The sequence below is a fragment of the Coregonus lavaretus genome, assembly GCF_964263955.1.
Source record: "Coregonus lavaretus genome assembly, chromosome: 7".
Classification (NCBI taxonomy): domain Eukaryota; kingdom Metazoa; phylum Chordata; class Actinopteri; order Salmoniformes; family Salmonidae; genus Coregonus; species Coregonus lavaretus.
Window position 1 is genome coordinate 27,592,689 of NC_139994.1, and position 268,428 is coordinate 27,861,116.

The window sequence follows — 268,428 nt, forward strand, 5'->3', positions numbered from 1 at the left end:
TTTAAGGGGCGCTGAGTTGAAGCCACCGTGCCTCCATCCTGGCACTCCCCCACCATTGTAAAAAATATTTTGCAAGCTATAGAAAATGCATTTATTAATGTCTACATTCGTTTGTTCCACAATTATTGTATTACAGACACTTTAATGCATGCTTTTAAATTATATTATGTGAGCTAAACAACAATATATACAGTACCAGTCAAAAGCTTGGACACACCTACTCGGTCAAAGGTTTTTCTTAATTTGTACTATTTTCTACATTGTAGAATAATAGTGAAGACATCAAAACTATGAAATGACACACAATCATGTAGTAACCAAAAAAGTATTAAACAAATCAAAATATATTTTATATTTGAGATTCTTCAAAGTAGCCAACCTTTGCCTTGATGACAGCTTTGCACATTCTTGGCATTCTCTCAAACAGCATCATGAGGTAGTCCCCTGGAATTCATTTCAATTAACAGGTGTGCCTTGTTAAAAGTTAATTTGTGGAATTTCTTTCCTTCTTAATGCGTTTGAGCCAATCAGTTGTGTTGTGACAAGGTAGGGATCATATACAGAAGATAGCCCTATTTGGTAAAAGACCAAGTCCATATTATGAGAAGAACAGCTCAAATAAGCAAAGAGAAACGACAGTCCATCATTACTTTAAGACATGAAGGTCAGCCAATACAGAACATTTCAAGAACTTTTAAAGTTTCTTGAAGTTTAGTTGCAACAACCATCAAGCGCTATGATGAAACTGGCTCTCATGAGGACCGCCACAGGAAAGGAAGACCCAGTTACCTCTGCTGCAGAGGATAAATTCATTAGATTTACCAGCCTCAGAAATTGCAGTCCAAATAAATGCTTCACGGAGTTCAAGTAACAGACACATCTCAACATCAACTGTTCAGAGGAGACTGCGTGAATCTGGCCTTCATGGTGGAATTTCTGCAAAGAAACCACTACTAAAGGACACCAATAAGAAGAAGAGACTTGCTTGGGCCAAGAAACACGAGCAATGGACATTAGACCGGTGGAAATCTGTCCTTTGGTCTGATGAGTCCAAATTTGAGATTTTTGGTTCCAAACGCCGTGTCTTTGTGAGACGCAGAGTAGGTGAACGGATGATCTCCGCATGTGTGGTTCCCACCGTGAAGCATGGAGGAGGAGGTGTGATGGTGTGGGGGTGCTTTGCTGTTGACACTGTCTGTGATTTATTTAGAATTCAAGGCACACTTAACCAGCATGACTACCACAGCATTCTGCAGCAATACGCCATCCAATCTGATTTGCGCTTAGTGGGACTATCATTTGTTTTTCAACAGGACAATGACCCAACACACCTCCAGGCTGTGTAAGGGCTATTTGACCAAGAAGGAGAGTGATGGAGTGCTGCATCAGATGACCTGGCCTCCACAATCGCCCGACCTCAACCCAATTGAGATGGTTTGGGATAAGTTGGACCGCTGAGTGAAGGAAAAGCAGCCAACAAGTGCTCAGCATATGTGGGAACTCCTTCAAGACTGTTGGAAAAGTATTCCAGGGGAAGCTGGTTGAAAGAATGCCAAGAGTGTGCAAAGCTGTCATCAAGGCAAAGGGTGGCTATTTGAATAATCTAAAATCTAAAATATATTTTGATTTGTTTTGTTGGTTACTACATGATTCCATATGTGTTATTTCATAGTTTTGATGTCTTCACTATTATTCTACAATGTGGAAAATAGTACAAATAAAGATAAACCCTTGAATGAGTAGGTGTCTCCAAACTTTTGACTGGTACTGTATATAGAAAAACATTTTCCTTAAAGTATATGTTTTTCAGATTACTAATGTTACCGTCCCCACTACAACAGAAAAATACTTAAATACATGTTATTTTGTCCTGGAAACATTTAATTGATATTCTGCAGAATTCCATTCATTCCAATGGAGGACAGTGTTAAGGATTCTCAAAAGGAAATGCCAATATTGGTATGAGACTCGACTGCCGCCATTTCATGGTGATGTGTACTAGGCGCAGATCTGGTGATAAAATGGTTGCCAGTATCGCCAAAGGTCTATGTGTTATTACCCTCCGGTAGGGGGAGGTGGAGTACTGACATGTTGCTTTGGCTTTAGCCGTGGTGCAGACAGGCAAGCTGCCAAAAACATTGGCAAAGAGCAAGGGACGGGCCTTCAGAGACTTTCCAAGACTTTGTGCTCTGTGTGGTAAAATAAGAAACATTCATCACGTACTACAATAAAATGTGCTCATTTACACGCTCATGTGGATCAGACAACACCCAAAAGCCACATTATACACAGACAAAAGCTCACACACAACAAAAATACAGGCAATAAAGTTGATCTCTAGTCTAGGCCAATGCTTAGGCTACACAGACAAGTCTTACGGATACTACACTCATTTCTTCTCTTGGATAGGCAACATAATAGACCTTTGTTCCATAAATGCTTTTACAGTCAACTGGGGCACAGAAGAACAATAGATAGCATGGGCCATTCACTGCCCTTCTCTTTTAATCAAACATTTCCTTTTATTTTTTTACAAAATAAGGGTTGGAAAGAATACAGTGCAATGCAATAAAATCAAAACAACTCATACAACAAAACAAAATGGCACCAACAGAAGTTTCCATCTCTAATGAGAAAATTATCTCTAACTACAGTGAATTTGGAAAGTATTCAGACCCCTTCCCTTTTTCCACATTTTGTTACATTACAGCCTTATTCTAAAACGGATTAAACAATCCTCATCAATCTACACACAATACCCCCTAAAGACAAAGTGAAAACAGGTTTTTGAAATCTTTGCAAATGTATTAAAAATAAAAAACTGAAATACCTTATTTACATAAGTATTCAGACCCTTTGCTATGAGACTCGAAATTGAGCTCAGGTGCATCCTGTTTCCATTGTTCATCCTTGAGTTTTTTCTACAACTTGATTGGAGTCCACCTGTGGTAAATTCAATTGATTAGACATGATTTGGAAAGGCACACACCTGTCTATATAAGGTCCCACAGTTGACAGTGCATGTCAGAGCAAAAACCAAGCCATCAGATCGAAGGAATTGTCCGTAGAGCTCCAAGACAGGATTGTCGAGGCACAGATCTGTGGAAGGGTACCAAAACATTTCTGCAGCATTTGTATTTGTATTTATTATGGATCCCCGTTAGCTGCTGCCGAGGCAGCAGCTACTCTTCCTTGGGTCCAGCACAATTGAGGCAGTTATACATTTTAAAAACATTACAATACATTCACTCTACTCTGCTACCACTTATCTATAACACAAAATCCAGGTGTACATGTGTGTATAGTGCGTATGTTATTGTGTGTTTGTATGCATGTGTCTATGTTTGTGTTGCTTCACAGTCCCTGCTGTTCCATAAGGTGTATTTTTATCTGTTTTTTAAATCAAAATTTACTGCTGGCATGAGTTACTTGATGTGGAATAGAGTTCCATGTAGTCATGGCTCTATGTAGGGGACTGTGAAGAGACCTCTGGTGACATGGGGCGGCAGATAGCTTAGTGGGTAAGAGCGTTGTGCCAGTAACCGAAAGATCGCTGGTTCTAATCCCCGAGCTGACTAGGTGAAAAATCTGTCGATGTGCCCTTGAGCAAGGCATTTAACCCTAATTGCTCCTGTAAGTCGCTCTGGATAAGAGCGTCTGCTAAATGACTAAAATAGAAATGTCTTGTGGGGTGTGCATGTAGTTCAAACAGACAGCTCGATGCATTCAACATGTCAATCTCTACTCCACTTTGAGCCAGGAGAGATTGACATGCATATCATTAATGTTAGCTCTGTGTACATCCAAGGGGCTGCCCTGAGCCAATTGCAATTTTCCTAAGTCCCTCTTTGTGGCACCTGACCACACGACTGAACAGTAGTCCAGGTGCGACAAAACTAGGGCCTGTAGGACCAGAACAGCTCTTTATTATAGACATACTTCTCCCCATCCTAGCTACAGTTGTATCAATATGTTTTGACCATGACAGTTTACAATCCAGGGTTACTCCAAGCAGTTTAGTCTCCTCAACTTGCTCAATTTCCACATTAATAATTACAAGATTTAGTTGAGGTTTAGGGTTTAGTGAATGATTTGTCCCAAATACAATGCTTTTAGTTTTTGAAATATTTAGGACTAACTTATTCCTTGCCACCCATTCTGAAACTAACTGCAGCTCTTTGTTAAGTGTTGCTGTCATTTCAGTCGCTGTGGTAGCTGACGTGTATAGTGTTGAGTCATCCGCATACATGGACACACTGGCTTTACTCAAAGCCAGTGGCATGTCATTAGTAAAGATTGAAAAAGGTAAGGGGCCTAGACAGCTGCTCTGGGGAATTCCTGATTCTACCTGGATTTTGTTGGAGAGGCTTCCATTAAAGAACACCCTCTGTGTTCTGTTAAAAAGGTAACCCTTTGTCCACAATATAGCAGGGGGTGTAAAGCCATAACAAATATGTTTTTCCAGCAACAGACTGTGATCTATAATGTCAAAAGCCGCACTGAAGTCTAACAAAACAGCCCCCACAATCTTTTTATCATCAATTTCTCTCAGCCAATCATCAGTCATTTGTGTAAGTGCTGTGCTTGTTGAATGTCCTTCCCTATAAGCGTGCTGAAAGTCTGTTGTCAATTTGTTTACTGTAAAATAGCATTGTATCTGTTCAAACACCATTTTTTCCAAAAGTTTAATAAGGGTTCGTAACAGGCTGATTGGTCGGCTATTTGAGCCAGTTAAGGGGCCTTTACTATTCTTAGGTAGGGGAATAACTTTTGCTTCCCTATAGGCCTGAGGGCACACACGCTATTATCCTCAGTAATTTCCCATCCAAGTTGTCAGACCCCGGTGGCTTGTCATTGTTGATAGACAACAATACTTTTTTTACCTCTTCCACACTTACTTTACGGAATTCAAAATTACAATGCTTGTCTTTGATAATTTGGTAAGATATACTTGGATGTGTAGTGTCAGCGTTTGTTGCTGGCATGTCATGCCTAAGTTTGCTAATCTTGCCAATGAAAAAATCATAAAAGTAGTTGGCAATATCAGTGGGTTTTGTGATGAATGAGCCATCTGATTCAATGAATGATAGAGCGGAGTTTGACTTTTTGCCCAAAGTTTCATTTAAGGTGCTCCAAAGCTTTTTACTATCATTCTTTATGTCATGTATCTTTGTTTCATAGTTTAGTTTCTTCTTCTTTTTATTCAGTTTAGTCACATGATTCTCAATTTGCAGTACGTTTGCCAATCGGCTGTACAGCCAGACCTATTTGCCATCTCTTTTGCCTCATCCCTCTCAACCATACCATTTTTCAATTCCTCATCAATCCACGGGGATTTAACAGTTTTTACAGTCATTTTCTTAATGGGTGCATGCTTATTAGTAACTGGGATAAGCAATTTCATAAATGTGTCAAGTGCAGCGTCTGGTTGCTCGTCATTACACACCACAGACCAACAAATATTCTTCATATCAACAACACATGCACACTAATTATTCAATATTAAGCTAATTAGGGTAATACTCTGAGTTTGGCAATAGTCATGTCAACACCTTACTCAGATTTTCTTAATTGGCGTAAAGGTCATAAGTGAAGTAAGCAAATGCCGATTAAAACACCTAGACATAGATTGTTTTGATTATATTGGCATGTAAGAACCTTAATATCTCTTCGGGGGACCAGTATGAAAAATATATATGTATTCACTAACTGTAAGGATAAAGTGTTCCTTCTAACCCCCCCCCCCCAAATTGTAAAGTGGTTATCCCACTGGCTATGGGGTGAACGCACCAATTTGCGAGTCGCTCTGGCTAAGAGCGTCTGCTAAATGACGTTAATGTGCCCTTGAGCAAGGCACTTAACCCTAATTGCTCCTGTAAGTCGCTCTGGATAAGAGCGTCTGCTAAATGACTAAAATGTAAATGTAAACACGTATTGTATGATCTCTTATACACAATATCAGGCCCAGCCTTTGGAACTTTTGTTTTCCTAGATATGACTACTATATTGTGATCACTACATCCGATGGATTTGGATACTGCTTTAAAACAAATTTCTGCAGGATTAGTAAAGATATGATCAATACATGTTGATGATTTAATTCCTGTACTGTTTGTAACTACCCTGGTAGGTTGATTGATAACCTGAACCAGGTTGCAGGCACTAGTTACAGTTTGAGGAAACCTGGCACCATCCCTACGGTGAAGCGTGGTGGTGGCAGCATCATGCTGTGGGGATGTTTTTCAGCGGCAGGGACTGGGAGACTAGTCAGGATCGAGGGAAAAATGAACGGAGCAAAGTACAGAGAGATCCTTGATGAAAACCTGCTCCAGAGCGCTTAGGACCTCAGACTGGGGTGAAGGTTCACCTTCCAACAGGATAATGACCCTAAGTACACAGCCAAGACAACGCAGGAGTGGCTTCAGGAAAAAAGTATCTGAATGTCCTTGAGTGGCCTAGCCAGAGCCCGGACTTGAACCCGATCGAACATCCCTGGAGAGACCTGAAAATAGCTGTGCAACGACGCTCCCCATCCAACCTGACAGAGCTTGAGAGGATCTGCAGAGAAGAATGGGAGAAACTCCCCAAATACAGGTGTGCCAAGCTTGTAGCGTCATACCCAAGAAGACTCAAGGCTGTAATCGCTGCCAAAGGTGCTTCAACAAAGTACTGAGTAAAGGGTCTGAATTCTTACTGTACCAGTCAAAAGTTTGGACACACCTACTCATTCAAGGGTTTTTCTTTATTTGGACTATTTTCTACATTGTAGAATAATAGTGAAGACATCAAAACTATGAAATAACACATATGGAATCATGTAGTAACCAAAAAAGTGTTAAACAAATCAAAATATATTTTATATTTGAGATTCTTCAAAGTGGCCACCCTTTGCCTTGATGATATCTTTGCACACTCTTGTCATTCTCTCAACCAGCTTCATGAGGAATACTTTTCCAACAGTCTTGAAGGAGTTCCCACATATGCTGAGCACTTGTTGGCTGCTTTTCCTTCACTCTGTGGTCTAACTCATCCCAAACCATCTCAATTGGGTTGAGGTCAGGTGATTGTGGAGGCCAGGTCATCTGATGCGGCACTCCATCACTCTCCTTGGTCAAATAGCCCTTACACAGCCTGGAGGTGTGTTTTGGGTCATTGTCCTGTTGAAAAACAAATGATAGTCCCACTAAGCGCAAACCAGATGGGATGGCGTATCGCTGCAGAATGCTGTGGTAGCCATGCTGGTTAAGTGTGCCTTGAATTCTAAATAAATCACAGACAGTGTCACCAGCAAAGCACTCCCACACCATCACGCCTCCTCCTCCATGCTTCACGGTGGAAACCACACATGCGGAGATCATCCGTTCACCTACTCTGTGTCTCACAAAGGCATAGCGGTTGGAACCAAAAATCTCAAACTTGGACTTATCAGACCAAAGGACAGATTTCCACCGGTCTAATGTCCATGGCTCGTGTTTCTTGGCCCAAGCAAGTCTCTTCTTCTTATTGGTGTCTTTTAGTAGTGGTTTCTTTGCAGCAATTCGACTATGAAGGCTTGATTCACGCAGTCTCCTCTGAACAGTTGATGTTGAGATGTGTCTGTTACTTGAACTCTGTGAAGCATTCATTTGGGCTGCAATCTGAGGTGCAGTTAACTCTAATGAACTTATCCTCTGCAGCAGAGGTAACTCTGGGTCTTCCTTTCCTGTTGCGGTTCTCATGAGAGCCAGTTTCATCATAGCGCTTGATGGTTTTTGCGACTGAAATTTTCCAGATGTCTTAAAATAATGATGGACTGTCATTTCTCTTTGCTTATTTGAGCTGTTCTTGCCATAATATGGACTTGGTATCTTCTGTATACCACCCCTACCTTGTCACAACACAACTGATTGGCTCAAACTCATTAAGAAGGAAAGAAATTCCACAAATGAACTTTTAAGAAGGCACACCTGTTAATTGAAATGCATTCCAGGTGACTACCTCATGAAGCTGGTTGAGAGAATGCCAAGAGTGTGCAAAGCTGTCATCAAGGCAAAGGGTGGCTACTTTTTTTTGGTTACTACATGATTCCATATGTGTTATTTCATAGTTTTGATGTCTTCACTATTATTCTACAATGTAAAAAATAGTAAAAATAAAGAAAAACCCTGGAATTAGTAGGTGTGTCCAAACTTTTGACTGGTACTGTATGTAAATGTGAAATTTCTAAAAACCTGTTTTTGCTTTGTCATTATGGGTTATTGTGTGTAGATTGATGAGGAAAAAATCCAATTTAATCCATTTTAGAATAAGGCTGTAACGTAGCAAAATGTGGAAAACATCAAGGGGTCTGAATACTTTCCGAATGCACTGTATATTCAATATTTACATCAATTTGGTTTTATAGATGTCAATGTCATGATGTGTATGTGCTTTACAGTATATTGGGAGAGGTTGTGTGTATTAGTCAGAGTGAGAGTGAGAAAATGACATCGCTATTAACAGTTGAAACAGTAGCATTGCTTTGGTCAATGGGGCGTGCCTTCTTCCGTGAAGAGCCTCTCTCTTAGTTTGTAGTAGCTCCCCTTCCTGTCCATCAACTCCTGGTGAGTGCCCTGCTCCAGGACGGTTCCCTGGTCAATCAGAATGATCTGATCTGCCCTCTCAATGGTATTCAGCCTGTGAGCGATCACCAACAGGGTCTGGGAGGGGCAGCTAGCCTGATGATTAATTGACAACAAAATCAACATTTTGCAATGGCCATCTCAGTCTCCGGACTTGAACCCCATTGAAAACCTATGGCTTGAAGAGGGCAGTCTATAAGCGCAGACGAAGGTGATCAAGGATCTGGAAAGATTCTGTATGGAGGTATGGTCTAAGATCCCTCCCAGTGTGTTCTCCAATCTCATAAAACATTATAGAAAAAGGCTCAGTATCCTTGCAAGGTGAGGTATTGAAAGGTATTGAAAACAGGGGTGCCAATAATTTTGAACCCTACCCTTTAAAAAAATATATATATTTCTTGCTAAACAAAATCTATTTCTCTGAGCAATTGTATTAGTGTAAAATAATATAATTGTCAATTGTTTTGTGCTGATAATATAGCTCAGTATTGTATTATTTATTTTATACATTCTGTTTGGCTCATCTTCATCAAATGTGGCAATCATTTTGGACCTGTAATTTTGGACATGTAATGCAGCCTATTGTTTATTACAACCAACATAAGGTGTCCCAGCCTGGTCTCAGAGCAAAAGGTATTATATTTTACAAAAATCTGTGCCACTCCATTTAGTATTGTATGTTACTTTACGTTAGGTTACATTACATTAACTAGACGTAACATAGTAAACGTAAATCAGGGGACACTCAAATTAGCATGATATGTTACTTTTGGTATGGACAGTAGGTTACTTAAGGCAAAAACGAAAGGAGTGTGGCGAGGGTGGTATATAATGCGAGTGTCTAGCAACATAAAGGTTGTGTGTTCAAATCCCATCATGATCAACTTTAGCTAATTAGCTACTTTGAAGCTACTTTGCAACTACTTAGCATGTTAGCTAACCCTTCCCCTAACCCTAATCTTATAATAATAATAATAATATGCCATTTAGCAGACGCTTTTATCCAAAGCGACTTACAGTCATGCGTGCATACATTTTTGTATATGGGTGGTCCCGGGGATCGAACCCACTACCTTGGCGTTACAAGCGCCGTGCTAAGGTAGCATATCATCCTAAAGCAGTCGAACATAAGATATCATACTAAACGGGTGAAATGCGAGCAAGATGTATTATATTGTACGACCACTGTTACATTGGTAGGCCAATGTAACTTAACCTAAAGTAACATATCATACTAAATGGAGTTGCACGGATTTTAGAAAAATAAACTATGTCAGCCAGTGTCCTTGTTTAACAGCAGCATTGTGTATCAAAGACTCAATAGCAGTCACAAGACCCAGGGCTTGGCTTGGTTTTGCTTGGTGAAGTGGTGTACTAAAGTGAAAGTGAAAGTGAAAGCAAAGGCAGAAGGGACTTTCCAACGTGGTGTGCTTGCAAGCCAACTGATTCGGCATGGAGTGGTTACACAATTGCCGCTTCACCCATGTCAGATACAGATCAAGTTATTGTCAGCCATTCTGTGATGCCAGTTCTTGAGATGAGATGGCCGCTGGTATTTCCCCTTTGTGCTCTCCTTCCCTCCTTGTTGGTATCTGTAGGCAGTGGGTAGGTGGATTGTTGTTGATAAGTCACCAACCTAAAGGGATGGGAGAGGAGACGATACTGACAATGCAATCTTCTTCTACACTCTAAAAAGTAAAGGTTCCTGGAGTATCCTTTAGGGGTTCTTCAAATTGAAACTGTGGGGGAACCCCTATAAGTTCTTTGAAGAACTCTTTAAACAGGTTCTTCAAAGAACCCCTTTTAATGGATCCTCAAAGAACCTTTTGAAGAACCTTTTGGGGTAAATGTTTTGAACTACTCCCCCCTCCCCTATTATTATTAGTAATATGCTTAACAATAACAACAATAACACAATATTTTAGATGTCAGTGTTTATTAGGATTTTAGTGGCATAGTAGAATAAAAAAATCTAAATATGGGGTAAACTCCCAGCAGAGCCCCAAGTCCAATTGGTATATCCTCTGGTGTGTTGATGTTAATGTGTTGATGTTCTCCGTATCCATAGCCAGAATGATTTTGCAGTGCATGGTGATCGAACAGGTTTCCTGTTATATTCATCAGAGGTGTAGGGAGGGTCTGTGAATCCAAAAAAATAGTAATTATACAGATGATTAAAAAAACATGCACATGACAGTATTCATACCTTGGTTTTTGTGGTAAATGTGAATGAAAAAAACTATTTTGATATTGGTTTTCATACACCTACCTTGTCCATAATGTAGAGGCCTATGGGATTTTCATTGAAGAGGTAAGGGAGGAGGATGGTACATGTGATCTGCATAACATACGAATACCAATTGACATACCTTTGTATGCCTGCAGACACAGACACAAAAGTGAGCAGTTCAGTCATCTGCACCCAATACAGCTGGCCTTCAACATATTCTTATAGCATACATATTCTTACCTCTTTGTTGATTGATATCAATTGAATTGTATCCATTTTCTGTTTTAGAAAGATTTGCACAAATATGAAAAGATAGATGGTATCATCATAAAACAATATCAATTTAGACCATATAAGGGACAACCCTTACCTTAAATTGAGGAGATCTTTACATTTTTCAGTTAAGTGCCTGCACCTGCTGTCCTTTCAAATTCAAATCCAAATGTTTCAGTTGGGCAGTTAGGTTCCTGCAAGAACCCCCACCAACTAATGAGGTTCCTCGATGAACCCCACCTCCTATGGAGTTCTTGGAAGAACCTTTTGGGGGCAATTTTCAGTGCCAAGAACCCTAAGGTTCTTCGAAGAACTTTGAGGATCTTAGAAGAACCCTTGTTGAACCCCTAATTTTTAGAGTGTAGTGAGAAAATAATTGAGTTAATGAAAGTTGCCACATGACAGTTATCTCACGAATGTCCTGTGCTCAAATCACAGCAGCCCCAAAATACACAAACTCAGGCACTTCTTCTTATCAATACTTTCATTTGACAATTTGGATGACTCGAAGATGAATGTCTGCACTAGTTGATGATGAATGTCTGCACTAGGGGTCCCGTGTGGCTCATTTGGTAGAGCATGGCGCTTGCAAAGCCAGGGTTGTAGATTCGATTCCCACGGGGGACCAGTACTAAACATTTATGCACGCACTACTGTAAGTCACTCTGGATGAGAACTTCTGCTAAAATATGTAAAATGTAGTGCTGCAGGTGCACAAAAAGTGAAGGTGAGCAAAAACTCTCACAGCACACTGACCAAGTGAGTACTTCAATACCCAGTGCAGCAAAGTGTTTTTCAGATCAGTGTTAATGATTCTCAAAAGGAAATGCTCAATAATGGTATGACACTCGACTGCCGCCATTTCATGTTGATGTGTAATAATTGCAGATCTGGTGATAAAATGGTTGCCAGTATCGCTCCTGGGGTCTGTGTCTATGTGTTATTGTTGTAGGGGGTGGTGGAGTACTGACATGTTGTTATGGCTTTAGCAATGGTGCAGCCAGGCAGACTGCCAAAAACATTGGCAAAGGAACAAGGGACGGGCCTCCAGGGACTTTCCAAGACTTTGTGCTTTGTGTGGTAAAATAACAAACATTCATCATACCACAATAAAATGTGCTCATGTACACACGTGGCTCAGACAACACTAAAAAGCAAAGGTGTGGACTCAGTCACATGACTTGGACTCGAGTCTTTGACATGAGTCACAAATTTGATGACTTGAGTTGATAGAAAATAAAACAACTTGAGACTTGACTTTGACTTGGAGCCTCAAGACTCAGGACTCGGTTTAGACTTGAGACTGATGACTTCAAATTATCTGGCCAGATTTTGTAATGTTTTGTCACTCATTTTGTGGCACAAAGTCTCCGTGGATTAGGCTACTCTCTACGCAGCCAGAGACAGTATCACACTTGAAAAAAAAACGGATCGGCTAGTGAAACGCACACTTGGCCCTCTGATTGGACCAGCAAACTGTCAATCAACACAGGTCGAGTGACCTACAGTAGCACAGTGAGAATTTTTTGGGGGGTCGTGAGTGTGAAACTGAATGGGAAAAATACATACAAAAATCATACATATTTTAATAGGCTAGATATTTATTTTTTAGTTATTTTTATTTCACCTTTATTTAACCAGGTAAGCCAGTTGAGAACAAGTTCTCATTTACAACTGCGACCTGGCCAAGATAAAGCAAAGCAGTGCGATAAAAACAACAACACAGAGTTACATATGGGGTAAACAAAACATAAAGTCAAAAATACAACAGAAAATATATATACAGTGTGTGCGAATGTAGTAAGTTATGGAGGTAAGGCAATAAATAGGCCATAGTGCAAAATAGTTCCAATTTCGTATTAACACTGGAATGATAGATGTGCAAAAGATGATGTGCAAATAGAGATACTGGGGTGCAAATTAGCAAAATAAATAACAATATGGGGATGAGGTAGTTGGGTGGGCTAATTTCAGAATGGCTGTGTACAGGTGCAGTGATCGGTAAGCTGTTCTGACAACTGACGCTTAAAGTTAGTGAGGGAGATAAGAGTCTCCAGCTTCAGAGATTTTTGCAGTTCATTCCAGTCATTGGCAGCAGAGAACAGGAAGGAATGGCAGCCAAAGGAGGTGTTGGCTTCGGGGATGACCAGTGAGATATACCTGCTGGAGCACAGACTACGGGTGGGTGTTGCTATGGTGACCAGTGAGCTAAGATAAGACGGGGATTTGCCTAGCAAGGATTTATAGATGACTTGGAGCCAGTGGGTTTGGCGACGAATATGTAGTGAGGGCCAGCCAACAAGAGCGTACAGGTCACAATGGTGGGTAGTATATGGGGCTTTGGTGACAAAACGGATGGCACTGTGATAGACTACATCCAATTTGCTGAGTAGAGTGTTGGAGGCTATTTTGTAAATGACATCGCCGAAGTCAAGGATCGGTAGGATAGTCAGTTTTACGAGGGCATGTTTGGCAGCATGAGTGAAGGAAGCTTTGTTTGCGAAATAGGAAGCCGATTCTAGATCTAACTTTTGATTGGAGATGCTTAATGTGAGTCTGGAAGGAGAGTTTACAGTCTAACCAGACACCTAGGTATTTGTAGTTGTCCACATACTCTAGGTCAGACCCGCCGAGAGTAGTGATTCTAGTCGGGTGGGCGGGTGCAAGCAGCGTTCGGTTAAAGAGCATGCATTTAGTTTTACTAGTGTTTAAGAGCAGTTGGAGGCTACGTGTAACCGGCACTGTACTGCACGGCTGTATCTCTGCGTTGTGTGTGATTGATTGGGACTATAGACGTGGACTTCGGAGATCAGGCTGTTTTAATGAATCAGAATTCTCTCTGCATCCAAAAGAAAATACAAAACATTTGTAGAGCACAAATATGTTCTGCCCATTGTCGCCTCTTTCTCTCAGTGCATCAAAATTATTTTTAGAATACAAAAATGAGTACAACCTCTCTTTATAATGTATCAACACATAACATAAATTTTACATAGATAAAACCACATACCTGCATCCAAAAGAAAATACAAAACATTTGTAGAGCACAAATATGCTCTGCCCATTGTCGCCTCTTTCTACAACATAGACGCACAATACAAAGGACTGGAATCAGTCGAGGAGCTAGCCATCGTTCACACATACAATACCTTAGCTAGCTAGTAACCACATGTTGAATTCAGAATGTTAATATCATCCTAAAAAGTACAATTACAATTGCATCTTAACAATACCATCCACTCATGAGTAAACTCTAAATATACAACATTATTCATGAACAAAACACTGTGTGTATGACTTTGTGCTTGAAGGAATCTAACTTTTCTAGAGACGACAGAAAAAGCGTGCCTACCTCTCATAGTGCATCAAAATTATTTGAGCACGAGCACGCAGGGCAAAACGTAAGTACACACTTCCCTATTCCCAGAATGCAGGCATGCATAATAACAAATCAACATGCTATATTAATATATGAACATGGTGAAATTCACAAAGTACTTTAACAAATGTTACATACGGAAGGAGTGTTGTATGGCGTTGAAGCTTGTTTGGAGGTTTGTTAACACAGTGTCCAATGAAGGGCCAGATGTATACAAAATGGTGTCGTCCGTATAGAGGTGGATCCGAGCGTCACCAGCAGCAAGAGCGACATCATTGATATACACAAAGAATAGAGTCGGCCCAAGAATTGAACCCTGTGGCACCCCCATAGAGACGGCCAGAGGTCCAGACAACAGGCCCTCCGATTTGACACATTGAACTCTATCTGAGAAGTAGTTGGTGAACCAGGCGAGGCTAGAGAAACCAAGGCTATTTAGTCTGCCAATAAGAATGCGGTGGTTGACAGAGTCGAAAGCCTTGGCCAGGTCGATGAAGACGGCTGCGCAGTACTGTTTTTTATTGATCGCGGTTATAATATCGTTTAGGACCTTGAGCGTGGCAGAGGTGCACCCATGACCAGCTCGGAAACCGGATTGCATAGCGGAGAAGGAACGGTGGGATTCGAAATGGTTAGTGATCTGTTTGTTAACTTGGCTTTCAAATACTTTCGAAAGGCAGGGCAGGATGGATATCCCCCTTTGAAGAGGGGGATGACCGCGGCAGCTTTCCAATTTCTGGGGATCTCAGACGTTACGAAAGAGAGGTTGAACAGGCTAGTAATAGGGGTTGCGACAATTTCGGCGGCTAATTTTAGAAAGAAAGGGTCCAGATTGTCTAGCCCAGCTGATTTGTAGGGGTCCAGATTTTTCAGCTCTTTCAGAACATCAGCTGTCTGAATTTGTGTGAAGGAGAAGCGGGGGGGGGGGGGCATGGGCAAGTTGCAGCGGAGGGTGCAGAGCTGGTGGCCTGGGTAGTGGTAGCCAGGTGGAAAGCATGGCCAGCCATAGCAAAATGCTTGTTGAAATTCTCGATTATTGTAGATTTATCGGTGGTGACAGTGTTTCCTAGCCTCAGTGCAGTGGGCAGCTGGGAGGAGGTGCTCTTATTCTCCATGGACTTTACAGTGTCCCAAAACTTTTTGGAGTTAGTGCTACAGGATGCACATTTCTTTTTGAAAAAGCTAGCCTTTGCTTTCCTAACTGATTGTGTATATTGGTTCCTGACTTCCCTGAAAAGTTGCATATCGCGGGGGCTGTTCGATGCTAATGCAGTACGCCACAGGATGTTTTTGTGCTGGTCAAGGGCAGTCAAGTCTGAGGAGAACCAGGGGCTATATCTGTTCTTAGTTAGGAATTTTTTGAATGGGGCATGCTTATTTAAGATTGAGAGGAAAGCACACAGAACAGAGGAGGAGTAGAATAAGGATACGGCTAAAGGCTTTAAGTACTAGTCTTCTAGTGCGTTGGGTACAGAGAAAAAAAGGAGCAGATTTCCGGGCGTTGTAGAATAGATTCAGGGCATTATACAGACAAGGATATGGAAGGATATGAGTACAGTGGAGGTAAACCTAAGCGTTGGGTAACGATGAAAGAGATAGCATCACTGGAGGCACCGATTGAGTCGGTCTCCGCGTGTATGGGGGGTGGAACAAAGGAGCTATCTAAGGCAGGTTGAGCTGGGCTGGGGGATCTACAGTGAAATAGTCAAATAAGAAATAACCGAAACAGCAATAAGCAAGGCATATTGACATGGGAGAGAGGCATAAAGCAGTCAAAGGTGTTATTCGAGAGAGCTAAGACAACAGCTGGTAATGGCGACAAAGTTTGGGCTGAGGCTAAACATAAACAGGATGCGGTAACGTATAAAGGAACAGTCCAGCAGGCATCAGCTGTATAGCTGAGTTATCATAAGGTCCGGTGAACAGCAATAGGAGAATTCGGAGGTAGTTCGGGGGCTGCTACAGCACTGGCGAGCAAAAGGCCACGGCTTGCGTGTGCTAGCGGGCTGGGGCTAGCAGATGGATCTTCGTGGTCGACGTCGTAACGGGAAGCCTGTTGAAACCACATCAGACGATTTCGTCGGCAGACCAGTCGTGTTGGATCGGCGGGGCTCCGTGTCAACACTAGGAGGTCCCGTCCGGTTGACAGAGAGGTAGATAGCCGGGAGATGGGCCTGGCTCGAGGCTAGCTCAAGGCTGATTAGCCAACAACAGCATCCATTTGGTTGCCGCTAGCTAGTTGCGGTGATCCGGTGTTAAAGGTCCAGTGATTCAGTGATTCCGGCAGAAAAACCAATATGTTCTGGGTCGATAACGTGCTGTGCAGACAGTGCAGACTGGCCGATAATAGTCCAGGCTAGAGCTGGCTGGTAGGTAGTGCAGGCCACGGACAATGGTGAAAAACAGCTAACGGTGGCTAATAGCAAGTAGCTAGTTAGCTGGCTACTCCCGTCCGGTAGACAGAGAGGTAGATAGCCGGGATATGGGCCTGGCTCGAGGCTAGCTCAAGGCTAACTGGTGCTTGCTTTGGGGGCAGTGGTGATTAGCCAACAGCAACATCCATTCGGTTGCGGCTAGCTAGTTGCGATCCGGTGTTAATGTCCAGTGATTCAGTTATTCCGGCAGAAAATCCAATGTTCTGGGTGAAAACCGCTAACGGTGGCTAATAGCAAGTAGCTAGTTAGCTGACTAGCTAGTTTCAACTGGAGATTCTAGATAAAAGGTAAGTCAATAATAGAATCCGTTCCACATTGAGTGAGGCGGGTTGCAGGAAATTATATTTTGTAGAAGGATGAAAAGTGTGATAGGGAAATATGTACGAAAATACAAAAAATACAAAAAACAGGCTATTTACACGGACACACAACAAAGAACACGACCGCACTGCTACGCCATCTTGGATATATAGCCTACCATTTGTATGTTATATTTATACCTTTGTTTTTTGATCTGGTTACTAACTTAGGGCTACGGCATTGCACCAAATTCTTGTAATCTTTTCTTCAGAACCAAGAAATGGTGCGTCTTAGCTGTTGACCAATGACCAGTCATCAGTATTGGTGCACAAAGGCGGTCGCACATATCCAGATTAGTGACCAGAAAGCACCTACGTTAATATTATCCATATAAAATTCAGTTTAGCAATCTGCTACTGGATCATCTTTGCCAGAACAATAGGCTGGTGATTTCATTGATCATAGGCCTAGTTTGGGTTGGGTTATAGTTATATACCTCAGTGGTGGTACTGGCTATACAGTGGGGGAAAAAAGTATTTAGTCAGCCACCAATTGTGCAAGTTCTCCCACTTAAAAAGATGAGAGAGGCCTGTAATTTTCATCATAGGTACACGTCAACTATGACAGACAAAATGAGATTTTTTTTCTCCAGAAAATCACATTGTAGGATTTTTAATGAATTTATTTGCAAATTATGGTGGAAAATAAGTATTTGGTCAATAACAAAAGTTTCTCAATACTTTGTTATATACCCTTTGTTGGCAATGACACAGGTCAAACATTTTCTGTAAGTCTTCACAAGGTTTTTACACACTGTTGCTGGTATTTTGGCCCATTCCTCCATGCAGATCTCCTCTAGAGCAGTGATGTTTTGGGGCTGTCGCTGGGCAACACGGACATTCAACTCCCTCCAAAGATTTTCTATGGGGTTGAGATCTGGAGACTGGCTAGGCCACTCCAGGACCTTGAAATGCTTCTTACGAAGCCACTCCTTCGTTGCCCGGGCGGTGTGTTTGGGATCATTGTCATGCTGAAAGACCCAGCCACGTTTCATCTTCAATGCCCTTGCTGATGGAAGGAGGTTTTCACTCAAAATCTCACGATACATGGCCCCATTCATTCTTTCCTTTACACGGATCAGTCGTCCTGGTCCCTTTGCAGAAAAACAGCCCCAAAGCATGATGTTTCCACCCCCATGCTTCACAGTAGGTATGGTGTTCTTTGGATGCAACTCAGCATTCTTTGTCCTACAAACACGGCGAGTTGAGTTTTGAGCAAAAAGTTATATTTTGGTTTCATCTGACCATGTGACATTCTCCCAATCCTCTTCTGGATCATCCAAATGCACTCTAGATTTTTGCTCACCGTTCTTGTGATCATTTTGACCCCACGGGGTGAGATTTTGCGTGGAGCCCCAGATCGAGGGAGATTATCAGTGGTTTTGTATGTCTTCCATTTCCTAATAATTGCTCCCACAGTTGATTTCTTCAAACCAAGCTGCTTACCTATTGCAGATTCAGTCTTCCCAGCCTGGTGCAGGTCTACAATTTTGTTTCTGGTGTCCTTTGACAGCTCTTTGGTCTTGGCCATAGTGGAGTTTGGAGTGTGACTGTTTGAGGTTGTGGACAGGTGTCTTTTATACTGATAACAAGTTCAAACAGGTGCCATTAATACAGGTAACGAGTGGAGGACAGAGGAGCCTCTTAAAGAAGAAGTTACAGGTCTGTGAGAGCCAGAAATCTTGCTTGTTTGTAGGTGACCAAATACTTATTTTCCACCATAATTTGCAAATAAATTCATAAAAAATCCTACAATGTGATTTTCTGGATTTTTTTTCTCAATTTGTCTGTCATAGTTGACGTGTACCTATGGTGAAAATTACAGGCCTCTCTCATCTTTTTAAGTGGGAGAACTTGCACAATTGGTGGCTGACTAAATACTTTTTTCCCCCACTGTATGTCTAAAGATAGCTGTAACATCGCACAACCTTCAACACTTATGGGATGAAGATGTAACATATTCTGTCGAATTAATTACGATATTTATGAGGAAGAAAAAGGCTACAGACAGCTTTCCATTCGATCCTGCAACCTCCGCTGCATACAGGTAGGACATATGATCCTGCTTGCTCTGAAGTTCAAATGTGACATGATATGCCTCGTTGATATTGACTGTCAACATGAATGACTTTCAGCTCAAAATGAAGTTGTAAAACACAGTTTATTTCTGTATCTTGCTTTTTGAAAATCCATCAACTGCGCGCGTGCATGTACGTGCGCGGGGGTTGCAAGCTTTGAACCACTCCCTTTTCGGGGTCAGGGGTCAAAAAGTTTGGGAACAACTGATTTAGTGAACAGATTGCTGATTTGCTGGTATGTCAAAGTTACTTGAACTTGATAAGTGAGTTATGAAGCTTGCATTTGGAATTTGTTGTTAAAATTAATTATTACATAATCAAAATGTGTTGTAGACAAAATAATGAAAAGGGCAGTCTGGTAGCCTCTATAAATAGACAAAGATTTCCTGACCTTTGGACTATAAGGCACTAAGCATAGTTCTGAGACATTGTGCATCAGTTTTCACATCCCAGATCTCAGAACTGTTTTGTACTGAATATTTTTTCAAAACCCATTAAGGTCCTCACCATAAAGATACATAATGTACAGAGTATAAAAATCCTGAGACATTTGTAAATTAGTTTTTGTAGGGGGGTGCAATAGCAGATAGAACCTTATGCCTCTGAAATTTCAATCTGGGTTCAGCCATAAGGTTAAATCTGACACTTCTGATTTAGACATGTTCCATTTTTAAGAAGACTGTTGCTATTTGAATACATAAATGATAGAATAACACTATTTTACCAAAATAGAGTCAGAACACATCATCAAATACCATAAGAAATGTATTATGATCATTAGACAAATTACTGTCATCACTAAACAATGATTTGACATCAATTACTTTAAGATTTCTGACAGTGTTGTTTTTTTGCTTGCTTGCTATTATTGCTGGCTAGACTAGCCCATACTAGACATGTGTTTTGATTGGTCCGTCTGTATTTGTTCAGGCTTGTGATTGGATTGCAGATATAACCTTATAGCACCAAGTTCAAATGGGTTTATGTAGATAGAACTTTCTAGTTGTTAATTTTTTCACTTAAAATATACTTTAAAAAAATACAATTTTACAGACATATGAAGAACCATCTAAATATCTATTTGTTATATGTGACTAACTCATTTATGCCAAAAATGTCAGATAGAACCTAATAGTCCCAAGGTCTTGATTTGTAGTTGAACAAGTCATTGTATGTACAGTGGCATGCGAAAGTATTCACCCCCCCTGGCATTTTTCCTATTTTGTTGCCTTACAACCTGGAATTAAAATTGATTTTTTGGGGGGTTTGTATCATTTGATTTACACAACATGCCTATCACTTTGAAGATGCAAAATATTTTTTTATTCTGAAACAAACAAGAAATAAGACAAAAAAACAGAAAACTTGAGCGTGCATAACTATTCCCCCTCCCAAAGTCAATACTTTGTAGAGCCACCTTTTGTAGCAATTACAGCTGCAAGTCTCTTGGGGTATGTCTCTATAAGCTTGGCACATCTAACCACTGGGATTTTTGCCCATTCTTCAAGGCATAACTGCTCCAGCTCATTCAAGTTGGATGGGTTCCGCTGGTGTACAGCAATCTTTAAATCATACCACAGATTCTCAATTGGATTGAGGTCTGGGCTTTGACTAGGCCATTCCAAGACATTTAAATGTTTCCCCTTAAACCACTCGAGTGTTGCTTTAGCAGTATGCTTCGGGTCAGTGTCCTGCTGGAAGGTGAAGCTCTGTCCCAGTCTCAAATCTCTGGAAGACTGAAACAGGTTTCCCTCAAGAATTTCCCTGTATTTAGCGCCATCCATCATTCCTTAAATTCTGACCAGTTTTCCAGTCCCTGCCGATGAAAAACATCCCCACAGCATGATGCTGCCACCACCATGCTTCACTGTGGGGATGGTGTTCTTGGGGTGATGAGAGGTGTTGGGTTTGCGCCAGACATAGCATTTTCCTTGATGGCCAAAAAGCTCAATTTTAGCCTCATCTGACCAGAGTACCTCCTTCCATATGTTTGGGGAGTCTCCCTCATGCCTTTTGGTGAACACCAAACGTGTTTGCTTATTTTTTTCTTTAAGCAATGGCTTTTTTCTGGCCACTCTTCCGTAAAGCCCAGCTCTGTGGAGTGTACGGCTTAAAGTGGTCCTATGGACAGATACTCCAATCTCCGCGGTGGAGCTTTGCAGCTCCTTCAGCGTTATCTTTGGTCTCTTTGTTGCCTCTCTGATTAATGCCCTCCTTGCCTGGTCCGTGAGTTTTGGTGGGCGGCCCTGTCTTGGCAGGTTTGTTGTGGTGCCATATTCTTTCCATTTCTTAATAATGGATTTAATGGTGCTCCGTGGGATGTTAAAAGTTTCAGATATTTTTTTATAACCCAACCCTGATCTGTACTTCTCCACAACTTTGTCCCTGACCTGTTTGGAGAGCTACTTGGTCTTCCTGGTGCCGCTTGCTTGGTGGTGCCCCTTGCTTAGTGGTGTTGCAGACTCTGGGGCCTTTCAGAACAGGTGTAAATATACTGAGATCATGTAACACTTAGATTGCACACAGATGGACTTTATTTAGCTAATTATGTGACTTCTGAAGGTAATTGGTTGCACCAGATCTTATTTAGGGGCTTCATAGCAAAGGGGGTGAAAATATATGCACGCACCACTTTTCCGTAGTTTATCTTTTAGAATTTTCTGAAACAAGTAAATTTTTTCATTTCATTTCACCAATTTGGACTATTTTGTGTATGTCCATTACATGAAATCCAAATAAAAATCAATTTAAATTACAGTAAAATAGGAAAAACGCCAAGGGGGATGAATACTTTTGCAAGGCACTGTATAGATTTTTTAGAACTTGACATGAGACTTGTCTTGGAAAAACTAGACTCGACTTGAGTTGCTCTTAGAATGCACGACTTGGACTTGACTCGAGACTCGACCTGTTCTACTTGGGACTCGACTTGACACTTGGACCTTGTGACTTGAGACTTCTTTGTGACTCGAATAATAGTGACTTGGTCCCACCTCTGCTAAAAAGTAAGAAAAAAGCTTATGCACAATAAAAATACCAGGAAACATTTTATTTCTAAGCCAACGCTTAGGCTACACTTCGCCACAAAATGGCTGCAGACAAGTCTGTCACACTGATACTACACTTAGACAAAAGTATTCACAACAATAGATATGGAAGTGTACAGGAAATGTAACACAAGCGTCAGATTAAATTAGAGGTGGTTTAGCGAGAGGTTAAAATGTTTAATAGATGATTTATTCTCTTGGATAGGCAATATAATAAACCTTTGCTCCAGAACATAATAAATGGTTTTATAACGTGGGTCACTCACTGCCCTTCTATTTCTTAATCAAACATTTCCTCTTCTTTTTTTACAAAATCAAATCAAGTGAGGGGAAGAATACAATCAAATCTAATCAAAACCACCCATACAAGATAACAAACACCAACAGAAGTGTCCATCTCTTATAAAATAAAACAAACATATTCAATATAATTATATTAAATATTATATTAAACTATATTCAATATCTACATCAATTTGTGATGTACATGTGATTTACAGTATATTGGGAGGTTGTGAGTATTGGTCAGAGAGAGAAAATGACATCACTATTTACAGTTCAAACAGTAGCATTTCTTTGGTCAATGTGGCACATAGCCGCGGGAAGTAGTTTGGGAGAGTGGGTGCTGCGATTCTTTTTTTGGAGGGGGGGATGTTGACAAAAACGTTTTGTCTGTGCTGCAGACGGCTATATCGATCCGCTAATACAGGGCTAGTAAAGCCCCCCCCCCCCCCCCCCCCCTTTAAAAAATGTATTTAGACATTTTTTCACAACGTATTTTATTGTATTTTTTCACTGGGTGCAGCACCCTCAGCACCCCTACTTCCCATGGCTATGATGTGGCATATCATCTTCCGTGAAGAGCCTCTCTCTTAGTTTGTAGTAGCTCCCCTTCCTGTCCATCAACTCCTGGTGAGTGCCCTGCTCCAGGACGGTTCCCTGGTCAATCAGAATGATCTGATCTGCCCTCTCGATGGTCTTCAGCCTGTGAGCGATCACCAACAGGGTCTGGGAGGGGCAGCTAGCCAGGGCCTCCTGGACCTGAGACAAGGAGCACAGATATGTGAAACCGCTTGCAAGCGCTATCCCTATTGAGAATGTAAATGCTAGCTACTGTATAGCTACGTAGTACATGTATGTGAAACCGCTAGCGCTAACCACATTGAGAGTATGAATGATGGAAGGCTAAAGCTATCTAGTTTATGTGAGGAGGGATGCCGTACCATGTGTTCGCTCTCAGTGTCCAGTGCGCTGGTGACCTCGTCCAGGATGAGGACCTGTGGCTCTCTGATCAGAGCTCTGGCGATGGCGATACGCTGCTTCTCACCGCCGGACATCTGACTACCTCGCTCTCCTACATCTAATAGATGGACAGACAGTACATTTATTGAGTCTCTCCTTGTGGTCATCCATCAGTGGCATACACACACCGACAGTTTATTAGGTACACCCATCTAGTATCAGGTCGGACCCCCCTTTGCCTCCAGAACAGCCTGAATTCTTCGGGCATGGATTCTACTGGGTGTCGGAAACGTTCCACAGGGATGTTGGTCTATGCTGACGTGATGGCATCACGCAGTTGCTGCTGATTGGATGGCGGTACATTCATGCTGCCAACAGCCCATTCCATCTCATCCCAAAGATGGTCTATTGGGTTTGGTCAGCAACAATGTTCAGATGCGCTGTGGCGTTCAATCGTTGCTCAATTGGTATCAAGGGACCTAACGTGTGCCAGGAAAACATTCCCCACAACAGTACACCACCGCCACCATCCTGTACCATTGACACCAGGCAGGATGGGGCCATGGACTCATTCTGCTTACGCCGAATACTGACTCAGCCATCAGCATGACACAACAGGAACTGGGATTCGTCGGACTAGGCAATGTTTTTCCACTCGTCAATTGTCCAGTGTTGGTTATCGCGTGCCCACTGGAGCCGCTTCTTCTTGTTTTAAGCCGATAGGAGTGGAACCTGCTGTGGTCGTCTGTGCGTTCCAAGATGCCGTTCTGCACAGCACTGTTGTACTGCGCCGTGATTTGTCTGTTTGTGGCCAGCATGTTATCTTGCACGATTATTGCCATTCTCCTTCGACCTCGCTCATCAACGAGCTGTTTTCGCCCACAGGACTGCCACTGACGATCATACCATGCTCAAAGTCGCTTAGGTCACTCGTTTTGCCTATTCTAACGTTCAATCCAACAGTAACTGAATGCCTTGATACCTGCCTGCCTGTTTTATATAGCAAGCCACGGCCAAGTGACTCACTGTCTGTAGAAGCAATCAATTTTTGTGAACGGGGTGGTGTACCTAATAAACTGGCCGTGTTTAATATTCCTATTTGCCATTGATCATGGGCCGGTGTACCTGTGTCGTAACCCTTCTCCAGTTGGCTGATGAAGCTGTGAGCATTGGCTCTGCGAGCAGCTTCCTGTACCCTCTCCAGAGAGCAGTCTGCCAGGCCGTAGGCAATGTTGTCCTTGACGGACCCAGAGAACAGAACAGGCTCCTGGCCCACCATGGCTACCTGGTACGGAAAAACCAATCCGGGAAAAACCAATCACCAATCAGCCAATCAATGTTAATGCAATGTTTCTTCTTCTGCAAAGATTTCTATTAGGGAATAATGTTGGTAGCTAATGCTGCACGCTACAGTTATCTTACTGTGCTCTCTAGAGATTATATTATAAATTATAATATCTGTGTAAGAGTAGATGTATTACTTTGCTGTCCAGGTGTGTAGTTAGTGGTTCTGGTAGCTTTCTATATTACCTTCCTGTGTAGGTATTGGTGCTGGTAGCTGTGCAGTGGCTGACCGTCCAATAGGATCTCTCCCTGCTGAGGCTGATAGAACCTCTCCAGCAGACTGACACAGGTGCTCTTCCCCCCTCCTGACGGCCCCACCAGAGCAGTCAGCTGACCCGGCCTCAGCTCCAGAGAGAAGCCCTAACACAAGCAGAGAGCCAATGACATACTACCTCAGCAATGGGTACATGCGAAGGCAAAAACGTGGTGACGAAGAAACTGCCAGGTAGGGTTGCTTAATGTTTCCAGACTTTTACCACCCTCCTCCCAGGTGAGCCGTACCTGCAGTACTTTGCGTTCTTGGCGGGTGGGGTAGGAGAAGGAGAGGTTGTGGAAGTGGACGTGTCCAGTCAAGGTCTCTGGTTGGAGGGTTCCCGTTGTGCTGACCTGGGGCTCTCTGTCCAGGTACTCAAACACCTTACCAGCTGCCCCCACCGAATTCAGCATGTCGCCAAAGCTGTAAATCAAAGTCTGAAAGGGCAGGGGGCAGATTTATGATTCAGAATTGAGTCATCATAACTCAATAAACATCTTTGTTTGGACTCTACATTTTCAACAGTAACTACAGTGAGGTAAAAAAGTATTTGATCCCCTGCTGATTTTGTACATTTGCCCACCGACAAAGAAATGATCAGTCTATAATTTTAATGGTAGGTTTATTTGAACAGTGAGAGACAGAATAACAACAACAAAATCCAGAAAAACGCATGTAAAAAATGATATAAATTGATTTGCATTTTAATGAGGGAAATAAGTATTTGACCCCTCTGCAAAACATGACTTAGTACTTGGTGGCAAAACCCTTGTTGGCAATCACAGAGGTCAGACGTTTCTTGTAGTTGGCCACCAGGTTTGCACACATCTCAGGAGGGATTTTGTCCCACTCCTCTTTGCAGATCTTCTCCAAGTCATTAAGGTTTCGAGGCTGACGTTTGGCAACTCGAACCTTCAGCTCCCTCCACAGATTTTCTATGGGATTAAGGTCTGGAGACTGGCTAGGCCACTCCAGGACCTTAATGTGCTTCTTCTTGAGCCACTCCTTTGTTGCCTTGGCCGTGTGTTTTGGGTCATTGTCATGCTGGAATACCCATCCTCACCCAAGATTTGACGGTACATAGCCCCGTCCATCGTCCATTTGATGCGGTGAAGTCGTCCTGTCCCCTTAGCAGAAAAACATCCCCAAAGCATAATGTTTCCACCTCCATGTTTGACGGTAGGGATGGTGTTCTTGGGGTCATAGGCAGCATTCCTCCTCCTCCAAACACGGCAAGTTGAGTTGATGCCAAAGACATCGATTTTGGTCTCATCTGACCACAACACTTTCACCCAGTTCTCCTCTGAATCATTCAGATGTTCATTGGCAAACTTCAGACGGGCCTGTATATGTGCTTTCTTGAGCAGGGGGACCTTGCGGTGCTGCAGGATTTCAGTCCTGTGTTACCAATTGTTTTCTTGGTGACTATGGTCCCAGCTGCCTTGAGATCATTGACAAGATCCTCCCGTGTAGTTCTGGGCTGATTCCTCACCGTTCTCATGATCATTGCAACTCCACGAGGTGAGATCTTGCATGGAGCCCCAGGCCGAGGGAGATTGACAGTTCTTTTGTGTTTCTTCCATTTGCGAATAATCGCACCAACTGTTGTCACCTTCTCACCAAGCTGCTTGGCGATGGTCTTGTAGCCCATTCCAGCCTTGTGTAGGTCTACAATCTTGTCCCTGACATCCTTGGAGAGCTCTTTGGTCTTGGCCATGGTGGAGAGTTTGGAATCTGATTGATTGCTTCTGTGGACAGGTGTCTTTTATACAGGTAACAAACTGAGATTAGGAGCACTCCCTTTAAGAGTATGCTCCTAATCTCAGCTCGTTACCTGTATAAAAGACACCTGGGAGCCAGAAATCATTCTGATTGAGAGGGGGTCAAATACTTATTTCCCTCATTAAAATGCAAATCAATTTATAACATTTTTTACATGCATTTTTCAGGATTTTTTTGTTGTTATTCTGTCTCTCACTGTTCAAATAAACCTACCATTAAAATTATAGACTGATAATTTCTTTGTCAGTGGGCAAACGTATTTGTTCAGGCTTGTGATTGGATTGCAGATATAACCTTATAGCACCAAGTTCAAATGGGTTTATGTAGATAGAACTTTCTAGTTGTTAATTTTTTCACTTAAAATATACTTTAAAAAAATACAATTTTACAGACATATGAAGAACCATCTAAATATCTATTTGTTATATGTGACTAACTCATTTATGCCAAAAATGTCAGATAGAACCTAATAGTCCCAAGGTCTTGATTTGTAGTTGAACAAGTCATTGTATGTACAGTGGCATGCGAAAGTATTCACCCCCCCTGGCATTTTTCCTATTTTGTTGCCTTACAACCTGGAATTAAAATTGATTTTTTGGGGGGTTTGTATCATTTGATTTACACAACATGCCTATCACTTTGAAGATGCAAAATATTTTTTTATTCTGAAACAAACAAGAAATAAGACAAAAAAACAGAAAACTTGAGCGTGCATAACTATTCCCCCTCCCAAAGTCAATACTTTGTAGAGCCACCTTTTGTAGCAATTACAGCTGCAAGTCTCTTGGGGTATGTCTCTATAAGCTTGGCACATCTAACCACTGGGATTTTTGCCCATTCTTCAAGGCATAACTGCTCCAGCTCATTCAAGTTGGATGGGTTCCGCTGGTGTACAGCAATCTTTAAATCATACCACAGATTCTCAATTGGATTGAGGTCTGGGCTTTGACTAGGCCATTCCAAGACATTTAAATGTTTCCCCTTAAACCACTCGAGTGTTGCTTTAGCAGTATGCTTCGGGTCAGTGTCCTGCTGGAAGGTGAAGCTCTGTCCCAGTCTCAAATCTCTGGAAGACTGAAACAGGTTTCCCTCAAGAATTTCCCTGTATTTAGCGCCATCCATCATTCCTTAAATTCTGACCAGTTTTCCAGTCCCTGCCGATGAAAAACATCCCCACAGCATGATGCTGCCACCACCATGCTTCACTGTGGGGATGGTGTTCTTGGGGTGATGAGAGGTGTTGGGTTTGCGCCAGACATTTTCCTTGATGGCCAAAAAGCTCAATTTTAGCCTCATCTGACCAGAGTACCTCCTTCCATATGTTTGGGGAGTCTCCCTCATGCCTTTTGGTGAACACCAAACGTGTTTGCTTATTTTTTTCTTTAAGCAATGGCTTTTTTCTGGCCACTCTTCCGTAAAGCCCAGCTCTGTGGAGTGTACGGCTTAAAGTGGTCCTATGGACAGATACTCCAATCTCCGCGGTGGAGCTTTGCAGCTCCTTCAGCGTTATCTTTGGTCTCTTTGTTGCCTCTCTGATTAATGCCCTCCTTGCCTGGTCCGTGAGTTTTGGTGGGCGGCCCTGTCTTGGCAGGTTTGTTGTGGTGCCATATTCTTTCCATTTCTTAATAATGGATTTAATGGTGCTCCGTGGGATGTTAAAAGTTTCAGATATTTTTTTATAACCCAACCCTGATCTGTACTTCTCCACAACTTTGTCCCTGACCTGTTTGGAGAGCTACTTGGTCTTCCTGGTGCCGCTTGCTTGGTGGTGCCCCTTGCTTAGTGGTGTTGCAGACTCTGGGGCCTTTCAGAACAGGTGTAAATATACTGAGATCATGTAACACTTAGATTGCACACAGATGGACTTTATTTAGCTAATTATGTGACTTCTGAAGGTAATTGGTTGCACCAGATCTTATTTAGGGGCTTCATAGCAAAGGGGGTGAAAATATATGCACGCACCACTTTTCCGTAGTTTATCTTTTAGAATTTTCTGAAACAAGTAAATTTTTTCATTTCATTTCACCAATTTGGACTATTTTGTGTATGTCCATTACATGAAATCCAAATAAAAATCAATTTAAATTACAGTAAAATAGGAAAAACGCCAAGGGGGATGAATACTTTTGCAAGGCACTGTATAGATTTTTTAGAACTTGACATGAGACTTGTCTTGGAAAAACTAGACTCGACTTGAGTTGCTCTTAGAATGCACGACTTGGACTTGACTCGAGACTCGACCTGTTCTACTTGGGACTCGACTTGACACTTGGACCTTGTGACTTGAGACTTCTTTGTGACTCGAATAATAGTGACTTGGTCCCACCTCTGCTAAAAAGTAAGAAAAAAGCTTATGCACAATAAAAATACCAGGAAACATTTTATTTCTAAGCCAACGCTTAGGCTACACTTCGCCACAAAATGGCTGCAGACAAGTCTGTCACACTGATACTACACTTAGACAAAAGTATTCACAACAATAGATATGGAAGTGTACAGGAAATGTAACACAAGCGTCAGATTAAATTAGAGGTGGTTTAGCGAGAGGTTAAAATGTTTAATAGATGATTTATTCTCTTGGATAGGCAATATAATAAACCTTTGCTCCAGAACATAATAAATGGTTTTATAACGTGGGTCACTCACTGCCCTTCTATTTCTTAATCAAACATTTCCTCTTCTTTTTTTACAAAATCAAATCAAGTGAGGGGAAGAATACAATCAAATCTAATCAAAACCACCCATACAAGATAACAAACACCAACAGAAGTGTCCATCTCTTATAAAATAAAACAAACATATTCAATATAATTATATTAAATATTATATTAAACTATATTCAATATCTACATCAATTTGTGATGTACATGTGATTTACAGTATATTGGGAGGTTGTGAGTATTGGTCAGAGAGAGAAAATGACATCACTATTTACAGTTCAAACAGTAGCATTTGGGAGAGTGGGTGCTGCGATTCTTTTTTTGGAGGGGGGGATGTGGAGGGAGCTGAAGGTTCGAGTTGCCAAACGTCAGCCTCGAAACCTTAATGACTTGGAGAAGATCTGCAAAGAGGAGTGGGACAAAATCCCTCCTGAGATGTGTGCAAACCTGGTGGCCAACTACAAGAAACGTCTGACCTCTGTGATTGCCAACAAGGGTTTTGCCACCAAGTACTAAGTCATGTTTTGCAGAGGGGTCAAATACTTATTTCCCTCATTAAAATGCAAATCAATTTATAACATTTTTGACATGCATTTTTCAGGATTTTTTTGTTGTTATTCTGTCTCTCACTGTTCAAATAAACCTACCATTAAAATTATAGACTGATAATTTCTTTGTCAGTGGGCAAACGTACAAAATCAGCAGGGGATCAAATACTTTTTTCCCTCACTGTACATATTTATGTTGTATTCCCTAACATGTATATTTTCAGTCTCTATAGCAACTTTTACATTATGTAAGTAGCCTTGCACAAGCCTTAGCTTGTGCAACCCGGAACAGCTCATAGGGCAAGAGCCTATCTCCTGATTCTGTAGCGTGAGGAAGCTTGATGTACAAGTACACCCCCTGGACAGGACGCTAGTCTATCACAGGGCCTTACCCTCAATCTATCGCCATAATGCTGAGTGCCAAGCAGAGACGCATCCGGCCCCATTTTTACAGTCTTTGGTATGACTCGGCCGGGGATCGAACTCACAACCTTCCAATCTCAGGGCGGACACTCTAACCAGAAGGCCACTGAGTTGGAAAAAGCTTTTGTCTCGCTGTGGATGATGGGACAGAGGGATGCACAAATATATAGTAGCATTAGTGTACCCTGATATTGTCTGCCAGGTCAGACTGGTAGAGGATGAAAGAAACCAGGTTCCCGGTGCTCATCTGTCCTCGCTGGATAAACAGTCTGCCATAGTACAGCATGGCCACCTGCATTACCAGCGCTGTTAGCTTTAACACACACACACAGAATGTGATGAGTACGTACACTGAAGATCACATCAGAAGTATTCAACTCTTCTGAGCATAAGGGGACAGGGAGTGATCCCTGCATACTCACTCTTCTCAGGAGCACATAGACTGCACTGATGGTGTCCCGCCTTGTCTTGAGATTGTGGGTGTCCATCAACCTGTCGTCATAGCGACCAGCCTCACTCCGCTCGGTGTTAAAGCTTCGTACGGTCCGGATTCCTGCTACTGTTTCCCCCGCTGCCTCATTCGCCCTGGCCATGGAGTCCTGCACTTCCTTAGAGAGCCTCTGAGGAACAGTCAATCCACAATAACATTTACTAGACTCTATTTTATAAGGTTACCCAGTACATTTAGCAGTCACCACTGTATATTCACACCAAAAATAAAAAAGAGGTAATTTCAGGGCCTTCTGCATTAGATAATTTCAGCTAATCATTTCAGGGTCTGCAGGGACCAATAGATCATTTCAGGTCCTTCTGTTCTGTTCACAAGTGACTGATAATACCTCGTAATAGTTGTCATAGATGCTCTGCAGCAGGCCAATGATGGGTGTCTCCATCAGCATGAGCAGAGTCAGCTTCCAGGAAAGGCTCATCATGAGCCACAGCATACCCACGGTCTTAATGAGGGTCCTCAGAAGGACGTTAACGTTCAGGGCCACCGCCCGGCCCATCTTAGTGGTGTCTGTGGACAGCCTGGATGTGATGTCACCTACCAGTGTTCAGAGGTTACAGGATTATTGTCGCAACTTCGTCCAATAACCAACGAGCAAAGAAGTAAAAAACTGGAAAATTCATTTCAGGTACAGTAATGTCATAAACAAACAAAGTTGCCACTTGATCCAGATAGACAACAGATTGCACACTGATCATACTTTCGGATCACCATCATAAATCGTGTCTCTACCTGTCTTGATGGTCTCAAAGAAGCCGATCTCCTGCTTCACCAGGGCCCCAAACAGCTCTACTTTAATTCTGCAGGTGAAGCTGTTGATAGCACACATAAAGAGGCCTCCACGACAGCCTGCACTCAAAGAGCTGCAGCAAACAGACAGCATAAGCTACAGGTGTGTTAAAATAATCAATATGATGTTCACATCGCAGTGGAGAAGTCAGTGTAAGTAACATTGTTAAACCATACAAACTAAAATGTTGATTGTGCGATATTGATGGAGACCGTAGTGGTCTGTTGTATCTACTTACCTTCCCAAAGAGTAAAGCCCCATGAGGATGATAGTTGTGAGAAAGTCATTCCACTTGTACTGGGTGCCCAAGATGTCAATGACTTTTCCTGTGTAGAATGGGATGAACATTTCACCTGAAAACACACACCACCACCAACATTATCATCTTCATCATCCTCATCTTCTTCTTATACTTCATCATATAATAGGCCTTTCTGTAATTTTGTTCCAGTACATTTAGCTTCATAGCTAAGGCTATGTTAGAGTTTACACTTCCTCTTCCAATGAACTGTGGGGAGGTCAAAATAATGAAACTGTCTACCAAATCTATTCATTTTTAAATGTTGATTACTTCTATTTTCCATTATCAATCACCTCATGATAAGACAATACATTATTTTATAAATTTTTGCTAACATATGATGGGGTTCCCTGGGTCGCCGGTTTTCCTGGGCGGGGGTCCCTGGGCAAGAAAAGTTTGAAAACCCTGGGCTCGCCTACTCACAGAGGACAGCCAGTGACAGGAATATAAACGCCACAATCAAGAGGAGGGTGTCGGGTCTGCAGAAGATGAGTACTCTCATGAACAGAACTCGTGCCTTCTGCGTCTTCTCTTTCCCGTTACTTGCTCCATTGCTGTCAGGGAAGGTTGTCTCCCAAAATAAGGCTGCTGCACCTGCTGCCGTGGTACATAATAGCCACAAACTTGGACCCCCCAACGATCCATACGCGCTCTCCGTTGAACTTCCATGCAGCATCAGTAGCCCAGTCTCGTAGACCGGGGCAAGGAAACAGTGCACCACTAACCAGCGCTTTAATACTGGTTTTATCGATCCTAGTGTTAGTAGCGATATACCGAGTAGTAGAACTAATCGAATCCCCGCTACAACCCATAGACGCAACTGACTTCCGAAAGCATCAAAAGTTCTTGGTCCAGTTTTGGAAATAGATGCGCCAAAACCCAGTGCGCAAAATGTGGATATGTCAATGCATAGACATACAACCATAGCGGACACGCACGTTCTAAGCATCCTTTTTGTCGTCTATAATTTGTTTTAATCTATAACCTATGAATTAAAAGGTGAGAGATGGCAAGTCCCCGAATTCGTGTAGATACTTTCCACTGTTTTCAGTTGTTTTCAATCCGACGCTGCGTTTTAGTTGCTTTCAGTTTCAATTTCCCATATGCCCTAATCAGAGGGGGAATTCTTCTCCAAAATATTATGTACCTTTCCATTTAGCTTTTATTCGGTGCCATAATAAATACCAGACAATAATGCTTGCGCACCTAGACTAGTAGTTAATGGTGACAGGTTTATCCTACACTCTTCGAAAAAAAGGTGCTATCTAGAACCTGAAAGGGCTCTTCGCCTGTCCCTATATGAGTACCCTTTGAAGAACCCTTTTTGGTTCCAGGTAGAACCCTTTTGGGTTCCATGTAGAACCCTTTCCACAGAGGGTTCTACATGGAACCCAAAACAGTTCTACCTGGAACCAAAAAGGGTTTTACCTGGAACCAAAAAGGGTTCTACCTGGAACCAAAAAGGGTTCTACCTTTAACCAAAAAGGCTTCTCTAATGGGGACCGCTGAAGAAAACCTTTGGAACCCTTTTTTCTAAGAGTGTATGCTTGTGGTCTCTTGCACGCTTCCCACTTTGGCGCCTTTTGGAGTTCAGGTGAGGTAACAGATCGCATAGTCCACAGATATATGTAACCATGTGTGTAACCTCATTAAACCCATAGATATAACTCAGGGATGGGCAGCTTGCGGGTTTAATGAGGTTACACACATGGTCGCATATACACTATATATACAAAAGTATGTGGACATCCCTTCAAATTAGTGGATTCGGCTATTTCAGCCACACCCGTTGCTGACAGGTGTATAAAATCGAGCACACAGCGATGCAATCTCCATAGATAAACATCGGCAGTAGAATGGCCTTACTGAAGAGCTCAGTGACTTTCAACATGGCACCATCATAGGATGCCACCATTCCAACAAGTGAGTTCGTTAAATTTCTGACTTGCTATAGCTTCCCCAGTCAACTGTAAGTACTGTTATTGTGAAGTGGAAACGTCTAGGAGCAACGATGGCCCTCCACGAAGTGGTAGGCCACACAAGGTCACAGAACGGGACCGCTGAGTGCTGAAGCGCGTGTCCTCGGTTGCAACACTCACTACCGAGTTCCAAACTGCCTCTGGAAGCAACGTCAGCACAAGAACTGATCGTCGGGAGCTTCATGAAATGGGTTTCCATGGCCGAGCAGCAGCACACAAGCTTAAGATCACCATGCGCAATGCCAAGCGTCGGCAGGTGTGGTGTTAAGCTCGCCGCCATTGGATGCTGGAGCAGTGGAAACGGGTTCTCTGGAGTGATGAACCACGCTTCACAATCTGGCTGTCCGATGGACGAATCTGGGTTTGGCGGATGCCAGGAGAACACTACCTGCCCCAATGCATAGTGCCAACTGTAAAGTTTGGTGGAGGAGAAATAGTGGTCTGGGGCTGTTTTTCATGGTTTCGGGCTAGGCCCCTTAGTTCCAGTGAAGGGAAATCTGTGCTTCCAACTTTGTAGCAACAGTTTGGGGAAGCCCCTTTCCTGTTTCAGCATGACAATGCCCCCGTGCGCAAAGCTAGGTCCATACAGAAATGGTTTGTCCACTTTTTCGTGATATCCAATTGGTAGTTACAGTCTTGTCCCATTGCTGCAACTCCTGTACGGACTCTGGAGAGGCGAAGGTCGAGAGCCATGCGTCCTCCGAAACACGACCCTGCCAAGCTGTACTGCTTCTTGACACACTGCTCGCTTAACCCGGAAGCCAGCCACACCAATGTGTCGGAGGAAACACCGTACAGCTGGTGACCGAAGTCAGTTTGCACGAGCCCGGCCCGCCACAAGGAGTCGCTAGAGCGCAATGGGATAAGGAAATCCCGGCCGGCCAAACCCTCCCCTAACCCGGAAGACGCTGGGCCAATTGTGCGCCGCCTCCTGGGTCTCCTGGTCACGGCCGACTGTGACACAGCCTGGGATCGAACCCGGGGCTGTAGTGACGCCACAAGCACTGCGATGCAGTGCCTTAGACTGCTGCACCACTTGGGAGGCCCCCATCGAACACCTATGGGATGAATTGGAACGCCGACTGCGAGCCAGGCCTAATCGCCTTACATCAGTGCCGGACCTCACTAATGCTCTTGTGGCTGAAAGGAAGCAGGTCCCCGCAGCAATGTTCCATCATCTAGTGGAAAGCCTTCCCAGAAGAGTGGAGGCTGTTATCTTCCCAGAAGAGTGGAGGCTGTTATAGCATCAAAGGGGGGACCAACTCCATATTAATGCCCATGATTTTGGAATTAAATGTTCGACGAGCATGTGTCCACATACTATTGGTCATGTAGTGTATCTGTTGACTGTGGGAACTGTTACCTCACCTGAACTCCAAAAGTCGCCAAAGTGGGGTGCGTACAAGAGACCACATGCATACACTCTTAGAAAAAAGGGTTCCAAAGGGGTTCTTCGGCTGTCCCCATAGGAGAACCCTTTTTGGTTCCAGGTGGAACTTTTTTTTTTTAGGAACGCAGTTGGCGTCTCAAACAGTGGAGGCTGCTGGCCGGAACGGAGTAAATGGAATGGCATCAACCCGCGAGCAACCCGCGAGCAACTGCAGCCCATCATGATGAGTTCAGATTTTTTGTGGCCCCCACCCCCATCAAAGTTGCCCATCCCTGATATAATTGATATATTTTCTATGATTTGACCACTCATTATGAGAACCTAAGTAGGCTAATGTAAGTCTGTAATAGGCTTGCCTTTAAATGTCCACTTTTATTGAACACAAAAGTCAACAATGAGTTGATAAATGAGACCTGCTGGCTTCCTATCCACTTGGTAGCTGATGACTCATCACCTAAAATGAATACAATTTGCTTCAAATATTCCCATGGCCTCACAGACCAGCTCATGGCTTATATACCGGTAGACATAATCATAATTTTAAAAAATACTTTAACTTTTGATGGTGGCAGTAGACTTCTTGAATAGTTATTTTGGGGTTGAAAAAGAATAGAGAGAAATATCCAAGGAAAGTTTAATTGACAGATGGTTTATTGACTTGTGAATCACCAAAAGACACAGTCCAGCATGAGGTCCCCAGCTACCCTAAATAAAATCAGTGTCTTCAACAGAGGGCATAACAATTATGAATAATTTTGAAAATGGTATGTGTAGTGAGAATATTTGTGCCAGCATGATTCATACCCCTATCCAAAGATTCAATATCCTGTGTAGATTTAATAGTAATGTTTGTTCGTAAGGTGGCCATATGTCCACTCACTGTTTCATAACTACGACAACTTGAGTGTTACTGTTTTCACAACTCAGTTTTCACTGATCATAAAAAGTGGGCAACTCGTTGCCCAGGATGCATTTCTCCTCTGCACCCTTTTCATCAATAGTGACAAGGTAGGCCACACCTCCACTGGAACCATCTCGACTCATGGCCAATGAAAGTGCTGAGAGAGAGGAGAGGTGAAGAAAGAGAGCGAGAGCATATTATTGACAAATGACACATCTTAATTGCTTCTAATTCATGCTGTTTAGGTCATACCTGTACATCAACACATGTCTTTTATTTTAAAAGTACACTTTTGGTCACTCACTGTTGACAACAAACTGTTGGCAGTCCTCTTTGCTCATGGCCTTCCGGTACTCTGCATCAACAAACCCATAGACATAGGAGCTTCCGGAGCCGCCTACCGCAAAAGGTTGTCTGGACAACAGGCCATTCAGGGTCACGTACACCTGGGAGGGGTCAGTGAGAGGGGAATACTTGAACACAGCAACCTAGCAAAGGTCAAATATTATGCAGACTAGTGAACAACTGTGAGTTTGAGGCAACTGAGTTTGATTCTGTAATTGTACTCATGGTACATTTTGTTGAGCATACACTCAAAACAATTACAAAAATGTTCAATTTGAAATGACCTCTTCTGAGATTCAGGGATCAGTTAAAATGTTCCAAATGCAAGAACATTTACTGAAAGGGACACAAAAATAAATTAATACAGACGGAACTAGTGTTTATAGATGTGGCATTTCTATGTAATGACTGACCTGCCCCCCTCCTCTCTTGTCCCACCCGGCAACAATGAGATGTGCTGACAGCTCTTCTTTGTACTTGTACGAGATGTTTTTCACCAGAGAGGCAGCTGAACGAACTTGAGGATCCTCTCCAACCTCAATGCTGAGTTAAAGAGGTCACAAGTCACATAAGCCACAGCTCAATAGCAGAATTATTGAACTGCATCTATATAAGCAAACCCCCATGAGAACATGTGAAAATGCACAGTGTAGGCCTATAAACCTTTTCCATACATTTAACTCAACCAAATGTGTTACACATAGCACTAGAACTATTGCCGACCACAATAAATAGCCATGCAGTGGGTAATACCTGTGCACATCTAGCTGGTAGTTGACCATCTCAGCGATGGTCTGGGCGTCTGCAGCCGAGCCTGACAGGGCGCAGTAGATCTTGTCATGGAGGAGAGAGAGCTTGTTCATCACCCGGTTCACCACAGTCTCCCTATGAGGGATGGAGGGAAGGATGGAAGAGGGAGGATGGGTGGCGGGAGAACGGAGGGTTGAGGGAGGACCATAACGTTTGTAATGTTCATAGTAAATGATTGTCTCTCTAAGACTTGGAACAGCAACTTACCCAGCAGACACTCGAGAGTCAGAGCCCAGCACCACCCCTCCATCAAACTCAATTGCAATGATGGTGGTCTGAAAGCAAAGCACAGACACAATTTTGATTTAGTGCTTTCCAAACTGCCTTGAGGGCATCATTAAATAACTCATTTGGATGACTCAACACAGTTAAGTTCACTTTGACACTGACCATTTGGAAATGGCAATATATTTGGTTTATACATTTTACAATGACAACACTTCTATAGGCTAATATCAATTCCAGCTCCAAACATGTCATCAAATTATACTCACCCCAGTTTTTACTTCTTCTGATAGCCACCCAGGCCCTGATGGTTCTTCTAACATATTGAAGTACTTTAGTTTAGCGCACGATAGATAATAAGTAGCTGGTCACGTTGATACCTGTGCAGTGCGCACGGTGTGTGAGAAGCCTATTGATTCAACGCGAAATGAAAATAAAAATCAAACATGCAATTTAACACCAAACGACGCCTCATTTAGGAAATACGCGAACGATTACTATTCAACTCTACTGTTGTATTAAGAATCAACTCTTGAATATATTTGAGAAAGGAGCCGTCATCCCTTTCTGTCTAGTCCACCATTTTCTGGAATAAACTGAAAATGAAAGTTACATTGTCAGTCACGGACCGGCCGGTGATATAATTTCACAAAACGTACATGTTTAGTTTTTGTTTTGGCACTGTACTCCAACAATTTTGATTTGAAATGATACAAACTACGAGTTTAAAGTGCAGACTGTCAGCTGTCATTTGAGGGTGTTTTCATCCATATCGGCTACACCGTTTAGAAATTACAACACTTTTTGTACATAGTCCCCCATTTTAGGGGACCAGAAGTATTGGGACAAATTCACTTATGTGTATTAAAGTAGTAAAAAGTGAAGTATTTGGTCCCATATTTATAGGATGCAATGACTACATCAAGCATGTGACTCTATAAATGTGTTGGATGCATTTGCTGTTTGTTTTGTGTGTTTCAGATTATTTTTGCCCAATAGAAATGAATGGTAAATAACGTATTGTGTCATTTTGGAGTCACTTTTACTGTAAATAATAATAGAATATGTTTGTAAACATTCTACATTAATGTAGATGCTACCATGATTACGGATAATCCTGAATGAATCATGAATAATGATGAGTGAGAAAGTGCTAACCACCCCTGTTATTGTAATGGTGAGGGGTTAGCATGTCTTGGGGGTATGCTATTTGTGCATCTGTAACTTTCTCACTCATCATATAAGAGTTTTAAGTTGTACCAATATGTACTAATTGTAATGATTTGTATGTTGCTGTCATGTAAATACAGTGCCTTCGGAAAGTATTCAGACCCCTTGATTTTTTCCACATTTTGGTAGGTTACAGCCTTATTCTAAAATTGATTAAATTGTTTTTTTTCCCCTCAACAATCTACACACAATACCCCATAATGACAAAGCAAAAACAGGACGTTAGAAATGTTTGCTAATTTATTAAAAATAAAAAACTGAAATATTACATAAGTATTCAGACCCTTTACTTTGTTGAAGCACCTTTGGCAGTGATTACAGCCTCAAGTCTTTTTATTTAACTAGGCAAGTCAGTTAAGAACAAATTCTTATTTACAATGACGGCCTACCCAGGCCAAACCCGGACAACCCTGGGCCAATTGTGCGCCACCCTATGGAACTCCCAATCACGGCTGGATTGTGATACAGCCTGGAATCGAACCGGAGTGACGCCTCTAGCACTGAGATGCAGTGCATTAGACCGCTGCGCCACTCGGACGTCTTCTTGGGTATGACGCTACAAGCTTGGCACACCTGTATTTGGGGAGTTTCTCCCATTCTTCTCTGCAGATCCTCTCAAGCTCAGTCAGGTTGGATAGCTGCACAGCTATTTTCAGGTCTCTCCAGAGATGTTCGATCGGGTTCAAGTCCGGGCTCTGGCTGGGCCACTCAAGGACATTCAGAGACTTGTCCCGAAGACACGCCTGTGTTGTCTTAGCTGTGTGCTTAGGGTCGTTGTCCTGTTGGAAGGTGAACCTTTGCCCCAGTCTGAGGTCCTGAGCGCTCTGGAGCAGGTTTTCATCAAGGATCTCTCTGTACTTTGCTCCGTTCATCTTTCCCTCGATTCTGACTAGTCTCCCCAGTCCCTGCCGCTGAAAAACATCCCCACAGCATGATGCTGCCACCACGCTTCACCATATGGATGGTGCCAGGTTTCCTCCAGAAGTGACGCTTGGCATTCAGGCCAAAGAGTTACATCTTGGTTTCATCAGACCAGAGAATCTTGTTTCTCATGGTCTGAGAGTCTTTAAGTGCCTTTTGGCAAACTCCAAGCGGGCTGTCATGTGCCTTTTACTGAGGAGTGGCTTCCGTCTGGCCACTCTACCATAAAGGCCTCATTGGTGGAGTGCTGCAGAGATGTTTGTCCTTCTGGAAGGTTCTCCCATCTCCACAGAGGAACTCTAGAGCTCTGTCAGAGTGACCATCAGGTTCTTGGTCACCTCCCTGACCAAGGCCCTTCTCCCCCGATTGATCAGTTTGGCCAGTTGGCCAGCTCTAGGAAGAGTCTTGGTGGTTACAAACTTCTTCCATTTAAGAATGATGGAGGCCACTGTGTTCTTGGGGACCTTCAATGCTGAATAAATGTTTTGGTACCCTCGACACAATCCTGTTTCGGCGCTCTATGGACAATTCCTTCGACCTCATGGCTTGGTTTTTGCTCTGACATGCACTGTCAACTGTGGGACCTTATATAGAGAGGTGTGTGCCTTTCCAAATAATTTCCAATCAATTGACTTTACCACAGGTGGACTCCAATCAAGCTGTAGAAACATCTCAAGGATGATCAATGGAAACAGGATGCACCTGAGCTCAATTTCAAGTCTCATGGCAAAGAGTCTGAATACTTATGTAAATGTGGTAAAAAAACAACAACATTTGCTAACATTTCTAAAAACCTGTTTTCGCTTTGTCATTATCGGGTCTTGCGTATAGATTGCTGAGGATTTTTATTTATTCAATCAATTTTAGAATAAGGCTGTAACATAACAAAATGTGGAAAAGTCAAGGTGTCTGAATACTTTCTGAAGGTTGAAATACACAGACAGTTATGCATTAGTTACAGTGAGGGAAAAAAGTATTTGATCCCCTGCTGATTTTGTACGTTTGCCCACTGACAAAGACATGATCAGTCTATAATTTTAATGGTAGGTTTATTTGAACAGTGAGAGACAGAATAACAACAAAAAAATCCAGGAAAACGCATTTCAAAAATGTTAGAAATTGATTTGCAGTTTAATGAGGGAAATAAGTATTTGACCCCTCTGCAAAACATGACTTAGTACTTGGTGGCAAAACCCTTGTTGGCAATCACAGAGGTCAGACGTTTCTTGTAGTTGGCCACCAGGTTTGCATACATCTCAGGAGGGATTTTGTTCCACTCCTCTTTGCAGATCTTTTCCAAGTCATTAAGGTTTCGAGGCTGATGTTTGGCAACTCGAACCTTCAGCTCCCTCCACAGATTTTCTATGGGATTAAGGTCTGGAGACTGGCTAGGCCACTTCAGGACCTTAATGTGCTACTTCTTGAGCCACTCCTTTGCTGCCTTGGCCGTGTGTTTTGGGTCATTGTCATGCTGGAATACCCATCCACTACCCATTTATAATGCCCTGGCTGAGGGTAGGAGGTTCTCACCCAAGATTTGACTGTACATGGCCCCGTCCATCGTCCCTTTGATGCGGTGAAGTCCTGTCCCCTTAGCAGAAAAACACCCCCAAAGCATAATGTTTCCACCTCCATGTTTGACGGTCGGGATGGTGTTCTTGGGGTCGTAGGCAGCATTCCTCCTCCTCTAAACACGGCGAATTGAGTTGATGCCAAAGAGCTCGATTTTGGTCTCATCTGACCACAACACTTTCACCCAGTTCTCCTCTGAATCATTCAGATGTTCATTGGCAAACTTCAGATGGCCCTGTATATTTGCTTTCTTGAGCAGGGGGACCTTGCGGGCGCTGCAGGATTTCAGTTCTTCACGGAGTAGTGTGTTACCAATTGTTTTCTTGGTGACTATGGTCCCAGCTGCCTTGAGATCATTGACAAGATTTTCCCGTGTAGTTCTGGGCTGATTCCTCACCGTTCTCATGATCATTGCAACTCCACGAGGTGAGATCTTGCATGGAGCCCCAGGCCGAGGGAGATTTAGTTATTTTGTGTTTCTTCCATTTGCAAATAATCGCACCAACTGTTGTCACCTTCTCACCAAGCTGCTTGGCGATGGTCTTGTAGCCCATTCCAGCCTTGTGTAGGTCTACAATCTTGTCACTGACATCATTGGAGATCTCTTTGGTCTTGGCCATGGTGGAGAGTTTGGAATCTGATTGATTGATTGCTTCTGTGGACAGGTGTCTTTTATACAGGTAACAAACTGAGATTAGGAGCACTCCCTTTAAGAGTGTGCTCCTAATCTCAGCTCGTTACCTGTATAAAATAAACCTGGGAGCCAGAAATCTTTCTGATTGAGAGGGGGTCAAATACTTATTTCCCTCATTAAAATGCAAATCAATTTATAACATTTTTGACATGCGTTTTTCTGGATTGTTTTGTTGTTATTCTGTCTCTCACTGTTCAAATAAACCTACCATTAAAATTATAGACTGATCATGTCTTTGTCAGTGGGCAAACGTACAAAATCAGCAGGGGATCAAATACTTTTTTCCCTCACTGTATAACAGGCTTATAATATTTACTAATTATCTATTGCTAATGATGCATCATATTAAATAGGGCGTATTCCCTCAGAAATAGCCTACTCAATTATAGTGGGAACTGTCAGATTGACATATTTATAATCAAACACACTTACACGCAGTGCAAACATATTTTTTACTTCGATTTTACTGATTCCACCCAGAAGTCATTAGGTAAACAAAATATAAAGCACATAAACTAAATGAACACGAAGTAGATTATGAAACACATAGCCAGAAGAAAGAAGAGTCTTGGCAATCATTAGTATTTATTTCTATCCGCAGTCCCAAAACTGATGTGAATAGTTAGGCCTATGAACACCAAGTTATGCATGTACAGTGGGGAAAAAAAGTATTTAGTCAGCCACCAATTGTAAAAGTTCTCTCACTTAAAAAGAAGAGAGAGGCCTGTAGTTTTCATCATAGGTACACGTCAACTATGACAGACAAAATGAGGAAAAAAAATCCAGAAAATCACATTGTAGGATTTTTTATGAATTTATTTGCAAATTATGGTGGAAAATAAGTATTTGGTCAATAACAAAAGTTTCTCAATACTTTGTTATATACCCTTTGTTGGCAATGACACAGGTCAAACGTTTTCTGTAAGTCTTCACAAGGTTTTCACACACTGTTGCTGTTATTTTGGCCCATTCCTCCATGCAGATCTCCTCTAGAGCAGTGATGTTTTGGGGCTGTCGCTGGGCAACACAGACTTTCAACTCCCTCCAAAGATTTTCTATGGGGTTGAGATCTGGAGACTGGCTAGGCCACTCCAGGACCTTGAAATGCTTCTTACGAAGCCACTCCTTCGTTGTCCGGGCGGTGTGTTTGGGATCATTGTCATGCTGAAAGACCCAGCCACGTTTCATCTTCAATGCCCTTGCTGATGGAAGGAGGTTTTCACTCAAAATCTCACGATACATGGCCCCATTCATTCTTTCCTTTACACGGATCAGTCGTCCTGGTCCCTTTGCAGAAAAACAGCCCCAAAGCATGATGTTTCGACCCCCATGCTTCACAGTAGGTATGGTGTTCTTTGGATGCAACTCAGCATTCTTTGTCCTCCAAACACGACGATTTGAGTTTTTACCAAAAAGTTCTATTTTGGTTTCATCTGACCATATGACATTCTCCCAATCCTCTTCTGGATCATCCAAATGCACTCTAGCAAACTTCAGATGGGCCTGGACATGTACTGGCTTAAGCAGGGGGACACGTCTTGCACTGCAGGATTTGAGTCCCTGGCGGCGTAGTGTGTTACTGATGGTAGGCTTTGTTACTTTGGTCCCAGCTCTCTGCAGGTCATTCACTAGGTCCCCCCGTGTGGTTCTGGGATTTTTGCTCACCGTTCTTGTGATCATTTTGACCCCACGGGGTGAGATCTTGCGTGGAGACCCAGATCGAGGGAGATTATCAGTGGTCTTGTATGTCTTCCATTTCCTAATAATTGCTCCCACAGTTGATTTCTTCAAACCAAGCTGCTTACCTATTGCAGATTCAGTCTTCCCAGCCTGGTGCAGGTCTACAATTTTGTTTCTGGTGTCCTTTGACAGCTCTTTGGTCTTGGCCATAGTGGAGTTTGGAGTGTGACTGTTTGAGGTTGTGGACAGGTGTCTTTTATACTGATAACAAGTTCAAACAGGTGCCATTAATAGGTAACGAGTGGAGGACAGAGGAGCCTCTTAAAGAAGAAGTTACAGGTCTGTGAGAGCCAGAAATCTTGCTTGTTTGTAGGTGACCAAATACTTATTTTCCACCATAATTTGCAAATAAATTCATTAAAAATCCTGCAATGTGATTTTCTGGAGAAAAACATTTCTAAATTTGTCTGTCATAGTTGACGTGTACCTATGATGAAAATTACAGGCCTCTCTCATCTTTTTAAGTGGGAGAACTTGCACAATTGGTGGCTGACTAAATACTTTTTTTCCCCACTGTATGAACAACAGTGAATGAGTGAGCGAAGGTTCCATATTCATCTCACAGAGTGTCACTGATTGGTTGACTGTAGTGTCACTCTACTCATCGTGGAATTTGGGCAGCTTGTCTCCAGGGATGACCACATGCTCCACCCCCTCCTCGGTGATCACTACCAGGTGTGCAACGCCTCCGCTGACATTGTCTCTGCCCATAGCTAGGGCAAGAGCTAGGTGGGGGGAAGAGGAGGAAAAGAAGGGGGAGGAAAGAGAGGAAAATAGATCAGATGGCAGGTAGAGATGGGTATGAGACCATAACGTTCCACGTTTTCGGGAAACAGCTCTCTTGTGTTCCAGTGCCAACAATCCCATAGCAAACCCATCCTATAATCACTCTCCTGTCCCACTGGAAGATATTTTCAATAAAATAAAATAAAATGTCTTATCTGACGTCTTTTATCCTATATGAAAACAGTGCCATCTGGATAAAACAATGAAGCCTATGAGATTCTACAGGACAAATCTACTTTTACCATTTGTAGCAAACTGCAGGCACTCCTCTTTGCTCATGTCAGGTTTGTATTTGGCGTCGGCGTAACCGTAGATGTACGTGCTCCCTGATCCTCCGATGGTGAACGGCTGACTGAGTAACATACCGCCCAGGGCCACCGTGTAAACCTAGAGGTGAGATAACGGTTAGAAATCGTGTGTGTGTGTTATATTCTATTGTGTTCTATTCTATATGTCTGTTTAACTGTTTGTTATGCCCCAGGGCTTCACCTGTGGCCCTTTCTTCCTGTCCCAGCCTGCAGTGATGAAGCCGGCCTGCAGCTCTTCCTTGTTGTTGTAGCACAGCTCCTTCAAAATGGACGCTGCTGCCTTCACCAGAGGAGGGGACTCCATCTGAATACTTACCACACAGGACAGACACAGTGAAGACATGGTTGTATCACAGATTGTTTTGATGTCTACTGTAGTTCAAGAGGCAGTAGCCTAGTGGTTAAGGGCTTTGGGCCAGTAACTGAGAAGTTGCTGGTTTGAATCCCCGAGCCGACTAGGTGAAAGAATCTGCCCTTCAGCAAGGCACTTGCTCCTGTAAGTTTTTCTGGATAAGAGCGCCTGCTAAATGACGTAAATGTAAGCTGCACATTACTACTAAGAACACATCTAAAATGGAGGTCTCACTATTGCTGATAATAATACAAGCTTCATCAGTTTGATATCAACAATCATGGGCTATGTTGAACCAGCCAGGGACAGAGACAGGGAAAGGGTGGTCTATACCTGTGGAAGGAGATCTGGAATTTAGCAGCCTTGGTGACGACCTGAGCGTCTGCCAGGGAGCCGGCGATGCAGCAGAATATCCTGTCATGAACCTGGATCAGCTTGTTGATGGTCTTAGAGGACACATAGTACCTGTGAGTGGAGTCGAGATCGAGACACATTAGATAGAGACTCCTGGAGACACATTAGATAGAGACTCCTGGAGACACATTAGATAGAGACTCCTGGAGACACATTAGATAGAGATCCTGGTGACACGTTCCAATGTATATATTGCTATATATTGCTTTAAGTGATGGCTGATTTATTTAATATGTTGTGTGTCACAGACTTGTATTTGATCATAAAGACACGTCTAGAGGAAAGGAGGGGCAATATGATTAACTTGGTTCCAGGTGTTAATAGGTGTTGGAGATACTCCTTACCCTCCGATGGACGCCCTGGAATCTGAGCCAATGATAACCCCTCCATTGAACGTCACCGCCAAGATGGTGGTCTGTAGGAGATAGAAAACCATTAATAAATGTATAATCAGTTAGATGGGGAGAGCATACAATTACTATATAAGATATAATGATATATTTGAATGATAATATATTTGTGACAAGGTCAGTGTTGCATGTTTACAGTCAATGGATAGGCTGTGGTTGGGATTTAGGCAGGCTAAGCTGATCCTAGATCAGTGCTAAAGTGTAGGGTAATTTCTTGAGTTGCAGATGAATGACTCGAAAACGAAAGTAAATTCAGCACTTTGTTCGTCGGAAAATATTAAATAAGGCTATTATTATCAAGTTAAATGTATAAACGTTTTCCCTGAAGTTCAGCTTTAGGTTACTGAGATGAATTAACGACAAAATCAACAAGGCAACCTAGAATTAAAATCCTCAGTGTAAATTCTGGTTCGTTCGTCCCAAAATGTACTGTTATCGCAGCTTCAATTTAGGAAAATGTATAACAATATCAGGTACAAAATATGAAAAACAATTAACTTACGCCTGTGCTAACTCCTTTGATTTGAGAGTCCATAAAGTGTCTATCCAGTATTGCCCGAACACGGATGAAAAATACGGATAAAACTGCGTCCTTCAGTCACATTTGGTCACATCAGGTCAAGAAAACAGCGACCTCTTGAGGGACTTGAAATGCGCGATTGTAGGGTAGTCCAAATCTTACCAGGGAGTGCAAAATAACCCGCTTCAGGTATGGCGCTATCAAATGTTCTCGAAACACCTGCATCGGGATTTAATTTTGAGAACGTCTCCAGGTATGATTTCCCTTTTACCTTTAAGGAGAATAATGTTTCGTTTTTTTTGTTGGTAAACAGTAAACTTCGTAAAATGTATCTCGTCTCATATCAAGCCTAAATCAAAAGTGAAAGTAATGTATCTTGTATAATCGTGTAAAAAACAACAACTAAAAAGACCCGCAAGTCTAAATCATTTAAAACGTTGCATTTGATTATTTCTGCATTTTCTTTTAATGAAAGTTACACTTCTATGTGTTAATCAGCTAATTGCAATTGTATTGATCTGATCATCATTAGATAGGGCTTTTCTTTGTAAGATTTTGTGGTACACTGTATTGGTATTTTGTTACAGTGTGTGTGATTCGTCTATATATATGTTATCAAATAGAAATGTTGCACTGGACGGTCTGCTTGAGGGAGGACATACCAAGGCACCTAAGCCTATGAAGACAGGTACCACCATAGCTGGAGTAGTGTGCAAGGTGAGAGTGATGTCCACTGATAATGGGCAGGCATCTCTAATAAGTGGAAGATTCCATATAGTGGGACAATTTCAGTTAATTTTACATAGTAACATATTATCATGATTCTTGCCTGTCTTCATGCGACTTAAAAAAAGACAATAATGATGGACAAAGTGTATTGAAATGAATTGTGTATACTGATAGTAAAATGGAGTGTTCTTTGGGTCCTTGTATGTGCAGGATGGAGTGGTTCTGGGAGCAGACACGCGGGCCACCTCCGGTGAAGTGGTGGCTGACAAGATGTGTGCCAAGATCCACTACATCTCCCCCAATATGTAGTGAGTAGGCCTACACCTCTTTAAGGGATAGTCCATGTGTGACTTATGTGGAGAAGGGAATTGATTGTCATGCGTGGAAGAGAGAAGTGAAAAAATGTAGTCTGTCACTTTGATTTGAGATATCCATGCCCACACATCCATTGTTCTCCTGACCTCTCTCTCCTGTCTACTCCCTCTCTCAGCTGCTGTGGTGCAGGAACTGCAGCGGATACAGAGAAGACCACCGACCTGCTCTCCTCCAACCTCACCATCTTTTCTATGACCAGCGGCAGGAACCCACGTGTCGTGATGGCAGTAAACATACTACAGGATATGCTATTCAGGTGTGTGTGTGTGTGTGTGTGTGTGTCTTTACCACTCTCCATTACAGCAGTGGTTCCCAACTCCGGTTCTCGTGTAACCCCAACAGTACACTTTTTTGTTGAAACTCCAGACAAACACACCTCATTCAACTTGTCAAGGGGTTGATGATTAGTAGAATCAGGTGTGTTTGTCCGGAGCCACAACAGAAATGTGTACTGTTGGGGGTACTCAAGAAACGGAGTTGGGAACCACTGCATTAGAGCATTACATATTTCACTTCATTCAAGCATTTAAGGGGCAATTTGCAGTTCAAAAAATATAAAAGCGGGTACCCAGCCACTGATTTGGTAAACAGCTGGGGGATGGGGCTGGAGAAATGTTACCACTCTCAAATTCATCGACAGAGCTATGGATGCAAGAACTGACCATCCGAGAGGTCAAAATTATATATGTTTTTTACCATGGCCCTTTAAACATTACATTCTGTTGAAATAACTCACCTCATCCACCACTATAGCCGCTCCAATGTAACCGCCTTTCATGTCAGATAGGTTTGTTTGTTCATAATGTATCTCATATGTGTATCTTTAGGTACAAGGGCCAGATAGGGGCCAGTCTAATCCTAGGAGGGGTGGACTGCACCGGCAATCACCTCTACACAGTGGGGCCCTATGGGAGCATAGACAATGTGCCATACCTTGCAATGGGTGAGGGACTGCTACTGTGTCAAGCATACATAAGCATACACCCATATACTGTTATTGTGTGGGCCATTATTAGTTGATTAATTGACTAGCCATCATGAATAATCTATAAATAATGACATTTAGTTGATTCCTATTTGTGTTTTGTGTAGGGTCTGGTGACTTGGCTGCTCTGGGGATTCTGGAGGATAGGTTCAAACCTAATATGGAGGTTAGTGACTTTTCCTTAGGCAGGCTAGGGGTTGTCATACATTTAGTTCATATGCCATCACATCGATATACTTCAAGTCTCAAGAGTTAAGTCATTGGACTCCCCATAAAGAAGGCATCAGATTTGTCTACATTAAGCTGGATGTATTGTAGACCTACCTCCCCCATCCCAGTCCCTTCACTCACTCCCCATCACTATGTCCTTCTAGTTGGAGGAGGCTAAGGAGTTGGTCCGGGATGCCATCCACTCTGGCATCATGAGTGACCTGGGCTCAGGCAACAACATAGATATCTGTGTCATCACTAAACAGGGGGTGGACTACATCAGGCCGTACCAGGAGTCAGAGTACAAAGACAAGAGGTAAATGTAAATGTAAATGGTGTCACCATCCTCAGCTGCTTCAACTATTATTCTAGACAGCATATTTGCCAAAACGATATTGTTTGACAGAACAGTATCTTCTCTTCTCTCTCTCTCTCTCTCTCTCTCTCTTTCATTTTCTCTCTCTTCTCTCTTTCTCTCGCTCAGGCAGAGAAGATACAAGTATCGCCCAGGTACAACGTCTATTTTGACAGAGAAAATAGTCCCTCTGGAGCTGGAGGTAGTGCAGGAGACAGTCCAGCGGATGCATACCGCCTGAACCTGACCGCTCAGAAACGACAAAGATACAGTCACACAGAGGCTTATCACAATACTCAGACATAAAATCAGTGAATACAATACACCTAATAATGACAAGACGTGACTACTAGGTGACACTACAATGCAAAGCCGTAAAAAAACATTGTCACATAAAGATCTTAGTTCAATGAACTGTAGTTAGCAATACATTTTAAACAGGTTTAGTAGGTCTAGGCTATAGCTGTGTCTATATGCAGTGGGTGAAATATTGGAAAGTGATTGATTGAATAAAAAGTCTACATTCTTTTTCATGAACGCGTGTTTGAGTTTTCCCTCTTCACTTTTAGCTTTCCCTTTTCCTTATAGCAGTTTCAGCTCACAGCATCTTCATTTTTATATACACTACTGGTCAAACGTTTTAGAACACCTACTCATTCAAGGGTTTTTCTTTATTTTGACTATTTTCTACATTGTAGAATAATAGTGAATACATCAAAACTATGAAATAACACATATGGAATTATGTAGTAACCAAAAAAGTGTTAAACAAATCAAAATATATTTTATATTTGAGATTCTTCAAATAGCCACCCTTTGCCTTGATGACAGCTTTGCACACTCTTGGCATTATCTCAACCAGCTTCACCTGAAATGCTTTTCCAACAGTCTTGAAGGAGTTCCCACATATGCTGAGCACTTGTTGGCTGCTTTTCCTTCACTCTGCGGTCCGACTCATCCCAAACCATCTCAATTTGGTTGAGGTCGGGGGATTGTGGAGGCCAGGTCATCTGATGCAGCACTCCATCACTCTCCTAATATCCATTGCTCGTGTTTCTTGACCCAAGCAAGTCTCTTCTTCTTATTGGTGTCCTTTGGTAGTGGTTTCTTTGCAGCAATCTGACCATGATGGCCTGATTCACACAGTCTCCTCTGAACAGTTGATGTTAAGATGTGTCTGTTACTTAAACTCTGTGAAGCATTTATTTGGGCTGGTAACTAATTAACTTATCCTCTGCAGCATTTGTAACTCGGGGTCTTCCATTCGTGGGGCGGTCCTCATGAGAGCCAGTTTCATCATAGCGCTTGATGGTTTTTGCGACTGCACTTGAAGAAACTTGGTCTTTTACCAAATAGGGCTATCTTCTGTATACCCCCCTACCTTGTCACAACACAACTGAGTGGCTCAAACGCGTTAAGAAGGAAAGAAATTCCACAAATTAACTTTTAACAAGGCACACCTGTTAATTGAAATGCATTCTAGGTGACTACCTCATGAAGCTGGTTGAGAGAATGCCAAGAGTGTGCAAAGCTGTCATCAAGACAAAGGGTGGCTATTTGAAGAATTTCAAATTTAAATATATTTTGATTTGTTTAACACTTTTTTGGTTAGTACATGATTCCATATGTGTTGTTTCATAGTGGTCCTCTGTAGCTCAGCTGGTAGAGCACGGCGCTTGTAACGCCAAGGTAGTGGGTTCGATCCCCGGGACCACCCATACACAAAAATGTATGCACGCATGACTGTAAGTCGCTTTGGATAAAAGCGTCTGCTAAATGGCATATTATTATTATTCATAGAAATACAGTCAGCATGTCAATTGCAAGCTCCCTCAAAACTTGAGACATCTGTGGCATTGTGTTGTGTGACAAAACTGCATATTTGAGAGTGGCCTTTTATTGTCTTCAGCACAAGCTGCACTTGTGTAATGATCATGCTGTTTAATCAGCTTCTTGATATGCCACACCTGTCAGGTGGATGGATTATCTTGACAAAATATAAAATGCTCACTAACAGGGATGTATACAAATTTGTGCACAACATTTGAGAGAAATAAGCTTTTTGTGTGTATGGAAATGTTCTAGTACCTTTTATTCAGCTCATGAAACATGGGACCAGCACTTTACATTCTGCATTTACATTTTTGTTCAGTGTAGTTCTCTCCATGTGACTCCTTGTGAGTGACTCCTTGAGCGCGGTAAACCTCTGACAGGTAAATCTTCATATTTACTGATGACGACCCCACAAATGATGCTCTGCGATTGGCCAAATGTGTGATACGTTTTCAGTCAGTTTACTGTATATTGTTATGAAACATTATGTCAAAACTTAATCACTATTAACAATTGTTTATCAGTATGACTAGGCGTGGCTAGGCTATTGTCAAATAATACTCGGACTGAGTACGCATATTATAAGCTACAGTTGGGTTACTTTTTCGATCACGAATGAAAATGTACCTTAAAAACCCTTTCGGTTTCGTTTGCATTAGGAAAATATTTCCTTGTCGCATCAGAGCGAAGCCAAGCTGTATTTTCGATTCAAATTTGATTAAGGTATAGTCTACATTCTTCTTATATTTGATTTAATCATTATGGCACTTTTCGACGTAAGTGGTTATAAGTCCCACGCGGGACTTCGTGGGCAGATTCTTGGAACAGGAGTAGGGCATCTTATTGACCGACCGAATCAGGAATTTGCTGTCCCTGTTGGAGTGGATGTGAGTATTTTTCTGCAGTTATTTTCTGTTTCTTCTGTGACAATAATATGATGATCTAAATGATCTAATGTGTCCTATGTGAAGTGAACTATACCTTACTAAAGCATGGTTCAATGGAGATTCACAACTCACCTCAAGCACACTTTTAAGCACGCACGCACAAACATACGCGCGCACGCATGCATACCACCTGACAAAATACTGACAAGCGCTGCTGCATCACACATTTTTTAAACGATTGGATCAATCTACATCACAGTCCCACTCTATAATGCTCTCTTTCTCTCTAGCCCTCAGGGTTCCTGAAGTCATGCAGCCGTGAAGGTGGTGTGTCCATAGATCTGAACCATGGAACAACTACTCTGGCTTTCAAATTCCGCCATGGTGTCATTGTGGCTGTGGACTCCAGGGCCTCAGCTGGCAGCTACATTGGTAAACATCACATTCCATAGGGATTAGCTTTCCTTGATAACCAAAACCACTTTAGCCCATCAGCCGTGCGGTCTTGGTTTCACGTGGTACAGATTTATAATGTAAGAAAAGTAACTATTAGTCTCTAATTTCAGGCATACACAGTGCCTTCATCTGACAATACTGTACCTATACACAGTAAGAAACTAGTAATAGCATTCTACTGTTACTACTATAACTGCCTACTGTATTGTGAGTACTAAACCAAATCTACAAGTGGTAATTGTAAGGTCATCCATTTTGATGTGATTTACCTTGGAAGGTTGATGTGATCAGCCTTGAGTTGGTCCATTAGGTTTCTGTTCCAGCAGCAGTTGTAGACCGCACCTTCAGATGCAGAATGGATCTCAGAGATCTATAACCAAACATAAAGCAATTATTCTCTAACCCCTTTGCCATGTATTTGTCTTTTCCTGCAGCGTCGAAGGAGGCTAACAAGGTGATAGAGATCAATCCTTACCTGCTGGGGACCATGTCTGGCAGTGCTGCTGATTGCCAGTACTGGGAGAGACTGCTGGCTAAGGAGTGCAGGTCTGATGGAGCTTGTCTCTGTTAGATTGAGTCCCGCTATACAGTTACATGGTGTTAATATCACAATCATTGATGCCTGTCTGTCTGGCTGTCTGTCGGGCTTATGGGCAAGGGGAGGGCCAGGGAGGGTTGGATGGACAGAAAATGTACCAATCAATGTCATTTCCATTTCTCAAAACAAATGCGTGGGACATAAATTAGGCACCACACAACCATATCAATATCAAACAGTGACTTTGTAGATATCATCTATGTAACGTTTTGGCCATAATTGTTATCTAGACTAGCCCTCTCCTATATTGGTCTTCTTGGTCTGCTTCCAAGCCACATTCATGCCTTAATGTATCTGGGGTGTTCAAATCTATCTGGAAGTAAACCAGTGTTTTAGCACTCTGACTGCCTTGTCTCATATAGTGACTGACCCTCCATCTCTTTGTGTCTCAGGCTGTACAAACTGAGGAACAAGCAGAGGATCTCAGTGTCTGCAGCCTCTAAGCTGCTGTGTAACATGATGCTGGGCTACAGGGGCATGGGCCTCTCCATGGGCAGCATGATCGTTGGCTGGGACAACAAGGTACAGGGAGGGAGTGGAGTGTGTGTTTGTGTGTGTTTTTGGTGTGTGTGTGTGTGTGGTATGTGTGTGTCTGTGTGAGTGTTTATTTGAAAGCCTGATTTTATAGCTCACATTTTCATCCTGATGGTACCCACCATTTGTGACTACCATTGGATTGTCTCCAGTTGTCATGTCTGTTGATGAGTATCAATATATTTGTGTCTTGCTGTCCAGGGCCCTGGTTTGTACTACGTGGATGATAACGCCACACGTCTCTCTGGTCGGATGTTCTCTACTGGTTGTGGTAGCAGCTATGCATACGGAGTGATGGACAGCGGTTACCGTGAGGACATGACGGTAGAGGAGGCGTACGAGCTGGGCCGCCGTGGCATCACCCACGCCACGCACAGAGACGCCTACTCTGGAGGAGTGGTCAACCGTGAGTGACCTTGTTCTGAACCTATACTCATTCTATAACGGTTCATTTGATTTGACTTAAGTAAGTCAGTTCATGTGAGACCATGTGAAGCATAGATAGCTGCAGGATTGAGTTTGATGTATGTTGAGATATTGTTTGTGTGTTGTGCAAATTCCAGGTGTGAATTTCATTCAAGAGGTTATAACTAAATATACAATTATAATCTAATCTCATAAGGATTTATCCATATGAAAAAGTAGTCATATGCTGAATCCATAGGAAAATAAAATGTAAACAATACCTTTATGTGTAACTGTCTGTGTGTTTGTCCAGTGTACCACATGCAGGAGGACGGCTGGATAAAGGTGTGTAAGGAGGACGTGTCAGAACTGATCCACCGCTACAGGAAGGGCATGTTCTGATCCCAGATCAGTTTCTACACCCACACAGACACACTGTGTTCTCTCTCAACTGATCCCAGCACTGCTCCAAATAAAGACCATTTTCAAACCGCATACTCTGGCCTCTATTGTTTAACCTGAAGGTCTTACATGCCTTCACAACTTGCTGCAACTGTTACCAGTCCTATTCAAATGTACAATATGATAATCTACCAGTTATTTACCAGTGCCAGTCATTGGAAAAGGTTTGTATGATTGTTTAATACAATACTATTAACCTTGATTAAAATGTTCTCTGTAAAGTCTGTTGAGACTTGTGAAATACACTTGACAACTTTGTGACTTGAAGAGTTTTAGTCCAATGTTTTAGCTACTAAACGGTCAAATAACATAACCTCATAACCAACAGTTGAAGGAGGAAGTAAAATTCAGAGTCCCTTATAGTTTTGTTTAGCGTATTTGCCTCCAACAAACTGGTTCCTGAAACACAAATATGTCCCAAAACCAGTCAGATGTGTTTGCCCGCGTATCGTTTGGTTGGCACCCTTCTGTAAATGTCCACCTTAGTATAGGAGTTCATTGTACAAATGAAATTCTACAAACAAAATGTTTGTGCTATCAGAGGAAGTTTTAAATTAATGGAATGAATTTGCCATAAAACCTGAAGTAGCCTATTTCTCCCATATTATGTTCATTTTCTCAGCTTGATAAATGAGTCACTGTGGATATGAATAGTGTGTGCAGTAGTTACATGGGGAGTATACTATAGGGCCCAGTATGTTATAAAAAGAGAATTAAATCCCTTATAGCAACTACATTCCATAAAATAGTATTACCAACATTGATATCACCTGTTGCCAGGCAGGATTCTGTGCAACAGGTCTTGGTGAATACCATATGATAGGCTATTAAATTTCAGCTCTAGAGGGCAGAAGTACTGCCACAGCTGCTCTGTTCTCCCTGGCAGTTTATTGATCAATAAATATGATTTGTTTCATAGGTCAGAGTTCACTCACCTGGTTTTCCAGGTTTGAATCAGTCCCTGATTAGAAGAGAATGAAAATGAGCAGTGCTGTGGACCTCCAGATAAGTGAAGATACTGAACATGATTTATTTTAATCTCTATCATATAATGTTCAGGACAAAATAGACAGTGCATAGATGATCCCCTATTTTAATAAGCATTTTATTCAAACATCTTTCATACAGGTCAACAAAATATCTAGAATGTAATTTATCCAAAAGCCTATTATATTGTTACAAAAGAATTGTGGAACTCCTACACCTACAAGTAAACAGTACCGCACCCAAAATGAGTATCGGCACCTATTTAGTTACGCCCGTGCTTGACTTGGACTGAAATAGGTGCCGAAACAGTGTAGAGATTATCCCCCTTTCTAAGAAGCATTTTATAAAAACATTTACATATCAGACGCTTTTATCCAGAGAGACTTAGAGGAGCAATTAGGGTTAAGTGCCTTGCTCCAGGGCACGTTGGCAGATTTGTACATAGTCTGCTCAGGGATTCAAACCAGCAACCTTTCGGTTACTGGCCCAACGCTCTTAAGCGCTAGGCTACCTGCTACCCCATCATTTTTCATACAGGTCATCAAAATCTATGTTACTTCTTCTTAAGCCCATTTACAAAATGATATTGTTCCACTTCAAGTCCTTCGCTGTTTAGAACATAATATCTTACAGCAAACATGATTAAAAGGCCCAGTATGACACTTTCATTCCAATTTTGTAGACTTTATTGAAAGGTGTAAGAACATTATTACAGAATGCATGAATTTGGTCTCTAATTTGTCTTGTTTGCCTGGTTGATTATGTATCTCTTAAATGGATCACATTTACACTCGCAATAAAATACATGTTCACTTGCCCCATCACCAACTTATTTCTACAGAACGTACAGTCAAAAAGTGTTAAGTCCCATCATAAATCAAACGTATCATAAAATCAAAACAGCTCGAAAAATAAAGTCACTTCCGTTAAAAGAGAAACATTTACAAATGGAACATGTGGACAGACCTTGTCTGGCTTATGGCCATGCAATTAAACAAGTTAGTGTGAGCAAAGTTATAACATGTCACACAATTACTGTATCTTATACCACCAAAACGTACACATATGTGCAGCTACACTACACATTCAAACAAAATAATGATGTTTTTCCAGTTTACAGCAATATCTTTTAAATGTGATTGTTTTGGTGGCTTCACTTAGGGGAAAATCAAACAAATTTATGTTTTATTTGTAGAATAATATAAATTCAGATCTTAATTTAACATCGCTCAACAATCTAATCCTTTCCAGAAACGTTCATGGCGTTCCATTGATTCTAATATACCTGTAAGACTGAGATACGTCTATCACACAGTGGCAATATTACATTTTATAATTCAACAAAATTACAGCACAACTTTTAAAAAGCCAAACTATGGCAATATTACATTATATAATTCAACAAAATTACAGCACAACTTTTAAAAAACCAAACCATGGATTAAATGAAAGTAAAACGGTTTAAAGGAAATCACCAAAGAATATTTCTGACAGCAGATTTTTTTTATATATGGATTCTGTGTTTACAGTGTGTGTGTGAGCTTGTGTGTGAGAAAGGTGTATGTGTGAGACTGATGTGTGTGTAAGTATACGTATGTGTTACGTTCTTGGGAAGTTCAATGTTTGTTGTTTCCATTTCGTTCCTGTCCTCTTCAGCTCCTTCCTAAAACACATGAGAAGAGAGGGGTTACACACATAAACACATTCCAAACAGTAGCAGTGTGTTCCAGTGTGGTAGTGGTTGTTTCTCTAGTTTGCTCATTAATATGAGGACACCTGAAGTGACTTACTCTGATGTTACAGAAGTGCAGAGAGGTCTCTCAAGTCTTTTGGAATCCTTTCCCAGAGTTGTCAGAGTCAGTGTCGGAAGCTAAAACAGAAATGAAAGCAATGTATGAAAAAGAGACTGATTGAAAGATAATGAGTTCAGGTTCATTTACAAGTTCCTAATGCATGGTTCAGGGTAAATAAAACCTTCCATATAAACTAAGTAGCTACATCAATTGACATCTAAGTTTGAACCAGCATCAGAATCTTCAAGGAAAAGAGACTCAACCACATCCTTAAATGGACACAGTCAAACACAAAACAAACAATCTGTGATCTTTTTAGAATAGCGAACAACATGAAGGTCCCCACTTACTGCTGGTTGGAAGAAAGCCTGAAACAGAGATAAACGTGATGTTATTATTGACTCTGATTTGGTGGAATATTACAAGAGAACATGTTTGAGAGTATTCTGAATCCTGTATTCCTACTGCAGACATCACATACAAACCTAAGTGACAACGTGACTCTTTATTTACATGAATCAGATCAAACATACTTCTACCATCACTAACTACACTGTACAATACTATTGCTTGTAAACCAGTACTACAACTACTACTTCTAAACTACTAACTAAAACACTTCTGATAATATCTAATATGACAGTATATCCTACATATGACAATAGAAAGAGGTCTTTCTCTCCTCACACCTTTCTTGTTCTTGTTCTTCTTCCAAATGAAGACCCCAACAACAACAGCAACAATGGCCAGGAGAGCTACAACCACTCCAATGATGAGGGCGGAGCCAGTGGTGTTTGGATCATTTGCACCTGTAATCATCAGAACAGAGCATTCAGACTACAGTGCTAGATGGTACATTTCCGAACTCCAAGCAGCATCCCTCAATGTTAATAAAAGGTCAGGAGGTCAATGAGAACATGCAGTCAGAAAGGTAGTGTTACTAAGCAGGTGAGCGAACTTAAATTAGGAATATTGGGCACATTCAGTAGGAGGGTTGGGTATAGGGTATATTTGAATCCATCTCCCTCTTACCCCTGTTGGTCTCAGTCAGAACCTTGATGAAGTCCTCATTGATACCAGTGACCTGAACCACACACTGATACTTGTTGTTCTTCCATTCCTCAGGCGTCACTGTGAGGTGGACGCTTTTCTGGAAGGTTCCATCATCGTTGGGAAGAGTCTCTCCATTCTCCACATCTTCATGCTGATCTTGTCCGTCTTTCTGCCAGAACACCATGACTCCACTGGGGTAGAAACCTGTAGCGTGGCAGGTCACTGGAGAGGAGGGGGTCTTCTGGAACAGAGACACTACGGGAGGGACTGGAGAGAGAGAAGGGGGAAAGGGAGAGAGTGTAGTGTAGTGTAGTGTTGAGAGGGGGAATAGACAGACGCACACAGATAGAGATGGAAGAGAAAAAGACAGAGAGGGTAGCAGTAGAGAGAAAAAGACAGAGAGGGTAGCAGTAGAGAGAAAAAGACAGTTAAATGATAAAGACAATACTATTGTCATTCAAAACAATAATTTCATTTCTCTTAAAAACAATTGATTTTGAAATGATTCCTGATAATGAAATATCACATAATTCCTGTGTAAGTCGAGCTATGTCATGTGTCTCTGTACCTGTCCTCTGCAGAGTGCTCTTCCCATAGTCCACATACTTCTTCAGCCACTCAATGCAGGTCTGGGTGAGGTAGTTGTTCATGTTCTCATTTAAAACCATGTTTCTGTCCCACTTGTGTTTGGTGATGACTGCCTGTGGTGTTGGGGCGATCCATGTCTTGGTCTTCAGGTCAAATGCTACGAAATCCTCTCCATCATATCCAAACTGATCAAACCCCTCTGTGACTCCATTGTCCTCATCCCACTCACAGCCGTACATCCTCATCCATGTGTGCACACCTGAGAGAGAAGGAAAGAAAGAGAGATATGATCAACACAGTTAATCATTCTGTTCTCCAGATTCAGTCTGCCAGTGGGATCTCTATCATCATGTATTAGTTGTTCAACCAGACTGGAATAAAACAGAGAGATCCAGCTCAGACCTCTACAGTGTGGTGATGATGTCACACCTTCACCACAGAGACAGAGAGAGTTGATGAGGAGACTCAGAGAGTGTGGATCTATTCTACACCAGCTGATGTCGATTTGGTTCTATCTACTGTGTTGAAGATACACATTGTGTTCAGTACAGTAGTGTTATTCTAACAAATGGATGTTGTGTAACACTGTCGTTTTCAGTGAGGTGTTTAAATGAATAAAACACTGTTGATAAATGAACTGTCCTCTAGTGATGATGTCAGAGATAAATAGAGGAAGTGAGAGAGGATCCACTGTCCAGTCAGGAACAACAGGAGAGAGAGATGGAGAGACTAACATGAGGAAGTTATCTCTCAATAATGTGAGCCTACTGGAGCTGTGTGTGATCCCCAGATCCTGAGGGTGACAGGTGAGTGTGTAGAGAGTAGGGCTGTCCCTGACTAAAGAAAATCTTGGTCGACTGAGAGTAGTCTGTTCCTTCAACCAATCGATTGGTCGAAATGTCAAAACGTGTATTTTTCCAAATATAGACACATCCTATGTGTTTGAACTGTGCTTGTCTGATGCTTTAAACGCAATGTTTGATGAAATAATGAAGACAAACAAATGACTAGAGGGAGTCAGATGGCCACACTGTGTTAATAAAATGGCAGTGAGTGCCTGTGACTGGCGCACGTTGTCTCTCTCTCTCTCCTCCCTGCTGCAGTGAACAGGCACCACAACACAGCAAGTGTTTATCACACTGTCCGTGGTGCTGAAGCTGCAACATAATTACAGCCATTTGGATATACATTTATATATAAATTATAAGTGTACCAGAGTCTGTTCTAACGAAGAAAAACAAAGTATATAAATTATATACACTGAACAAAAATATAAATGCAACATGTAAAGTGTTGGCCCCATGTTTCATGCTCTGAAATAAAAGCTTTTTTCTGTCAAGTTTCTGCACAAATGTGTTTACATCCCTGTTTGTGAGCATTTCTGCTTTGCCAAGATAATCCATCCAACTGACAGGTGTGGCATATCAAGAAGCTGATTAACCAGCATGATCATTACATACTTGTACCTTGCGCTGCGGACAATAAAAGACCACTCTACAAATGCAGTTTTGTCACACAACACAATGCCAGTTTTGAGGGAGCGTGCAAATGGCATGCTGACTGCAGGAATATCCAACAGAGCTATTTGCCAGAGAATTTAATGTTCATTACTCTACCATAAGCTGCCTCCAAGGTCATTTTAGAGTATTTGGCAGTATGTCCAACTGGCCTCACAACCGCAGACCACGTGTATGGTGTCGTGAGGGCGAGCGGTTTACTGATGTCAACGTTTTGAACAGAGTGCCCCATGGTGGCGGTGGGGTTATGGCATGGGCAGGCATAAGCTATGGACAAGGAACACAATTGCATTTTATCGATGGAAATTTGAATGCACAGAGATACCGTGACGAGATCCTGAGGCCCATTGTCGTGCCATTCATCCGCCGCCATCACCTCATGTTTCAACATGATAATGCACGGCCCCATGTCGCAAGGATGCTCTGGATTGACGTGTACGACAGCATGTTCCAGTTCCCGCCATGAGGCAAATGGTGGTCACAGCAGATGCTGACTGGTTTTCTGATCCACACCCCTACCTTTTTTTTAAAGGTATCTGTGACCAACAGATGCAAATCTTTATTCCCAGTCATCTGAAATCCATAGATTAAGGCCTAATTAATGTATTTAAATTGTGACTCAGTAAAATCTTTGAAATTGTTAAAAGTTGCGTTTATATTTATGTTCAGTATATAAAGACGTTATTACAGCAAAGGCTAAAAACAGTTGCATGCATTTGCGAATTGCGGTTCATTTATTGTTTAGGCTAATTATTCAAAGCTCCCTTTGGCATTTTGTTTAAAAACTAAAACGCTTGATTGCATTTCAATGCATGAATGACTCGTCTGTGTGATGACATTAACAAATGATTGATTGATACAGTAGCCTATTTATTGAAATATAAGCCTAAGTAAGTTACGGTATTAACACAGCTAAACAGGACGCACCCTTAGGCCTACAGCTTGATGGTGGTTATACAAGGCTGCTATACTAAGCCTACTAATGATAATGACATTACTTAATAATAATGATCATAATAATAATGCCTCAAACAAATTGTCTGCAACAGTGAAACGGGCTACTTCTATGTGAATTAATGAGGAGGTGGAACACACCTCAATTCAAACCGTTGTTAGAAAATAAAACTTGTTAGAAAATAATTAGAAATTGACCAGTTGAAACATAGCCTATAGATAATTAGCAGGCAGCATGCCTTGGTTCGAGGGAAACGCGGGTTAACGCGTTGATCACACCAACAGCGTCATTGCATCAATGCTGCATAACATTTTGTGCAGCTACGCAACTATACTGAATGCAGGTATCTACACACGTGTTGCAGACGGTCACATGAGGTTGTTAGACACATGGAGGAGAGAATAATTTTCGCAGTATCCTCAAAACCGTGTCTTTTTGACACAACTGCTGACAGCTACATGGACATAAACACGACAGGATTGCCAGGTCAGTTTAGTAGTGAGCTTGTTCTAGATGTGGCTAGCTAGCTAGTGAAGTGTGTGTGTGTGTGTGTGTGTGTGAGAGAGAGAAATAGTAATATAAATGATGCTAGTTACTACCCATGATAATTTGGCCAAATAACCATTTGTGTGAGAGAGTGTGAGTGTGTATGTGAGAGAGTGTGTGAGTGTGCATGTTAGAGTGTGTGTGTGTGTGTGTGAGATAAATAGTAATAGAAATGATGGTAGATACTACCCCTGATCATTTGGTCAGATAACCTTGTGTGTGTGTCTTTGTGTACAGTAGGTGACATGTCCATGATAGCTATCTAATAATTATAGTTATGCTAGGTGGTGCTTTGGCTTATCATGTTCATGTCTATGTAGAAGAAGACTGTAGGAGGAAGTGGAGAGGACTCAGGGACAGGTATCAGAGAGAGAAGGGCAGAGAAAGAGAAGAAGAGGTCTGGGCCAGCAGCTTCAGGCCAGCAGCCTTGGTGCTTCGGCCACATTCTTTCTTTTTTGGGTCCATTTATTGTGCCTAGGGCAATGAGTGGCAATTTTACAGCCAGACCCTCTACGTCATCCACAAGTGCGGGCGCCACCGGTGCATCAAGACCCTCTACGTCATCTATAAATGCGACCACCGCCTCCACCAGTGCAGTGAGACGCTCTACGTCATCTACAAGTGCGACCACCGCCACCACCGGTGCAACGAGACCCTCCACGACGTCTACGTCATCCACAAGTATGACCACCACCGGTGCGGCCATGGAAGATGCTGAAATGGAGGAAGCACCGCTGGATCTGGGACCCGGTGAGATTATTGTGACCCTGACGGAAGTGACCACTGAGGACCTTGTTGAACAGGATGTGGCCGTGGAGACAAATGGGAAGAGAAACGAAGAGGAACATCGTCACACCAGGCGTCATCGGAGGTACCAGCCCCCAGATCCACTCAACTCATTTCAGCAGAGGCTCCTCCAAGCCGTCGAGAGGGATGCAGCCCAACCTGATGCTCACAGGGAGGAGGATGAAGAGACCCTCGTTGCCATGCCAACCCTGAAGAGGCTGCCTCAGCCAAGAAAAGCAGCAGTCAAGGTTCAAATTCATCAGCTGCTTTTCGAAGCCGAGTTCAAGGGTACGTTTTTTCCCCAACAACACAGGTAGTGTTATAAGTATTGCGACAGTGAAGTAAAGTAGGTCATTTTTGCAGTATACTCATGTAGGCTAATTGGTATTTCAGATCAATGGATTAATATGAGGGAAATGTATATCTGTTGTTTCTGGATTAGAAAATACCCTGAAACAACAGTTTGCTGTCTAAATATTTGCCTGTCATATTCATCCTTTGATCTGAAATACAATTTCCATGAGTAAACAGCAAGTATTACCAACTTTACCACACTGTTCCAATATGTATGCCACTAACTACACTATACAAGCAGTATTTAGTTAACATAAATCTCACCTTCTATGGTGTTATATTATGTAATGAGATGTAGATGGAGTCAAATTAGCCGACCAGCTCACAGGAAGGACAGGAAGAGGAGAGGAGTTGTTGTTTTGACCTCCCTCATTGTACCTTTCCTTTCACACGTGTCAATGCCATTTCAATTCAGTCAATTCATAAAGTCAATTGTTACAACATTTTTAGGATAGCATTCATTATTAGTGTTACATAGATTTCTGAATTGACTGAATTGAAACTCACACACCGGAGAATTCACAGATGCTCGTTGGTCTCTTACGAAACAAAAGGCGAATGTATTTCTTTCATTTAAAACCACCTGAAAACCATGGTGTTGAAACTTTTTGTGAAGTTATGTTCCATGGACTGGTCCATGACGTCCACGGACCATTCGTTTGTTTAGCAGTGTTATTGCTACTTGCTACACATTATTTTCTTTTTTTCAGAGACCGAGACTCTGCTCTTCTCCTCGAGGCACCTCCCATTTCCATTGCCCCGCCCTTTTATCTCCCTCTGCCTGAGGAGGCTGTTGAGATGAACGGTGGTGGCTAACCATAGGGATGGAGCAGAGGCAGATAGAGGGGAGAAGGCTGGCAGACTGGTGAGGGGGTGGGCTGACTGTCTGTATTACTCTCTCTCTCTCCATGGGAGAATCTAAACTGTATTTCCTTGACTCACGTCCTCTCTCCTCGCCTCCTTCTCAAAGCCCATTGGAGGAGGAGGTCAGAGAGAGGGAATGTTAGGTTCCTTCACGCTGACCTTCTTCTCCAATGGGTTTTGTGCGAGAGGTGAGGAGAGAGGACGCGAGGAATCAATGAAATGCAACGGAGATTTTCCAAATGTCCTCAATTGAGATTTTCCAACTGTCCTTATTCTGCTTACTATGTCCTTGTTAGTAGGCTTTTTGAGTATACAATTAATGGAATTCATAAGGTAAATAGTTACTCAATACTTAGGACAGCATTCATTATTAGTCGTACATTGATTGAATGAAAATGTACTGAATTGAAACTCACACACCGGAGAATTCAGATGCTCTTGTTCTTTTACAAGACTAAAGGTGAAATGTGTGTTTACCTGTATTGTGGCTACACATCCACTTTTAGTTTTGTCAGACACACACACCTCTCCTCCACTCCTCTCTGCACCTCAGATCTCCACTGCCCTGCCGTCTCTCTCTTCATGGCCATGTCTGAAGTCCCCCTACTACCTCTAGGCTTTATGAGTAGTCCCTGTCTCTGTCTGCAGTTGTGACAACAATACATGATCTTGTTGTTCTCTTACAGATTACAGGTGATTTGTGTGTTTAGCTACACATTCATTTTAGTATTTTTAGACGCACATACATGCACAAACACACACCTCTTTCAATACTTGTTTTAATTTTTGTAAACATTTTATAACACACCTACCTGTCATGTTCTTTCCCATTTTTTCATAGTCATTTTCATTTGTTTATTAGTATCTCATTTAGACCTAATCTCCTTATTTCCTCCCTACACCTTTGCAGATCTAAGCAGTGGTGGAAAAAGTACCCAATTGTCATACTTGAGTAAAAGTAAAGATACCATAATAGAAAAAGACTCAAGTAAAAGTGAAAGTCACCCAGTAAAATACTACCTGAGTAAAAGTCTAAAAGTATTTGGTTTTAAATATACTTAAGTATCAAAAGTAAATGTAATTGCTAAAATATACTTAAGTATCAAAAGTAAAAGTATAAATAATTTCAATAATTCCTTATATTATGCGAACCATGTTTTTTTTATTTACGCATAGCCGTGGGCACAATCAGACATAATTTACAAACAAAGCTTGTGTGTTTAGTGAGTCCGCAGAGGCAGTAGGGATGACAAGGGATGTTCTCTTGAAATGAGTGAATTGGACCATTTTAAGGTCCGGCTAAGCATAAAAAATTTAACGAGTACTTTTGGGTGTGAGAGAAAATGTATGGAGTAAAAAGTATATGATTTTCTTTAGGAATGTAGTGAAGTTAAAGTAGAAGTTGTCAAAAATATAAATAATAAAGTACAGATACCCCCAAAAATACTTAAGTAGTACTTTAAAGTATTTTTACTAAAGTATTTTACACCACTGGATCTAAGACAAGATGAAAGTAAAAACCCATTCTCTTCCTAATGAGTTTTTTTTCCAACTGCATGTTGTCAGACCAGTGAAGATGGTGGAAAACGCAGTACTATTTGTATGGACCGTAGGTTAGCCTTTCCCATTGTTATCATACGAATGTAAAATGTAACTGTACACTGTGTGCACAATTATTAGGCAAGTTGTATGTTTGAGGATTCATTTTATTATTTAACAACTACAGTGCTCTCGGTCAATCCAAAATTTTAATAAACCTCAAACCTGAATATTTAAGAAAGTAAAAGTGAGGTTTTGGCTTTCTTTGGAGAATATCTATGTGTGCACAATTATTGGGCAACTATTAGCGTGCAGAATTATTATGCAACTAAATGAAAAACGAAAAGTTCCCCATCTCACTTGTTTATTTTCATCTGTTAAAGTGAGAACAATAAACAAACAACTCAAAATTTACAAATAAACATTTCTGACATTTCAAAAAAATATCAGTGACCAATATAGCCACCCTTCTTTTCAATAACAGTCATAAGCCTTCCATCCATGGAGTCTGTCAGTTTTTTGATCTGTTGACAATCAACTTTTTGTGTAGCAGCAACCACAGCCTCCCAGACACTGGTCAGAGAGGGGTACTGTTTTCCTTCACCGTAAATCGACCGTTTAAGAAGTTCTCAATAGGGTTTAGGTCAGGTGAGGAAGGGGGCCATCTCATTATTCTTTCATCTTTAAGACCTTTACTGGCTAGCCACACAGTGGAGTACTTCGATGCATGCGATGGAGCATTGTCCTGCATAAAAATCATGGTCTTCTTGAAAGATGCAGACTTTTTCCTGTACCACTGCTTGAAGAAAGTGTCTTCTAAAAACTGGCAGTAGGTTTGGGAGTTGAGTTTGAGTCCATCTTCAACCCGAAAAGGTCCATCTAGCTCATCTTTAATAATACCAGCCCATACCAGTACCCCACCTCCACCTTGCTGGCGTCTGAGTCGAAGTGGAGCTCCGTGCCCGTTACTGATCCAGCCACGGGCCCATCCATCTGGTCTGTCAAGAGTCACTCTCATCTCATCAGTCTATACAACCTTTGAAAAATCTGTCTTCAGATATTTCTTGGCCCAGTCTTGACGTTTCAACTTATGTGTCTTGTTCAGTGGTGGTCGGGATTTAGCCTTCCTTACCTTGGCCATGTCTCTGAGCACTGAACACCTTGTACTTCTGGGCACTCCAGGTAGGTTGCAGTTCTGGAATATGACAGCACTGGAGGATAATGGGTTCCTGGTAGCTTCACGTTTGATTCTTCTCAAATCTTTGGCAGTTAATTTGCGTCTTTCTTTCTCAACACGGTTCTTGCGACCCTGTTGACTATTTGCAACAAAACGTTTGATGGTTCTGTGATCACGCCCCCATATCTTAGCAATTTCAAGAGCGCTGCATCCCTCTGAAATACTTTTTAAAATTTTTGACTTTTCAGAGTCAGTTAAATCTCTTTTTTGGCCCATTTTGCCTGAGGAAAAGAAGCTGCCTAATAATTATACACACCTTGATATAGGGTGTTGATCTCCTTAGGCCACACCCTCCCTCATTACACAAATACACATCACCTGATATGCTTAAATCCAATAAGCATTCCAGTTTATACAGCTTGGAGTTGGGAAATATGCATAATAATGATGATATGGTCAAAACACTGACTTGCCTAATAATTGTGCACACAGTGTATGTCGTATAACCTTAATTAGAGCTCCTGCTCACCTGATGTACCATGCCAGGTGTGTATAATACTGATGCAGTGACCCGATCCTGCAGGTTCATGCTCTACAACATTCACAGAGTACGACCCTACCTTACACAGAAAGCGGCACAGGTCCTAATCCAGGCACTTGTCATCTCCCGTCTGGATTACTGCAACTCGCTGTTGGCTGGGCTCCCTGCCTGTGCCATTAAACCCCTACAACTTATCCAGAACGCTGCAGCCCGTCTGGTGTTCAACCTTCCCAAGTTCTCTCATGTCACCCCGCTCCTCCGCACACTCCACTGGCTTCCAGTTGAAGCTCGCATCTACTACAAAACCATGGTGCTTGCCTACGGAGCTGTGAGGGGAACAGCACCTCCTTACCTTCAGGCTCTGATCAGACCCTACACCCAAACGAGGGCACTACGTTCATCCACCTCTGGCCTGCTAGCCCCCCTACCTCTACGGAAGCACAGTTCCCGCTCAGCCCAGTCAAAGCTATTCGCTGCTCTGGCACCTCAATGGTGGAACAAGCTCCCCCACGACGCCAGGACAGCGGAGTCACTGACCACCTTCCGGAGACACTTGAAACCCTACCTCTTTAAGGAATACCTGGAATAGTATAACAGTAATCCTTCTACCCAAGTCTATGCATACAATTGTATGCATATGTAACGCACTGCAACTGCCTCTGCAATGCAATGCTGCAAGGCAAACGCAGCATTCCATTGGAAATGAATGTACTTCTAATGTACCAAAATGCAATGACGCTGTAGGTGTGATCGAGGCATAACTGTCCTGTTGCTTAACAATCACGTTTCGGAACAGTGAGTGCATTCTGACTTCACGCACAAATAAAACCTCACAATGGGGTGACCGTTAGAGATATTTGGAACTCACACCTGAAAAGGTTAAGCGCAATGTTTAATGAAATAATTAAGACAAACAAATTACTCAAGAGGGAGTCAGATGGCCACGCTGTGTTAATAAAATGGCAGAGTGCCTGTGACTGGCACATGTTGTCTCTCTCTCCTCCCTGCTGCAGCGAACAGGCACCACAACACAGCAAGTGTTTATCACACTGTCCGTGGTGCTGAAGCTGCAACATAATTACAGACATTTAGTTTCTTACTTGTTTCTCTGACTGAAAAGTTGTTACCGAAATCCCTCATTTGTTTAGGAAAAATATTCCCTATACCCTCAACTCTTGCTCTCTTTACGTGAAACAGGTATGCATCGCATGGACGTGACCAATAGGGCCTGACCTATAGCCTATCATAAGGCTGGTGATATGGACTAAAAATCATATCTCGATTCACGATATATATATATCAATATTTTTGATATCTCTAAATATGCGTTGTTGTACAATTAAAGGTCAAATACACTGTATTTCAAACAGTCAGCAATAATCTAATGAATGCAGGGCATGTGAAGTTGTACCTAGGCTAAATATAAGCCTTTCACAACCATAAGACTCACTAATAATTTAATTATTTCAACAAAATAGTTTAACCTGCTTTTTTAATATATGGCTTTCAAGACTGTCTATGAAAATGCCCTTTTTTGTTACAAATTTACCTAGAACCATGCATAATACACATTCACTATTAATGACTAACTTCTTGTAGCAGGCATTAGGCCTTAGAAAATTAACACCGGTCTCATCAAATGTCTCTCAAGCCCATGTGCTGGTGATTAGCCAGCTAATCTTTATATTTGAAGTTTAGCCAACTTGGATATTTTTGCTAGCTAACAAGGTTGAACAGTTAAATTGTTATGAACACACCCTTCTGTCTGTCTCCAACTGTTGGAAAAGCATGTTAGCCTGTCCAATTTGTTCAGATGTTGAAATCAAGTGGTCTACCTTATTTCTCAGAATGTTGCCAATTCCTTGTATAATTGTGTTTTATGCTTATTGCACATTTATAAAACACAGACTAGACAGCTAGTTTAACAGTCTTTGGATAAAATGGTGCTAGCAGTACACCAATGCCACGCGCGACAAACTGAGCATTCATTTTCCAGAATCAATGTTCATTGATACTCTCGTTTTAGTAGTGTCTGCTCTGCGCACAATTTGAGTAGTTGAGACATAAAAAGGGTATTGTTAGAAAAGTAAACTTCTCCTCTATTACAGTAAAATGATGTCTTCATGTGTTTGTGTCCATATGACCGATTCTGTTGGACCAAACCTCAAATGCAAATAGCGAGTTGAAGCCGCTTGTCAGAGAGGAAGATGTGATCTCTTAACCTTGTTGGCGTGAGAGGCAGGGGGAGGGGCTTGGTGTGTGTAAACCATAGAGGAAGAGGCGAAGAGAGAGGTTTCACTTTCGCTAAAATCTGTCAAAAAAAAAAAGCCCAATGAGTTTCTATGGTCTAATTTTGGACCTAAGCTTGTCGCCTGCCTTCCCGCCTTTGGGACAACAACACCCATTGTTAGGGCGGAAAGATGTGCATCTCTTCCTTATATACTGATCTCTGGTGTAAATGGGGAGGTGCACACAGCACAGAAGGAGCGAAAGAGACCAAAAATACAACACGAGAACAAGCGGACAAACGCTCATAAAAACAAAAAATAACAAAACCTTGGTTCTTGCGATACATGCATTTGGAATATCGCGTAAGAATATACATTTGAATTAATCGAATGAATTCGATATATCACCCAGCCCTAGCCTATCATATTCACATCAATAAATTGGTTATAACAGACTCCAAACATCGTAACACAGTAAAATGGATGCGGAGGACGTGAAAAATAAACTTGAAACAGGGGAGTGTTTACTTGTTACTCAGGAGGGAAAGGGGAAGTCAGATGTGTGGAAGACATTTGACTTAGTTGTTGAAACTACTGCAGATCATGAATAAGGAGGGTATAGGAGCAAGCACTGCCTGAGTATTATGTGTGATTACAATATTATTTTTTCTGACCATTTGGAAGTGTAAACAACACTAAATAAATTAGAAGTGTACCAGAGAGTCTGCTCTCACTATTTATATATAAAGCCTTTATTACAGCAAAGACCAAAAACAGCTGCATGCATTCGTGAATTACGGTTTATTTATTGTTTAGGCTAATTATTCAAAGCTCCCTTTGTTATTTTGTTTTCAAACTAAAATGCTTGATTGCATTTCAAAGCATGAATGACTCGTCTGTGTGATGACAGGAACAAATGATTGATTGATTGATACAGTAGCCTATATATTGAAATAGGCCTAAGTAAGTTACGATATAAACAGGACGCGCTCTTAGCCCTACAGCTCGATGGTGGTTATACAAGGCTACAACTATACGAAGCCTACTAATGATAATGACATTACTTATTATTATAATGATGATCATAATAATAATTGTAATAATAACAATAAGAAGGAGATCAAGTAAAAGGAGGGTGTAGGAACAAGAGCTGTGTGCATATTGTATGACAAACAGGTGCTGTTAAATTACAATATTACTTTTCTGCCCGTTTGGAACAGTGTAAACAACCCTAAATAAATTATAAGTAATACCAGAGTCTGTTCTAATGGAGAAAAAAAATAAGCCTTTTTTAAAGCATAGCAAATATTAAAAACAGTCGAATTTGTGAAATGTCTTTATCTGACATTTTGCGGTTACTTGAGGCTTGGTGCTCACGGAATCAGTAGGCTATTAAACAAACACTCAAACAGGCAACAGAAGCAGGATCGGTCTTATTTCTGTAGATATATATGGATGATTTATAAAGTCAGACACATTTAACAGTTAGGATATTGATTATAGACCTATTTAAGTTAGGGTTTCCTCTCTCCTCAATTTTCTTAGACAATTAAGGCAAAGGCTGTTTCCTCTTCTCCACACTCCTCTGCATGGTTCTCAACACCCATATGCTGGTTAACTTTGCTATTATGGATATAGCAACATATAGGGAAAGGCGCCAATTCAACGGCGCACTGAAGATTATGTTTCAGAACCGTGGAAAGCGACCGCTATCCAACGCGGGAGAAAGCGCATTTGTTATAAAATAATACTATATTTATTAGTGTTGCACCATTATTCTTAGATAATATAAACATATACCATTTTAGTAGCACGTGTCTTTGATGGACTGTGCCATCCCCCAATGGATTAGTCTACTGAGACAGGAGCCAATCAGACAGACGGCTTGTGCACCATGGAAAAAAACAAAACAATTTGCAACTCCTCGACTAAAGAAATCTCGGTTGACCAATAGCCTATCAACCAAACAATCGACCAGTCGACTAAATGGGGTCAGCCCTAGTAGAGTTCCCCTGAGAGGCCTGATCAGCTCCAGCAGCAGAGCCCACAGGGAGTCACTGGGAGCTTTGGTCCATTAGAGCAGAGAAGACCAAAGACACATCATCATCATCATCATCATGTTCTGCTGCTCTGCTTCTCTCTACTGTCCAATCAGATCAGAGAGACACTCAGAGAGTCTGAGGAGACTACAGCTCTACTGTGGGGGACAGAGGGGGAGCACACAGCTGGACAGTGTAGACAACACACACACACACACACACATTCATGCACACACATTCTAGACCAAAATGATATTGTGTTAAGTTAAACTATGCCCCCCTTGCTTATGAACCAAATGTCCACTTGATGTGATACCACATCATATGCTTCTACCAATATCATGTTTATATGATCACATCACATTTGGCATTGCCAGTTATATGATGAGATTACATCTGACCTTCCAGTTTCCTTTATAAATGAACAGGGTACAGAATCTGATGGGGGAATTTAATTTAAGACAACACAGAATCATCTTGATTCTGATTAACCATTCTGAAAAATACCCCTGGAATGAGAATGGCCGAATTGGCCATTTACACCAAAAATATGTTAACTCTATACATATTTGATATTGAACTACATAAGGATGGTGAATCACTCACCTCCAGTCTGATTGAAGCGCGGCTTCATAATATCAATGTTGGCTTTGAAGGTCTGCTCGTCAGCAATGGAGTTCTGAGTCTGTCTCTCCCAGTAGTCCGACCCCTCAGTCTTGGCCATCCAGTCCTGCTTGGGTACTACTCTCTTGGTGTTACTGTCATAGTAATCAATCTGCATTCCATCCACAATACCCAGATTGACAAACTCAGGGAAGTCTGGTATTCCTGAGGTCGCAGTGTACACATAACGCAGTGAATGCGTAGCTGCAAAGTAGACAAATATTTTTGAATTATTTGAATGCTATAATTTAACTCTATAGCAGTAAAATTGGACACCTTGAAAAAATTAAAAACCTCGTTCATTGGTGTTTTTTCAATCACAGAAAGTAGAACTCCTGACATTATTAGAGCCGAGAATAAACCTTGACCTAGATACACTGAGGTCTTATATAGACATTTATTATCGCTCTTATGGAATTATTATATGGGCAAATAGTGTGGCTCAACAAAATAAACATCCTTCTAATGTCTTGCTTAGATGAATCCAGTAAATCCATCCATTACTGTACCAGCAGGTGTGATCTTTGTATTGTACTGCCACCTAATGGATATTACTGGGAATATGCTAACCTTTTTGCATTGAATACAAGCCAAATTAATGACAAGTCAAATTAATTTGCTTTGATAGATCTTCACCTTCATCACAACAATAAAATAAGCTCAAATGATTGGAATTGGTGTACACGTGCCCAAGCCATGATTAAGGCTTTTGTACAAAGTGATTTAATTCCAGTGAACACTTAATATCTACCAACCCACTATTATCAAAGGTGTGCCAACTGATATAAAGTCATAACTAGTTTCCAGCCAGAACAGGGAGAACCATGTTACTAGGAAAGCAGTTTGTTCATTAGTTTATTAACAATGCTATAGTATAGAACTAGAAAATCATATAGCCTAAACGCACAACTAAATTCCAACACTATTCAACAAAGAAGCCTATAGCGAAACAAACATCATTTTGGTAGACCCAACCAACAGTGATTATGGAAATTGTGATTTTCATATTGCAAAACTCCTAAAAGGACACTTTGGACATTAGTAATAACCATAATGACATAAGCCCATCAATAATCTAAAAAAAAAAAAAAACATATTAGGCTGTAGCAGCCTATTCATTGGAAAACATGCTTTGCTTTCTAAAACCGAGTGAGTGCAGCATGACTTGATTTTATGCAGTTTACTCCAATGTAAATGCTCTAGTCTCTACTGCCTGCCATCTCCTCAGCGTGCCTATCCTACCTCATTGTGTATATACGCTACATAACCAAAAGTATATGGACACCTGCTTGTCGAACATCTCATTCCAGAATCATGGACATTTATATGGAGTTGGTCCCCCCTTTGCTGCCATAACAGCCTCCACTCTTCTGGGAAGGCTTTCCACTAGATGTTGGAACATTGCTGCGGGGACTTGCTTCCATTCAGCCACAAGAGCATTAGTGAGGTCGGGCACTGATGTTGGGCGATTAGGCCTGACTCGCAGTCAGCGTTCCAATTCATCCCAAAGGTGTTCGAAGGAGTTGAGGTCAGGGCTCTGTGCAGGCCAGTCAAGTTCTTCCACACCGATCTCAACAAACCATTTCTGTATGGACCTCGCTTTGTGCACGGGGGCACTGTCATGTTGAAACAGGAAAGGGCCTTCCCCAAACTGTTGCCACAAAGTTGGAAGCACAGACTCGTCTATAATGTCATTGTATGCTGTAGTGTTAAGATTTCCCTTCACTGGAACTAAGGGTCCTAGCCCGAACCATGAAAAACAGCCCCAGACCATTATTTCTCCTCCACTAAACTTTACAGTTGGCACTATGCATCGAGGCAGGTAGCGTTCTACTGGCAGCCGCCAAAACCAGATTTGTCTGTCGGACTACCAGATGGTGAAGCGTGATTCATCACTCCAGAGAAAGCGTTTCCATTGCTCCAGAGTCCAATGGCGGCGAGCTTTACACCACTCCAGCTGACGCTCGGCATTGCGCATGGTGATCTTAGGTTTGTGTGCGGCGCCATGGAAACTCATTTTATGAAGCTCCCGATTAACAGTTCTTGTGCGGAAGTTGCTTCCAGCGGCAGTTTGGAACTCGGTAGTGAGTGTTGCAACCGAAGACAGCTTATTTGTAGCGCTTCAGCACTCACCGGTTCTGTTCTGTGAACTTGTGTGGCCTACCATTTTGCAGCTGAGCCGTTGTTGCTCCTAGATGTTTCCACTTCACAATAACAGCACTTACAGTTGACCGGGGCAGCTCTAACAGGGCAGAAATTTGACAAACTGACTTGTTGGAAAGGTGGCATCCTATGACAGTGCCACGTTGAAAGTCACTGAGCTCTTCAGTAAGGCCATTCAACTGCCAATGTTTGTCAATGGAGATTGCATGGCTGTGTGCTCGATTCTATACACCTGTCAGCAACGGGTGTGGCAGAAATAACCGAATCCACTCATTTGAAGGGGTGTCCACATACTTTTGTAGATATAGTGTATGTAATAACATGGCCAGATGTCCTACTGCGAAAAATGTGCACAAATTGTAATCATAATTTCCTCTGTCATTGATTTTGAAGAAAAAACTTGCAAACTTTGTGAAAGTTCATAGGCCTAAATATAAGCATAAATAAATACATAGCTGAAATAAACGGAGGGAACCTAAATGTTTTCTTAAATCTAAAATAACTTTATACTGACCAGCAGATGCACAATGAAGAATGCCTATTCCCAGAACCAGAAGGATAAAACCTTTCATGTTGAAGTTGGTCTGTCAATTCCACTGAGGTATAATAACACGGTAAATTCCGGTAAATTCCCGATTTGTTCTCTCTGACAATCTCTCCACAGATAAAAATATTTGATCTCTCCCTCTTCACGAGTCAAACTCAAATGACCAGAAAAAACGTTTCGCACCAATACATAAAGAGCATGAAAATGTGTTTTGAGCCAATGAGAATTTAGCTCGCTCAAGCATCAGTAAAATCTGGGTGGAACCAAAAAGCAAAGGTTTACTTTCACGAAACTGAAAGTGAGTTGTATGTGTTTTGTCAATCAACCATATGCCCAAAACAGTGCTCTACTTGGGCCTGGACCATATAAATTATATGTATATTAACTTTGATGGCTTAGTCATTGCGAAAGTCTTTATGTCTCCCGAGAGTGCATTCAGGTTCAAATATAGTGAGAAACTAAAGGCCTATAAATGACCAACGTCAATTGTATTAATGTTAATTATTTGTATCAATTTCTATGTCGTTGCAAATTTATAAAAAATAAAAAATAAAAACGTATTTACATAAGTATTCAGACCATTTGCTATGAGATTCGAAATTGAGCTCAAGTGCATCCTGTTTCCAATGATCATCCTTGAGATGTTTCTACAACTTGCTTGGAGTCCACCTGTGGTAAATTCAATTGATTGGACATGATTTAGAAAGACACACACCTATCTATACAGGTCCCACAGTTGACAGTGCATGTCAGAGCAAAAACCAAGCCATGAGGTCGAAGGAATTGTAATAATAATAATAATATGCCATTTAGCAGACGCTTTTATCCAAAGCGACTTACAGTCATGCGTGCATACATTTTTGTGTATGGGATCGAACCCACTACCTTGGCGTTACAAGCGCCGTGCTCTACCAGCTGAGCTACAGAGGAATTGTCTGTAGACCTCCGAGACAGGATTGTGTCGAGGCACAGATCTGGGGAAGGATACCCAAAAATGTCTGCAGAATTGAAGGTTCCTAAGAACACAGTGGCCTCCATCATTCTTAAATGGAAGACATTTGGAACCACCGGACCCTTCCTAGAGCTGGCAGCCTGGCCAAACTGAGCAATCGGAGGAGAAGGGCCTTGGTCAGGGAGGTGACCAAGAACCCAATGGTCACTCTGATAGAGCTCCAGTTCCTCTGTGGAGAAGGGAGAACCTTCCAGAAGGACAACCATCTCTGTAGCACTCCACCAATCAGGTAGAGTGGCCAGACGGAAGCCAATCCTCAGTAAAAGGCACATGACAGCCCGCTTGGAGTTTGCCAAAAGGCACCTAAAGGACTCTCTGACCATGAGAAACAAGATTCTCTGGTCTGATGAATCCAAGATTGAACTCTTTGGCCTGAATGCCAAGTGTCACATCTGGAAGCATGGTGAAGCATGGTGGTGGCAGCATCATGCTGTGGTGATGTTTTTCAGCGGCAGGGACTGGGAGACTAGTCAGGATCAAGGGAAAGATGAACTGAGCAAAGTACAGAGAGATCCTTGATGAAAACCTGCTCCAGAGCGCTCTAGACCTCAGACTGGGGCGAAGGTTCACCTTCCAACAGGACAATGACCCTAAGCACACAGCCAAGACAACGCAGGAGTGGCTTCGGGACAAGTCTCTGAATGTCCTTGAGTGGCCCAGCCAGAGCCCGGACTTGAACCTGATCGAACATAGCTGTGCAGCGATGCTCCCCATCCAATCTGACAGAGCTTGAGAGGATCTGCAAAGAAGAATGGGAGAAACTCCCCAAATGCAGGTGTGCCAAGCTTGTAGCGTCATACCCAAGAAGACTCGAGGCTGTAATCGCTGCCAAAGGTGCTTCAACAAAGTACTGAGTAAAGGGTCTGAATACTTATGTAATTGTATATTTCCGTTTTTATTTCTCATAAATTTGCAAACATTTCTAAAAACCTGTTTTTGCTTTGTCATTATGGGGTATTGTGTGTAGATTGATGAGGGGGGAAAACGATTTAATCCATTTTAGAATAAGGCTGTAACGTAACAAAATGTAGAAAAAGTCAAGGGGTCTGAATATTTTCTAAATGCACTGTATCTGGTGTGACCATAATTTGCCTCATGCAGCACGACACATCTCCTTCGCATAGAGTTGATCAGGCTGTATGTTGTGGCCTGTAGAATGTCGTCCCACTCCTCTTCAATAGCAGTGCGAAGTTGCTGGATATTGGCAGGAACTGAAAGACGCTGTTGTACACATTGATCCAGAGCATCCCAAACATGCTCAATGGGTGACATGTCTGGTGAGTATGCAGGCCCTGGAAGAACTGGGATATTTTCAGCTTCCAGGAATTGTGTACAGATCCTTGCCACATGAGGCTGTGCATTATCATGCTGAAACATGAGGTGATGGAGGCGGCTGAATGGCATGACAATGTGCCTCAGAATCTCGTCACGGTATCTCTGTGCATTCAAATTGTCAGCGATAAAATGCAATTGTGTTGTCTGTAGCTTATGCCTGCCCATAACATAACCCCACAGCCACCATGGGGCACTCTGTTCACAACGTTGACATCAGCAAACCGCTCGCCTACACGACGCACGCCATGTCATCTGTCCAGTACAGTTGAAACCGGGAGTTATCCGTGAAGAGCACACTTCTCCAGCGTCCCAGTGGCCATCGAAGATGAGCATTTGCTCACTGAAGTCAGTTACGATGCCGAACTGCAGTCAGATCAAGACCCTGATGAGGACGACGAGCACACAGATGAGCTTCCCTGAGACGGTTTCTGACAGTTTGTGGAGAAATTATTTGGTTGTGCAAACCCACAGTTTCATCAGCTGTCCAGGTGGCTCGTCTCAGACCATCCCGCAGGTGAAGAAGCCTGATGTGGAGGTCCTGGGCTGGTGTGGTTACACGTGGTCTGCAGTTGTGAGGCCGGTTGGACGTACTGAAATGAACATTAAATTCTCTGGCAACAGCTCTGGTGGACATTCCTGCAGTCAGCATGCCAATTGCAAGCTCCCTGAAAACTTGAGACATCTGTGGCATTGTGTTGTGTGACAAAACTGCAATTTTTAGAGTGGCCTTTTATTGTCCCCCAGCACAAGGTGCACCAGTGTAATGATCATGCTGTTTAATCAGCTTCTTGATATGCCACACCTGTCAGGTGGATGGATTATCTTGACAAAGGAGAAATGCTCACTAACAGGGATGTAAAGACATTTGTGCACAAAATATGAGAGAAATAAGCTTTTTGTGTGTATGGAATATTTTGGGGATCTTTTATTTCAGTTCATGAAACATGGGACCAACACTTTACATGTTGCGCTTATATTTTTGTTCAGTATCGTTAAGACAAGCCAGTCTGGATAAACTGGAAGCGTATTGTGTTAAGACTAAATACAGGGATGTCTTGCAGCAACCTGCTGCTGTAGGCATAGTTCTTACAATGGCCTTGACTCAAATCAATAACATGGAAGGAAGATAACTTTGATGTGAAAGAGGAGAAACAATGCATTCTTCCTATAGTATTCTCGGAGGGCTTAATGCGGTTTGGGAGGATGGCACATTAGAGCTATCTCAGGCTAACGTCTATGGAGCTTTATTTGGCAGCCTCTATGTGACCCATTGAAGTAGGTGAATCGTCTTGGATCTAGCTCCATTTGATATAGTTTTATATCATCACATTGAAAAACACAGCAATAAAATAATACAGCATAGAAATGCAATGGAAAGTACTGTGCACACACAGATAAACGCGAGCAGAGCATGCATGGCACATTGATGCTATCTGTTGGTAAATGTTCATTACTGCAACTCCAGTGTTTTACCGGTGTACTTGAGATACCCGGATGTATTGCAATATACTGAACAAGACTGGTTACTCGCATCAATGCCTCTGCCTCGTTATTTAACATTCAAACAATGCACACACATACACACTCACACACACACTCAAACATACACAGACACAGAGGGTGGAGTCAAACAGTGAGTGTTGAGGTAAGTACCACACCCTTTCATGTAAGAGCATCAGCATGCATCTTGTGTCTATCTATCCTCAATCATAAGATGGCCGACACATGGATGTTATTTCATATCCAAACTGCTGTGTGGGATGTCGGCCTATTATACTGACACATTATTTTCATTTAAGAAGTGCTTTTGTCTCACAAAGACTATAGGCTACTGAAATCAATAAAACAGTGCCAGTGGATACTAGCTGAAAACTCTTTGACCATAACTACAGTAACAGGCCTTCAAGTCTAACCAAGTCATCTTTGGTCATTATTTATCATTTTCTCTCCACAATGAAAATGTGTTCTGGAATTCATTCACACTCCCACAGTGTGCTCTGGTATGTGAATAACCACATCAAGTTCAGTTATCTAATAAATCTGTGAATGGAAAGTCCCTGATAAGAAGAATAAAAGGGACAAACCATCAGTCACATAGACTACAGTGAAGGATGAACAATGCCACAGTGCCATCTATAGGTAGACTGTAACTCTCCTCACCACTGTTTCAGAGGAATCACCTGATGAGTCACTTGACTTTTGGGTGTCTTTGTTGCTCCTGGGTAAGATCAGCTTCCGCTCCCCAAATCCTAACCTTAACCATTAGTGGGGAAAATTCAAAATTGACCCAAGATCAGCATCTTAGGGCAACTTCAACCTACTCCATTTTGGTCATGTTCAAGGTAGAAATTGCCTCTCACCACAGATCTTGGATCTGAGTACCCTACCTCCAATCCTAACATGAACCATGGATGGTGAAATAAATATCTGACCCTATATCAGTCGTTGGTGGAAACGTCTACCGACTCCCTCTGGTGTGGTCAGTTTTTATTTTCAACAGAGAACTGGAATTTGGCACATACACCAGGAAGTAAGATGGGCAGAGCAGAGGCCATAGCTTGTTTATCAGATAAAAGTCTCAGGTCATGGAATCCTTCTTGCCAACTTGTTTCTCTATATTCTGCAAACAGTCAGGAAATTATGTGACATTCCGACTCAGGAAGAATGAAAAACAACATATTTTCTATTGAAAAGGCAGCTGATATCATCTGTTGACTGGCTATACAAAACATATTAAGCCATATTTGAATGGCATTATCTTTTTTTTTTTTTATGTCAGTAAAAAGTATTTGGGGTTAAAATCTTTGCTATGGTGTTATGTTTGTTATTTCACACATAAAAAAGATAACATAATGGAAAAAGGAGTGACTGTTGGACATTTTTATTATTTATTATTTAACCTTTATTTAACTAGGCTAGGACATGAAAACACACCAGTGGAGGAATTATTATCCAATAGGAGATGAAAGAAGTACAATGTCATCAGACACCAGAGTGAACTGAGCAACATAAGTTGAAATAGAAAGTAAATGTAATTGATTTGTTTTAATGATGATAATACTGATGAATAAATAACATTATAGCTTGTTTATAGTTATATATAACAAATATGTTATACATTGGCCTCACTAATTCTAACATAGCCTCCCCCAGTCCACTAGTCTTTCTCCAGTAGGCAACAGGTCATTCAAATCCTTAATATGAGGGTTGTAGTTGTGTGTTTTCTTTTTCATACACGTCTGATTAGTGATGACAGAAACTGTGCCTTACAAGCCCTGCTGGTGACTGGCCTGAGGGGTCAAAGGTCATGTAACTAGATAAGAGGAGACCAGAAAGGACTACAGTATAGTCTATGTACCAGAGAATAAAGGGGAGGGTATCTGATGAGGTGTGATGTCTAGCATGAAACGTCTGCCCATTCACACTAACAAACACTAGTGAATTAAGTCTCTTCAACACTACAGCATGTGACCAGGGTGCATGTTCTCTGTTTGGCTCCTGATTGAAGCTCCCCAGAGCTCATTGACAACAATATGAAGCACAAATACACATTTAGTAAGTTAGCAACCATTTATTTCTGAAAAGCAACTGTATATTCAGATTTATGATTGTAATCCTCCACCCAAGAATTCTCGATATAGAAAATTAAATCACACAAAAGATCAAACTAACCTCCTTCAACGGTTTCTGCTCTCTTTCCAACTCCTTGGCATGATAGCAGACAGTGAAAGAAAAAGAGGATATCTAGTCAGTTGCACAACTGAATGAATTCAACTAAAATGTGTCTTCCTCATTTAACTCAACCCCTTTGAAATCAGAGAGACAAACATACTGGCACTTAGGCTACCTCCACTGTGTCTGTTATAAAACTGTAAAGACCAGAGAAAATCATTTGAACACCATTGTTAAGAATAAAACTGTTATACAATGATGTAGTGAAGCATTACTGAACACCATGGATTACTGAACACCACAAAAACATTTTCGGGGTCTAAAAAGGGGGCATCATTATATTTGTATCACTAGTTTTACATTGATTTTAACACTTTCAAATGTTTTGATTGGTATACCTTTGAATCAGAAAGATAATCCCAAAAATATGAAGTTATTCATATTGTCTATTATTTAGACAATAGTGATTCTCCTTATTCCAGGATGTTGACAGTGTGGCACAGCATAGCTTTAGCGTTTAGATTGTAACAACTAACAACAGGTTTAAAATATGTTTCCGGTATAGTTTTCAAACAACTAGTTTTCAGTAAAAACCCATCTGTTTTTGCATTTCAAACTAGTTTACATACCTATAACCCCAATATCAGACACAGCTCCTGTAAAAAGTTTAGATTTTTGTCATTGTAGATTTTATTTGTGCAGTTATTAGTTATAAGAAGTGGTAACACTTTACTTGACACCCAGTGTCATAACACATTATGACAGGGTCATAATCATGTCATAATATGTCATAACAGCTGAAATAACGTGTCATAACCTGTTATTTTCTTTCAGTTTCAGTGATGACATCAGAAGCAGAATAAAGGCAGGCATTTACTATTGGCCTGAACAAAGCCTGAAACAGAGATAAACATGCTGAACATACATGCTGATGTTGAGGGTTCGGCTTCAGTGTTTAGGGTTTGATGACCTCTCAATCTTTCACACACAGTGTTCTGTTCTTCATCTCTGTTCTGTTGCTGCTCTGTTACACTGAGATCATGTTTCTAAAAAGAACAGCTTCCCAAATAACATCACTCCTCTGCTGAGCTGAGTGTATGTCCTTCATTATTACAAAATATCCTGCATACAGATTAATGGAATTTCTGTAAGGCTGTGTAGTCCCTGAGTGTATAAAGCTAGTAGGTGCTGAAGCCTGCTGCCTGACCTGGGAAGTCCCCAGACAGCAACAGGAGATACAAAGCTTCTCTAAAGCAGAGATGACTGGAGTCACAGCTCCCTCTATAGACAGCCTGTATACAGCAATGATTTAGTGCTGGGCGGGCCACAGGAATAAGAGTTGCCAAAACCTTGCTTGGGTCATACAGCTGCTGCTCACTGGGGGGACAAGAGGAGGGGTCACAATACATACAGTTGAAGTCGGAAGTTTACATACACCTTAGCCAAATACATTTGAACTCAGTATTTCACAATTCCTGACATTTAATCCAAGTAAAAGATTATCTGTCTTAGGTCAGTTAGGATCACCACTATATTGTAAGAATGTGAAATGTCAGAATAATAGTAGAGAGAATGATTTATTTCAGATTGTATTTATTTAATCACATTCCCAGTGGGTCAGAAGTTTACAAAAACTCAATTTGTATTTGGTAGCATTGCCTTTAAATTGTTTAACTTGGGTCAAACGTTTCGGGTAGCCTTTCACAATCTTCCCACAATATGTTGGGTGAATTTTGTCCCATTCCTCCTGACAGAGCTGGTGTAACTGCTCACAACTTTTCTATAGGATTGAGGTCAGGGCTTTGTGATGGCCACCCCAATACCTTGACTTTGTTGTTCTTAAGCCATTTTGCCACAACATTGTCCATTTGGAAGACCCATTTGAGACCAAGCTTTAACTTCCTGACTGATGTCTTGAGATGTTGCTTCAATATATCCACATAATTTTCCTTCCTCATGATGCCATCTATTTTGTGAAGTTCACCAGTCCCTCCTGCAGCAAAGCACCCCCACAGCATGATGCTGCCACCCCCGTGCTTCACGGTTGGGATGGTGTTCTTCGGCTTGCAAATATCCCCCTTTTTCCTCCAAACATAACGATGGTCATTATGGCCAAAAAGTTCTATTTTTGTTTCATCAGACCAGAGGACATTTCTCCAAAAAGTACGATCTTTGTCCCCATGTGCAGTTGCAAACCGTAGCCTGGCTTTTTTATGGCGGTTTTGGAGCAGTGGCTTCTTCCTTGCTGAGCGGCATTTCAGGTTTTGTCTATATAGGACTCGTTTTACTGTGGATATAGATACTTTTGTACCTGTTTCCTCCAGCATCTTCACAAGGTCTTTTGCTGTTGTTCTGGGATTGATTTGCACTTTTTGCACCAAAGTACGTTAATCTCTAGGAGACAGAACGCGTCTCCTTCCTGAGGGGTATGACGGCTGGGTGGTCCCATGGTGTTTATACTTGCGTACTATTGTTTGTACAGATGAACGTGGTACCTTCAGGTGTTTGGAAATTGCTCCCAAGGATGAACCAGACTTGTGGAGGTCTACAATTTTTTTTACTGAGGTCTTGGCTGATTTATTTTGATTTTTCCATGATGTCAAGCAAAGAGGCACTGTGTTTGAAGGTAGGCCTTGAAATACATCCACAGGTACACCTCCAATTGACTCAAATTATGTCAATTAGCCATGACATCATTTTCTGGTATTTTCCAAGCTGTTTAAAGGCACAGTCAACTTAGTGTATGTAAACTTCTGACCCACTGGACTTGTGATACAGTGAATTATAAGTGAAATAATCTGTCTGTAAACAATTGTTGGAAAAATTACTTGTGTCATGCACAAAGTAGATGTCCTAACCGACTTGCCAAAACTATAGTTTGTTAACAAGAAATTTGTGGAATTGTTGAAAAACTAGTTTTAATGACCAACCTAAGTGTATGTAAACTTCCGACTTCAACTGTATAACAGGAAGTAAAATGGGTGTCTCTGTAGCCTACTGAATTCAGTAATGCAGATGCTCGCACTGTCAAAACCATCTATGGTTCACTGTGTGTGTTGTGACAATAGGTTATATGCTTTTGCATCATCACAATCACCATATAATCTTAATTACAGCTTAATAAAGTAATGTAATTTGACTGTTCTAGGTGGTAACAGAAACTCAAGAATATCTATAGAACATATCAAGCCTGATGTAGTCCTCCTGTTTGGTGATGATCTACATAGAACACATGACTTTCTAGTTGCCTGAGCTCAGGTAATTCATGATAACATTGCAGAGGCAATGTCACGATCGTCGTATTGAATAGACCAAGGCGCAGCATGATGAACGAACATGGTTAACTTTATTATCTTTAGTGATAATAGAAACAACAATCAACAAAACAACAAACGACTCGTAACGTCCTCGGTAACAATGACCAAACCAACTGGAACAAGAACCCACCAACACAAAGGGAAAACAGACAGTTTAAATATGGCTCCCAATCAGAGACAACCAACGACAGCTGACACTCGTTGCCTCTGATTGGGAGTCACTCTAGCCAACATAGAAATAAACACAACTAGAACTACCAACATAGAAATCTAACACATAGAATGAACACACCCTGGCTCAACATATAGAGTCCAAGAGCCAGGGTGTGACAGGCAAGCTAGTTGCTCCTAATTCCAAGTTCATTGTATTGACCAGAAAGTACAAATACACACAATGAATCATGGTACTAACCAATTTTATTCCTGATAATCACTCTTACATATAGAAACATTTGGCCATCTGCCGTCATGAATACTTTGTGGTATATTTTGAAGCGCTTGTGGAAAATAATAGAAAATGTACAGTGGGGAAAAAAAGTATTTAGTCAGCCACCAATTGTGCAAGTTCTCCCACTTAAAAAGATGAGAGAGGCATGTAATTTTCATCATAGGTACACGTCAACTATGACAGACAAAAAGAGAAAAAAAAATCCAGAAAATCACATTGTAGGATTTTTAATGATTTTATTTGCAATTATGATGGAAAATAAGTATTTGGTCAATAACAAAAGTTTCTCAATACTTTGTTATATACCCTTTGTTGGCAATGACACAGGTCAAACGTTTTCTGTAAGTCTTCACAAGGTTTTCACACACTGTTGCTGGTATTTTGGCCCATTCCTCCATGCAGACCTCCTCTAGAGCAGTGATGTTTTGGGGCTGTCGCTGGGCAACACGAACTTTCAACTCCCTCCAAAGATTTTCTATGGGGTTGAGATCTGGAGACTGGCTAGGCCACTCCAGGACCTTGAAATGCTTCTTACGAAGCCACTCCTTCGTTGCCCGGGCGGTGTGTTTGGGATCATTGTCATGGTGAAAGACCCAGCCATGTTTCATCTTCAATGCCCTTGCTGATGAAAGGAGGTTTTCACTCAAAATCTCATGATACATGGCCCCATTCATTCTTTCCTTTACACGGATCAGTCGTCCTGGTCCCTTTGCAGAAAAACAGCCCCAAAGCATGATGTTTCCACCCCCATGCTTCACAGTAGGTATGGTGTTCTTTGGATGCAACTCAGCATTCTTTGTCCTCCAAACACGACGAGTTGAGTTTTTACCAAAAAGTTATATTTTGGTTTCATCTGACCATATGACATTCTCCCAATCCTCTTCTGGATCATCCAAATGCACTCTAGCAAACTTCAGACGGGCCTGGACATGTACTGGCTTAAGCAGGGGGACACGTCTGGCACTGCAGGATTTGAGTCCCTGGCGGCGTAGTCTGTTACTGATGGTAGGCTTTGTTACTTTAGTCCCAGCTTTCTGCAGGTCATTCACTAGGTCCCCCTGTGTGGTTCTGGGATTTTTGCTCACCGTTCTTGTGATCATTTTGACCCCACGGGGTGAGATCTTGCGTGGAGCCCCAGATCGAGGGAGATTATCAGTGGTCTTGTATGTCTTCCATTTCCTAATAATTGCTCCCACAGTTGATTTCTTCAAACCAAGCTACTTACCTATTGCAGATTCAGTCTTCCCAGCCTGGTGCAGGTCTACAATTTTGTTTCTGGTGTCCTTTGACAGCTCTTTGGTCTTGGCCATAGTGGAGTTTGGAGTGTGACTGTTTGAGGTTGTGGACAGGTGTCTTTTATACTGATAACAAGTTCAAACAGGTGCCATTAATACAGGACAGAGGAGCCTCTTAAAGAAGAAGTTACAGGTCTGTGAGAGCCAGAAATCTTGCTTGTTTGTAGGTGACCAAATACTTATTTTCCACCATAATTTGCAAATAAATTCATTAAAAATCCTACAATGTGATTTTCTGGATTTTTTTCCCTCAATTTGTCTGTCATAGTTGACGTGTACCTATGATGAAAATTACAGGCCTCTCTCATCTTTTTAAGTGGGAGAACTTGCACAATTGGTGGCTGACTAAAAACTTTTTTCCCCACTGTATGTGGCTGTAATGTAAATACTGAATGTAAATAATGATTGTAAAAAAAGAAAGAAGCAGTACTGCCATGTGATGTCATCTATAAATATGGATGAATATTAATTGTTCTCCAAACGCTGACAAAGGCTGCCGCCTAAACGTGTCCATTTGTTCTGACCTCTGCTGCTAAAAAAACATGAAAACGTATGTTTCAGTGACTGCTGGTTTTTCCTATCTTAAGGTATTGTGAGGTATATTCATATGAGCTGTGATGCCGGATTTGAGCAGACATTGTATTGTGTTCATTGTGAGATTAAATATCCTATCAGTCGGCAGCACTTTTCAGCTGGCCTCACTGTCCTTCAATAAAAGTCCTCCTTTCTCTGCTTATCTTCTGTGATGCAAACAGACCAACAGACCAACAGACGGACGGACAGACAGACAGACAGACAGACAGACAGACAGACAGACAGACAGACAGACAGACAGACAGACAGACAGACAGACAGACAGACAGACAGACAGACAGACAGACAGACAGACAGACAGACAGACAGACAGACAGACAGACAGACAGACAGACAGACAGACAGACAAATAAAGAGAGACATTTGGGTAGACAAAGGAAAGGTTGGGGAATTGATTTGCAGAAGGATGGACGGACGGACAGACAGACAAGCATAATCTAATAAGAGTACAATCCACTTGATGCCACTGGACCCTTACAGATACTGTACATTACCTGTTTAATTAGTGAGAGAGAAACCTCACACTGTATCTGGTTCTGCTGTGTCATGGAGGGGTTGGAACCATCATCAGAGGCTAACACAAAACAGAGGGATCCAAATAGTTAGAGTCCTTTAAAAGCTGTATTAAGCATCAACACTGTACACACCAACCCACACCATGTTCAAATACATGTGGGCTTCTCCAGGCTTCTTCAACTCCATATGTGACACTGAGATAGCCTGAGAAATATTTGTAATGTACACATATTATTTCTGTCGTTGCTCACCTGTCCTCATCCTGTTCCACATAATAAACCCAGCTATGGTGAAGAGGGCTAGGAGGATGACAGGTAATACTACTCCAATGATGATGGGGCCAGATTCAGGAAGCTTATCTGAGTTTATGAACAAACACGCATGCACACACAGTGAATATTACTGTAAATCATTGAATTCTCTGTCATATTGAAAAATATGATTCATCTTACCACTGTTTGTTTTTATCACAGACTGATCCAGTTTGATGGTGATGATGTTTTCTTTGTGTTCAACCACACAGGTATAGTTGTTGTTCTCCCACTCCTCAGAGTCCATTGTGAGGTGAGCACTTTTCTGGAAGGTTCCATCTAGATTAGGGAGAGTCTCTCCATGCTCCACATCTTCATGCTGTTCTTGTCCATCTTTCTGCCAGAACACCATGACTCCACTGGGGTAGAAACCTGTAGCGTGGCAGGTCACTGGAGATGAGTGGGTATTCTGGAGCAGAGACACTGAAGGATGGGCTGAAGAGAAGGAGTGAGAGGAAAGAAATATAAAATCAAAACAGCATTCTTGTAGTGGGGGAATGATGTTGTTGTGCCTCAAGCCGGAAACAACCGGTAATAGGTTTTGATTGAAAAGGACTCCATGTGTCTCAGACTGTGTCTCTGTACCTGTCCTCTTCAAGATGCTGCTGGTGAAGTTCACATACTTCTTCAAAGTGTCAATACACTCCTTAGTGAAGTACCATTTGAGATACTGCAGATCCTTGCTGTTGTCGTCCCACTTCTGTTTGATGGTGTCTGCCTGCTGTACGGAGGTTATCCATCTTATGGTCTTCATGTCCAATGAAATGAAATCCTCACCATCATATCCATAGTGATGGAAATAATATTTGAGTTCAGTCTCATCATTCCACTCACAGCCGTACAAGTTCTGGATTGTGTGAACACCTGAGAAAGAGGGAGAGAGACAGGTCTATCTACAGTAAACATGTATTAACTGGACAACGGCCATGTAATACTAGCCATAACTGAGAACAAGGCTAGATGTGGTTTGATGCATGTGTGTTTTAAATGAGAAGAGTTTACTTGATTAATTTGTTTGTGTGTGTGTGTTTGCGTGCACGCACATGTGCATTCTGTTACCTTTTGACTGGGTTTGGTTGAACTGCTTCTTTACAAACATAATGAGGTTTTTGAAGCCTTCATATTGGTTAATCAGTGGCTCAGTGTAGAGCTCCCAGTAGTATTCTCCTGCATTCTCCTTCATCCACTCAGTGGTGGGGACCAGTGTCTTGGTGTTGCTGTCAAAGTACACAAACTGATGGTCGTCCAGCAAACCCACCACCGTGAACTCTGGGAAGTCAGTATCACCTGAGACTGCAGTGTATAAGTATTTCAGAGAGTGGGGAGCTGTGAATAGAATATTATAATTATATGATTGACCATGTAATATCATACAGTACGGAGCTGTGAATAGGATATTCTAATTACATGATTGATCATGTAATATCATACAGTATGGAGCTGTGAATAAAATATTATAATTATATGATTGATCATGTAAAATCATACAGTATGGAGCTGTGAATAGAATGTTATAATTATATGATTGATCATGTAATGTCATATAGTATGGAGCTGTGAATAGAATGCTATAATTAAATATTGTAACATACATGATCTGCGTGTCTTCTGTCATTTCTGGCATATTTATAAATCCCCTATCAGCAATTGATTGAATACCTACCGCTCGGCCTACGTTTAAACACAGATCCTCACTCTACAATGAGATGTAGTAAAAATGTCACTTAGTCTGGAGACTAAGAACTGCCCAAGTAGCTTTCTGAAGTTGAAATAACTAGCAATATGAATCAAGGAACATTGTGTTTGTACTGACCTGCAGAAGTTATAGGAATCCAGAGGAACAAGAGACAGAAGGAAATCATTTCTTTATCAGTTTAGATGAGACTGAATGGTAACGCTGGGTTGAACAACACAACTGTATACTTTCTTTCTCTATTCTCTCCATCATGGCAAACAAACAGGGTCATAACCTGTTAATGTTTAGCCATTAAGTTTCATCTTTAACAAGTGACACAATGGTGCATAAAACACCTTCTGTTATTCAACAAAGACAACAAGGACTAAATAAGATGGGTTTACAAATTCAATTATTTTAATCTTCATGTTGATATTGCCATAATGAGTTTCATACTGTCTGATATGCACTGTTTTATATGTTATGTCTCTGATGGGTTGCCGTAGATGACTGTTGGGTATGAAGTTGTAGGTGAAATGAAAACACACTAGTGGAGGAGATGAAAGAAGTACAATGTCATCATTTTACATTTACATTTTAGTCATTTAGCAGACACTCTTATTCAGAGCGGCTTACAGTTAGTATATTCATCATAAGATACAGAAGCTAGGTGGGACAACCACAGATCACAGTCATAGGAAGTACATTTTTCCTCAGTAAAGTAGCTATCAGCAAAGTCAGAGCTAGTAAGAAAAAGTTAAGTGCGAGTGTTAGTTCAAGAAAGAAGGGGGGGGGGGGGGGGGGGGGGAGAGAGAAGGGGGTGCAAGGGGGGGGTTGCTGTGGGATTATTTAAGATACTATTTGAAGAGGTAGGATTTTGGATGTTTTTGTAAAATGGGCAAGGAATCTGCTGTCCTAGCTTCACGGGGAAGCTGGTTCCACCATTGGGGTGCTAGGACAGAGAAGAGCTTTGACTGGGCTGAGCAGGAGCTGCTCTCCCGTAGGGGTGGGAGGGCCAAGAGACCAGAGGTGTAAGAATGGAGTGCTCGGGTTGGGGTGTAGGGTTTGAGCAGGTGAACTGAGCAACATAAATTGAAATAGAAAGTAACTTAGGCTACAGTGAAGGATGAACAATGCCACAGTGCCATCTATAGGTAGACTGTAACTCTCCTCACCACTGTTTCAGAGAAATCACCTGATGAGTCACTTGACTTTTGTGTGTCAAGTTTCCCCTAGGTACAGATCTAGGATCAGCTTCCCCACCCACAATCCTAACCTGAATCGTGGGTGGTAAAATACACATCTGATCCTGTATCAACTTCTACCAACTCCCTCTGGCATAGTCCATCTTTATTGTCAACAGAGAACTGGCATTTGATTGGGCACACACCAGGAAGTAAGATGGGCAGGGCAGAGGCACTAGCTTGCCTTGTTAATCAGATAAAAGTTATCAGGTCTGCAAACAGTCTGGAAATTCTGTGACATTCCAACTCAGGAAGAATAAAAAACATATCATGGATGGGCAGTCTTTGCATCCATTGTTCTGTCTATGAGTTTGAGAGTGGTAACATTTCTCCAGCCCCGTCCCAAAGCTTTTTACCGAAACAGGGACATGGAAGACCCTTTATTATTTCTACTGCTTCATATTGTAGCCTGCAGTACGCAATCTATATGAGTGCAGTATAATGAAAAGACTGGCTCCTACTACCCTGACCAAGGGCTTTTGACCAATCCCCTGTCAGTTAGACCAAAGGACTGAAGGCTCTTGTTCAAAGACTAGGAAACACTTACATACACACATGTTACAATTTCATATATCGTTGTTGTTGTTGTTGTTGTTGTTGTTGTTGTAGGAAGACACCCCATAACGGCTAACATCAGGGGTACCCTTGTCTCTCATCATGAACGGGGTATGAAAAGGAGGTCCTCAGCCCTGATTTAGGGGAGTGTGGGGAAAGAAATAGGCTGCGTTCCGATACCCTGCATCCACAAGTGTCCACACTTTCATTTCACCTCATGCATTTAAAAGCATTGGATTGGTGCAGGCATAATGGGGAGACATTCCACTACAGCACAAGACCACTGGACGACCCCAGGCCAAGTGTTTGTTCCTAACCCCCTGTATTGTTAGAACATTGTGAAAAAAAGAATAAACAATTCACCAACTAAAACAGGCAACAGTGTAAAATCATGTTTAATTACAGTACTGTAAACGGCATTTTATCAACACAGAAGTTATACAGTGTTATGCTTGAATGGTTTTAGTTGAGTTACATCTAATGACAATGCTTTCCTTTCAAATTACAAAACAGGATTGGTAACTATGGGCTTTCACTTAACGCCTGCTCCAACACCCAGCGCCCCGAAGCTGCTGGTTATAAGCGCAGTGTGTCTTCCTATAACTTGTTTTGCGCAGAGGTGCTGAAGGGAAAAGGTATGTATTCTCAGATTAATGTGTATTCCAACATAAAAAATTTAGTACTACATACAGATGTGAAATGTTTAGAATCATTTTCATCTCTCCATTCCATAATGCGTCTTTCCACAGTAATCCTTTTTTAGTCAGCAAAATATCATACATTCCTCATTTCAAATAAGACTGTTTCCTCCAAGGGGTTTTAAAGTAAAAGTATTATTTAAAAAATTACATTAACTGGCCAACGACATCCTTTTTTTGTGTGTTTTTTCCCTGACACACTAATAATAATAATAATAATAATAAAATGATTCATTTTAACTTGGCGGACGCCTTTCAGGACACTCAAGGACATCTTCCATTAAAAGTAGGCCTACATAAAATGAAGTGTGATACATAAGTTATAAAATCAAGTGCATCAATCAACAGGGCAATATAAAATCGAAACAATCTAAAATCAAAGGACCAGACAAAAGAGGACAGATAAAAGAGGAGGTAGGGGTTGGGAAGAGGATACAAACCCGGTTTAGGGTAAAGGTTTGGTTTAAGGTGGTAGGGTTGGGAATAGGAGCTAAAGGCCCGGGCACCAATGGTGGAGAGGTGGAATGGGGGGGAGACAAGGAGACCAGCAGAAGGGGAGTGGAGGGAGCGGGAGAGGGCATAGACTGGGAGAAGATCAGAGGGCTAGGTGGGTGCCAGGTTGTAGAGGGCTTCGTAGGCGAGGAGGAGTGCTTTAAAGTTAATACAGGATTGCACAGGGAGCCAGAGTAGATTGATGAGGATTGGTTTGATGTGTTCAGTTGATCTGGTGTGGGTGTGGATTCTGGCAGCAGAGTTCAGAACCAGTTGGAGTCTATTGATGAGTTTGGTGGGGATCCGGTGAGGAGAGTGTTACAGCGGTACTGGGTCGGGAAGTAACGAAAGCATGGATGAGGGTTTCGGTGCTGGAGTGTGACAGTGAGGGGCGGAGCCTGGAGATATTGCTGAGGTGGAAGAATGCTGTCCGGGTTCTGGTTTTTATGTGGGGTTTGAAATAGAGGGAACTGTCCAGGGAGACACTGAGGCTTTTGACTTGTGTTTACAGAGGGACCGGGAAACCATCTGTGGTGATGCTTGGAGAGAGTGGATCTGAAGCCGATGAGCATGACCTCTGTCTTGTTGCTGTTGAGTTTGAGGAGGTTCATGTTCATCCCGCTCTGGATGTCGTGAAGGCAGCTGATGAGGGAGGTGGGAGGGAGGGGAGTGGTGGGTTTGGTGGAGAGGTAGAGCTGGGTGTCATCAGCATAGCAGAGGAAGTGAACTTTGTGATGTCGCATGATCTTGCCCAGGGGTAGGAGGTATAAGGATTCTTCTGACAATAAGCTTTCATGGTTGAGGAAGGTTTTTGCACACTATTGAGTGATTTACAGGAATGAGGTCCATGGTTTGAATCATAAGTGAAATGTATTCAGAAATCTATTACTTAAAACTATGAGGCTCACTACAAATCACTTATCAATCCATAATCATTCAGCAGCTGTGAGATGGATGCCTATGTAAGTAGTAATGATAGTGTATCTAGTCACACTACATCAAGCTGCCCTCAAACCTATATAGCTAGTACACAGTAATAAATCAGTATCAACATTGGTCTAAAACATGTTGGCTGGAGTTGTGCTGTTATCTAACAACCAATACCGCTAGACTGTAATTACATAGTAGTTACATAGCAGTTATTATATAAGTACAAAGTACCATGTTTCCTAATTGGTTTCCAAGTGAACAGTAAGAAAGCATTTTTATCCAGAAGAATGCTGGCACTATCACACCTGAATTGACTGGCCAATGAATCACAACGCCCTTGATACAGCCTAATGCAATCAGTTGTATCTGACGTGCCTGAGATAGATTTCAAATAGACAGCAGATTTATTTTCTGAAGCATCAATATCTTTCAGCACCAATATTAGAGAGTCACATCTCTATAATCACCATTGGAGCGCTCCGCAATAATATCACACAATCTTCAGCGCTAACGCTCACACAATGATCCTATCACCAATATATACTGATTAGCATTCACTTTAAAATAGAAACAGCTATACATACAAAGGTTATAGGTTTAGGGAGATGTGACCAGGGAGAAGGAGAGCTGATCCTGGCTGGAGGTAATACTTTTACCATACTTACAATTCAACTACCAGGCTGCCATTACTAGAAATGTGGTCTAAGGCACCTTCACTTCTCTTGTCTTCTCAAGGCATGCCAATCTTTACAAATAATGGGAATCTTCTGGCCACTGGGAAGCACTCGCAATTTATACGTTAAACCCCACACACCAATAATGAGATGCACCTGGGCGTAATCCCAGTTAGGTGAGGCATGTCACACCAATAAAACAGTCGATTTGGCTATTCCGTAATGTTTAATTAGAGAACAATTTAAAAGTGAATTGTTTTATTACACATGTACTCTTCATTACATAAAGCAATTTGTTTTCCAACATATTTAGAAGAGGTTAAGCTACGCATGATTAAGTCGCATGACTAATTCGGTTAAAAGTGTCTGCTTAATAGCGTATATTATCATTATCATATATTATTAGATATTATATGTGGACTATAATAGTTTATAATATTGATACAGTCATGGGTCACGTGCGTTGTTGTGTGTTTATAACCTACTGTATCTGGCCTGTTTGTCAGTTGAACATCTGTCTAAATAGTGAAACAACATGGTATGCTCGCCTTAGCTCTGTCATGGTAGAGCTGTAGCCTGTGGCGCTGGAGCAAGAGATTCGTTCCAGTTTTTATACGTTTTTGTTTGCTATTTAGGGGGGCTGCACTGCTAAAAGCAACGTCTCCTATGGAGCGGAGCCTGGTGCAAGGGTTGATGAGGAGGCCATTGTTAGAGAAGTGCAGTGAGCAGGTCGGAATGTAGGGGTGCAGGAGGTCAGTAAGGTATGACGGCGCCAGTCCATTGAGTGCTTTCTAGGTGAGCATGAGCAGTTTGAAGGTGATCCTGTATTGCTCAAGTAAGCCAATAGCTCACGACACTTTCACCACGACAATATCCTCTGTTATAGTTGACATCAGTATACATATTGTCATCTCAGGTGACCTGACAACCCTCAGTGGCAGGTGGGGGAGTTTAGGTGAGATGGAGAGGAGGAAATTCCAGAAGATGTCTGAGGAGCTCAGGGAGTCAAGGGATAAAGGACAGATGACTGAAGACGTTAGGGCAAGAAGAGTTGATGACCACATAAAGTCATTTAAAGTCCAGGTCAGAGTAACAGTCGTTAGGATGGCAGTCTAACACTATATTTTAGACCACACTTTTTAGGCACTCATTTGTAGTTTATAATTGTTTCATAGGTAGTTATTGGACCCTTATTAGGTATTACTTACATTTGATTTCAGCAGCCCTCCAGTCGTTTCAACCAGCGAACTTGCAGCTATTGGCTCTTACTTAAAAGCTGCTAATTAGTCCCTGATAAGTGTGGGCTTAAATAAAGTGTTACTGTTTTAGAAGGTAAGAAGGTAAGAAGGTATGAAGGAAGAGTTTAATATATGTTCAGAAATGACTTAGACAGAATGATTATGTGTTACAGAAAATGTCATTAGTCATTTGTTTTCAGTATAAAAGTGTACAATTTACTATTTCTTATAAAATAAATGTAATGTTTGGTTCCTCCTTATGTAGTTTAATAAATGTTCTTCTTATTAAGTTGTCCGATTTAGAGGATCTGAGGGTGGAAGCTGTTGTCCTCATCTGAAGAAAAACAGAGAACAAAAGGAGGTGCAGCACCTGGCCACTAGTGGAGCACAACAGGTTGTCATGCCAACTGGTTACCTTTGCAGGTAAAGTATTATTGTAAAACAGACAATGTGGTTGCTGGGTTTCTTGTTTTCCTAAGCATATTTTCTATAAATACCTATAACAATAATAATAATAATTAGGTGGTTGCTTATACTTGTCCTATAATATGTCAAGTGTCATTCTGCACCATGTTCTTTTAATTGTTCATAGGTGTAAACACAACTGGACCACAGGAGGGTCGGAGGAGCTGAGCAGATCTAGTTCAGGCGGTTAAAGACATCTTCAGTTCGAAATGTAGTATATTTATGTTTAAAGGGATTTCCATTCTCACAATAGCAAACAGCAGATAAATGTAGTCACATCAATATATTACAGATACATTTAGTCACATCAATAGATTACAGTTGTTTAGTGTTACCTGTAATGTAATATGCAACATTTGTTGTTTGATATATACATTATGTATGTATGTTAACCATGCCAAGCTCTCTGTGTCTTCCCTGTTAGATGAATGTGGAGGAAAATGTTGGTTCCCATATCTCTCTTTTGAGGAGGGGACCATCGTCATTAGATGTCTGGGGCATGAGTTAACCATCAAGCGACCGTCATCTTTTGGAACGAAACAGCTGGAAGACATACTGGCAAAAACAGGGGACTTCAAATGTGAAATTAATGGGTGTAAATTGATTATTTCTTTGTCTCATTCTTTATCTTGTTATTGTTCAATTTTCCAAGGAAATTATTACTTGAGATAACTGAATAGATATTGTAGGCCGGCCCAGTCCCAGAAATGACTCTTAACAACTGTATGCAAGAGGTTTTATTGTGTGAAAAAGAAGTAAGGGAAGCTCTGCACAATAATAGATGTTTGTAGATAGAAGTTGCTCTTTTGGTAAAGGGGTTAATGTCTCTCTCGTGCTCTGATCATGTGTAGAATAATGCCTTACTAATGGCAGTAATATCCTGTAACTTATGGTTTTGCCTTGTTATTCAATATTCACCTTTGATATTAATATTTCAGATCTTTCTTGACAGCCTATTAGTGTAACTTAGCAATAGTCCTTTTGCATATTGCTCCAGTCCCCCCAAGAAGTGGCGAGGGCCAGCCGGTCCCCAGTGGACCTCCAGTCCCCCCAAGTGGCGAGGGCCAGCCGGTCCCCAGTGGACCTCCAGTCCCCCCAAACGTGGCGAGGGCCAGCCGAGCCCCAGTGGACCTCCAGTCCCCTCCAGACGTGGTGAGGAACAGTCTGGCCTGAGCGGACCCCCAGACCCCTTGTTGCATCCACACCTGATCTCCATTCACCACAATCATTTGATGGCCATTTTCAAAAGTCTGTCCAAAATATGCTTCTGCAACCACATTGCAACTAGCGAAGACCCTGAAGCAACAACAAAAACAGGGTTGTTGACACCAAAATGTTCAGTTGAGACCAATCATATTTCAGCTACATTACTGTAGGGGAGGTGTTGTGGGGGCTGAGCTACAAAGTAGTAGCGCCTACCTGTTTGAGAATGCAGGGGAAAGGCTATGGGCCATATAACTACTATGATGTATAATTAGCAATTTCACATTCTTTGTTTCAGACCATTGTTTTTTCTTCTGGGTGTCCTGCCTTGGAGACTTTTCTGATGGGTCCACTTCTCTTCACTCCACTGATAACCAAAAGGCCATATATTTCCTCATCATCTTTGCTGGTTCAGCTAGTAGTCCACTACATCTGTCACTCATGTAAACAACCCAGAACCCATTACAGATGTTTGTATTCAAGACCAAACCTTTTTCGAAAGTAGCCCACAATGTCCGCTTCTCCAAGTGGAAAGCAATTTGCACTTGAAGTCCATTTGCATGTAAAGAATTTGCTAATGTCGAGCTGAATGCATTCCTAGCTGTACTTTGTCTAACCTAGGAATCGATATGTTCCTTTTTAGCTATGTTGTCCTTTACGACATCTTTCAGCAGTTTATATTTCATTATTGACCCTTCATTCAACAAGTAAGTTAACTGAGAACAAAACTGTATTACAGCAACAAACTGGGGACCATTTGTAATCATGGAAAGGTGAGGGGTAGAATGGGCCAAAATGAAGAGTACAAAAATCAACATGTCTTCTCTTGTGTTTTTGGGGGGTAGGGGCTGCCTGTCTTGCCCCCAGGTCCTGCAGTTGCTGGGTCAGTGCGATCAATAACTGACACTTGCCCAGGCCATGCTGGTGTCAGATGTGAGTCCTAAAAATGTGGTTGTTTGCTTTGTTTTTAATAGTGGGGATTGAATCACATAAATATGTTGAAATTAAGTGTCCAGTATATTGAAATTAAATGCTTCCATCTCATGAGAATAATCTACCTGTTGTTTATGTGAGACAGAAAGATGAATGAAAGGTAAATGAATTGCTTTGTGTATGCATGTGATTGTATTTAACTGCATGGCAGTACATTTTCATAGCTATACATTAAATATGCAGTTGATTATAATGAGTCCTAATACATACATTTGTGCTACAGATTTCCCCAGACACCCTGATGACATTGGACATCTCCCAACTTTATGAACATTTCAAATAAAAAAAATCTTCAATTTTTGTATTTTTATCGTTAATATAGGGTTGACAGACAAGTTCTCTACTTTCTCACTTTTTACTTGCCACATCCTTTTTTGCAGTGATGCTGCAATCATTTGGTTTCATGTATGTATACATCCTATTCATAATAAAGGTACGTAATAAATAAACAATCTGCCCATTCTTTGTTTTTGATGGCACATAAGTATTCGTATTGCTCATACCAACTGAGCCATATGTTTAAAACTGTTAGCCCTGTCATCCATGGTCCAGATAGAATGAAATTTACTGTAAACGTTTCTTATAATCATCTTAGCTGAATAGATTCTGGAAGCAGTAGGCATAAGACACATGCATACTACCTTTACTCCGGTCACTGTCCTTATTGTCATTACTTAAAGGACTGTGAAAACAATTAAAATATATTTAGGGATACAAAAACCAGATACGAATCATGTGTTGATCTATTGCGAAGGATGCATCTTCTTTTCCCAATCCATTGGCAAATGACTTTCAACTGCATGTTGATTTAGGATGTTAACTTATGGGCTGTAGATATCTACATTATCTCACATCTCACCAGATAAAGTAAAGGGTGTGTTGGAGTGTGCTTCAGGGTTCCAATGCCTCCATGTAGGTAAGTAAGAAGAAGCCTTGCTGGAGCCTTGGCTTGTGCGAGCCAGAACGGCTCATAAGAGCAGCAGGAGAAATGCCTCTCACTAAGTAGTAGAAGCAGATCATTCAATCAACTTCCCTTCCAGTCCTAGACTATGGAGATATCATCCACATAAGCAAGTGTGTGTGAATGATTTTGTTGCAATAAAAAGTGTTGTATGTATAAGGCATTTCTGCCCGTTGCAACACTGTATAATAACACCTTTCTAAAATGTGACTTGCAAAATCCAACACTAGTAAGGCCTATCCAACAGCTTCACTCCTATTGAGTGGAATGTTACCCAACATATACACTGCTCAAAAAAATAAAGAGAACACTAAAATAACACATCCTAGATCTGAATGAATTAAATAATCTTATGAAATACTTTTTTCTTTACATAGTTGAATGTGCTGACAACAAAATCACACCAACAAATGTATCAACCAATGGAGGTCTGGATTTGGAGTCACCCTCAAAATGAAAGTGGAAAACCACACTACAGGCTGATCCAACTTTGATGTAATGTCCTTAAAACAAGTCAAAATGAGGCTCAGTAGTGTGTGTGGCCTCCACGTGCCTGTATGCCCTCCCTACAACGCCTGGGCATGCTCCTGATGAGGTGGCGGATGGTCTCCTGAGGGATCTCCTCCCAGACCTGGACTAAAGCATCCGCCAACTCCTGGACAGTCTGTGGTGCAACGTGGCATTGGTGGATGGAGCGAGACATGATGTCCCAGATGTGCTCAATTGGATTCAGGTCTGGGGAACGGGCGGGCCAGTCCATAGCATCAATGCCTTCCTCTTGCAGGAACTGCTGACACACTCCAGCCACATGAGGTCTAGCATTGTCTTGCATTAGGAGGAACCCAGGGCCAACCGCACCAGCATATGGTCTCACAAGGGGTCTGAGGATCTCATCTCGGTACCTAATGGCAGTCAGGCTACCTCTGGCGAGCACATGGAGGGCTGTGCTGCCCCCCAAAGAAATGCCACCCCACACCATGACTGACCCACCGCCAAACCGGTCATGCTGGAGGATGTTGCAGGCAGCAGAACGTTCTCCACGGCGTCTCCAGACTCTGTCACGTCTGTCACATGTGCTCAGTGTGAACCTGCTTTCATCTGTGAAGAGCACAGGGCGCCAGTGGCGAATTTGCCAATCTTGGTGTTCTCTGGTAAATGCCAAACGTCCTGCACGGTGTTGGGCTGTAAGCACAACCCCCACCTGTGGATGTCGGGCCCTCATACCACCCTCAGTCTGTTTCTGACCGTTTGAGCAGACACATGCACATTTGTGGCCTGCTGGAGGTCATTTTGCAGGGCTCTGGCAGTGCTCCTCCTGCTCCTCCTTGCACAAAGGCAGAGGTAGCGGTCCTGCTGCTGGGTTGTTGCCCTCCTATGGCCTCCTCCATGTCTCCTGATGTACTGGCCTGTCTCCTGGTAGCGCCTCCATGCTCTGGACACTACGCTGACAGACCCAGCAAACCTTCTTGCCACAGCTCGCATTGATGTGCCATCCTGGATGAGCTGCACTACCTGAGCCACTTGTGTGGGTTGTATACTCCGTCTCATGCTACCACTAGAGTGAAAGCACCGCCAGCATTCAAAAGTGACCAAAACATCAGCCAGGAAGCATAGGAACTGAGAAGTGGTCTGTGATCACCACCTGCAGAACCACTCCTTTATTGGGGGTGTCTTGCTAATTGCCTATAATTTCCACCTGTTGTCTATTCCATTTGCACAACAGCATGTGAAAGTTATTGTCAATCAGTGTTGCTTCCTAAGTGGACAGTTTGATTTCACAGAAGTGTGATTGACTTGGAGTTACATTGTGTTGTTTAAGTGTTCCCTTAATTTTTTTGAGCAGTGTACATTTAAGCAGTGCATTTTTAGGTACACTACACTACCATTTGAATGGTAGAACATACAGTAGGTCCTCTTTCCATTTGTCCTATTAAAGCACACCAAAAATGATAGTATTTAGCCTAAAGCAGAATATGGTTCTACAGTAGACTATAGATGTAGGCTACAGTATAGTCACATGGCACTATGTTAATATATTAGAGCAGCACATCGGTCTGAACAACTTATAGCCTCTTAGTGAATGTCCCAATGGAAAATCAATCATCAAAATGTATGAGAATATTGCATTTTGAAATGCAAATACTATTGAATCTGTAGACCTAGGCTATAGCCGGGAGCGCGAGCCTCCCGTGAGCCTACTTTCCCCTGATTAATTTGCATATGGGTATGACAGACAGACAAGAAGTCAGAGAAATATTCAGTCAGTAAGCAACGTCAATAAAGGATGATAAAGACTAGTTATCGGCCTAACATCCAAAACATGCAGCTGCACAACAGAATTAACCACTGGTAGTCCACTTTCATTTACATTTACGTCATTTAGCAGACATTGTATTAGACTACTTGTAGAAATTGTAGTCTACTTAAGGCCAATATGTTTAATCGATTCGTAACAGGGAACAACCATCAATCTTATTATATGGCTGACTAACCTTCAAATAGCCTACGCAACAGCCTATAGACCTATGTGATAATAAGCACATCTTTATAGTGGAGTTTATTATAGGTGCAAGGATGCGACAGGTGCATCTATCTGCTTGGGCTCTATAGGCTACTACTTGACATTGACCTACGTCTATATGTCAACATAGCCTATATTAAAACCATGTAAATAAGTGTATGTTCTAATATTTATGGTGGTAGGCTGCATGCATCAGATACCGATACAGCATATAGGCAATTTATGCACGTGGAGAACATGTGTTCATCTGCTTGAGCCATACTTGTCCATGGCAAACATCATCAAAAGTTAAAACACAAATCATGCCACTGCCATATGCATGATAATGAATTCAGTGCATCATTGTCAAGCAATATCCTAAATAGACGTAGGGCCTATGATAATGCACCTGTATAGACAATAGGGGGTTTAATGGCCACACATATAATATAAAGCCTAAATAATGTATTTTTTTAGTTTGTTGAGGCTCAAATGTCGATATAATTTCAGTTTTATATATACATATACATACTTGTTTGACCTATTATTCAGCTTTTGACGCCCTTGTCGTATATGATGAATGGTGGTCATCATTGCCGTCAACAAAAGAGTCCATCTATGCTGCATCGTGTCAGAAGTTTTTATTCATACCACGAGGTTACAGCATAAATTACAGACACGCGTCGTCTGGAGAGTAGTTGCCTCGAATTATAATAACCACTCTGGGGTTTATTGTCCAAAACCCTTCTTATATAGACACTACCAAAATAAGGGTTACCCCCTCTTCTGGCCAATCACCAGTCTCCCCTCGGGCGTCACCCTCCAAGCGGCACATTTCAAATAACATCATAAAACATCCCCCCTCTGGCCTGAACAACCAACATTCCATTTCGTCATGAAAAACATTTAACAAAGGCATAATCTTCAGATACGATATTCCCCCCTTTCGAGACGAAATAAACGTCTCGAAAACAAACAGAATAAGATTAGGACTATTAACCATTTATCTTATTGAGTATCTTTAACATTAAACCAAACACATTCTCCTCTAGAGTGTAAATACCTTTCTATGAAATACCTGTTTATGAAGTATGAATACATTACTATGAATTATGAATAAATCTTTATGGAGTGTGAGAGCGAAAAACCTGTCCAGCAGCCATCCATCCATATCAATCAAGACAGTAAAATTCTCTCACGGTCCCTCTGCCCCAGGCAACCACCGCGGTACTCCAGATAAACTCATAAACCATGTAAATACATTTGAAACTATGATGCCATTAAATACCCATGTTTCCCCTGCAAACAAAATCCTATCCTGAAACATCCACTCTCAGGCTGGTCAACCCATAGGACCTGAAAGGGAATCTCTCCCTGCTTAAACGTCCTTTCCCTAAACCCCCTCGAAATAAACAAAAGCATCTAAGATCCTCATCTGCATTCAATCACATCAAACATCATTCTACTAAAATCATTACCTAAGAATATGACACAATTATGTATTACACATCAAATATGTCTATATTTCATTGCAGACACTGGAATGTAGTCCACTACACTTCCTCTCCCTGTAGTGTCCTCTTCCAATGAACTTGTTGATGATGGAATCAGCCACACCCTCCTTGTTTCATCTCCTCCAGTCATATTGTCCCTTCATATTGTCTTTGTTTGAGTATTCCAATCTCCACATGTTCTCCCAAATGCTTCTGGAATGACAAGAAAATAAACGACCAAACAGTATCTTTTCCAAAAAACACCTTCAAATTAAACATCAATATCCACTAAGACTATAAAACTGATATATAAATGATGCATGAATCACATAAACCCATTCCCCCCTTGATTCATAAATCATACTAAACATCACACTAATATTGGGAAAAAAAAATTTTTTAATGATCAAATAATGAAAAAGGATATTTATCCATCAGTAGTCCATCTAGATCCCCTCGTCCATCTTCGTCCAGATCCGGAACAGTCAACACCGGCATCATTCTCCAACCTATTTCAATCTCATAGCTTCCTCAAAAGATCAGTAACAAATTACAAACATCACAGTGTTATCAAAGCTGAAACTAAAATCTGACCCATCACTGCCCCTACTGGCCTAATTGATCTTGCAACCAAATCTTCTCAGATCTCCCAAACACATCCCTTATAATGCATCTATAACCCCAGTGATCTTATCTGAACTATCTGGACTTAAAGTATAACTAATATTTATCAATATTATCTTCCCAAATGTTACACCATACCATGAATGAAGTCCCCCCTTCTCTCTTAGACTTACCCTTCAATGATAGGCTTGAAGACTATGACATGTAGCCATGTCTCTTTTCACCCCATTTTCAACCCTAGCTTCAGATTTCTGTGTTGGTACCACTCCTCTTTTAATGGTAAAAAACCTCATATGGAAGCTTAAACGTTGACCTGTAACAACATCCTATCCCCCATAGGGTAAGAATATACTCTATCATCACAAACCCACCAAATATCTCTAAAATTCCCATAGTCACATTGTCAGTCAAAAGCTAATCTTTTAACCATCAAAGTCCTGCTCTTCTTACTACCTGATATATAAAAAGTAACCTATATTCCCATAAACATACCCCTACCTCATATGTTTTATTAGAACAACAACAACTCTTATCCCTCAATGGTTACGCCTCAAATGCTTCAGAGTTTGCAATTACCTGATTTTACTTTCCCTCTAACCAATGCCCATAGGGTAATCCATTTACCCAAGAACACTTAAACCCTACTGGTCTGACAACTACATTATTTTATCTGTCAATGACTGTTGCCGATACCACAGCCATGACAAAGCATAAGACTTACCCACACCTGATAGAGGCCGCGCGACCGTCTAACACGTCTTGGGCTGGCATCCCCAACAGACATCAACCCTCAAGATTCCTCACTGACCTTACAGAATGAGTTAATCTATCTCTAATTTTCACAACAGAGGAACGAGCAGTACTGATCAGATACCCCCCCCCCTCTGTCATCAAAATCAAAAGACCCCATCCTGCAGCTTCCATGATGAATCTATATTCTCCATTTCAGATTAATCTATATTGTTTCTATCTGCTCTCCTATTTTAATCCTATTCGTACTATCATTGACAGCCCTCTCCATCCGTAACATAAACTCCTGAGTCATTAATTTCTTTCCAAAGTTACCATTACCGTCGTTGATTTAGTTGATGAATTAAAACCCTTAATTCCTTCTAGTTGAAAAGCTACCCATATCCCATGTGTATTATCTACTGTTGGAATGACTACTGTCCATTCAGTTCTACTCCTCCTGAACTCCCTTGGTGACTGCGGAAGCTTCAACAGATTTGAAATCTTCCATTATAGGCATCACTTTATGAATTACATAGCCCTTTAACCAATAATTCCTACCCGGAACAAATTCTAATGCTTGCACTAGATAAGTACACATATTCTCCCTGACCTTTCTCTGTAACATTACGCCAAATAAGTGAACAGTCACTCCTAACCCTCTTCTAAACTATACCTCCTTTTACTCCTGGTCCTGATAACAATACTTATTCTCCATAATTATCTCTCCATATGGGAGGAACGTCCCCATCCTAAACCCTAATAAGTATTTTTCCCCCTAAAATTGGTGCTGTATTGGTTCCCTTATAATCAAATGCAATATATTTATGACTTTAATACCTATCAATATTGAAAGAGTTAAATTGCTTCTCCCTGTTGTTCTAATAGACTGAAGTGTTAATGTCCTTATTTACTCCTAGTTTTCCCCCAGTTTTCCCCTAAGACTTTGAACTCTTTCCTTGTACTTCCATCCATCACCACTAGTGTCACTTTTTCCCCAAATCTCAGTCCTATCTCTAAATCCCTCACTTTCAAACTTTTGATTACACAAAATACACCTATAATGACCTTGATCTCCCTGCTGGAAACTGTAAATATAGATACTCAATCACCCTCAAATCATTCAGCAACACATACTTTCTCAATGCATCTGCTCCTAACCAATTTAAACTCCTACCATATCTTCCCACTAAACTTTAAAATGTCCTTCCTCACTGTTCTCTCTCTGTCTTACTACTAACTTTGAAACTTAGCTTACTGTCTCAGAGTTCTTCCAACCCTAATCTACTCCTAACTTATTTTAATCTAATCTTTTCTCTCATAACATTTAAAACCTTTTCCCCTGATTTTCACAAAATCCCCTACCATCAAATGTTTAGACTATGTGATTGGGAAAGTTCCCCACCTGCTTCTGACTCATTACACACAGACTTGGCAAAACGACTAACCACCTTTTAGCCTAGCCTGAAATCCCTTAATGTAAGAATGTAACCCAGAATAATAATCACCCCTTTTAACTTTTCAGACAGATTGTCTTAATAAACAGTCTAGTGTACATCTTATTGTACAATTCAATTCTCTTCCCAACACTGCAATAACAGTATCTTCTAATATTAGTATGTCTATTTTGATTAACTGTTTTACTACCTCAAATCCCTATCCTAATTCGTTATCAATTAGTGAGATGTTTAACCTCTTTAGGCCTAAACCAAAATAAGTTTTTCCCCTATTCACTATCACTTCTAATGGCCGGTTGTTTCAACTGTTAGCTATTTTCTCTTCTTCTCTAATCGATGCTCTCAGCAATGCACCCCCCTTCATCTCTTCTAGAACAGGTGATCTTTTTCTCCTTCATCTTCCTCTGTTGTTTTCTCCTGTTCTTGGGATTCTCTCAGCCGTTTTCTTGGTCCTGTTCCTTCTCGTCGTTGACATATCAGTATTCTTCAACCTTAGTTCTAAGTTCTGTCCTCGAAATATCATCTTCCATCATCTTCTTACTTTTCTTCTGTGCCAGTCCTTGTAGGACAAACTCCTCTTGAAAATAAAGCACCTTTAATCTCCAAATCTTCATCGCTTTCTTCATCTTCAACTTCCATCAGAGATCAAATCTCGTGTACCCTTCTTTCCTCTCTTGCCACTTCCTTCTGATCACAGAGTCACCTCCACCCATGACCTCTCATCAATCACTCTCATCTTCATCATCCTCTTCTCCTTAAGTTCCCAGACATCCCGGTTTTCCTCCCTTCTGGAGTTTTGAATTCATCTTCATCGTCGTTTCTGCTCGTATTCGTCTTCATCTCTGATGCCATAATCACCCTGCTGGATGATGTCTTTCTGCTGAATCCGTATGTGAGAAAGGTGTACTAACATCTGCCATTAGTCTTTCTAACACTACTCTAACCCTACTTTGATTAAAAAATGACTATTTTAATCAATTTTCCCCTATATCAAGCCCTTTATATTCCTTTATTGTGAACTATCCTATTTTAGACTATATAAGTTATATAGGCTTCCCCCCTGTAATTCTTAATATAACCTAAACAAATCCATTAACCATCCTGAATAATTAACCCCAATTCCTATTCCTATGTCACCAATATCAATTAGTGTTGGCTATCTTACCACAACCCATCAAATGCAAGTAAATGCAAGTTAGTCATCTTCAGACTAAAATACCCATAAACAAAGCCTTTAACCCCTTGCTCTATAACCCCTAATTATCATAAATTTACAGAAGAATCCTCAATCCATCCTGGATTCCCAACACATCTGTAATTAAACCCCAATGATACACAGCCTCCAAAATGCAATTTTTAATGAAATAGTATTTGCCAAGCCCATGTAAAATCGTCATAACATCACATATCTTGTAACAGTAACCTTTTTTATGACTTGATCCTCTGCTGCGTCACGTGATCACTTCCTGTATCTCCTCGCTCCCCCTCTCTCCTGTCTCTCATGACAAGGGACAAAGACACAAGAACAGCTTTTAGTAGTTAATGCCATCACTGAGTATTTCCAACCATTCAATATTCATTCGTTCTACATTATTCACTCTAAGACTAAACTCAGAACTAAATAGATCGCTCAAAAACATTATTTTAATCCGTTATTAAATTATTTAATTCAATCCATTATAATCCATTATCATATATTTAATTTATAAATTCAATAGGTCCCAAAACAAGTTTCATCTTAACCCACCGCCGTTTAAACTTATAAGATTCGTGTTAAAATCTCTTTATGCGTATTTGTTCCGTCGTCTGTGTTCCTCTGTCTCCCCCTGCAGTTTAACCAATGTGTTGTTTTACAGAAATCCACGCATGCGCAAATATCATTTTAACCTCATGCTTGAGTTTCAGCATCCCATCGTGGTGCCGTCTAGTGCCGTAAAACAAAACGTTCCCTAATCTCGTGCCATAAACTCCCCTTTCTGTAGTGTAGTGTCGCAAAATTAAACGCATGCGCACATCCATTCAAAAACCCGTTTTCACCTCCACTAAATGGATAACAGTCCAGCTGTACCTTTCGTTCCCCTCCTAGTCAACCAACATTTAACAGCGCTCACAAAACATACAACCTGACTTACAGACAGTGACAAGTTTAAGAGACTTTAGTCCATCGCAATGGAATCTCTAAGGATATCCGTTAGCATGTAGCACGCAACACAATTAGCCTTCAACATTAGCATTTAGCTTAGCCTAAGGTACACCGTGGCACAAAACACAATTAGCATGTAGCATTAGCATTTAGCCACAATGTACCACGTGACCCGTAACAATCCAGCATTAACACCAACCTCCAGCTAACTGCAGCCTACTAGCTATACAAATGAACACCCCGCACCGCGGCCAAATCATCATCATCGCAATTATCTCCCCGTCTAACTTTTTGTTGCCTTGAAAGATGAATCTCATATCAAGCGGTTATCCCCAACATATCTCCCGTCGGCTATAGACGAAGTATAACATAAATACAACCATTCACTTCATAATTCCCGCTTAAGGAATCAACCTGACCCAGTCTAACTAAGTTTGGATTTGTAGCCCATTCCTAAAGAATCGCCTCGATCAAGAGGTCTTGTCCAGATTCACGGTGCTCTAACTATGCAGACACCTTCCCAACATTATTCTCTACCAATCCATTTGTACAATCCATTGTTGTAAACAGCGTTTACACATCAACCAAATTTAGAATATTTTCGTTCAGACTCCCAGTTAACAGCCATAACGCCACCCGAAACACGGTCATAAGGGTACATTCCTCCAGTGTACACAAGCAGTAACAAAACTAACAACTTAGCTGTATTTAGTCGGGTCATGACTCCAGACCGAAGTTAGCTTGAGTTAGCTTGGCGACTCCAAATGCAGCAAAGAAGGATTGCATCATCCCTCCTGGCAAGCTCGCCATTCTGTCGTATATGATGAATGGTGGTCATCATTGCCGTCAACAAAAGAGTCCATCTATGCTGCATCGTGTCAGAAGTTTTTATTCATACCACGAGGTTACAGCATAAATTACAGACACGCGTCGTCTGGAGAGTAGTTGCCTCGAATTATAATAACCACTCTGGGGTTTATTGTCCAAAACCCTTCTTATATAGACACTACCAAAATAAGGGTTACCCCCTCTTCTGGCCAATCACCAGTCTCCCCTCGGGCGTCACCCTCCAAGCGGCACATTTCAAATAACATCATAAAACATCCCCCCTCTGGCCTGAACAACCAACATTCCATTTCGTCATGAAAAACATTTAACAAAGGCATAATCTTCAGATACGATACCCTAAAACCCTTTATGTTTATCAAGCCAGATCTGGTCATGTATGCAAAAACTGACTTTCTTGTCTTTTGTAGCTCAGACTTGCGGATTGGTACAAATACATCTTTGGGATGATTCTGAGATATTTTCCAACCCCATAACCCTTGTGCACATGGGGGGTTCAGTGTGCGCCCCCCAAAGGTCAATTTTAACCAAATGTTGATGATTTCTAAATCATGAATAGATTGACATATCACAACATAGCTGCATATGAAGGTTCACTAAGGGAGACTTATTAAAATGTCGTCCCACATTTCAAGCTTGAATTTTAATGACCGAAAAACACATTTAAATAATTGAAATGGCATGTGCTGATGCAGTACAGCTTTATGAAGGTATTAATGAAGGTACATGACATGTTACACATCAATTGGGATGATTTTGGCGAAGATATTGATAAAGAAGATCAACCAAGCTAGGGTTAGTGTTAGGAAGAAAACTACAAAACAGCGCCATATTTGTAGTTCACAAGTTGTGGTTTCTGTAACAATGTCAGTTGTTAGCCTGTTTGTTACATCCATTATTTTACCAAATCTGACGTTGTATACAAAAACGTAGTTGTGATTCAAACGAAGGAACGATGGAGCAACAAGAATTGATTCATCAGAAACTTCAGACGAATCACAGCTGAGACATAGGCGATAGACATTTTAAAGTAATTTCAGATAGAGCCGACATATGCAGCGTTTACCGTGAATGCAGTCTCCACTAAAGCGGGAATATTTCCTTTAAATTTCAATCACGCTGTAAAGCTGAACTTCAGCGACGCGGATTGAATAAAGCCCTTTAAACCCGCTTCATCGGCAGCAGATGGGAGAGTCAGAGTTCAGATGGTCATACAGAACTTCTATCTTGGGTCACTCAGCAGTTAACTTCAAGTGAGGCAACACCTCAAGGCACCTCACGACACAACCCCTCTGACCTAAAACCAAAAAATCGTATGACCTACAACTTGTAGGCCTCTGTAGATGCTGTATATGAATATGTGTAGCCTGGCCTATATGATGAGTATATTCAACCCTAACCCATGTAGTGATTCAGGCCTTCAGATAGTGAAAACTGCTGTGTTTTAAGCCAATCAAATATGTGCTTATTCTTATTATTAGACGTGTCTAGTAGTACAATCAAGTTGTTTCCAAAGTTTACTGATGAGTATATTCAGCCCTAGCTGAAAGCCTATTTATTAAAAATAAAGTTCACCACTGTAAGGCCTAAATTGTAGTGAGAACATTATGTGTTTAAGGGGTGTTTCATGATTGTGATTCCAAAACAAAAATGCCAAAATGTTTCAGTGCTTCGGAACTATAATGATTTAAATACGCCTTTCTGTGAAATTGTAGTTCTAACATGCATTCTTGCATGTTGAATGAAGGCCCTAAATGCATGTACCCAGAATAATTATTTATTAAAGGTGCTACTTCGACCACACCATGGCCTCGACCACACCATGGCCTCGAGTCTCCTCTCTCCAGCAAGGCTTGATCCCAATTTATTTTCCTCTGTAGCCTACACACTTAACCCTTAAAGCTAGAATCCTCAGTTGCTAAATCCATTTTTGGACAGCTAAATGTTGAAGGAGGCAGTCAGGATCGGGTGCAGAAGTTATTATTTAATTTTAAAGATGACAATGGTGATCTAGATGTTCAAATGACAATATTGACTAAATAATCTAAATGTATATTTACAAACTCCACAACTAACAGGTCAATGAAAAGACAATACTTTGGAGGAAGCAAACCTGTCTATTCCATTAGACTCAGGTTGGGGTAAACCAGGCTCACCTCAGGTTCCCCTCAGCATGACATAAATGCTAAATAACATGCAACAATGGCCTATACCGCATCTAACAATTAAACAGAAATGTCCACAGAAGCTTAGAGTGCTTCTTTTAACACAAAAATTACATGAAAACATATAATTTTAAACAGTCTCCTCGCTCCAGCAAAGTCAACAAGGCTTGATCTCTATTTTGTTTCTCTGTAGCCTACACACTTAACCCTTAAAGCTAGAATCCTTAGTTGCTAAATACATTTTTGGACAGTTAAATGCTACAGGAGGCATATATATGTTACCTGCATATTTTCTCATCAGGCCATAGAGGAACCTCCGTTCTAGCACCAGACTGAAGGTTCCCTCCAGATTGGTCTTCAATCTGTTCCTCTGCAGTCTGTGGAGGGCAGTCTGGAAGCGACTGCTGGTGGGGGACCATCGATGGAGGATGCTGTTCTTCCTTTCCATCGTCTTGAGTTTTCTGTAATCAGAAAAGTTCTAAATACTTTGACCAGGGAGATCAATTATATTCATTGATCTAACAATTGCACTGTTAAAAACGAACTGAGGAAGCACTTCTCGATCTGCACAAGCTGACAAACAGCTGTTCCATCTCCACTTTCCTTCTGTGCCCTGAAAATAGAAAATTGATTAGAGAGGGCATGCAATAACTACTGTTTAGTAATTTGAAATTAATTACACAGAGCAGGTTTTTATCTCTCAAGGGTGACACTGACATTCCTGCCCCAATCCCTAATGGTGTCCAGTGTTGTTCCTAAAACATAACAACAGTGATAGATGTGACAACAATTCTAATCAATACTGAAATTCTATGCTTAGATCATTGGTTTACCATGGCTTGCCTCTGTTGCAACTTCTGTTTCTCGGGAAAGCCTCTGTGGCAGAGAGTCCACTAAAACAAAAAAACTGGAAATGTTAGGAGCATCACTAGAGTCAACAAGCATCAACATCAGCTTGGTTTGCAAAGTACTTTTCCTTATGTTTTGGTGGCTCATAACTTGATCCACACTACTTTTTCCTAGGCAAACCAAAAAACCCATCCGCTGCTCCCACCACTGTTCCAATGTCCTGTAAAGAGGTGTCAAATATACTTGGATACACCTTTATAGTTTTTGGACCCCAGGAAGAGTAGCTACTGCTTTGTAACAGATCATGGGGATCCCAATAAACTGAATGACTAGAAGTCTGTTAGTCTGTACAATTGTTTGACAAAAATGTAACAGGGATGTTTCTAATAGATAATTGTGTTTATAAAAGAGGGAGACATCAGAATTGATATCTTATGCTTTGATGTGTTTTTTTGGGGGTGATTAAAAATGAAATAGGCTAAAAAAAATACAACAAACCTTGGGACAGAGCGGGCATTGGGTTCCATCAGCCTTTTCTGTGGCCAGACAGCGCAACATATCAAGTTCCAACATAGCATGTCGGAACTCCTCATAGGTCTCATTTGTCAGGGTAGTGTCGTGTATGAAGTTTATGACTATTCTAGAGGAACGAAGAGTGAATGTTTATCTTAGTTCAAAAGTAGCCAGTTGTAGGGTGACGCCCCAGGGGAGACAGGTGATTGGACAGCAGAGGGAGCAACCCATATTTTGGCATTGTTTATAAGTATGAGCTAGACAAAGAGGGGGTCAGAAACAGGCAGATTATGTTTGGGACGCTGTTTCTCCAGACCCTGCAAGTCTGTAACTCATGCTGAAAGCTTGTGATATGAATAAAACTTATGATCAAGGTTCAGTATGAGCGGACTCCTTTGTTTGACAGCAATAATTGCCAGCATTTACTCGATACGACAAATGGCACCCAACGTAGGGCTGGTCTGCATCTCCCCTTTGCTTCATTCGTTGCCGCCAAGCTAACTCGTTCTGAAGTCATGGCCAGAAAAGGGTGAGTTTTTCCTCACCGCTTTGGAAGTTTGTTAGTTTGGATGCTATGTGATTGTGCACTGGAGAAATGTACCATTAGGACCGAAATGTGCCTCGTGTGGCGTTATTGCTGTCGACTAGGGGTCTGTCATAATTATTCTAAAATGGTACAGCAATTGAAGGCAGATATTAAAGGCAGATATTAAGGCAGATATTGGCAGATATTAAAGGCAGATATACGTATACATTAGGGCATTGTGAATCTGATCAGACCTCGGAACGAGGCCATCCAGGATGGGCCGAAAATCCGTTTGCGCATTAGATGTACATTTGGTGGGTTCTAAAAAACTCTAGTTGATGGGATTTATCTGATTGTGATTAATTGCTCATCTTTCATCCGACGGGGTGTCTGCTTGGGGTAATCTCTCAGTAGATGGTCATTGAACTCATGGCAGCATAAAGTTAGTGGAAAAGGGAAAATAATTTAGGCACAATGCAGGCTTCTTGTTACATTTTGCACGCCACATGATAAATGCTAATGCTAATGCTAATGCTAAATGCTGGTTGTGTTTCATGCCACATTGTACATAAAGGCTAATGCTAAATGCTAATGCTAATTGTGTTGCGTGCTACATGCTAACGGGTGTCCTTAGGGGGGCCATTGCGATGGGATAAAGCCTCTTAAATTTGTTTGTGTGTGTAGAATTCAGAGTTCTACGCAAATGTGAGCTCTGTTAAGTGTTATTGTTTGATTATAAGGAGTAAAATGGTGAAGCTGTAGCGGAATGCTAGCGTTCTATTGTCTGGGAATCGTATCGTTAAATGTATTTGCGCATGCGTTTAATTTTGCGACACTACACTACAAAACGTGAGAGTTTATGGCACGAGATTATGAGACGTTGGTTTACGGCACTAGACTACAACACGTTATTTACTAAAACTACAACACAGGGATTGTGGGTAAAGTGTCATATTTCTATTGGGCTGGGCGTGCTGTAGGGGGAGACAGAGAAATAACCACAGACAAGAGAGATTTGGACACAAATCTTTTAGTTGTTAAAGCGGCTGTGGTTTGAAAATGAAACTATTTGTTGAGATGTAGTGAATTTATAAATTAGATATATGTTGACGGATTATAATAAATTAAATAAAATGACGATTAAAATAAATAAAAATGTTTTTGAGCGATCTATTTAGTCCTGAGTTAAGTCTTAGAGCGAATGTGAACGAAGGAATATTGAATATGGTTGAAGTAACTCAGTATTGCATTAATTACTAAAATATTTTTCTGTGTCTCTGTTCTTTTGTCATATGAGAGGAACGATAGGACGAGATGACAGGAGAGAGAGAGAGAAAGAGAGGGGGTGCTGACGTATACATCACGTCACGTGACGCGACAGAGGATCGAGTCAAGGGGTTTTGGTACTGTCTGTTTACAAAATCTTCCCCTTCAGGATATTTGATGTTATGACAATTTCACATAGGCTTGGCAAATACTGATTCATTAAAAATTTGAGAGGCTCTGTGCATCACTTGGGTTTGTTTACAGTTGTGTTGGGAATCAAGCACTGACATTATTCTGTAAAATTAAGATAATTAGGTGCTTATAGAGCAAGGGGGTTTATGGGAATTGTAGTGTTGAAGGATTAGAGGGCTTTGTTTTTAGGATTGTAGTCTGAAGTTGACTACTTGCATTTGATGGGTTGTGGTAAGATAGCCACTAATTGATAAATTGGTAAGATAGGATATAGAAATAAAAAATTGAGTTTAATTATTCATAATTTTTAATAGATTTTTTTAATAGATTTTTTATTTTAATTAGAAATTGTTTTTGAATAAAAAATTTAATTGATTCACTCACTATGTAAAATTAACTAATTATGATAGGGATTTGAGGTAGTAAAACAGCTAATTACTCTTATGGAACCAATTGAGCTCTGCTATAAAACTCAAAGAGAAATTAAAATAGACATACTAATATTAGAACATATACCTATTGCATTGTTGGGAAGAGATGCATTGTGTAAGTTGAACTGTACAATAAGATGTACACTAGACGGCTGTCTGGTAGAAGATTTTTTTTTAAATAGGGTTTTTGGGAATCATATTTGCTTGAAAAGATAATATCATAGGAAGGATGATAATCTATTAGACTGCCTATTAGACAATCTGTCTGGAAAATAAAGTTAAAAGGGGTGACTGTTATTCTGGGTTACATTCCTACACCAAGAGATTTCAGGCTAGGCTAAAAGGTGTTTAGTCGTTTGCCAAGTCTGTGTGTAAAGAAGTCAGAAGCAGGTGGGGACTTCCCAATCACATATTCTAAAAATTGGTGGTAAAGGGATTTTGTGAATAAATCAGTGGAAAAGGGTTTTAAAGGTTAGGAGAAAAGATTAGATTAAAAAAAGTTAGGAGAACTAGGGTTGAAGGAACTCTAAGACAGTAAGCTAAGTTTCAAAGTTAGTAGTAAGAGAGAGAGAACAGTGGTGAAGGAAAATTTTAGAGTTTAGTGGGAAGATAGATATGGTAGGAGTTTAGATCTGTTAGGAGCAGATGCGTTGCTGAATGATAAGAGAAGATTGAGGGTGATTGAGTATCTATATTTACAATTCCCAGCAGGAAGATCAAGGTAATTGTGGGTGTATTTTTTTATAATCAAAAGGTTGAAAGTCAGGGATTAGAGGTAGGACTGAGAGTTTAAAAAAAAAGTGACACTAGTGGTGATAGATGGAAGTACAAGCAAAGAGTTCAAAGCTTTGGGGAAACTAGATGAAGTAACAATAATGTCATTAACACTTCAGTATATTAAAACAACAGTGAGAAGCAATTTAACTCTTTCAACATTGATAGTTATTAAAGCCATAAATATATCGCATTTGATTATAAGGGAACCAATAGCTCCAGCACCAATTTTAGGGGGAAAAAGACTTATTAGGGTTAGGATGGGGACGTTCCTCCCACATGGAGAGATAATTAGGGAGAAGAAGTATTGTTATCAGGACCAGAAGTAGAAGCTGTTGCCCCTAGTCAAAGGAGGTATAGTTTGTACAACAATATGAAGTGGAAGAGGGTTATGAGTGATTGTTCACTTATTTTGCGTAATGTTACAGAGAAAGATCAGGGAGAATATATGTGTACTTATCTAGTGCAAGCATTAAAATTTGTTCCGGTTAAGAATTATTGGTTAAAAGGCTATGTAATTCGTAAAGTAACGCTTATAATGGAAGAGTTGAAGTCTGTCGAAGCTTCCGCAGTCACCAAAGGAGGTCAGGAGAAGTATATTATTACAGTAGCGACTCCAACAGTAAATAATACACATAGGATATCGGTAGCTTTCCCACTAGAAGTAGTTAAGGGTGTTAATACATCAACTAAATCAACTACTTTAATGGTAACTTTGGAAGGGATTAATGGTACGATGGCAATAGCAAATGTAGGAAGTATGACACCGACACCGACAGCAACTTTTCTGAAATTAAAGGGGGTAGCAAGAGGGACTCAGGGGTTTATGATACGGATAGAGAGTGCTGTCAATGGTAGTAAGGATAGGGTTAAAATATGAGAGCAGATAGTGGTAGAGAACAATATAGATTCATCTGAAATAGTGAAGGATACTATCATGGAGGTACAGGATGAGGTCTTTGATTTTAATGACAGACAAGGAGAGGTATCTGATCAGTACCGCTCGTTAGGGAAGAGAGAAACTAAATGCATGTGGTTTGATTCTTCTGTTGTGAAAATTAAAGATAGATGGGCAGGTAGGAATCTTTGGTTCCAGCGGCTAGCTCATTCTGTAAGATCAGTGAGGAATCTTGAGGTCTGAGAATTCCAGCACCAAACATTTTAGAGACGGTCGCTCGACCTCTATCAAGTATGTATCAATCTTAGGCTTTGTCATGGCTGTTGTATCAGCAACAATCAGTAACAGATAAAATGTCATTGTCAAAACATTTGTTTAAGCCTCGGTTTAAGTGTTATTGGGTTAAGTGAATTAACTTGTGGGAATTTGTTAGATGGGAAGGAAAATCAGGTAACAGCGAACCCTGATGCATTGGAGGTGAAACCATTGAGGGCTAAAAGTTGTTTTTGTTCTAATAAAACATATGATGTCAGGGGTATGTTTATGGGAATATCAGATTGTGATGATTATATGATAACTTTGGGTATGCATGACCTTAAGGGTAGTAATGAGAAATATAATGTTACTTTTTATGTTCCAGGTAGTAAGAACAGCAGGACTTTGATGGTTGAAAGATTTTGCCTGACAATGTGACTATTGGGAATTTTAGAGATATTTGGAGGGTTTGTGGTGATAAAGCGTATATATTCTTACCCTATGGATGGATAGGATGTTGTTACATGTCAACGTTGAAGCTTCCATATGAGGCTTTTACCATTAAAAGAGCGGTTTGCGAATGAAACAATAAGAGGGTTTAACCTTCTGTCAAATACTCAAAGAAGTCACAGACTGACGCTGTTGAAACATGACATGGCTCTTGACTATATTTTAGCAAAACAAGGGGGCTTATGTTTGGCTATGAATCTGACGGGGGATGATTGTTATACTTTGATCCCAGATAGTTCCGATAATATCACGAGTGTTATAGATGCGTTGAAGAATATAAGGGATGCGTTTGGTAGATCTGAAGGAGCTGGATGGTCAGCGAAGACTTGGTTGCAGGATCAGTTAGGCCCAGTAGGAGCAGTGATGGATTAGATTTTAATGGCAGTTTTGATAGCACTGTGTGTGATGTTTGTAATTTGTTACTGACCTTTGCGAAAGCTATGATATTAAGATGGGTTGGAGTTGTGATGCCTGGAGACAACACTCAGATGCCGTTGTTGACTGTTCCTGATCTGGATGAAGATGAACAAGGGGGTCTGGATGGAGTATTGATGATAAATATCCTTTTTGATTATTTAATCATTTTTCACAAAAAAAAAAAATCAATATTAGTGTGATTTTAGTATGATTTTATGAATCAAAGGGGGGAAATGGGTTAATGTGATTCATACATCATTTATATATCATTTTTATATTCTTAGTTGATCTTGATGTTTAATTTGAAAGTGTTTGTTTTGCAAAAGATACTGTTTGGTCTTTTCTTTTCTTCCAGAAGCGTTTGGGGGAAAATGTAAAGATTGAAATACTCAAACAAGGACAATATGAAAGGACAATGACTGGAGGAGATGGAACCAGGAAGGTGTGGAAAGGTTCCCATTCCATCATCAACAATACATTGGAAGTCGAGACTACGGGAGGAGATGAAGTGTAGTGGACTACATTCCAGTGTCTGCAATGAAATATAGACATATTTGCATGTGTAATACATAATTTGTGTCATATTCTTAGGTATTAATTTTTGTAGAATGATATTTGATGTTATTGGATACATGTGGGGATCTTAGATGTTTTTGTTTATTTCGTGAATGCTTAGGGACAGGGAGTCTAGGCAGGGAGAGGTCCACTGTAGGATCCGATGGGTTGACCAGCCTTAGGGTGGACATTTTTTGGATAGTATTTTGTTTGCAGGGCCTTACATGTGTATTTAATTGCATCATAGTTTCAAATGCATTGATAAGGATTTATGAGTTTATCTGGAGTATCTAGGTGGTTGCCTGGGGCAGAGGGACCGTGAGAGAATTTTACTGTCTTGATTGATGGATGGATATCTGGAAAGATGGCTGCCAGACAGTTTTTCGCTCTCACACTCCATAAAGATTTGTTCATATTTCATAGTAATGTATTCACACTTCATAAAGATTTGTTCATATTTCATAGTAATGTATTCACACTTCATAAACATTTATTCATATTTCATAGAAAGGTATTTACACTCTAGAGGAGAATGTTTTTTGGTTTAATGTTAAAGATACTCAATAAGATAAATTGTTACTGGTCATAATCCTATTCTGTTTGTTTAAGAAGTCTAGGTTTGGGGAAACATGTATGGGAAATGTCAGTAGTTCCGATGTGGATGTGGTGGAGGAGTCAGGCACAGGACACAGAGGATACGTCCAAAAAATACTTTAATAGTCCAAAGAGCAACAAACAAAACACGACCTTGAAAACAGACGGAGGCGAGGCAATTACGCAAACACGCGTAAACAATAATCCCAAACATAGACAGAGTGCAGACACGCAGCTCTGCACGACAGGCAGAAAATAACAACACACAATCAGACTAATGCAAAACACGGAACTTATAAGACAAGTAATCAACACACAAATGGACACAGGTGTAAAAGACAGACAAAAGCAATCACACTACGAAACATAGAGCGGTGGCAGCTAGTACTCCGGGGACGGCGAACGCCGAAGCCTGCCCGAACCAGGAGGAGGAGCAGTCTCGGCAGAATCCGTGACAGTACCCCCCCCTTGACGCGCGTCTCCAGCCGTGCGCCGACCCCGGCCTCGGGGACGGCCAGGAGGACGCGGACCCGGGCGTGTGGGATGCCCACGGTGGAACTCAGTCAGGAGGGATGGATCGAGGATGTCCCTCCTGGGCACCAAGCACCGTTCCTCCGGACCGTACCCCTCGAGGAAACCGGGGAAGTGGAGGACCGTATGTATCCCTGTGCCAAGGACTCGGCTATGTAAGTCTCCATAGCCGCTGTCTCCTCTTGAGACAGGGGATACACACGACTCAGTGGAAAAGCCGCTCCTGTTTGGAGATTTATCGCACAGTCCCCCTGTCTATGAGGAGGTAGCCGTGTTGCCCTCGATTTGCTGAACACCAGTGCTAAGTCCTCATACTCAGGGGGAATGCGCAGTGCGGGCACTTGGTTCGGACTCTCTACCGAGGTCGCCCCTACGGAAACACCTAGACATCTCCCTACACACTGGGCAGACCACTCCATAAGAGCCCTCTGTTGCCACGCAATGGTAGGATCATGGGTGCTTAACCAGGGAAGCCCCAACACCACGGGGTACGCAGGAGAGTCAATCAGATAAAACTGAATGATCTCCTCATGACCCCCCTGCGTCGTCATCATCAGTGGTGCTGTGACCTCCCTGATCAGGCCCGACCCCAACGGCCGGCTGTCTAAGGCGTGGACAGGAAATGGAGCTTCTACCGGCCGAAGGGGAATTCCTAACCTACAACAAAATGCCCGATCAATAAAGTTCCCAGCTGCGCCTGAATCTACTAGCGCCTTATGCTGGGAATGAGGTGCCACCTGTGGAACTCTCACAGGAATACTCATGTGACCAACAGAAAGCTCTGGGTAAGTGGGGCGCCTACTCACCTGAAATGACTCCCCAGTGCGTGACCTGTTGTCCCCTCTCCCAGGAGACCCTCCCCAGCACCTGGCCGCGGTGTGTCCTCCATGACCACAGTTGGTGCAGGGGATGGCCCCCCTCGGGTTCTCTCTCCTCCTCTCTCTAGCACCAGCACCCCCGAGCTCCATGGGAATCGGCTCGGAGGTGCTGGAGGGTGGAATGGACGACCCCCACTCGGGACGTCCGCGGGTAGCCAGCAGGGTGTCTAGACGGATGGAAATGTCCACCAACTGGTCGAACGACAGGTTGGTGTCCCTGCAGGCCAGCTCACGACGAACGTCCTCTCTTAGGCTACACCGGTAGTGGTCGATGAGGGCCCTCTCATTCCACCCCGCATCTGCCGCTAGCGTCCGGAACTCCAGTGCGAACTCCTGTGCGCTCCTCTTCCCCTGTCGGAGGTAGAACAGACGCTCTCCCGCCGCTTTCCCCTCAGGTGGATGATCGAAGACAGCCCTGAAGCGGCGGGAGAACTCCGCGTAGGTGATGGTAGCGGCGTCTATTCCCCTCCATTCGGCGTTGGCCCACTCCAACGCCTTGCCGGATAGACAGGAGATGAGGGCGGAGACGCTCTCGTATCCCGAGGGCGCCGGGTGTATGGTGGCCAGGTAGAGTTCCACCTGCAGGAGGAATCCCTGACACCCGGTTGCAGAACCGTCATATGCCCTCGGGAGCGAGAGCCGAATGCCACTGGGTTCCGGTGCTGAGAGAGGAGGACTGGCCGTTGGTGATGGGATGGTGTAAGAGTGCGTAGGCACCTCTCGAGTCACCAACCGGTGCAGAGTGTTGGACACCTCGTCCATGGCGGCCCCAAGTTGCCGGATCATGGTGTCTTGGTAGCTGATCCGGTCTTCCAGGGATTCGGGTGCCGCCGCTGTTCCTGCTGACTCCATAGTTGGTGTGTTGTTCTGTCAGTAGTTCCGATGTGGATGTGGTGGAGGAGTCAGGCGCAGGACACAGAGGATACGTCCAAAAAAGACTTTAATAGTCCAAAGAGCAACAAACAAAACACGACCTCGAAAACAGACGGAGGTGAGGCAATTACGCAAACACGCGTAAACAATAATCCCAAACATAGACAGAGTGCAGACACGCAGCTCTGCACGACAGGCAGAAAATAACAACACACAATCAGACTAATGCAAAACACGGAACTTATAAGACAAGTAATCAACACACAAATGGACACAGGTGTAAAAGACAGACAAAAGCAATCACACTACGAAACATAGAGCGGTGGCAGCTAGTACTCCGGGGACGGCGAACGCCGAAGCCTGCCCGAACCAGGAGGAGGAGCAGTCTCGGCAGAATCCGTGACAGGAAATAACGTTACCTCTGGGTGCATTATAATTAGCATTGTCCCAGCCATAACAGCCCATAGGGCAGAAGCCTATCTCCTATTTCAGTAGCGTGAGACAACTTGATATACAAGTCTACCCTCTGGACAGGACGCTAGTCTATCGCAATGCCTTACCCCTAATCCACCTGCTTAATCCGGAGTGCCAAGCAGAGATGCATTAGGTCCCACTTTTTAGAGTCTTTGGTATCACTAATCTGGGGATGGAACCCAACCTTCCAATCTCATGGCCGACACGAACCCCAAGGCCACTGAGTTGATGGGTGCATTACGCTTCAAATAAACAACATCCACTGCAGATAGGCAGCTGCTGTAACTCAAAACTGAGGTTTTAGGTTTTCTCCAATGATTTCACCTTGAAACGAGTTGTATGAGGGCAAACGCTTGCCAAAACTATCTTGTTCACTTTTAATATCTGCAAAACCAGGCCTTCAGAGTTGTAAAGGGGTGGTCAGCCACATGATTTGTTTTAAAAGTCTCCCATGACAACAAAATCTATCCCATTGACTATATCAAGTAATAGTTTCTTATTGCTCTAGTTATGTCATAACATAGTTATGCTACTACAATTAAGGCATAAGCCATAATCAAGGGGTATACACTGAGTATACCAAACATTAGGAAAACCTTCCAAATATTGAGTCCCCCAAACCCTTTGGCCTTCAGAACAGCCTCAATTCGTCAGGGCATTGCCTCTACAAGTTGTCGAAAGTGTTCCAGATATGCTGGCCCATGTTGACTCCAATGCTTCCCACAGTTGTGTCAAGTTGGCCGGATGTTCTTTGGGTGGTGGACCATTCTTGATATACACGGGAAATTGCTGAGCGTGAAAAACCCAGCAGCGTTGCAGTTCTTGACACAAACAGGTGCACCTGGCACCTACTACCATACCACGTTCAAAGGCACTTACATTTTTTGTCTTGCCCATTCACCCTCTGAATGGCACACATATACAATCCATGTCTCAAGTGACATCAATAAGGGATCATATATTTCACCTGGATTCACCTGGTCAGTCTATATCATGGAAAGAGCAGGTATTCTTAATGTTTTGAATACTCAGTGTATATCATTTGAAAATGCAAACAAAATTGCCTTGAACTTGTCGTGTACTAACATTTTGAAAAACACTTAAAAAGTTATGTACAGATGAAGTTGAAAGGTTTTTGTTTACTGTAAGATATTACTAACAAATACTTTATTACTTACCAAAGTCATCAAATACCCTCAGAAGTCTACTGTGGTAGAGTGAGCACTTATGGACATCTCTCCGCCTCCAGTGCCATTCCAAACCAAACGGAAGGGTCCTTTTAAATTGACCATCCTTAAGAGGAAGAGTATTGGTTAAGAGTTTGGGCTTGGTTTCAATGATTTAGCCATGGCTAAAAAGCATGGCCTGGTGAAAATAAGTAAGTTGTGGGTGGAAATATGTATCAGATAGACAGAGAGACAGAGAGCGAATACATTTAGTTGATTAGTTTAAGTGCAACTGCAAATAGTACAAATGCTTTGTTTTAAGGTGATGACAGTGATCCTTCGTGGGATAAAACTCTGCGAAGGCCTCAGACACTGACCACTTAACTTAACTTATGTTTGAGAAATTAGTTTATTTGTCAATTGGGCACATGATCAAACATTGTAAACGATAATTACCTGCCAGATCTCCAGGTAGTGGACAATATTTTAGTCTTTATGGGTTGCCACCACACAGTCAGAGTAAAATATTGTCTCAACCCCACAGTCAGTGCACCGCCATATTATCTCTGGCTGGATCCCACACACGGAGCAGATGGATTTTACTGGGGGGGCCATGTTCTCCACAAGGATGTTTTGCAGCTGCTCCCTCATCTCTCTCCATGCAGCCACTGTTTCCCCTTTCCTCCTCTGAGCACTGGTAGTCCGGGGATCACTTGTAGCTGGACTATGGTCCTCCCTTTGGGCCTGAGGAGGTTCCCAGCCGGAGGTGCAGCACTGAGGGACAATGTGCCTATTTCGCCTCAGAGCCTCTCAATGGAATTGCCTTTCCCAGGATAAAGATTTTTGTTTTCCCAAATGTGGGCATTGTTGCATAATTCTGAAACAAAGACAGTTATGAAAAATCAGATTAAATACATGTAGTTGATCACAACCTCAAGGAAGTCAAGAAGCCAGCAAATCCCAGTCCACTTTAAAATAATACTTTCACAAGGTATTCACTATGTCTCTGATGTTTCTCAAATCATTTGACAAGGATTATGCAACATTAGGGTGTATTCACTTGGAATCACCGCATCCAGTAGGAGGCAGCAACACACCTTTTTGGGTTGTAGTCCGCCATAAAACCCCACCGAAGAAGAAGAAAAACCAAGAGAATGCAAAAGGGACTTACCGGTACGTGAATCTGTGCAATAGAAACTCTCATGAACATGCGCACTCAGTCTCTGTTGAAATTGTCCAAAATCACCATTGAAAGGGCCGCGTGTCACACAGTACGATGTGTGGTTCTGAATCACCATTCAAAGGTAACGCATACCACACGTGGCGTGTGGGGTACCACATTCACCATATGAATGGTGTGATTGGTAAGATGATTACCACCTTTTAATGGGGTGATTGAAGTTAATGGGGTGTACCAAAACATTCAAGGAACATATTCTCAAAAGTGGGGTGACAAGTTTATCAACTTTCAAAGCAGAATTACTTTCTCATTGTTCCCCAACTGTAGTGTATGATATACAATTTTCTAGCTCTGAGTCTCTACTTTTATCCAATGTAAAAAACACCATTTCAAATTTTGCTACGTAAGACCGAATCGATCCAGTCGGTCTCAAAGGTTAGGAATGGGGTAAAGGAATCTGATCCTAGATCTGTGGTTAGGGGCAGTGTCTCTAGGCCTACCAGTATCATTTCTGATGTGCAATTATATTGATCTGAACAGTCAAATAAATTAGACATGATACTACACATTATGCATATGTCTTAAATGTACTCCTTATCTCTTTACCCCAATCAGGTGTCAGTGCTCCCTCCATTGAGGACTCTATGGCGATGGTTGCCGTGGCCCTGGGGATTTATGGTTTGATCAAGGTCGTCTCCTGGACATTTAGCTCTGGTAACTACAATCAGTTTGAACTAAGATACACAAAAACTACACTAATGTAATGTAAGATTTTGAAGCCGTAAAGCTACTATGTCCATCCAAAGAATGAATTTGGATCTCGTCTTTCAATCTAAGGCTTGACCTTTTCTTGCTTTTATAGGGCCCGATGATGCTAACTCACAAGAGAAGGTAATTGCGTTTTCATAAATATTGTCAGACATATTTTGTAGTTACATGTGAGTACTATGTATCTATGTACACTGAGTGTAAAAAAAAAACATTAGGAACACCTGCTCTTTACATGACATACTGACCAGGTGAATCCAGGTGAAAGCTATGATCCCTTATTGATGTCACTTGTTAAATCCACTTCAATCAGTGTAGATGAAGGGGAGGAGACAGGTTAAAGAAGGACTTTTAAGCCTTGAGACAATTGAGTCATGGATTGTGTATATGTGCCATTCAGAGGGTGAATGGGCAAGACAAAATATTTAAGTGCCTTTGAACAGGATATGGTAGTAGATACCAGGCGCACCGGTTCCAGTGTGTCAAGAACTGCAACACTGCTGGGTTTTTCACGCTCAACAGTTTCCTGTGTGTATCAAGAATGATCCATCACCCAAAGGACATCCAGCCAACTTGACACAACTGTGGGAAGCATTGGAGTGAACATGGGCCAGCATCCCTGTGGAACACTTTCAAGACCTTGTAGAGTCCATGCCCCGACAAATTGAGGGTGTTCTGAGGGCAAAATGGGGTGCAACTCAATATTGGTTCCTAATATTTTGTACACTCCGTTCCCAGCTAACACTGCCTTGCCCAAATCTATTTTTTCTCTCAAGTTGTATCCCTCTAGTTAACACTACAGCCCATGGATTACTATATAATATGATGACATTATGTTTGATGTATTAGTGAATTTTGAATTAGGTCTTTGGATTTCTCCCATTGTCTGTTTTGTTAGTTTACACACATAAGGCTCATCCTTATCCTCTCTCAATTACAGGAAGTGAAGTAAATGTGGAAACATCTGGGATTCCCAGGTGAGTGTGTAATGGAACAAACAAAGATGGAATTTCAGGAATAAAATGTTACCATTGTGGAAGGTGGTACATGTACAGTATATCCTGAAAGAAGATATTGAATGTCTGACCGCAGTTGACAATTAATAATCTGACAAAATATATTTTAATATGAGACCAATTCAAATATTGGCAAATGAATACACTGTCTGTTTGAGAATTCATCTCTAGAGGAACTCACAGAACTTGTGTACATGAGCGTGTGTATATGTGGATGCAGATATTTGTGTGTTGTGTAATTAGTGGTTCTATTGGATTAATTGATCCTGTGTAATTTAAGATTGAACCCTGTCATTGCTTTCTATCGATTCTGATGGTACATGTGAATATAAGACAAAATTCAACTGGAATATAATGGTTTTCATCAGAAAATATGTTGTATTTATAGAAATTCCCTGGAAGTATGTGTATATATAGAGGCTCATGAGCTTCAAGGTCCTCGGTGTCCACATCACTGAGGACTTAACTGGGTACTCTCACACCAGCACAGTCGTGAAGAAGGCATGGCAGATGCCTCTTCTCCCTCAGGAAGCTAAAACAATTGGCATGGCCCCTTTGATCCTTAGGAGCTTTTACAGCTGCTCCATCGAGAGCCTCCTGACTGGTTGTATCACCGTCTGGTATGGCAACTGCACCGCCCTCGACCGGAAGGCCCTACAGAGGGTGGTGCAGACGGCCTAGCGCATCACCAGGGCTGAGCTCCCAGCCTTCAAGGACGTACATGCCAGGCGGTGTCTGAGAAAGGCCCGAAAAATTGCTAAAGATTCCAGCCCCCCGAGACATGGACTGTTCTCAATGCTCCCATCTGGCAGACGATACCGGTGAATCAAGGCTCAGACCAACAGACTCCTAAACAGCTTCTATCCCCTGGCCAAAAGACTGTTAAATGGCTAAGAACTACTCCCCCTCACATCTACACTGCTGCTAAAATGATTATTGATTACATTTATTATTACCACTACGCTGCTGCATTGATTATTGATTTCATTACCATTAGTATCTATCTATTTTATCCTGTTACTAGTCACTATTACTCCTGTTCACATGTATATATTACCATTAGTATTTATTCAGTATATTTCTGCTACCAGTCACTTTTCAGCCCTGTTACATGCATATCCGTGTACACTAACACCCACACGCACTCACCACCACGCACACACACACCCACCACTCATGCTGCTGCCATACTGTTTACTTCTATTATTATTATTATAATGTACCCTGCTACCAGTCACTTTCTCCTAATCCCACGCCTACATGTATATATCTACCTCAAACTACTCCAGTATCCCTGCACATTGTACATTTTGTATTGGCACTGACCCTGTACATAGCTTCCTCTCATTTCTTATTTCTTCATAATATATCATTTTTATTAGTTATACTTTTTGGATATTGAATAATGAGCTGTTGGGTTGAGCTTGCAAATCAAGCATTTAATTGTTCTTGTGCATGTGACAATAAAACTTGAATATTGTTTTCATTTTCTTTGTTTTGAATTATATTTTTGTTTAAAATTATCTTGCCTTGTATAGACGGCATAGACTACTTTTCATTAATATTTTCTTATTGAAGTTCCTACCATCTCATCAGAGTTGTTAGATTAATGTATTGCCAGGAATGAGCAACAATTTTGAGGAAATTAGGACTATTTGTAATGGGATGTAATAAAGTCTTTGTTCATCTTCAAAACAGCGTCAAAGTAGGCTAACAAGATGAGCCTCTCCATGGGCAGCATGATCATTGGCTGGGACAACAACGTACAGGGTGGGAGGGAGTGAGGAGAGGAGTGTGTCTGTGTGTGTGTGGTGTGGTATGTGTGTGCATGTGTGTTTATTTGAAAGCCTGATTTTATAGCTTACATTTTCATCCTGATGGTACCCACCATTTGTGACTACCATTGGATTGTCTCCAGTTGTCATGTCTGTTGATGAGTATCAATATATTTGTGTCTTGGTGTCCAGGGCCCTGGTTTGTACTATGTGGATGATAATGCCACACGTCTCTCTGGTCGGATGTTCTCTACTGGTTGTGGAGCATAGATAGGTGCAGGATTGAGTTAGATGAATTTTGAGATATTTGTTTGTTTGTTGTGTAAATTCCAGGTGTGAATTCCATTCAAGAGGTTATTACTAAATATACAATTATATCTAATTTAAGAAGTATTTATCCATATTAAAAAGTATTCATATGCTGAATCCATAGGAAAATAAAATGTAAACAATACCTTTATGTGTAACTGTCTGTGTGTTTGTCCAGTGTACCACATGCAGGAGGACGGCTGGATAAAGGTGTGTAAGGAGGACGTGTCAGAGCTGATCCACCGCTACAGGAAGGGCATGTTCTGATCCCAGATCAGCCTCCATATCCACACAGACCACACTGTGTTCTCTCAACTGATCCCAGCACGTTCTGATGAACACACTGAAGAACGTCTGTGTACGCTATCCGCTATCCCTGACATCGAATAATGAAGTCAGCTTTATGCAACATATTTTTGAGTACGAACCCATTACACCTTTTGTTTGTCTGAATTTGCGGGTTTTACGCACCAGCCAAGCTTTTGGGAGAGCGCAATGGTTCTCCACATCCACACAGAAGCACTGTGTTCTCTCTCAACTGATCCCAACACTGCTCCAAATAAAGACTGTTTTCAAACGGCATACTATGGCCTCTATTGTTTAACCTGAAGGTCTTACATGCCTAACAATGTTTTTGTACAGTATGAGAATCTACCAGTTATTTACTAGTGCCAGTCATTGGAAAAGGTTTGTAGGATTGTTTAATACGATACTACAAACCTTGATTTTTATTTTCTCTGTAAAGTCTGTTGAGACTTGTTAAATACACATGACAACTTTGTGACTTGAAGAGGTTTAGTCAAATGTTTTAGTCTACTAAACAGTCAAATAAAATAACCTCATAACCAACAGTTGAAGCAGGAAGTAAAATTCAGTGCTTATAGTTTTGTCTAGCGTATCTGCCTCCAACAAACTGTTTCCTGAAACACAAATACATGTCCCAAAACCAGTCGGATGTGTTTGCCCGGGTACCTTTTGGTTGGCACCCTTCTGTACATTTCCACTTTAGTTCTGTACATTTCCACTTTAGTGTAAGTGTATTTTACAAATTCTACAAACAGAATTGTGGTAATATCAGGACGTTTTACAGTGATGTGGTCTAATAAGGCGCTTAAGGAATACATTAGCCATTAAACCAGAAGTAGCTTATTTATCCCATGTTATGTTCATTTTCTCAGCTTGATAAATGAGTTACTGTGGATATGAATAGTGTGTGCAGTAGTTACATGGGGACTATTCTACAGGTCCCAGTGGGTTATTATAAAATATAATTAAATCAAATGTTACTTGTCACATGCGCCGAATACAACAGGTGTAGACCTTACTGTGGAATGCTTACTTACAAGCCCTTAACCAACAATGCAGTTCAAGAAAGAGTTAAGAAAATATTTACCAAATAAACTAAAGTAAAAAAGAATAAAAATTTACCCAATAAAATAACAATAACTAGGCTATGTACAGGGGGTACCGGTACCGGGTCAATGCGGGGGTACATCCCTTATAGCAACACCATGCCATTAAATATTCTTCAGTATCAACAGTAGTCTCTTTCCTGCATGGCTGTTTATTGATCAATAAATATAATTGATTCATAGGTGAATCAATTATTTCAATTACTGATTCAAAACCTGGTTTTCCAGGTTTGAATCAGTCCCTGATTAGAAGGAGAATGAAAAAGAGCAGTGCTGTGGACTTCCAGACAAGTGAAGATACTGAACATTATTTATTCTAATCTCCATCATAAGATAATGTTTAACGGACAAAATAATTTTATTCAAACATTTACATCATTTAGCAGACACTCATATCCAGAGCGACTTAAAGGAGCAATTAGGGTTAAATGCCTTGCTCTAGGACACATCGTCAGATTTTTCACCTAGTCAGCTGTGGGACTCGAACCAGCAACTTACCTTTCGGTTACTGGCCCAATGGTCTTAGCCGCTAAGCTACCTGCCACCCCATCATTTTTCATGCAGGTCATCAAAATATATATTACTTCTTAAACCCATATACAAAATGATATTGTGTCACTTCAAGTCCTTTGCTCTTTATTCATTCACATTTTGTGGACTTTATTGAATTGTAAGAACATTCTTACAGAATACATGAATTTGGTCTGTAATTTGTCTTGTTTGGCTGGTTGATTATGTACAGTGAGGGAAAAAAGTATTTGATCCCCTGCTGATTTTGTACGTTTGCCCACTGAGAAAGAAATGATCAGTCTATAATTTTAATGGTAGGTTTATTTGAACCGTGAGAGACAGAATAACAACAACAAAATCCAGAAAAACGCATGTCAAAAATGTTATAAATTGATTTGCATTTTAATGAGGGAAATAAGTATTTGACCCCTCCGCAAAACATGACTTAGTACTTGGTGGCAAAACCCTTGTTGGTAATCACAGAGGTCAGACATTTCTTGTAGTTGGCCACCAGGTTTGCACACATCTAAGGAGGGATTTTGTCTCACTTCTCTTTGCAGATCTTCTCCAAGTCATTAAGATTTTGAGGCTGACGTTTGGCAACTCGAACCTTCAGCTCCCTCCACAGATTTTCTATGGGATTAAGGTCTGGAGATTGGATAGGCCAGTCCAGGACCTTAATGTGCTTCTTCTTGAGCCACTCCTTTGTTGCCTTGGCCGTACGTTTTGGGTCATTGTCATGCTGGAATACCCATCCACGACCCATTTCCAATGCCCTGGCTGAGGGAAGGAGGTTCTCACCCAAGATTTGACGGTACAAGGCCCCGTCCAACGTCCCTTTGATGCAGTGAAGTTGTCCTGTCCCCTTAGCAGAAAAACACCCCCAAAGCATAATGTTTCCACCTCCATGTTTGACGATGGGGATGGTGTTCTTGGGGTCATAGGCAGCATTCCTCCTCCTCCAAACACGGCGAGTTGAGTTGATGCCAAAGAACTCGATTTTGGTCTCATCTGACCACAACACTTTCACCCAGTTCTCCTCTGAATCATTCAGATGTTCATTGGCAAACTTCAGACGGGCCTGTATATGTGCTTTCTTGAGCAGGGGAACCTTGCGGGCGCTGCAGGATTTCAGTCCTTCACGGCATAGTGTGTTACCAATTGTTTTCTTGGTGACTATGGTCCCAGCTGCCTTGAGATCATTGACAAGATCCTCCCGTGTAGTTCTGGGCTGATTCCTCACCGTTCTCATGATCATTGCAACTCCACGAGGTGGGATCTTGCATGGAGCCCCAGGCCGAGGGAGATTGACAGTTATTTTGTGTTTCTTCCATTTGCGAATAATCGCACCAACTGTTGTCACCTTCTCACCAAGCTGCTTGGCGATGGTTTTGTAGCCCATTCTAGCCTTGTGTAGGTCTACAATCTTGTCACTGACATCCTTGGAGAGCTCTTTGGTCTTGGCCATGGTGGAGAGTTTGGAATCTGATTGATTGATTGCTTCTGTGGACAGGTGTCCACTACCTTTAAGAGTGTGCTCCTAATCTCAGCTCGTTACCTGTATAAAAGACACCTGGGAGCCAGAAATCTTTCTGAATGAGAGGGTGTCAAATACTTATTTCCCTCATTAAAATGCAAATCAATTTATAACATTTTTGACATGCGTTTTTCTGGATTTTGTTGTTGTTATTCTGTCTCTCACTGTTCAAATAAACCTACCATTAAAATTATAGACTGATCATTTCTTTGTCAGTGGGCAAACGTACAAAATCAGCAGGGAATCAAACACTTTTTTCCCTCACTGTATCTCTTAAATGGATCACATTAACAATCCTGTTTTCGGGACTTGCATTAGATTTGGTCGATCATTGCTTTATGTGTAGAGCATCCATAATGTACAAAGTACAAACACTTTTGTTCAACTTGGCCCATCACCAACTTATTGTCCAGAACCTGCTAGCCCAAAAAGAAAGAACAATAGAAATACCATCACTTTTGGTCCAAGAGGAATATGTACAAATGGAACATGTGGATAGGCCTTGTCTGGCTTTTGCCCATACAACTAAAACAAGTGAATAATGTGAGCAACATTATAACGTCACACAATTACAGTATCTTATACCACCAAAACCTACACGTGTTGCTAAACTACACATTCAAACAAAATAATTATGTTTTTCCAGTTACAGCGATATCTTTTAAATGTGATTGTTTTGTTGGCTTCAGTTAGGGGAAAATCGATCATTTATGTTTTATTTGTAGAATAATATGTTACAATCTTAATTTAACATCGCACAACAATCTAATCCTTTCCAGAAACACACTTTCATGGTGTTCCATTGATTCTAATATGTGACTCACCACCTCAATTCGGTCTTAGAAATTGTGTTTTTTACATTGGATAAAAGCAGACTCAGAGCTAGAAAATTGTATATCATAAGCTGCAGTTGAGGAACAATGGGAAAGTAATTCTGCTTTGAAAGTTGATAAACCTGTAACTCCACTTTTGAGAAAATGGCCCTTGAATGTTTTGGTACACCTACTGGAGAGATCTTCTTTGTCTACACCCATTCAGCATCATTCACACCCTCTTAAGCCTTAGCCCCACCCATCTCTTTAAGGAATCACATGTGAGGCCATGTGCTGAACAGAGTGAGTAGTGTAGTAAACAACCAAAGAGCAAGACTAAATGTGGTAAAAGTAGTAGCCTACAATAAGGGGAAAAAAATACACTTTATCCTTATATGACTTTGGTGTAGGTCATATTGTTCTTCACATTAGCGTCTCTGGTAAACTATATCAAAAAAAAATAACGTTTATTTGTCACATGCACAGGATACAAAAGGTGTAAACAGTACAGTGAAATGGTTACATGCATATTTGCATAGTAGTAATATCAAAAACATGAAGTGCCCATAGTGGTGATTTTAGCTTGTAAATCTTGGTGGGGCAAAAAACAACAAAGGGAGATGCATGCCAGCAAAGCCACTACACAACACTAAACAATACATTAATTGCATTATAACGGTGACAAACGGTGCCCACAAACTGTTAGGGCCTAGATAAAGCTGTCCCAACAGCAGAAATTTCTTTTCAGCACCATGGAGTGAATCCTTACCACCGCTACACCTGGCTATCAGCGGAGCCTTGTCTGGCAGCGAAGCAGTTCATTCAGACTAATTTACTGCCTTTTTTTAAAACATAGCTGCTATGGCTGACTTGCTTAAACAAATGTGGTTTCTACTGAAAATTGACATGTATAAACTATGGCATAAGGGAACGTCAAGCAGATAAGAGGCAATCCGTAATTCCGATTAAGACATTAACGAGCGAGCTAGGACGGACGTAGTCAATACAACTAATTGTTCAGCACTTTTGAAATGTACAGCGACAGAATTCAGAACATCGGCCATTCTTACAGCATGCTCCCTGTACACCAAGTCAGAACCGTAGGATAAATAAAGGGGGCATGTAAGCAGACAATGAAAGCTCATACAATATTTGATGATTACATTTCTCTAAAACAGTTATAGGCTACATGTGCACCACCAAGTCAGAACAGTAGGCTAAGTTATGAGGGGGGAAGGGACCAAATTATTATGGTGAGGCACATGGGCTACTAACAGCTTACTACACACTTAGTATTACTTTCTTAGCTACAGTATACATATCTCCCTTGCATATTACATCATTTATGCAGCAGCATACAATACATTTCTGGACTCACCTTGTTGTGCTGTGCTCACTTGAACAGGAAGGTGGCGCGCCGGTCCTTCTTGTGGGCAAATTCTGTCATCAAACTTTGTTATCAAAGTCTGGCATTCTCTGGATTTATGGTGCTTTCAAGACAACTGGGAACTCGGAAAAAAACAAGGTTGAATCATAACGTCAGTGATCTTCAGGTCGGAGCTGTAGACAGAGGCAAGAGATCCCGACTTGCAATTCCGAGTTGGAGGGGCGTTCAAAACGCATTTTCCCAGTCTGAGCTAGTTTTTCTCAGAGTTCCCAGTTGTCTTGAACGCGGCAGAGGTCATGCTGGATTGACAGCATGGCCAATGTATTCAACCTTTTCTGGACGATTGTGTGTTGAGAGCAAATGTTGATCCTTTTAAGCTTGGAAAATAGACCCTTAAACCCAGACTTGGACCACACACCATCTCCACTGAATAGCAGACTAGTGATTTCTTTGCAAAGCTTGCAGTTAGCCACTGATTCCTTCCAACTTGTTGTGTAATGTTTATGTCCAATGGCCGATGAGCACCGATACGTTTTATCTATAATTTCTCTTCATATGACAAGGCTTGAAAAGGATTTGCCAGTAGATCGTCGACTTGATTCATGATGATGACTGCTTGTCTAGCTTGCTAGCTAAGATTTAGAAAGTATGATGTTGACATGATCAGTCCAATCAAAGCTACGGTAGATATAACGTGATTTGACGTCATTTTATCAGTGGCCAACGACCTTGAGCCTTTTTGGATGGGCACTTTTGAATTTTTGAGCTCTCCCCATAGATTTTGCAGTGACGTAGTTTCCCCATGAGTGACAGAACACAATTCTTTTTTATTTTACATAGTTTGCAAACCGATGTGACACGTATTAATGACAAAATAACATGCAAAACAGGCAACAAATATGTATACAGTACCAGTCAAAAGTTTGGACACACCTACTCATTCCAGGGATTTTCTTTATTTTTACTATTTTCTACAATGTTGTGAAGACATCAAAACTATGAAATAACACATATGGAATCATGTAGTAACCAGAAAAGTGTTAAACAATTTGTCACAGTAGCCACCCTTTGCCTTGATGACAACTTTGCAAACTCTTGGCATTCTCTCAACCAGCGTAATCTGGAATGCCTTTCCAACAGTCTTGAAGGAGTTCCCACATATGCTGAGCACTTGTTGGCTGCTTTTCCTTCACTCTGCGGTCCAACTCATCCCAAACCATCTCAATTGGGTTGAGGTCGGGTGATTGTGGAGGCCAGGTCATCTGATGCAGCACTCCATCACTCTCCTTCTTGGTCAAATAGCCCTTACACAGCCTGGAGGTGTGTTGGGTCATTGTCCTGTTGAAAAACAAATGATAGTCCCATTGACTCCGTTCCAGCCATTATTATGAGCCGTCATCCCCTCAGCAGCCTCCACTGGTTTACAGTGTGTGTGCTTGTGTGTGGTAGTGGTTGTATCTATAGTTTGCTCATTAATATAAGGACACCTTAAGTGACTTACTCTGACGTTACAGAAGTGCAGAGAGGTCTCTCAAGTCTTCAGGAGACTCTTCCCAGAGTTGTTCCAGTCAGCTAAAACAGAAATAAAACCCCTATGTTAGAAAAGGAGACTGACTTGAAAGATAATGAGTTCTGGTTCATTTACAAGTTCCTAATGCATGGTTCACGGTAAATAAAACCTTCCCTATTAACTAAGTAGCTACATCAATTGACATCTAAGTTTGAACCAGCATCAGAATCTACAAGGAAAAGAGACAACCACATTCTAAAGTGGATACAGTCAAACAGAAAACAAAACAAACAATCTGTGATCCCCACTTACTGCTGGCTGGAACAAAACCTGAAACAGAGATAAACGTCATGTTATTATTGACTCTGTGATTTGTTGGAATATTACAAGAGAACACAATGTTTGAGAGTATTCCTACTGCATTATCAGATCAAATCAAACATACTTCTACCATCACTAACAACACTGTACAATACTATTGCTTGTAAACCAGTGCTATGACTACTACTTCTAAACTACTAACTATATCACAGCTGATAATATCTAAGATGACAGTGTATCCTACATATGACAATAGAAAGAGGTCTTTCTCTCCTCACACCTTTCTTGCTCTTGTTCTTCTTCTTCCAAATGACGACCCCAACAACAACAACAACAACAACAACGATGACCAGGAGAGCTACTCCAATGAAGCCAATGGTGTTTGCACCTGTAATCATCAGAATAGAGCATTCAGACAATAATGCTAGATGGTACATTTTCATCTAAAATTAACACCAAGCAGCATCCCTCAATGTCAATAAAAGGTCAGGAGGTCAATGAGAACATGCAGTCAGAAAGGTAGTGTTACTAAGCAGGTGAGTGAACTTAAATTAGGAATATTGGGCACATTCAATAGGAGGGTTGGGTATAGCGTATATTTGAATTTTTCTCCCTTTTACCCCTGTTAGTCTTTCCCCAGTTGGTCTGGATCTCAGACTCAGTCAGAACCTTGATGAAGTCCTCCTTGATACCAGTGACCTGAACCACACACTGATACTTGTTGTTCTTCCTCTCCTCAGACTTCACTTTGAGGTAGGTGCTTTTCTGGAAGGTTCCATCATCGTTGTGGAGAGTCTCCCCATACTCCACATCTTCATGGTGATCTTGTCCGTCTTTTTGCCAGAACACCATGACTCTGCTGGGGTAGAAACCTGTAGCGTGGCAGTTCACTGGAGAGGAGGGGGTCTTCTGGAGCAGAGACACTAGGGGAGGGACTGGAGAGAGAGAAGGAGGAAAGGAGGGAGTGTAGTGTTGAGAGGGGGAATAGACAGACGCACACAGATAGAGATGGGAGAGAAAAATACAGTTAAATTGTAAATGTTTTTAAAGACAATACTATTTTCATTCAAGACAACAATTTCATGTGACTTAAAAAAAATTGATTGTGAAATGATTCCTGATAATGAAATATCACATAATTCCTGTATCAGTGGAGTTACGTCATGTCATGTGTCTCTGTACCTGTCCTCTTCAGAGTGCTCTTCCCATAGTCCAGATACTTCTTCAGCCACTCAATGCAGGTTTGGGTGTGGTAGTTTTTCCAGTGCATTGTATTTTCTCTGACATTGTCCCACTTGTGTTTAGTAATGACTGCCTGTGGTGTTGGGGCGATCCATGTTTCTGTCTTAAGGTCCAATGCCACAAAATCCTCTCCATCATATCCAAACTGATTAAACCCCTCCGTGGCTCCAGATTCATCATCCCACTCACAGCCGTACATCTTCTGAAAAACATGCACACCTAAGAGGGAGGGAGAGACCGAGGGAGAGAGGATAATCAACACTGTGCATCGCTCCTCCAGATTCAGTCTGCCAATGGGATCTCTATCATCATGTATTAGTTGTTCAACCAGACTGGAATAAAACAGAGAGATCCAGCTCAGACCTCTACAGTGTGGTGATGATGTCACACCTTCACCACAGAGACAGAGAGAGTTGATGAGGAGACTCAGAGAGTGTGGATCTATTCCACACCAGCTGATGTTGGCTTGGTTCTATCTACTGTGTTGAAGATACACATTGTGTTCAGTACAGTAGTGTTATTCTAACAAATGGATGTTGTGTAGGACTGTAGTTTTCAGTGAGGTGTGTAAATGAATACAGGGTCGTACAGATGGTGGCAAGTCAAATTCAAGGACTTTCAAGTACTTTATCAAGCACTAATATTTATTTTGAAGGACCATCAATTATTAATAGTTACTGTTATACAATTGTTTCTAGTCGCCAACAGACTAACTTACTATTCATCACTACCTTACAAGTTCTACTCAATAATACATGTTTCACTACATATTTACTACATACATGAGTGGTAAGTCAGTACTGATATGAACTGTAACTCTTTGATATTGTTGCATGTTGGGTTTATATTTTTGTTCAGTGTACATAATAATTATCACAGTGTAAAAGGCCCTTAGTTGACTCTAAAATGTTGTATTCTATACCAATTTGAAGAGAAGCCAGTTATTAATGTGTTTGATAAGATTAAAGACTCTCTCAGGGGACCCTATTTACATTTTAGGGGACCCCACATGGGACCCGGACCCCACGTTTGGGAACCACTGTACTACTAACCTCTCTCCCTGCTTGCTTCAATGCTTCCTCTCTCTGTGTATCTCCTTTGCCTTCTTCATTGCAGCCTGACTCACCACTGTCTGTCTCCCTACTCTCTATAAAGAAAAGGTATTTTGTTATGACATTTACATTTACATTTTAGTCATTTAGCAGACGCTCTTATCCAGAGCGACTTACAGGAGCAATTAGGGTTAAGTGCCTTGCTCAAGGGCACATTTACGTCATTTAGCAGACGCTCTTATCCAGAGCGACTCACAAATTGGTGCATTCACCCTATAGCCAGTGGGATAACCACTTAACAATTTTGGGGGGGGGGGGGGGGGGGGTAGAAGGATTACTTTATCCTATCCCAGATGAGAACTTATAGTAGCCCATATTTTGATTATAGCTAGCTTCATTTCAGTCAACTACTCCTGCTGAGGTCAGGCTCCGTTCAACATTAGCTTCTAACTTCATCCTTCTAGCCACATAGTTATAGCTATACTGAACAAAAATATAAACGCAACATGCAGCAATTTCATAGATTTTACTGAGTTACAGTTCATATGAGGAAATCATTCAAATTGCCATCGATAAAAAAATGCAATTGTGTTTGTTGCCGTAGCTTATGCCTGCCCATACCATAACTCCACCACCACCATGCGGCACTCTGTTCACAACGTTGACATCAACAAACCGCTCGCCCACACAATGCCATACACGTGGTCTGCGGTTGTGAGGCCGGTTGGACGTACTGCTAAATTCTCTAAAACGATGTTGGAAGCGGCTTATGGTAGCGAAATGAACATTAACTTATCTGGCAACAGCTCTGGTGGACATTCCTGCTGTCAGTATGCCAATTGCACACGCCCTCAAAATTTGAGACATCTGTGGCATTGTGTTGTGTGACAAAACTGCACATTTAGAATAGAATGGCCTTTTATTGTCCCCAGCACAAGGTGCACCTGTGTAATGATCATGCTGTTTAATCAGCTTCTTGATATGCCACACCTGTTAGGTGGATGGATTATCTTGGCAAAGGAGAAACGCTCACTAACAGGGATGTAAACAAATTTGTGCACAACATTTGAGAGAAATAAGCTTTTTGTGCGTATGGAAAATTTCTGGGATCTTTAATTTCAGCTCATGAAACATGGGACCAACACTTTACATGTTGTGTTTATATTTTTGTTCAGTGTAGCTACATGGCTAATAGCCAGAGCCCTTGAGCTACCTAGCTAGCTAGACATCTGTTTTGGGGGATGTCTGTTGACACAGCAGGAGTCGAGGGAATGTAAAATAATTCACACTGTCAGTGGCGTCTCTCTGCTACTTGCCACTATAGGTCTGGACTGAGGTAGTTCGTTTCACCTCTCGGACTATGTCGTGGGCGGAGTTTCCCGTTGGGCAGAGTGGTGAATGAAAGCGCTGCTAACACGGCAAAACCGGGGTAGCAGGTATGGATGATTTTCTATATATGGATGATTTTCTAGTACATATGTTGTAGAATTAAACACCTATATGCCTTAAATGCTTATGGATTGAGAACCAGTTGAAGGGTTAAAACAGAGCAGAGACATTTCTTTAGTGCAAACGCTGTGCTTTTGATAACTCCCTGCAGCTGGTCTGGGTATGTCAATGACATGTGATGGAGATACAACTCCTCGTGGTGGCTGTGTGGAGATTGGAGTAACAATGGAACTAGTGTTATCATTTGTTTGTGCTTATGACCTGACACATAGCCACATACACATAGTCACAAGGAAAAACCATAGTGGCTCAGGGTCCTGGGAGGATGCTTTTTGGGATTGGCTTAAATGTGTGTGGTTGAGAATGGGTTATGGCCATGACATGTTTAAACCATGTTTAAGTATTAATTGATATGTTTTATAATGTGTTGATTATGATAAAGGTAAAACAGAATGAACATGATTGATACTTTGTACTCCAGATGCATGTCTGGATAGTGAATATGGTCAATACAGAGTGTGATTGTTCTTTAACGTACGTATGTATAAAATATTTTGAGTCACGCAACTAATAAGAGACAGAAGCCCCACTTAGAGAAATGCACGTAGCCTCGTGAGTAGCCAACATGTGATACTGAAAGATGTTATTCATTCACATAGAGAGGAGTAACTATGTATGTTGTATAAGCATGACTATGCATTTGTGTCTGTATAAAAGGAGAGCTCCGGGTCAGGGCAAGCAGTTGTTCCATGGAGCAAGCTCGGCTTTGTTGCGCAATAATAAAGTCTAATTTTTGGATTCACAAGCTCCAGTTTCTTGAGAGATATTTTTGAGTTGACTACTTTTGAGTCAAATATTTCTACGACACAGGCGAACATAACGATTATACATGAATCATTCATGATTCCACTCATTCAAAACTCTGTAGTCTGCCTGGAAATTAATTTGCAAGACCGATACATTTTAAAAATATTTTTCATATTAACATATCTGATCATTTTCTGTTCTCCTTTCATTTAATTCAAGTACTTTTGAAGTACCAACTTGAGAAAATGTCTGATTTTCAAGGTATTCCAGAACTTGCATTTCGAATGCCAAATTCAAGTACTTGAGTACTTGAAGCACCTCATGCACCTTGTGCGAACCCTGTGAATAGAACACTGTTGATAGATGAAGACTGTCCTCTAGTGATGATGTCACAGATAAATAGAGGAAGTGAGAGAGGATCGTCTGTTCAGTCAGGAACAACAGGAGAGAGAGATGGAGAGACTAACATGAGGAAGATTGTCTCTCAATAATGTGAGCCTACTGGAGCTGTGTGTGTGTGGTCCCCAGATCCTGAAGGTGACAGGTGAGTGTGTGTGAGTGGGTAGATATTCCCCTGAGAGGCCTGATCAGCTCCAGCTGCAGAGCCCACAGGGAGTCACTGGGAGCTTTGGTCCATTAGAGCAGAGAAGACCAAAGACACATCATCATCATCATCATCATGTTCTGCTGCTCTGCCATTTACAGTAGTGGTATGGTCATCATCATCTTAAAACAGTACACAGTAGTTTTAAAATGAATGCTGTGCTGGTGTCCAGGAGCAAGAATTGGGACCATCCATACGGTAAGAAACAAAGGAGACCATGCTAGATGTTTTCTAATACTGAAGTCAGCTAATGATGCTGTGTGTGAAGGAAACAGAAACAGGAAGGGAGGGGCAGATCTGTACATCCCTGACATTCTAGATCTGTAGTGATCAGTTCTCTAATCCTGATTAATTATTGTCCCCTAGAATAAGGAATTTTGACAGTTTACACAAACACAACTGATCAGATGAAGTAAAGATGTAGGACTTACCTCCACTTTGGTTAAAACGCTGCATTAGAGTATTGATGTCGATTTTGAAAATCTGCTGTGAACCCAGTAAATTCCCTTTCTCCCTCTCCCAGTACTGTGTATCTGTCTGCTTGTTTATCCAGTCCTGGTCAGACACCGCTCTCTGGCTGTTGCTGTCATAGTGAACCATCTGAACACCATCCACCATCCCCACAGCCACAAACTCTGGGAAGTTGGGAACTTCAGAAGATGTGGTGTAGAAATACTTCAGGGAGTGAGTCACTAGAGGTTAAAAACAGATAAGCGTTTTGTAGGCTAGACAGAGCTTTACATTTTCTTTATATTCACTTTTTAGCTTCTCCACACTACTGTTTAATAAACTGGTTGTTTATTAAATATTACTTTGAACACTTTTACGTTTTACCAAAATAGGTGTTTTTGTTAAACTGAAGGATGACATTTATAAGGAACGTTTCTAAGACAGCATGTAACCCCTAGATATTACACATTTTGTTTATCAGACATGGAGAACCAAGAATGTTTTATCAAGATAATTATCTGGAACCAGTGTCTGATACAGTGAGGGAAAAAAGTATTTGATCCCCTGCTGATTTTGTACGTTTGCCCACTGACAAAGAAATTATCAGTCTATAATTTTAATGGTAGGTTGATTTGAACAGTGAGAGACAGAATAACAACAAGAAAATCCAGAAAAACGCATGTCAAAAATGTTATAAATTGATTTGCATTTTAATGAGGGAAATAAGTATTTGACCCCTCTGCAAAACATGACTTAGTACTTGGTGGCAAAACCCTTGTTGGCAATCACAGAGGTCAGACATTTCTTGTAGTTGGCCACCAGGTTTGCACACATCTCAGGAGGGATTTTGTCCCACTCATCTTTGCAGATCTTCTCCAAGTCATTAAGGTTTCGAGGCTGACGTTTGGGAACTCGAACCTTCAGCTCCCTCCACAGATGTTCTATGGGATTAAGGTCTGGAGACTGGCTAGGCCACTTCAGGACCTTAATGTGCTTCTTCTTGAGCCACTCCTTTGTTGCCTTGGCCGTGTGTTTTGGGTCATTGTCATGCTGGAATACCCATCCACGACCCATTTTCAATGCCCTGGCTAAGGGAAGGAGGTTCTCACCCAAGATTTGATGGTACATGGCCCCGTCCATCATCCCTTTGATGCGGTGAAGTTGTCCTGTCCCCTTAGCAGAAATAAACCCCCAAAGCATAATGTTTCCACCTCCATGTTTGACGGTGGGGATGGTGTTCTTGGGGTCATAGGCAGCATTCCTCCTCCTCCAAACACGGCGAGTTGAGTTGATGGCAAAGAGCTTGATTTTGGTATCATCTGACCACAACACTTTCACCCAGTTCTCCTCTGAATCATTCAGGTGTTCATTGGCAAACTTCAGACGGGCCTGTATATGTGCTTTCTTGAGCAGGGGGACCTTGCGGGCGCTGCAGGATTTCAGTCCTTCACGGCATAGTGTGTTACCAAATGTTTTCTTGGTGACTATGGTCCCAGCTGCCTTGAGATCATTGACAAGATCCTCCCGTGTAGTTCTGGGCTGATTCCTCACCGTTCTCATGATCATTGCAACTCCACGAGGTGAGATCTTGCATGGAGCCCCAGGCCCGAGGGAGATTGACAGTTCTTTTGTGTTTCTTCCATTTGCGAATAATCGCACCAACTGTTGTCACCTTCTCACCAAGCTGCTTGCCGATGGTCTTGTAGCCCATTCCAGCCTTGTGTAGGTCTACAATCTTGTCCCTGACATCCTTGGAGAGCTCTTTGGTCTTGGCCATGGTGGAGAGTTTGGAATCTGATTGATTGATTGATTGCTTCTGTGGACAGGTGTCTTTTATACAGGTAATAAACTGAGATTAGGAGCACTCCCTTTAAGAGTGTGCTCCTAATCTCAGCTCGTTACCTGTATAAAAGACACCTGGGAGCCAGAAATCTTTCTGATTGAGAGGGGTCAAATACTTATTTCCCTCATTAAAATGCAAATCAATTTATAACATTTTTGACATGCGTTTTTCTGGATTTTGTTGTTGTTATTCTGTCTCTCACTGTTCAAATAAACCTACCATTAAAATTATAGACTGTGGGCAAACGTACAAAATCAGCAGGGGATCAAATACTTTTTCCCCTCACTGTATTACATAATTTAACTGACATTGCGTTGGAAAAACGTTGATTCAACCAGTGTGTGTGTCCACTGCCAGGGCTGCCACCTCCTCACCACTGTGTGCTGTACGGTCATAATAAACCACATTGTCTAATAAAATGGCATACTGGCAAAAGCTTGCAGAAATTATATTATCAGAATAAAGTTCCCAAAAAATCTAAATATGTCATTGATTTTGAAGAAAAAGCTTGCAGGGTCTAAAAGTATAATAGTTTAATGTAACAATAATAAGTAAATACATAGGCACATAGAATTACTTCGGGATTTTAGCAATTATCTTTTATCTACTTCCCCAGAGACAGATGAACTCAAGGATACAATTTGTATGTGTCTTCATCCAGTACGAAGGAAGCTAGAGGTAGTTCTATATCGTGGAGCTCCGCCCCATAGGGGAGCTCTGCTCCTATTGGTTTACCCTCTGCCCTAAGGCAGCATCAGCCTGAGACAAAATTATGCACACACCTGCAGCCAATAGGAGTACAGGTGTCCCTATAAGAGGGGATGCCTCCCCTCAATCTGCCTCCCTTTATCTTCAGCGACTGGACTAGACTGAAGAAGCCAAGAAGAGACGAAGAGAAGACTCAGGACGAAGAAAACGCCGTCGATTTTCCAGATCATCGACGTCGTCCTACAATGAGCACACCAAGCTTATCCATAGGGTAAGTATTTAACAAAAGCTCTTTTCAGAGCTCAATGTCGCTGTTCCCCTTGGCGGCTGTCACCCCCCCCCGACATATGTTTCGTGGGTCGAGGGACACAGCACGCCAGGGACGGCCTCATTAATCCCCCACTATGCGCCAGCTGCGCCCTCCTTTTTTGAAGGAGTGGAAGCAGCGTTGGGCATTTTTAGGGAGGATATTCCTCTTGAGGATGTGCTTTCAGTGTTAGTCTCAGCTTCTGAGGCATCATCTGAAGGCGCTGACTCAGGAGATGACAGGGCTATTGGGGAAGAAATGAATATTCTATTGGAACAATTCATTACACTGACCCAGATGTTTAACACCCCTTTTCCATCAGGAAATTGTGAGGTCATTACATCCCTGGATGATGACGCCACAGCCTCTCTGTGCTCTGAATTCTCAGTTCTCATTGAGTGGGCTGCTAAACAGCGGGAGATTAAGCTGCCCCCCATTCCCTCCAACCCGGAAGTGGATATGATGAAGGGCGGCCGTTACTCTCGCTACAGCTTGGCGTCAGACGGCGGCCTCCAGCAGCAAGGGAGCGGGCCTCGCCCCCCCCCCCCCCCCCCCCCCCCCCCCCTGCAGCGCCAGAGGTGCCGGCGAGAGAGGTCATTAAAGCGTCATCCTGGCATCACCCGAAGGGCGGCCAGAAGAGACGCCGTTTATGACAGGCGAGGGGGAGAGAACGGAAGACGGCGCAGCGCCTGCTGTGACCGAGCCCACTGCCCCCCCCCACCCTACCGTTGAGTGTATGGAGGAGAATGTTTTTTGTTGATGTGTGTAATAAAGAGTTGGCTCTACTTGACACTGTCAAAAAAGAGCCCCTTTTCCATAATACATCCGAGAGCGTTGGACCTTCCTCACTCTCGCTCTCTCTCTTACCACTATGAGTGCAGCTCAGCCCACCATGGTGCGTTGCTGAACGCACACATAAGGCAGGTATATAAAAGGTATTAAGTGTACCTTATAAAGACCTCACTTTACAGACTCCTAGGAGTGCTGTAGTGAGTGTCTCACATAGCAGGCTGCAGTCTCAGCCAGATAATGGCATGATGACGCGACCGCTATTCGGGACGGCGCTCTGTCTCAGGCTAACGCCTCAGTCAGTGCAGTTCAGACCCGTGCTGCGTTCACGGAGGGCCTGATTACTACGGTTACGGGCGTAACCAACGTATCGGCGCCCCCGTTTCTCTCAGAACGCGCTGATAATAACCACATTGGGGATGGCGCACTATCACAGACTAAGGTTTCTGTTAGTACGACCCAGACCCATGCTGCGTTCAAGAAGGGCCCGATTACCACAGTCACGAAGGTGCCCAGTGTATCGGCGCCCCCACCTTTTTCTGAATGCGCCCAGGCTCACCACACTGAGTGTAGTTCAGCCCACCAGAGGTGCAGAGCTGAACGCACACAGGAGGTGAAAGGAGGAATAATACCTAGACGCCGTCTTGGTTTATCTCAAAGAGACCTCACATTACAGACTCCAAGGAGTACTGTAGTGAGTGCCTCTCATAGCAGGCTGCAGTCTCAGTCAGGAGACATGATGAGGTGACTGCACACTGGTGGAGCGGATAGCTTCAGCTCCGTGGTGGAGCAGTTGACCGGTTGTTGCAGTACTGCGGGACTTGGTCGCAGCCATTGCTAGGCCTGACCTTTTCGTTTCGATGGGAAGTGTTGGGCTCGGCAGGGAGTACATTTTGGAACGCTACACTCCGCCTTAAACCAATAGGAGCAGAGCTCCCCTATGGGGCGGAGCTCCACGATATAGAACGATTAGTTACCGGAGTGTAACTCCAGTTCTATGAGTGGAGCGGAGCCCCATAGGACTTAAGGCCCTGCCGACCCTCTCTAGTCTCGCTGAAGATAAATATCTCGGGAGGCAGATTGAGGGGAGGCATCCCCTCTTATAGGGACACCTGTACTCCTATTGGCTGCAGGTGTGTGCATAATTTTGTCTCAGGCTGATGCTGCCTTAGGGCAGAGGGTAAACCAATAGGAGCAGAGTTCCCCTATGGGGCTCCGCTCCACTCATAGAACTGGAGTTACACTCCGGTAACTAATCGTTTTGCATCCAATGGTAACTAGCGTTAGTGCAATGACTATGTTGCCAGGAAGTAATATAAGACTTAATTGCCAAAATCCCGTAGTATCCATTTAAGTAAATAATGGATTCTAAATAACCTACATAAATAGAAAAAAAAATATTTATGTAAAATCTCAAATAACTTTATACTGACCAGCAGATGCTGTATGAAGAAAGCCTATTCCCAGCACCAGCAAGATACAACCCTTCATGTTGACGTTCGTCAGTAGGCCTATGTGTTTTCTCCAATGACTACGACAGTTCTCAGTTCTCTCTCACAACCTCACTCTCCCGAGCTGTAAGGCACAAATGAGACGTAACATGTCACGCATGAGACGAAACATATTACGCACCAACTTAAAATGAGCTTGTATGTAGTTTATGAGCCAATGAGAATTTAGCCAGCTCAAGCATCATTAGAATCCGGGTGGAACTAAGCAGCAAAAACATATTTTAAACTGAAAGTAAATTGTGTGTCATCAATCAGTTAAACCCAAAATAGTGCTCTCATTGTTCCTGGGCTTGGGGGTCTAGATATTTTTACTACTAACTTTGATGGCTTATTGTAACTCAGGATAGTGTTTCTCCAGAGAGTGTGTTCAGGTGCAAATATAGTGAGAAACTAAAGGTCAAATGAAAACCGTACACCTTTTATTTCTTCTTTCTCAATTGCTATATATAAAAAAAGAATTTTGTCACAGCAGATGTTTTTGATTACACAGTATAATTACAATTATATTTTACTGAAATTATGCAATCATTGATATTCCAGTGTATATAGGACATCAAAGATTTCTGTCAACTTTTAACATTACCTCACATGACCCTTAAAATGGAATCTTTAAAGAGTGATGCAGATCAGTTTTCATGGTCAGAGTCAGTCATCAGCAAAAGAGTTTGAGGCTCTTCTTCATCTCTGTTCTTTTAATGCTGTATCTCTCTGTTACACTGAGATATTGTATCTAAACAGAGCAGCGTCCCAAACACTCCCAACACTGGAATGAGTTTATAGGTTTCAGTATCAATGTGTTATGAAAACATGGCATATATTTGTTGTAGGGGCAAATGAGGACATAGACAGACAGACACACATGAGATTGAGAAGCAATACTCAAACCTGAATGTTAGACAAGCTAACTAATTGAAAACTGTATTCTGAAACAGAAAACTTTTGGGGATGACAGTCAATGTAACATGGAGTTAATGCAGAAACATACAGTAAGAGGCCACCTAATCGACTCAGTGAGATGTCCTAACCCTGTTTAGAATGACCCTGTATTATTTATGACTAGACTTGTAAATGGGAAGTCAGCGTGATCTTTGACAGGTTTATGTAGATTATGTAATTCCCCACCTCTGAAATTTGACAGGTCCTTCTTAGGCAAACAGTATATCAGATGTATTGGGATAAAGGAAAAAGACTCATCTCAGTGTCTCTGTGGCAATAAACCCTTTTAAGACAAGCCAGTCTAGATACTGCAAGCATATTGTGGTAAGACTAAATACAGGAAGGTCTTGCAGCAACCTGCTGCTGTAAGTTTAGTTCTTACAATGGCCTTGACTCAAATCAATAACATGGAAGGAGGATCACTTTGATGTGAAACAGGAGAAACAATGTATTCTTCCTATAGGATTCTCAGAGGGCTTACTGTGGTTTGGGAGAATGGCACCTTGTGTCTATCTATCCTCAATCATGAGATGGCCGACACACTGACCCATCATCTAGTTCTAGTAAACATGGTTTTTCATATCCATACTGCTGAGAGGGATGCATTACATTGACACATATTATTTGTTTGTTATTGTCATGAACATTACAATCATGCCATTCAACAAGGGTTTTTGTCTTTGCAAATACATCTGGAAAATGAAGTACTGTGGCAGTAGATAATAGATGAAAACTCTTTTATCATAGCTAGTTGTAAAATAACTACATCGCTAACCAGGTCACATTTTTTCGTTCACCAATAATTACTTAAATTCTCTCCCAGATGGAACCATGTTCTGGAATTCTTTAACACTCCCACAGTGTGTTCTGGTATGTGTGTGGAGGGGATAACCACATCAAGTTCAGTTAGCTAATAAGTCTGTGAATGGAAAGTCCTTGATAAGAATCATAAAAGGGACAAACCATCAGACACATAGACTACAGTGAAGGATGAACAATGCCACAGTGCCATCTATAGGTAGACTGTAACTCTCCTCACCACTGTTTCAGAGAAATCACCTGATGAGTCACTTGACTTTCGATGTCTCTGCTTGCCATGCTCAAAGAAGAAGTTGCCTCTCACCACAGATCTTAGATCAGATTACCCTAACCCCATCCTAACATAAACCATTGGATGGGTAAAACATATCCGTCCCTGTATCAGTGGTTAAGGCAACTTCTACCAACTCCCTCTGTCATTGTCCGCCATTATTGTCAACGAAGAACTGGCATTTTTGATTTGGCACATACACCAGGAAGTAAGATAGGCAGAGCAGAGGCCATAGCTTGTTTATCAGATTAAAGTCTCTGGTCATGGAATCCTTCTTGTTACCGTTTTCTCTGCATTCTGGAAACAATCAGGAAATTCTGTGACATTCCGACTCAGGAAGAATTAAAAAAACAAACATATTTTCTATTGAAAAGGTATCTGATTTAATCTGTTGACTGGATATACACAACATATGAAGCCATATTCAAATGGCATTAGAAGTAAAATATATTTTTTGCCAATAAAAACACACAAAAAAGAAAACATCATGGAATAAGGAGTGAGTGTTGGGTATGATGTTGTAGGTGACATGAAAACATACCGTTGGAGGAATTATGATCCAATAGGAGATGAAAGAAGTACAATGTCATCAGCCACCAGAGTGAACTGAGCAACATAAGTTGAAATAGAAAGTGCAAGAAAATTTCATAGATTATTGATATGTTTTAATGATGATAATACTGATGAATAAATAACATTATAGCTTGTTAATAGTTATATATAACAAATATGTTATACGTAGGCCTCACTAATTCTAACATAGCCTACACCAGTTCACTACTCTTTCTCCAGTAGGCAACCGGTCTTTGACATACAGATGTAGGATCTTAATTTGAGCCAGTTTGCTACAGCAGGAATATAATCATGCAGCAACAGGAAATGTGAATTATTATGTGGATTATAATTAATGGAAATCAAGTCTAAAATTTTGAAGTGAAAATTACAAACTTCAGAAGCCTTTTTAAACCTCAAATACACTACAAGTTTTACATTTCCTGCATTGCAGAAAAGCTATCCTGCAACAGGGTGATCAAATTAAGATCCTACATCTGTAGGTCTGGCTTGTCTGCCAAGTCAGTTCCCATGGGTGAACTATAATGAGGGTTGTAGTTGTGTTCTTTTTCTTCCATACACATCTTATTAGTGATTACAGTAACTGTGGCTGAACAGCCCTACTGGTAACTGGCCTGAGATGTCAAAGGTCATGAAGTGTAGATGAGAGGAGCACAGAGAGGACTACAGTATAGCCTATGTACCAAAGACTGAAGGGGAGGGTATCTGATGAGGTGTGATGTCTAGTATGAAACGTCTGCCCATTCACACTAACAAACACTAGTGAATTAAGTATCTTCAGCACTACAGCATGTAACCAGGGTGCACGTTCTTTGTTTGGCTCCTGATTGAAGCTCCCCAAAGCTCATTGACAACAATATGAAGCACAAAGACACATTTAGTAAGTTAGCAACCATTTATTTCTGAAAAGCAACTGTATATTCAGATATACGATTGTAATCCTCCACCCAAGAATTCTCTATATAGAAAATGTAATAACACAAAAGATAAAACTAACCTCCTCCAACATGGCCTGAGTGCCAGTCGGTTTCTGCTCTCTTTCCAACTCCTTGGTATGGTAGCACAAAGGGAAAGGGAAAGGATATCTAGTCAGTTGCACAACTAAATGAATTCAACTAAAATGCGTCTTCCTCATTTAACTCAACCCCTTTGAAATCAGAGAGACAAACATACTGGCACTTAGGCTACCTCCATTGTGTCTGTTATAAAACTGTAAAGATCAGAGAAAATCATTTGAACACCATTGTAGATGTAGTGGAGCATTACTGAACACCATGGAGCATGTATCACAAAAACCCAGGGATACATTTTCGGGGTCTAAACAGTTGGCATCATTATAGTTTTATCACTAGTTTTACATTGATGTTAACACTTTCCAGGTTTCCATGTTTTGATTGGTATACCAGTGTAGCAGAAAGATAATCCAACAGCTCTGAAGTTATTAATATTGTTTATTATTAAGACAATAGTGATTCTCCTCATTCCAGGATGTTGACAGTGGGGCACAGCATTGCTTAAGCACTTAGTTTGTAACATCTAACAACTTCAGTGTTGCAGGTTAGCAAAAGTTAAAAGTATTTTTCCGGTATCGTTTTCAAATAACTCGTTTTCAGTAAAAAAACAATCTGTTTTTGCATTTCAAACTTGTTTAAAACCTATAACCCCAATATCTAGCCCAGTTACTGTAAAAAATTTAGATTTTTGTCATTGTAGATTTTAGTGGTGCAGTTATTAGTTACAAGAAGTGGTAACACTTTACTTGACACCCAGTGTCATAACATGTTATGACAGGGTCATAATCAGGTCATAATATGTCATAACAGCTGACATAACGTGTCATAACCTGTTATAATATGGTCATGACACTGTCATGACAATTGTTTTTAGGCCTGTTGTGGCATGTATTGAGTTATTTTATGGCTGGTTAAGACACCTACATAAGACTGTAAAACCCCACAAAACCTACCATGGTAGTTATTTTATGGATGATTATGACACCTACATAAGAGTGTAAAAACCCACAAGACCTACCACACAAGTCTAAACATTCCATTACATCATAGCCTACGTGTCAACAGTATGTTTATGATATATATAACATTTTTGGAAATTGACCAATTATCATTGTACTTGAGCACAAATTGATGTCAGACATGCACCTACCCCTATGCTCTGTTGCTGATGAATGGGATGAATGCAGGAGGAGATTTCAGGAGCAGGACAAGACACCCTCTTTGTGACTGATGACTGACATAAGGGCATGATAGGCCTATCTGGCTTATATGATTATGATGGTCATAGTGTTTAGTGACAGTGTCATAAAGTGTATTTTCTTAGTCAAAGTAAAGTGACACAAGATGGTCATAATGCTTCATGACAGTGTCATAAAGTGTATTTTCTTCAAGTTATTTAAAATATGATGAAAGAAAATGACTGTAAAGAATTAATCACAACAAAAACAAAGGATTTAAGAGATAAACTTTAAATGGAAGGAAACATCTTGGCAGTGAAAACAATAAGTTGAATAAATGTGGGTTCTGACACTCTTCTGTAGGTGTCATAACCAGCCATAAAATAACGCAATATATGTCACAACAGGTGTAAATATATGGGTCATGGCAGTTTTATGACCATATTATGACAGGTTATGACAAGTTATGTAAGATGTTATGACATATTATGGCATGATTATGACCGCATCATAACGTGTTATGACACTGGGTGTCAAGTAAAATGTTACCCAAGAAGTGATCACCAGAGAGTGCTGTTTTAGAGAAATGTGTATTTGTGGCTGGGTGCACGTTACTTTGACTCAAACTTCTATAAGAGTTTTCTTTATTTTCTTGTCTGTACTTCTCTGCTGTAAAGACAGACAGACAGAGGTCAGTGAATAAGATGACTGAAATTAATACAGCATGTTACACTGAAAAGACTTGAGCCAAATCCTACCTTGAGATACACTATATATACAAAGGTATGTGGACTCCCCGTCAAAGTAGTGGATTCGGCTATTTCAGCCACACCCATTGCTGACATGTGTATAAAATCGAGCCATGCAATCTCACAGGACAAACATTGGCAGTAGAATGGCCTTACTGAAGAGCTCAGTGACTTTCAACGTGGCACCGTCATAGGTTGCCACCTTTCCAACAAGTCAGTTCGTAAAAATTCTGCCCTGCTAGAGTTGCCCCGGTCAACTGTAAGTGCTGTTATTGTGAAGTGGAAACATCTAGGAGCAACAACGGCTCAGCCGCGAAGTGGTAGGTCACAAAAGCTCACAGAATGGGACCGCCAAGTGCTGAAGCGCATAAAGATTGTCTGTCCTCGGTTGCAACTCCCTCTGGAAGCAACATCAGCACAAGAACTGTTCATCTGGAGCTTCAGGAAATGGGTTTCCATGGCTGAGCAGCCGCACACTAGCCTAAGATCACCATGCGTAATGGCAAGCATTGGCTGGAGAGGTGTAAAGCTCGCCGCCATTGGACTCTGGAGCAGTGGAAACGCGTTCTCTGGAGTGATGAATCACGCTTCACCATCTGGCATTCTGACGTATGAATCTGGGTTTGGCAGATGCCAGGAGAATGCTACCTTCCCCAATGCATAGTGCCAACTGTAAAGTTTGATGGAGGAGGAATAATGGTCTGGGGCTGTTTTTCATGGTTTGGGCTAGGCCCCTTAGTTCCAGTGAAGGGAAATCTTAACGCTACATCACACAATGATATTCTAGAAGATTCTGTGCTTCCAACTTTGTGGCAACAGTTTGGGGAAGGCCCTTTCCTGTTTCAGCATGACAATGCCCCCGTGCACAAAGTGAGGTCCATAGAGAAATGGTTTGTCGAGTTCAGTGTGGAAGAACTTGACTGGCCTGCACAGAGCCCTGACCTCAACCCCATTGAACACCTTTGGTGTGAATTGGAATGCCGACTGCAAGCCAGGCCTAATCGCCCAATATCAGTGCCCAACCTCACTAATGCTCTTGTGTCTGAATGGAAGCATGTCCCCTCAGCGATGTTCCAAAATCCAGTGGAAAGCTTCCCAGAAGATTGGCGGCTGTTATAGCAGCAAAGAGGGGACTAACTCCGTATTCATGCCAATGATTTTGGAATGAGATGTTCGAGGTGTCCACATCCATGTTCGAGGTGTCCCCATACTTCTGGAAATGTAGTGTATCTACTAGTAACTCAAACTTGCGTACATCATGACATGCAATCACGTCAATAGGGGATTGGTGAGAAAGTTGACTTTGCTGTTTCAAAAACAGACAACTAGAGAGACATTCACCTGTTTAATTATTGAGAGAGAGAAACCTCATGCCTTTTGGAGGAGTTTGAACCATCATCAGAAGCTACAAGGAAAACAGACACAACCATATTCTAAAATGGATACAGTCCAACACAATACATCCAAAGTCAGATGCCAAATGGTGACCAACTACAAGATGAAGCATTTTCTTTCAGTTTCAGTGACCAAGTCAGAAGCAGAATAAAGGCAGGCACTTACTGTTGGCCTGAACAAAGCCTGACACAGAGATAAACATGCTGAACATACATGCTGATGTTGAGGGTTCGGCTTCAGTGTTTAGGGTTTGATCACCTGTCAGCCTTTCACACACAGTGTTCTGTTCTTCATCTCTGCTCTGTAAGGCTGTGTAGTCCCTGAGTGTATAAAGCTAGTAGGTGAAGTCTGAAGCCTGCTGCCTGACCTGGGAAGTCCCCAGACAGCAACAGAAGATACAAAGCTTCTCTAAAGCAGAGATGACTGGAGTCACAGCTCCCTCTATAGACAGTCTGTATACAGCAATGATTTAGTGCTGGGCGGGCCACAGGAATAAGAGTTGCCAAAACCTTGCTTGGGTCATACAGCTGCTGCTCAGTGGGGGGAGGGGTCAAAATAAATAAAACAGGAAGTAAAATGGGTGTCTCTGTAGCCTACTGTATTCAGTAATGCAGATGCTCGCACTCTCAATACCATCTATGGTGCAATGGGTGTGTTGTGACAATAGGTTATGTGCTTTTGCATCATCACAATCTCCATATAATACAAAACTACAGCTTAATAAAGTCATGTAATTTGACTGTTCTAGGTGGTAACAGAAACTCAAGAAAATCTAGAGAACATATCAAGCCTGATATAGTCCCCGTCTGGTGATGTCTGGTTATGATCTACACAGAACACGGCTAGTTGCCTGAGATCAGGAAATTCATGATGACATTACAGAGGCAAGCTAGTTGATGCTAATTCCATGTTCATTGCATTGACCAGAAAGTACAAATACACACAATGAATCATGGTATTAACGATCCAATTTTATTCCTGAAAATCACCCTTACATATAGAAAAACATAGTAATCAGTCGTCATGAAAACTTTGTGGTATATTTTGAAGCTATTGTGGAAAATAATAGAAAATGTATGTAAATAATGAATATAAATAATGATTGTAAATAATGATTGTAAATAAGAAAGAAGCAGTACTGCCATGTGATGTCATCTATAAATATGGATGAATATTAATTGTTCTCCAAACGCTGACAAAGGCTGCCACCTAAACGTGTCCATTTGTTCTGACCTCTGCTGCTAAAAAAAGCATGAAAACTTAAAGAATATTTCAGTGACTGCGGGTTTTTCCTATCTTCAAGTATTGTGTGGTATATTCATATGAGCTGTGATACCGGATTTGACCAGACATTGTATTGTGTTCATTGTGAGATGAAATATCCTATCAGTCAGTAGCACTTTTCAGCTGGCCTCACTGTCCTTCAATAAAATTCCTCATTTTTCTGCTTCTCTCCTGTGAGACAAACAGACAGACAGACAGACAGACAGACAGACAGACAGACAGACAGACATCTGGGTTGACAAAGGAAAGGTTGGGGAATTGATTTGCAGAAGGATGGACGGACGGACAGACAGAGAAGCATAATCTAACAAGAGTACAAGCCACTTGAAGCCACTGGACCCTTACAGATACAGTACATTACCTGTTTAATTAGTGAGAGAGAAACCTCACACTGTATCTGGTTCTGCTGTGTCATGGACGGGTTGGAACCATCATCAGAGGCTAACACAAAACAGAGGGATCCAAATAGTTAGAGTCCTTTAAAAGCTGTATTAAGCATCAACACTGTACATACCAACCCACACCATGTTCAAATACATGTGGGCTTCTCCAAGCTTCTTCAATATTTGTAATGTACTGTACTCAGTCACATATTCTTTCTGTCGTTGCTCACCTGTCCTCATCCTGTTCCACATAATAAACCCAGCTATGGTGAAGAGGGCTGGGAGCATGACAGGTACCACTACTCCAATGATGATGAAGCCATATTCAGGAAGCTTGTCTGAGTTTATGAACAAACACGCATGCACACATAGTGAATATTACTGTAAATCATTGCATTCTCTGTCATATTGAAAAATATGATTCATCTTACCACTGTTTGTTTTTATCACAGACTGATCCAGTTTGATGGTGATGATGTTTTCTTTGTGTTCAACCACACAGGTATAGTTGTTGTTCTCCCACTCCTCAGAGTCCATTGTGAGGTGAGTACTTTTCTGGAAGGTTCCATCTAGATTAGGGAGAGTCTCTCCATGCTCCACATCTTCATGCTGTTCTTGTCCGTCTTTCTGCCAGAACACCATGACTCCACTGGGGTAGAAACCTGTAGCGTGGCAGTTCACTGGAGAGGAGGGGGTCTTCTGGAGCAGAGACACTGAAGGAGGGGCTGAAGAGAAGGAGTGAGAGGAAATAAGTGCCTCAAGCCGGAAACAACCGGTAATAGGTTTTGATTGAATAGGACTCCATGTGTCTCAGACAGTGTTTCTGTACCTGTCCTCTTCAAGATGCTGCTGGTGAAGTTCACATACTTCTTCAAAGTGTCAATACATTCCTTAGTGAAGTACCATTTGAGATACTGCAGATCCTTGCTGTTGTCGTCCCACTTCTGCTTGATGGTGTCTGCCTGCTGTACGGAGGTTATCCATCTTATGGTCTTCATGTCCAATGAAATGAAATCCTCACCATCGTATCCATAGTGATGGAAATAATATTTGAGTTTAGTCTCATCATTCCACTCACAGCCGTACAAGTTCTGGATTGTGTGAACACCTGCGAGAGCGGGAGAGAGACAGGTCTATCTACAGTAAACATGTATTAACTGGACAACGGCCATGTAACACTAGCCATAACTGAGAACAAGGCTAGATGTGGTTTGATGCATGTGTGTTTTAAATGAGAAGAGTTTACTTGATTAATTTGTTTATGTGTGTGTGTTTGCGTGCACGCACATGTCCATTCTGTTACCTTTTGACTGGGTTTGGTTGAACTGCTTCTTTGCAAACATAATGAGGTTTTTGAAGCCTTCATATTGGTTAATCAGGGGCTCAGTGTAGAGGTCCCAGTAGTATTCTCCTGCATTCTCCTTCATCCACTCAGTGGTGGGGACCAGTGTCTTGGTGTTGCTGTCAAAGTACTCAAACTGATGGTCGTCCAGCAAACCCACCACCGTGAACTCTGGGAAGTCAGTATCACCTGAGACTGCAGTGTATAAGTATTTATCAGTTTAGATGAAACTGAATGGTAACGCTGGGTTGAACAACACAACTGGGCGGCAGGTAGCTTAGTGGTTAAGAGTGTTGTGCCAGTAACCGAAAGGATGCTGGTTCTAATCCCCGAGCCGACTAGATGAAAAATCTGTCGATGTGCCCTTGAGCAAGGCACTTAACCCTAATTGCTCCTGTAAGTCGCTCTGGATAAGAGCGTCTGCTAAATGACTAAAATGAAACGGTGTACTTTCTTTCACTATTCTCTCCATCATGGCAAACAAACAGGGTCATAACTTGTTAATGTTTAGCCATCAAGTTTCATCTTTAACGAGTGACACAATGGTGCATAAAACACCTTCTGTTATTCAACAAAGACAACAAGGACTAATTAAGATGGGTTTACAAATTCAATTATTTTAATCTTCATGTTGATGTTGCCATAATGAGTTTCATACTGTCTGATATGCACTGTTTTATATGTTATGTCCCTGATGGGTTGCCGTAGATGACTGTTGGGTATGAAGTTGTAGGTGAAATGAAAACACACCAGTGGAGGAATTATGATCTAATAGGAGATGAAAGCAGTACAATGTCATAATTTAACATGTACATTTTAGTCATTTAGCAGACACTCTTATTCAGAGCGACTTACAGTTAAAGCATTCATCTTAAGAGACAGAAGCTAGGTGGGACAACCATATAGCACAGTCATAGGAAGTACATTTTTCCTCAGTAAAGTAGCTATCAGCAAAGTCAGAGCTAGTAAGAAAAAAATGAAGTAAAGTGCGAGTGTTAGTTCAAGAAAAGGGTTGGAGGTGCTGTGTTATTATTTAAGATACTCTTTGAAGAGGTAGGGTTTCAAATATTTTCTGAAGATGGGCAAGGAATCTGCTGTGCTAGCTTCAGGGGGAAGCTGGTTCCACCATTGGGGTGCTAGGACAGAGAAGAGCTTTGACTGGGCTGAGCAGGAGCTGCTCTCCCGTAGGGGTGGGAGGGCCAAGAGACCAGAGGTTGCAGAATGGAGTGCTCGGGTTGGGGTGTAGGGTTTGAGCAGGTGAACTGAGCAACATAAATTGAAATAGAAAGTAACTTAGGCTACAGTGAAGTATGAACAATGCCACAGTGCCATCTATAGGTAGACTGTAACTCTCCTCACCACTGTTTCAGAGAAATCACCTGATGAGTCACTTGACTTTTGTGTGTCAAGTTTCCCCTAGGTACAGATCTAGGATCAGCTTCCCCACCCACAATCCTAACCTTAATCGTGGGTGGTAAAATACATATCTGATCCTGTATCAACTTCTACCAACTCCCTCTGGCATAGTCCATCTTTATTGTCAACAGAGAACTGGCATTTGATTGGGCACACACCAGGAAGTAAGATGGGCAGGGCAGAGGCCCTAGCTTGTCTTGTTAATCAGATAAAAGTCTCAGGTCTGCAAACAGTCTGGAAATTCTGTGACATTCCGATTCAGGAAGAATAAAAAACAAGAAATGTTCTATTGAAAAGGCAGATGATTTCATCTGTTGACTGGATATACAAAACATAGTCAGACATATCTGAATACAAAAATCTGTAAAAAGTATTTAGGGTTAAAATCTTTGCTATGGTGTTATGTTTGTTTTTTCACCTCATAAAACATAACACATCATGGAATAATGAATGACTGTTGGGTATAATGTTGTAGGTGACATGAAAACACACCAGTGGAGGAATTATGATCCAATAGGAGATGAAAGAAGTACAATGTCTTAAGGCACCAGGGTGAACTGAGCAACATAAATTGAAATAGAAAGCAAGTAAATGTCATTGATTATTGAGATGTTTTAATGTTCATACTGATAAATAAATAACATAATACCTTATTTATAGTTATAACAAATATCTGTATGCCTCAAGCTTTATCATGGATGGTCAGTCCTTGCATCCATATCTCAGTCTATGAATTTGAGAGTAGTAACATTTCTCCAGCCCTGTCCCATAGCTTTTTACCGAAACAGGGACATGGAAGACCCTTTATTGTTTCTACTGCTTCATAATGTAACCTGCAGTATGCGATCTATGTGAGTGCAGTATAATGAAAAGACTGGCTCCTACTACCCTGACCAAGGGCTTTTGGTCCTGCTGGCAAAGGCTAATCCCCTGTCAGTTAGACCAAAGGACTGAAGGCTCTTGTTCAAAGACTAGGAAACACTTACATACACACGTGCTACAATTTCATTTATCGCTGTTGTTGTTGTTGTTGTTGTTATTGTTGTAGGAAGACACCCCATAACGGCTAACATCAGGGGTACCCTTGTCTCTCATCATGAACGGGGTATGAAAAGGAGGTCCTCAGCCCTGATTTAGGGGAGCGTGGGGAAAGAAATAGGCTGCGTTCCGATACCCTGCATCCACAAGTGTCCACACTTTCATTTCACCTCATGCATTTAAAAGCATTGGATTGGTGCAGGCATAATGGGGAGACATTCCACTACAGCACAAGACCACTGGACGACCCCAGGCCAAGTGTTTGTTCCTAACCCCCTGTATTGTTAGAACATTGTGAAAAAAAAGAATAAACAATTCACCAACTAAAACAGGCAACAGTGTAAAATCATGTTTAATTACAGTACTGTAAACGGCATTTTATCAACACAGAAGTTATACAGTGTTATGCTTGAATGGTTTTAGTTGAGTTACATCTAATGACAATGCATTCCTTTTGTAGTGTCTTAGAGTCTATAATATGCTGACCGTTGCAAAAAGTAGGAAACTTGGCTCTAAGATTTTGCTGATGTGGCAAAATGGTGTAACGGATGAACTGTACTCTACTGTGCTGGAAACATCTGGAAAACATTACTGTAGTTCATGGAAAGATGATATGGGGAGAGACGTGGAAAAGGCCAGGGATTGGTTTTTTAGAATCACACCATATTACGTCATAAATGATATAAAATCATGTCTTGAACAATAGAAGGGGAGAATAGCGAATTACATATTTGGCTGTTGCTGTCTCCAGGCATCTGCAGGTGTCTGTAAATTCCGATGCTGAATATTCTTTGTTATAATAAACCTTTATAAACAAAGTACAGTGTCGGCGGATTCTTTATCATTACAGCATGGACCAGCAAAGGTGTGTCTTTTAGACACTACACTTTCAAATTACAAAACAGGATTGGTAACTATGGGCTTTCACTTAACGCCTGCTCCAACACCCAGCGCCCCGAAGCTGCTGGTTATAAGCGCAGTGTGTCTTCCTATAACTTGTTTTGCGCAGAGGTGCTGAAGGGAAAAGGTATGTATTCTCAGATGAATGTGTATTCCAACATAAAAAATGTAGTACTACATACAGATGTGAAATGTTTAGAATCATTTTCATCTCTCCATTCCATAATGCGTTTTTCCACAGTAATCGTTATTTAGTCAGCAAAATATCATACATTCCTCATTTAAAAAAATACTGTTTCCTCCTGGATAATTTTTTTAAAGGGGTTTTAAAGTAAAAGTATTATTTAAAAAATAATATTAACTGGCCAACGGCATCCTTTTTTTGTGTGTTTTTTCCCTGACACACTAATAATAATAATAATAATAATAATAATAAAGTGATTCATTTTAACTTGGCGGACGCCTTTCAGGACACTCAAGGACATCTTCCATTAAAAGTAGGCCTACATAAAATGAAGTGTGATACATAAGTTATAAAATCAAGTGCATCAATCAACAGGGCAATATAAAATCGAAACAATCTAAAATCAAAGGACCAGACAAAACAGGACAGATAAAAAGAGGGGGGAGGGGTTAGGAAGAGAATACAAACCCGGTTTAGGGTAAAGGTTTGGTTTAAGGTGGTAGGGTTGGGAATAGGAGCTAAAGGCCCGGGCACCCATGGTGGAGAGGTGGAATGGGGGGGAGACAAGAAGACCAGCAGAAGGGGAGTGGAGGGAGCGGGAGAGGGTATAGACTGGGAGAAGATCAGAGGGCTAGGTGGGTGCCAGGTTGTAGAGGGCTTCGTAGGCGAGGAGGAGTGCTTTAAAGTTAATACAGGATTGCACAGGGAGCCAGAGTAGATTGATGAGGATTGGTTTGATGTGTTCAGTTGATCTGGTGTGGGTGTGGATTCTGGCAGCAGAGTTCAGAACCAGTTGGAGTCTATTGATGAGTTTGGTGGGGATCCGGTGAGGAGAGTGTTACAGCGGTACTGGGTCGGGAAGTAACGAAAGCATGGATGAGGGTTTCGGTGCTGGAGTGTGACAGTGAGGGGCGGAGCCTGGAGATATTGCTGAGGTGGAAGAATGCTGTCCGGGTTCTGGTTTTTATGTGGGGTTTGAAATAGAGGGAACTGTCCAGGGAGACACTGAGGCTTTTGACTTGTGTTTACAGAGGGACCGGGAAACCATCTGTGGTGATGCTTGGAGAGAGTGGATCTGAAGCCGATGAGCATGACCTCTGTCTTGTTGCTGTTGAGTTTGAGGAGGTTCATGTTCATCCCGCTCTGGATGTCGTGAAGGAAGCTGATGAGGGAGGTGGGAATGAGGGGAGTGGTGGGTTTGGTGAAGAGGTAGAGCTGGGCGTCATCAGCATAGCAGAGGAAGTGAACTTTGTGATGTCGCATGATCTTGCCCAGGGGTAGGAGGTATAAGGATTCTTCGGACAATAAGCTTTCATGGTTGAGGAAGGTTTTTGCACACTGTTGAGTGATTTACAGGAATGAGGTCCATGGTTTGAATCATAAGTGAAATGTATTCAGAAATCTATTACTTAAAACTATGAGGCTCACTACAAATCACTTATCAATCCATAATCATTCAGCAGCTGTGAGATGGATGCCTATGTAAGTAGTAATGACAGTGTATCTAGTCACACTACATCAAGCTGCCCTCAAACCTATAGAACTAGTACACAGTAATAAATCAGTATCAACATTGGTCTGAAACATGTTGGCTGGAGTTGTGCTGTTATCTAACAACCAATACCGCTAGACTGTAATTACATAGTAGTTACATAGCAGTTATTATATAAGTACAAAGTACCATGTTTCCTAATTCGTTTCCAAGTGAACAGTAAGAAAGCATTTTTATCCAGCCCGGCACTATCACACCTGAATTGACTGGCCAATGAATCACAACGCCCTTGATACAGCCTAATGCAATCAGTTGTATCGGACGTGCCTGAGAAAGATTTCAAATAGACAGCAGATTTATTTTCTGAAGCATCAATATCTTTCATCACTAATATTAGAGAGTCACATCTCTATAATCACCATTGGAGCGCTCCGCAATAATATCACACAATCTTCAGTGCTAACGCTCACACAATGATCCTATCACCAATATATACCTATTAGCATTCACTTTAAAATAGAAACAGCTATGCATACAAAGGTTATAGGTTTAGGGAGATGTGGCCAGGGAGAAGGAGAGCTGATCCTGGCTGGAGGTCATACTTTTACCATACTTACGATTCAACTACCAGGCTGCCATTACTAGAAATGTGGTCTAAGGCACCTTCACTTCTCTTGTCCTCTCAAGGCATGCCAACCTTTACAAATAATGGGAATCTTCTGGCCACTGGGAAGCACTCGCAATTTATACGTAGAACCCCACACACCAATAACGAGATGCACCTGGGCGCAATCCCAGTTAGGTGAGGCATGTCACACCAATAAAACAGTCGACTTGGCTATTCCGTAATGTTTATTAGAGAACAATTTAAAAGTGAATTGTTTTATTACACATGCACTCTTCATTACATAAAGCAATTTGTTTTCCAACATATTTAGAAGAGGTTAAGCTACGCATGATTAAGTCGCATGACTAATTCGGTTAAAAGTTTCTGCTTAATAGCGCATATTATAATATATTATTAGATATTATATGTGGACTATAATAGTTTATAATATTGATACAGTCATGGGTCACGTGCGTTGTTGTGTGTTTATAACCTACTGTATCTGGCCTGTTTGTCAGTTGAATATCTGTCTAAATAGTGAAACAACATGGTATGCTCGCCTTAGCTCTGTCATTGTAGAGCTGTAGCCTGTGGCGCTGGAGCAAGAGATTCGTTCCAGTTTTTATACGTTTTTGTTTGCTATTTTGGGGGGCTGCACTGCTAAAAGCAACATCTCCTATGGAGCGGAGCCTGGTGCAAGGGATGATGAGGAGGCCATTGTTAGAGGAGTGCAGTGAGCAGGTCGGAATGTAGGAGTGCAGGAGGTCAGTAAAGTATGACGGCGCCAGTCCATTGAGTGCTTTCTAGGTGAGCATGAGCAGTTTGAAGGTGATCCTGTATTGCTCAAGTAAGCCAATAGCTCACGACACTTTCACCACGACAATATCCTCTGTTATAGTTGACATCAGTATACATATTGTCATCTCAGGTGACCTGACAACCCTCAGTGGCAGCTGGGGGAGTTTAGGTGAGATGGAGAGGAGGAAATTCCAGAAGATGTCTGAGGAGCTCAGGGAGTCAAGGGATAAAGGACAGATGACTGAAGACGTTAGGGCAAGAAGAGTTGATGACCACATAAAGTCATTTAAAGCCCAGGTCAGAGTAACAGTCGTTAGGATGGCAGTCTAACACTATATTTTAGCCCACACTTTTTAGGCACTCATTTGTAGTTTATAAGTGTTTCATAGGTAGTTTATTGGACCCTTATTAAGTATTACTTAAATTTGATTTCAGCAGCCCTCCAGTCGTTTGAACCAGCGACCTTGCAGCTATTGGCTCTTACTTAAAAGCTGCTAATTAGTCCCTGATAAGTGTGGGCTTAAATAAAGTGTTACTGTTTTAGGACCTCACATAGGATAAGATAAGAAGTATGAAAGAAGAGATTAATATATGTTCAGAAATGACTTAGACAGAATGATTATGTGTTACAGAAAATGTCATTAGTCATTTGTTTTCAGTATAAAAGTGTACAATTTACTATTTCTTATAAAATAAATATAATGTTTGGTTCCTCCTTATGTAGTTTAATAAATGATCTTCTTATTAAGTTGTCCGATTTCGAGGATCTGGGGGTGGAAGCTGTTGTCCTCATCTGAAGAAAAACAGAGAACAAAAGGAGGTGCAGCACCTGGCCACTAGTGGAGCACAACAGGTTGTCATGCCAACTGGTTACCTTTGCAGGTAAAGTATTATTGTAAAACAGATTAAAAGCCAGACAATGTGGTTGCTGGGTTTCTTGTTTTCCTAAGCATATTTTCTATAAATACCTATAATAATAATAATAATAATTAGGTGGTTTCTTATACTTGTCCTATATTATGTCAAGTGTCATTCTGCACCATGTTATTTTAATTGTTCATAGGTGTAAACACAACTGGACCACAGGAGGGTCGGAGGAGCTGAGCAGATCTAGTTCAGGCGGTTAAAGACATCTTCAGTTCGAAATGTAGTATATTTATGTTTAAAGTGATTTCCATTCTCACAATAGCAAACAGCAGATAAATGTAGTCACATCTATATATTACAGATACATTTAGTCACATCAATAGATTACAGTTGTTTAGTGTTACCTGTAATGTAATATGCAACATTTGATGTTTGATATATACATTATGTATGTATGTTAACCATGCCAAGCTCTCTGTGTCTTCCCTGTTAGATGAATGTGGAGGGAAATGTTGGTTCCCATACCTCTCTTTTGAGGAGGGGACCATCGTCATTAGATGTCTGGGGCATGAGTTAACCATCAAGCGACCGTCATCTTTTGGAACGAAACAGCTGGAAGACATACTGGCAAAAGCAGGGGACTTCAAATGTCAAATTAATGGGTGTAAATTGATTATTTCTTTGCCTCATTCTTTATCTTGTTATTGTTAAATTTTCCAAGGAAATTATTACTTGAGATAACTGAATAGATATTGTAGGCCGGCCCAGTCCCAGAAATGACTCTTAACAACTGTATGCAAGAGGTTTTATTGTGTGAAAAATAAGTAAGGGAAGCTCTGCACAATAATAGATGTTTGTAGATAGAAGTTGCTCTTTTGGTAAAGGGGTTAATGTCTCTCTCGCGCTCTGATCATGTGTAGAATAATGCCTTACTAATGGCAGTAATGTCCTGTAACTTATGGTTTGCCTTGTTATTCAATATTCACCTTTGATATTAATCTTTCAGATCTTTCTTGACAGCCTATTAGTGTAACTTAGCAATAACTCATTTGCATATTGCTCCAGTCCCCCCCAGATGTGGCGAGGGCCAGCCAGGCCCCAGTGGACCTCCAGTCCCCCCAAGAAGTGGCGAGGGCCAGCCAGGCCCCAGTGGACCTCCAGTCCCCCCAAGAAGTGTCGAGGGCCAGCCAGGCCCCAGTGGACCTCCAGTCCCCCCAAGAAGTGGCGAGGGCCAGCCAGGCCCCAGTGGACCTCCAGTCCCCCCAAGAAGTGGCGAGGGCCAGCCAGGCCCCAGTGGACCTCCAGTCCCCCCCAGACGTGGTGAGGAACAGACTGGCCTCAGCGGACCTCCGGGGCCCCCCAAACCCCTTGTTGCATTCACACCTGATCTACATTCTCCCCAATCATTTGATGGCCATTTAAAAATATGCTTCTGCAACCACATTGCAACTAGCGAAGACCCTGAAGCAACAACAAAAACAGGGTTGTTGACACCAAAATGTTCAGTTGAGACCAATCGTATTTCAGCTACATTACTGTAGGGGAGGTGTTGTGGGGGCTGAGCTACAAAGTAGTAGCGCCTACCTGTTTGAGAATGCAGGGGAAAGGCTATGGGCCATATAACTACTATGATGTATAATTAGCAATTTCACATTCTTTGTTTCAGACCATTGTGTTTTCTTCTGGATATCCTGCCTTGGAGACTTTTCTGATGGGTCCACTTCTCTTCACTCCACTGATAACCAAAAGGCCATATATTTCCTCATCATCTTTGCTGGTTCAGCTAGTAGTCCACTATACCTGTCACTCGTATAAACAACCCTGAAACCATTACAGATGTTTGTATTAAAGACCAAACCTTTTTCGGAAGTAGCCCACAATGTCCGCTTCTCCAAGTGGAACGAAATTTGCACTTGAAGTTCATTTGCATGTAAAGAATTTGCTAATGTCGAGCTGAATGCATTCATAGCTGTATTTTGTCTAACCTAGGAATCGATATGTTCCTTTTTAGCTATGTTGTTCTTTACAACATCTTTCAGCAGTTTATATTTCATTATTGGCCCTTCATTCAACAAGCAAGTTGACTGAGAACAAAACTGGATTACAGCAACAAACTGGGGACCATTTGTAATCATGGAAAGGTGAGGGGTAGAATGGGCCAAAATGAAGAGTACAAAAATCAACATGTCTTCTCTTGTGTTTTTGGGGGGTAGGGGCTGCCTGTTTTGCCCCCAGGTCCTGCAGTTGCTGGGTCAGTGGGACCAATAACTGACACTTGCCCAGGCCATGCTGGTGTCAGAAGTGAGTCCTAAAAATGTGGTTGTTTGCTTTGTTTTTAATAGTGGGGATTGAGTCACAGAAATATGTTGAAATTAAGTGTCCAGTATATTGAAATTAAATGCTTCCATCTCATGAGAATAATCTACCTGTTGTTTATGTGAGACAGAAAGATGAATGAAAGGTAAATGAATTGCTTTGTGTATGCATGTGATTGTATTTAACTGCATGGCAATACATTTTCATAGCTATACATTAAATATGCAGTTGGTTATAATGAGTCCTAATACATACATTTGTGCTACAGATATCCCCAGACACCCTGATGACATTGGACATCTCCCAACTTTATGAATGTTTCAAATAAAAAAATCTTCCTAGTTGTATTTTTGTCCTTAATATAGGGTTGACAGACAAGTTCTCTACTTTCTTCCTTTTCACTTGCCGTAATGATGCAATCAGTTGGTTTCATGTATGTATACATCCTATTCATAATAAAGGTAATACCATTTTTCAACAATATGCCCATTCTTTATTTTTGATGGCACATAAGTATTCGTATTGCTCATACCAACTGAGCCATATGTTTAAAACTGTTAGCCCTGTCATCCATGGTCCAGATATAATGAAATTTACTGTAAACGTTTCTTATAATCATCTTAGCTGAATAGATTCTGGAAGCAGTAGGCATAGGACACATGCATACTACCTTTACTCCGGTCACTGTCCTTATTGTCATTACTTAAAGGACTGTAAAAACAATGAAAATATATCTAGGGATACAAAAACCAGATACGAATCATGTGTTGATCTATTGCGATGGATGTAGCATCTTCCTTTCCCAATCCATTGGCAAATGACTTTCAACTGCATGTTGATTTAGGATGTTAACTTATGGGCTGTAGATATCTACATTATCTCACATCTCACCAGATAATGTAAAGGGTGTGGTGGAGTGTGCTTCAGGGTTACAATGCCTCCGTGTAGGTAAGTAAGAAGAAGCCTTGCTGGAGCCTTGGCTTGTGCGAGCCAGAACGGCTCATTAGAGCAGCAGGAAAAATACCTCTCACTAAGTAGTAGAAGCAGATCATTCAATCAGCTTCCCTTCCAGTCCTAGACTATGGAGACATCATCCACATAAGCAAGTGTGTGTGAATGATTTTGTTGCAATAAAAAGTGTTGTATGTATAAGGCATTTCTGCCCATTGCAACACTGTACAATAACACCTTTCTAAAATGTGACTTGCAAAATCCAACACTAGTAAGGCCTATCCAACAGTTTCACTCCTATTGAGTGGAATGTTACCCAACATATACATTTAAGCAGTGCATTGTAGGTACACTACACCCCAATTGTGAAATGTAGGACATACAGTGTATCTCCTCTTTCCATTTGTCCTATTAAAGCACACCAAAAATGATAGTATTTAGCCTAAAGCAGAATATGATTTTACAGTAGACTATAGATGTAGGCTACAGTATAGTCACATGGCACGATGTTAATATATTAAGAGCAGCACATCGGTCTGAACAACTTATAGCCTCTTAGTGAATGTCTCAATTAAAAAACAATCATCAAAATGAATGAGAATATTGCATTTTGAAATGGAAATACTATTGAATCTGTAGGCAAATTGCAATAGTGATTCTGACATCAGGGGACCTGGGTGAGGGGTGTGTCAGATGAATTAGGGTGTTTTGGAGGGGCTGAATGTTGCACCATTTAGACCTAGGCTACAGCCGGGAGCGCGAGTCTCCCATGAGCCTACTTTCCCCTGATGAATATGCATATGGGTATGACAGACAGACAAGAAGTCAGAGAAATATACAGTCAGTAAGCAACGTCAATAAAGGATGATAAAGACTAGTTATCGGCCTAACATCCGAAACATGCAGCTGCACAACAGAATGAACCACTGGTAGTCCACTTTCCATTGTATTAGACTACTTGTAGAAATTGTAGTCTACTTAAGGCCAATATGTTTAATTGATTCGTAACAGGGAACAACCATCAATCTTACTATGGCCGACTTACCTTCAAATAGCCTTCGCAACAGCCTATAGACCTATGTGATAATAAGCACATCTTTATAATGGAGTTTATTATAAGTGCAAGGATGCGACAGGTGCATCTATCTGCTTGGGCTCTATAGGCTACTACTTGACATTGACCTACGTCTATATGTCAACATAGCCTATATTAAAACCATGCAAATAAGTGTATGTTCTAATATTTATGGTGGTAGGCTGCATGCATCAGATACCGATACAGCATATAGGCAATTTATGCACGTGGAGAACGTGTTCATCTGCTTGAGCCATACTTGTCCTTGGCAAACATCATCAAAAGTTAAAACACAAATCATGCCACTGCCATATGCATGATAATGAATTCAGTACATCATTGTCAAGCAATATCCTAAATAGACGTAGGGCCTATGATAATGCACCTGTATGGACTATAGGGGGTTTAATGGCCACACACATAATATAAAGCCTAAATAATGTATTTTTTTAGTTTGTTGAGGCTCAAATGTCGATATAATTTCAGTTTTATATATACATTTACATATTTGTTTGACCTATTATTCAGCTTTTGACGCCCTAAAACCCTTTATGTTTATCAAGCCAGATCTGGTCATGTATGCAAAAACGGACTTTCTTGTCTTTTGTAGCTCAGACTTGCGGATTGGTACAAATACATCTTTGGGATGATTCTGAGATATTTTCCAACCCCATAACCCTTGTGCACATGGGGGGTTCAGTTTGTGGCCCCCAAAGGTCAATTTTAACCAAATTTGGATGATTTCTAAATCATGAATAGATTGACATATCACAACATAGCTGCACATGAAGGTTCACTAAGGGAGACTTATTAAAATGTCGGCCCCACATTTCAAGCTTGAATTTTAACGACCGAAAAACACATTTAAAAAATTGGACCACTTAAATCATTGAAATGGCATGTGCTGATGCAGTACAGCTTTATGGAGGTATTTGTAATGAATACTCGGACAGAGTGGTAAGATCCAATCGCAGAATTGCGATGCTTTATTAGAGTACAGACAAGGGAATAGCTAAATCGTGGTCTGGCGAGCTGTGGTCAAAACCGGGCAAGGCAGAGACAGGCAGAGGTACCAAGGGAGCGGGCGTAGTCGTAGTCGAGGGCACGGGCACAGGTTCAGAGTACGGAAATCACTGGGATAGACAAGCAGAGGATTAAGCAATACGGGGAGTCAAACAACGAAGCACAGGTCTGGTACACTGGTAATCAAAAACAAACTCTCTCTCTCTCTCTCTGAACAAAACGCTTAGCAAGTCACAAAGGAACAATACCTCGCACCGACTGAACTTCTGAGCACACCTTATATCCTACACTAATTACTGACAGGTGTGCTCAGAACTCAGGTGAAACAGATCGAGTCTGATGACTCCCCCTCTCTGTAGATCGGGGAAGTGTCAGACTCTGTCTAGACCCAGCCAAACCCCGATCCCTTACAGTATCCCCCTCCCCAGGGCCGGCTCCTGACGGCCTTCTACCTCTACCGGGTGGTCTTCCTCTGGGTCGGGGTCCTGGATGATCTGGGTGTTCAGCGTGGAAAGTGGCCTTGAGAGCGGGATCCAGTATGTCCTTAGCAGGGACCCAGGACCGTTCCTCAGGTCCATATCCCTCCCAGTCCACGAGATATTCGATGCCCCCTCGTCTCCGTCTTGACTCCAGTATCTCGTGGACTGTATAGGTGGTGTCCTGTTCATCCTCCAAAGGTGGTGTAGTAGGTTGTTGAGCGATTGGGGGGTACATCGGGCTATAGTGGACAGGTTTCAACAGAGAGACGTGGAACGTAGGGGTTATCCTGTAGTGTCGGGGAAGTAACAGACGGTAGGTGACAGGGTTAATACGTCTCAGTATCTTGAAAGGCCCGATGTACCTGGGTTGAAGCTTCTTGCAGCTCCGTCGGAACCACAGGTCCCGGGTAGACCGCCACACTCGTTGCCCGGGTTGATAAGTGGGAGTAGGTCTCCGGCGTCGGTCGGCGTAGGTCTTTTGCTGTTGTGAGGCCTGACTGAGATGTTGATGGGCCGTCTCCCAGACCTGCACACTCCGACGGAACCACTCGTCCACAGCCGGTACCATCCCTGGTGCGGTATCCCACGGGAACAGGGGTGGTTGATACCCTAGAACACACTGGAAGGGCGTTAGACGTAGGGAGGTGTGAATGAGTGAGTTCTGAGCATACTCTACCCAAGGAAGGAATCGGCTCCACTCTTGCGGCTGCCGCGAACATTGTTGCCGTAGATATTTCCCAATTTCCTGGTTGAGCCGTTCTGTCTGCCCATTGACCTGGGGATGATATCCGGAGGTGAGGCTCACCGAGATGCCCAAGCGTTCGCAGAAGGCCTTCCATACCCGGGATACAAACTGGGGTCCCCGGTCGGAAACAATATCCTCCGGAACACCAAACTGCCGGAACACCTGGTTAAACATAGTCTCAGCCATCTGAGTGGCGTTAGGTAAACGGGTCATGGGTACTAACCGGCACATCTTGGAGAATCGATCGATGACCACGAGAATTACAGTATGGCCCTCTGATTCTGGTAGATCGGTAACAAAGTCCATTGCAATGTGCGACCAGGGTCGTTGAGGAGTTGGCAATGGCATCAGCTTACCCTCCGGTAGTGCACAAGGCGCCTTGGACTGAGCACATACTGGGCAGGATAATACATAGTCTCTGACGTCATCTGTGAGGGAATCCCACCAGTATTTTCGGCTGATGAGTCGTGTAGTTCGAGTGATTCCGGGATGACCAGATCCCAGCGACGTGTGGCACCATTCCATCAGTTGAGGTCGAAGCGGAGCTGGTACAAACACCTTAGACACCGGGGTTTCTGGAGGGGCTGGTTCCGCTTGTAGGCTCTCCTGAATAGTGTCATCGATAGCCCACCTCACAGGACCAGCACGGCAACTCATGGGGAGGATAGGTTCTGGTTCCACGGGTCTTTCCGCGCGCTCGAACCGTCGGGAAAGCGCGTCCGCCTTACCATTCTTGGACCCGGGGATAAAAGAGACAGTGAATCGGAAACGGTTGAAGAATAAAGACCACCTTGCCTTCAAAAATTACGCACGAACCGTCTATAGTAATTGGCAAACCCTAAGAATCTCTGGAGCTCTTTCACCGTCTGGGGTTGAGGCCAGTCTCGTACCGCTTGCACCTGGGATTCATCCAGTTTAACCCCGTCGGGAGTGAGTATGGCCCCAAGGAAGGAAATCGTAGTGACATAGAATTCACTCTTTTCTGCCTTCACGAACAGAGAATGTTGTAGGAGCCGATCCAGAACCTGTCGTACATGGGACACATGTTCACTCAGAGAGTTAGAATAGATTAGGATGTCATCAATGTACACTATAACAAAGCGATCAATCATGTCCCTGAAAATGTAATTCATGAACGCCTGGAATACTGAGGGCGCGTTGGTAAGTCCATAGGGCATGACACAATATTCATAGTGTCCTCGATGTGTGATGAAGGCGGTCTTCCATTCATCCCTTCTCTAATGCGCACCAGATTGTACGCACTCCTGAGGTCCAGTTTACTGTAGATTGAGGCCTGCCCCACCTGCTCGAGGGCTGCTGGAATCAAAGGAAGAGGGTAACAATTTTTGATGGTAATATCGTTCAAACCTCGATAGTCTATACAAGGACGCAGTCCGACATCTTTTTTCTTAACGAAGAAAAAACTGGATGCGGCGGGAGACGTAGATGGGCGAATGGCCCCTTGCTGTAGCGCCTCATCAATATACTTGCTCATCGATTCTCGTTCCGGCTGTGACAAAGGGTAGATTCTTCCACGAGGAGGTGTAGCCCCGGATAGCAGATCAATCGCGCAGTCCCAGGCCCGATGAGGTGATAACACGGTAGCCCTCTCCTTGGAGAACACCTGCGCGTAATCCTGGTATTCTGTTGGAACAACAGTAGACACCGCACCCTGCGCATCCTCCACAGTAGACGTTTTGCACGGTAAATTGAGGCACTCTGCCCTACACACCTCACTCCAAGCAGTGATATCGCCAGATTTCCAGGAGATGACCGGATCATGGGTGACGAGCCAGGGGTGGCCGAGAACTAGCGGCTCCCGTGGAGCGGAGATGACGAACAGAATGATGTTCTCATGGTGTATGGAGCCCACTTGTAACTTTATTACCTCTGTCCGGTGCGTAATGAACCCAGTGCCCATGGGCTCACCGTCTAGCGCGTTGACTCGCAGGGGAGGTTGAATTGGGATAAGTTGAACTCCCAATTCCTCCGCGAGACCCATATCCATAAAACTGGCAGCCGCCCCGGAATCAATAAGACCTTCCAACCTGCGCACTCTCTCTCCGACAGATAAGGTAACTGGCACATACATTTGTTTAGATGTAATGTTGAAAACTTGAGTCTCACTCACCGGTTTGGCAGTTCCGAGGCGATATTCTGGGGTACAGTTTGGTCTTACCGGACATTGACGAATGAAATGACCCGACTGACCACAATACAGGCATAGTCCGTCTTGCCGACGTTGTTGTCTCACCAAACTTTGTAAGGGCGACCATCCCAGTTGCATGGGTTCCTCCTCAGATTCTCTCCTCCGCTCTGTCGATTGCTTAGGACCTGTGACCGAGGGCTCCCGGACTGCGGATACCTTGTGTTGCACTATCAAATTATCAATAGAGATGGCTATGTTGATAAATTCATGTAGCGCAGTGATATCTCCCCGACAGGCCAACTCAGTCTGTACTTCTTTGCGCAGCCCTCTTCGGAAAACGGTGAGCAAAGCAGTCTCGCTCCAGCCGCTACCAGCTGCTATAGTCCGAAATTCTAATGCGTAATCGGCTACTGTGCGACGGCCCTGCTGAAGTTCACATAGTTGGTCTCCCACGCTACGCCCAGATACTGGGTGGTCGAACACCTCTCGGAACAGTCTCTTAAACTGAACTTCCACATTTAACTTGGGGACCTCAGCTGCCCATAGCGCAGTAGCCCAATCCAGTGCTCTTCCCGTTAGCAGAGAAATCATGAAATCCACCCTGCTACGGTCATCGGAAAACATAGTACGATTATAGGACATATACAGGGACGTCTGGAGTAGAAACCCCTGACATTTGCCAGGTTCCCCATCGTACTTAGTCGGTAGAGAAATCGGAGGTGCATGACGAGGACTGACCGTGCTCGGGGTGGTGCCTTCAGCCGCACCAGCGTTGAGTAGTTGCAGGAGTTCATCCATCCGTTTCTCCTGTATCTCCCATCGCCTCTGTAATTCCGCTGGATCCATGGTTGAGGCGAGGTATTCTGTAATGAATACTCGGACAGAGTGGTAAGATCCAATCGCAGAATTGCGATGCTTTATTAGAGTACAGACAAGGGAATAGCTAAATCGTGGTCTGGCGAGCTGTGGTCAAAACTGGGCAAGGCAGAGACAGGCAGAGGTACCAAGGGAGCGGGCGTAGTCGTAGTCGAGGGCACGGGCACAGGTTCAGAGTACGGAAATCACTGGGATAGACAAGCAGAGGATTAAGCAATACGGGGAGTCAAACAACGAAGCACAGGTCTGGTACACTGGTAATCAAAAACAAACTCTCTCTCTCTCTCTCTCTGAACAAAACGCTTAGCAAGTCACAAAGGAACAATACCTCGCACCGACTGAACTTCTGAGCACACCTTATATCCTACACTAATTACTGACAGGTGTGCTCAGAACTCAGGTGAAACAGATCGAGTCTGATGACTCCCCCTCTCTGTAGATCGGGGAAGTGTCAGACTCTGTCTAGACCCAGCCAAACCCCGATCCCTTACAGTATTAATGAAGGTACATTACATGTTACACATCAATTGGGATGATTTTGGAGAAGATATTGATATAGAAGATCAACCAAGCTAGGGTTAGGGTTAGGAAGAAAACTACAAAACGGCGCCATATTTGTAGTTCACAAGTTGTGGTTTCTGTAACAATGTCAGTTGTTAGCCTGTTTGTTACATCCATTATTTTACTAAATCTGACGTTGTATACAAAAACGTAGTTGTGATTCAAACGAAGGAACGATGGAGCAACAAGAATTGATTCATCAGAAACGTCAGACGAATCACAGCTGAGACATAGGCAATATAAATTAATTAAAAGTAATTTCAGATAGAGCCGACATATGCAGCGTTTACCGTGAATGCAGTCTCAACTAAAGCGGGAATATTTCCTTTAAATTTCAATCACGCTGTAAAGCTGAACTTCAGCAATGCGGATTGAATAAAGCCCTTTAAACCTGCTTCATCGGCAGCAGATGGGAGAGTCAGAGTTCAGATGGTCATACAGAACTTCTATCTCGGGTCACTCAGCAGTTAACTTCAAGTGTGGCAACACCTCAAGGCACCTCACGACACAACCCCTCTGACCTAAAACCTAAAAATCGTATGACCTACAACTTGTAGGCCTATGTAGATGCTGTATATGAATATGTGTAGCCTGGCCTATATAATGAGTATATTCAACCCTAACCCATGTAGTGATTCAGGCGTTCAGATAGTGAAAACTGCTGTGTTTTAAGCCAATCAAATATGTGCTTATTCTTATTATTAGACGTGTCTAGTAGTACAATCAAGCTGTTTCCTAAGTTTACTGATGAGTATATTCAGCCCTAGCTGAAAGCCTATTTATTAAAAATAAAGTTCACCACTGTAAGGCCTAAATTGTAGTGAGAACATTATGTGTTTAAGGGGTGTTTCATGATTGTGATTCCAAAACAAAAATGCCAAAATGTTTCAGTGCTTCGGAACTATAATGATTCAAATATGCCTAGGCTTTCTGTGAAATTGTAGTTCTAACATGCATTCTTGCATGATGAATGAAGGCCCTAAATGCATGTATTCAGAATAATTATTTATTAAAGGTGCTACTTCGACCACACAATGGCCTCGACCACACCATGGCCTCGAGTCTCCTCTCTCCAGCAAGGCTTGATCCCAATTTATTTTCCTCTGTGTCCTACACACTTAACCCTTAAAGCTAGAATCCTTAGTTGCTAAATCCATTTTTGGACAGCTAAATGTTGCAGGAGGCAGTCAGGATCGGGTGCAGAAGTTATTATTTAATTTTAAAGATGACAATGGTGATCTAGATGTTCAAATGACAATGTTGACTAAATGATCTAAATGTATATTTACAAGGTCAATGAAAAGACAATACTTTGGAGGAAGCAAACCTGTCTATTCCATTAGACTCAGGTTGGGGTAAACCAGGCTCACCTCAGGTTCCCCTCAGCATGACATAAATGCTAAATAATATGCAACAATGGCCTATACTGCATCTAACAATTAAACAGAAATGTCCACAGATGCTTAGAGTGCTTCTTTTAACACAAAAACAACATTAAAACATATAATTTTAAACAGTCTCCTCGCTCCAGCAAAGTCAACAAGGCTTGATCTCTATTTTGTTTCTCTGTAGCCTACACACTTAACCCTTAAAGCTAGAATCCTTAGTTGCTAAATACATTTTTGGACAGTTAAATGCTACAGGAGGCATATATATGTTACCTGCATATTTTCTCATCAGGCCATAGAGGAACCTCCGTTCTGGCACCAGACTGAAGGTTCCCTCCAGATTGGTCTTCAATCTGTTCCTCTGCAGTCTGTGGAGGGCAGTCTGGAAGCGACTGCTGGTGGGGGACCATCGATGGAGGATGCTGTTCTTCCTTTCCATCGTCTTGAGTTTTCTGTAATCAGAAAAGTTCTAAATACTTTGACCAGGGAGATCAATTATATTCATTGATCTAACAATTGCACTGTTAAAAACGAACTGAGGAAGCACTTCTCGATCTGCATAAGCTGACAAACAGCTGTTCCATCTCCACTTTCCTTCTGTGCCCTGAAAATAGAAAATTGATTAGAGAGGGCATGCAATAATTCATGCCAAAAAATAACTACTTTGTTTAGTAATTTGAAATTAATTACACAGAGCAGGTTTTTATCTCTCAAGAGTGACACTGACATTCCTGCCCCAATCCCTAATGGTGTCCAGTGTTGTTCCTAAAACATAACAACAGTGATAGATGTGACAACATTTCTAATCAATACTGAAATTCTATGCTTAGATCATTGGTTTACCATGGTTTACCCGGAATAGACTGTGCAATTTCTGCCATTTCCCTTTCTGACTCTGTTGCAACTTCTGTTTCTCGGGAAAGCCTCTGTGGCAGAGAGTCCACTAAATCAAAAAAACTGGAAATGTTAGGAGCATCACTAGAGTCAACAAGCATCAACATCAGCTTGGTTTGTAAAGTACTTTTCCTTATGTTTTGGTGGCTCATAACTTGATCCACACTACTTTTTCCTAGGCAAACCAAAAAACCCATCCGCTGCTCCCACCACTGTTCCAATGTCCTGTAAAGAGGTGTCAAATATACTTGGATACAACTTTATAGTTTTTGGAACCCAGGAAGAGTAGCTACTGCTTTGTAACAGATCATGGGGATCCCAATAAACTGAAAGACTAGAAGTCTGTTAGTCTGTACAATTGTTTGACAAAAATGTAACAGAGATGTTTCTAATAGATAATTGTGTTTATAAAAGAGGGAGACATCACAATTGATATCTTATGCTTTGATGTGTTTTTTGGGGGTGATTAAAAATGAAATAGGCAAAAAAAATACAACTAACCTTGGGACAGAGCGGGCATTGGGTTCCATCTGCCTTTTCTGGGGACAGACAGCGCAACATATCAAGTTCCAACGTAGCATGTCGGAACTCCTCATAGGCCTCATTTGTCAGGGTAGTATACAAGTCTCTTCCCTGAAATGAATGAACAGTCACTTAAAGACACTCTGATTCAGGCCATCAACACAGCAAATGCATCTTCACATACAAGTAGCACATGGTTTCTATGACAGATCTGTTTATCAAAACAGGAATTTGGTTATGAACTTTTGCAGACAAAGACATATTATAGAATCAGATTATAAAAGTGATTACTTACTGTCCTACGAGGGAAATTGAATGACAGGCATGTGGCCCTCAGTGAAACACCACTCTCAAGCTGCAGGCTGAATATCTGCTTGAGTAGTGAGCAGACCACTGCAGTCTGAGGCTGGTGGGGTGTGCAAGGCCAGAGCATGTACCTGACCAATGACACTGCTTCTGGCTGACACTGGCAGAGCTCTACTCGCACATCATGCACTCGTCCTGAAAGAAGAAAAATAGTTAGTCTGTAACGGCACAATCCGCAGGGAATTCAGTTTCACCATCATTCGGTGTCAACAACATAGAAAACAAGCAGAGATGCATTAGGTCCCTCTTTTTAGAGTCTTTGGTATCACTAATCTGGGGATGGAACCCAACCTTCCAATCTCAGGGCCGACACGAACCCCAAGGCCACTGAGTTGATGGGTGCATTACGCTTCAAATAAACAACATCCACTGCAGATAGTCAGCTGCTGTAACTCAAAACTGAGGTTTTAGGTTTTCTCCAATGATTCACCTTGAAATGAGTTTTTTGAGGGCAAACGCTTGCCGAAACTATCTTGTTCACTTTTAATATCTGCAAAACCAGGCCTTCAGAGTTGTAAAGGGGTGGTCAGCCACATGATTTGTTTTAAAAGTCTCCCGTGACAACAAAATCTATCCCATTGACTATATCAAGTAATAGTTTCTTATTGCTCTAGTTATGATGTCATAACACAGTTATGCTACTACAATTAAGGCATAAGCCATAATCAAGGGGTATACACTGAGTATACCAAACATTAGGAAAACCTTCCAAATATTGAGTCCCCCAAACCCTTTGGCCTTCAGAACAGCCTCAATTCGTCAGGGCATTGACTCTACAAGGTGTCGAAACTGTTCCACATATGCTGGCCCATGTTGACGCCAATGCTTCCCACAGTTGTGCCAAGTTGGCTGGATGTTCTTTGGGTGGTGGACCATTCTTGATATACACTGGAAATTGCTGAGCGTGAAAAACCCAGCAGCGTTGCAGTTCTTGACACAAACCGGTGCACCTGGCACCTACTACCATACCACGTTCAAAGGCACTTACATTTTTTGTCTTGCACATTCACCCTCTGAATGGCACACATATACAATCCATGTCTCAATTGTCTCAAGACTTAAAAAACCTTCTTTAACCTGTCTCCTCCCCTTCATTTACACTGATTGAAGTGGATTTAACAAGTAATAAGGGATCATAGCTTTCACCTGGATTCACCTGGTCAGTCTATGTCATGGAAAGAGCAGGTATTCTTAATGTTTTGAATACTCAGTGTATATCATTTGAAAATGCAAACAAAATTGCCTTGAACTTGTCGTGTACTAACATTTTGAAAAACACTTAAAAAGGTATGTACAGATGAAGTTGAAAGGTTTTTGTTTACTGTAAGATATTACTAACAAATACTTTATTACTTACCAAAGTTATCAAATACCCTCAGAAGTCTACTGTGGTACAGTGAGCACTTATGGCCATCTCTCCGCCTCCAGTGCCATTCGAAAGCAAACGGAAGGGTCCTTTTAAATTGACCATCCTTAAGAGGAAGAGTATTGGTTAAGAGTTTGGTTTCAATGATTTAGCCATGGCTAAAAAGCATGGCCTGGTGAAAATATGTAAGTTGTGGGTGGAAATATGTATCAGATAGACAGAGAAACAGAGAGCAAATACATTTAGTTGATCAGTTTAAGTGCAGCTGCAAATAGTACAAATGCTTTGTTTTAAGGTGATGACAGTGATCCTTTGTGGGATAAAACTCTGCGAAGGCCTCAGACACAGACCACTTAACTTAACTTATGTTTGAGAAATTTGTTTATTTGTCAATTGGGCACATGAGCAAACACTGTCAATTATAATTACCTGCCAGATCTCCAGGTAGTGGACAATATTTTAGTCTTTATGGGTTGCCACCACACAGTCAGAGTAAAATATTGTCTCAACCCCACAGTCAGTGCACCGCCATATTATCTCTGGCTGGATCCCACACACGGAGCAGATGGATTTTACTGGGGGGGCCATGTTCTCCACAAGGATGTTTTGCAGCTGCTTCCTCATCTCTCTCCATGCAGCCACTGGTAGTCTGGGGATCACTTGTAGCTGGACTATGGTCCTCCCTCTGGGCCTGAGGAGGTTCCCAGCCGGAGGTGCAGCACTGAGGGACAATGTGCCTCTTTCCTTTCCCAGGATAAAGATTTTTGTTTTCCCAAATGTGGGCATTGTTGCATAATTCTGAAACAAAGACAGTTATGAAAAATCAGATTAAATACATATAGTTGATCACAAACTCAAGGAAGTCAAGAAGCCAGCAAATCCCAGTCCACTTTAAAATAATACTTTCACAAGGCATTCACTATGTCTCTGATGTTTCTCAAATCATTTGACAAGGATTATGCAACATTAGGGTGTATTCACTTGGAATCACCGCATCCAGTAGGAGGCAGCAACACACCTTTTTGGGTTGTAGTCCGCCATAAAACCCCACCAAAGAAGAAAAGAAAAACCAAGAGAAAGCAAAAGAGACTTACCAGTATGTGAATCTGTACAATAGAAACTCTCATGATCATGCGCACTCAGTCTCAGTTGAAATTGTCCAAAATCACCATTGAAAGGGCCGCGTGTCACACAGTACGATGTGTGGTTCTGAATCACCATTCAAAGGTAACGCATACCACACGTGGCGTGTGGGGTACCACATTCACCATATGAATGGTGTGATTGGTAAGATGATTACCACCTTTTAATGGGGTGATTGTAGTTAATGGGGTGTACCAAAACATACAAGTTTATCAACTTTCAAAGCAGAATTACTTTCTCATTGTTCCCCAACTGTAGTGTATGATATACCATTTTCTAGCTCTGAGTCTCTACTTTTATCCAATGTAAAAAACAAAATTTCAAATTTTGCTACGTAAGACCGAATCGATCCAGTCGGTCACAAAGGTTAGGATTGGGGTAAAGGAATCTGATCCTAGATCTGTGGTTAGGGGCAGTGTCTCTAGGCCTACCAGTATCATTTCTGATGTGCAATTATATTGATCTGAACAGTCAAATAAATTAGACATGATACTACACATTATGCGTATGTCTTAAATGTACTCCTTATCTCTTTACCCCAATCAGGTGTCAGTGCTCCCTTCATTGAGGACTCTATGGCGATGGTTGCCGTGGCCCTGGGGATTTATGGTTTGATCAAGGACATTTAGCTCTGGTAACTACAATCAGTTTGAACTAAGATACACAAAAACTGCACTAATGTAATGTAAGATGTTGATGCCGTAAAGCTACTGTGTCCATCCAAATAATTAATTTGGATCTCGTGTGTCAATATAATGCTTGACCTTTTCTTGTCTTTATAGGGCCCAATGATGGTAACTCACAAGAGAAGGTAATTGCGCTTTCATAAAAGTTGTCAGACATATTTTGTAGTTACATGTAAGTACACTACCAGTCAAATGTTTTAGAACCCCTACTCATTCAAGGGTTTTTCTTTATTTTTTACATTGTAGAATAATAGTGAAGACATCAAAACTATGAAATAACACATATGGAATCATGTAGTAACCAAAAAAGTGTTAAACAAATCAAAATATATTTTATATTTGAGATTCTTCAAATAGCCACCCTTTGCCTTGATGACAGCTTTGCACACTCTTGGCATTCACTCAACCAGCTACACCTGGAATGCTTTTACAACAGTCTTGAAGGAGTTTCCACATATGCTGAGCACTTGTTGGCTGCTTTTCCTTCACTCTGCCGTCCGACTCATCCCAAACCATCTCAATTGGGTTGAGGTCGGGGAATTGTAGAGGCCAGGTCATCTGATGCAGCACTCCATCACTCTCCTTCTTGGTAAAATAGCCCTTACACAGCCTGGAGGTGTGTTGGGTCATTGTCCTGTTGAAAAACAAATGATAGTCCCACTAAGCCCAAACCAGATGGGATGGCTTATCCCTGCAGAATGCTGTGGTAGCCATGCTGGTTAAGTGTGCCTTGATTTCTAAATAAATCACAGACAGTGTCAACAGCAAAGCACCCCCACACCATAACACCTCCTCCTCCATGCTTTACGGTGGGAAATACACTAGCGGAGATAAACCTTTCAACCACACTGCGTCTCACAAAGACGCGGCGGTTGGAACCAAAAATCTCAAATTTGGACTCCAGCCTAAAGGACAAATTTCCACCAGTCTAATGTCCATTGCTCGTGTTTCTTGGCCCAAGCAAGTCTCTTCTTATTATTGGTGTCCTTTAGTAGTGGTTTCTTTGCAGCAATTCGACCATGAAGGCCTGATTCACACAGTCTCCTCTGAACAGTTGATGTTGAGATGTGTCTGTAACTTGAACTCTGTGAAGCATTTATTTGGCCTGCAATTTCTGAGGCTGGTAACTCTAATGAACTTATCCTCTGCAGCAGAGGTAACTCTGGGTCTTCCATTCCTGTGGCGGTCCTCATGAGAGCCAGTTTCATCATAGCGCTTGACGGTTTTTGCGACTGCACTTGAAGAAACTTTCAAAGTTCTTGAAATTGTCAATATTGACTGACCTTCATGTCTTAAAGTAATGATGGACTGTCGTTTCTCTTTGCTTATTTGAGCTGTTCTTGCCATAATATGGACTTGGTCTTTTACCAAATAGGGCTATCTTCTGTATACCCCCCTACCTTGTCACAACACAACTGATTGGTTCAAACGCATTAAGAAGGAAAAACATTTCACAAATTAACTTTTAAGAAGACATACCTGTTAATTGAAATGCATTCTAGGTGACTACCTCATGAAGCTGGTTGAGAGAATGCCAAGAGTGTGCAAAGCTGTGGCTATTTGAAGAATCTCAATTATAAAATATATTTTGATTTATTTAATATTTTTTGGGTTACCAGATTCCATATGTGTTATTTCACAGTTTTGATGTCTTCACTATTATTCTACAGCGTAGAAAATAGTAAAAGTAAAGAAAAACCCTTGAATGAGTAGGTGTTCTAAAACTATGATCCCTTATTGATGTCACTTGTTAAATCCACTTCAATCAGTGTCGAGGAAGAGGAGGAGACAGGTTAAATAAGGATTTTTAAGCCTTGAGACAGTTGAGTCATGGATTGTGTATGTGCGCCATTCAGAAGTGCCTTTGAACAGGATATGGTAGTAGATGCCAGGCGCACCAGTTAAAGTGTGTCAAGAACTGCAACACTGCTGGGTTTTTCACGCTCAACAGTTTCCTGTGTGTATCAAGAATAATCCATCACCCAAAGGACATACAGCCAACTTGACACAACTGCGAGAAGCATTGGAGTGAACATGGGCCAGTATCCCTGTGGAACACTTTCGAGACCTTATAGAGTCCATGCGCCGACGAATTGAGGCTGTTCTGAGGGCAAAAGGGGGTGTAACTCAATATTAGGAAAGGGTTCCTAATATTTTGTTCACTCAGTTCCCAGCTAACAGTGTCTTAATGCAGAGTGCCAAGCTGTATCCCTCTAGTTAAAACTCCAGCCCATGGATTACTATATAATATGATGACATTATGTTTGATGTATTAGTGAATTTTGAATTAGGTCTTTGGATTTCTCCCATTGTCTGTTTTGTTAGTTTACACACATAAGGCTCATCCTGATCCTCTCTCAATTACATGAAGTGAAGTAAATGTGGAAACATCTGGGATTCCCAGGTGAATGTGTAATGGAACCAACAAAGATGGAATTTCAGGAATAAACGTGTTACCATTGTGGTAAAACGTGAATATTGTTTTTCTTATTTATTATATTTTTGTTTAATTTGATCTTGCCTTGGCATAGGCTAATTTTCATTAATATATTTTGGGATTTTCCTACAATCTCATCAGGGTTGTTAGATTTACTTTGAGCAAATTAGGACTATTTGTGATGGGATGTATTAGTCTATGTTCATCTTTAAAACAGCGTCAAAGGAGGCTAATAAGATGATAGAGATCAACCATTACCTGCTGGGGACCATGTCTGGCAGTGCTGCTGACTGCCAGTACTGGGAGAGACTGCTGGCTAAGGAGTGCAGGTCTGTTCGAGCTTGTCTCTGTTGGATTGAGTCCCGCTATACAGTTACATGGTGTTAATATCACAATCATTGATGCCTGTCTGTCTGGCTGTCTGTCGGGCTTATGGGCAAGGGGAGGGCCAGGGAGGGTTGGATGGGTAGAACATGTACCAATCAATGTAATTTCCATTTCTCAAAACAAATGCGTTGGACATAAAGTAGGCACAGAACAACCATATCAATATCAAACAGTGACTTTGTAGATACCATCTATGTAACGTTTTGGCCATAATTGTTATCTAGACTAGCCCTCTCCTATATTGGTCGTAATGGTTTGGTTCCAAGCCACATTAATGCCTTTATGTATCTGGGGTGTTCAAATCTATCTGGAAGTAAACCAGTGTTTTAGCACTCTGACTGCCTTGTCTCATACAGTGAGTTTTTGTGTCTCAGGCTGTACAAACTGAGGAACAAGCAGAGGATCTCAGTGTCTGCAGCCTCTAAGCTGCTGTGTAACATGATGCTGGGCTACAGGGGCATGGGCCTCTCCATGGGCAGCATGATCGTTGGCTGGGACAATAAGGTACAGGGAGGGAGTGGAGTGTGTGTTTGTGTGTGTTTTTGGTGTGTGTGTTAGTGGTGTGTGTGTGTGTGGTATGTGTGTGTCTGTGTGTGTGTTTATTTGAAAGCCTGATTTTATAGCTTACATTTTCATCCTGATGGTACCCACCATTTGTGACTACCATTGGATTGTCTCCAGTTGTCATGTCTGTTGATGAGTATCAATATATTTGTGTCTTGCTGTCCAGGGCCCTGGTTTGTACTACGTGGATGATAACGCCACACGTCTCTCTGGTCGGATGTTCTCTACTGGTTGTGGTAGCAGCTATGCATACGGAGTGATGGACAGCGGTTACCGTGAGGACATGACGGTAGAGGAGGCGTACGAGCTGGGCCGCCGTGGCATCACCCACGCCACACACAGAGACGCCTACTCTGGAGGAGTGGTCAACCGTGAGTGACCTTGTTCTGAACCTATACTCATTCTATAACGATTAATTTGATTTGACTTGACTAAGTCAGTTCATGTGAGACCATGTGAAGCATAGATAGGTGCAGATTTGAGTTTGATGTATGCTGAGATATTGTTTGTTTGTTGTGTAAATTCCAGGTGTGAATTCCATTCAAGAGGTTATAACTAAATATACAATTATAATCTAATCTCATAAGGATTTATCCATATGAAAAAGTAGTCATATGCTGAATCCATAGGAGAATAAAATGTAAACAATACCTTTATGTGTAACTGTCTGTGTGTTTGTCCAGTGTACCACATGCAGGAGGACGGCTGGATAAAGGTGTGTAAGGAGGACGTGTCAGAGCTGATCCACCGTTACAGGAAGGGCATGTTCTGATCATAGATCAGTTTCTACACCCACACAGACACACTGTGTTCTCTCTCAACTGATCCCAGCACTGCTCCAAATAAAGACCATTTTCAAACCGCATACTCTGGCCTCTATTGTTTAAACTGAAGGTCTTACATGCCGTCACAACTTGCTGCAACTGTTACCAGTCCTATTCAAATGTACAATATGATAATCTACCAGTTATTTACCAGTGCCAGTCATTGGAAAAGGTTTGTATGATTGTTTAATACAATACTATTAACCTTGATTAAAATGTTCTCTGTAAAGTCTGTTGAGACTTGTGAAATACACTTGACAACTTTGTGACTTGAAGAGTTTTAGTCCAATGTTTTAGCCTACTAAACGGTCAAATAACATAACCTCATAACCAACAGTTGAAGGAGGAAGTAAAATTCAGAGTCCTTATAGTTTTGTTTAGTGTATTTGCCTCCAACAAACTGTTTCCTGAAACACAAATATGTCCCAAAACCAGTCAGATGTGTTTGCCCGGGTATCGTTTGGTTGGCACCCTTCCGTAAATGTCCACCTTAGTATAGGAGTTCATTGTACAAATGAAATTCTACAAACAAAATGTTTGTGCTATCAGAGGAAGTTTTAAATTAATGGAATGAATTTGCCATAAAACCTGAAGTAGCCTATTTCTCCCATATTATGTTCATTTTCTCAGCTTGATAAATGAGTCACTGTGGATATGAATAGTGTGTGCAGTAGTTACATGGGGAGTATACTATAGGGCCCAGTATGTTATAAAAAGAGAATTAAATCCCTTATAGCAACTACATTCCATAAAATAGTATTACCAACGTTGATATCACCTGTTGCCAGGCAGGATTCTGTGCAACAGGTCTTGGTGAATACCATATGATGGGCTATTACATTTCAGCTCTAGAGGGCAGAAGTACTGCCACAGCTGCTCTGTTCTCCCTGGCAGTTTATTGATCAATAAATATGATTTGTTTCATAGGTCAGAGTTCACTCACCTGGTTTTCCAGGTTTGAATCAGTCCCTGATTAGAAGAGAATGAAAATGAGCAGTGCTGTGGACCTCCAGACAAGTGAAGATACTGAACATGATTTATTCTAATCTCTATCATATAATGTTCAGGACAAAATAGAAAGTGTATAGACGATCCTCTATTTTAATAAGCATTTTATTCAAACATCTTTCATACAGGTCAACAAAATATCTAGAATGTTATTTATCCAAATGCCTATTATATTGTTACAAAATAATTGTGGAACTCCTACACCTACAAGTAAACAGTACCACACCCAAAATGAGTATCGGCACCTATTTAGTTACGCCCGTGCTTGACTTGGACTGAAATAGGTGCCGAAACAGTGTAGAGATTATCCCCCTTTCTAAGAAGCATTTTATAAAAACATTTACATATCAGACGCTTTTATCCAGAGAGACTTAGAGGAGCAATTAGGGTTAAGTGCCTTGCTCCAGGGCACGTTGACAGATGTGTACATAGTCTGCTCAGGGATTCAAACCAGTAACCTTTCGGTTACTGGCCCAACGCTCTTAAGCGCTAGGCTACCTGCTACCCCATAATTTTTCATACAGGTCATCAAAATCTATGTTACTTCTTTTTAAGCCCATTTACAAAATGATATTGTTCCACTTCAAGTCCTTTGCTGTTTAGAACATAATATCTTACAGCAAACATGATTAAAAGGCCCAGTATGACACTTTCATTCCAATTTTGTAGACTTTATTGAAAGGTGTAAGAACATTATTACAGAATGCATGAATTTGGTCTCTAATTTGTCTTGTTTGGCTGGTTGATTATGTATCTCTTAAATGGATCACATTTACACTTGCAATAAAATACATGTTCACTTGCCCCATCACCAACTTATTTCTACAGAACGTACAGTCAAAAAGTGTTAAATCCCATCATAAATCAAATGTATCATAAAATCAAAACAGCTCGAAAAATAAAGTCACTTCCGTTAAAAGAGAAACATTTACAAATGGAACATGTGGATAGGCCTTGTCTGGCTTATGGCCATGCAATTAAACAAGTTAGTGTGAGCAAAGTTATAACATGTCACACAATTACTGTATCTTATACCACCAAAACGTACATATATGTGCAGCTACACTACACATTCAAACAAAATAATGATGTTTTTCCAGTTTACAGCAATATCTTTTAAATGTGATTGTTTTGGTGGCTTCACTTAGGGGAAAAACAAACAAATGTATGTTTTATTTGTAGAATAATATAAATTCAGATCTTAATTTAACATCGCTCAACAATCTAATCCTTTCCAGAAACTTTCATGGCGTTCCATTGATTCTATTATACCTGTAAGACTGAGATACGTCTATCACACAGTGGCAATATTACATTATATAATTCAACAAAATTACAGCACAACTTTTAAAAAGCCAAACCATGGCAATATTACATTATATAATTCAACAAAATTACAGCACAACTTTTAAAAAGCCAAACCATGGATTAAATGAAAGTAAAACGGTTTAAAGGAAATCACCAAAGAATATTTCTGACAGCAGATTTTTTTTTATATATGGATTCTGTGTTTACAGTGTGTGTGTGAGCTTGTGTGTGAGAAAGGTGTATGTGTGAGACTGATGTGTGTGTAAGTATACGTATGTGTTACGTTCTTGGGAAGTTCAATGTTTGTTGTTTCCATTTAGTTCCTGTCCTCTTCAGCTCCTTCCTAAAACACATGAGAAGAGAGGGGTTACACACATAAACCCATTCCAAACAGTAGCAGTGTGTTCCAGTGTGGTAGTGGTTGTTTCTCTAGTTTGCTCATTAATATGAGGACACCTGAAGTGACTTACTCTGATGTTACAGAAGTGCAGAGAGGTCTCTCAAGTCTTTTGGAATCCTTTCCCAGAGTTGTCAGAGTCAGTGTCGGAAGCTAAAACAGAAATGAAAGCAATGTAAGAAAAATAGACTGATTGAAAGATATAATGAGTTTAGGTTCATTTACAAGTTCCTAATGCATGGTTCAGGGTAAATAAAACCTTCCGTATTAACTAAGTAGCTACATCAATTGACATCTAAGTTTGAACCAGTATCATAATCTACAAGGAAAAGAGACTCAACCACATCCTTAAATGGACACAGTCAAACACAAAACAAACAATCTGTGATCTTTTTAGAATAGCGAACAACATGAAGGTCCCCACTTACTGCTGGTTGGAAGAAAGCCTGAAACAGAGATAAACGTGATGTTATTATTGACTCTGATTTGGTGGAATATTACAAGAGAACATGTTTGAGAGTATTCTGAATCCTGTATTCCTACTGCAGACATCACATACAACCTAACTGACAACGTGACTCTTTATTTACATGAATCAGATCAAACATACTTCTACCATCACTAACTACACTGTACAATACTATTGCTTGTAAACAAGTACTATGACTACTACTTCTAAACTACTAACTATATCACAGCTGATAATATCTAAGATGACAGTGTATCCTACATATGACAATAGAAAGAGGTCTTTCTCTCCTCACACCTTTCTTGTTCTTGTTTTTCTTCTTCCAAATGACGACCCCAACAACAACAGCAACAACGGCCAGGAGAGCTACAGCTACTCCAATGATGAGGGCTGAACCATTGGTGTTTGGGTCATTTGCACATGTAATCATCAGAACAGAGCATTCAGACTACAGTGCTAGATGGTACATGTCTATCTCAAATGAACTACAAGCAGCATCCCTCAATGTTAATAAAAGGTCAGGAGGTCAATGAGAACATGCAGTCAGAAAGGTAGTGTTACTAAGCAGGTAAGTGAATTTAAATTAGGAATATTGGGCACATTCAGTAGGAGGGTTGGGTATAGCGTATATTTGAATCCATCTCCCTCTTACCCCTGTTGGTCTTTCCCCAGTTGGTCTGGATCTCAGGCTCAGTCAGAACCTTGATGAAGTCCTCCTTGATACCAGTGACCTGAACCACACACTGATACTTGTTGTTCTTCCATTCCTCAGGCGTCACTGTGAGGTGGACGCTTTTCTGGAAGGTTCCATCATCGTTGTGGAGAGTCTCTCCAGTCTCCACATCTTCATGCTGATCATGTCCGTCTTTCTGCCAGATCACCATGACTCCACTGGGGTAGAAACCTGTAGCGTGGCAGGTCACTGGAGAGGAGGGGGTCTTCTGGAGCAGAGACACTGAGGGAGGGACTGGAGAGAGAGAAGGGGTAAGGGAGAGAGTGTAGTGTAGTGTTGAGAGGGGGAATAGACAGACGCACACAGATAGAGATGGGAGCGAAAATGACAGAGAGGGTAGCAGTAGAGAGAAAAAGACAGAGAGGGTAGCAGTAGAGAGAAAAAGACAGAGAGGGTAGCAATAGAGAGAAAATGACAGAGAGGGTAGCAGAAGAGAGAAAATGACAGAGAGGGTAGCAGTAGAGAGAAAAAGACAGAGAGGGTAGCAGTAGAGAGAAAATGACAGTTAAATGATAAAGACAATACTATTGTCATTCAAAACAACAATTTCATGTCTCTTAAAAACAATTGATTTTGAAATGATTCCTGATTATGAAATATCACATAATTCCTGTGTAAGTCGAGCTATGTCATGTGTCTCTGTACCTGTCCTCTGCAGAGTGCTCTTCCCATAGTCCAGATACTTCTTCAGCCAGTCAATGCAGGTCTGGGAGATGTAGTTCTTCCATAATATCAGTCCAGATTGGTCACTGTTCAACTTCTGCTGAGAGATCACAGCTTGCTGTTTAGGAGCGATCCAAGTGAACCTCTTCATGTCGTACCCAAGGAAGTCCTCCCCATCATAACCCAGTTGTCTAAACCCATCTGCTTCTCCAGTCTCATCATCCCATGAGCAGCCATACATATACTGGATATAGTGGTATCCTGAAAGAGAAAAAGGTCAGCAACATTGTGCAATCTGTTCTCCAGATTCAGTCTGCCAGTGGGATCTCTATCATCATGTATTAGTTGTTCAACCAGACTGGAATAAAACAGAGAGATCCAGCTCAGACCTCTACAGTGTGGTGATGATGTCACACCTTCACCACAGAGACAGAGTTGATGAGGAGCCTCAGAGAGAGTGGATCTATTCTACACCAGCTGATGTTGGCTTGGTTCTATCTACTGTGTTCAAGATACACATTGTGTTCAGTACAGTAGTGTTATTCTAACAAATGGATGTTGTGTAACACTGTCGTTTTCAGTGAGGTGTTTAAATGAATAAAACACTGTTGATAAATGAACTGTCCTCTAGTGATCATGTCAGAGATAAATAGAGGAAGAGAGAGAGGATCCACTGTTCAGTCAGGAACAAAAGGAGAGAGAGATGGAGAGACTAACATGAGGAAGATTATCTCTCAATAATGTGAGTCTACTGGAGATGTGTGTGTGTGATCCCCAGATCCTGAGGGTGACAGGTGAGTGTGTAGAGCGTAGGGCTGTCCCTGACTAAAGAAAATCTTGGTTGACTGAGGGAGTCTTCTGGTGCAGAGATTGTTCCTTCAAACAATCGATTGGTTGAAATGCATAGTCATTTAACAGACGCTCTTATCGAGAGCGACTTACAGGAGCAATTAGGGTTAAGGGCCTTGCTCAAGGGCACATCGACAGATTTTTCACCTAGTCGGCTCGGGGATTAGAACCAGCGACCTTTCGGTTACTGGCACAACGCTCTTAACCACTAAGCTATCTGCCGCCCTTGGGGATGTGAGTCTACTGGAGCTGTGTGTGATCCCCAGATCCTGAGGGTGACAGGTGAGTGCGTAGAGAGTAGGGCTGTCCCCTACTAAAAAAATATTGGTCGACTGAGAGTAGTCTGTTCCTTCAACCAATCGATTGGTCAAAATGTCAAAACGTGTATTTTTCCAAATATAGACACATCTTATGTGTTTGAACTGTGCTTGTCTGATGCTTTAAACTCACTGTTTGATGAAATAATGAAGACAAACAAATGACTCAAGAGGGAGTCAGATGGCCACGCTGTGTTAAGAAAATGACAGTGAGTGCCTGTGACTGGCGCACGTTGTCTCTCTCTCCTCCCTGCTGCAGTGAACAGGCACCACAACACAGCAAGTGTTTATCACACTGTCCGTGGTGCTGAAGCTGCAACATAATTACAGCCATTTGGATATACATTTATATATAAATTATAAGTGTTCCAGAGTCTGTTCTAACGAAGAAAAACAAAGTATATAAATTATATACACTGAACAAAAATATAAATGCAACATCTAAAGTGTTGGCCCCATGTTTCATGCTCTGAAATAAAAGCTTTTTTCTGTCAAATTTCTGCACAAATGTGTTTACATCCCTGTTTGTGAGCATTTCTGCTTTGCCAAGATAATCCATCCAACTGACAGGTGTGGCATATCAAGAAGCTGATTAACCAGCATGATCATTACATACTTGTACCTTGCGCTGCGGACAATAAAAGACCACTCTACAAATGCAGTTTTGTCACACAACACAATGCCAGTTTTGAGGGAGCGTGCAAATGGCATGCTGACTGCAGGAATATCCAACATAGCTATTTGCCAGAGAATTTAATGTTCATTACTCTACCATAAGCTGCCTCCAAGGTCATTTTAGAGTATTTGGCAGTATGTCCAACTGGCCTCACAACCGCAGACCACGTGTATGGTGTCGTGAGGGCGAGCGGTTTACTGATGTCAACGTTTTGAACAGAGTGCCCCATGGTGGCGGTGGGGTTATGGCATGGGCAGGCATAAGCTATGGACAAGGAACACAATTGCATTTTATCGATGGAAATTTGAATGCACAGAGATACCGTGACGAGATCCTGAGGCCCATTGTCGTGCCATTCATCCGCCGCCATCACCTCATGTTTCAACATGATAATGCACGGCCCCATGTCGCAAGGATGCTCTGGATTGACGTGTACGACAGCATGTTCCAGTTCCGGCCAATATCTAGTAACTTCGCACAGCCATTGAAGAGGAGTGGGACAACATTCCACAGGCCAAACTCAACAACCTGATCAATTCTATGGTGATGTGTCGTGCTGCATGAGGCAAATGGTGGTCACAGCAGATGCTGACTGGTTTTCTGATCCACACCCCTACCTTTTTTTTAAAGGTATCTGTGACCAACAGATGCAAATCTTTATTCCCAGTCATCTGAAATCCATAGATTAATGCCTAATTAATGTATTTAAATTGTGACTCAGTAAAATCTTTGAAATTGTTAAAAGTTGCGTTTATATTTTTGTTCAGTATATAAAGACGTTATTACAGCAAAGGCTAAAAACAGTTGCATGCATTTGCGAATTGCGGTTCATTTATTGTTTAGGCTAATTATTCAAAGCTCCCTTTGGCATTTTGTTAAAAAACTAAAACGCTTCATTGCATTTCAATGCATGAATGACTCGTCTGTGTGATGACATGAACTAATGATTGATTGATACAGTAGCCTATTTATTGAAATATAAGCCTAAGTAAGTTACGGTATTAACACAGCTAAACAGGACGCGCCCTTAGGCCTACAGCTTGATGGTGGTTATACAAGGCTGCTATACTAAGCCTACTAATGATAATGACATTACTTAATAATAATGATCATAATAATAATGCCTCAAACAAATTGTCTGCAACAGTGAAACGGGCTACTTCTATGTGAATTAATGAGGAGGTGGAACACACTTCAATTCAAACCATTGTTAGAAAATAAAACTATATAAAAGTTGAAACTACAGATAATTAGCAGGCAGCGTGCCTTGGTTCGAGGGAAACGCGGGTTAACGCCTTGATCACACCAACAGCGTCATTGCATCAATTCTGCATAACATTTTGCGCAGCTACGCAACTATACTGAATGCAGGTATCTACACACGTGTTGCAGGCGGTCGCATGAGGTTGTTAGACACATGGAGGAGAGAATAATTTTCGCAGTATCCTCAAAACCGTGTCTTCTTGACATAACTGCTGACAGCTACATGGACATAAACACGACAGGATCGCCAGGTCAGTTTAGTAGTGAGCTTGTTCTAGATGTGGCTAGCTAGCTAGTGAAGTGTGTGTGTGTGTGTGAGAGAGAGAGAAATAGTAATATAAATTATGCTAGTTACTACCCATGATAATTTGGCCAAATAACCATTTGTGTGAGAGAGTGTGAGTGTGTATGTGAGAGAGTGTGTGAGTGTGCATGTGAGAGTGTGTGTGTGTGTGTGTGAGATAAATAGTGATAGAAATGATGGTAGATACTACCCCTGATCATTTGGTTAGATAACCTTGTGTGTGTGTCTTTGTGTACAGTAGGTGACATGTCCATGATAGCTATCTAATAATTATAGTTATGCTAGGTGGTGCTTTGGCTTATCATGTTCATGTCTATGTAGAAGAAGACTGTAGGAGGAAGTGGAGAGGACTCAGGGACAGGTATCAGAGAGAGAAGGGCAGAGAAAGAGAAGAAGAGGTCTGGGTCAGCAGCTTCAGGCCAGCAGCCTTGGCGCTTCTGCCACATTCTTTCTTTTCTGGATCCATTTATTGTGCCTAGGGCAATGAGTGGCAATTTTACAGCCAGACCCTCTACGTCATCCACAAGTGCGGGCGCCACCGGTGCATCAAGACCCTCTATGTCATCTATAAATGCGACCACCGCCGCCACCGGTGCATCAAGACCCTCTACGTCATCTATAAATGCGACCACCGCCTCCACCAGTGCAGTGAGACGCTCTACGTCATCTACAAGTGCGACCACCGCCACCACCGGTGCAACGAGACCCTCCACGACGTCTACGTCATCCACAAGTATGACCACCACCGGTGCAGCCATGGAAGATGCTGAAATGGAGGAAGCACCGCTGGATCTGGGACCCGGTGAGATTATTATGACCTTGACGGAAGTGACCACTGAGGACCTAGTTGAACAGGATGTGGCCGTGGAGACAAATGGGGAGAGAAACGAAGAGGAACATCGTCACACCAGGCGTCATCGGAGGTACCAGCCCCCAGATCCACTCAACTCATTTCAGCAGAGGCTCCTCCAAGCCGTCGAGAGGGATGCAGCCCAACCTGATGCTCACAGGGAGGAGGATGAAGAGACCCTCGTTGCCATGCCAACCCTGAAGAGGCTGCCTCAGCCAAGAAAAGCAGCAGTCAAGGTTCAAATTCATCAGCTGCTTTTCGAAGCCGAGTTCAAGGGTGCGTTTTCCCCCCCACAACACAGGTAGTGTTATAAGTATTGCGACAGTGAAGTAAAGTAGGTCATTTTTGCAGTATACTCATGTAGGCTAATTGGTATTTCAGATCAATGGATTAATATGAGGAAAATGTATAGCTGTTGTTTCTGGATTAGAAAATACCCTGAAACAACAGTTTGCTGTCTAAATATTTGCCTGTCATATTCATCCTTTGATCTGAAATACAATTTCCATGAGTAAACAGCAAGTATTACCAACTTTACCACACTGTTCCAATATTTATGCCACTAACTACACTATACAAGCAGTATTTAGTTAACATAAATCTCACCTTCTATGGTGTTATATTATGTAATAAGATGTAGATGGAGTCAAATTAGCCGACCAGCTCACAGGAAGGACAGGAAGAGGAGAGGAGTTGTTGTTTTGACCTCCCTCATTGTACCTTTCCTTTCACACGTGTCAATGCCATTTAAATTCAGTCATTTCATAAAGTCAATTGTTACAACATTTTTAGGATAGCATTCATTATTAGTGTTACATAGATTTCTGAATTGACTGAATTGAAACTCACACACCGGAGAATTCACAGATGCTCGTTGGTCTCTTACGAAACAAAAGGCGAATGTATTTATTTCATTTAAAACCACCTGAAAACCATGGTGTTGAAACTTTTTGTGAAGTTATGTTCCATGGACTGGTCCATGACGTCCAGGGACCATTAGTTTGTTTAGCAGTGTTATTGCTACACATTATACGAGACTCTGCTCTTCTCCTCGAGGCACCTCCCATTTCCAGTGCCCCGCCCTTTTATCTCCCTCTGCCTGAGGAGGCTGTCGAGATGAAAGGTGGTGGCTAACCATAGGGATGGAGCAGAGGCAGATAGAGGGGAGAAGGCTGGCAGACTGGTGAGGGGGTGGGTTGACTGTCTGTATTACTCTCTCTCTCTCTCTCTCTCCATGGGAGAATCTAAACTGTATTTCCTTGACTCACGTCCTCTCTCCTCGCCTCCTTCTCAAAGCCCATTGGAGGAGGAGGTCAGAGAGAGGGAATGTCAGGTTCCTTCACGCTGACCTTCTTCTCCAATGGGTTTTGAGCGAGAGGTGAGGAGAGAGGACGCGAGGAATCAATTAAATGCAACGGAGATTTTCCAACTGTCCTTATTCTGCTTACTATGTCCTTGTTAGTAGGCTTTTTGAGTATAAAATTAATGGAATTCATAAGGTAAATAGTTACTCAATACTTAGGACAGCATTCATTATTAGTCGTACATAGATTGCATGAAAATGTACTGAATTGAAACTCACACACCGGAGAATTCAGATGCTCTTGTTCTGTGACTAAAGGTGAAATGTGTGTTTACCTGTATTGTGGCTACACATCCACTTTTAGTTTTGTCAGACACACACACACCTCTCCTCCAGTCCTCTCTGCACCTCAGACCTCCAGTGCCCTGCCGTCTCTCTCTTCATGGCCATGTCTGAAGTCCCCCTACTACCTCTAGGCTTTATGAGTAGTCCCTGTCTCTGTCTGCAGTTGTGACAACAATACATGATCTTGTTGTTCTCTTACAGATTACAGGTGATTTGTGTGTTTAGCTACACATTCATTTTTGTATTTTTAGACACAAATACATGCACAAACACACACCTCTTTCAATACTTGTTTTAATTTTTGTAAACATTTTATAACACACCTACCTGTCATGTTCTTTCCCATTTTTTCATAGTCAGTTTCATTTGTTTATTCGTATCTCATTTAGACCTAATCTCCTTATTTCCTCCCTACACCTTTGCAGATCTAAGCAGTGGTGGAAAAAGTACCCAATTGTCATACTTGAGTAAAAGTAAAGATACCATAATAGAAAAAGACTCAAGTAAAAGTGAAAGTCACCCAGTAAAATACTACCTGAGTAAAAGTCTAAAAGTATTTGGTTTCAAATATACTTAAGTATCAAAAGTAAATGTAATTGCTAAAATATACTTAAGTATCAAAAGTAAAAGTATAAATCATTTCAATAATTCCTTATATTATGCGAACCATGTTTTTTTTATTTACGCATAGCCATGGGCACAATCAGACATAATTTACAAACAAAGCTTGTGTGTTTAGTGAGTCCGCAGAGGCAGTAGGGATGACAAGGGATGTTCTCTTGAAATGCGTGAATTGGACCATTTTAAGGTCCGGCTAAGCATAAAAAATGTAACGAGTACTTTTGGGTGTGAGAGAAAATGTATGGAGTAAAAAGTACATGATTTTCTTTAGGAATGTAGTGAAGTTAAAGTAGAAGTTGTCAAACATATAAATAATAAAGTACAGATACCCACAAAAATACTTAAGTAGTACTTTAAAGTATTTTTACTTAAGTATTTTACACTACTGGATCTAAGACAAGATGAAAGTAAAAACCCATTCTCTTCCTAATTAGTTTATTTTCCAACTGCATGTTGTCAGACCAGTGAAGATGGTGGAAAACGCGGTACTATTTGTATGGACCGTAGGTTAGCCTTTCCCATTGTTATCATACGAATGTAAAATGTAACTGTACACTGTGTGCACAATTATTAGGCAAGTTGTATGTTTGAGGATTCATTTTATTATTGAACAACTACAGTGCTCTCGGTCAATCCATCTCATTATTCTTTCATCTTTAAGACCTTTACTGGCTAGCCACACAGTGGAGTACTTCGATGCATGCGATGGAGCATTGTCCTGCATAAAAATCATGGTCTTCTTGAAAGATGCAGACTTTTTCCTGTACCACTGCTTGAAGAAAGTGTCTTCTAAAAACTGGCAGTAGGTTTGGGAGTTGAGTTTGAGTCCATCTTCAACCCGAAAAGGTCCATCTAGCTCATCTTTAATAATACCAGCCCATACCAGTACCCCACCTCCACCTTGCTGGCGTCTGAGTCGAAGTGGAGCTCCGTGCCCGTTACTGATCCAGCCACGGGCCCATCCATCTGGTCCGTCAAGAGTCACTCTCATCTCATCATTCCATAAAATCTGTCTTCAGATATTTCTTGGCCCAGTCTTGACGTTTCAACTTATGTGTCTTGTTCAGTGGTGGTCGGGTTTCAGCCTTCCTTACCTTGGCCATGTCTCTGAGCACTAAACACCTTGTACTTCTGGGCACTCCAGGTAGGTTGCAGTTCTGGAATATGACAGCACTGGAGGATAATGGGTTCCTGGTAGCTTCACGTTTGATTCTTCTCAAATCTTTGGCAGTTAATTTGCGTCTTTTTTTCTCAACACGGTTCTTCCCTGTTGACTATTTGCAACAAAACGTTTGATGGTTCTGTGATCACGCCCCCATATCTTAGCAATTTCAAGAGCGCTGCATCCCTCTGAAATACTTTTTACAATTTTTGACTTTTCAGAGTCAGTTAAATCTCTTTTTTGGCCCATTTTGCCTGAGGAAAAGAAGCTGCCTAATAATTTTACACACCTTGATATAGGGTGTTGATCTCCTTAGGCCACACCCTCCCTCATTACACAAATACACATCACCTGATATGCTTAAATCCAATAAGCATTCCAGTTTATACAGCTTGGAGTTGGGAAATATGCATAATAATGATGATATGGTCAAAATACTGACTTGCCTAATAATTGTGCACACAGTGTATGTCGTATAACCTTAATTAGAGCTCCTGCTCTCCTGATGTACCATGCCAGGTGTGTATAATACTGATGCAGTGACCCGATCCTGCAGGTTCATGCTCTACAACATTCACAGAGTACGACCCTACCTTACACAGAAAGCGGCACAGGTCCTAATCCAGGCACTTGTCATCTCCCGTCTGGATTACTGCAACTCGCTGTTGGCTGGGCTCCCTGCCTGTGCCATTAAACCCCTACAACTTATCCAGAACGCTGCAGCCCGTCTGGTGTTCAACCTTCCCAAGTTCTCTCATGTCACCCCGCTCCTCTGCACACTCCACTGGCTTCCAGTTGAAGCTTGCATCTACTACAAAACCATGGTGCTTGCCTACGGAGCAATGAGGGGAACAGCACCTCCTTACCTTCAGGCTCTGATCAGACCCTACACCCAAACGAGGGCACTACGTTCATCCACCTCTGGCCTGCTAGCCCCCCTACCTCTACGGAAGCACAGTTCCCGCTCAGCCCAGTCAAAGCTATTCGCTGCTCTGGCACCTCAATGGTGGAACAAGCTCCCCCACGACACCAGGACAGCGGTGTCACTGACCACCTTCCGGAGACACTTGAAACCCTACCTCTTTAAGGAATACCTGGAATAGTATAACAGTAATCCTTCTACCCCCCCCTCCCCCACCCCCCATTAAAAAAACAAAAAACAAAACAAAGGGGGTGGTTGTCCCACTGGCTATCCTAAGTTGAATGCACCAATTTGTAAGTCGCTCTGGATAAGAGCGTCTGCTAAATGACTTAAATGTAAATGTAATGTTAATGGGACTCCCCTGCCTGCTTTCGGGACTTCAACCATCCCTGGACCCACACAGACCTGCGCGATCAAGACCACCTTCCTCAACATTGGTCTCATTGTTGAAAGTGCCTACTCTCTACTATCTTGACTATTTATTATTGCAATTCCCTCCAAAACTATGCATTTTGGAGAGAAATAATATTTTAGGCTGGCACAAATACATTTGTAGATGTCATCGAATAAATAATAATAATGATATACTATTTAGCAGACGCTTTTATCCAAAGCGACTTACAGTCATGTGTGCATAAATTTTTACGTATGGGTGGTGTCGGGGATCGAACCCACTACCCTGGCGTTACAAGCGCCATGCTCTACCAATTGAGCTACAGAGGACCACAAATAATATGTATGCTACTTGGCAAATGTATTAATAAAACATTCAAATAAATTATTTTTTATTATGTAAACTGACTATATTTTTTACTGGATATGTGTGCAACAAAAGTTCAACATTCACCTTTTGCTACTTTCTGTCAAGTCTATGCATACAATTGTATGCATACGTAACGCACTGCAACTGCCTCTGCAATGCAATGCTGCAAGGCAAACGCAGCATTCCATTGGAAATGAATGTACTTCTAATGTACCAAAATGCAATGACGCTGTAGGTGTGATCGAGGCATAACTGTCCTGTTGCTTAACAATCACGTTTCGGAACAGTGAGTGCATTCTGACTTCACGCACAAATAAAACCTCACAATGGGGTGACCGTTAGAGATATTTGGAACTCACACCTGAAAAGGTTAAGCGCAATGTTTAATGAAATAATTAAGACAAACAAATTACTCAAGAGGGAGTCAGGTGGCCACGCTGTGTTAATAAAATGGCAGTGAGTGCCTGTGACTGGCACATGTTGTCTCTCTCTCCTCCCTGCTGCAGCGAACAGGCACCACAACACAGCAAGTGTTTATCACACTGTCCGTCGTGCTGAAGCTGCAACATAATTACAGACATTTAGTTTCTTACTTGTTTCTCTGACTGAAAAGTTGTTACCGAAATCCCTCATTTGTTTAGGAAAAATATTCCCTATACCCTCAACTCTTGCTCTCTTTACGTGAAACAGGTATGCATCGTATGGACGTGACCAATAGGGCCTGACCTATAGCCTATCATAAGGCTGGTGATATGGACTAAAAATAATATCTCGATTCACGATATATATATATCAATATTTTTGATATCTCTAAATATGCGTTGTTGTACAATTAAATGTCAAATACACTGCATTTCAAACAGTCAGCAATAATCTAATGATTGCAGGGCATGTGAAGTTGTACCTAGGCTAAATATAATCCTTTCACAACCATAAGACTCACTAATAATTTAATTATTTCAACAACATAGTTTAACCTGCTTTTTTAATATCTGGCTTTCAAGACTGTCCATGAAAATGCCCTTTTTTGTTACAAATTTACCTAGAACCATGCATAATGCACATTCACTATTAATGACTAACTTCTTGTAGCAGGCATTAGGCCTTAGAAAATTAACACAGGTCTCATCAAATGTCTCTCAAGCCCATGTGCTAGTGATTAGCCAGCTAATCTTTATATTTGAAGTTTAGCCAACTTGGATATTTTTGCTAGCTAACAAGGTTGAACAGTTGAATTGTTATGAACACACCCTTCTGTCTGTCTCCAACTGTTGGAAAAGCATGTTAGCCTGTCTACTTTGTTCAGATGTGTAAATCAAGATGTCTACCTTATTTCTCAGAATGTTGCCAATTCCTTGTATAATTGTGTTTTATGCTTATTGCACATTTATAAAACACAGACTAGACAGCTAGTATAACAGTCTTTGGATAAAATGCTGCTAGCAGTACACCAATGCCGCGCGCGACAAACTGAGCATTCACTTTCCAGAATCAATGTTCATTGATACTCTCGTTTTAGTATTGTCTGCTCTGCGCGCAATTTGAGTAGTTGAGACATAAAAAGGGTATTGTGAGAAAAGTGAACGTCTCCTCTATTACAGTAAAATAATGTCTTCATGTGTTTGTGTCCATATGACCGATTCTGTTGGAGAAAACCTCAAATGCAAATAGCGAGTTGAAGCCGCTTGTCAGAGAGGAAGATGTGATCTCTTAACCTTGTTGGCGTGAGAGGCTGGGGGAGGGGCTTGATGTGTGTAAACCATAGAGGAAGAGGCGAAGAGAGAGGTTTCACTTTGGCTAAAATCTGTCCAAAATAAGACCAATTAGTTTCTATGGGCTTATTTTGGACCTAAGCTTGTCGCCTGCCTTCCCGCCTTTGGGACAACGACTGCCATTGTTAGGGCGGAAAGATGTACAGATCTCTTCATTATATACAGATCTCTGGTGTAAATGGGGAGGTGCACACAGCACAGAAGGAGCAAAAGAGACCAAAAATACAACACGAGAACAAGCAGACATAAACGCTCATAAAAACAAAAAATAACAAAACATTGGTTCTTGCGATACAGGCATTTGGAATATCGCGCAAGAATATACATTTGAATTAATCAAATGAATTCGATATATCACCCAGCCCTAGCCTATCATAATCACATCAATAAATTGGTTATAACAAACTCAGAACATCGTAACACAGCAAAATGGATGCGGAGGACGTGAAAAATAAACTTGAAACAGGGGACTGTTTACTTGTTGCTCAGGAGGGAAAGGGGAAGTCAGATGTGTGGAAGACATTTGACTTACCGTATTTTCCGCACTATAAGGCGCACCGGAGTATAAGCCGCAGCAGCTAAATTGAATGATATTGAATGATGTGTACATATATAAGCCGCACTGGACTATAAGCCGCAGGTGTTTTAATGTTTAATTACCATATGTAAGGGTTCGTGCACAGAGGGGATTGTCGGGAAAGAGACAAACTGTCTCACTCTCGTAATGTCTGTCTGTCTTGCTCTCGTTCTGTCTCTCGTTCTGTCTCTCGTACCACTCTCGGTTCCACTTTTACTTTTGCGCGCTACCTGTCTCACTCTTTTCCGGCCTCCAGCTTTTCCTGCTGGAGCCCGCCGCTTAAAGTTGGGGGGCGCGGACCGGTCATAGAGCCCATAGAGTTAAAGTTGGTGGACTGTAACCTGTAAAATCCATAGATTTAGGAGGTCTTCTAGTGGCCGTTAGCTGTAAAAATCCATAGATTAGCCGCACCGTTATATAAGCCGCAGGGTCGAAAAATGGGAAAAAAGGCGTGGCTTATAGTCCGAAAATTACGGTAGTTATTGAAACTACAGCAGATCATGAAAAAGGAGGGTATAGGAGCAAGCAATGTGTGAGTTTATGTGTGATTACAATATTATTTTTTCTGACCATTTGGAAGTGTAAACAACACTAAATAAATTATTAGTGTACCAGAGAGTCTGTTCTCACTATTTATATATATATTTATATATAAAGCCTTTAATACAGCAAAGACTAAAAACAGTTCCATGCATTCGTGAATTGCGGTTTATTTCTTGTGTGGGCTATTATTCAAAGCTCCCTTTGGCATTTTGTTTTAAAACTAAAATGCTTGATTGCATTTCAAAGCATGAATGACTCGTCTGTGTGATGACATGAACAAATGATTGATTGATTGATACAGTAGCCTATATATTGAAATAGGCCTAAGTAATTTACGGTATAAAGAATAAACAGGACGCGCTCTTAGCCCTACAGCTCAATGGTGATTATACAAGGCTACTACTATACGAAGCCTACTAATGATAATGACATTACTTATTATTATAATGATGATCATAATAATAATTCTAATAATAACAATAAGAAGGAGATCAAGTAAAAGGAGGGTGTAGGAACAAGAGCTGTGTGCATATTGTGTGACAAACAGGTGCTGTTAAATTAAAATATTATTTTTCTGCCTGTTTGGAACAGTTTAAACAACCCTAAATAAATTAAAAGTAATACCAGATAGTCTGTTCTAACGAGAACAAATTGTAAAGCCTTTTTAAAAGCATAGCAAATATTAAAAACAGACAAATTTGTGAAATCGCTTAATCCGACATTTTGCCGTTGCATGTGGCTTGGTGCTCACAGAATCAGTAGGATATTAAATAAATACTCAAACAGGCAACAGAAGCAGGATCTGTCTTATTTCTGTAGATATATATGGATGATTTATAAAGCAACATTTAGGGAAAGGCGCCAATTCAACGGCGCACTGAAGATTATGTTTCAGAACCGCGGACAGCGACCGCTATCCAACGGGGAGAAAATGCATGTTATAAAATTATTATATATTTATTAGTGTTGCACCATTATTCTTAGATAATAGAAACATATACAATTTCAATTGCACATGTCTTTGATGGACTGTGCCATCCCCCAATGGATTAGTCTACTGAGACAGGAGCCAATCAGACAGGTGGCTTGTGCACCATGGAAAAAACGAAACAATTTGCAACTGCTCAAATAAAGAAATCTCGGTCGACCAACAGCCTATCAACCAAACAATCGACCAGTCGACTAAATGGGGTCAGCCCTAGAAGAGAGTTCCCCTGAGAGGCCTGATCAGCTCCAGCTGCAGAGCCCACAGGGAGTCACTGGGAGCTTTGGTCCATTACAGCAGAGAAGACCAAAGACACATCATCATCATCATCATCATCATGTTCTGCTGCTCTACTTCTCTCTACTGTCCCATCAGATCAGAGAGACACTCAGAGAGTCTGAGGAGACTACAGCTCTACTGTGGGGGACAGAGGAGGAGCACACAGCTGGACAGTGTAGATAACACACACACAGCATGAAAGCCCCACAGAGCAGAGAAGAGGGTCTGACTGAGGTATTGACTGACTAATTAAACTTGCACATGTATCTCAAGCAGAGATCACAGAGAGATCTGACATTCACCAACCTGCCAATCAGGTAATTGGAGAGTGACCTTACCAATGGCATACGTGGATAAAGATGGTGTGCAGTTTAATGCCATTTACAGTAGTGGTATGGTCATAGTCGTATGTCCTTCATATACTTAAAACAGTAGTTTTAAACTGAATGCTGTGCTGGTGTCCAGGAGCAAGAATTGGGACCATCCATACAGTAAGAAACAAAGGAGGCCATGCTAGATGTTTTCTAATACTGAAGTCAGCTAATAATGCTGTGTGTGAAGGAAACAGAAACAGGAAAGGAGGGGCAGATCTGTACATCCCTGACATTCTAGATCAGTAACTTTAGTGATCAGTTCTCTAATCCTGATGCATTCTTGTCCCCTAGAATAAGGAATTTTTACAGTTTACACAAACACAACTGATTAGATGAAGTAAAGATTAAGGACTTACCTCCACTTTGGTTAAAACTCTGCTTTAGACTATCGACGTCAGCTTTGAAAGTCTGTTGGGAAACCAATAAAGTCCATGTCTGCTTATCCCAGTACTGTGTGTCTGTCTGCTTGTTCATCCAGTCCTGTTTGGGCACCGCTCTCTGGCTGTTGCTGTCATAGTAAAACATCTGAACACCATCCACCATCCCCACAACCACAAACTCTGGGAAGTTGGGAACTTCAGAAGATGCGGTGTAGAAATACTTCAGGGAGTGAGTCACTAGAGGAAAAAAAGTAAACGTTATTGTTGAATTCTTAACAGCTAATTGTTTTTCAAACTCATAAAGGCTAAACAGAGGTTGACATTTTCTCTATACTGTAGCGTTTACGCTTGGATTCAGGAAGCAGGTAAAGAAGGTGAGTTTAATGATGAGAGAAGGCAGATAAACAAAACAGGAGAAGCGTACTGAACGTGAAAAAAAACAATAGTGCCTGATGACTGAGGCTACTGAGGGCTAAATAAAGGGAGAGTAATCAAGGTGATGATGAGGTCCAGGTGTGCGTAATGATGGTGAGCCGGTGCGTGTAATGATGGTGCCCAGACCGGTGGTTAGTAGAGCGGGAGTCGGCGTGACATATATTAACTTTTTAGTTTCTCCACACTACTGTTTAATAAACTGGTTGTTAAATAAATATTACTTTGAACACTTTTACTTTGTACCAAAATAGGTGTTTTTGTTCAACGGCAGGGTGACATTTATAAGGAAAGTTGCTAAAACAGCACGTGACCCCTAGATATTACACATTTTGTTTATCAGACATGGAGAACCAAGAATGTTTTATCAAGAGAATGATCTGGAATCAGTGTCTGATGTACAGATGGAGACACTGAACACTAAGAACAGTATTGTGAAATGGAACAATGTGATATTCCCAGGCAGATATTTATGTGGAGTCATTACCTGTGATATACAGCCGTGGTCAAAAGTTTTGAGAATGACACAAGTATTGGTCTCCACAAAGTTTGCTGCTTCAGTGTTTTTAGATATTTTTGTCAGATGTTACCAGGTGTCAAAATGCTTTTATTGACAATTACATTAAGTTTATGCAAAGAGTCAATATTTGCAGTGTTGACCCTTCTTTTTCAAGACCTCTGCAATCCGCCCTGGCATGCTGTCAATTAACTTCTGGGCCACATCCTGACTGATGGCAGCCCATTCTTGCATAATCAATGCTTGGAGTTTGTCAGAAGTTGTGGGTTTTTGTTTGTCCACCCACCTCTTGAGGATTGACCACAAGTTCTCAATGGGATTAAGGTCTGGGGAGTTTCCTGGCCACGGACCCAAAATGTCGATGTTTTGTTCCCAGAGCCACTTAGTTATCACTTTTGCCTTATGGCAAGGTGCTCCATTATGCTGGAAAAGGCATTGTTCGTCACCAAACTGTTCTTGGATGGTTGGGAGAAGTTGCTCTCGGAGGATGTGTTGGTACCATTCTTTATTCATGGCTGTGTTCTTAGGCAAAATTGTGAGTGAGTCCACTCCCTTGGCTGAGAAGCAACCCCACACATGAATGGTCTCAGGATGCTTTACTGTTGGCATGTCACAGGACTGATGGTAGCGCTCACCTTGTCTTCTCCGTACAAGCTTTTTTCCGGATGCCCCAAACAATCGGAAAGGGGATTCATCAGAGAAAATGACTTTACCCCAGTCCTCAGCAGTCCAATCCCTGTTCCTTTTGCAGAATATAAATCTGTCCCTGATGTTTTTCCTGGAGAGAAGTGGCTTCCTCGCTGCCCTTCTTGACACTAGGCCATCCTCCAAAAGTCTTCGCCTCACTGTGCGTGCAGATGCACTACCACCTGCCTGCTGCCATTCCTGAGCAAGCTCTGCACTGGTGGTGCCCCGATCCCGCAGCTGAATCAACTTTAGGAGATGGTCCTGGCGCTTGCTGGACTTTCTTGGGCGCCCTGAAGCCTTCTTCACAACAATTGAACCTCTTTCCTTGAAGTTCTTGATGATCCGATAAATAGTTGATTTAGGTGCAATCTTACTAGCAGCAATATCCTTGCCTGTGAAGCCATTTTGTGCAAAGCAATGATGACGGCACGTGTTTCCTTGCAGGTAACCATGGTTAACAGAGGAAGAACAATGATTTCAAGCACCACCCTCCTTTTAAAGCTTCCAGTCTGTTATTCTAACTCAATCAGCATAACAGAGTGATCTCCAGCCTTGTCCTCGTCAACACTCTCACCTGTGTTAACGAGAGAATCACTGACATGATGTCAGCTGGTCCTTTTGTGGCAGGGCTGAAATGCAGTGAAAATGTTTTTGGGGGATTAAGGTCATTTTCATGGCAAAGAGGGACTTTGCAATTAATTGCAATTCATCTGATCACTCTTCATAACATTCTGGAGTATATGCAAATTGCCATCATAAAAACTGAGACTTTGTGAAAATTTATATTTGTGTCATTCTCAAAACTTTTGACCACGACTGTATACAAGTGAAAACATGGCATCCCTTCCAAATGTACAGCATGTATACTTTCGAAAAGATATGGTCTTGTGTGGCTCAGTTGGTAGAGCATGGCGCTTGCAATGCCAGGGTTTTGGGTTGGAATCCCACGGGGGACCAGTAAGAAAATGTATGTACTCCCTACTGTAAGTAGCTCTGGATAAGAGTGTCTGATAAATAATGTAAATGTGAGTACATTGATAATAACTCAAGCCAAAGAGCACTATCACTGTAAGACTGATAGATAAGATGACACTACTTTTTAGCAACTTTACATTTGACCTTATACTGTATTCATCCCCTGATGGTAGTTACTAAGTGGTTTATTCTATTTGATTCAGCGCACACTCAACTAATGATGATGATGTGTCTTTGGTCTTCTCTGCTCTAATGAACCAAAGCTCCCAGTGACTCACTGTGGGCTCTGGCATCAAAATATACTTTTATGACAGTCTATTAATGGCTTATTTACATTTTCTTGATTTTTGTAGGAATAACACTGCAGAGTGCAGGTGCAAAACCTGTCATTGTTCACAGTCCTCTGGGGTGATGCTGACATCATATTCAGAGAGGAAGGTAAATGGTCGATTCTGTTTCTCAAAGGTGGCAGAATTGACTGTTTAGCCTCTTTTCTGAATATGTCAGTAGCACCCCAGTGTTGTTAGTGAGCAAGCTATAGGCCATGTGAGTAATACCTTTAAGCAGGTTAACACTCGCAAGGCCGTTGGGCCAGACGGAATACAAAGGTACATTCTCAGAGCATGCGCAGACCAGCTGGCAAGTGTCTTCACTGACATTTTCAACCTCTGCTTGTCCCAGTGAGGAATCCCAACATGTTTCAAGCTGACCACCATTGTCCCTGTTCCCAAGAACTCCAAGGTAACCTGCCTAAATGACTATCGTCCCGTAGCCCTCACATCTGTCATCAGGAAGTGCTTTGAAAGGCTGGTCATCAGTACATCATTAGGGCCAAGCTCCCTGCCATCCTGGACATCTATATCAGGCGGTGTCAGAGGAAGGAACGAAAAATTGCCAAAGACTTCATCCACCAAGCCATAGATTGTTCTCTCTGACACCGTCCAGCAAGCGGTACCGGAGCATCGGCTCTCAGACCAACCTGCTCCGAGACAGCTTCTATCCCCAAGCCATCAGACTGATATATAGTTAATCAAATGGTTACCTGGACTATCTGCATTGACCCGATTTTGCACTGACTCTACGCACACACTCACTCACACAAACACGAACATACACTACATACCCACACACACACACTGTCCCCACACACACCAGATCTGGGACTATAGTTTTAACTATGATTTATGGAAAGTAACTATTTTTCCAGGGGAACAAATAGTTCATTTGGAGGAGACTACAAATATTTGAATACAGACCCCCAAAAATTACTAATTTTTCTCAGAAAGTGACTACTTTTCTGAAACTATTGGATTGACTGCCTACAACTAATGAGACTCCTTAAAAACACACCACTTCGATACAAGTGACTTTTCATAGCAGGTTAGGAGAGCATTTTCCCTAACCCTACCATTTTCGTAATCTTACCCAATGTATTCTAACCTGCTATAATAATTATCGTAACATGCTATGAAAAAGTCATAGCTGTATGAAGTGGTGTGTTTTTCCCCCAACTAATGACAGGGCTGTATCTGGAACTACATGTTGAAGATAGAATGAATAGACCACACACAATCTCCTAAACTATTCCAATATATCCGACAGTCATATTTGATCACACAATACGTTTCTATCTGAACATTTTGTAAATATCCATTCTCCTGAATGTCAGTTGCCCCAAGTGTACATAATCAAGTCAAACCAATTATATTTTGTACAGGTAAGTATAAATAAGTTGAGATGCTCAACTACTGTATGACTCTTTCAACATGCCACTGAAAAGGTTGAAAGATGCAATTAAATGTTATGATACCTGAAAATACTGCAGAGTAATTCAAAGCCATTTGCAAACATTGCAAACAGCAAATTGGATGCTTAGCATAAATAACTTTGAACCTCTTTGTCCATCTGAGCATAAGTGTTCTTGTTTCAAAACACACACTATACCCTCTTTAAAAGGGATAATTTACGCAGAATACAAACTACACTGAAAAATATAAACACAACATGTAAAGTAATGGTCCCATGTTTCATGAGCTGAAATAAAAGATCCCAGAAATGGTCCATATGCACAAAATGATTATTTCTCTAAAATTTTGCACACACATTTGTTTACATCCCTGTTAGTGAGCATTTCTCCTTTGCCAAGATAATCCATTCACCGGACAGGTGTAGCATATCAAGAAGCTGGTTAAATGGCATGATCATTACACAGGTGCACCTTGTGCTGGGGCCAATAAAAGGCCACTCTAAAATGTGCAGTTTTGTCACACAACACAATGCCACAGATGTCTCAAGCTTTGAGGGAGTGTGCAATTGGCATGCTGACTGCAGGACTGTCTCGTTTTTCAAGCGTAGGTATTTTAAGGGAGTATGCGAGCACACTTGTTGGGTTCACCTAGCTGACTTCCAAACTGAAGCATGCGGACACCTTAAGCGACCGCTTATATTGCTTATGCCTTGAGCCGGCCCTGGCTGTTCAGACTTAATAATAGACCTCATTGTCATATAATGCCTAGAGGGAAAAGTTTGCACAAATCATATTCAATCATAATAACATTACTTAAAGCTGGAATATACAACTTTTTGGGCGACCCGACAAAACTCCCATAGAAATGTATGTTTTAGATTTGGTCCAGTTGGTTTCACACTGCCACATTTCAAATGCACCACAATTTGTAAACAAAGCCATATGTTCGGGCAGGTAGTTCACTTATTGGACAGAATTGGCGGGGAGTCCCACACCACAACAATCATGTATCATCAGATGCGATGTGTTGCGACCATCTAGTTATTACTTTTAATTAGGTACTCCTACCAAAAATGAACCCTCAACGAAACAGCTGAGCATTTTGAGAGCTTGTCCCGACTGTGTGCTGTGTATAATGTGGTGGTTCACTATCACAGCAGTAGATGGGATGCTAGTACCAGACGGAGAAGGCTAGCACTGATGTGTTAGTCCATCATATAGCCACCCTGGCCATTTTCCATCACGCAAGATCCATCAGGTAATTAATCATGATCTGATGAGAATATCAAACTGCCCCATACAGCGGCCCAGGCAAATTGTGTTCTAACAATAGGAATTGGCTAAATTGGTATTGAATTATGTCTTAGGCCATTGGAAACTAAATAAAAGCATAATTTGTATGTGTATTCTCTAGCTGCTCTTTTATATAATTGTCAGCACATATTTCAGAGGCGTTTATCCTCTTTCAACTGCCAATGTGTAGTTTATTTCCTGTGATTGGTCCGGACCTTAGCCAAGCTGTGTTCTCATTAGTAATGAACCACACCATGGCTCACTTGGGAGAGGACAGAGACCACCCTTTTTGAGCGTACCACGGTACGGTGTTTGGTGCGCTCCCGAGTGTGGACAGTGTTCACACCAGTCCAAACGAACCGAACTAAAGGGGTAAACGCACCAGAATTCGAAAAACCGCACGAAGTATTGGTGTGAAAGCCCCCTAAGAAGTGGTAGATCTGTTCTATGTGCGCTATTTCTATGCTTCACGGGCTCAATATTCGTTTTTGGTCATTGACTTTCGGTTTTGGTTGTACACAAGCTTCAAACAGATGAAAGTACAATATTTATGGTTATAGAAAATATATTTCAAAGCGGTTTTGATGATACAATGATTCTCTACACTATACTTGCTTGTTTTGCCACAAACTGAAATTAGGCGAACTATTAGAATTTTAGAAAACCAGGAAATGGCGGAGCGATTTATGCATTGTGCATCTTTAAATTATAATTGTTTTATCTGTCATTGATTCGGAAGAAAAGGCTTACAAAGTTTGTAAAAGTAGAAAAGCCTAATGTGACGATAATAAGTAAACACATAGGCCCATATAATTGCATTCGCCTATTAGGCCTTATAGTAACTAAATAGTCGAGATACGAAATGCGACATACAGTCATGCGTGGATACATTTTTGTGTGTGAGTGGTCCCGGGGAACAAACCCACTACCTTGGCGTTACAAGCGCCGTGCCTACCAGCTGAGCTACAGAGGACAATATATAAAACTTTATACTGACCACCAAATGCTTCATGAAGGTGGCCTATTCCCAGGAACAGAAGGATAAAACCCTTCATGTTGACGTTGGTCTTTCGATGTCTGATGTGTTGTCTCTACCAATGCTTCCGGGGTGTTCTGAACAAATGACCTGAAAATATGTCAAAGACATAAAGTATAAAGACAGGCTAAAACTGCTCCTCCAATTGACTCCAGAAACGCCAAACCCCGGCCTAGTCTACTTAGTATTCTTCAGAATAGTTCCCGGAAGTCTCGTGATGTTGGTTTAGAAACTCTGAATATAGTTCGCAGTTCGCACCAAGATATAATACATTTCTATAACATTGTTGAGCCAATGAGAATTTAGGTAGCTCAAGCATCAGTAAAATCCGGGTGGAACCAAGCAGCAGGGGTTGACTTACGGAACGGAAGGTAGCATAAATGTATGGGTAGTCCTCTGTAGGTCAATTGGTAGAGCATGGCGCTTGTAACGCCAGGGTAGTGGGTTCGATCCCCGGGACCACCCATATGAAAAACTGTATGCACACGTGACTGTAAGTTGCTTTGGTTAAAAGTGTCTGCTAAATGGCATATTACTATATTGTATCAATTCTGATTATGCCTGGAGTTAGGGGTCTATATTTTTTAACTAACTTTGATGGGTTAGTCATTGCAACACTACTAGATAGTGTATGTACCAGCAGGTGTTGATTGCATACCCCTATGAGAGGCCTATAATTGACCAACGTAAGCCTTTTCTTTTGTCTTTTTCATTGACTAGGCTATATACAGTACCAGTCCAAAGTTTGGACACACTTACTCATTCCAGGGTTTTATTTTATTTTTTACTAATTTCTACATTGTAGAATAATAGTGAATACATCAAAACTGTGAAATAACACATATGGAATCATGTAGTATGCAAAAAAGTGTTAAACAAATCAAAATATATTTTATATTTGAGATGCTTCAAAGTAGTAACCCTTTGCCTTGATGACAGCTTTGCACACTCTTGGCATTCTCTCAACCAGCTTCATGAGGTAGTCACCTGGAATGCATTTCAATTAACAGGTGTGCCTTGTTGAAAGTTAATTTGTGGAATTTCTATCCTTCTTAATGCGTTTGAGCCAATCAGTTTTGTTGTGACAAGGTAGGAGTGGTATACAGAAGATAGCCCTATTTGGTAAAAGACCAAGTCCATATTATGGCAAGAACAGCTCAAATAAGCAAAGAGAAACGACAGTCCATCATTACTTTAAGACATGAAGGTCAGTCAATCCGGAAAATTTCAAGAACTTTGAAAGTTTCTTCAAGTGCAGTCGCAAAAACCATCAAGCGCTATGATGAAACTGGCTCTCATGAGGACCGCCACAGGAATGGAAGACCCAGAGTTACCTCTGCTGCAGAGGATAAGTTCATTAGAGTTAACTGCACCTCAGATTGCAGCCCAAATAAATGCTTCACAGAGTTCAAGTAACAGACACATCTCAACATCAACTGGTCAGAGACTGTGTGAATCAGGCCTTCATGGTCGAATTGCTGCAAAGAAACCACTACTAAAGGACACCAATAAGAAAAAGAGACTTGCTTGGGCCAAGAAACACGAGCAACGGACATTAGACCAGTGGAAATCTGTCCTTTGGTCTGATAAGTCCAAATATGAGATTTTTGGTTCCAACCGCCGTGTCTTTGTGAGACGCAGAGTAGGTGAACGGATGATCTTCGCATGTGTGGTTCCCACCGTGAAGCATGGAGGAGGAGGTGTGGGGATGCTTTGCTGGTGAAACTGTCAGTGATTTATTTAGAATTCAAGGCATACTTAACCAGCATGGCTACCACAGCATTATGCAGCGATACGCCATCCCACCTGGTTTGCGCTTAGTGGGACTATCATTTGTTTTTCAACAGGACAATGACCCAAAACACACCTCCAGGCTGTGTAAGGGCTATTTGATGAAGAAGGAGAGTGATGGCGTGCTGCATCAGATGACCTGGCCTCCACAGTCACCCGACCTCAACCCAATTGAGATGGTTTGGGATGAGTTGGACCGCAGAGTGAAGGAAAAGCAGCCAACAAGTGCTCAGCATATGTGGGAACTCCAACAAGAATGTGACTACCTCGTGAAGCTGGTTGAGAGAATGCCAAAAGTGTGCAAAGCTGTCATCAAGGCAAAGGGTGGCTACTTTGAAGAATCTAAAATCTAAAATATATTTTGATTTGTTTAACACTTTTTTGGTTACTACATGATTCCATATCTGTTATTTCATAGTATTGATGTCTTCACTATTATTCTACAATGTGGAAAATAGTAAAAATAAAGAAAAACCCTGGAATGAGTAGGTGTGTCTGAACTTTTCACTGGTACTGTATGTATATACAGTTGAAGTCGGAAGTTTACATACACCTTAGCCAAATACATTTAAACTCAGTTTTTCACAATTCCTGACATTTAATCCTAGTAAAAATGCCCTGTCTTAGGTCAGTTAGGATCACCACTTTATTTTAAGAATGTGAAATGTCAGAATAATAGTAGAGAGAATGATTTATTTAAGCTTTTATTTATTTCATCACATTCCCAGTGGGTCAGAAGTTTACATACACTCAATTAGTATTTGGTAGCATTGCCTTTAAATTGTTTAACTTGGGTCAAACGTTTCGGGTAGCCTTCCACAAGCTTCCCACAATAAGTTGGGTGAATTTTGGCCCATTCCTCCTGACAGAGCTGGTGTAACTGAGTCAGGTTTGTAGGCCTCCTTGCTCGCACATGCTTTTTCAGTTCTGCCCACAAATGTTCTATAGGATAGAGGTCAGGGCTTTGTGATGGCCACTCCAATACCTTGACTTTGTCGTCCTTAAGCCATTTTTCCACAACTTTGGAAGTATGCTTGGGGTCATTATCCATTTGGAAGACCCATTTGCGACCAAGCTTTAACTTCCTGACTGATGTCTTGAGATGTTGCTTCAATATATCCACATCATTTTCCTTCCTCATGATGCCATCTATTTTGTGAAGTGCACCAGTCCCTCCTGCAGCAAAGCACCCCCACAGCATGATGCTGCCACCCCCGTGCTTCACGGTTGGGATGGTGTTCTTCGGCTTGCAAGCACCCCCTTTTTCCTCCAAACATAACAATGGTCATTATGGCCAAACAGTTCTATTTTTGTTTCATTAGACCAGAGGACATTTCTCCAAAAAGTATGATCTTTATCCCCATGTGCAGTTACAAACCGTAGTCTGTCTTTTTTATGGCGGTTGTGGAGCAGTGGCTTCTTCCTTGCTTAGCGGCCTTTCAGGTTATGTCGATATAGCACTCGTTTTACTCTGGATATAGATACTTTTGTACCTGTTTCCTCCAGCATCTTCACAAGGTCCTTTGCTGTTGTTCTGGGATTAATTTGCACTTTTCGCACCAAAGTACGTTCATCTCTAGGAGACAGAACGCATCTCCTTCCTGAATGGTATGACGGCTGCGTGGTCCCATGGTGTTTATACATGCATACTATTGTTTGTACAGATGAACGTGGTACCTTCAGGCGTTTGGAAATAGCTCCCAAGGATGAACCAGACTTGTGGAGGTCCACCAGTCTTGGCTGATTTCTTTTGATTTTCCCATGATGTCAAGCAAAGAGGCGATGAGTTTGAAAGTAGGCCTTGAAATACATCCACAGATACACCTTCAATTGACTCAAATGATGTAAATTAGCCTATCAGAAGCTTCTAAAGCCATGACATCATTTTCTGGAATTTTCCAAGCTGTTTAAACGCACAGTCAACTTAATGTATGTAAACTTCTGACCCACTGGAATTGTGATACAGTGAATTATAAGTGAAATAATCTGTCTGTAAATAATTGTTGGAAAAATTACTTGTGTCATGCACAAAGTAGATGTCCTAACCAACTTGCCAAAACTATAGTTTGTTAACAAGAAATGGTGGAATGGTTGAAAACAAGTTTTAATGATTTCAACCTGAGTGTATGTAATCTTCCGATTTCAACTGTATATATATATATATATATATAAATATATATATATATACACTGCTCAAAAAAATAAAGGGAACACTTAAACAACACAATGTAACTGCAAGTCAATCACACTTCTGTGAAATCAAACTGTCCACTTAGGAAGCAACACTGATTGACAATACATTTCACATGCTGTTGTGCAAATGGAATAGACAACAGGTGGAAATTATAGGCAATTAGCAAGACACCCCCAATAAAGGAGTGGTTCTGCAGGTGGTGACCACAGACCACTTCTCAGTTCCTATGCTTCCTGGCTGATGTTTTGGTCACTTTTGAATGCTGGCGGTGCTTTCACTCTAGTGGTAGCATGAGACGGAGTCTACAACCCACACAAGTGGCTCAGGTAGTGCAGCTCATCCAGTATGGCACATCAATGCGAGCTGTGGCAAGAAGGTTTGCTGTGTCTGTCAGCGTTGTGTCCAGAGCATGGAGGCGCTACCAGGAGACAGGCCAGTACATCAGGAGACGTGGAGGAGGCCGTAGGAGGGCAACAATCCAGCAGCAGGACCGCTACCTCCGCCTTTGTGCAAGGAGGAGCAGGAGGAGCACTGCCAGAGCCCTGCAAAATGACCTCCAGCAGGCCACAAATGTGCATGTGTCTGCTCAAACGGTCAGAAACAGACTCCATGAGGGTGGTATAAGGGCCCAACGTCCACAGGTGGGGGTTGGGCTTACAGCCCAACACCGTGCAGGACGTTTGCATTTGCCAGAGAACACCAAGATTGGCAAATTCGCCACTGGCGCCCTGTGCTCTTCACAGATGACAGCAGGTTCACACTGAGCACATGTGACAGACGTGACAGAGTCTGGAGACGCCGTGGAGAACGTTCTGCTGCCTGCAACATCCTCCAGCATGACCGGTTTGGCGGTGGGTCAGTCATGGTGTGGGGTGGCATTTTTTGGGGGGGCCGCACAGCCCTCCATGTGCTCGCCAGAGGTAGCCTGACTGCCATTAGGTACCGAGATGAGATCCTCAGACCCCTTGTGAGACCATAAGCTGGTGCGGTTGGCCCTGGGTTCCTCCTAATGCAAGACAATGCTAGACCTCATGTGGCTGGAGTGTGTCAGCAGTTCCTGCAAGAGGAAGGCATTGATGCTATGGACTGGCCCGCCCGTTCCCCAGACCTGAATCCAATTGAGCACATCTGGGACATCATGTCTCGCTCCATCCACCAACGCCACTTTGCACCACAGACTGTCCAGGAGTTGGCTGATGCTTTAGTCCAGGTCTGGGAGGAGATCCCTCAGGAGACCATCCGTCACCTCATCAGGCGCATGCCCAGGCGTTGTAGGGAGGTCATACAGGCACGTGGAGGCCACACACACTACTGAGCCTCATTTTGACTTGTTTTAAGGACATTACATCAAAGTTGGATCAGCCTGTAGTGTGGTTTTCCACTTTAATTTTGAGTGTGACTCCAAATCCAGACCTCCATGGGTTGATAAATTTGATTTCCATTGATAATTTTTGTGTGATTTTGTTGTCAGCACATTCAACTATGTAAAGAAAAAAGTATTTAATAAGATTATTTCATTCATTCAGATCTAGGATGTGTTATTTTAGTGTTCCCTTTATTATTTGAGCAGTGTATATACACTACCAGTCAAAAGGTCAGACACACCTACAGATATATACAGTGGGGGAAAAAAGTATTTAGTCAGCCACCAATTGTGCAAGTTCTCCCACTTAAAAAGATGAGAGAGGCCTGTAATTTTCATCATAGGTACACGTCAACTATGACAGACAAAATGAGGGAAAAAATCCAGAAAATCACATTGTAGGATTTTTTATGAATGTATTTGCAAATTATGGTGGAAAATAAGTATTTGGTCAATAACAAAAGTTTCTCAATACTTTGTTTTATACCCTTTGTTGGCAATGACACAGGTCAAACGTTTTCTGTAAGTCTTCACAAGGTTTTCACACACTGTTGCTGGTATTTTGGCCCATTCCTCATGCAGATCTCCTCTAGAGCAGTGATGTTTTGGGGCTGTCGCTGGGCAACACGGACTTTCAACTCCCTCCAAATATTTTCTATGGGGTTGAGATCTGGAGACTGGCTAGGCCACTTCTTACGAAGCCACTCCTTCGTTGCCCGGGCGGTGTGTTTGGGATCATTGTCATGCTGAAAGACCCAGCCACGTTTCATCTTCAATGCCCTTGCTGATGGAAGGCGGTTTTCACTCAAAATCTCACGATACATGGCCCCATTCATTCTTTCCTTTACACAGATCAGTCGTCCTGGTCCCTTTGCAGAAAAACAGCCCCAAAGCATGATGTTTCCACCCCCATGCTTCACAGTAGGTATGGTGTTCTTTGGATGCAACTCAGCATTCTTTGTCCTCCAAACACGACGAGTTGAGTTTTTTCCAAAAAGTTATATTTTGGTTTCATCTGACCATATGACATTCTCCCAATCCTCTTCTGGATCATCCAAATGAACTCTAGCAAACTTCAAACGGGCCTGGACATGTACTGGCTTAAGCAGGGGGACACGTCTGGCACTGCAGGATTTGAGTCCCTGGTGGCGTAGTGTGTTACTGATGGTAGGCTTTGTTACTTTGGTCCCAGCTCTCTGCAGGTCATTCACTAGGTCCCCCCGTGTGGTTCTGGGATTTTTGCTCACCGTTCTTGTGATCATTTTGACCCCACGGGGTGAGATCTTGCGTGGAGCCCCAGATCGAGGGAGATTATCAGTGGTCTTGTATGTCTTCCATTTCCTAATAATTGCTCCCACATTTGATTTCTTCAAACCAAGCTGCTTACCTATTGCAGATTCAGTCTTCCCAGCCTGGTGCAGGTCTACAATTTTGTTTCTGGTGTCCTTTGACAGCTCTTTGGTCTTGGCCAAAGTTTGGAGTGTGACTGTTTGAGGTTGTGGACAGGTGTCTTTTATACTGATAACAAGTTCAAACAGGTGCCATTAATACAGGTAACGAGTGGAGGACAGAGGAGCCTCTTAAAGAAGAAGTTACAGGTCTGTGAGAGCCAGAAATCTTGCTTGTTTGTAGGTGACCAAATACTTATTTTCCACCATAATTTGCAAATAAATTCATTAAAAATCCTACAATGTGATTTTCTGGATTTTCTTTCCTCAATTTGTCTGTCATAGTTGACGTGTACCTATGATGGAAATTACAGGCCTCTCTCATCTTTTTAATTGGGAGAACTTGCACAATTGGTGGCTGACTAAATATCCCCACTGTATCATCGTTTGTCATAGCAGATGTTTTTTGGATTAAATAGTATGGTTTTAATTTGATTTTACTGAAATTATGCAATCAACAATATTCCAGTGCAAATAGGACAGTAAAGATGTACAGTGCATTCGGAAAGTATTCAGACCCCTTGACTTTTTCCACATTTTGTTACGTTACAGCCTTATTCTAAAATTGATTAAATAAATAAAAAATCCTCCTCAATCTACACACAATACTCCATAATGACAAAGCGAAAACAGGTTTTTAGATTTTTTTGCATATGTATAAAAAAACAAAACAGAAATACCTTATTTACTTAAGTATTCAGACCCTTTGCTATGAGACTCGAAATTGACCTCAGATGCATCCTGTTTCCATTGATCATCCTTGAGATGTTTCTACAACTTGATTGGAGTCCACCTGTGGTAAATTCAATTGATTGGACATGATTTGGAAAGGTACACACCTGTCTATTGTTAGAAATTGCGTAATTCAAATCTGGTATTGGAATAAGAGAAAACATAATCAAGAGATATTCAATCCAAGCTAAATTTATTATATGCAAAATGTATGTATGATAAGTATGATGGTTCGTATACGGGCTCACTGAAATACCACGCAGGGCACTCAGAGAACTGATCCATTGTTCTGAGTTCTTCTTCAAATACTCCCTGCTGGGACTATCAGAGTAGAGACTGAGCGTGGTTTAGACTTGCCCAACCTATCGCTGGCGCTCAGGCTGGTCCCAGCCTCTTGGCGCTCCACTGTTGCACACTGTTGCCAGGCATAAGTTGTTATCATCACAACCTGTAGAGTCAGCACCCATAGACACCGTTCCACTGTACTCTATGTACCTACGTTCAAGGACGGTTCGCAAAGAGGCATTGTAGTCTAGTATTTTGAGACACAAGTTCTTATCTCCCCCTACTCCCTAAAACAGCTCCTCACATTAATCACAGCTTGTTATGTGAAACAATTTATATCAGTACAGTACAAACCTTTTATGCTTAATCATTAATGCATTCTTTCTAAGCTAGGTATCACATCTAGATCCCCACAATCCCCCTTTTCACACCCACTGGGTGTGAACCCAAAATAAGAAAAAACAGGGTGTCACTCATTAAAATACAATACAAACAAAAATAATCACACTTTTATTAATATGCAATAATGATAATAAAAAGGCCTTCAGTCCTTCCATCTACACCCAACTTGTAAACGGTTGGCTACCAGTCACCCAGGAACTTCAAACCTTCACATAAGGAAAGACAAACATTCACAATGGTTAACTTGATTAATAAAGCATAAAACACAGGATTAATAGAACACAAAACACAAGATTATTAAAACATAAAACACAAACAGGGAAGTACATTTTGGCCCCTTTAGACACCCTCTAGGGTGTCACTCCACCAAGCCTGGTAGGTCATATCCTTCATTCCTTAGGTCGGAGTCCGGGATTGGACCATATCTCACCATCTGTTGGGAAACCGCCTTCTCCATCTCCTTTCTCACCAACCCTCAGACACAGGGAATAAGACAACATCCACAAAGAACAAGTATACCCATAGAAGCTATAACTTCACCCAGAATAGTTACAACAATAGTTTTCCATTTACCAAATATGTTATCAAACCAACTGTTTAGGGAGCTATCAATACCAGAGTTCTCAGCCAGTTCGTTCGCCAGTGTGGTGCGTCCCTAAAGCGCTTTGGTCATGGACCCGTCCGGTGCTGCATTGTTGGGAGATGAAAGTACAGCACATAGATCCAAACAGAACACAAACTCCGCCCCGCTCAGCCAAAAGCATATCTAAAGCTATTCTATTCTGCCATGCCATTAAGTTAGTTGCCGCTGTCTGCTCAGCTAATCCCTTTATTGCATCACGAGTGTGGTTTATAAATCTTTGCTGGTTATAGTAAATATATTTATCCAATCTACGTTTTTATTAATTGTTGACCACCAGAAATGACTTGATTCAAACCCAGCTGCGATCTGATTCCTAGCTTTGAATTGTTCTGGAACCCCTCGAGGTACTCCTATCCCATCAATATATATATCCTTTCATCAAAGGATCCCGGGAGGAGGTCCCACTTTCTACGTGACAACTCACCAGTCTCTGACACGTTTGATTGTTTGCGTATGTAGGTGAGTTCACAATCTGTTATCACCACACAACCATCAGATGTCAGCACGGGCCTGGTTTTGGTTCCTAAAATCCTCTGGCTGCAACAAAGAGGAGAGATTAGTCATGGTCTCTTTAGTTGTGACATTCTCTGTGTGGGAGCAGGAGCTAAGATGTCCTACCCTGTTTCCTATCTTATTAGTCCTAGAAAAACAATAATAAGAATCCCCTGACACTTCAAACGAAGGCAACCTAGGTCGGGGTGACTTTGTTATCGGGGGATACAGATAGTGCAAGTTACCATAAGACTCCTTCACCACATTCCCAGGTGGTTTGAACAATTTAATCATGGAGGATAAACCTGACAGAGAGTTAAAGCCTGTCAAGGGGAACAGAGTAGTTGTTAACCTTGGTTTGGCTGTCCCACAGGCATAACAGTCCTCTTTAGATATAGTTCTTGCCGTATACTGAATCCATTCCAACCACAGGTTAAAATCTATTTACCCCGTCTCCACCTGTACTACTTCCTTCAGGTCTATAGTTTGCACTATCTTCACCACAGCCCCGGTCTCGCTACCTCCCTCAGAGAGGTTTACTCTATAGGGTGCCCCAGTTGAAGAGGATATCTCACTTGTCAGGTCTGTGTCACCTGTTTTAGCGTAATTCAGACTTTCAGACAGTACCTACCCTTATATGGGTCGCACTGCCATTTTCTGGTAATTCCCTACTTTCACAATACTACACCTGTCCTTAAACTGTGTATGGAGATTGACATATCCCCCCCCCCGCTCGGTATGAGCAACTACATAGTTCCAGGATGTACATGGTAACATACATATATATCTCCCATCCTTTACGATACTACCAGCCAGTAGTCCCCAACTTCCCAACTGGTCCGCAAAGACCTCAAAAGCTGATGTACTTCCCCTTTCCCTACGTCTAGCTGTCTCCTATGCCTTTGTAGACTGTGCTCAGGTATTATTTTATCAACTTGTTAGGTTAACTACTACTTCTGGCTGATCAGGAGGGTTTGAGTGTGTTAGGAATATGGCCCCCACAATCAGACAGCTACCTACCGTCAGGAGACCTGTGAATCCCCACCCTTGCCCTGAGAACATGTCAGACGCCGGAGGCCAACCCATTGCTTTACCTTCTATCGAACTCACACAGGGATGATCAGACAGGGTAAGGGAATCTTCGTTAAGGAGCCAACCCCCGAGCCCTAGTGGTGATCGGTTCTTTCTCCTAACTCTGTGTTTGTTCGTCAGGTGTAGCTGGGTTTACCTTTTTGCAGTGTGTGACATGCACCCAGATGGATCTCTCAGCTATTCTGCTGGCAAAGGCAGTGACCAATATGACTTGGTAGGGCCCTTCCCAACAGGCCTGCTTCCAGTTTTTCTTCTTTAGGGACTGGATGCTCACCAGTCTCCTGGTTAGATAGAGAGGGTCACCTTCTCCTTTAGTTCACCTGTGGGGCACAAAACCTCTGACATACGGGTGTGGTTAATAAACTATCTTCACACAAATGTTGTCCTCTCCTTCGTATATATTTAATCCTACCATCCACCTTTTGACACATGATTTGCCCATGTGTCAATAATACCACCTAACCAAACAATCACTTAGGTAATATTTGTCATGATCGTCTAAAACAGGAGCAGACCAATACGCAGCGCGTTGAGTGAACATGATGACTTTAATGATAAAGCACGTAAATACAAAACAAAAGACGATAGTGAAGTCCAACAGTGACTATGACTGAAACGGAACAAAAACCCACAATTCCCACAGGAAAACATTCAGATAAATATGGCTCCCAATCAGAGATAACGAGCCGACAGCTGACACTCGTTACCTCCGATTGGGAGTCATTGACCAAACCTAGAAAAGAATCCCACAGAACTGCAAACATAGAAATACACCCAAAATACCCAACAAAACAAAATACACCCTGGCTCAAATACAAAAGTCCCGGAGCCAGAGTGTCACAGTACCCCCCCCTAAAGGTGCGAACTCCGGGCGCACCAGCATACAGTCTAGGGGAGGGTCTGGGTGGGCGTCTGTCCACGGTGGCGGTTCTGGCCCTGGTCGTGGTCCCCACCCCACCTTAGTCACTATCCGCTTCCGTAGCCTCCTCCACATGACCACCCCCCAACTAAACCCCACTGGATTAAGGGGCGGCACCGGACTAACGGGCAGCACCGGACTAAGGGGCAGCACCGGACTAAGGGGCAGTACCGGACTAAGGGGCAGCACCAGGATAAGGGGCAGCACCGGGCTAAGGGACAGCACCGGACTCAATGGCGGATCCTGGCTGGCTGGCTCTGGCGGATCCAGGCTGGACGGCTCATGGCTGGCTGAAGGATCTGGCTGCTCATGGCTGGCTGACGGATCTGGCTGCTCATGGCTGGCTGACGGATCTGGCTGCTCATGGCTGGCCGACGGATCTGGCTGCTCATGGCTGGCCGACGGATCTGGCTGCTCATGGCTGGCCGACGGATCTGGCTGCTCATGGCTGGCCGACGGATCTGGCTGCTCATGGCTGGCTGACGGATCTGGCTGCTCATGGCTGGCCGACGGATCTGGCTGCTCATGGCTGGCCGACGGATCTGGCTGCTCATGGCTGGCCGACGGATCTGGCTGCTCATGGCTGGCTGAAGGATCTGGCTGCTCATGGCAGGCTGACAGATCTGGCTGATCCCGTCTGGCCGAAGGCTCTGGCTGATCCTGTCTGGCGGAAGGCTCTGGCTGATCCGGTCTGGCGGAAGGCTCTAGCTGATCCTGTCTGGCGGAAGGCTCTGGCTGATCCTGTCTGGCGGAAGGCTCTGGCTGATCCTGTCTGGCGGAAGGCTCTGGCTGATCCTGTCTGGCGGAAGGCTCTGGCTGATCCTGTCTGGCGGAAGGCTCTGGCTGATCCTGTCTGGCGGAAGGCTTTAGCGGCTCCGGTCTGGCGGACGGCTCTGAAGGCTCATGGCAGACGGGCGGCTTATGCAGCGCTTGGCAGACGGACAGTTCAGACGGCGTTGGGCAGACAGGCAGTTCAGGCGCCGTTGGGCAGACGGGCAGTTCAAGCGCCGTTGGGCAGACGGGCAGTTCAGGCGCCGTTGGGCAGACGGGCAGTTCAGGCGCCGTTGGGCAGACGGCAGACTCTGGCCGGCCGAGACGCACTATAGGCCTGGTGCGTGGTGCCGGAACTGGTGGTCCCGGGCTGAGGACACGCATCTCAGGGCTAGTGCGGGGAGCAGCAACAGGGCGCACAGGACTCTGGGGACACACAGGAGGCTTGGTGCGTGGTGTAGGCACTGGTGGTACTGGGCTGGAGCGGGGAGGTGGCGCCGGAAATACCGGACCGTGCAGGCGTACTGGCTCCCTTGAGCCCTGAGCCTGCCCAACCTTACCTGGTTGTATACTCCCCGTCGCCCGACCAGTACGGGAAGGAGGAATAACCCGCACCGGGCTATGTAGGCGAACCGGGGACACCATGCGTAAGGCTGGTGCCATGTAAGCTGGCCCGAGGAGACGCACTGGTGGCCTGATGCGTTGGGCCGGCTTCATGACATCCGGCTCAACGCTCAATCTAGCCCGGCCGATACGTGGAGCTGGAATGTACCGAACCGGGCTATGCCTGCGTACAGGAGACACCATGCGCTCTACTGCGTAACACGGTGTCTGCCCGTACTCTCGCTCTCCACGGTAAGTCCAGGGAGTAGGCGCAGGTCTCCTACCTGACTTCGCCACACTCCCTTTAAGCCCCCCCCCAAGAAATGTTTGGGTAGTACCCACGGGCTTCCAGCCTCGACTCCGTGCTGCCTCCTCATACCACCTCCTCTCGGCTTTAGCTGCCTCCAGCTCTTCACGAGGGCAGCGATATTCTCCCGGTTGTGCCCAAGGACCCTTTCCAGCCCGTATCTCCTCCCATGTCCATGAATCCTTTGGAGGCGTCCATAAATCCTGTGTAGGTAGGTCCTGTTGCCGCTTGACACGCTGCTTGGTCCTTTTAAGGTGGGTTTTTCTGTCACGATCGTCTAAAACAGGAGCAGACCAATACGCAGCGCGTTGAGTGAACATGATGACTTTAATGATAAAGCACGTAAATACAAAACAAAAGACGATAGTGAAGTCCAACAGTGACTATGACTGAAACGGAACAAAAACCCACAATTCCCACAGGAAAACATTCAGATAAATATGGCTCCCAATCAGAGATAACGAGCCGACAGCTGACACTCGTTACCTCCGATTGGGAGTCATTGACCAAACCTAGAAAAGAATCCCACAGAACTGCAAACATAGAAATACACCCAAAATACCCAACAAAACAAAATACACCCTGGCTCAAATACAAAAGTCCCGGAGCCAGAGTGTCACATATTGGTAATTCATTATCCAATTGCCATCCCTCCACTCTCTCTTCTGTTATTTTATTTTTTCAAATCATATATATTATTACCAAATTATAATCTTCTTCACACTTTTCACAGTATTATAAATTACCCTCAACTTAGTAAAATAAACTATCTTAAAGTCCTCCTCTCATGCCTTTAGAATTTACTAGTGTGGATGATTAATAATAATAATAATACCACCTAACCAAACAATCACTTAGGTAATATTGGTAATTCATTATCCAATTGCCATCCCTCCACTCTCTCTTCTGTTATTTTATTTTTTCAAATCATATATATTATTACCAAATTATAATCTTCTTCACACTTTTCACAGTATTATAAATTACCCTCAACTTAGTAAAATAAACTATCTTAAAGTCCTCCTCTCATGCCTTTAGAATTTACTAGTGTGGATGATTAATTAACACCAGAAAGTTAAAACAGAGTTCAGAGGCCATTGAAATTATTCAACAAACTGTTTAATCCCATAGTATACTAAACATTACCATTATTCTAAATATTTCATAAATGTTAGTTATCCCAAGTGTTCATTAAGTCCTCATGACATTCATTCTCATAAGAAATCATATATACCCCAAACTCAGCCAAAACCTAAAAAACTCCATAAAATTCACTGTGCGTGCTCCTCTAAGACCTATCACCCTTGACCTGCTGAAAAACCCCCAAAATTGAAACAACAAGGCTTTATAAACATCATACAAGGTGTGTTGTTTTTCAAATTGGGTTTTTCAAACAAACAGGCCTCACTTAACTTTGTAGCTCACTGTTATTACCTAAATACTGCCTAACTTCACTACTGCTCCCCCTAGCCCTCGGCAACATTCCAATGAGATGAGCTAATCTCTTTCTCCTGGTTATAATCTAAAGATGGTAGTACACACAAAACATGATACAGATATCCCCAGTCCTAACCCATCAATAATTGTTTGTATCAATCTAATTCCTCATAACTTATTATTTAATTGATTACCCTAACTCTGCTACATGTGATCTCATCTCAAATGATCCATTATCAATTATTTGATCAACCCCCTAGGAAAATCTGTCTCCCCTTCTATTGTTCCTGTCCCCCCTGTAAATGTCATATTTCTGTTTTTAGCCAATATAGTCACGGTTACATCAAATGTTCCCCCAGTTAATGGTATTTTCTCCCTAATATAACTTCATACTCTTCTTCTTTCCCTAAATGAGATTTAATCCCTTGCCTTTCCTCTACTATCCTTCTATCATTACTGGATCAATGATAATAACTGTAATAACTATTAATAATAATTGTAATAACTATTTCACATTAAATTGTGCCTTTTTTCTGATAATGTTATAATTGTAGCCTATTCCATCACTTTAGTTTAAAATATAAGTTTGTTTATAACAAATCCAGAACCCACCACAGGCTGGCGCTATTCCCCCAGCACAACAGCCAATGCCACTTGCATCCCCTGTTCCTCTTAACGAAAATAAATTATTATTCTAAAATTTACCAACTATTTGTATACACCACTGGCGTCAAGCAACCCATCGAATAAAGTAATAACAATTAGAATTTATCAAAGCACTGCCTTCCAGTCAAGCATTCAGACCTCCACTTGAAATCCCCAGCTCAATCTAACTCTCTTGACTGTCTCTATCTTATTATTTCAGTTCGCTATTCAATTTCTTTAACTGTTCTCTCTGATTAGGCCCTAATTAATAAAACAAATACTTGCTATCGTTGATAAGCATACATTTAATGATATTCCAAACATTTGAACTATCTCTCACCCCTCCCCTTGCTCCTTTCTATCCAACGGGGAAGGGGCGGGGACCTTGTAACATATTTTCATAGACCTTTCTAGAATACTTCTACTTAAGCTATCTAATTCAACCTTTCACATTTCCCAATCCACGTAATAATCTAGGTCTATAGCCCCAATGCGAAAGCTTTACCTACTGTCCCTACCTGTGTTCGAACCAGGGACCCTCTACATACATTGCCAGTACCCCGCACATTCCGCAATACTTTCAAAGGAAATACTTCCAGTTCATAGAGCAAGTGACGTCACCAAATGAAAATCGCACTAGTTCTCACCTCATGCCACCGAAATGCCCAATAAACCATAATAGTTCAATGGAGCCCCCTATTGGCTCTCCACTGTTCATACATTACTTCCATAACCACATTAGTTATGGTCCGATTACCCATTAAACCTTATCACATGATCAAACAACGGCACAACCTTAAACTCATATGGGGCGGCAGGCAGCTTAGTGACCAATAGCGCCGCGCCAATAACTGAGAGGTCGCCGGTTCCAATCCCCGAGCTGACCAGGCAAAAAATCTGCCGATGTGCCCCTGAGCAAGGCACTCAACCCCAATTGCTCCTGCAAGTCGCTCTGGACAAGAGCGTCTGCCAAATTACCAAAAATGCAAATGTAAATATTCTCTACTTTCTCACCCATGATGTTCGTCTACGTTCGGGTGAGCAAGTTTATACGTGTATATATCGTCAGAAACCCACAGCCACCTCTCAAACAATCGCCCGGTGGTGTTCCCAGCCAACTACCAATCGACACAAATCACCCCCCTTTTCTCTCCTGACTCTTCATAAGCCACACTCTCTCCAGCCCCTCCCCTCCTGTGTCCAGTCGGAACAGGCTTTGTCTGTTTTTCGTTTTAGCGTTTCCAATATTCTGCCGTTATTTAAAGTACTTTAGTCTATTTATTATATTCCCACCTAATTAGTTGAAGTCGGTGCATATTTATATTTCAACGATAAACCAAATTATTTCAGTCTAATTGTTTAACCAGTATTTTGCAGGGTCAAACCTCAAACGTTAAATCAAATAATAAACCAAATAGCCTCAACCCAAGCACCTAAAACCAGTATTATGCTATGTTGAACATCAAACATTAAATCAAATAATAAACCGAATTGCTTCAACACAACTATTCAAAACCAGTATTATGCTATATCAAACATCAAACGCCACAGTTCAATCATATCAGCTCAAACGTTTCAGTTCAGTCATACTAGTTATTAATTACTTTACCTTTATTAACGGGTTATACGGTTTAAGCAACCACAAACCCAACAGTTATTCACAAATTATACAGTTTGGACAGCCACAGACGTCTTTAATTCCCAATTAGTTTTCTATCAAGATATACAGGTTTATCATTCACACTCTCATGCATACGACAACACTCTGATCTTAGCGTACATAGCCTTTGCTGATACGTGTCAATAGCGTCGCCCCTTTCTTAAAGAATTTTAAGTGCCTCCTATGAACCTTGTCATATCTAGTCTGAACTGATATGTGCCATAGCGTCGCACTATCTATCTATTTAAAGTACCTCCTATGGGTGTCTTTTGTTAACGTTTGCACAATTCAAACTTTATTTCCTAATTGTAATTCTCATTATTTACTGTTTTAAAATATTGTTTGTATTCACAGCCAAAAATGATACACAGTTATTACACAGTTAAACGTAGTATACAGTTATCACACAGCAAAAATAGTACACAGCAGTGGCGGCTCCTGAAAAAATTCTCAGGGGGGGCAATTTTTCTGATGATTTAGGTGACCTACACACATTTTAAAAAAATATATGTCCAGCAACAACATGAAGACAGGGGCAGCATATAAGTCAATACCAGAAGCATTTATTGACTGATCTCAAAAGTGTTGGCTTACCAGGGTTGGTGGAGCCCTCAGTTTCATCTTTGCCTCGCAAAGCTAACTCAAACACTCCGCAAAACTTCACACACTGGATTAGCCGGCTGAGGATGTGGCGGTTCTTGCTAATGTCGTAGTAAATATATTTGTTATAGTGAATATGGAATATGATATGTTGAGTAAAATGTTGTGCTAAGATCTATTTAGGTCAGGAGCTGGTTATAAGTTCTGTTCCTATCCAATAACAATGGACAAAAGGGTCCTATCTTGTCAGCCTTGTCAGCAGGTGGCCAAGGACAACACCCACGCCATAGGCCTCTCAGTTCTTCCAACTCACGAGTTCTTGCTCTGAGGACACACACACACACACACAAACACACACACACACACATCATCACTGTTAAACACACACACACACACACACACACACATCATCACTGTTAAACACACACACACACACACACACACACACACAAAAATCCCCTCTCTTAGGCTGAACATTTGAAGACAGAGAACCCGACTCAGAGCCAATGCAACAGTGACACTAGCCTGGAGGTGACCTCGCCCAACTCATCAGGACCAATCAGAAGATCAGAACTACTAGATTCAACCTACTTCATTTATTGCATAAAATGTCTGCACACAATGAAACATTGTCTTCAGATAACGAACGGGTCCGTGCACGCGATTCCAGATATCTTTACCTCTGAATAAACTGCCTTTATTATACCATATCCACCCTGTCCAAAGTCTCTACTTGGTCTCAGTTCTACAGTAAACTTGTGATTATCAACACTAACCTCATCGTTGTGGCGGCGGACAGCTAGCCTGTATCCCTCATCCAGTTGAGTGGCAATGTTCACTCCCCAAAGCAGACCATCTCAAACAGCTATCCATGTGGGTCTTTGACAGCTCATGTTTCTTAATCTTTCCTGAAAGATGGTGCATGTCCGTTACACACCAGTCGCTGTCCAAGCGGTGCTGTCTGCCGTGCCGCCTTCAGGGTGAAAGAGTAAGCAGGGGGTAGCAGAAGACTGCATTAGCTACATCGCAGCCTACTAGCCAGGTTTTTCGTTCGTACTAATTTTTGGAAAATCCTCGGGTGTAGGACTTTCCGCCTTTAGTAGAAACCTGTTGAATAATTACATTTGGTCTGGGAGGTCCTAATTGTTTCGTTGCCAATTTATCTTGATTTGTTCGCCGACAAAAAGTAACTTATTTCAAAGAGACAATCGAGTTGCACTGAACGCTATAGCAATCTTACCAGTAGTACGTGAATTGATTGACGCTGCTACCCGCTCTTTTCTTAGTTACGTTCATGGTTACGTTACGTATGACGAAAGCGCGTAAGTGCAAGCCCTCAGAAACCCATAGAGATTGTATTGAAAGCTCTGATATTTGAAAAAAATAGATTTTACATGGGAGTCTATGACAGACTTCTGGGCGATTTTCATCCTGACTGAAATCGCCCCAAAAGGGGGGGGGGGGGCATTTGAAGCACGACTTTAGCCTGATTGGACATTTAGTGGCAGATCAGACCAGACGTCTAGATTACAACACTGATAACTACTGTTGCCGTGATATAATTGATTAGAAAAAAAATCCCTTCCTTTTCCCGTTTGGCAGTGCGTCGCCCATATCGCCCTATTGAACACACCGCCCCTGGTACACAGTTATCGCATTCACTCACAATACACAGTCATAATCCTATCACACAGTCAAATATGTCACACAGTCATAAATTACACACTTACACTCGGCACACAATCTATTTGGGCACACAGCCTCTTCTATGGGCACACAGCCTCCTCTATTTGGGCACACAGCCTCTTCTATGGGCACACAGCCTCGTCTATGGGCACACAGCCTTGTCTATTTGGGCACACAGCCTCGTCTATGGGCACACAGCCTCGTCTATGGGCACACAGCCTCGTCTATTTGGGCACACAGCCTCGTCTATGGGCACACAGCCTCGTCTATGGGCACACAACCACGTCTATTTGGGCACACAGCCTCTTCTATGGGCACACAGCCTCTTCTATTTGGGCACACAGCCTCTTCTATGGGCACACAGCCTCTTCTATGGGCACACAGCCTCGTCTATGGGCACACAGCCTCGTCTATTTGGGCACACAGCCTCGTCTATGGGCACACAGCCTTGTCTATTTGGGCACACAGCCTCGTCTATTTCCCATGGGTTTAACCATCAGAATTATCAAACATTTGCATGGTATTCTATAAAATTGAATTAGTATTCTATAATCCTTATTTATAGCGTAATAGAGTTCACTTACATCAAAGCTTGTTATGTGAAACAATTTATATCAGTACAGTACAAACCTTTTATGCTTAATCATTAATGCATTCTTTCTAAGCTAGGTATCACATCTAGATCCCCACACTATATAATGTCCCAAAGTTGACAGCGCATGTCAGAGCAAATACCAAGCCATGAGGTCGAAGGAATTGTCCGTAGAGCTCTGAGACAGAATTGTGTTGAGGCACAGATCTGGGGAAGGGTACAAAATCATTTCGGCAGCATTGAAGGCCCCCAAAAACACAGTGGCCTCCATCATTCATCATACATTATTTTATTTTAAGTAGGATAGCGGCCTACACAAGCAATAACTTGCTAAGCACATTGGTACCCTTCCCCAGATCTGTGCCTCAACATAATTCTGTCTCGGAGCTCATACGGACAATTCCTTCGACCTCATGGCTTTGTTTTTGCTCTGACATGCACTGTCAACTGTGGGACCTTATATAGACAGGTGTGTTCCTTTCCAAATCATGGCCAGTTGAATTTACTACAGGTGAACTCCAACTTAGTTGTAGAAACATCTCAAGGATGATCAATGGAAACAGGATGCATCTGAGCTGAATTTCGAGTCTCACAGCAAAGGGTCTGAATACTTATGTAAATGTGATATTTCAGTTTTAGATTTGTTTTATACATTTGCAAATATTTCTAAAAACCTATTTTCACTTTGTCATTATGGGGTATTGTGTGTAGATTGATGAGGATTTATTTATTTTTTATTCCATTTTAGAATAAGGCTGTACTGTAACAAAATGTGGAAAAGGGGAAGGGGTCTGAATACTTTCCGAATGCACTGTTTATACACAAATATTTTTTAAAGTGACCGAGATTGCACAATAAAGTCGGGGACTTATTTTCATTGTTATCCCTATTTTTCACATAAATAAATATACAATTACATAGATACAGACAATTTATAGAGACAAAAAAAATGCTCAACCTCCAGATGAGTATGAGGGGGAAGTTTAAGTAGAATTCTTACAAGCTTGTTAGGATGGTAGCTTATTCTTTAGATGTTTCGGGCTGCTAGTGAACCATGATGTGCAGGCATAATCAAAGTGACACTGGACTAGCGCACTTGCCAGAGTTTTTAGGGTGTCTATAGCTAGGTTTCCATCCAGTTGGTGACGATTTTCATGTGAATATTCTAAAATCTTCATAAAAACAATATGCCGTTTCAGAGTTTCCTTTAGGAAAATTTGGCGCCGGACAACATGACAGGTTAGATTTGAATTTACCGGACGTTTGAGAAATTTAATGGACATCCATATGCATTCAGATCCAACCTGGCGCAGCCAGCGCCATCAATAAAAGAGGGATGTTGGCCAAATGAGCCACATTTACTTGTCCTTAAAAATAGCCTATAACAAATTACAAAAACGCTATTCCTTGTGTTTCAATGTGTAGCGTATGCAAAACTTTATGGCCTATTTCTTGGGGGGGTTTAGGTTACTTTCCTAAAACAATTGTCCACCTCATGGTTCAGCTGTCAGAGATTTGAGCACTAAATGTATCAGGGCATTGCATGCAAAGGCCTGTAGGCTTAGGTGTTCACTGTTTATATTCATATTTTAATAAAATAATATATACAGTCGTGAAAAAGTAAGTACAACCCCTGGAAAGTAGTCTCTTTTTTTTTTTTTTTTTTTTTTTTTTACATATTTGGACACATGGATATTTGAGCTAAATTCCAACCACATTCATTGATATACCAAATTTAAATAAAACAATTCACTTTGAAATTTGTATCCAAGTAAAATAAACAAAAATGCTATTTCGTTATGTGGAAAAAGTTAGTACACCGCTACCTTTACCATCACATAAAATGGCTAAAATTAGAATCAGGTGCACCCAAACAGGTGCAAATTATTAGAAAATCATTGACAAAATAAGTATAAAAAATGTGCCAATCAGCATTGAGCTAAACTGAGCGAGCTCAAATGTGAATGGTCCTGGCGCACAAAAAAAAAGTATAAAGGGAAGCTAGCTTGGATTTCGCGTCACTCCTATCAAATCCCATTGAGAGCATATGTCATTGACAGAAAAACTTGAATTGTTGTGTTGTTGTCCTAGCTAGTCAGCTAGCTAAAATTGGCCCTTTCCTAAATTAGCAATGGGTGGAGGTAGGGATTTGGACTTGTGGTTTTACTTAATTCTCAGTACTGGCCAATGACTATAACGGCGATTCAGATCCAACCATTAATTCATACATTTTTGTGCCCCTGGCCTGAGAGGATGGAAGTTCAATATGTAGCTAGATGTAAAAGGCTAATGTTAACTAGCTAACATTGCTCATGAATGGAAGTTAGGTATGGTAATAAATTATGTATCATTAAGGCGCCAGGTGGCTTAGTGGTTAAGAGCGTTGTACCAGTAACCGAAAGGTCGCTGGTTCTAATCCCCAAGCCAACTAGGTGAAAAATCTGTAGATGTGCCCTTGAGCAAGGCACTTAACCCTAATTGCTCCTGTAAGTCGCTCTGGATAAGAGCGTCTGCTAAATGACCAATTAATTAAGGCAAAATGTTGGGAAATGTCAAAGGTAAAATATAGTAAACATGATTGACATTTTGTAATCCAGATGCATGCTCAAATACGGAATATAGCCAATACAGTGTGCAAACATGCATTAATGTATGTATGTGCATTGTTTTTAAGAAAGGGTCTGCCATCAATATAATGAGATTAGGGAAGAGGCCTCATATGGAAAAGCGCCCATGGCCTTTTGGAGTAAACCACATGTGACATCTGGACGTTGAAAGATAAGGGTAGAGTGGCACTAAAATGAGTTAATCATTTGCCCTAAGGGGAGTGACTGTATATGCTATGCAACATGATTATGCATTTGTGTATAAAAGGGAGCTCTAAGCCAAAGAGAGACAGCCGTTCCATGGAACTGCTCTGCTTTCGTTATTAGATAATAAAAGTCTAATTTTTGGATTCACAGGCTCCAGTCTCTTGAGAAATATATTTAAGTTGACTACTTTTGAGTCAAATATTTCTACGACATATTTGGCGAGCTTGCCAGGAGTTGATAACAGGGGCCAGAGACGGTGTACATCTGCAGTTATGAAACGGCTTGGACGGCCCATACAAACAAAAGCGGCCGCTTTTAATAGGTAAACCAAGTTCTTACTTATATAGTATAAAGTTGTATGGTTTGATCTGGGGCACGGCCTCAGCAGCAGAATACCAAGTAGGTCTCTCCAAATTTAAGAACCAGAAAATTAGAGACTGGGAGCTTTTGAATTTAAGACTACATGTCGATATCACTCTGTTGTTCGTCTGAACCGTCTGTTCAATTGATTTGATTCATTTGATTCATTTGATTCATTTGATTCATTTGATTCATCTTGCTGATCGCTCTGTCTGGGTCATTTCGGCACTGGCGGTTGTCCATCTGGTTCAGCGATCAGACAATAACATGTTAAGTCCTACGAATACCGCTATAAACGTGTCGAGGAAGTGTATCGTTTATAGGCTGCTTAGGTAGGCGAAATCCTGTGCAATACTGCTTATTTTCTGTGTCGAGGAAGTGAATCAGAGAAGAAGGGAAGAATTTACAGGTCGCTTAGGAAAGCGTAGTAAAATTCCAGGTGTGTCGAGGAAGTGCATCACCTAGGGGGCTAAATATATAGAAATCCTGTGGATACCGCTTTGGAGAGCTAAAATTAGCGCTCCAGAGGGCTGAACAGGCAGGTGGCTAGCTAAATTTGGGACCTACGGTTACCGCTCTAATGACGAATTCATTGTTAGAGGTCTGCTCGGGTAGGTGGGGCATCATCCTGTGTTGTGGTGATGCCAAAGTTAGGCAGGGTCGATCAGGTAAAAAAGTTAGGTCATCTTGTGTGGGTGAATGGTTTGCTTGGGCGGCTGTGAGTCATTCAACTGTCTGATTTATTTGGGCACAAGTGGCTGCTCATCTGTGTGAGTGAGAATAATAAGACATTCTGCAAGTAGTAGCCTTTCTGTAAGGAAAGGAAATATATTTGAGGTTGTTTGAAGCTTCTCTCTGATGGAGAAAGGGCGTGCCTAATCTCACATTAGGAAAGAGAACAATAAATGGTGGGTGGATATTCATTGACCAACTGAGTGTAGAAAATTCACGTTACCAGGAGAGGTAGAATAAATCCTGTTGGAGGAACAGGTCACGTGTACCGGTGTGATCATATGACGTCTATGCATTGTATTTTGATCAATCTTTTAGGGTATGTTTCTGACATTATATTTGGAAACTTTAGAGGTGATGTAGTATTGTGATAAATTGACTACAGTAAAATAATAACTGGGATAGGGTTAACATTCCAAATTTGGGCCCTTTGATAGAATAAAATATTCCTGTAGGTTATACAAATAGTAATTAAGCGTGTTTGAGAACCACATTGTATAAATATGGAATGAGAGTGGTATAAATGGTGTAAATGAGTCACACTCTAAAGTTTGAATGATGAGATATAGAGGGGTGTATGATAATTATATATACGTTGGAATAATAAGCTTTTCATGTAAATGATATCTTGGAGTTTCGTACAACAATGCCTGTCATAGAATTTTGTAAGATCAGGGAACAGTGACCAGCATATACGATTCTGGGAGGATTCTATGACTGAGGGGAAGGATTTGGGTAATTTGTTGTTCGTTCCGCTGAGACTAGATTGTGATTAATTGATTTGTGGCAATAAAAAATCATTAGAAACATGAATGGTTTGGTTGATGTGAATATATTAGAATAGAATGAATTTTATGTGAGTGTAATTTATTATAGGGGTTGGATAAAATAATAGGTGCTGACTTGCACAACCAAAAAACACGTAGACGTACATGGGGGATGGGAGAAAGTACATAGAGCATGTGGTGGAATTAAGTATTATAATAAACTATCTATTATTTCAGAAGCAGAGGTGATATAGTCAAGGAATTTTAGTATATTAGGGGGAAAATATAATTCATTTGGTTAGGTCGTTAGATCTGTTTCCAAATCAATGAATGTGGGGTTTGACTCGTTGACTGCTAAGTTGTTTACGTTGAGCGTGTGAGATCTGTGTCCTTCAAAGCTATTTTCTGATAAAGTATGGTATGTGTCAGATACTAAAACTACTGACCATTATCATTGAAATAAAGGAGGATTAACTTGTCTTTTCAAAAAAGCATAGATTCTGCATCACTGATCAGAGTCTAGGTTTTCTAAGTATAGTTCAACTATGGTTGTGGGTTGTTTAGATTGACGGAACAGTCAGGATCAAACTGGACGATTTAGCAGCCTGCGTCTTTTCAGACTGAAGGACTCACTTATTCAACGGGAAAGAGGGAGGAGTGACTATAGTCCAATCAGAAAGGACAGTTACATACATTTGAATAGCGGACTGGCAATTGCGATAGAGTTATGGCCATAATTTGAATTGTTTAGGTAGACTGGAATGAAAGTAAGGTCTTTTAATAATATGAATATAAATATATTAGTAGTTATTGTTGGGATGTGAATAGACTTTACTAATGCCATGAACTAGTTTCCGGGTAAAGGAGAGTCGTACTTGCTTGACTGTATCGAGCTGAAAGAGATATTTGAAGCAAGTTGAATAGTTGTATGGAAAACATTTATTTGCCAAATTCTAATTGTTATTACTTTATTCTATAGATGCGTGATACCAGTGATGTATGCGAATAGTTGGTGAATTCTAGAATGATAATGTATTTTCGTTACGTGAACCAGGGGATGCAAGGAGCTTAGGCTATTATGCTGAGGGAATAGCACCAATTTATAGTGGGTTCGAGATTTGTTGAATAAACAAACGTATATTTTAAACTAAAGTAATGCAATAGGCTATAATTATAACATTATCAGAAAAAGGCACTATACGCTCATCTGTGGTCCTCTGTAGCTCAGTTGGTAGAGCACGGTGCTTGCAACGCCAGGGTTGCGTGTTCAATTCCCAAGGGGGGCTAGTATAAAAATGTATGAGCTCACTAATTGTGGGTCGCTTGAGATAAGATCATCAGCTAAATGACTAACATGTAAAAATCTTAACGGGTATGGAGAGAAGAGTGCGTGGTAATAATTTTTGGGGGCATTGAATAAGGTTTTGCTAGATTAAACAAGTGACAATGGTGGAATATGTCTATAAATAAATTGGATAGTGATAAATGGATGATTTCAATATATGATGGTAAACTACAGCAAGTGTTTGGTGTTACTTGTAGCTTACTTAGAAAGGATAGTTGAATAGATCTCATTCATTCTGATAATGGCGGAGTGATGGTTTAATTGCGTGGCTATGATTTTAGTTGATTACAAGAGAAATAGGATATAGTTTACGACGCATGGAGAAGTGAATGTCTTATATGGTAATAGATAAACTGAACCAAACATGACATTACTACGGCAATTTAGGATGGTTAATGTTGTTAAGTTAGTTTTTAAACCCTATGATAGAGGTAAATGCAGAACGCTGTTTGAAAGTGTGTTTTATTAGGTCTGCTAGTAAAAATTGAAGAATTTCCATTTTTGTCTGCGGGTGTTAACCATTGGGGCTTGCTGAAACGTGAGAGCGCTATAAGGGACATTATGGGTTACGTTAGGTGTACAAGGATCGCGTATTTTGTAGGAAGTCGTAGGAGGTTGAATATTATCGGCATGAAATTGCTAGCTAGTTAGCGGTGAGAGCTAGTGCTGTTTTTCGTTGGGTGACGTCACTTGCTCTATGAACTGGAAGTAGTTGCTTTGCGGGGGCAGTGGCTTTTGTGGAGCGACGGGTAACGGTGCTTCGATGGTGAGTGTCGATGTGTGCAGAGGGTCCCTGGTTCGCATCTAGTAAGGGACAGAAAGCAAATATTTTACGTTGATGCTATTGATGTGAATTACTGGTTTCATTGATAACATTATAGGAAAGATGTTGTCCTACCAATCCATGTCGGATAGGATAACATAGTAATTAAAATTGCATATCGGAGAATTTGATGTTTTATTGGTTTTTACTATAAATATAAAATAATTTGTCATCTGTTGAGGTACCGTTATGAGGGAAATTAGCGGTAGAGTATGATAGATATTGTAGAGGGTTTAAAAATAAGTAAGTTAATTGGGTGATGTGGGGATTTATTTTCTCATAACTGGATGTGATACCTAGCTTAGAAAGAATGCATTAATGATAAGCATAAAAGGTTTGTACTGTACTGATATAAATTGTTTCACATAACAAGCTGTGATTCATGTGTGGAATGTTAGGGAGTAGGGTGAGACAGACTTGTATTTCTCACAGACACATACACACTGTCTATTGTGATCTGTGAACCGTCCAAGGACGTGTACTGCAAAAGTGCTGACTTTCTGGATAAGTTGCAAAACAACTAGACACCTGGCAACAGTGGAGCGCCAAGAGGCTGGGACCAGCCTGTGCGCCAACGGATTGGCTGAGTAAGTCTAAACCACGCTCAGTCTCTACTCTGATTGGCCAGCAGAGAGGTGGGAACTATCTCTGTCAGAGTATTTGAAGAAGAACCTGTAACAATGGATTAGTTCTCTGAATGCCCTGCGTGGTATTTCAGTGGACCCGTATATACGAACATCATATTTACCATTGAAGTGGTTTGCATTAATTAAAATACTAGTCTATTTTAGAAGACATGTATTGACCTCTTTTATTCCTAATACCAGATTTGAATTGACGCAACTTAACAATTGGTGACCACCGACTGTGATCTGGTAGAAGGGACTTCGCTGGGTATTGTCTGGCCCATTGGACATCTCTGTCATTGAACGGTGTGTTTCACAAAGAGTCCGGACTACTAAAAAGGTAAGCAGACACCTATTGTTATATAACTAAAGTTCTGCACATTGGCTTTATCCAAATTAATTTTGTGAAACACCTGTCTGATGTAAGTGAACTAAATTATGAAACTATTATGAGTAGATTAGCACAATATTGTGACATGCAAACCTTTGGTGAATGTGATGTTAAACCATGGTACCAGAGAGTATTTGTGCTACCGGCAAGGTCCGTAACTGCGAGAGTATGGCTAGGTTCGGAGACAATACTGACATCTATCGGCAAGGTCCGTAACTGCGAGAATACGGCTAGGTTCGAAGATACAGGGAATAATTGACTTAAGTAATTGCTATCGGCAAGGTCCGTAACTACGAGGATACGGCTAGGTTCGAAGAATTACACCGGCAAGGTCCGTAACTACGAGGGTACGGCTAGGTTCGGGAAATTTTAGATAATACTAGCGACTGGCAATGTCTGTAACTTCGAGGGTACGGCTAGGTTCAGCTGAGTATTTTTTAGATAGAGAGGAGGCTGTGTGCCCCATAGAAGGAGGCTGTGTGCCCCAAAGAGGAGGCTGTGTGCCCCACTGTGTATCGTTGTTGACTGTGTGTCATAAGAAATTTTAGTTGTGTGACATAGAATTACGATTGTGTGTCGAGTGTAAGTGTGTCATTTATGACTGTGTGACATATTTGACTGTGTGATAGGATTATGACTGTGTATTGTGAGTGAGTGCGATAACTGTGTACTATTTTTGCTGTGTGATAACTGTATACTATGTTTAACTGTGTAATAACTGTGTACCATTTTTGGCTGTGAATACAAACAATATTTTAAAACAGTAAATAATGAGAATTACAATTAGGAAATAAAGTTTAAATTGTGCAAACGTTAACAAAAGACACCCATAGGAGGTACTTTAAATAGATAGGCAGTGCGACGCTATTGACACGTATCAGCAAAGGCTAGGTACGCTAAGATCAGAGTGTTGTCGTATGCATGAGAGTGTGAATGATAAACCTGTATACCTTGATAGAAAATGAATTGGGAATTAAAGACATCTGTGGCTGTCCAAACTGTATAATTTGTGAATAACTGTTGGGTTTGTGGTTGCTTAAACCGTATAACCCGTTAATAAAGGTAAAGTAATGAATAACTAGTATGACTGAACTGAAACGTTTGAGCTGATATGATTGAACTGTGGCGTTTGATGTTTGACATAGCATAATACTGGTTTTGAATAGTTGTGTCGAAGAAATTCGGTTTATTATTTGATGTAATGTTTGATGTTCAACATAGCACAATACTGGTTTTAGTTGCTTGGGTTGAGGCTATTTGGTTTATTATTTGATTTAACGTTTGATGTTTGACCCTGCAAAATACTGGTTAAATAATTAGACCGAAATAATTTGGTTTATCGTTGAAATATAAATATGCACCGACTCTAACTAATTAGATTTGATTTAGATAAATAGACTAAACGTACTTTAAATAACGGCAGAATATTGGAAACGCTAAAACGAAAGGCAGACAAATCCTGTTCCGACTGGACACAGGAGGGGAGGGGCTAGAGACAGCGAGAGTGTGGCTTTTGAAGAGTCAGGAGAGAAAAGGGGGGTGATTTGTGTCGATTGGTAGTTGGCTGGGAACATTTACATTACATTTACGTCATTTAGCAGACGCTCTTATCCAGAGCGACTTACAAATTGGAACACCACGGTGCGATTGTTTGAGAGGTGCCTGTGGGTTTCTGACGATATATACACTTATAAACTTGCTCACCCGAATGTAGACGTACATCATGGGTGAGAAAGTAGAGAATATTTACATTTGCATTTTTGGTAATTTGGCAGACACTCTTGTCCAGAGCGACTTGCAGGAGCAATTGGGGTTGAGTGCCTTGCTCGAGGGCACATCGGCAGATGTTTCACCTGGTCGGCTCGGGGATTGGAACCGGCGACCTCTCGGTTGTTGGCGCGGCGCAATTGGTCACTAAACTGCCTGCCGCCCCATATGAGTTTAAGGTTGTGCCATTGTTTGATCATGTGATAAGGTTTAATGGGTAATTGGACCATAACTAATGTGAGTATGGAAGTAATGTATAAATAGTGGAAAGCCAATAGGGGGCTCCATTGAACTATTATGGTTTATTTGGCATTTCAATGGCATAAGGTGAAATCTGTATGTATGAGGGGAATTCGATTATGTATTATTATAGTATTATGGACACCAAACAAGACGTTACTACAGCTATAGAGGATGGTTAATGTTGTTACGTTCGTTTTTAAACCCGATGATAGAGGTAAATGCAGAACGCTGTTAGAGTGTGTTTTATTTTTGCTACTAGGGTTTTTGAGATGAGGGCTGGCTAGACGGGGAGTGATGACGTGACTGGTTGTGCGACTTGGAAGTTGTTGTTTGGCGCACTTTGAAAGCATTGCGGAATGTGTGGGGTGACTTGCGATGTATGTAGAGGGTCCCTGGTTCAAACACAGGTAGGGACAGTAGGTAAAGCTTTCGCATTGGGGCTATAGACCTAGATTACTATGTGGATTGGGAAATGTGAAAGGTTGAATTAGATAGCTTAAGTAGAAGTATTCTAGAAAGGTCTATGAAAATATGTTACTAGGTCCCCGCCCCTTCCCCGTTGGATAAAAAGGAGCAAGGGGAGGGGTGAGAGATAGTTCAAATGTTAGGAATATCATTAAATGTATGCTTATCAACGATAGCAAGTATTTGTTTTATTAATTAGGGCCTAATCAGAGAGAACAGTTAAAGAAATTGAATAGCGAACTGAAATGGGTTAGCGGGAAAATACAAATAGTTGGTAAATTTTAGAACGATAATTTATTTTCGTTACGGGGATGCAAGTGGCATTGGCTGTTGTGCTGGGGGAATAGCGCCAGCCTGTGGTGGGTTCTGGATTTGTTACATAAACAAACTTATATTTTAAACTAAAGTGATGGAATAGGCTACAATTATAACATTATCAGAAAAAGGGCACAATATAATGTGTAATAGTTATTACAATTATTATTAATAGTTATTACAGTTATTATCATTGATCCAGTAATGATAGCAGGATAGTAGAGGAAAGGCAAGGGATTAAATCTCATTTAGGGAAAGAAGAAGAAAGGGGGACAGGAACAATAGAAGGGGGGACAGATTTTCCTAGGGGGTTGATCAAATAATTGATAATGGATCATTTGAAATGAGATCACATGTAGCAGAGTTAGGGTAATCAATTAAATAATCATTGTATACTCTAGGAATTTTGAGTGGTTTTATGGATTAGTTATGAGGGATTAGATTGATACAAACAATTATTGATGGGTTATGACTGGGGATATCTGTATCATGTTTTGTGTGTACTACCATCTTTAGATTATAACCAGGAGAAAGAGATTAGCTCATCTCATTGGAATGTTGCCCAGGGCTAGGGGGAGCAGTAGTGAAGTTAGGCAGTATTTAGGTCATAAAAGTGAGATACCAAATTAAGTGAGGCCTGGCTATTTGTGGTTGTTGTTTTTCAAATTGGGTTTTTCAAACAAAAAAACAACACACCTAGTATGATGTTTATAAAGCCTTGTTGTTTCAATTTTGTTTGTTTTTCAGTAGGTCAAGGGTGATAGGTCTTAGAGGAGCACACACAGTGAATTTTATGGGGTTTTTTAGGTTTGGGCTGAGTTTGGGGTATTTTTATATGATTTCTTATGAGAATGAATGTCATGAGGACTTAATGAACACTTGGGATAAGTAACATTTATGAAATATTTAGAAAAATTGTAATATTTAGTATACTATGGGATGGAACAGTTTGTTGAATAATTTCAATGTCCTCTGAACTCTGTTTTAATTTTCTGGTGTTAATTAATCATCCACACTAGTAAATTCTAAAGGCATGAAAAGAGGACTTTAAGATAGTAAAATAAACTAAGTTGAGGGTAATTTATAATACTGTGAAAAGTGTGAAGATGATTATAATTTGGTAATAATATATATGATTTGAACCATAAAATAACAGAAGAGAGAGTGGAGGGATGGCAATTGGATAATGAATTACCAATATTACCTAAGTGATTGTTTAGGTAGGTGGTAATATTGACACATGGGCAAATCATGTGTCAAAAGGGGGATGGTATGGTAGGAGATGGTAGGATTAAATAATAAATATATACGAAGGAGAGGACAAAATACATGTATGTGTGAAGATAGTTTATTAACCACACCCGTATGTCAGAGGTTTTGTGCCCCACAGGTGAACTAAAGGAGAAGGTGAGCATCCAGTCCCTAAAGAAGAAAAACTGGAAGCAGGCCTGGTGGGAAGGGCCCTACCAAGTCCTATTGGTCACTGCCTTTGCCAGCAGAATAGCTGAGAGATTTATCTGGGTGCATGTCACACACTGCAAAAAGGTAAACCCAGCTACACCTGATGAACAAACACAGAGTTAGGAGAAAGAACCGATCACCACTAGGGCTCGGGGGTTGGCTCCTTAACGAAGATTCCCTTACCCTGTCTGATCATCCCTGTGTGAGTTCGATAGAAGGTAAAGCAATGGGTTGGCCTCTGGCGTCTGACATGTTCTCAGGGCAAGGGTGGGGATTCACAGGTCTCCTGACGGTAGGTAGCTGTCTGATTGTGGGGGCCATATTCCTATCACACTCAAACCCTCCTGATCAACCAGAAGTAGTAGTTAACCTAACACAAGTTGATAAAATAATACCTGAGCACAGTCTACGAAGGCATAGGAGACAGCTAGACGTAAGGAAAGGGGAAGTACTAGGGACTGTAGGGAAGGACATCACCATATGTATGTCACCATGTACATCCTGGGACTATGTAGTTGCTCATACCAAGCGGGGGGGGGGGATATGTCAATCTCCATACACAGTTTAAGGACAGGTGTAGTATTGTGAAAGTAGGGAATTACCAGAAACTGTCTGAAAGTCTGAATTACGCTAAAACAGGTTACAGACCTGAACAAGTGAGATATCCTCTTCAACTGGGGCATCCTATAGAGTAAACCTCTCTGAGGGAGGTAGTGAGACCGGGGCTGTGGTGAAGATAATGCAAACTATAGTACAGGTGGAGACGGGGTAAATAGATTTTAACCTGTGGTTGGAATGGATTCAGTATACGGCAAGAACTATGTCTAAAGAGGACTGTTATGCCTGTGGGACAGCCAAACCAAGGTTAACAACTACTCCGTTCCCCTTGACAGGCTTTAACTCTCTGTCAGGTTTATCCTCCATGATTAAATTGTTCAAACCACCTGGGAATGTGGTGAAGGAGTCTTTTGGTAACTTGCACTATCTGTATCCCCCGATAACAAAGTCACCCCGACCTAGGTTGCCTTCGTTTGAAGTGTCAGGGGATTCTTATTATTGTTTTTCTAGGACTAATAAGATAGGAAACAGGGTAGGACATCTTAGCTCCTGCTCCCACACAGAGAATGTCACAACTAAAGAGACCATGACTAATCTCTCCTCTTTGTTGCAGCCAGAGGATTTTAGGATCCAAAACCAGGCCCGTGCTGACATCTGATGATTGTGTGGTGATAACAGATTGTGAACTCACCTACATACGCAAACAATCAAACGTGTCAGAGACTGGTGAGTTGTCACGTAGAAAGTGGGACCTCCTCCCGGGATCCTTTGATGAAAGGATATATATATTGATGGGATAGGAGTACCTCGAGGGGTTCCAGAACAATTCAAGCTAGGAATTAGATCACAGCTGGGTTTGAATCAAGTATTTTCTGGTGGTCAACAATTAATACAAACGTAGATTGGATAAATTATATTTACTATAACCAGCAAAGATTTATAAACCACACTCGTGATGCAATAAAGGGATTAGCTGAGCAGACAGCGGCAACTAGCTTAATTTATGGCAGAATAGAATAGCTTTAGATATGCTTTTGGCTGAGCGGGGCGGAGTTTGTGTTCTGTTTGGATCTATGTGCTGCACTTTCATCCCCAAACAATACAGCACCGGACGGGTCCGTGACCAAAGCGCTTCAGGGACTCACCACGCTGGCGAACGAACTGGCTGAGAACTCTGGTATTGATAGCTCCCTCAACGGTTGGTTTGATAACATATTTGGTAAATGGAAAACTATTGTTGTAACTATTCTGGGTGAAGTTATAGCTTCTATGGGTATACTTGTTCTTTGTGGATGTTGTCTTATTCCCTGTGTCTGAGGGTTGGTGAGAAAAGGAGATGGAGAAGGCGGTTTCCCAACAGATGGTGAGATACGGCCCAATCCCGGACTCCGACCTAAGGAATGAAGGATATGACCTACCAGGCTTGGTGGAGTGACACACTAGAGGTTGTCTAAAGGGGGCCAAAATGTACTTCCCTGTTTGTGTTTTATGTTTTAATAATCTTGTGTTTTGTGTTCTATTAATCCTGTGTTTTATGCTTTATTAATCAAGTTAACCATTGTGAATGTTTGTCTTTCCTTATGTGAACGTTTGAAGTTCCTGGGTGGCTGTTAGCCAACCGTTTACAAGTTGGGTGTAGATGGAAGGACTAAAGGCCTTTTTATTATCATTATTGCCTATTAATAAAAGTGTGATTATTTTTGTTTGTATTGTATTTTAATGAGTTACACCCTGTGTTTTCTTATTTTGGGTTCACACCCAGTGGGTGTGAAAAGGGGGATTGTGGGGATTTATTTTCTCATAACTGGATGTGATACCTAGCTTAGAAAGAATGCATTAATGATAAGCATAAAAGGTTTGTACTGTACTGATATAAATTGTTTCACATAACAGGCTGTGATTCATGTGAGGAATGTTAGGGAGTAGGGTGAGACAGACTTGTATTTCTCACAGACACATACACACTGTCTATTGTTATCTGTGAACCGTCCAAGGACGTGTACTGCAAAAGTGCTGACTTTCTGGATAAGTTGCAAAACAACTAGACACCTGGCAACAGTGGAGCGCCAAGGGCCTGGGACCAGCCTGTGCGCCAACGGATTGGCTGAGTAAGTCTAAACCATGCTCAGTCTCTACTCTGATTGGCCAGCAGAGAGGTGGGAACTATCTCTGTCAGAGTATTTGAAGAAGAACCTGTAACAATGGATTAGTTCTCTGAATGCCCTGCGTGGTATTTCAGTGGACCCGTATATACGAACATCATATTTACCATTGAAGTGGTTTGCATTAATTAAAATACTAGTCTATTTTAGAAGACGTGTATTGACCTCTTTTGTTCCTAATACCAGATTTGAATTGACGCAACTTAACAGTGATGAGACAGGTTGACTTGATGTTGAATGGGATTGTTTAATAGAAGTAATTATTTATATTTAGGAGAATGAGAATATGTTATTAGGTAGTATTGCTTTGTGGAGACAATTTACTAATGAAGAACATGTCTCGATAGTTGAATAAGGAACGATATTTGATAATTGATCAATACCTGGGATAGGATAAAGTAATCCTTCTACCCCCCCCCCCCCCCCCCTTTACTCCAACCCCCCCTCCCCCCCCCCCCAAAAAAGGATTACTTTATCCTATCCCAGGTATTCCTTAAAGAGGTGGGGTTTCAAATGTCTCCGGAAGGTGGTGAGTGACTCCGCTGTCCTGGCGTCGTGAGGGAGCTTGTTCCACCATTGGGGTGCCAGAGCAGCGAACAGTTTTGACTGGGCTGAGCGGGAACTATGCTTCCGCTGAGGAAGGGGAGCCAGCAGGCCAGAGGTGGATGAACGCAGTGCCCTCGTTTGGGTGTAGGGACTGATCAGAGCCCGAAGGTACAGAGGTGCCGTTCCCCTCACTGCTCCATAGGCAAGCACCATGGTCTTGTAGCGGATGCGAGCTTCAACTGGAAGCCAGTGGAGTGTGCGGAGGAGGGGGGTGACGTGAGAGAACTTGGGAAGGTTGAACACCAGACGGGCTGCGGCATTCTGGATGAGTTGTAGGGGTTTAATGGCACAGGCAGGGAGGCCAGCCAACAGCGAGTTGCAGTAGTCCAGACGGGAGATGACAAGTGCCTGGATTAGGACCTGTGCCGCTTCCTGTGTAAGGCAGGGTCGTACTCTCCGAATGTTGTAGAGCATGAACCTGCAGGAGCGGGTCACCGCCTTGATGTTGGCGGAGAACGACAGGGTGTTGTCCAGGGTCACGCCTAGGCTCTTCGCACTCTGGGAGGAGGACACAGCGGAGTTGTCAACCGTGATGGCGAGATCATGGAACGGGCAGTCCTTCCCCGGGAGGAAGAGCAGCTCCGTCTTGCCAGGGTTCAGCTTGAGGTGGTGATCCGTCATCCATACTGATATGTCTGCCAGACATGCAGAGATGCGATTCGCCACCTGGTTATCAGAAGGGGGAAAGGAGAAGATTAGTTGTGTATCGTCAGCGTAGCAATGATAGGAGAGGCCATGTGAGGATATGACAGAGCCAAGTGACTTGGTGTATAGGGAGAAAAGGAGAGGGCCTAGAACTGAGCCCTGGGGGACACCAGTGGTGAGAGCACGTGGTGCGGAGACAGCTTCTCGCCACGCCACTTGGTAGGAGCGACCGGTCAGGTAGGACGCAATCCAGGAGTGAGCCGCGCCGGAGATGCCCAGCTCGGAGAGGGTGGAGAGGAGGATCTGATGGTTCACAGTATCAAAGGCAGCAGACAGGTCTAGAAGGACAAGAGCAGAGGAGAGAGAGTTAGCTTTAGCAGTGCGGAGAGTCTCCGTGACACAGAGAAGAGCAGTCTCAGTTGAATGACCAGTCCTGAAACCTGATTGGTTTGGATCAAGAAGGTCATTCTGAGAGAGATAGCAAGAGAGTTGGCTAAAGATGGCACGCTCAATAGTTTTGGAAAGAAAAGAAAGAAGGGATACTGGTCTGTAGTTGTTGACATCAGTGGGATCGAGTGTTGGTTTCTTGAGAAGGGGAGCAACTCTCGCTCTCTTGAAGACGGAAGGGACATGGCCAGCGGTCAAGGATGAGTTGATCAGCGAGGTGAGGTAGGGGAGAAGGTCACCGGAGATGGTCTGGAGAAGAGAGGAGGGGATGGGGTCAAGCGGGCAGGTTGTTGGGCGGCCTGCAGTCACAAGTCGCAGGATTTTATCTGGAGAGAGAGGGGAGAAAGAAGTCAAAGCATAGGGTAGGGCAGTGTGAGTAGGACCAGCAGTGTCATTAGACTTAACAAACGAGGATCGAATGTCGTCAACCTTCTTTTCAAAGTGGTTGACGAAGTCATCCACAGAGAGAGAGGAGGGGGGGGTGGGGGGGGAGGATTCAGGAGGGAGGAGAATGTGGCAAAGAGCTTCCTAGGGTTAGAGGCAGATGCTTGGAATTTAGAGTGGTAGAAAGTGGCCTTAGCAGCAGAAACAGATGAAGAAAATGTAGAGAGGAGGGAGTGAAAAGATGCCAGGTCGGCAGGGAGTTTAGTTTTCTTCCATTTCCGCTCCGCTGCCCGGAGCTCTGTTCTGTGAGCTCGCAATGAGTCGTCAAGCCACGGAGCTGGAGGGGAGGACCGAGCCGGCCGGGAGGATAGGGGACACAGAGAGTCAAAGGATACAGAAAGGGAGGAGAGGAGGGTTGAGGAGGCAGAATCAGGAGATTGGAGGGAGAAGGATTGAGCAGAGGGAAGAGATGATAGGATGGAAGAGGAGAGAGTAGTGGGAGAGAGAGAGCGAAGGTTGCGGCGGCGCATTACCATCTGTGTAGGGGCAGAGTGAGTAGTGTGGGAGGAGAGCGAGAGAGAAAAGGAAACAAAGTAGTGGTCGGAGACATGGAGGGGAGTTGCAGTGAGATTAGTAGAAGAGCAGCATCTAGTAAAGATGAGGTCAAGCGTATTGCCTGCCTTGTGAGTAGGGGGGAACGGTGAGAGGGTGAGGTCAAAAGAGGAGAGAAGTGGAAAGAAGGAGGCAGAGAGAAATGAGTCAAATGTGGACATAGGGAGGTTGAAATCCCCCAAAACTGTGAGCGGTGAGCCATCCTCAGGAAAGGAACTTATCAAGGCGTCAAGCTCATTGATGAACTCTCCAAGGGAACCTGGAGGGCGATAGATGACAAGGATATTAAGCTTAAATGGGCTAGTGACTGTGACAGCATGGAATTCAAATGAGGAGATAGACAGATGGGTTAGGGGAAAAATTGAGAATGTCCACTTGGGAGAGATGAGGATTCCTGTGCCACCACCCCTCTGACCAGATGCTCTCGGGGTATGCGAGAACACATGGTCAGACGAGGAGAGAGCAGTAGGAGTAGCAGTGTTTTCAGTGGTAATCCATGTTTCCGTCAGCGCCAGGAAGTCGAGGGACTGGAGATTAGCATAGGCTGGGATGAAGTCAGCTTTGTTGGCAGCAGAACGGCAGTTCCAGAGGCTGCCTGAGACCTGGAACTCCAGGTGTGGGGTGCGTGCAGGGACCACCAGGTTAGAGAGGCAGCAGCCACGCGGTGTGGGGCGTTTGTGTAGCCTGTGCAGAGAGGAGAGAACAGGGATAGGCAGAGGCATAGTTGACAGGCTGTAGCAAATGGCTACAATAATGCAGAGGAGATCGGAATGAAATGAACTAAACATCTGGGACAGTAGAGAGCAGGGCCTCCCTCACCAAGAACTTCTACTTCTAACAACTATAATTGTTTCACTGAACCACCCGAACAAAAACTCTACCAACTTCCACCTTTAGAAATCAGAATTGTTGTGAACCACAGCGGTTCAATGTTTAAAGGAATAGACTCAACCCACTTTATTCAGCTAGCTAACTATGACACCATAGCTAACTAGCATGCTAGCATCCAAAAACACACAGTTTAGCACCAACACTTGCATCCAAAAACACGTTTACCATTGCACCATTGCACTAAACCATTGCACTAAACAGATAATAACCAATAAACGTTACCAGTAGCTACCCGCTAGCTAGCTAGCCTCGTGCTTCGTCGGGCTCCGCCGTAACAATACTTAAACAATACGCAAACACACAGTTTAGCGCCAACACTTGGTCACAACAAACCACCAATAGTGTGTTAACACACTAAGCAGATAATTCGTGTCCGTGTCTGTTGGCTAGCTAGCAATGGCCACTGTGTTGACCTTGTTTGAAGAACGGCTAGCTAGCTAGCTTCGTGCTACCCCCGGCACCGCCGAACAACAATGCCAACCCACAGTAACTAACCACAACAGCCCACGATGCCTAGCTATGACGCCATAGCTAACTAGCATGCTAGCATCCAATAACACACAGTTTAGCACCAATACTTGGTTACAACAAACCACCAAGAGTGTGTTAACACACTAAACAGATAATTCATGTCCGTGTCTAGTTTCTTTCGTAACGCAGCAAAAATTAAGCGTTGGTTAGCTAGCACATTAACATTGGAAACAACTCTCCACCGTTGCACTAAACAGATAATTACCAATAAACGTTACCAGTAGCTACCCGCTAGCTAGCTAGCCTCGTGCTTCGTCGGGCTCCGCCGTAACAATACTTAAACAATACGTAAACAATACTTTCCTACAATAATTGCCTACGGAAACCTAAAATAACTACCTAAATAAACTATCTACCTACGATCTAAATACATGGTTTAAGATTTACTCAACACCATATGAGAAGCCAAGCTTACCTCCTGCTAGAGAAAAACACAACCTCTCCCGACGAAGTCAGCACCTTACCTTATAAGGTGAATGCACCTATTTTTAAGTCGTTCTGGATAAGAGCGTCTGCTAAATGACGTAAATGTAAATGTAAAATGTAAATTATGACATTATATAGTTTGGTTAAACAGCGGTGAGTTATGATGATGGTTCATTACTTCAGATAACGATAATTTGTTTATAGTATGTTGAACGATGGGAGATAGTTGTTGCTGTTGGCCTGATGGATTAAGTAGACATCTTTTTATGGGTTTTGGATTATGAAACAATAGGTTTATATTTTAAAAAACATCAATGCAACAGTTTGCGATGTTTAAATTACTAAAAAGGAGTGAGATTGATACGAATGATTGTTGATGAGATAGGACTGGGGATATATGTATGATGTTTTGTGTGTAATTACTATCTTTGGATTGTTGATTATATGTTAATGACATGTATACTTTATCTTCCAGGAACATGGGGATTTTTTTATATCTCATTGGGATGTTAAAAAAGTCTGTAGGCTAGGGTGGAACTAGTTAGTAAAATTAAGTAGTTTTATTTTTAGGTTGTCATAGGGAGCTACCAAAATAAATAAGGCCTGGCCATTTTTTGTTTGTTTATTGTTTTACTATATGGTGTTCGAATAACCACAAACAAACTACTTAGTATGAAATGTTAGCTGTATAGGATTTTTATTTCTATTTTGGGTTTTTTGACGGGATGGAAGTGAAATATCTTAAAGGGGCATACACATGTAATTTGGGTTTTATTTACTGTGGGATAAGCAAATATGTGTGATTTATTTTGAAAATAGCTGTACTAAGGACTTACTGTACACTCGGGATACAACATTTATTAAATGTCTTGATGGTTGTTAAGAGTAGTATACTATTGGATGAAACAATTCATTGAATGATTTCAATGACCTCTGAATTCTGTCCTGGCTTTATAGTGTGACCTGATCACCCGCACTATAAATTCTAGAGGCATGCTGAATTAGGGGGTTAGATATAATAAGGATAATTGTGAAGAAGTTTATAATTTGGAAAAAATCCTATATATATATATTAGTCCAAACAGGACAAGGATGAAGTGAGAGAGTTAGTCCTGAAGGAGAGGTATTCCTTAAATAGTGTTATGGGATACAGTTAAGTAAAGATATGCTCAAGGGTTGTCATTTTAAGGTTAGTTATTATTTTTGGTTTGATAGGCAATATTGTTGTTGTTGTGTTTTTTGAACACATGAATCACGATGTGATGCATGTGTCCAAGGGGGGAAGTTGGGCTTACAGAGGTTTTACTGTTTTATAATGGTTTTGTGGGGAAATATGCAAGGTGTATTAAGGATATGAGCAGTAGTAATAATGTGTTATGGGTTAGGTTAAATCTTTTTTGTTTTTGTGATAGGAGGCATGGTGTAGAGGGGGTCTGTCTATGAGATAAGTGGACTACAACAAGCTGGAAGCAGGTGTGCTTCATAATTTCAAGGCTTCTCTTGACGGATGAGAGGCCATAAGTAGCATACTGTGTCTCACCTAACCTAACATTGTTCTTAAGATTTTATTTTCATGGGTGAAGATAACTCTGCCCAACTGAGTAGGAGAATCTGAGTATTTTCTGTGCCCTGGAGACTATGTGATGGCAAAAGACTACAGAAGAAAGAGCTGGAAAGACCCTATGTGGAGGGGCCTGTACCAGGTGTTGTTGGCTACCTTAATGATGGTAAAAGTGGTGGAGACAGATACTTAGATCCATGTTTCCCACTATAGGAGTGTTCCAACCTCAGCCATTGGGTAGCATTGTTGTCTTTTGTCTGTGCTTGTGTCTTTGCAGCAGTAACTCCGAGCATCCCTATGGGTAGCAGTGGCGGCTCCTGAAAAAATTCTCAGGGGGGGCAATTTTTCTGATGATTTAGGTGACCTACACACATTTTAAAAAAGATATGTCCAGCAACAACATGAAGACAGGGGCAGCATATAAGTCAATACCAGAAGCATTTATTGACTGATCTCAAAAGTGTTGGCTTACCAGGGTTGGTGGAGCCCTCAGTTTCATCTTTGCCTCGCAAAGCTAACTCAAACACTCCGCAAAACTTCACACACTGGATTAGCCGGCTGAGGATGTGGCGGTTCTTGCTAATGTCGTAGTAAATATATTTGTTATAGTGAATATGGAATATGATATGTTGAGTAAAATGTTGTGCTAAGATCTATTTAGGTCAGGAGCTGGTTATAAGTTCTGTTCCTATCCAATAACAATGGACAAAAGGGTCCTATCTTGTCAGCCTTGTCAGCAGGTGGCCAAGGACAATACCCACGCCATAGGCCTCTCAGTTCTTCCAACTCACGAGTTCTTGCTCTGAGGACACACACACACACACACACAAACACACACACACACACATCATCACTGTTAAACACACACACACACACACACACACACACACATCATCACTGTTAAACACACACACACACACACACACACACACAAAAATCCCCTCTCTTAGGCTGAACATTTGAAGACAGAGAACCCGACTCAGAGCCAATGCAACAGTGACACTAGCCTGGAGGTGACCTCGCCCAACTCATCAGGACCAATCAGAAGATCAGAACTACTAGATTCAACCTACTTCATTTATTGCATAAAATGTTTGCACACAATGAAACATTGTCTTCAGATAACGAACGGGTCCGTGCACGCGATTCCAGATATCTTTACCTCTGAATAAACTGCCTTTATTATACCATATCCACCCTGTCCAAAGTCTCTACTTGGTCTCAGTTCTCCAGTAAACTTGTGATTATCAACACTAACCTCATCGTTGTGGCGGCGGACAGCTAGCCTGTATCCCTCATCCAGTTGAGTGGCAATGTTCACTCCCCAAAGCAGACCATCTCAAACAGCTATCCATGTGGGTCTTTGACAGCTCATGTTTCTTAATCTTTCCTGAAAGATGGTGCATGTCCGTTACACACCAGTCGCTGTCCAAGCGGTGCTGTCTGCCGTGCCGCCTTCAGGGTGAAAGAGTAAGCAGGGGGTAGCAGAAGACTGCATTAGCTACATCACAGCCTGCTAGCCAGGTTTTTCGTTCGTACTAATTTTTGGAAAATCCTCGGGTGTAGGACTTTCCGCCTTTAGTAGAAACCTGTTGAATTATTAAATTTGGTCTGGGAGGTCCTAATTGTTTCGTTGCCAATTTATCTTGATTTGTTCGCCGACAAAAAGTAACTTATTTCAAAGAGACAATCGAGATGCACTGAACGCTATAGCAATCTTACCAGTAGTACGTGAATTGATTGACACTGCTACCCGCTCTTTTCTTAGTTACGTTCATGGTTACGTTACGTATGACGAAAGCGCGTAAGTGCAAGCCCTCAGAAACCCATAGAGATTGTATTGAAAGCTCTGATATTTGAAAAAAATAGATTTTACATGGGAGTCTATGGCAGACTTCTGGGCGATTTTCAACCTGACTGAAATCGCCCCAAAAGGGGGGGCATTTGAAGCACGACTTTAGCCTGATTGGACATTTAGTGGCAGATCAGACCAGACGTCTAGATTACAACACTGATAACTACTGTTGCCGTGATATAATTGATTAGAAAAAAAATCCCTTCCTTTTCCCGTTTGGCAGTGCGTCGCCCATATCGCCCTATTGAACACACCGCCCCTGATGGGGAGGCTGATAGAAGGACACTCTTCGCAGACCGATGTCGATAGATTGAGAGGGACTCTGGCTGATCCGGAGACCCTAGTGATGGGAGAAGGTTAACAGCTAAAAGTGACCATACATCGTCGTCCAGGTTACACCAACAGTGGTACGGATAGAGGGGAGCGTGATCGGGTATCATCTAAACCATTGTACCAGAGTGAGGGAACTGATGACTAGGAGACCACCGAGACTTCCAAGACCTTCCAGACCGCCGAGAGATTCCAGACCACCGAGAGATTCCAGATATTCAAGATGTTATTACGGATGGTGTCATAATGCATAGTAGAAATAATTCGGTCCAGAGCGGTGTGAACCTCAATAAAAACCAAAAACCCTCTACCCGGCTGAAGAGGAACAACAAAGGCGTTGAAGACGTTCCTGTCCGACACCACCTCTGCAAGGAGACCTGAATCCAGCATAAAATCAAAGCAATCAATTGCCTTCTCTTTTGTGCCTTTTCTCTCAAGAATGTGACAGGAGTCCATGTGGAGTGAGCAGGAAGAGAGAGGTCTATGCCAATGCAACGTTCTTCGTAGTTTGGGTATACTGGTTTGCAAATGGACAAAACAGAATGATGGTGGAGGTGGGGCGGCTCAGGTGTGACATTGCCATGGGCAATCCAAGATTAACTATGAAGCTATCTGAAGAACATAATGAAGACGCCAGAAGATTGAGTGCTGGTAGAGTAAGGGAGTGTTAGTTAAGGTAGTATGTTGATTAAGGAGGTATTATACACTGCTAAATTTATAGTAATTTAGACTAGGAATGCATTAAGATACTGATCTGTTGTAATTCTTGTTATGAGGAAGTTAATGCTAGAATTATGATAGTATAAATATACATTTTGCCAGTGTCAATATGTGCCAAGGTGAGAGATTTAACTTTGAATGATGGAACCAAAGTGAATAACTAAGAATTGTCATTCTAAATTTGTTTTGGGTAATTAATCTGATAATGACTATGAATTATAAGGTGACTGATTGATTTGAATAAGTTATTAATATGTTAATAACTAATGATGTTTACATTGCAATTAATGGATTAGATATTGATATTGATTCTTTTGATTGTTATAATAATTGTGATATGGGTAAAAAAGGTTATGTAAACTAAATATGTTGACACTATTCTTAACATGTTCTAGATGTTATGGTTAAAACAAAGTTGCATTTATTTATTCAATATTTTGATGTGTTAGGATACTACCACGTATATTGGAAATGCTACAACAAAACAAAAAGGGGAGCAATGGTTACAAAGCTCAATAGAACAATTTGGAGGTTAATTTAGAGGAAAACCTTCCAGACTTGTATCCAATACCTGACTGGGCTCTGGGTTCTCATCAGGATGGGTCAAACAATGAGGAATGTATATTGATTTAAATATATGTATATAAAAAGTAACCACATATGGCAAGGCTAAGAATAAGTAAATGCACAGGCTTACATTCCTTTTGAAATTAATCTTTATATTATTGGGACATTGTTGGAATGTCCCAAAGGGGGGATTATATGGTAATAAATTATGTATCATTAAGGCAAAGGTAAAATATAGTAAACATGATTGACATTTTGTAATCCAGATGCATGCTCAAATACGGAATATAGCCAATACAGTGTGTAAACATGCATTAATGTATGTATGTGTATTGTTTTTAAGAAAGGGTCTGCCACCAATATAATGAGATTAGGGAAGAGGCCTCATATGGAAAAGCGCCCATGGCCTTTTGGAGTAAACCACATGTGACATCTGGACGTTGAAAGATAAGGGTAGAGTGGCACTAAAATGAGTTAATAATTTGCCCTAAGGGGAGTGACTGTATATGCTATGTAACATGATTATGCATTTGTGTATAAAAGGGAGTTCTAAGCCAAAGGAAGACAACCGTTCCATGGAACTGCTCTGCTTTCGTTTTTAGATAATACAAGTCTAATTTTTGGATTCACAGGCTCCAGTCTCTTGAGAAATATCTTTAAGTTGACTACTTTTGAGTCAAATATTTCTACGACATAGGCTAGCGAGCAAGCATTTTAGCCAGGTAGCGTAGGACAACAAAAAATAAAAGTGTGTATGACAGACTGATAGACCGTTTCGTCAACATGAAAGAGAGGAGGATGGCATTGGAGTTTCTCTACAAGTAGGGTGAGTGAAAATGTTTTTCTACTTGCACGCACGCACACACAAACACACGCACAAAGAAATCAAAACCATGGAAAGTCACATACTATTTAGCTTACGTTGATTGGACTAAATTGTTTTTTGGTATCTTTTAATTGTCACTGTATTAGACTAAGCAGAGGTGATTTGATGATGCTGAAATGTTGAAGATAAAATGGTGCTGGAATAGTGGAGGCAGCTCCTGTTTTCTTTGCGACTTGCGGTAACTCTCTGTGGTTCTAAATCAATAGTTGTTTACTGGAATGAAAATGTCGGAAACATTAACTTGCTTGACCATACTGTAGGTCATGTAACTGTCCGTTACTGTACATGCAATATTATTTGTGGACTTCACTGGACAGAGGTTGCTATCCGGTTTTGTGCTAAAACAAAGGTGTGGTTGAATTTATTCTGCCACTGTGTCTTCTTATTGACTCTGCCTTTAGGCCTATATATCACGGACGCAAGGCATATGAATTAACAGGTTATAGAGAAAACATCGCAATTATCACAACATATTGGTTGTAATATGGCTTTTTGGGGAGGGGGTGGGGGGGGTTAACCCCACGTACCGCTACTGCATGGGAGATCAGGAAGGAAGAAGCCTCTGCTCTCAAAAAATTAGATCCAAGACACGACTGACGTTTGCCAGACAACACCTGGGTAAACCGAAACTACTGGAACAATGTGCTCTGGACAGATGAGTCAAAGGTGGAGTTCTTTGGCCGCAATGCCAGATGCCATGTTTGGCGAAACAAAACACTGCCTTTGAACAGAAGAACCTCATACCAACCGTAAAGCATGGAGGCAGTGGCATTATGGTTTGGGGCTGCTTTGATGCCTCAGGGCCTGGTGAACTTGCCATCATTGAGTCAACCATGAATTCCATATTGAAGGTGAAGTTCTCCTGATTCAGTGGGATCTCCTGTAGTTTTTTATAAGAATGGCTAACACCTGTGGAATGTTCATATTTTCTGTACATGTGCATGTTTTAAGCATAAGAATAATAATCGTATGATATAATAACCATGGCAGCCAGCATTGCAAATATAGAGATATGCAGAAAGCTAATTAGCCTCTGTGTCTGTGGATCCTTTCCCTTTATGTATTTTTCATGTCAGCCAGGCCAATCTTTTTAACCCTCCCGTTGTCCTAGGGTCAAAATGACCCGCCACTGTGTTAAACCAACTTTATTTAATTTTTATATTTTTTGGATCATTTGTGAGAAGGATGCAGTGATACTTTCTTTAAAGTCTCACTGCCTCCTTCTCACAAATGATCTCAAAAATATAAAAATTAAATAAAGTTGGTTCAACACAGTGGCGGGTCATTTTGACCCTGGGACAACGGGAGGGTTAAAGAAACACTTATTAAAATCTCTAGTTGAGTAAAATATTTACGTTTTGTTCTGGTCACAAAAATAATCAAGAAAATTGCAGTAAACAGCGCCACACTCAGGCAGAAAACGGAATGTTCTATTCTGGCCAGACCCATCTTTTCAAAGGAAACACCATTTATTATATCTCTAGGCTATTTGATCAAAATAAGTATTTGTTTTGTGATCATCAGGAAATCCTACAGTAAGGAAGAAAAATCTGAATGTTCTATCATAACGTGAGTACAATTAATTTCCCTGGCTGTTATATGGCTGCTACTTAGAAATACTATAACAGTACATTAATAGATGGCATTCACTGCCATAATCCTTTCTCCAATATAATCGCAGAGTTTACACAAACCCACCGCGGACCTTTGACAAATACATCTCCGTGTAAAAAGGCGTTCAATGGTCTGTTTTGTCAACGAGCTCATTCCAAACCCCAATCATTTAAGTACTAAACAATGCCCCCCTCTGGTCTGTTCTATTGCGAACTGTCTGGGACTTGATCGTTGTTGTTTCCCTGTTTAGCCTACTACTCAAATATATTTTACTTATTAAGTCAAAGACGAAATTAACTGCAATACACTGGTCTCAAATATATTAGCATAACTAGGCTACACAGAACTATGGCGGACCCACTGTAAATGTAACAGGTCAAAGAATTACAGATTTTTGCAACCGTTCATTTTCTATTTTTTATTTTATTTTGTGAGTTGATTTCACCAAAATATTGTATTGTTCAGCATTTCGTGTAGTCTACAGATATTGGGAGAGTTAGTTGTGTAAGTGCGCCCTCTAGAGTTGGTTTGGTTATATGCGGAGGGAGGTCATGCTTTTCTCAGTCTGCATTGTACTCGGCTGGGAGAGGTATGTATTCACTTCGGCGTGACATAAACTTGATATACCTGTTAAAACTAAAACGTTTCAGTGCACATAGTAACTTGTATGTATATTATATGATGAGTGTACGTACATTTAATCAAGCTGTGTCGTGAATTTAGCCATTTTTGAGAGTTGAGAAATTGCTAACTTAGCTAACCTCGTGTTCTGTTTAGCTGTAAGTTAGCAATCATCATTCTATCCTCTTGTATGAAGCTCACGTTGTTCTTTTTATGTTAGGCGGATTCTGGTCGAGGGTAGAGTTTTGAACATTTTCTCTCTTTGATGTTGAACAGGTATGTATTCCCTATATCAGGTTAAAAATATGTGTTCATTTAAAATGTTTTCATGTATTGATTAGTGTTTAATGGCACTGAAAAGCTCAAATGTGAAGGATTACATGTTGCTTCGTGCATATTACTGTATGTATTACCCATTTGAAAGATGGTTTATGTCATGTTGCACAGTATTATGTAAAGGCTAAAAGCTCAGAGTTTTTGGCAGAGATAACATGAATATGACACATACATAAGATATACACCAGATGCAATGTTTATTTTCCAATGATGTTGTATTTTATTCCTTGTATTTTTGAATGTGATTATACTGAGTCTGCATTGTACTCGGCTGGGAGAGGCGGATTCTGGTCGAGGGTAGAGTTTTGAACATTTTCTCTCTTTGATGTTGAACAGATTGAGAGAGTTGTACACAATAAAGTGCCTTCAAGTACGCCAGTGTGTTGTCTTCAGTGCACCGGAACACAACGCAGTAGTCGGCAACGAGCAGACCGAGCCGGCTACATTGGTGCCGTGACCCGGATATCTTCGCTTCAGATCATCGCCAGGGTGATCGCCGGTGGTTGCTGTGACGAGTAGGAACCTCTTCGGAACGTTGACAAGTATAAGGGCAAACATTAATGTGTAAATTGTAGCTCTTAATTGCTTACCTCAGCTACTTCTATCATTGTACAATTTTTTTTTCATATTCACATGTTCTGGTGATTCACATATCATTACCATAGTCTATTACAACTTTCTATTAAAAAAAAAAAAAAAAAAAATGGCTGATGGCAAGGATGCGCAGACACCATTTAGTGTTGGAGATGCTGCAGGGGTAAGCCTGGGGAGGGGCAGGTTTATGAGTATGGTGGAGAGCACGCCGGTTAGGGGTGCTGGTATACTAGGCAGACCTGTACTCTCGTCCACACGCTTACGCACTGATGAATATTCCCCCGCACCACACATGCGTAGCTTAGGAGATGCTCCAGACATTGCAAGCAGCGTTAGTTCAGGGGGCTGTCCTGCATTTTCATACACTCACACCCAAACAGATGAACGTTCTCCACGTCAGCCAGTGTCTAGTTCACATGTGAGTTCTGCAGACCTAGGGAGTCTCATCACACAGTTAGCTCATGAAATAGGAGAGAACATTGCTAGCCAATTACAGAGATCTGTTGGTAGTGCAGATAACCAAACCACTCCTACGCCTAGCCTGAACTTAGGATATGGACAGTCTGATTTGAACATGACAGGAGTAAAGTTAGTCATGAAGACAGATGTCAAAGAGCCGCCGTACTTCAGGGGTGATGGAACAGACAAACACACAGTGCATGAGTGGGAAGAGATTATGAGCGTTTACCTGAATAAGAGGGGTGTACACCCGCAAGAGCACTCCCAGGAGATAATGTCAAGACTAATGGGAAAGGCTAGAGACATTGTTAAAGTTACCCTGCGCAGTATGCCATCGCTGCAGCCAGCTGAGAACTCCAAGCTCGTCTTTGATATTCTGAAACAACATTTCAGTGAGTTAACCTACTCCTCTATGCCTTTAGCAGATTTCTATAACACACTTCCTCTGGCTGGAGAAAGTCCCATGGACTATTGGATACGCTTGAACAAGGCTGTGGATGTCGCAGATGAGTGTCTGAGAAGGCAGGGGCGAAACATTGAGGACCCCTCTCACGAAGTCACAATGATGCTGGTGAAACACTGTCCCGACCCCGCTCTTACAAGTGTCCTAAAGTGCAAAACAGCTGAAAAGTGGACAGCAAATGAGATTCATGAACACCTCGTTGAACATCAGAGAGAGGCTAGAACAATGTGTCAAGCCAAATCTTATCGGCCAAAGAACATTGGTGCACATGCTCAGGCATTAACCACAGAGACAGTCGCTGCTGAAAACCCAACAGACCTTACTGGTTACCCAAAGGCAATGGGGCTTCCATCCTCTCCTCAGACAGAGAGCATCTGCATGCAGTCTCTCATTGGCTTGCTGGACCGTGTGCTAGAGCAGACGGCACACACAACAGCAGTCGTGCCACCAAGCAGGGGGCCAGCAGCCATTGTTCAGAGTAGATGTAAAGTCTGTCAGTCTGCCGAACATTCAACTACTGCACACTGTAGACAGGCGAACCTCTGTATGGGCTGTTACAAGCCCGGCCACTGGAAGAGAGAATGCCAACAGCGCCGGCCAAGAATTAACGCTCAGCTACAGTTAGCGCACACACCACCTAACTCTGAGCAAGTTGGAGCCAGTTTAAACTAGATAGCTCACATACGGAAAGGGGATGTGTGAGCGTTGAAGATTCAACCCTTGAAAAAAGTGAAGAATTGAAGGAGATGTATGTCAATGTCTGTAAAGCAATGTCTGATAATTGCACGGTAATTGTTCAGAATATTCACAGAGTTGAGACGTTCAGTGAGTTATTTCACGCACCGGTGACAGTTAATGGCTGTGCTCAGTTGCAAGGGCTCCTCGATACAGGCTCAATGGCCTGCACGATAAGTGAAGAGGCAGAGCAGAGACTACTATCGGATAGCGTCTTGACCCCACATCAAGAACTCTCACAGCATATCATCCTTGTTGGCTGTGGAGGAGTACAAGTGCGCCCCAAGTGCATGTATGACATGGAACTAAGTCTGTATGGGGTAAAGTGCATGGTCCCAGTTCTGGTGATCACTGGTCAGAAAGACGACATAATAGTAGGCACCAACATGTTGAAACATGTACTGCATCAGCTGAAAAACGAGAACAGTTATTGGACACTTATCTCGAGCAACACAAAAGGGTCTCCAGATGGCGAACAGTTTCTAGAAATGATGACCAGTCTCACAAGATGGAGGGGTGAAGATGTCCCAGGAAAAGTAGGGACAGTGAAGCTAACTCAGGCGGTGACTCTCCTTCCCAAACAAGAGTACCTGCTGTGGGGAAGACTGCCAAGTAATATACCCAAGTCACCTGGGAGTACAGTTATGGTGGAGCCTACAACCTCCAGGTGTGTGCCTCGGGGCATTATGGTGGGGAGAGTGGTAACACCGCTATGGGGAGATGGCTGGACTCCCATGAAAGTCACTAATATCTCAGACAAACCACTCACACTGAAAAGGAACAGCAAGCTTGCGGACGTCTCTACTTGTGTTGCAGCTGAAGATCTCACACTGTTCCAGGGTTCCTGTCAGAGTGATGCTGGCTCTGTTGGAGTGACTCATGTGAAACAGGACGACAACGGTGACCTGAAAGACAGACTGCAGAAGTCTGGTCTAGGAAATGTCGATATTGATCATTGTGAAGCGAGCCCCTCCACCAAGCTCCAACTTGTGACATTGCTGGAGAAATATCAGGATATATTTTCAAAGCATAATCTTGACTGTGGAGAAGCCAAGGGCTTTGCCCATAGGATCCGCCTCACTGACGACCGTCCCTTCCGTCTTCCATATCGCAGAGTGCCGCCAGCCCATTATCAAAAGCTGCGCCAAGTTCTCACCGAGATGGAGGAACAGGAAATCATACGGAAATCAATGAGTGAATATGCTTCTCCACTCGTGATGGTTTGGAAGAAAAATGGCGACCTCCGGATATGCACAGACTTTCGATGGCTGAATGCAAGAACTATCAAGGATGCTCATCCTTTGCCCCATCAATCGGACTGCTTGGCTGCCCTTGGCGGTAATGCTGTCTTCAGCACCATGGACCTCACGTCTGGATTTTATAACTTGCCCATGCATGAGGAGGACAAAAAGTATACCGCCTTCACAACACCATTAGGCCTGCACGAGTATAACAGAATGCCACAGGGGCTTTGCAACAGTCCAGCGTCCTTCATGAGGATGATGATGAGTATCTTTGGCGATCTTAACTTCAGCAGTCTCTTGTGCTACCTAGATGATCTCTTGATATTTGCCCCCAACGAACAGCAGGCCCTCAGCAGATTAGAGGTTGTTTTCCAGAGGCTACGGGAGCACAATCTAAAGTTGAGTCCAAAAAAATGCCATCTGTTGCGGAGATCTGTGAAGTTTCTCGGACACATCGTTGACAGTGACGGTGTTGCTGTTGACCCAGAGAAGGTCGAGGTCATCACCAAAATGTCAAAGAGGGACTTGATGGAAGATGATGGCTGCACTCCTTCAGTTCGCAGAGTGAAGTCGTTCCTGGGGATGGTATTTTATTACCAACACTACATACCAAATTGCTCCTCCATCGCAAAACCCCTGTTTGCTCTCACAGCTGGCCAGAAACGGAGAGGAAAGGCCGGGAAGTACAGTCAGAATGCGGGAGTCTACAGAAAGCTCAAACCTGCGGATTGGACCCTTGACTGCGATTCCGCTTTCGCCGGCCTTAAGGAGAAGCTCCTGAATTGTGTGGTCCTTAGCCATCCAGACTTTTCTAAGCCCTTGGTTTTGTCCATTGATGCGTCTCTTGATGGCCTTGGGGCAGTTCTGTCCCAGATACCAGAAGGAGAAACGAAGGCACGCCCGATCGCCTTTGCCAGCAAGACCCTCACTGGCTCACAAAAGAGGTATCCTGCTCACCGACTGGAGTTCTTGGCGCTCAAATGGAGTGTTTGTGAAAAATTCAGCCACTGGTTGAAAGGCCACACTTTTACAGTGTGGACCGACAATAATCCTTTGACCTATATAATGACCAAACCAAAACTTGACGCTTGCGAACAGAGGTGGGTGGCAAAGCTTTCCCCCTACACCTTCAGTATCAAACACATTCCTGGGGTAAAGAACATTGTGGCAGATGCCCTGAGTAGAGATCCGTTTGCTAAATCAGTGAGCCAAAGGTTGATCAGTGAGCCCTATGGAAGTCTTTTGGCCGAGGCGGAGGGAACCAAAGAGGAGAAAGTCCAAGATCTCTTCCGGAGTAAGACCCAGTGTCTCCAGGCACTTGATGCAGGGTGCTGTGTAACTATGGACCCCACTCAAGACAGGCTGGCCAGCAGTCAAGAACCCTCTCATGTGAAATCTGCTTGTGAAGCTCATGTAGAGTGGGAAAGGGGAGCAGAGATAAGAGCAACACAGTTTCTCAATGTTCTTCCCCAGGCGGTGCCCTCAGAACAAGACACACTTCCAGCCCTCTCCATCGGCGAGCTGAGGCACAGCCAGGAAATAGATCCAGTTATCAGGGAAGTCCTGCCACTCATTCAGAGGGGTGAGCCACCACCTAGGCGAGGGAGGAGGAGGTTAGCTCTTACGACCCAGACACTGTGCAAGCAGTGGCATCATCTAAAAGTCCAGGACGGAGTCCTATATAGGGTAACCAAAGACCCATTAAGCAGAGAGAAGAGGTATCAGTTTGTGCTGCCTGCTAGCTTGAAGGCCAAAGCTCTCGCTGGTGTGCATGATTTCGCTGGGCATCAAGGGCAGGCTAGAACAGCACACCTCGCCCGACAGCGTTTCTTCTGGCCGCAAATGGGAAGAGACATCAAGGAATATGTGAAATGCTGCCAACGCTGTATCCTTGCAAAGACCCCTGAACCAGCTGCCCGAGCTCCCTTGGAGAGCATTCGCACTTCGGCACCCATGGAGCTGGTGTGCATTGATTTTTGGAGTGCTGAGGACTGTAAGCAAAGATCTGTCGATGTGTTAGTCATAACAGACCACTTTACAAAATTGGCTCATGCCTTTCCCTGCGTAAACCAAACCGCAAAGCAAATAGCAAAGAAGTTATGGGATAACGTATTCTGCATCTACGGTTTCCCAGAGCGAATACATTCTGATCAAGGGGCCAATTTTGAAAGCAAACTCATAGCTGAACTCCTCAGCCTCACAGGGATTAAGAAAACACACACAACAGCATATCATCCCATGGGAAATGGGCAAACCGAAAGGTTCAATAGGACACTTGGCAGTATGTTGCGTGCCCTACCCCTGACAGCTAAGCAACACTGGGCCCAACAGATACAGACTTTGACTTTTGCGTATAATGCCACCACTCATGAAACAACTGGATATCCTCCATTCTATTTGATGTATGGTCGAGTGCCCAGACTCCCAGTAGACATGGTCTTCAAACAAGTCTTGAGGGATCCAGTCGTGGTGAATTATAAGACCTATGCAGAGAAACTGATGGCGAACCTCCATGTGGCTGCCGACATAGCTCAGCAGCATGCGAGGAAAGGACAGCAACATCAAGCTGATGGCTACAACAAGAGAGTTCGTGGAACCCACTTGAACGTTGGCGACCGAGTTTTGTTAGCTAATAAAGCAGAGAGAGGGAAGAGGAAGTTAGCGGATAAGTGGGAAGCCACTATGTATACCATCATAGACCGGAACCCTCAGACTCACGTTTACAAAGTCAGAGACGAAAGTGGGAAAACAAAAGTTGTTCATCGGAATTTGATGTTGGACGTGAGCTTCTTGCCCATGCCAGAACTAAGCGATGAAGAGACGAATGGAGCTGCCTCGGATGTGGCCAGTGAGTTTCAGCCTCCTTCTGTTGATGCTTTGAGTGGCCTAGCAGTAGATGCTTCTGAGGACCGTACATGTTTGTGGTTAAACGCATCCTCTGACTCTGAGTCTATTGGAGAAGCTGATGAGTCTGAGATGGAGAATGAGATGCCCCACTCTCTGTCCAGGAAGTCTGTTCAACTGACACCCACGAGAGCCCAGTCTAAAGAGGTCAGAGGCCAAGGGGAAAATGAATACTCACCTGTGAGAGACTTGTCGGATTCCAGTGACCCCCCTGATTCGCACATGACTGACACTGACTCTGTTGCCCCAATTGATGTTCCTGACTTAGATGAGACAGGGTCTTCGGACATCAATTCACCTGTTACACTGATTGATAGTCAGATACCCTCCCAAGTACAAGGGTTTGAAAGTCAGGTTGTCAGAACACGTACTGGCAGGGTTGTTAAGGCAGTCGATCGCTTGATAGAGAACATGGTGCAAAAACCACTCACCAAGGGTTTTGTTACAGGAGTCAGAAGGTCACTGTCTTTCCGCTCTTTATTTTAGATACATTTTTGAGATTAAGATATTTTTCTTTATTACCAGTAGTATGACCTGGGTCATGAGATGTTCATATTGGAGGGAAAGTGTTCCAAGATTTCATATGATGTATAAGGCATCATATTCACTAGAAGGGGCAGTAGCCTGATCAACTGCTGTTTTCTTTTAACTTACTTTGTAAGTAGCTTTATACGCTGTATATGGGAAATGGAGTCCTAGGGCTATCTTGGACCAAGTGGACAAGAGATTTATTCTATATGTTTTTGGTTATTTTCCACCCTCGAAGTGTGAAGGATTTTGGTGAAATTAAAGAGGGGTGAATGTAACAGGTCAAAGAATTACAGATTTTTGCAACCGTTCATTTTCTATTTTTTATTTTATTTTGTGAGTTGATTTCACCAAAATATTGTATTGTTCAGCATTTCGTGTAGTCTACAGATATTGGGAGAGTTAGTTGTGTAAGTGCGCCCTCTAGAGTTGGTTTGGTTATATGCGGAGGGAGGTCATGCTTTTCTCAGTCTGCATTGTACTCGGCTGGGAGAGGTATGTATTCACTTCGGCGTGACATAAACTTGATATACCTGTTAAAACTAAAACGTTTCAGTGCACATAGTAACTTGTATGTATATTATATGATGAGTGTACGTACATTTAATCAAGCTGTGTCGTGAATTTAGCCATTTTTGAGAGTTGAGAAATTGCTAACTTAGCTAACCTCGTGTTCTGTTTAGCTGTAAGTTAGCAATCATCATTCTATCCTCTTGTATGAAGCTCACGTTGTTCTTTTTATGTTAGGCGGATTCTGGTCGAGGGTAGAGTTTTGAACATTTTCTCTCTTTGATGTTGAACAGGTATGTATTCCCTATATCAGGTTAAAAATATGTGTTCATTTAAAATGTTTTCATGTATTGATTAGTGTTTAATGGCACTGAAAAGCTCAAATGTGAAGGATTACATGTTGCTTCGTGCATATTACTGTATGTATTACCCATTTGAAAGATGGTTTATGTCATGTTGCACAGTATTATGTAAAGGCTAAAAGCTCAGAGTTTTTGGCAGAGATAACATGAATATGACACATACATAAGATATACACCAGATGCAATGTTTATTTTCCAATGATGTTGTATTTTATTCCTTGTATTTTTGAATGTGATTATACTGAGTCTGCATTGTACTCGGCTGGGAGAGGCGGATTCTGGTCGAGGGTAGAGTTTTGAACATTTTCTCTCTTTGATGTTGAACAGATTGAGAGAGTTGTACACAATAAAGTGCCTTCAAGTACGCCAGTGTGTTGTCTTCAGTGCACCGGAACACAACGCAGTAGTCGGCAACGAGCAGACCGAGCCGGCTACATAAACAGTAATCGTATTAAAACGTGTCTTAAAACGTGTCCCAGTCCAACATGCCTCGCTCTGCCCGCTGGGCGTGGTTTACGGAGCGCTCTCTGAAATAAGCGCTCGTATGGTCGTATTCCACCCGGTAGAGTTATCTCATCACACCGGATCCTGCCGGAACAGGATTCGGCACCTCTCAGTTTTGGACTGTTTTGTTCCGGAACCCATTTGCCAAGACCCGTTACCTCTCTTGGCATTACTTTTTTTTTTTCACTGTTTGCAATGTAAACATTCGAATAAAAGCAGTCGGAGTTAATTCAGGTTGCCCCTGTAATTCTCCTGCCCCCTAATGTAATGTGAAAACGTGCCTGATATTCTAAGAATTTATTAGAGTTGAGCTGGTTTGTGGTTTCCGCAACAGTGTAGCCTATAGACCAACACGTGGCCATTGCTGTGGTGAGAGAGAGAAGCGCGCCTGTATCTCTCACAAAACTTGAATGACATTCACTTTCTATGATCTCTCTCCCTCTCTCTGCTCTGATAGACATGAACCTGCAACTCACATATCTCCAGCGTTACACTTCATAATTTATTTCCTTATAGAATCATAGCCGCGGGAAGGGTGCAGCTCCCCTGATAAACGTGAGGCAAATCTGTCAGTGAAAAACATGCAGCCAAAACAGGCCTTTCGCAATATTTCATATACAATCCCGGGAAAAAACAGATTGGAAAGTAAATAGTTCCTTCTGAAAATAGAAGACTAATCTACCTGTAGGTACTAAATATGCAACATGTTATCAACTTTCAAATAGGCCCATTGAGCGAACCGCATTGTTTTACAAAGTAAAACAAGAGAGAGGCTTTTGACACAAGGGCATCAGCCATTGCAGGTGAGTGAGCATCATTGGGTGAGTCAGTGAAACTGGAAAGCTTTTTTAGGACTATAATTTCCTCTTCATGTTGTACAATATGTGTCTCCACACACCTAGACCTAGGCTATTGATGGATTCAAGACAAGGTCGTTTTCATTGATCTCAGATTCTCAGTTTGTCAGTGTCCAAGTAGACTGTCAGTTCGATCATTTGTGAGGTATTTCAAACAATTCTGCTAAAGTCTTCAGTCATCTAAAGTGATGTAGAATTACATGAAATGTGTTTATAAAAGGACAACATTTCCCTGGACCCTGTAGGCTACAAACCTCTTTCCACATGTGTGCTTCAGCAAGCGCCAATACTCTGCTGCTCTATGCCAGTATGCAAAAGCCATAATAATGCATGTAATGTTTTGTTTTTTCATGCGTTCCGGCACCTCAGAGCCACCCAGGTCACCCCCACACACTGATACTTGCTCTTCCACTCCTCAGGCGTCACTTGAGGTGGGTGCTTTTCTAGAAGATTCCATCTTCATTAGGGAGAGGTTCTCCATATTCCACATCTTCATGGTGATCTTGTCCGGCTTTCATCCAGAACACCATGACTCCACTGGGGTAGAAACCAGTAGAGTGGCAGTTCACTGGAGAGGAGGGGGTCTTCTGGAGCAGAGACACTGATGGAGGAGCTGGATACAATGAGAGCGAAGAAAGAAAAGGTATCTAAATTATATGAATTCAAAACAGCATTCTTGCAGTGGGGGAATGACGTGCCTCAAGACGGTTTTGATTGAATAGGACTCCATGTGTCTCAGACAGTGTCTTTGTACCTGTCCTCTCAAGATGGTCCTGGTGAAGTTCACATCCTTATTCAAAGTGTCAATACACTCCTTAGTGAAGTACCATTTCAGATATCGCCAATCCTTGCTGTTGTCGTCCCATCTCTGTTTGATGGCTTTCCATCTCATGGTCTTGTTGTGGCAGAATTGGGGTGAGCTGTTGTAACTTCTCAAGGGTTATGCTCTGTTCTGTGTTGGACTGTGATATGATGCATTTCATAGACTCCTGTTATGTCTGCACCCTAACACAAGGCCATTGTGTTCTGGAACTGTTGCTTGTATAAAATAACTGTTGTGTAACAATATAATTGTATTGTCAGCTCCCACTATAGAAGGGATATGTAACCATTTACTCTTCGAGCTCCTTTCCTGACTGCGATCAGAGAGGGATCTACCTCGCAACTGCTTAATTAAAAGATGCTATTATATAATTAAATTAGTCTCTGCCTAGATTCTTTGGATACAGTGTTCCACAACAGTCTTCATGTCCAATGAAATGAAATCCTCACTATCATATCCATAGTGATGGAAATAATATTTGAGTTCAGTCTCATCATTCCACTCACAGCCGTACAAGTTCTGGATTGTGTGAACACCTGCGAGAGCGGGAGAGAGATAGGGGTATCTACAGTAAACATGTGTTAACTGGGTAAGGACCTGAGAGCAAGGCGAGTTGTGATTTGATGTGAGGATGCTGTGAGGATGCTGTTCATCGACTACAGCTCGGCCTTCAATACCATAGTGCCCTATAAGCTCATTACAAAGCTCACGGCCCTGGGTCTGAACTCCTCTCTATGCAACTGGGTCCTGGACTTCCTGTTGGGCCATCCCCAGGTGGTGAAGATAGGCAACATTATCTCCGTGACACTGATCCTCAACACAGGGGCCCCACAAGGGTGTGTCCTCAGTCCCCTCCTGTATTCCCTGTATATCCATGACTGCATGGCCTCACACAAGTCAAAATCCATCATCAAGTTCGCTGACGACACGACAGTAGTAGACCTGATTACCATCAATGACGAGACAGCCTACAGAGAGGAGGTAGGCACTCTGACGGCGGGGTGCCAGGTAAACAACCTCTTCCTTCAACGTTAGCAAAACAAAGGAGCTATCACGACTCAGGATATGACCCAGATGCATACACAGGAGGCGAATGGTTCGGTTCTCAGAATATTTATTATTACCAAGGGGCAGGCAAAAGGGCAGGTTGAGGGCAGGCAAGCAGAGGTTGGTAATCTAAGGCAGAGTCAAAAAGGGACAGAACGGCAGGCAGGCTCAGAGTCAGGGCAGGCAGAAAGGTCGGAACCGGGAAGACTAGAAAACAAGAAATAGAGCACTGGAGAACCAGGAAACACGCTGGTAAGACCTGAAAAAACAAGACGACCTGGCAACAGACAAACAGAAAACGCAGGTATAAATACACAGGGGATAATGGGGGAAAATAGGAGACACCTGGTGGGGGGTGGAGACAAGCACAAGACAGGTGAAACAGATCAGGGTGTGACAGGAGCTGATTGTGGACTTCAGGAGGAACCAGGCTGGACATGCCCCCATTCTCATCAACGTGGCCGCGATCTCAAAAAAGCTGAAATGGTCTAACCATTCGGACACCGTGGTGAAGAAGGCAACCTCAGAATGTTAAAGATATTTGGCCTGTCCCCGAAGACCCTCACAGTGTTCTACAGGAGCACCATCGAGAGAATACTGTCGGGTTCCATCACAGCCTGATACGGCAACTCCACCCCCGCGGACCGCAAGGCTCTACAGAGGGTGATACGTGCAGCAGAACGCACCATTGGGTGCACACTTTCTGCCCTACAGGACACCTACAA

The 268,428-nt window shown here is 41.9% G+C and overlaps 9 protein-coding genes and 1 long non-coding RNA gene across 13 annotated transcripts; 3 read left to right on the top strand and 7 right to left on the bottom strand.

Moving 5' to 3' along the window:
• Nucleotides 1–23,220: 23,220 nt before the first annotated feature.
• LOC311132483 (antigen peptide transporter 2-like) lies at nucleotides 23,221–33,223 on the bottom strand (the record flags this gene model as incomplete). The annotated part of the gene is made up of 11 exons (XM_084165768.1): nucleotides 32,676–33,223; nucleotides 32,190–32,304; nucleotides 31,894–32,024; nucleotides 31,493–31,698; nucleotides 31,076–31,273; nucleotides 30,838–30,966; nucleotides 25,489–25,677; nucleotides 25,174–25,347; nucleotides 24,769–24,928; nucleotides 23,625–23,761; nucleotides 23,221–23,442 (listed from the first exon to the last, which is right to left on the bottom strand). Exons 1-11 carry the CDS (start codon nucleotides 33,199–33,201, stop codon nucleotides 23,221–23,223), a joined length of 2,187 nt encoding a protein of 728 aa, XP_084021894.1. The 5' UTR covers nucleotides 33,202–33,223.
• Nucleotides 33,224–36,249: 3,026 nt separating this feature from the next.
• LOC311131927 (proteasome subunit beta type-9-like) lies at nucleotides 36,250–38,731 on the bottom strand. The gene is made up of 6 exons (XM_084165036.1): nucleotides 38,172–38,731; nucleotides 37,885–37,952; nucleotides 37,621–37,752; nucleotides 37,281–37,410; nucleotides 36,827–36,968; nucleotides 36,250–36,679 (listed from the first exon to the last, which is right to left on the bottom strand). The coding sequence occupies exons 1-6, from the start codon at nucleotides 38,223–38,225 to the stop codon at nucleotides 36,552–36,554; spliced, it is 654 nt and encodes a 217-aa protein (XP_084021162.1). The 5' UTR covers nucleotides 38,226–38,731; the 3' UTR covers nucleotides 36,250–36,551.
• A 4,027-nt stretch (nucleotides 38,732–42,758) lies between these two features.
• On the bottom strand, nucleotides 42,759–46,967 carry LOC311132204 (proteasome subunit beta type-6-B like protein). 2 transcript variants are annotated; one of them, XR_014613498.1, is made up of 7 exons: nucleotides 46,832–46,967; nucleotides 46,264–46,334; nucleotides 45,839–45,970; nucleotides 45,335–45,464; nucleotides 45,088–45,232; nucleotides 44,534–44,784; nucleotides 42,759–43,043 (listed from the first exon to the last, which is right to left on the bottom strand). XR_014613498.1 is itself a non-coding variant. In XM_084165429.1 (6 exons), the coding sequence occupies exons 1-6, from the start codon at nucleotides 46,862–46,864 to the stop codon at nucleotides 44,657–44,659; spliced, it is 639 nt and encodes a 212-aa protein (XP_084021555.1). In that variant the 5' UTR covers nucleotides 46,865–46,967; the 3' UTR covers nucleotides 42,759–44,656. The 2 variants fall into 2 exon arrangements, 1 of the variants encoding a protein (XP_084021555.1); XM_084165429.1 differs by having other exon boundaries at nucleotides 42,759–44,784.
• Nucleotide 46,968: 1 nt separating this feature from the next.
• LOC311132205 (proteasome subunit beta type-7-like) lies at nucleotides 46,969–50,040 on the top strand. Its single transcript, XM_084165430.1, has 8 exons — nucleotides 46,969–47,102; nucleotides 47,473–47,566; nucleotides 47,789–47,886; nucleotides 48,069–48,209; nucleotides 48,781–48,896; nucleotides 49,046–49,104; nucleotides 49,313–49,464; nucleotides 49,633–50,040. Exons 1-8 carry the CDS (start codon nucleotides 47,041–47,043, stop codon nucleotides 49,742–49,744), a joined length of 834 nt encoding a protein of 277 aa, XP_084021556.1. The 5' UTR covers nucleotides 46,969–47,040; the 3' UTR covers nucleotides 49,745–50,040.
• Nucleotides 50,041–51,714: 1,674 nt separating this feature from the next.
• Nucleotides 51,715–183,642, top strand: LOC311133058 (proteasome subunit beta type-8-like). 2 transcript variants are annotated; one of them, XM_084166488.1, is made up of 6 exons: nucleotides 51,715–52,223; nucleotides 52,514–52,655; nucleotides 53,114–53,225; nucleotides 53,670–53,799; nucleotides 54,013–54,217; nucleotides 54,530–55,270. In XM_084166488.1, the coding sequence occupies exons 1-6, from the start codon at nucleotides 52,098–52,100 to the stop codon at nucleotides 54,616–54,618; spliced, it is 804 nt and encodes a 267-aa protein (XP_084022614.1). In that variant the 5' UTR covers nucleotides 51,715–52,097; the 3' UTR covers nucleotides 54,619–55,270. The 2 variants fall into 2 exon arrangements, with proteins under 2 accessions (XP_084022614.1, XP_084022615.1); XM_084166489.1 differs by lacking the exons at nucleotides 53,114–53,225; nucleotides 53,670–53,799; nucleotides 54,013–54,217; nucleotides 54,530–55,270 and adding exons at nucleotides 182,044–182,155; nucleotides 182,588–182,717; nucleotides 182,944–183,148; nucleotides 183,461–183,642 and having other exon boundaries at nucleotides 51,810–52,223.
• Nucleotides 55,756–145,594, bottom strand: LOC311133056 (class I histocompatibility antigen, F10 alpha chain-like). 2 transcript variants are annotated; one of them, XM_084166485.1, is made up of 8 exons: nucleotides 145,527–145,594; nucleotides 140,428–140,688; nucleotides 59,080–59,358; nucleotides 58,491–58,778; nucleotides 58,148–58,267; nucleotides 57,809–57,826; nucleotides 57,456–57,535; nucleotides 55,756–57,328 (listed from the first exon to the last, which is right to left on the bottom strand). In XM_084166485.1, the coding sequence occupies exons 1-7, from the start codon at nucleotides 145,582–145,584 to the stop codon at nucleotides 57,486–57,488; spliced, it is 1,074 nt and encodes a 357-aa protein (XP_084022611.1). In that variant the 5' UTR covers nucleotides 145,585–145,594; the 3' UTR covers nucleotides 55,756–57,328; nucleotides 57,456–57,485. The 2 variants fall into 2 exon arrangements, with proteins under 2 accessions (XP_084022611.1, XP_084022612.1); XM_084166486.1 differs by lacking the exons at nucleotides 140,428–140,688; nucleotides 145,527–145,594 and adding exons at nucleotides 72,252–72,512; nucleotides 74,986–75,185.
• LOC311131812 (major histocompatibility complex class I-related gene protein-like) lies at nucleotides 79,944–89,380 on the bottom strand (the record flags this gene model as incomplete). Its single annotated transcript, XM_084164944.1, has 7 exons — nucleotides 79,944–79,985; nucleotides 87,186–87,265; nucleotides 87,459–87,566; nucleotides 87,660–87,953; nucleotides 88,104–88,382; nucleotides 88,578–88,844; nucleotides 89,332–89,380. The coding sequence occupies 7 exons, from the start codon at nucleotides 89,378–89,380 to the stop codon at nucleotides 79,944–79,946; spliced, it is 1,119 nt and encodes a 372-aa protein (XP_084021070.1).
• On the top strand, nucleotides 124,106–125,247 carry LOC311133059. Its single transcript, XR_014613561.1, has 3 exons — nucleotides 124,106–124,199; nucleotides 124,348–124,376; nucleotides 125,194–125,247. It is a non-coding gene; the product is annotated as an uncharacterized lncRNA (long non-coding RNA).
• Nucleotides 145,637–155,755, bottom strand: LOC311131813 (major histocompatibility complex class I-related gene protein-like; the record flags this gene model as incomplete). Its single annotated transcript, XM_084164945.1, has 6 exons — nucleotides 145,637–145,668; nucleotides 154,213–154,263; nucleotides 154,436–154,543; nucleotides 154,637–154,930; nucleotides 155,035–155,313; nucleotides 155,509–155,755. Coding segments are annotated over 6 exons (1,011 nt in total), but the record flags the coding sequence as incomplete, so codon positions are not given.
• A 1,055-nt stretch (nucleotides 183,643–184,697) lies between the features above and the next one.
• Nucleotides 184,698–209,433, bottom strand: LOC311133057 (class I histocompatibility antigen, F10 alpha chain-like). The gene is made up of 8 exons (XM_084166487.1): nucleotides 209,113–209,433; nucleotides 202,441–202,701; nucleotides 188,162–188,440; nucleotides 187,436–187,750; nucleotides 187,081–187,173; nucleotides 186,743–186,760; nucleotides 186,388–186,467; nucleotides 184,698–186,260 (listed from the first exon to the last, which is right to left on the bottom strand). Exons 1-7 carry the CDS (start codon nucleotides 209,168–209,170, stop codon nucleotides 186,418–186,420), a joined length of 1,074 nt encoding a protein of 357 aa, XP_084022613.1. The 5' UTR covers nucleotides 209,171–209,433; the 3' UTR covers nucleotides 184,698–186,260; nucleotides 186,388–186,417.
• Between the last annotated feature and the right edge of the window lie 58,995 nt (nucleotides 209,434–268,428).

Excerpts from the sequence above, each read along its gene's own strand:
- LOC311133057 (XM_084166487.1), bottom strand. The coding sequence starts at position 209,170 with ATGAAGGGTTTTATCCTTCTGTTCCTGGGAATAGGCCACCTTCATGAA. Across the intron at positions 187,751-188,161 it reads GAGCACTCTGCAGAGGACAG|TCCCTCCCTCAGTGTCTCTG; the intron begins GTACAGAGACAC and ends CTCTCTCTCCAG. Across the intron at positions 187,174-187,435 it reads CTGGGGAAAGACCAACAGGG|CCCTCATCATTGGAGTAGCT; the intron begins GTAAGAGGGAGA and ends CCAATGGTTCAG.
- LOC311132205 (XM_084165430.1), top strand. The coding sequence starts at position 47,041 with ATGGCGCTATCAAATGTTCTCGAAACACCTGCATCGGGATTTAATTTT. Across the intron at positions 47,103-47,472 it reads AATTTTGAGAACGTCTCCAG|AAATGTTGCACTGGACGGTC; the intron begins GTATGATTTCCC and ends GTTATCAAATAG. Across the intron at positions 48,210-48,780 it reads CTACAGGATATGCTATTCAG|GTACAAGGGCCAGATAGGGG; the intron begins GTGTGTGTGTGT and ends GTGTATCTTTAG.
- LOC311133056 (XM_084166485.1), bottom strand. The coding sequence starts at position 145,584 with ATGAAGGGTTGTATCTTGCTGGTGCTGGGAATAGGCTTTCTTCATACA. Across the intron at positions 140,689-145,526 it reads TCTTCATACAGCATCTGCTG|TGACTCACTCCCTGAAGTAT; the intron begins GTCAGTATAAAG and ends TTTAACCTCTAG. Across the intron at positions 58,268-58,490 it reads TCTGACTGAGACCAACAGGG|GTGCAAATGATCCAAACACC; the intron begins GTAAGAGGGAGA and ends TGATGATTACAG.
- LOC311133058 (XM_084166488.1), top strand. The coding sequence starts at position 52,098 with ATGGCACTTTTCGACGTAAGTGGTTATAAGTCCCACGCGGGACTTCGT. Across the intron at positions 52,656-53,113 it reads CTCAGCTGGCAGCTACATTG|CGTCGAAGGAGGCTAACAAG; the intron begins GTAAACATCACA and ends CTTTTCCTGCAG. Across the intron at positions 54,218-54,529 it reads CTCTGGAGGAGTGGTCAACC|TGTACCACATGCAGGAGGAC; the intron begins GTGAGTGACCTT and ends GTGTTTGTCCAG.
- LOC311132204 (XM_084165429.1), bottom strand. The coding sequence starts at position 46,864 with ATGGACTCTCAAATCAAAGGAGTTAGCACAGGC. Across the intron at positions 45,465-45,838 it reads TTCCAGATCTCCTTCCACAG|TATTCAGATGGAGTCCCCTC; the intron begins GTATAGACCACC and ends CTGTGTGGTAAG. Across the intron at positions 44,785-45,087 it reads CCTGCAGTTTGCTACAAATG|CTCTTGCCCTAGCTATGGGC; the intron begins GTAAAAGTAGAT and ends CCCCCCACCTAG.
- LOC311131927 (XM_084165036.1), bottom strand. The coding sequence starts at position 38,225 with ATGTTAGAAGAACCATCAGGGCCTGGGTGGCTATCAGAAGAAGTAAAA. Across the intron at positions 36,969-37,280 it reads ACAAGAGAGGAGGGGGGCAG|GTGTACGTGACCCTGAATGG; the intron begins GTCAGTCATTAC and ends GACCCCTCCCAG. Across the intron at positions 36,680-36,826 it reads CCAACAGTTTGTTGTCAACA|CACTTTCATTGGCCATGAGT; the intron begins GTGAGTGACCAA and ends CCTCTCTCTCAG.